General features: G+C 43.5%; 2 protein-coding genes across 5 annotated transcripts; one reads left to right on the top strand and one right to left on the bottom strand.

The window, feature by feature from the left end:
• The first annotated feature begins 19,750 nt into the window (after nt 1-19,750).
• EGR1 (early growth response 1) lies at nt 19,751-22,977 on the top strand. The gene is made up of 2 exons (XM_056569405.1): nt 19,751-20,199; nt 20,643-22,977. The coding sequence occupies exons 1-2, from the start codon at nt 19,980-19,982 to the stop codon at nt 21,929-21,931; spliced, it is 1,509 nt and encodes a 502-aa protein (XP_056425380.1). The 5' UTR covers nt 19,751-19,979; the 3' UTR covers nt 21,932-22,977.
• A 92,522-nt stretch (nt 22,978-115,499) lies between these two features.
• Nucleotides 115,500-243,459, bottom strand: APAF1 (apoptotic peptidase activating factor 1). Of its 4 annotated transcripts, XM_056574626.1 has the most exons (28): nt 243,094-243,459; nt 242,848-243,003; nt 233,592-233,827; nt 232,110-232,299; nt 229,058-229,255; nt 228,012-228,195; nt 219,020-219,132; nt 202,626-202,757; nt 195,809-196,047; nt 195,554-195,721; nt 195,337-195,468; nt 189,374-189,487; nt 188,320-188,504; nt 187,470-187,596; nt 185,540-185,665; nt 177,329-177,460; nt 176,320-176,445; nt 175,125-175,274; nt 167,442-167,570; nt 164,943-165,068; nt 162,641-162,760; nt 141,354-141,479; nt 133,215-133,340; nt 131,910-132,029; nt 127,693-127,818; nt 124,265-124,390; nt 123,638-123,772; nt 115,500-116,618 (listed from the first exon to the last, which is right to left on the bottom strand). In XM_056574626.1, exons 3-28 carry the CDS (start codon nt 233,727-233,729, stop codon nt 116,472-116,474), a joined length of 3,735 nt encoding a protein of 1,244 aa, XP_056430601.1. In that variant the 5' UTR covers nt 233,730-233,827; nt 242,848-243,003; nt 243,094-243,459; the 3' UTR covers nt 115,500-116,471. The 4 variants fall into 4 exon arrangements, with proteins under 4 accessions (XP_056430601.1, XP_056430599.1, XP_056430602.1 ...); XM_056574624.1 differs by having other exon boundaries at nt 242,848-243,459; XM_056574627.1 differs by having other exon boundaries at nt 233,592-233,762; nt 242,848-243,459.
• Between the last annotated feature and the right edge of the window lie 31,051 nt (nt 243,460-274,510).

The raw sequence follows: 274,510 nt of genomic DNA, 5'->3' as shown, positions 1-274,510 counted from the left end.
CACCTGAAAGCTGAACTAATTTAGGCAGGAAAAGTCATCAACTGCCGAGCCGAGAAGTTCGTGACGAATCGAATTTACTGTAAGTTCGCTCATCTCTACTTGTAAGCATAGTAATACAAAGCCTGTTGAAAAGCTTTATTCCTATTCTCTTGATCTTCAGTTCACTACGGAGTACAGTGGATTCTAGGCTTGAAGATGTCATTGATTGGATTTCCCTGGTTAGCATATGTTTGACAGTGAGCGCAGTCATAGTTCTCAATGAGGCATCACATCATGTATTGTTACACTAATCCTTTCACAGTCCTTAATGTTGGTAACAGCTAGAAAGCGCACAGTCATTCTGAGACACAAGCAACTGAAACATATGCTTGACAAGCTGCAGGTAACTCTGAAAGTGCTGAAGCAGTGGTCTTTAATGTGGGAAATGGGTCAATGACATTGCAGAGGCTTTTCATGACTGCTACTCAATCCCAAATGTCATTGCTATTAACAAGCTGCACAAAACAACTCTCCTGGGCATGCCAAGTGGCAGTCCAGCCTAAGGGTGTTGTGACTGCTGCTGGATCTTGAGTCACATTCCAAGAAAACCAACAAATGCAGTCACTGTACTAATGGACTCTGTTCTTACTCTTCATGAAAGATCACTGAACTATTGACAGTGGCTCAATTTTATAGATTTAGGAAATCGAATGCATAGAATTTGTTTTGATGTTTAGTGAATTGTTCTAGCATATGGACTAATTTATTCTACACTATCTGGGTTCTTGTAAGATACAGTATCTGTGTGTGCAATTCAGCCTGTAACAGTAGTATCAGGGTGCGTTCACAGGTAGTAAATCAAGAGTAATTCACGTCGAAAAATTTACGGGCGGGAAAAAAGAATTTTATTTTCGAGCGGAATTGTGCATGGAAATGTGGGAGAAAGAAGTGAAGGGTTTTTCAGCCATTTCCACGCAAATTCCGTGTGAAAACTATGTTGGGCGGAATTTTTTTTTTACCATTGACTTCTATTGATTTCTGCTAGCGGATTCCGCTTGAAGAATGAACATGCTCATTCTTCAAGCGGAACGGAATTCAGCGTCGGAATTCCGCAAGCAGAATTTCCGCAGTGTGAACAGGACAGCGGAAAAAACATTAAAGTCAATGGGCAGAGGAAATGTGAATTCATTTGGAATGGAGAATTCAAGAGGAAGAGTAAATTCCTCTTGAATTACTCCGTGTAAACGCACCCTCACAGTAAAAACTCAAGGGCCAATAATATATTTCAGAGTTAAAGGTGTATTCCAGTACATTTTTTTTTTCATATCAACTGGCTCCAGAAAGTTAAACACATTTTTAAATTACTTCTATTAAAAAAATCTTAATCCTTCCAGTACTTATCAGCTGATGAAGTTGAGTTGTTCTTTTCTGTCTGACAACAGTGCTCTCTGCTGGCACCTCTGTCTGTCTCAGGAACTGTTCTGAGTAGGAGCAAATCCCCATAGCAAACCTCTCCTGCTCTGGACAGTTCCTGAGGCAGACAGAAGTGTCAGCAGTGTCTGGCACTGTTGTCAGACAAAAACGAACAACTCAACTTCAGGAGCTGATAAGTACTGGAAGGATTAATATTTTTAATAGAAGTAATATACAAATCTGTTTTTTGGAGCCAGTTGATATGAAAAACATTTTTTTTTTTTACTGGAATACCCCTTTTACTTCATGTTGTTTCAGAACCTGGGGCCACTGACACTATATATACGGGCACATGCTAACAAAAAAAAAATTAAGAAAAAGGAATGAACGTTATAACTTACTAGTAAAGAAACAAGGAGAGTGTTTCTTATGTTTTCTGGATGACGATTAGGCAGGGTATATGTGCAGTTTATAGGGGACTGAACACATAGGGGGACATGTATCATTATTTGTGTATGGTAGAAGCATTTTACCCCTTTTCCCGAATTCTAAATTATGTGCAGAAGAGCTAAATTTATCAATCAAGCGCAATGAGCTTAATAAATTGCGGGTAAATATAGTAATCTCCTCAATCCACTCTTTGGAAAATAGAATCAATGATTTAGAGAGTCTTGCTACCTTAAGTCCAAGATGGCTTATATTTGCGCAAAAAAAACAGCTGTTGCGGCAAAATTTTTGGTGTAAAGGAAAAGTACGCAGTTAATAAATCCATGTGTACTATAGATGTCACTCCAAGGTACCCCGATTCAGCCACATCTGGAGGACATGCTCTACCAAAACGTGCTCAAAAAATGCGCAAAAAAAAGGGCTTGCGCAAAATATTGCGCAAAAAAATACACACAAAACAGGGGTAAAATCTTTGATACATGTCCCCCATAGTCCACAGAATCAGATGCATAACAATATTCCTGTGCTTGATATGCCAGGAATAATCAGGATGTATGTGTATTGTATAGTGTCCACAGAAGCACAAGCCACATTGGGCCCCACTGGGAGGTTTATTTTATGTGGTATAATATAACACCTACAATCCTCCTAGGAAAATATCTCATATAATGAAACACCTGGTAACAAAAAACTCTACCAATATATACTCCTATAAATGTCACCACAAAAAATATACCACCATATAGATTAAAAAAATATAGCCTTTATTAATATTACATCACAAAACACTCCAACACGTATAGCAGGTGCGGCACAGCTCACTCGGTTGCCCCTCCCACGTCTCGGACAGAACCGGACCTTGGTTCAAGTATAAGTGATATGAACAAAAGATGTCCAGCGCGGATGTCAAGCAATACGAAATTCTTTATTCAGCCATAATGCTAAGTGATGACAGGTGACGCGTTTCAGCCGCATTCAACAGCCTTAGTCTTACAAACATAGAGTGCAAATGGATCTCTTTTATGGAGGGGAAGAATGGGGATCCGCCCATGGGAAACCATCCCAGGGTTTAACCCATTGTTCTCCTGCACACAACATACATTGTAAAAACGCATGAAAATGTCAATGGTGACCAAAATTTAAAACATGAAAAACATGTAAAAAAAAAGATTTTTTTTTATACAAAAATGTATTAAAATTTGTAATTCCTCCAAATTATGTCGGACTCATATGCATATGTGTGTGACAGCACCAGACATTTTTCTTTAATGAAAATTCACTAATAGAGACCAACTTTCTCTCTTTTTATCTATATATATTGTTAAGCTAGTGCCGCCACACACATCAGCATGAAAACTTATCATAAATCCTCCATACACAGTTCATAAAATTATGTTTCAATGTACTATCATGTATATCAGATCGTATTACATTGATCAACCAACCAACCTTGATTATATAGATATAACTGGAGAAAATATACAGGTTTACGGATTAATCCTGATGTGAAATAACGGAGGAGAAAAATTAGTGCAGAATTACATCTTGTCTTAAATTAAGACCGGATGGATTTCTGATTTGTAATTTTATAATCCAGAACACTTCCCTATCTAATCATTTTTGTTTAGTGTTACCTCCTCTCACATTCTGCATAACCCTTTCAATTCCCTGGAGGCTAAGACCAGAAAAATCACCTTCATGGTTTTCGGCAAAATGCCTACTTACCATGGAAAGATGTCTGGATTGGAAATGGGGTATATCCGGTGTTTTCTGATCCTAGCCTTCAGGGGATTGGTGGTACACCCTACATACTGTAACTGACAAATCTCACATGTCATAAGATATACTACATTATTCGTATTGCAATTTATGTATTCTGACATAATGTAAGTTTCTTTTGTTACTGTGGAAAAAAATGTTTTACTGTTTTTCATAATCTTACAGCATATGCACTTTTGATGTCCACATTTAAAATTCCCTTTGGTATTCAACCAAGTGGGTTTCCTTTCTTCCCTAGAACTATACAGACTAGGAGATACATACTGACCTATGGTTTTAGCCCTGTGTGACACACATCTGTATCCATGTTCAAACGATTTGATATATTGGTTATCATTGGCTACCATAGGAATATATTTCTCCACAATTTTGCAGATTTGTTTGAAATTCTAGCTATACATTGTGGAGAAAATCAATGGTTTGATTTTTGTTTTTTGTTTGATTTCTATAAATATTTTTGCCATAAATCAAATCTGTTCTATTTTTGTTTCTGGCAATATTCCGTGCCCTATCCAGAGACCATTTATGGTACCCCCTTTGTTTCAACCTCTCCGATCACAAAACACTATACAACTGGACAGACAACCCCTAACCCATAAAATACATATACCCCAAAAATTGCATGGGCACCCCGGTCACATCTATCACAGTGGTAGAATATGCACAATGCTAAATAGATCCCCCATACAGCAATACGGTAATGTCCGCAAATAATCACAATGATGAACAGTTTCAGTACAGTGCATAGTGAAAGTATTCGGCCCCCTTGAACTTTTCGACCATTTACCAGATTTCAGGCTTCAAACATAAAGATATAAAACTGTAATTTTGGGTGAAACGCGTCAGAGGTTTGGTGGGTAGCTGGGGAGCGGGGGGAGCTCTTTGATTCATGTCACCATGAATTTCGTCATGGGTTTCTTGCTTGTGATCCGGTTAGTGTGCTAACTTATTCTCTGTCACCTTATCTTATCTATTCTGTACACTTTGGCACTTTACCCATGAGACCTGTATTATATACATGTGTACGTTTACTTATGAGGCAGTGTTGCCCTTGTATGTGCCCTACGTGTATAGGATGATTTATTTTGCTTAATTATGACATACTTGTCTCTTTATGTCATGGATTAGTCCATCTGGACTATTTTTCATCTATTTCATTGTCTCCCCCTGCTCCCTGGTTCCCACTTATGCATGCCCACGCTCTGTTTGTGTTATATATGTTTTGGAACTATCAATAAATAAATGTATTCCATTTTATGCATGGTCCGTTTCTAAGTGTTTTTTTTTCTCCTTTTCGGTTTTATAGTTAGTGTGTATACCACAGGACCTCATTTACCTAGTACAGGTTGTTACGCCGAGCGCTCCGGGTCCCTGCTCCTCCCCGGAGCGCTCGCGGCATCTCTCTCTCTCTGCAGCGCCCCGGTCAGACCCGCTGACCGGGAGCGTTGCGCTGACATTGCCGGCGGGGATGTGATTCGCATAGCGGGACGCGCCCGCTCGCGAATCGCATCCCAAGTCACTTACCCGTCCCGGTCCCCGGCTGTCATGTTCTGGCGCGCCAGCTCTCTAAGATTTAAAGGGCCAGTGCACCAATGATTGGTGCCTGGCCCAATCAGCCTAATTAGCTTCCACCTGCTCCCTGGCTTTATTACCTCACTTCCCCTGCACTTCCTTGCCGGATCTTGTTGCCTTGTGCCAGTGAAAGCGTTTAGTGTTGTCCAAAGCCTGTGTTCCAGATCTCCTGCTATCCTCTTTGACTACGAACCTTGCCGCCTGCCCCGACCTTCTGCTACGTCTGACCTTGCCTCTGCCTAGTTCTTCTGTCCCACGCCTTCTCAGCAGTCAGCGAGGTTGAGCCGTTGCCGGTGGATACGACCTGGTTGCTACCGCCGCAGCAAGACAGTCCCGCTTTGCGACGGGCTCTGGTGAAAACCAGTAGCAACTTAGAACCGGTCCACCGACACAGTCCACGCCAATCCCTCGCTGACACAGAGGATCCACATCCAGCCTGCCGAATCGTAACAGTAGATCCAGCCATGGATCCCGCTGAGGTGCCGCTGCCAAGTCTCGCTGACCTATCCACGGTGGTCGCTCAGCAATCGCAGCAAATTGCCCAACAAGGACAGCAGCTGTCTCAGTTGACCGCCACGTTACAGCAACTTCTGCCACTGCTACAGCAGCAACCATCTCCTCTGCCAGCTCCTGCACCTCCTCCGCAGCGACTGGCCGCTCCTAGCCTCCGCTTGTCCCTGCCGGACAAATTTGATGGGGACTCTAGACTCTGCCATGGCTTCTTGTCTCAATGTTCCCTACATATGGAGATGTTGTCGGACCAATTTCCTACAGAACGGTCTAAGGTGGCGTTCGTAGTGAGTCTTCTTTCTGGAAAGGCCTTGTCTTGGGCCACACCGCTCTGGGACCGCAATGATCCTGCCACAGCCACAGTCCAGTCCTTCTTCGCTGAAGTCCGTAGTGTCTTCGAAGAACCAGCCCGAGATTCTTCTGCCGAGACTGCCCTGCTGAACCTGGTCCAGGGTAATTCTTCAGTAGGCGAGTACGCCATCTAATTTCGTACTCTCGCTTCCGAATTATCTTGGAATAACGAGGCTCTCTGCGCGACCTTTAAAAAAGGCCTATCCAGTAACATCAAAGATGTGCTGGCCGCACGAGAGATTCCTGCCAACCTGCAAGAACTTATCCATTTGGCCACCCGCATTGACATGCGTTTTTCTGAGAGACACCAGGAGCTCCCCCAGGAAAAAGACCTTGATCTCTGGGCACCTCTCCCATAGTATCCTTTGCAATCTACCCCTGTGCCTCCCGCCGAGGAGGCTATGCAAGTGGATCGGTCTCGCCTGACCCATGAAGAGAGGACTTCTTTTTTCAGAAGGAGACTCAAGAGGCGTCCCCTATGTTCTCGTCTCTTTTGAAGGGACAAGGAGACAAAAAGAGGGGGAGACCTAAGGGGGGGGGTACTGTTACGCCGAGCGCTCCGGGTCCCTGCTCCTCCCCGGAGCGCTCGCGGTGTCTCTCTCTCTGCAGTGCCCCGGTCAGACCCGCTGACCGGGAGCGCTGCACTGACATTGCCGGCGGGGATGCGATTCGCATAGCGGGACGCGCCCGCTCGCGAATCACATCCCAAGTCACTTACCCGTCCCGGTCCCCGGTTGTCATGTTCTGGCATGCGCGGCTCCGCTCTCTAGGGCGCGCGCGCGCCAGCTCTCTAAGGTTTAAAGGGCCAGTGCACCAATGATTGGTGCCTGGCCCAATCAGCCTAATTAGCTTCCAATTGCTCCCTGGCTATATTACCTCACTTCCCCTGCACTTCCTTGCCGGATCTTGTTGCCTTCTGCCAGTGAAAGCGTTTAGTGTTGTCCAAAGCCTGTGTTCCAGATCTCCTGCTATCCTCTTTGACTACGAACCTTGCCGCCTGCCCCGACCTTCTGCTACGTCTGACCTTGCCTCTGCCTAGTCCTTCTGTCCCACGCCTTCTCAGCAGTCAGCAAGGTTGAGCCGTTGCCGGTGGATACGACCTGGTTGCTACCGCCGCAGCAAGACCATCCCGCTTTGCGGCAGGCTCTGGTGAAAACCAGTAGCAACTTAGAACCGGTCCACCGACACGGTCCACGCCAATCCCTCGCTGATACAGAGGATCCACATCCAGCCTGCCGAATCGTAACACAGGTAATCGGAGTACATCCCCTTTTCTTTTATGTGGGTTGATATATATCCTGCTGTATCAAGCACATAAAAGTTATTATGCATCTAATTCTATGGAATATGTGTTCATTCTTTTATAAACTACACAGGTCTATCAGGCACAGGAAAATCATTAGGCATCTGTTTCTATGGAATATGCGTTAATTCCCCTATGAACTGCACATGTAACTTGGCCATTCAAAGTCTCAATTTCAGGAAATTCCATAGGAATCTGTTTATTTGTATTTATTTTACCATTAGCTTTACATAAATCCTGTTCATTCTTGGTCTACCAAACATAAGAATATTTATACATTCATTTACATTTTTTTGTTCATCCAAAAAGTAATATTGTTTATTCTTCTTGTTCATCCCTTTTCTTCATTCTTTTTTAGTATGTCTCATATATACCAGTTCTTAACGTATCTAGTACAGACTTTGTACATTTGTAGACCAGGGAAAATGTAAAACTAATTCTAACTGCTCTTCCCTGTTTTTTTTCTACTATATTACAAAGCACAGACTGAAAGGCTTGATAAAAAGCTCAACTGTTGTCACCAAAACAAAATGTTACAATATTTCTTAGATCCAGGCAAAATTTTTATAACATTTTTTGTTTGTCCCATTTATCATCTTAAGGTCACCAGATTGAAGCGTACATGTGGCATTGCCTTATGTTCGTGGACATTAATGTAAAATCTGTAATAGGGTCCCTCACCTACTAAGTGCCATTTATAATAATGACCAGGTGCAACTACTACTTTAGTTACGCCCCTGGTTGTGGGATATGATACAACAGATTCGTTTAACAAGTTAATACAATACAACTTACAGTATATGTAACATTAGAGTTGTGTAACTCTGTTACCCGAGCATGTTAACTCTAGCAACAAAATGTAGAATATATGACAGGAGTTATGTATTTTACATCATGTTGCTTGTATTTTAAGTATGTTTATTAGTGATTACAGAGTAGAATTTCAATATTTGCAGATGACACTTAAAGGGGTATTCCAGGAAAAAACTTTTTTATATATATCAACTGGCTCCAGAAAGTTAAATAGATTTGTAAATTACTTCTATTAAAAAATCTTAATCCTTTCAGTACTTATGATCTTCTGAAGTTAAGGTTGTTCTTTTCTGTCTAAGTGCTCTCTGATGACACCTGTCTCGGGAACCGCCCAGTTTAGAAGAGGTTTGCTATGGGGATTTGCCTTTAAACTGGGCTTTTCCTGAGACATGTGTCATCAGAGAGGATTTAGACAGAAAAGAACAACCTTAACTTCAGAAGCCCATAAGTACTGAAAGGATTAAGATTTTTTTAATAGAAGTAATTTACAAATCTGTTTAACTTTCTGGAGCCAGTCGATATATAAAAAAAAGTTTTTTCCTGGATAACCCCTTTAACTCTAATGTAACAACCATAGAGGAGGATAATATCACAATTTAGAGGGATCTAGGGAAGCTAGAGGCTTGGGCAGAAAAATTAAGTTTAATGTGAATAAATATAAGGTCACGCACCTGGGCAATAAAAACAAAGGGGGGAATTTATCTTGACATTTAGAATGCTTTTTGAACAGCTTTTTTTCTCTTTGTTTTTCGCACAATGGATTTTTGTGCGACAATTGCTTTACAAACGTTCCAAAAAAATGACCATGATTTTCTTTTACCCATTTAGAGCACTTTGTGCAGTGGTCACTGATTTACTAAGTGCAGCTTTTTGCGGAATGTTACAAAATTGTTGCACAATCCTAGAAATAGAAGGTTTCTCAGGTCAAATCAGTCCTGCCCTACATTTTCTGTGCAACTTTTTGAGTCCGGGTACATGACATTTTTTTATTTTTACACAAAAGTCGCACATCCACACAAAATCTTTTTAGAAGTGGCATCAGAAAAATTGATCAAAGTCCAATGCGCCATTTGCTAAATTCAGCATGCGTCCGCAACTATCACTGCAACTTTTGTGCTCTATAACGGTTAAGAAATCACACCACTCTTAGTAAAATGTTAAGTGACAGAGGAAAAGGTCTGAAATTTTAGTATTTGTAAGATTATGTTTTCACAATCTCAATATGGGGTAGTGCAGATTGATAGGGTAAAATTTTTAATTTTTATTTTAGTACAACAAATGTAAAAAAAATTCTCCAATTTCAAAGTTTAACTCTATAATTACCTGCGAGGTCTGAGATACAGCCTTGATTAGGATTGTATTGTATTTCTTAGTTTTTCCTGTTTGACAGGTTATATTAAAACAAATTTAAAGGGTCTGAAAACTTTCTATGAAGAGCAGGATCTCCTCTTGGTGTAGGGTATGGGAGACATCATACAGGCTGAAATTCACACACTAGCTGAGGGACAACTGAAAATTAGGGATGGAGCCTGTAGAGCAAATATCTGCTGAAAATGCCATATAGAGTCATACAATGGCCAGCTTTAGTGCTGTATTGTGAAAAGTAACCTGGAATGACAGGTACACTTTAAGCCTCTTTGAGTGTTATGCTTACACTTAAAAACCGTATTGAGATTCTGACCATGGCATTTGATATTAGGACTAGGCCTCAACATAACAAAATGTGAAAAAAGACTTTCCGAACGCACTGTAGATACTCATAACAAGAACATACAATATTTTTACCTATGTACAAATCCCACACATGGCATAATGTGTCTTATTTTGGGCACTTTTATATAAAAAGGACAGGGCTGAATTGGAGCAGGTGCAGAGGAGGACGACCAAGATAACTTGGAGTTATTTTACCGTAGTTAGGAAAAAAAGATAGCTTAGGGGTAATCTAATAAAAATGTACAAGTATATAAATGGACAATACACAGATCTAGTGACCTTTTATACCAAGGCCTGACAAGAGGGCAACCTGAATATTTAGAGGAAAGATGTGTAATAATGCTGGCACCTCACAAAGTATGGGCAAATATGTGATCTACAAAATGTACCCAACAACTAACAAAAAATAACAACAGAGTCACCTGACAGATATAGATTCTTTACTGCAAGATCAGTGAGACTATAGAACTCTCTCTGCCACAGGATTGTTCATTCATTAAACAAGGTCAAGGGGGACCTGGATGCCTTGTAAAATATAATAAGAGTTACATGTTTCTAGAGGTGGGCAGTTGATCCAGGAATATAATCCGATTTCCATATTTGAAGTTGGGAGTTTCAGTCTTCCTCTGGATCAACGGAGTAGAGTTATAGGTTGAACTTGATGAACTGTGAATTGTATTTTTTTCAACCTTATCTTGGTATGTAGAGAATCATAATCAGAAACCGGAGAAAATAGCTGGAAGTAACGCTATAGCCATGAACATTCACATGTATAGGGTCTGCTGAAGATTTGACACATAAATAATTGCACACAATTTCAGATCTGTAATAGATCTATAGCATCAATTTTAGCAGCAGATCCTGTACATGTAAAGGTACCATAATACAGATTTTATCAATACAAACCTGCTCAGGATTTTAACATTTAATAATTTTTTAAAACTTATGGAAATATAACTGATATTTATACTCAGAATCTACACGTGTAGAGCATGACCCCGCATCTCTACTGCTCTTCTCCAAGTGGTCTTAAAGGGTTACTCTGCCTCTAGACATCTTATCCCCCTATCCAAAAGATCCCCCCTGCAGCAGCCCAGTACCTCAGCAGCGCGGAGCGAAGTTTTCTCCGAGGCTGATGACGGGCGGTGCAGGGAGCGGGGCATCGTGACATCACGCCCCCTCCCATAGACTTGTATTGAGGGGGTGAGGCATGATGTCACGAGGGGGCAGGCCGTGATGCCACAATGCCTCGCCCCCTGCACCGCCCGTCATCAGCCTCGGAGAAAACTTAGCCCCGGCAGCTGAGGTACCGGGCTGCTGCAGGGTGGATCGCGGGGGTCCTCAGCAGCGTGCCCCCCCCCCCCCCCCCCGTGATCAGACATCTTATGTCTAGGGGTGAAATACCCCTTTAAATGAAAATACATATCTTAATTTCTTAGCCTCACTTAGCAACCACCTGGCAACTTGAGATGGAATGGTGATATAGAGTTTTTATAGAAGCATTCTGTACTTTTTCACTTAGAGATAAAATATTATCTGAATGTTGAAATTGAATCTTATTCTATACATTCAGTCCACAGATCTTTAGACATCTTTTTCCCTGGGTTTTATACAGTTTATTTTATAATGTCTACAGACTGCATCAATCCTGAGCTTAGATGAACTTGCTCATATGTACTTAAGTTTGATTATGTTGTAATGTATCTGCACATGTATAAAAATGTGGATATATATATATATATGTGTGTGTGTGTTTAACCTATGGATAATGCAGCCATGTGAGCAAGTCCTATAACTTACTTTCTAAAGGGGAATTTTAGTTTAAAGGGGTATTCCAGTTTTAGAAAAAAAACTGTATTTAAAGGGTGATTACAGGGATTGCTCAGGCAGCAGGATATAGGTTTAAATTTTTATGCCACTGCCCAAGCCGTCTAAGCCCATGATTTACGCAAGACTATGGCGTTCAATTCACAGATTTGGCAGAAGTCCTATAGGCTTGCATGGAATTACTGCACAATCCACAACATGAATGCCATAGTCCGGAGCAACAGAGCCATCACCAGAGTTGCACTTTAAATAAAACTTTCCCTCAAGATATATAACTCGGTAATATGCAAAAAAGGTGGAGAACAGCACTGGGTCCCAGCTGTTAGTGCAGGTGATCGTCAGAATAACCAGTCCAGTATATCGACATTGTGCTGTGACCTATTGGTGTGTGGATGTTGGTATTATAGTATTATCACAAATTGTACTGGCTTCGGCATGCTTTTGGGTGATTCACTCTTGACAGGAATTTGTGTAGTTCTTTTATTTTTAGTGTGGTATTGTCTCCAGCTCCCCACTCTCCGCCAAGACAACACATCATCCTGTCTCAGGAGGGTCTCTAAACTCAAGCCCTGTTCCCTGAGTAATGTAATCATCTTAAATCGCTACAGCCTTCATCTACCTACCTTTATATATGTACACACACACGTGCCTTTATGTATAAATTATGATCCTTTTTCTTGTCTTTTTTGTAAACCACAGGACACATACTCTGAATCCACTGTGGACCAGAAGTTTTTTTCCCCACCAGAGTGCTGATATAGAAGTCACACTTCTCATGCGCCCATATCTGTAGATTTTTTGCAACCTAAACCTGGCAAAGAATACCAATGGACTTACCAGATTTTGTTTTCTCCTCTGTAGATTATTACTCCCTCACATGATGTGGAGTTTTATAAACTTTGGACTCATTATTATAATTATTATTATTTATTTTTTTTGAGAGATTGCAGCATATTTCCCGCTGCAAGTTTGAATCGGGACAGGCTGTATGCAGCACATTTTCAACAGTGATAAAATCCGCCTGTGTGATCGAGCCCCTAGATACTATAGCACACAACTATATGGTGATCATATGCCATATTTTACTAGCTGCATGAATAGTTATCATTATAAACCAGAACACTCTACAAGGTCCTACAATAATAAGTGCTAAAATCTACTTTTCTTCTAAGGAAAGTCTCTTTCAAACTGCAAGGGCCCAGTAAATGTATTCAATAATGGATTCCAATAGATAATTCTTGTTTTTTTTTTTTAAAGCATTCTTGACTCAATTGGGGAGATTTATCAAAACCTGTGCAGAGAAAAAGTTGACCAGTTTCCCATAGCAACCAATCAGATCACTTCTTTCATTTTTAAAAAGGCCTCTGAAAAATAAAAAAAAAGTTACTTAAATGAACCTTATCTTACCCTCTCCTGCTCCACTGGAATCACTGTCATCCTCTAGCCCTGGTCTTCTTCCTGCTTTTGGTGCCCATAGTGGTACATTGCTGAGGCTGGTGATTAGCTAAGCACAGGGTGATGTGTTGGGCCCAAAAAGCAGGAAGAAGACTGAGGCCAGAGAATGGGAGAGTGACTCCAGCAGCATCAGTGCAGCAGCGGAATGCAACTTAAAGCGCAACTGTCATGATGTTTGGGTCATATAACCTAACCACAGTCTGTGAAATGTGTTTTGAATATTTATCCGGCATTACTTCTACCTTTTTTTTTTTTTATTGCAGATTTTATCATCCCAAAAGACAGTTTTGTTTTCAGCCACCAACAGTCAGATAGGTGTAACCAGGGGTTCACTATGCCCCAGGGCTGCCAGACCTCTCTCTTTTCTCTCAGCGCTAGGACTGCTGAGCGACTGACACACAGGTCCTTGGCGCATGCGCCCTCCATTGCTGATACTTTCCCATGGCGAGTTTGCTGAGCCCGAGCTGTTCGCTGAGCTGTTGGCAGCTGCAAACAGTCATCTTTTGGGATAATAAATCAATAAATAAAAAAAGTGTAAAAGTACTGCTGGATAAATATTCTGTAGTCCGGTTATACAGCCCAAACAGCATGAAAGTTGCGGTTTAATATTTATGTTTTTAGTTGTGGCAGTCTAGGATAGGGGATAAGATGTCAGATCGCAGGGATCCCGCTGCTGGGGACCCCCGGGATCTCGGCTGCAGCACCCACCTCAACGGCTTCCGGCAACGCTCCCTCCCATAGACTTGCATTGAGGGGCGGAGCGTGACGTCACAAGGGGCGGAGTCGTGATGTCACGCTCTTCCGCTCGCGTGGTCGGGATCCGAAGCCTTGGATCCCGACCACGCGAGCAGAAGAGCGTGACATCACGACTCCGCCCCTTGTGACGTCACGCTCCGCCCCTCAATGCAAGTCTATGGGAGGGAGCGTTGCCGGAAGCCGTTGAGGTGGGTGCTGCAGCCGAGATCCCGGGGGTCCCCAGCAGCGGGACCCCCGCGATCTAACATCTTATCCCCTATCCTTTGGAGAGGGGATAAGATGTCTAGGGGCGGAGTACCCCTTTAAATCCTTTGATCTCAGGTCAAGTGAGGGTCCCAGCTGAGACACACATCCTGTGGATATGCTAGAAATGTCTAGATGGGAATACCCCTTCAAATTACTTTCGTAGACTTCTGCTAATTCTCTATATTATTGTCATCGTATAATTTTATGTCGGCGGGAGCATGAATAAAAATGCATTGACTTTAAAATAAAAATAAAAAACGTTATGTGCCTTTTCAAAGGGAGAAAAGTTATTGTTTTATAGTGAGGTCAATACAGATTACAGAATATATATATTTTTTATATTGGGAACTCCGGTGTACCGAATGATTCTGTACAGTCATACTGTATGTGTTTTTGAGCTTGTTTAGTGACACACATTTGCTTTATACTACGGCACAAAGGTTTTCACATTAGCACAATGTGTTTATTTGGAATGCAAGGAACAATTTGCTAGGAGCTAAATAAAACATATCCCATCTCTTCCCCTTAGGTTATGTAAGCAGAGGCAAAAAGGACACCTGCTACTTTACCCTGTGATCACTTAAAGTTGCTATGGTAGCCCTTAAGAATGATAACTCTGAGAACACATTATCAGAACTGATGGTGCCAAGTTCAATGACTGGGTAGATGGAAATTGCAAGCAATTACATTCTACATCCATAATCTTAAATCATATCTTATTACATACACAAAACTTAAAAATTATCACTCCAGTCTTAGACTAAAATGTCTACATATCCTTTACATTGAAGCCTATACAGACAAAAAGAAACAAGCCAAAAAAAATTGAAATATGACATTCTTAAAAATTTTATGACTTTAAAATGAAATGGTTGTAATAAACTCTGCAGAAATCAAATCAATAGTAGAGACAAATACAAGAAACCTTATAGCATATGTTATAACGGAAAAAAAGGACAGAGACTACAGGAGGTTATACAAATCTTACCCTAGTGCCGGATTCACAGCTTAGCGTAGGCTGCTTAGCACTGCTCTTTCCAGTTTCACGGATGGATATCAGCTGAGGGATTTGGTTACAAGCTGTCCATAGAAGTCTATGGAGAGGGTGTAGACGAAGGGAGAGTAGGGCTGGGCGGTATGACCGAATCTGCGTATCACGATATTTTTGTAACTTTCGGCGGTTCCACGGTATGTAACAGTATTTCCTCCCCCCCCCCCAAATTAATTATCAGCCCAGCGCTGCGCTATTCTGCCCCCCCCCCCAACAAAATGCCCTATGCCTGGGCTGCAAAAAGTAAACAAAATAAACTTTAACTCACCTCCCGTTGGTCCGGTACCGTCCTCATCTGCTTCCTAGTGAATGGAACGTCAGACAGCCGTCAGCCTATCACCGGCCGCAGCGATGTTCCGCCTCGGCCGCTGATAGGCTGAGCCCACTGTCATGTAAGAAGCTATGGGCGGCTTCTTACATGACTGTGGGCTCAGCCTATCAGCGGCCGAGGCAGAAAATCGCTGTGGCCGGTGATAGGCTGACGGCTGTCCGACGTTCCATTCACTAGGAAGCAGATGAGGACGGTACCGGACCAACGGGAGGTGAGTTAAAGTTTATTTTGTTTATTTTTTGCAGCCCAGGCATAGGGATACCACACAATATAGAGCAGTGGTCTTCAACCTGCCGACCTCCAGATGTTGCAAAACTACAACTCCCAGCATGCCCGGACAGCCAACGGCTGTCCGGGCATGCTGAGAGTTGTAGTTTTGCAACATCTGGAGGTTGGCAGGTTGAAGACCACTGGTATAGAGTGTCAGCGCCGGCGGCCGCAACAAACATGAGGATGAGGAGGGCAGCGCATGCGGGTGACATCAGTATTTAGCCCGATGGGGACAGAGCTGGGCTGATAATTGGGGGGCAGAACAGCGCTCGCGGGGGACTTGTGATTAGTTCCCCGATGTGGGGACAGCGCAGCGCTGTGCTCATTCATTTGCAAGGGGGAGGGGCCCAACCGGTATTGCGGTATGGGTTAAAATTCATATCGTGCAGCACAAAAATGTCGGTATTCAGTATGAACCGGTACACCGCCCAGCCCTAAGAGAGAGGCCTGATAAAAGATAGCATAGGTGAGATTACAGTGATTATTTTGAGTAGCTGCACAACCAAATGACTAGTTGAGCATCATTTACTTACAGCGAGGGAGATTTTCTAAAGTTGTTTTCTCCCCTTTTACAGACGAATAGGAGGATATCCAGGCATCATAGGAACCTAAACTTTGCAGCTATAATGTGTTGCTGCTGGCTATAGTGGGTCAAACCTGGTGAAAAGTTCCTTTTCAGCCTCTTGAAACATTGCACTTATACCTAAATACTTTATTGAAATTTTGACCATAAGACTTTACAAAGTTATTTAAAAAAAAAAAAAAATAAAAATAATGAACAGCCCCTACTACCATTCCTATTGTCAAAAATGTATCAAAGTGAACCTCCATTCATGTTCAAAACTGCAGCTCCCACCCAAAGTTTAGAAGTGGCATTTATGCATTTTCTCTATGGGTGTTTTTGGATTGCTGTTTTAGAAATGTCATGTTGTATGGCATCCAGCGTCCATTGTTTCTGGCACTGGACAGCAAGCTGCATTCCCACGTCTGGTGTTGTACGGCAAACCGTCAAAATTAAGACGCTGGATGATTGTGAACTGTCCCATTCAAATGAATGGGATCAGACTTAGCATCAGTTTCTTTCTGGTACACGCCGGAGGAAAACTATGCCGGACGCCAGATATATGTGAACCCAGCCTTACTGATCAATAGAATGGAGGAACTGACAGCCGTTTATTTCATTTGACTTACTACTGAGAAAGCCCATGGATTGAAAAAAGCTAAATTGGCATTGTGCCCATAACAGTGTCATGCTAGCACTCGCTATGGATCAAAGCTCATGTTTTCCCTAGAATGCCTTTTTCTGAAAGGTCTCAGCGGTTTGTTAGATTCACACTAAGATGTCCATACATTAGCCTTTAACAATGAAATATGTCACAGCAATGGCCATTCTGTCAGGCTAGTAGTGGCGTTATTGTAACGTATAGGACATTACCTTGCCATTAATATCCAATGTATTCTTAAGTGTTCTTCTCATAGAAACAAGTGTAGCAATATAATAAATAATCCTCCATGGGTATTAGCTGCCTTTTATCTTAAAGGGGTACTCCAGAGGGGGGGGGGAATGTTTTTAAACAACTGGTGCCAGAAAGTTATACAGATTTGTAAATTACTGCTATTTAAAAATCTTAATCCTTCCAGTACATATTAGCTGCTGTATGATAGAGGAAGTTGTGTAATTCTTTCCACTCTGACCACAGGGCTCTCTGTTGCCATCTCTGTCTGTGTCAGGAACTGTCCAGAGCAGGTGAGGTTTGCTCTGGGGATTGAATCATGCTATGCACAGTTCCTAACGGGGGACAGATGTGGCAGCAGAGAGCACTGTGGTCAGACTGGAGAGAACTACCCAACTTCCTGGAACATACAGCAGTTTAGTACTGAAAGGATTAAGATTTTTTTAAATAGATGTAATTTACAATTCTGTTTAACTGTCTGGCACCAGTTGATTTGAAAACATTTTCTTTCCTTCAGTAGTTCCCCTTTTAATGAGAAAATATGGTCAGCTGACTCTAACAACATGTACTATCCACTCTTGTTGGTTCTATGGCAATTGAAGCTGGCTTTAATAAACCGATATCACAGTATTTTTCTAAATTATGGTGGTTTCATGGTATTTAATGGTATTTCAGGGGGTCCTCAGTATAGTGTCAGGTGGTCGGGGGTGTCCTCACCATGGTACCTGGGGTCTCGGTCAGGCTGCCCAGTAACTCTCCTCCATGTCTCTGCAGTTCTGCTCGAGTTTCTCAGTGGTCGGGGGTCCTCACCATGGTAACTGGGGTCTCGGTCAGGCCGCCCGGTAACTCTCCTCCATGTCTCCACAGTTCTGCTCGAGTTTCCCGTGCCCGCCCGGAAGTCACGTGCCCATTGGGAGTTGTAGTCCCCTCCCAGCACCTTACAGTCAGTTCAGTGCGGCTCGGACTACACTTCCCAGAGACGCTGTGCGGCCGGACATTTCTCTGCTCCATCATGCATTGGAGTTGGTTGCTATGGAAATGGTATATTGGGCCAAATGGTTCTTATCTGCCGACACATTCTATGTTTCTATGTATTGCGGTTTGTGAGAGATTCATATCGTAAAGAAAAAATACACGGGTATTCGTTATGAACCGGTATACCGCCCAGCACTAGTATGTATACCAAGACGGCTCCTACCATGCATGCTGAACATGTCCATAACCTTGCCAGGTGGAGACCAAAAGTGACCCTTTGGCATCTGTCAATGTCAGTCTAGTGCAAAAAGATATATGCTATATATATATATATATATATATATATATATATATATATATGCGCAACTGGGGAGGTGGGGGTGAAGTTCCTGCTCTGTGCTTCAGCCAGCTACAGTTTGGAGGGGGAATGACCACTCAGATCCCAACTGACATGTCAAAAGTTGTTTTTTTATAATAACAGGGCGCACATAACAGTGGCATCCCTCTCCTATTGGCTGTAATGATATTTGGTTTTTGTCTAGATCTAGCAGAGATATGCCAGGTCCGGCAGCTGGAGGCTCACAAAGTGGTGTAAATGCACCAGGACAATCAGATTGCATTACAGCCGATGAGTGACAGGTGTCACATGTCAGAAGCCTTGGAGGACACGCTTGGTGTGAACAGACTCATAGGGAAGAACTATCTAGCACAGGACTGTACAATAATCCAAAGCTTTTCTGTGCATGTTTATAAATAGAGATATAGCAGCACCCAGGGTGCCAGCACATGCCATCCGTGTGCCCGGGCTATCCCCAACACCCTGCGCCACTGTTGTAAGGAATCCGATGCGATCCCCAGCGACATGTGCGCCTCGCCGCGTCTGTCAGCGCATTGTACACGGCTATAGATGCCAAGGCTGCGGGCAGAGCCTCTGCTGGTGATCGCCGCTGGGCCTGGGCTGCCCCTGGAGTCTCGGCGCGGTCACTGCAGCCTCCTCTCCCGCCGCTCGCAGGCTCCAGCACCTCATCAGCACTTTTTTTTTTTCCATGTGAAACAGAAAGGGAGAGGGAGGGAGCCGGAAAGTCCTTAAAAGGAGCAGGAAGGAACCCCGCCGGAACCGTGCCATACATGGGCATCACCTTACATGGACTCACCGGCCGGGATTTCCGGAAGGTGGCGGGGGAGGCGGGGAAGAGGTGGTGCCCGTGTGCCCGCTGCCGGTCCCGCTGCCCGGTAACCGGGAACTGCTATGCCTGTTCCCCTGTACCCAAACGGGTGCCCAGCGCTGGGGTCTCCCCGGGACGGGGTTGCCTCTAGCTGACAGTCTTTCCATAGGGATACACGGAGTTCCATCCTCAGTCTTCCCCCTTCCTAGTCGACGTCACGGGTCCTCCAGCTTCCCTCCAAATAAGGGCTTCCTGCACTCCATATATGGCCATGTACGTCACAGAGGGGGCGGGCTCAGACAGCTACGAACCCTTTATATAGGAGCGGATCCCGGGGAGCCGCGAGAGATTCCATCAGGCAGGACTGGGGGAGCCGTGCGGGGGCAGCAGAACCGGCGACAACCCCAGCAGCAGCCGCAGCCAGCACAACAACAATAGCCATTATTATCAGCACCATTCCCATAACACACAGTGCACCAAGTCCACAGCCCCAGAGCCGGGGAGAGACAAGCTGTCCTCCCCCAGTGTGCATGCCGAGGCAGCTTCTCTAGGGATCCCCGAGGACCTCATGGCAGCTGCCAAAGCAGAGATGCTCATCTCACCTCTGCAGATCTCTGACCCGTTCAGTTCATTCCCCCATTCTCCCACCATGGATAACTACCCTAAACTGGAAGAGATGATGCTGCTCAACTCAGGGGGATCCCAGTTCCTGGGCGCTACAGTCCCCGAGGGCAGCGGATTCAACTCCCCTGGGGAGGGGGCCGAGAATTTCGACCACCTGGCAGCAGGTAAGCATCAGCATGGCATAGCATGGACACCTGTCAGATCACTACACATCTGCATAGTAATGACACATCTGTATTCTGCGCATAGCTTGGATGTTCTGTGCAGGTGCCTGCTCTGTTGTTATCCGTGCATGCATAGCAGTCATCTAGGATGGATTGGGAGGGGGCTGTGGGGGTCCATGTTTTTCTGCATGTGATGTTAGATGAGGACGAGTGGATGGGCAGTCGGTTGTGCACTGAATACTAAACCTGTGGCAGGGAATTCTGTTTGCGTCAGATCATGCGGAGGCATTGTGCATTGGGCCTTCCAGGGATATTGCAGTGTCTGTCAGTGGAGATGCTACTCTGTCATCTATAAATAGAGCTGTCAGGCTTGTGTATGCTGAGAACAGCCCAGATCCATGGCTTTGTCAAATCTAATCGCTCCTCTTGTTTGTTTACTTCAGATGCCTTCTCTGAGATGTCTCTGAACGCTGAGAAATCTGCCATCGAGACCAGCTTTGCCAACCATACCACCAGGCTGCCATCTCTGACATACACTGGTCGTTTCTCCCTGGAGCCTGCACCCAACAGCAGCAACACCTTATGGCCAGAGCCTCTGTTCAGCCTTGTCAGTGGACTAGTGGGGATGGCAAACCCACCCCCCACCTCAACACCTTCATCTTCACCGTCCTCCTCAGCATCATCTTCTTCTTCCCAGAGTCCTCCTCTAAGCTGCTCTGTTCAGTCAAGTGACAGCAGCCCAATATACTCTGCAGCACCAACCTTCCCTAACTCAAGCACAGACATCTTCTCTGACCAGTCATCTCAGTCTTTTCAGAATGTTTCTACATCTTCAATTCAGTATCCACCTCCTGCATATCCTATCACCAAGACCAGTTTCCAGGTGCCAATGATCCCAGACTACCTGTTTCCACAGCAACAGGGAGATGTCAGCCTGGTAACTTCAGAGCAGAAACCTTTCCAATCTATCGAAAGCAGACCCCACCAGCCTTCTCTCACACCCCTTTCTACCATCAAGGCCTTTGCAACACAGACTGTTTCCCAAGAACTCAAGAGTATCAATAACAATACTTATCAAAGTCAGCTCATCAAACCGAGCAGAATGCGGAAATACCCCAATCGCCCCAGTAAGACCCCTCCTCATGAGAGACCTTATGCCTGTCCCGTTGAGTCTTGTGACAGAAGGTTCTCCAGGTCTGATGAACTGACAAGGCACATCCGTATTCACACTGGGCAAAAGCCCTTCCAGTGTCGCATTTGCATGAGGAATTTCAGCAGAAGTGACCATTTAACAACTCATATCCGTACACATACAGGGGAAAAGCCATTTGCCTGTGACATTTGTGGTAGGAAATTTGCAAGAAGTGATGAGAGAAAGAGACACACTAAAATTCACTTGAGGCAAAAGGACAAAAAGACTGATAAGGCAACACCAGTGTCTGTGGCATCCCCCATTTCTTCCTATTCTCCATCAGCTTCAACATCTTACCCATCCCCAGTGCCAACATCTTACTCATCCCCAGTGTCTTCATCCTACCCATCACCAGTCCACAGTTCTTTTCCATCTCCTTCCACAGCCGTTACATACCCATCTGTTACCACAACCTTCCAGGTTCAAGGTATAACTAGCTTCCCATCTTCAATAGTCACCAACTCCTTCAGTTCACCTGTGTCCTCAGCACTTTCTGATATGTCAGTAACATATTCTCCCAGGACAATTGAAATCTGTTGAGAATATGATAGGACATGTGCAAAAATAAATAGGCACAAACTGAAGACTTCCAAAGCTTGGTCCCGGAGTGGGAAGTTATTGATGACAGACTGTCTAGCAAAAAGAAAGGCCATTGTAAATTGATAAGCTTCAAATGCCTAAGAAACTGCCATTTTAATTTCCCATTGTTTTCAAAGACTTAATTTGCATGAATAATTAAGATAATTTCAACATGATCCTTTTAAAGATCAACTTTTATTTGCATAAAGGGATTTTTACTATATACATAATGTATATTGTATACGTGCAAAGTTTTGTTTACGTTTTTTATGCTTTTTTGTTTTTGGTTTCTTTTTGTACTCTTGATGTGATTTTTTTTCCCCCTTTGCATATTCATGTGGTATTATTTGAAATTAATAGGGACGCCGTCTGTAAATGGTATCTAGTGATAATGCTACCATGGCTTTGACTTATTTGAGGATCAGCACTTATGTATTCAAGCATGTGTAAAAGTAACGTTTTGTTTATCCTTTTTACGTTATTTTGTTTTGTTTTTGTAAATATCATCAGATGGTACTTTCACATACGTCAAAAAACAAAAAAAGTTTATCTAGTTTCCAGTAACTTGGTGCCTTTTTGTGAAGCCTTGCTGATGTCTTGACACGTGCATTTGCGTGTATTGATGCATTGCATCTAGCCTTAAGGTGAAAGGGAATTCTTAAAAGAATGTATAAAAGACCTGAAAAGGTACAGAGAGGAAACTGAAGCACAGCTTCATTTATGTAGAATGTAAGCAAAAACTCAAAGTCTATTTTTGTAATTCAAATGTAAATTTATAAATATATATTCAACAGATGGAATGTTGTTACCTACTGAGTAGGCATGGATTTTGTATGTTATAAACATGCAGTTCATTATTTTGTGGTTTTTATTTTTACTTTATATTTGTGTTTGTTTAAACAAAGTGACTGTTTGGCTTAAAACACATTGAATGCGCTTTACTGCCAATGGGATATTTGGTGTACAACATATCCTCAGAAAAAATAAAATATCGAAAATATATTATTCCCTTTAGTCAACGTGTTTTATTGTATGAAGTTCTGTTTCTGAAGGATCAGGGACTCTCATGACTTCAAACTTGTTGCACTTTTTGCTCTTGACATACAAGAGTTATTACAAAGCTTGTATGTATGTGTATGATGTGTGGTTGGAACCAGTTTTATATACAGTGGACTGCACTGTTGTCCACTCACAGTGGTTCTATTAATGTGAGCTCATCATCTGAGTTCTGAGAGACCAAATCCTAGGCTTCTCACGCACAGGATCTATAGGTCGACTGCAGTGCAAGCCTTGTCTATTCTAAACTGTGCCACAGATATATATAATATGTGACATTTTGCAGGAGATTTGACAATTATTACTACTTCACATTAATACAAGTACATTGACAAGGTAAACACATTTATATAGTACTGATACAACAAATATTAGTAATATACAATGTAGACCACACATGTACAAGTGTTCTCCTTTACTCTTTCCCAATCCCTCTACTCTTTCTCATTACTGTGTTCCACACAGGTTATCATCATGAGAGCAGAATATTAGGTAATATATATATATATATATATATATATATGTGTATATATATATATATATATATATATATATATATATTTATAAATATCCAATAAGAACAGCACCTCCAGAAATAAATAGAAAAAAAGAATTCGGGGTGCCCGCATCATCTGAACCTCGGTCCACTGGTTCCTCAATGTATAGAAAAAATATATAGGCAGCACACCACAGGTAGACTTCAAACAAAAATAGGATTTATTCCATGATGTGGGAGACTACGTTTCTCCAGCCTCACGCTGGCTTTCTCAAGTGCACTTGAGAAAGCCAGCGTGAGGCTGGAGAAACGTAGTCTCCCACATCATGGAATAAATCCCATTTTTGTTTGAAGTCAACCTGTGGTGTGCTGCCTATATATTTTTTCTATATATATTTATATATATATATATATTTGTTTTTAACAAAGTAATGTTATCACTGCTTATTGGACAGTCATGCAAAAGCAAGTAACTGCATAAAAAGGGACAAATTAAAGGAAAATTGTCACCAAATCCTCCCCGCACTAACCAGAGGTACTGACTGGTAATGCGGGGGATGCTGATCAATATGATGCCTACCATGCCCAGATTTGCCCCGCCGTTCGCCCGTTATCTTCATTATTCCAGATATGCAAATCATATTCTAACTGGCACGGGCAAGATTACTGCCTTCATCTGGCACTGTGATGGCATCGCCGCTCGGCCCTCAGCAGCGCTCGGCTTATACATATTCATGCCCTCCGTCTCCTCTCCGCTGTTTGTGACTCTACTGCGCTGAGGCCACTTCCAGGTATACACAGGAAGATGGCACATGGGCAGTGGAGTCACATACAGAGCGGGGAGGAGAGGGAGATACGGATGGAGGGCATGAATATTCATAAGACGCGTAGTGCTGCGGACGAGCGTCACTGACGTCACAGTGCAAGATGAAGGGCAGTAACCCCGCCCATGCCAGTTAGAAGATGATTTGCATATCTGGAATAATGAAGATAATGAGCGAACAGCGGGGCGGATCCGTGCATGGTAGGCATCATATTGATCAGCGTCCCCCGCACTACCAGCCAGTACCTCTGATTAGTGAGGGGGCGATTTGGTTACAGTTTTCCTTTAATCTGTTGCTCCTTAAACAAATGAATACATTACTTTGTGCAGAATAAGTACAATAGATGAGGATGTCCCTTTATTAATATGCTACATCAGTTTTACTACTGACTGTTTGCAAAACTTTTTACTTTACTTCTGTACAACCATTTATATAATGTATTTTATTGAACTGTAACTCCAAAGACGATCTGGAGGCAGGATATCTGTTTAAATCTCCCGGCAACTTTGTAGACTACATAGAATACATAGACTTGAATGAAACTTCCAGAATATTTGTATTCTGATCACTAGTCTCAAGCTACAAAGTTTCCAGGAGAATTTAACCTATAACTATCCTTCTGCCATACCATCATCAGAGTTACATTTTAACATTACACACGTTAAAAAGGTACTAAACATTATTCTCCTTGCTAAATAGTTGACTTTAGTTTTCTGTTCCCTGAAATGAGAAATGTTAGGTTGCAGATTGCAATCACAGAACTCTTAGATAAAATGATAATTTCATGAGAAACTTACCATGCAAAAAGAAAAGAAAATCACTGTAGCACTAGTACTAAAACATAGCAAAACATACAAAACAAGAAGATATGTATACAATACCAGTAAGACTAGGGGTTCATATACCAAAAATAATACTGAATCAAGTCAATATTGAGTACCTGGATCACATCTACTCGCAGCAATAAAGCAATAGCTCTTCACCCAAGTCTAAAGGGAAATAAGTATTTCTTTCCCTTTAGACCTGCTTTATTGCTGCGAGTAGATGTGATCCAGGTACTCAATATTGACTTGATTCAGTATTATTTTTGGTATATGAACCCGTAGTCTTATTGTATTGTATACATATCTTCTTGTTAATTTTTGGGTATAATATTTTTATCTGAATATGCATTAAAAGCTACGTTTTAGTACTAGTGCTACAGTGGTTTTCTTAGGTTGCAGAATTTCTATAACTTTCTTCAAAGTAATAACTGATGAGAAATCTAGCAGAAAAAAAGATCCCTGCTTTATATCACATATTTATAACATGTACAATCTACCAAAACATTTACATATATGTGCAAAGGATATTAATATTTACATTTACTTACAAATATCACTAGACCACTACATTGTCCCCGCTTCATGTCAGCAATTTGAGTGCATACACTTTAAAGTTGTGTACTATTATGTTAGCAATAATGAATTATAACAATATAGATACTTCCCTTAAATGGGCACTGTCAGATACAAAAACTTTTTATATGTTGTATATCTTGGTAAAACATTAACCTTTCTAATATACTTCATAATAAAATTTGATTTTCTTTTTATAGAAATCATGGCTTATACAATCATGGCTTTGTCCAAGCTGAAGCACAGGCATAGACAAAGTCCAGTAAGTGATGGTGGGCTAGCAATCCTCTGTGCTCTGTCCTGTCTGATAGGACTCCTCTGTGCTCTCTCCTGTCTGATAGGACTCCTCTGATCTCTGTCCTGTCTGATAGGACTCCTCTGTGCTCACCTGTCTGATAGGACTCCTCTGTGCTCTCTCCTGTCTGATAGCAATCCTCTGTGCTCTCTCCAATCTGATAGGACTCCTCTGTATTCTCTCCTGTCTGATAGGGCTCCTCTGTGCTCTCTCCTGTCTGATAGGGCTCCTCTGTGCTCTCTTCTGTCTGATAGGACTCCTCTGTATTCTCTCCAGTCTGATAGGACTCCTCTGTGCTCTCTCCTGTCTGATAGTACTCCTCTGTGCTCTCTCCTGTCTGATAGGACTCCTCTGTGCTCTCTCCTGTGTGATAGTACTCCTCTGTGCTCTCTCCTGTCTGATAGGACTCCTCAGTGCTCTCTCCTGTCTGATAGGACTCCTCTGTATTCTCTTCTGTCTGATAGTACTCCTCTGTATTCTCTCCTGTCTGATAGCACTCCTCTGTGCTCTCTCCTGTCTGATAGCAATCCTCTGTGCTCTCTCCTGTCTGATAGGACTCCTCTGTATTCTCTCCTGTCTGATAGGACTCCTCTGTGCTCTCTCCTGTCTGATAGGACTCCTCTGTGCTCTCTCCTGTCTGATAGTACTCCTCTGTACTCTCTCCTGTCTGATTGTACTCCTCTGTGCTCTCTCCTGTCTGATTGTACTCCTCTGTGCTCTCTCCTGTCTGATAGGACTCCTCTGTGCTCTCTCCTGTCTGATAGGACTCCTCTGTGCTCTTTCCTGTCTGATAGGACTCCTCTGTGCTCACTCCTGTCTGAAAGGACATAGCTTCTGTCATTTCCTAGCAGAAGACTAACCTGAATCAAACTTTAATGAGTTAACAATGTTTCAACTGAGCCTTAAGCCACATGAGGCCCATTTGTGTTACCGAATGGTCTAATGCAGTGGTTCTTAACCTGGGTTCGATCGAACCCCAGGGGTTCAGTGAGTCAGTCCCGGGGGTTCGGCAGGGGAGATCACAACATGACAGGCAAACCAAGCAATTGCTTGGGGCCCTGAACTGGCCCTGGGCCCCGAGCAGTGTTTGCCCGTCCTGTAGCGACGGGGCAATTCCCCCCATCACTATTAACTCCCTGTGGCCCCGCGTTAAGTTTAAAAACGTAGGGCCGCCGGGACATAGTGCACACCGGGACGTCACTGATGTCCCGTGTGTGCACCCATGGAAACGAAGGCGCCGAGGACCGGAGGATAGAGAAGGAGGAAGACGCGCGCTGGCCAGCTTGGTAAGTGACCAGCGGCATGTCAACTTCGGTGCTCCGACCACCAGTCCCGAGACCTACTGCTATAGCCGGAGCTGTGGTCGGAGCACTGAAGTGGGCAGTACACAGGCATACAGCCTTCAGCCATACACTGTATATGGCTGGAGGCTGTATGTCTGTGGGGGAACACTGCCTACATCAGTGGTCTTCAACCTGTGGACCTCCAGATGTTGCAAAACTACAACTCCCAGCATGCCCGGACAGCCGTTGGCTGTCCGGGCATGCTGAGAGTTGTAGTTTTGCAACATCTGGAGGTCCGCAGGTTGAAGACCACTGGCCTACATAATGTGGGGGAACACTGCCTGCCTAATGTCGAGGAACACTGCCTGCCTAATGTGGGGGAACACTGCCTGCCTAATGTGGGGGAACACTGCCTGCCTAATGTGGGGGAACTCTGTCTGCCTAATGTGGGGGAACTCTGTCTGCCTAATGTGGGGGAACTCTGCCTGCCTAATGTGGGGGAACTCTGCCTGCCTAATGTGGGGGAACTCTGCCTAATGTGGGGGAACACTGCCTGCCTAATGTGGGGGAACACTGCCTGCCTAATGTGGGGGAACTCTGCCTGCCTAATGTGGGGGAACTCTGCCTGCCTAATGTGGGGGAACACTGTCTGCCTAATGTGGGGGAACTCTGTCTGCCTAATGTGGGGGAACTCTGCCTGCCTAATGTGGGGGAACACTGCCTGCCTAATGTGGGGGAACTCTGCCTAATGTGGGGGAACACTGCCTGCCTAATGTGGGGGAACACTGCCTGCCTAATATGGGGGAACCCTGTCTGTCTAATGTGGGGGAACACTGTCTGCCTAATGTGGGGGAACTCTGCCTGCCTAATGTGGGGGAACACTGCCTGCCTAATGTGGGGGAACTCTGCCTGCCTAATGTGGGGGAACACTGCCTTCCTAATGTGGGGGAACTCTGCCTGCCTAATGTGGGGGAACACTGCCTGCCTAATGTGGGGGAACACTGCCTGCCTAATGTGGGGGAACACTGCCTGCCTAATGTGGGGGAACTCTGTCTGCCAAATGTGGGGGAACACTGTCTGCCTAATGTGGGGGAATACTGTCTGCCTAATATGGGGGAACACTGCCTGCCTAATGTGGGGGGAACACTATCTGCCTAATGTGGGGGGAACTCTGCCTGCCTAATGTGGGGGAACAATGCCTGCCTAATGTGGGGGAACACTGCCATTGTTATGAAAATGACATGAGAAAAGGTAAAGTCGCACATTTCTGAACTGGTCTCTGAAAGACAACAGCAGAAGTCACACTGATTGGCAGTAAATATTCATTATGTTTTTGTGTGAAAATCATGTTTTCATGGTTTTGTTCATTTTGTGCACCTATGTATACATATATACTTAAATATATACCTCCTATGTTTTGAATTTGAAAAAATTATATTTTATTTTTCCAATTAAGAGGGGTTTAGTGAATGCGCATATGAAACTGGTGGGGTTCAGGACCTCCAACAAGGTTAAGAACCACTGGTCTAATGCTTATCGTATATAAACCAGAAAATCAGGGTAATGATGCTCTAGGTCTTTCAGGATATATAAATTAAATACTATTGGCAATGTTAATCTAAGTAGATATAGAAATATATTAATGGTGAAATAAAAATAAATATAATATGCTCCAATATAATATATTTACAGTTTTTATTTTATTGTATCTTATCTCGGAGTATATTGATTCTCTCTAGCAGCCACAAGGGCCCTGTGGCATCTTTTAGACAAATATATATATATCTTTTATTTTTTTTAGAATATTTTTGTGCTAATAAATGTCTGTATATATTTAAATCATTATTGCTTCCAAATAGTATTTTATTTATATATCCTAGAAGACCTAAAAAGCCAGTACCTTAATATTCTGCATTTTGACTCACAGAGGGTATAGGAGAACTATTGGCTGATATCATATATTGATAATATCCATTTTCTTTTACAGATTTCATGGTGTCTACTCGTGTAATAACTAGCTAGATTCATTTACATGTCAAAACAGCCTTGATACCATCTCTAGCTCCTGTGAAACTGCAACTCCCAACCTGCAGAACCTTTAGCAGTGGCTTGAGAGTAACAGGTTGGAGATGACTGTACCAGAGCAACACGTTTTATAGGTAAGGCTGTGTTTACACATGTTATTGGAAGTACTGCTGAAATTTTACTGCTATTCTCTGATACTGAGGTAAAATAGTAGAATGGTACAGCAATTTGCATAATCAACACAATCAGGATGTAAATAGTGGTTAATTAATATGCTAAATGACTGCACAGATGCACATACAAGACAGGACATTGGAATGTTCTTTTAACATAGTAACATAGTTCATAAGGTTGAAAAAAAAAACAGAGTCCATCAAGTTCAACCTATATCCTTAAAGGGGTACTCCGCCCCTAGACATCTTATCCCCTATCCAAAGGATAGAGGATAAGATGTTAGATCGCAGCAGTCCCGCTGCTGGGGACCCCAGGGATCGCTGCTGCAGCACCCCGCTATCATTACTGCGCAGAGCGAGATCGCTCTGCACGTAATAACGGGCAATACAGGGGCCGGAACATCGTTACATCACGGCTCCGCCCCTCATGATGTCACGGCCCGCCCCCGTCAATACAAGTCTATGGGAGGGGGCATGGTGGTCGTCACGCCCCCTGCCATAGACTTGCATTAAGGGGACGGGCCGTGATGTCATGAGGGGCGGAGCCATGACGTCACGCTGCTCCGGCCCATGTATCGCCCGTCATTACGCACAGAGCGAACTCGCTCTGTGCAGTAATGATGGCGGGGTGCCGCAGCAGCGATCCCCGGGGTCCCCAGCAGCGGGACCGCGGCAATCTAACATCTTATCCCCTATCCTTTGGATAGGGGATAAGATGCCAGGGGCGGAGTACCCCTTTAATGAGTCCCTACTGAGTTGATCCAGAGGAAGGCAAAAAAGGCTCATACTAGAGGTAAAAATACCTTCCCGACTCCAAATATGGCAGTCAGAATAATTCCCTGGATCAACGTTCTGTCCCTATAAATCTAGTATCCACAACTTGTAATGTTATTCTCCAAAAATGCATCCAGGCCTCTTTTGAATTCTTTTACCGAGTTCACCATGACCACCTCCTCAGGCAGAGAATTCCACAGTCTCATTGCTCTTACAGTAAAAACCTCCATCTGTGCTGGTATCAGTGGCGTACCAAGGGGGGGGGCGGGGGGTGCGGCCCGCCCCGGGTGCCACTCTCAAGGGGGGTGCCAGGGGCGGACTGACCCGCCGCCGCCGCTGCTGAGGTCCGGGACACTTGTCCCAGATCCCCAGCAGACAGCGGTGCCTTCTCCTGTATGCGCGATACACGCACATACAGGAGAAGGCGTCCCCTCTGTGAGCCGCATCTGCAGCTACACAGAGGAGACGTGACCTCCGCCCCCACGCAGCACGCAGTACAGGCGCCGGTGACATCACTCATCAGCGCCTGTACTGTGGAGGGGAGAAGACGCGGGCCCTGCAGCTGAGGAGATCGCTGCGTGGGATATCAGGTGAGCATCCTTTTTTATTTATTTTTTTTGCTCTACATTTACCTATGGGGAAGGGGGGTTGCTCGGCATTTACCTATAGGGAAGGGGGGGGGTGCTCTGCATTTACCTATAGGGAAGGGGGGGGGTGCTCTGCATTTACCTATAGGGAAGGGGGGGGTGCTCTGCATTTACCTATAGGGAAGGGGGGGAGAGGGGGGGGTGCTCTGCATTTACCTATAGGGAAGGGGGGGAGAGGGGGGGGTGCTCTGCATTTACCTATAGGGAAGGGGGGGAGAGGTGGGGGGTGCTCTGCATTTACCTATAGGGAAAGGGGAGAGAGGGAGGGGGGGGGTGCTCTGCATTTACCTATAGGGAAGGGGGAGAGAGGGGGGGTGCTCTGCATTTACCTATAGGGAAGATGGGGGAAAGGGGTGCTCTGCATTTACATATAGGGGAGGGGGAGGGGTGCTCTGCATATACCTCTAGGGAAGGGGGGGGAGAGGGGGGGTTGCTCTGCATATACCTAGGGCTGGGCGGTATGACCATATATGTGTATCATGGTATTTTTTTAACTTACGGTGGTTCCACGGTATATAACGATATCCCCCCCCCCCCCAAAATCAATTGGCCCGCCAGCGCTGTTCAGCCCCCCCCCCCCCCCCCGCCCCTATCATGTGACCCGCGCGCGGTGTTCGGCTTCTCCACCCCACCCCCCCCCAAAATCATGTTACCCGCCAGCACTGTTCTGCTCCCCCCAATTAATGATCAGCCCAGCGGGGTACTACTCACATATGTCAAGCACTGCCCTCCTCCTCTTTGTTGGGGGCCCGCCGGCGATGGAACTCACTGTACGCCAGTGGTCTCCAACCTGCGGACCTCCAGTTGTTGCAAAACTACAACTCCCAGCATGCCCGGACATGCTGGGAGTTGTAGTTTTGCAACAGCTGGAGGTCCGCAGGTTGGAGACCACTACTGTACGCTGTATACGGCTTCATATATGACAGTGGGCTCAGCCTATCACTGGCAGGTGCGGGGCATCGCTCTGGCCGGTGATAGGCTGACGGCTGTCCGGCGTTCCCGTCCCCAGCGACGTGGGTGAGTTAAAAGTTTATTTTCTGTATCTTTTGCAGCCCGGGCATAGGTATACAGCGTACAGCAGTGGTCTCAAACCTGTGGACCTCCAGCTGTTGCAAAACTACAACTCCCAGTATGCCCGGACAGCCGTTGGCTGTCCGAGCATGCTGGGAGTTGTAGTTTTGTAACAACTGGAGGTCCGCAGGGTGGAGACCACTGGCGTACAGAGAGTTCCATCGCCGGCTGTTCGGGCATGCTGGGAGTTGTAGTTTTGCAACATCTGGAGGTCTGCAGGTTGGAGACCACTGGCGTACAGTATAGAGTTCCAGCGCCCGGCGGCCCCCCACAAAGAGGAGGGCAGTGCTTGACATATGTGAGTAGTACCCAGCTGGGCTGATCATTAATTGGGGGGAGCAGAACAGTGCTGGCGGATAACATAGGATTAGATCCCCGATGTGGGGACAGCGCTGTGCTAGGCTGATAATACATTCCCGGGGGGAGGGGCCCAACCGGTATTGCAGTATGGGGGAAAATCCATATTGTGCAGCCCAAAAAATTTGGTATTCGGTATGAACCGGTATACCGCCCAGCCCTAGATATACCTATGGGAAAGAGGGGGGGGGGGGGGGGTGTAGCTCTTCATATACCTATGGGAAAGAGTGGGGGGGTGTAGCTCTACATATACCTATGGGGAAGAGGGGGTGGGGGGTTTAGCTCTGCATATACCAATGGGAAAGAGGGGGGGGTGTAACTCTGAGGGGGTTACCTGGCTACCTACCTACCTGCCCTTTTACTGTGCAGGACACCAAGGAGGGCATTATTACAGTTTGTGGGCCTATAGATGGGAAGATTGAGTAGAGGAGGGCACTGAAAATATGCAGAGTCTGACATGTTTTTCCTGCAGATGTTAAGAGATCCACATGGCGGTCTTATCCGGACGGAGAAGAAAAGGAAAGAGGATGCCGCTGATCAGAAAATACGTAATTGTGAGTCCCAAAATGTAACTGTAATCGCTTATATGGTATACAGATCCTGTGTACAGCTGATATCTACCGCCATATGGTCCTGTATATAATCACTTATATGGTATATACATCCTGTGTACAGCTGATATCTACCGCCATATGGTCCTGTATATGATCACTTATATTGTATACAGATCCTGTATAGTATACTGGTCTGTATATAGTGGTTTTATACAGTATGGCGGTATTATACAGTTATTGTGTGGTGGTATATATTTACTCCTTATATACCAGTATTATTGGTTATAGAAATTTACCTACGTTAAAGTGTTTCTTACATATATAAATTTTAGTTTATTGTGTGTGGGATTTGGGTGGAATAGGAGTGTGGCAGAAGATTAACGAGCTGCAGGGGCCCTTGCTTTTTTTTTGGTCCGGGGGCCCCGAGTTTTGTCAGTCCGCTCCTGGGGGGAGGGAGGGGATGTAATTAAGGGGGGGTGCGTGTGTGTGTGGGGGGGGGGGGGGGTGCCAAACAAAGGGTCCGCACCCGGGTGCCAAATGCTCTAGGTACGCCTCTGGCTGGTATAGAAACCTTCTTTTCTCTAAACGTAGTGGATGCCCCCCTTGTTATAGATACAGTCCTGGGTATAAATAGATCATGGGAGAGATCTCTGTACGGACCCCTGATACATTTATACATAGTTATTAGGTCTCCCCTAAACCTTCTTTTTTCTAAACTAAATAACCCTAATTCTGATAATCTTTCTGGGTACTGTAGTCCTCCCATTCCCCGTATTACTCTGGTTGCCCATCTTTGAACCCTCTCCAGCTCCACTATATCTTTCTTGTACACTGGTGCCCAGTACTGTACACAGTATTCTATGTGTGGTCTGACTAGTGATTTGTACAGCGGTAGAATTATTTCCTTGTTGTGGGCATCTATGCCCCTATTGATGCACCCCATGATTTTATTAGCCTTGGCAGCAGCTGCCCGACACTGGTCACTACAGCTAAATTTACTATTAACTAAGACTCCTAAGTCCTTTTCCACATCAGTCGTCCCAAGTGTGCTCCCATTTAATACATAATCCCAGCCCGGATTTTTCTTCCCCATGTGCTTTACCTTACATTTATCAGTATTGAACCTCATCTGCCACTTCCCAGCCCAAACCTCCAACCTATACAGATCCATTTGTAATAGTGCACTGTCCTCTATTGTGTTGACCACGTTACAGAGTTTAGTATCATCTGCAAAGATTGCTACTTTACTATTCAACCCCTCTACAAGGTCTTTTTTTTTCTTTTTTTTATCATAAATTTAATACATACAAAGTCCATTAATGCTTACATCATTATCACAAAGCAAAAAAACAAAAAAACTAAACCCCTCCCCCTCCCTTTTCCCTCCCTCCCTCCCCTTAAGACAGCCTGCTCGAAATCCATTGACTTCCTTCCTTTCCCTACTCCTCTTACTCTTTTTTCCTTTTCACTATCTGCTTTCTCCTTTCTCCCAGGTTAGCCATTTATTCTCGATTTTTTTTATTTCTTTCACTGTCCTTGAACCACAACAACTCATAAGTTCTAACCTTATTTATACCTCCTAACCATTCTTCCCTTGATGGAACCGCTGGGGCCAACCATTTCCTAAGAATCAAATTCTTTGCCACTCCTAATACTCCAAGTATGAGATCAGTATGCTTAGTTCCCATTGTTCCTAGTCCATAAATTGCAACCTTAGGATCAAAGAGCAATACCACACCTATTCTAGCTTTAATAGTTTCAAACACTACACTCCAAAATTTTAGCAACTTCGTGCAATTCCATACCATATGTAACCAATTACTTCCCTCAAACCCACACTTGGGGCATTGTGCATTTTCCCTAACATTAATTTTATACAAAAATCGCGGTGAGTACTGTGCCCGATATACTAACATCAAAAAAGACACCCTATTATTTGCATTGATCGTTGTTCTTCTAATATTCTTTAACACCAATTTCCACTCTTCTTCTGAAATTCCACCTATATCAAGTGCCTGTCCTAACCGTTTGACTAAGTCCACCCAACCCTTCTGGCCTAACATTTTATATAAAGTACTCATTATTTTCTTTCCCCCCCCCCCCCCCCCCCTGTGCACTTAATATATTCTGTAATGTGATAACACCCTACCTTTAATTTCCCTCTCGGTTCTTCCTGTCCCAAAGCGTCTTTTAACTGTACATAACCAAAGTAATTAGTATTTTTTAGATTAAAGCGTTCACTCAAACATTCCCAATCTATTATTTCCCCATTTGTGCAAACCTGCTCTAACAACCTAATTCCTTTATCTTCCCAATTCACATATTCTGCGATTTTCTTTATTTCTGGGAAGTTCTCATTTTCCCATAATGGGGTACACCACACACTACTCATTATCCCTGTTGCTGACTTCATACTATCCCATACTTGTACCAATAAATCTTTAGCTATGTTCTCCTCTTCTACACCCTTCTTCAAACTCCCACTCTCCAACCACTCCCATATGGACCCATATTTCTTACACCCCCTTTTCAAATAATCCAACAGTGTTTGTTGCTCTTGAATAACCAATGTTAGTTGGGATGCTATGAACTATTGCTGAAAATTAGGGAGACCCAGCCCTCCTTCCTCTAAGGGATGGTACAAATATTGACTCTTGATCCTGACTCTTTTTCCACCCCATATAAGATTGTTTAATATACTTTCCAATTTTTTAAACCAAATATTTTTAATCCATATGGGAGAAGCTCTCAAATAATGTGTTATCATGGGGAGTAATACCATTCTCAGCAGTCCTATTCTATCTGCCATTCCCAATCTCATTTTCCTCCATGTATTTACCTTTCCCCTTACCTTCCCCAACAGAGGTACCAAATTTAATCTCTTAAAATCCAAGACAGCGCTAGAGATCTTAACACCCAGATATTCCAAACTATCATTAAGTCTTAGTACTTTTACAGGGCCAATAGGGACCTCAATTTCTTCATCCAAAGGCATGAGACCGGACTTCTGCCAATTAATTTTCATTCCTGAGAAATATCCAAATTTTTCCACTAACCTAATCACTTCCTGTACTTTCTCTACCGGATTCCTAACAAACAAAAGCACATCATCGGCATATAATAACATTCTTTCTCTATCCCCTTGTACCCCAAACCCTTGAAAGACTTCTGTGTTCCTAACCATAGCTGCTAGTGGCTCTATAAAGAGTGCAAATAATAAAGGTGATAACGGACATCCCTGTCTTTAACCTCTTTTTAAAAAAAACGTATTCGTAAATTTCCCATTAATACTAATTTTTGCTATAGGAGCTGAATAAACCATTTTTATAGCTTTAAAGAATAAAGTACCCAAACTAAATCTTTCCACCACCCCAAAGAGGAAACCCCACTCCACCCTGTCGAACGCTTTGTTGGCATCCAACGACAGGATGGAGCGGGGATCCCCTCCACGTGTTTGAATGTTAAGGAATGTCCTGTGTATATTGGAAAACATATTCCTACCTACCATAAAACCCCTTTGTTCTTGCCCTATCATCTCACCCAAAACCTTTTTTAATCTTCCTGCCCATAATTTTGCTAAAATGTTGTAATCCGTATTCAATAGTGATATAGGACGGTAATTCTCCATCTTTTCCCTGTTGCCCCCCTTCTTGGGGATCAATATTATCACTGCTTCAGACATTGAAGGGGTCATAGCCCCTCTTTCCAAGGATTCATTAATAATCTCCAACAAGCAGGGCAACAGAGACCCATGAAATCTTTTATAAAAATCAAATGAGAACCCATCAGACCCTGGGGCGGAATTCCCCGCACATGTTCTCCCCGCACATTTGTAACAGTGCACTGTCCTCTATTGTGTTTACCGCTTTACAGAGTTTAGTATCATCTGCAAAGATTGCTACTTTACTATTCAACCCTTCTATAAGGTCATTAATAAATATATTAAATAGAACAGGACCCAAGACTGACCCCTGTGGTACACCACTAGTAACAGTCACCCAATCAGAATAAGTACCATTAATAACCACCCTCTGTTTCCTATCACTGAGCCAGTTACTTACCCACTTACACACATTCTCCCCCAGCCCAATCCTTTGTATTTTATGCACCAATCTTTTATGTGGAACCATATCAAATGCTTTGGAAAAATAGAGATATACTACATCCAGTGATTCCCCCTGGTCCAGTCTGGAGCTCACCTCCTTATAAAAGCTGATCAGGTTAGTTTGACAGGACCGATCCCTCAGAAAACCATGCTGATATGGGGTCATACATTTGTTCCAAATATTGTCACCACATTTGCCATGCGCCAGTCCTGGGTAACAGATCCTGTCACTATAGAGTCCTTGAATATTAAAAATAGGGGTCTGTCTGTTACATTGCTTAATTCCTTTAGAACATGGGGGTGAATGCCATCTGGACCTGGTGATTTGTCTATTTTGATTTTTTTGTAGGCGTCACTGTACTTCTTCCTGGGTTAGACAGGTGACCTGTACTGGGGAGTTTACCTTATCACACTGTATTTCACCTGGAATTTCCTTTTCCTCTATAAATACAGTGGAAAAGAATGTGTTTAATATATTTGCTTTTTCCTGATCCCTGTCTATAATTTCTTCCTCATCATTTTTTTAAATGGCCAACACTTACATTTTTAACCTTTTTGCTATTTATATATTATTAAATAACATTTTGGGGATAGTTTTACTCTCTTTGGCAATTATTTCTGTCTCTATTTTTACGGCTTTTATCGGTTTTATTTTTTTTTACATATTTAACATTTTCCTCTATAGCTTTTTGATGCTTCTTCACTGCTGTCCTGTTTTAGTAGTTTAAATGCTTTATTTTTATCATTTATTGCCCCTTAACATTTTTATTCATCCACATTGGTTTTCTTCTATTACTGACCCATTTATTTCCATAAGGTATATATATCTTACAGTGAGAATCTAAGATATTTTTAAAAGTCTCCCAATTTATATTGTTAAAGGGGTACTCCGCCCCTGGCATCTTATCCCCTATCCAAAGGATAGGGGATAAGATGTTAGATCGCCGCTGTCCCGCTGCTGGGGACCCCGGGGATCACCGCTGCGGCACCCCGCCATCATTACTGCACAGAGCGAGTTCGCTCTGTGCGTAATGACGGGCGATACAGGGGCCGGAGCAGCGTGATGTCATGGCTCCGCCTCTCATGACATCACGGCCCGTCCCCTTAATGCAAGTGTATGGCAGATGGCGTGACGACCGCCACGCCCCCTCCCATAGACTTGTATTGACGCGGGCGGGCCGTGACGTCACGAGGGGCGGAGCCATGACGTAACGATGCTCTGGCCCCTGTATTGCCCGTCATTACGTGCAGAGCGATCTCGCTCTGAGCAGTAATGATAGCGGGGTGCTGCAGCAGTGATCCCCGGGGTCCCCAGCAGCTGGACCCCGGCAATCTGACATCTTATCCCCTATCCTTTGGATAGGGGATAAGATGTCTAGGGGCGGAGTACCCCTTTAAGGGCTTCTCTGTGTTTATCAAACGTTGCCTTTCTAAAGTTCATTGCCTTTGTGGCTCCTCGAGAGATTCCCTTATTGAAGAACAAGTTATAATGTTTTATATTATGATCACTATTTCCTAGGTTTCTTTCTACTTGCACATTAGTAACTCTGTCAGGTCTGTTGGTTAATATTATGTCTAGTAGGGCGCCCCCTCTGGTCAGGCCCTGCACCATTTACGACAGATATTTGTCTTTAGCTATAGTCAGAAACCTGTTTCCTTTATGAGATTCACAGGTCTCAGTCTCCTAGTATATATTTAGATAGTTAAAGTCCCCCATTATTATCACATCATTTTGATTTGCTGCCTTGTTTATTTGCCTCAGTAACTGATCTCCTGCCTCTTCCATTATGTTTGGTGGCTTATAGCAAAACCTTATCAGATTTATTTTTTCTCTCCATATAATTCTACCCATAGTTACTCCACATTATCGTTTCCCTCCAGTATATTCTCCCGCAGTGCAGCCTTCAGACTGGACTTTACATAAAGACAAACTCCTCCCCCTTTCCATTTTGGCCAATCCTTCCTGAAAAGACTATAATACTGTATGTTGACCGCCCAGTCATAGCTATCGTCCAACCAAGTCTCTGTTATACCCACTATGTCATAATCCTCCTCAGACATCATCAACTCCAGTTCGTCAGTTTTATTGGACAGACTTCTGGCATTAGTCAACATGCAATTCAAAGGTGTATGTTTTTTTTCCCCCTATGAGGCCTATCCCTATTAACTATTCTAACCCCTCCCTCCACTACACCCCAAAGTACATTAATAAGTCCCCCCTCTCTATCTACACTATCTTCCCCCTCTACGTTGTAGGTTCCCTCCCCCCACCCATTCCCTAGTTGAAACACTCCTCTCCAAGCACAGCTGCACCCTCCCCATTGAGATGCAGCCCGTCCCTATGTTAGAGCCGGTATCCAACAGAAAAGTCGTCCCAGTTCTCCATGAACCCAAACCCTTCCTTCCTACACCAGCTTCTGAGCCACTTGTTTACCTCCCTGGTCTCCCGCTGCCTCTCTGGTGTGGCTCGTGGTTCAAGTAATATTTTGGAAAACATTACCTTCTAGCTCCTCACCTTAAGCTTGTGGCCTAAGTCCCTGAAATAATTTTTAAGGATACTCCACCAACCTCTTACTTTGTCATTGGTGCCAATATGTACCATGACCACCGGGTCCTCTCCAGCCCCACCCAGCAACCTGTCCACCAGATCCGCGATGTGCTGAACTCCAGCACCAGTAAGACAACACACTGTTCGGCTATCCCGGTCTTTGTGACAGATCGCCCTGTCTGTCCCCCTAATAATAGAGTCCCCCACTACCAGTACCTGTCTGGCCTGCCCTGCACTCATCCTTCCCTCCTTACTGGAGCAGACACCCCCCTGGTGGTCAGAGGCAGAATCTGCTGCAGTACTGCTAGCTCTAAAATGCCATTCCACTCATCTGCCAACCAGGCAAACTTGTTGGGGCATACCAGTTCAAAACTAGCCTCCACTTTTCCCTCTACCCCGTTTTCTAACTGTAACCCAGCTAGCTGCCTGACTGTCCTGCACCTCCGTCCCACTATCCTCCCCCACCTCTACCCCAGAGAGTACTTGCTCAGTGAGCAGGAGACTCCTCTCCGGGTTGTCAATACATCTCAGTGTTGCCAGTTGCTCCTCTAGATCCAGGATCTGGGCTTCCAAATGAACAACTTGCACACATGCTGCACAACAATATACACCCTCAAACTGCTGTTCAAGGATTGCATACATTGTGCAAGATGTACACCAGACTGCATTTTCCAACATGGAGGCTATCTTGGTTTTGGGGATTGTAAATATTAACAGTAAAAAACAGAAGCAAATGTTTCAATTAAACTTCCTGAATTTAAAGTCCCTTAATTTTAAGTCCCCCTCACTTTTATACCTACACCCACTTGTATACACTTGTATACTTCAAACAATCACCAGCTCACACAATCGCTTATTGTATTTGCTTTTATAGTTACCAGATACAACCTCTCTTGCACTGCCTGGAAGTGACTGCAAAAGCGTTTTCTTTACTTCTATACCAATCTGCTTTGGATTTATACACTTAAATACCAATCTGATTTGGATTTACACCTTTTGACAAAGGTAAAGGTTAGCATAATATCTATATATCATTATATCCTATCTCACCCTAAAGAAATTATCAATAATTCAAGAACTGAAAATCTGATATTTTCTGAAAATGAAATAAATACACAGATTTGTTAGAAAATTTGGGATATTAATAAATCTCAATACACATGATCATGTGAATAAGTTGCATATGAAGGAATGGTGTTGTTTTTGGCAGGCTTGTTTTAATAATTTTTAATCTCAACAGGATAACAGAATAGTATGTATGTGGGTGGAAAAAAATACATAGGCTGTTGGCCTGATTGCCATGAGGGATGGAAGAAAGGACAGATAACTGAATTCTTTTAAATGGATTTATAGACCAGTCAAATTATAGGTAAATCACTGCTGTCATTATCTGTAAGCCAATGAGCACCAATGGGATATATTGACCATTGGACAAGGAGGCAAGCTGGCACAACTTACTGAGGAAGCAGGCAGCCTGAAACTAGAGATCCTGGGCCTAAGCAACGTCCAATAGCCAAACCTTGATAAACATCGGTTGCTCTTTGTGCAAGTGCTAGTTTGCTTTGGCTTAAGGGGAGGAAACACTTCCCATGAGATTGAGGTGAAGTCCTGTTGAGCCTGTAGGTCTTTGTTTTACTCAGATATGAATCGGTCAGGCAGAGAATAATCGTAGCCAGATTCAGAACATAGTTACAAAACCCTACTATGATCCAATGTTATGCATTGTCAGATGCTGCCAATTTACAAAGAGAGTGTCTCTGGTGAGCTGAATAGTGTGGTTTGGAAAATTCAAAAGGATGATACCCAGATTTATCTAGGTTACTTCATTGCACAGATTGGCTCTGCCAACACCGAGCTTAAACACATCATGGGATATCATGATCTCTGAGAAATTAGCAAAAATGAGAGCTGTTTGCTGAATGTTGTGCTATTGGGGGATCACTCTTTTGCCATTCATGGGCACACAAGGTCACCTGGGTCTCTTGGGATGGTCGAACAGAAAACGAAATTGACCACTTATCCATCACTTGTTAATGGTGATGGAGTCCACTTGATGTTCAAAATAAATGCTGCGCTGACATTGCATCCAACATCATCCTCTTGTTGGTGAGATCTGACTACAACTTTTCCAGCGTACTGGATGCAGGGCATCTTAGTGAAAGAGGACCTAACTTACTGCGATAACTGGCATGGCATCATACTTCTGTGTATAGCTCACAAGGTCTTTTGTCTTTAAAGGGGTACTCCAGTGGAAAACTTTTTTTTTTTTAATCAACTGATGCCAGAAAGTGAAACAGATTTGTAAATGGCATCTATTAAAAAAATCTTAATCCTTCCAGTACTTATTAGCGGCTTGTTTTTGATTTATTTTCCGTCACGACCAAAGTGCTCTCTGCTGACACCTCTGTCCATGTCAGGAAATGTTGCTCTGGACAGTTCCTAAAATAGACAGCAGAGAATGTTAACATAGAGCACTGTGGTTTTGAGAGAAAAGAAATCCAAAAAGAAAAAAATGTCCTTTGTAGTATACAGCCGCTAATAACTAGTGGAAGGATTAAGATTTTTTAATAAGAATAATTTACAAACCTGTTTAGCTTTCTGGCATAAGCTGATTTAGAAAAAAAAAAAAAGTTTTCCACTGTAGTACCCCTTTAACCAAATTCAGGAGAAGATAGAGGTCCTATTCTGGTGACAGAAAGTTGGATTCCCCACCAGCAGATCCTGTGTGAACCACATAACCACACTCCATAATATTTTGGAACAGACCCAGGTTTTCCAAGAATTTCTATTTATGGTGTTTGTTGATTATGAAAAAGCTTTCACCGATTTAACCATTATAATCTGTGGGATGACCTAAAACATAAGGGTGTCCCTGAAAAGATCATTCATCTCATTGAAGCGCAGTACAAGGAGTTTGTGTGCAGAGTTATGCATGCTTTGGAGCATCTCAACAATCTTGGTCTAGCTGACCACCGTGTAATGTTTGCACACATGCTGACATGCATGACTTCCACAGAAGCAGGCCTTATCATCAATGTCACCAAAACTAAATCGATAAACATTAACATGGATAACCCCTCTAGCTTCATTGTGGCAGGTCAACCAGTTGAGAATGTTGGAATTTTCCAGAATCATGGAAGCTAAATTGCACCAGACAGTGGTACCAAGATTGATATATCTACCGTCAGAAAGACAAGAGGAATTTTTGCAAGTCTCCAAATGACCGGGGCGTAGGCCAGTTCAGCATTCCTAAATATGGATCTTTGGGGGTGCCCACAGCTGCAGGGAGAAAGAGAAAGTACTTATCCCTCTCTCTCTCTGACCTGCTGGTGCAGCGTTGCACTGCTTTGCCTAACATCTCTGCAGTCACAGCATTGCTTTCCTCCCAGGCTCATACACCAGACAGTGGGTGGCTTGGTGTCCTACCACCACTGGTGGCATTCATCATGCTGTGTACATCTTGTTCAGCAGAGGACAGGCAGAGACAGATGAGCGTGCTGGGAAAAGAAAAAAAAAATTACTGAGGATTTCTACCTCATTGGGCAAACTACCTACCTATGTGGGTAAAATACATAATTGGTAAACTACCAAACTACCTGCTAGGGGGGAGGAACGACCTACCAGGGAAACTACATACTGGGGGCACCTATTTAATGGGGAAATCTACCTATTAGGGTGATCAATTTACAGGGGAAACTACATGCTGGGTGCACCTATCTAATGGGGTAAACCTACGTATAGGGATAAACTACATGCTGGGGGCACCCACCTAATGGGAGAAGCTACCTAATGAGAGGAATTATCTACTGGGGGACCTACCTACCTCTAACCCCAACCCACTTACCTACTTACTTTACTATGGACACAAGGAGTGCATTATTACTGTTTGAGGCACTATCTGTTGTGAAAGGTAGGAATAATGCAAAAGTGAGGAACTTTATAAGATTTATGTCTGGCAGATTTTGCAGAGACATGTTGTGGCTGGAAGAAATCATCCTTGCGGTCTGGGCCATATGGAGAAGAAAAAAGGGACCGAGTCCTATTACAGAAGACACCACTTGAAATTCACTTATTGTAACTGCAGAGTAACTGGAGAGCTTTAGGAATGATGTGAGTTTTTGTAGATTTGTAACATATGGAGAGCCACAGATTGGGGTACAGTTTTACACATCATCACTGCAGAACTTACAAGTGACTACAGCACTGGGAAAGTGAAGCAGAATACACAATAATATAATAACTCACATGAGATGTCTTCCCTGTTGTCTTTCCTTTTCTTTTCTTCATCTGCAGAGTTTGACACCTGGACATAATTGGTTCCTCACCTTGTCAGCAGATCCTCATCCTCTGTATGAAGACAATAGTCATTATAACCCTGCCACACACTGTGCTCCCTAAATATAACCCTGCCACACACTGTGCCCCCTGACTATAACCCTGGCAGACATCATACCACATGAAAATAATACTGACTCACACTGTGTCATCTGACTGGCAGAATTCCACCCTTGTTCTGTCCTGTCCAAGACCCCTAAGTTCCCCCAGATCCATCTTCCCCCTCCTCTTTCAGACTCCTAAGGGATCGTCTCATAAAAGCCAAAGCAATCTGGCGGATTTCCACCCAAAGAATGAACATGTTAATTTTTAGGGCTGACATCCATTCTGCTGCAGTGATTCCACAGTATGCACAGAGCAGCAGAATCCCATTGAAAACAATGGGACTCTGCTGCAAATGTATTTCCCCAAGATCCCTTAAGTCTCCCTTCCCCACAGATCCCTTAGTGCTCCTCCAGACCCATCTTTCCCCTTCTCCAGACCTCTAAGTCCTCCCAGACCCTCTGTCCTCTTCCTTAAGACATCTAGGTCCCCCCAAACTCCTCTGCTCTCTCAGACCCTTAAGTCCTCCTCCAGACCCTTGTTCCCCCTGAACCCTAAGTCATCCTTTAGATGCCTTTGCCCCCCAGACCTCTAATTTCTCCTTTAGACGCCTAAGTCCCACCCTAGACCCAACTGTCCTTTTCCTCCATACTTTTTTGCCCCCCAGACCCCTCTGTCCTCTTCCCTTCCACACTCTTTGGCCCCGACCCCTGCGTTCCCCTCCTCTATTTGTAGATTTGTGGGCTACAGCTCTGGGCGGCAGCAGCAAGTGAGGCTCCGGGTTCTCCTCCTGTATAGAGCAGGGCAGCTGGGGCAGGGACAAGTCTGTGACATCTGGGGTGTGCCTGCGCACGGACATCTGCTGCTCTTAAAGTGTCAGTGTCCCTGCCCCAGTTCACTGTACTTGGTACCAGGGGGACTGGCCCCGAGCGAGGCCCCTTTCAGCGTAACCAGATAAAGGGGGCCTTGTGGGGAAGAGAGCGTCCAGAGCCACATTTGTATTATTTAAAAAATCAATTAAAAAAAAATTCTGGCACCGGGGCAGATGGCCATGCGGACGGCACAGCCAGCCAGGCAAATGCCCGATGTGCCTGATAGCCAGTCCGGCTCTGGATGCGGGTCATGCACATCATCTAACCACATCACAGCTGATGTGGGGGAGGGGGTGGTACAATGTTCAAAATTAGCCGGTCTTGTAAAAAGGTAACATTTATTAAAAAGATGGGTGGTTAAAAAAAAATGGTGAGACCTAGAGGCATGGCCATGGGGCGTAGCAAAGAGGGCAGCAAAATTATGTTTCCCGAGGGTGGCAAAATTATTGCACTTGTTTTGGCCTCAAGTAAAGGCGAAAGCCAGAAATGGGCAGCAGTGGCTTTCTTTCAAGTTGGTTCTATGTTCTTATAAGTGAAGGCAGGACTCTAAGTAAGACATGAGCACCAATTTCTGTACTCAGTGCTCAGTGTTTCTTTTCAACATGCTAATGACTCATCTAAAATAAAAAACAGAGTTATGTTAACTGACGGCTTTTAAAGATTATGTATTTTTAAGCATTTTAGACATCTGTTATTTTCATCAGTGATGAGTAATTTGTGTTATTTCACAAAAAGAGTAGTGGATCCAAAGTGTAGTGTTCCCGTAAAAGCCAGAAGAGAATTAAAACTAATGTTTTATTCTTAAAGGGGTCATCCAGAATCTGAAAAACAGAGTTCATGCCCTCCAAAAACAGCGCCACCCTTTTCCTTAGGTTACAACTTGGCTCCATTTACTTCAATGGAACTGGGCTGCAATACCACACACAACCTGAGGACAGGCATGGTGCTATTTTTACCAGAAATCAGTCTCTTTTTCTTATCCTGCATAACCTCTGCATAGCCTATGCCAAGCCTTTCCTATTTATCTCATGTTCATATGCAGTGAGACTTTTAACTTGGACAAAATTATAGAATTCTCTGGGAGTAGGGGTTCCCTGAGGAGAACACATTTTTGGGGGAGTTACCCTACTACCCTCCGGTAATAAGATCGGTAATCATGGTTTTTACTGAAGATTTAGAGAAATGTATGTTCTGCTTGGCTTCAAAACTTTAGAAATCATTGGTAGAAATGGATCTTAGATACATAAAGCAAGTCATAGGAGGGACTCAGATGAATCTATGGTTTTGTTATAAATGAATATAATGGGAGAACATTATTGAAAAATAAATGTTCATGTCAAAATGTTCCACAATGAACTTGTTTTTTCAAGAGATTATTATAGTATCATTATGTGCGTCTTTTAATAGTTAGCACTTTAACAATGTGAAATGAATTTTTTTTTTTTTGCAAAATACTACAATGAAAAACAGTATGCACAAAGGGACAATGGTCCGCCAAGGGTCTAGGGAGCACATTGGGCAGTATTGGGTAGTTTTCTCAACAAAGTTGTGCTTCAATTTACTTCACCAATGCCAACTGCAAGTCTTCTTTCCCTATAATGGTGCATTCACACCACGTTTTAGGTATATTATTCTCCATGGGGAGAATTTAAAAGCTGGCCGATGCTGTCCCACTGTACCTGCGCTGTCATATCAGTGAGCCGGATGGAGTTAGCAAGTAACTCCAGTTGGCTTATTTTTTAATAATATCAGTTTTGTTGCCAGACTAAATACTGTGGCAGACCACGGTTTTGAGTCCAGCAACAACACTGGATATGATCTTGCTGACTCTGTCTGGCTAATCAAAGCTGGTGCAAGGAGTTTTACCACCTTAGGCAAAATCTCATTTTGCGCCCCCCTTGGGTCTTCCTCTGGTCTAATAAACATATTTTTTACCAATGTTTTTTTCCAAACATAACCTTAGGCTGTGTTCCCACATTTGTTTGTGAACAATACTGCCATACAATGACTGAGTAACACCATACCTCCCAACCATCCCTGATCTGTAATGAGGCACATACAGTTAAATCCGGTGCTCAGTGGAAAGTTTGACAGGGTGAAAGGGGGGGGGGGGGGTCGCTGCCTACTATAGGGGAACCTTCTGCTGTCTACTGTGGGGAGAGACTGCTTCCTCCTATGGGGAAAACTTTGCTGCTAATTATTATGGGGCAAACTCTGCTGCTACCTATTATGGGGCAAACTCTGCTGCTACCTATTATGGTGGAAACTCTGCTGCTATCTATTATGGGGGGAACTCTACTGCTACCTATTATGAGGGAAACTCTGCTGCTGCCTATTATGGGGGAAACTCTGCTGCTACCTATTATGGAGAAAACTCTGCCTACTAGGGGGAGGGGGACTGCTGCTACTATGAGGGAACTGCTGCTACTATTGGGGGGGGGGGACTGCTGCCACTATGTAGAAAACTGCTGCCTATTATGGGGGAAACCATTGCCTATTATGGGGGAATCTGCTGCATACCTAATGTGGGGGACTTATCTACTACGTTCCTGCCTAGCAAATATGGGAGGCTATCTACTAAGCTATTATGGAGACTAACTACCAAGCTAATAGAGGGGAGGCTACCTACTACCTTCATATGAGAGTTTTCCTACAGGGGACAGCTATCTGGGGGATTTACCTACTGAGGCAACTCTCTCTGGGGAGGGGGGGCTGCCTACTCGGGGCACCTATCTGATGGGGGAAACTACCTGAATGGACCTGTCTACTTACTGGAGCAACCTAACTATGCAATGGATGGGACTTTCCAACTACTATGTTCTCCAGAGGTGAGTCATAGCCGTCTGAGATGGAGAAGAAAAATTAAAGTGACCGACTGCGATCAGAGAAGACATCACCTGATATAACTGTATGTAATCACTTATATGGCCTGTAGTGGTAATCGTGGGGGTTGTTAAGGGGGCATACCCCCGAAACGCCATCGCGTCTAAGGTGTAGAGCAGGAGGAAGATCTCAGCTCAGATCCGTCTGTTGATATGTCAAGCTCCACTTTGTTTATAAGATCCAAAAGGAAGTTGCGAAAATAAAAGCTACTGAATAACTTGATACGAACATCGGAATCATGAGTTACTACCCGGCTGGGTCTATATTAGAAGGACATGTCTTAAATGTCTCACTATCCCACAATTTGTGATTATATTGTTGTTGTCAGTCTGTCAGTATAAGGTCCTCCTAAACTTAGGTGACAAACTGACAATATTATTGCTGTTAAAGACATATTCTTATTCTGCAGCTATAGACGTGGTCAGGGCATGACTGTGGGCGGGTTAGGGCGTGACTGAAGGTGTGGTTAGGGGAGTGGCTTGTCCCTCTGTGCTCTCAGAAAAAGTTGGGAGGTATGTAAGGCAAACAAAATCATGGGTGGGTGCATCAATAGGGGCATAGATGCCCATGACAAGGAAATAATTCTACCGCTGTACAAATCATTAGTCAGACCACACATAGAATACTGTGTACAGTACTTGGGACCAGTGTACAAGAAAGATATAGTGGAGCTGGAAAGGGTTCAAAGACGGGTAACCAGGGTAATACGGGGAATGGGAGGACTACAGTACTCAGAAAGATTATCAGAATTAGGGTTATTTAGTTTAGAAAAAAGAAGGCTTCGTGGAGACCTAATAACTATGTATAAATATATCAGGGGACCGTACAGAGATCTCTCCCATGATCTATTTATACCCAGGACTGTATCCATAACAAGGGGGCATCCACTACTAGAGGAAAGAAGGTTTCTACACCAGCACAGACGGGGGTTCTTTACTGTAAGAGCAGTGAGACTATGGAACTCTCTGCCTGAGGAGGTGGTCATGGTGAACTCTGTAAAAGAGTTCAAAAGTAGTCTGGATGCATTTTTGGAGAGTCATAACATTGCTGGTTATGTACAGTCATGGCCGTAAATGTTGGCACCCCTGAAATTGAAGTATTTCTCACAGAAAAGGATTGCAGTAGCACATGTTTTGCTATACACATGTTTATTCCCTTTGTGTGTATTGGAACTAAACCAAAAAAGGGAGGAAAAAATGCAAGTTGGACATAATGTCACACCAAACTCCAAAAATGGTCTGGACAAAATTATTGGCACCCTTTCAAAATTGTGGGAAAATAAGATTGTTTCAAGCATATGATGCTCCTTTAAACTCACCTGGGGCAAGTAACAGGTGTGGGCAATATAAAAATCACACCTGAAAGCAGATAAAAAGGAGAGAAGTTCACTTAGTTTTGCATTGTGTGTCTGCGTGTGCCACACTAAACATGGACAACAGAAAGAGAGAAAAGAACTGTCTGAAGACTTGAGAACAACAATTGTGGAAAAATATCAACAATCTCAAAGTCACAAGTCCATTTCCAGACATTTAGATTTGCCTTTGTCCACAGTGCGCAACATTATCAAGAAGTTTGCAACCCATGGCACTGTAGCTAATCTCCCTGGGCGTGGACGTTAGAGAAAAATTGATGAAAGGTGTCAACACAGGATAGTCCGGATGGTGGATAAGCAGCCCCAATCAAGTTCCAAAGATATTCAAGCTGTCCTGCAGGCTCAGGGAGCATCAGTGTCAGCGTGAACTATCGACATTTAAATGCAATGAAACGCTATGGCAGTAGACCCAGGAGGACCCCACTGTTGACACAGAAACATAAAAAACAAGACTACATTTTGCCAAAACGAACTTGAGTAAGCCCAAATCCTTCTGGGAAAACGTCTTGTGGACAGATGAGACCAAGATAGAGCTTTTTGGTAAAGTACGTCATTCCACTATTTACTGAAAATGGAATGAGGCTAAAGGGTTAATGATATTTTGGGGTTGTTTTGCTGCCTCTGGCACTGGGTGCCTTGAATGTGTGCAAGGCATCATGAAATCTGAGGATTACCAACGGATATTGAGTCGCACTGTACAGCCCAGTATCAGAAAGCTGGGTTTGTGTCCAAGATCTTGGGTCTTCCAGCAGGACAAACACCCCAAACATATTTCAAAAAGCACCCAGAAATGGATGGCAACAAAGCGCTGGAGAGTTCTGAAGTGGCCAGCAATGAGTCCAGATCTATATCCCATTGAACATCTGTGGAGAGATCTTAAAATTGCTTTTGGGAAAATGTGGCCCTTCCAATAAGAGAGACCTGGAGCAGTTTGCAAAGGAAGAGTGGTCCAACATTCCGGCTGAGAGGTGTAAGACGCTTATTGATGGTTATAGGAAGCGACTGATTTCATTTATTTTTTCCAAAGGGTGTGCAACCAAATATTAAGTTAAGGGTGTCAATAATTTTGTCCAAAAATTTCAGGGGTGTCAACATTTACGGCCATGATTGTATACTAGATTTATAGGGACAGAAGGTTGGTCCAGAGATTAATTCTGCCATATTTGAAGTCGGGAAGGAATTTTTACCTCTAGTATGAGGTTTTTTTTTTTTACTTCCTCTAGATCAACCTCAGTAGGGACTCATTAGGGTTATAGGTTGAACTTGATGGACTCTGGTCTTTTTTCAACCTTATGAACTATGTTACTATGTAACACTGCCATAACAGAACAGAACAATACCACCATACTGTGACTGAATAAAACTGTCATATCTTTACAAAAAAATACCGCCATACCGTGACTGAAAACCACCGACATACCAGAACAATACCGCCATCACTTTCTAAGAGGCATAGCTCTTATATTTTTCCACCCACATACCAATATGAGGGATTGTTTTTTGCAGAACCAATTGTACTTTGTAGTGACACCTTTTATTTCACAATAAAGTGTATGGTGTAGCAATGAAAACTGAAAAGAAATTGAAAAGAAAACTGCAATTTTGCTAATTTTGGTGGGGTTTGTTTTTACACAGTGCACTTTATGGTTAAACTGACGTGTTCTTTATTCTGTGGGTCAATACTATTATAACAATACCCATGGTTACATGCTTTCTATTATTTTAGTATGTTATTAAGTATGTTTAAAATGTTCTGACCCCTATAACTTTCTTCTTTTTCCGTACGCTGGGCTCTTTAAGGATCATTTTATGCTCCATGATCTTTATTATCCTTATACTGTGACATCACTGTGTAATATTCCTGTACAGTGAAATCACTGTGTATTACCCTTGTACTGTGACATCACTGTGTGTATTATCCCTGTACTGTGACATTACTGTGTATTATCTCTGTACAGGGATAATGCGCACAGTGATGTCACAGTACAGTGATAATACGCACAGTGATGTCACAGTACAAGGGTAATACACACAGTGATGTCACAGTACAGGGATAATGCACACAGTGATGTCACAGTACAGGGATAATGCACACAGCGAAATCACAGTACAGAGATAATACACACAGCGATGTCACAGTACAAGGATAATACACACAGTGATGTCACAGTACAAGGATAATACATACAGTGATGTCACAGTACAAGGATAATACACACATAAATGTCACAGTACAAGGATAATACACACAGAGATGTCACAGTACAGAGATAATACACACAGTGATGTCACAATACAAGGATAATACACACAGTGATGTCACAGTACAAGGATAATACACACAGTGATGTCACAGTACAAGGATAATACATACAGTGATGTCACAGTACAAGGATAATACACACATAAATGTCACAGTACAAGGATAATACACACAGAGATGTCACAGTACAGAGATAATACACACAGTGATGTCACAGTACTAGGATAATACACACAGTGATGTCACTGAACAAGAATAATACACACAGAGATGTCACAGTACAAGGATAATATATACAGTGATGTCACAGTACAGAGATAATACACACAGTGATGTCACAATATAGGCAGAATAAACAGTGATGTCACAGTACAAGGATAATGGTAATAGTGATGTCATAGTACAGGTATATACTTTTTTTTTTGTCACATACAGCAAACAGAGATCTTAAAAGGGTACTCCGATGGAAAACTTTTTTTTAATTTTTTTTTTTTAATCAACTGGTGCCAGAAAGTTTAACAGATTTGTACATTACAACACATTCTTGGAAGGAGAAGAGGAAGTCATCGCACCATTCTATGTTAAACTCAGGTATGGCTGCAATGCAGCTAAAGACAAAACTGAAATACTTGTGCTAAGCAGATGAGGCAGTGCTACAACGTGTGTCAGTTGCTGGATAAATATCTTCAAAAGAGAAAGAAAAAAGCACAGAGCATTGTGCCCGAAGGTCTGCCCGAGCATCTGCTCTCCGCTACATATGAAACCCCTGTGGATGTGAATAAAGAAATCCTGCTGCAGCAATAGGGTCGGTGCTTTGTGTTTTCTATCTTTCTCTTTTGAAGAGATTTGTAAATGACTTCTATTAAAAAATCTTAATCCTTCCAGTACTTATTAGCTGCTGAATACTACAGAGGAAATTATTTTCTTTTTGGTACACAGAGCTCTCTGCTTACATCACAAGCACAGTGCTCTCTGCTGACATCTCTGTCCATTTTAGGAACTGTCCAGAGTAGCATATGTTTGCTATGGGGATTTTCTCCTACTCTGGACAGTTCTTAAAATAGACAGAGATGTCAGCAGAGAGCACTGTGCTCGTGATGTCAGCAGAGAGCGCTGTGTTCCAAAAAGAAAATAATTTCCTCTGTAGTATTCAGCAGCTAATAAGTACTGGAAGTGTTAAGATTTTTTTTTACTAGAAGTGATTTACAAATCTGTTTAACTTTCTGCAACCAGTTGCTTAAAAAAAGAAAAGTTTTCCACTGGAGTACCCTGAAATACAATGTATAATAAAAAGTTGAAAACCTTTTGATTTTGCAATGACTTGACATTTTTTAAAATAAACCAGGTAATCTATAAAGAAGTTGTGTAGCGAAAACTAGCAGCCCCTATCCACAGGAGCTGATTGTTGGGGGGTCCAACAGCTGAGATCGTGAGGGGTCCGACCCAGGGCACGTGCCGACCCTATTTCATACAGGATGAGAGCCAAAGTGCTGTGCAGGAGTTCCTGTGGGGTCCCAGTGGTCGGACCCCCGTGATCAGCTACTTATCCCCTATCCTGTGGATTCATGGCATGCTGGGACTTGTAGTTTGACGATCAAAGATACAGAGAAAACATTAAAATGTGGAATTTCTTTGACATTCTAATGCAAGTAGATGTTAAACATAATATATGAATGCTTAAAAAGTTTTGCTAACCATCTTTTTATGCCATATACTGTATATGCCATGTTGAATCCAGCACTTTGCCAAGCTGATAGATGATACTGCCAATGTTGCCGCTGTTTTACATTATTTTCAATGAACTAGATAGAAGCGTTTCACAACATAGGGTGCAAATTAGGCCAGTACCGTGATCTGTATCATAAGCGGCAGTGGCGGTACCCTTTCTAGGTATTATCTTTCCCCATATTTATCAAACAAACGATTTATCCTATCTCTTATTTATCTATGTAGTGGTTTTCCTGTTTTGGACTCCTTTACTGTGTCGTGTGTTTGTTCTTGTAAGTAGACTGTGTGAAGGTTTGTTTTTTCTTTCATAAACGCATTCATCAAGTAAGCATTGAAACAACAAACCCATTCCATGCTGTGTTATTATACGGGGTGGATTCATCAAGCTGTGTTATTATAGACGAGTGATGAATCGGGCTCTTAGAGTAACATGGTATGGCAATATATGATCTGGATTATTACATTTCACAGCATTTTTCTAACAACTTAAAATACATCATGCCATCATTGCCATGGTCAGATTGAAACAGGAAGAAAAAGTTGTTATAGTAAAAAGCATCATGTCACTTGTATGCAGAGGTGTAACCAAGTCTGCTGAATAGATACATCTACTGTATTTGTAAGCAAAGCAAGGTAATGCTGGGTTCACACTACGGTAAGTAATTACGGTTCCCGGCTGGGAGGAGGGGTGGGCGGGGCTTAATTGCGGTGCCCGCACTCAGCCGTATAGGGAACCGTAGTAAATGTATGTCTATGAGCCGACCGGAGTGAACTGCAGCCTCCGGTCGGCTGCTTTTTCGGCCGTATGCGGTTTCCCGACCGCAGGCAAAAACGTGGTCGACCACGTTTTTGCCTGCGGTCGGGAAACCGCATACGACCGATAAAGCAGCCGACCGGTGGCTGCGGTTCACTCCGGTCGGCTCATAGACATACATTTACTACGGTTCCCGAATACGGCTGAGTGCGGGCGCCGCGATTAAGCCCCGCCCACCCCTCCTCCCAGCCGTATACGGGAACCGTAATGACAAACCGTAGTGTGAACCCAGCCTAACTTGAGACTTGTAAGCCTTCACTGCTGGCATAACATGGGTTAAAGATGGCTCTGAAGTTCCTTTACATAGAGTAACATTCACCTGTTTATGGAATAAAAAATTTTCAGTTTTTAACTTCAATTGGACGTGTGTGCTGCGGAGTTATTCTAATTTATTATCTACATCTGGATCCCTGACCAAGGACCGTGTCTGCGTGCACCAACTTCACTTTTTTTCCAGAGTGCTGCTTCCCTCTTTAATTTGTTTTTCCTTTACATAGAGATATCTGTCTTCTAGTAAGATTCTTTGTTGCCCATAGCAACCAATCACATCTCAGCTTTCATTTATCATATTGTTCAGGTAAACTTGGGATTTTGATTGGTTGCTATGGGAAACAAAGATAATTTTACTATAAGGTAGCTTGATAAATCTAACCCATAATCTATATGTATAGGTCTCCAGTGTAACGTTCCAGCCTTTCAGGGCTTTTTTCAAGCTTGAACACAAGATCCATAAGTGAACACATTTATAGTTTTTGCATCTTTCTTGCTGTAAATCCTGAGGCCTTTTTCCATATATTGTCTGAGGATATAGGGGGCATTTATGTAATCTGCACCGAGAGCAGATTATGAAGTCAAATTTTTTTTCCCGCAAACTATGTGGTTCCCGCAAAATTTTGGGACCTTTTTACCCTTCTCCGCCCCCTTCACCGAGTGGGCGAGGCTTTTGGCGGAGGGATGCATCTATCTTGTGTGACTTTCAATGAGGGTGCATGGGGCAACCACAGATAGAGGGGCTTACTACCATTATATATATATATATTGTAAGGATTGCTCCTTGGGGATTAGCTCCGGGATTGTCCTGGACACTGCCGCGGGACAAGTTTCCACTCAATAAACCCGCAGACAACGGTTATTCATGCAAGCCTGGCACCTTGCCAGCTTTATTTAGACAGGTTGCAGGGGGAAAACAAACATAATGCAGGAACAAAATAAAATCCTAGACCGTCTGGTCACTGACTACACATATCAGCATGCCCTGACTACTAGCTGGTGAGCTACCCTCAGCCAGTTAAACATGTGACTCCTGCAACCTGTTACTCACAGTTCACACCACTTCTTGGACCACTCACAGATTCCAGCTGTGTGCTTCCTCAACAGGGTCCGAGTGTCTCCCCCTACAGCAACATGCTGTTTCCCAGGGAGAGCCCCAACTATTCTGTTTCTTTTCCTTTTAAACACACTTTCCCTTCCTGATACCTCATTAATCAGGCCACAGGTGGAGCATTCTCCAGAGTTAGCAAGGGAAATACACCCTTTCCTTGCCACACTGCCACATATCCCCCCTCTCTGCACAGACCACCGGGAAGGAGCACTTTTATTCAAAAGGCAGAGTCCAACTGCCTTTCCTTTTCCTTGAACAACTCTGTCCAACAGGTTTTGAGGCACTTGGCTTCCTTCATCAGCAGATTTGATCTGCACCACTTCAATGGTGCACCCTTCTTTCATTCGCACTTTCATCAGCCACCGAACACAAGACTTTTGGTCATCTTTGACAAATTCCTTGTAAAAAGCTCCATTCATGTCACACCTTTCCAACACCAGGTTCTTCATCTTGGTCTGTGCAGTACTCTGGACACTAGGTGCAGACAAGGTAGATGCTCCAGGTCTTTGTCTTCTTCTGTCGCCGGTATGACCATCGCCTGAACTTTGCTGGTGGCCAACCGAGCCTGTATCACCCATTTGCAGGACTTCTAAGACATCCTCCACAATTTCAGGAGGCTTCCCTTTAATGCACCTGTCCATCTTCTCCTCGAGACGGACTCTCCTCCAAATTCTACTTCTGCAGACTTTCTTCCGGTGTTTTCTGGAACTAATCCAGCGCCTCTCAGGGTTTCTACCACGACTCAGTCTTCTATCACGGTGACCCCTTTTTAAGGACTCTGCTTTCTTATTAGCCCTTTCTTTAGGGACACCGACCTTCACAGGCTCATTTTTAGGCTGAGAACTCTTGGCTCCTTTAGGCAGTTTTTCACCTGCACCTTCAGATGTGTCACTGACTTTACTTGCAGCTTCTGCAGTTATCTCTGGTTTAACTTCTACCTCAAAGAACTTCTCTGCCTCAGCATTTTCACCATCCAATGTCAATATCTCTGCAGCTTCAGAGGACTTCCCATATGGTTTCACCTCAGTCTCAGCTTCAGAGGACCTTTCATATGGCTTCTTCTCATGGTCTTCAGACTCCACTGTTTTGTGCGTCCCTTGCCTCAACAGGGTCCGAGTGTCTCCCCCTACAGCAACATGCTGTTTCCCAGGGAGAGCCCCAACTATTCTGTTTCTTTTCCTTTCAAACACACTTTCCCTTCCTGATACCTCATTAATCAGGCCACAGGTGGAGCATTCTCCAGAGTTAGTCTGCTCTCACACTATGAGGTTCTCCCGTTAATACACGTACGTTTAAAACATAATTATTAACACACGTTAAACAACCCCATTCAAGTCAATGTGTTTTTTCGTTTACCCTTTGTCACACGTTATAGCCCGTCATGACTAACGTACGTTAGTTGTGACGGGAGAAATAACGTGACATGCACAAATTTTTCGCACGTCACAAGAAACGGGTATATTAACGTATGTTATTTTTAACATTGAAGTCTATGGCCAACATACGTTAGAAAATACACCCGTTAATGCCCGTTATTATAACGGATATTATTTTTACTGAGCATGCTCAGAAGAGGTGACATCAGTAGACTCCTGCAGTGCTGAGGGACTACTACTACTCCCATCATGGAACAGACTTGTTTCCATGCTGGGAGTAGTTATTCCCCACTGCAGGAGTCTGCCGGTGGCTGGGGAGGTTACATTAGTGTTTGTACTACTACCCCCATCATGGAACAGACTCTGTTCCATGATGGGGTTGTAGTACAGGGGCTGAGGGATTGATCGCACCGGGTCTCACTTCTGACACCCGATGCGATCAGAAGCTATTAAGCAGGGGAGCGGGCGGCATTGTCCGCAACCCTGCGATCACGATGTATTTTTTACTTTCATTTTTAAATTCCCTGCGGGGATCCCTGAATGTCCGGTACTGAGAAGCCAATCAAGGATCCCCCTGGGGTTTTAAAAATGGACAATGTGAGGGGACATATGTATAATAAAAGTGTTTATTGGGGGGGGCATAGAGCGCTATATATCTAGCCCCCGCCAGCGCATTAATAAAAATATGACCCCAGCCAGCGCATTTCTAAGTATATATCTATACCCCCGCCAGCGCGTTTGTCCTAATTTTCTATTGCAGCTATATGTGACAACCATACCTATCAGAACGTGTTCAGCAGGGGCCCGGCCAGATGATCCTGACAGATATACTATTCATTCATAGCGCCGGCAGCTGTATATGTATATAGATGTGCTGGGGGGGGAGGGCAGACATATAGCATTATCTGCCCCCACATCGCTTCTATATACATATGCAGCCGCCGCGATATGAATGAATTGTATACCTGTCAGGATCATCGGCCGAGCGGCTGCTGGATGCGCTGCTGACATATATACTTGTCATATATAGCGCATTTGTACAGTGTTATATATGACAAGTATATATGTCAGGAGCGCATCCAGCAGCCGCTCGGCCGATGATCCTGACAGATATGCAGCTGCCGCTCTATGAATGAATAGTATAACTGTCAGGATCATCGGCCGAGCGGCTGCTGGATTCGCTCCTGACATATATACTTGTCATATATAACGCTGTACAAATGCGCTATATATGACAAGTATATATGTCAGGAGCGCATCCAGCAGCCGCTCGGCCGATGATCCTGACAGGTATACAATTCATTCATATCGCGGTGGCTGCATATGTATATAGAAGCGCTGTGGGGGCAGATAACGCTATATGTCTGCCCCCCAACACATCTATATACATAAACAGCTGCCGGCACTATGAATGAATAGTATATCTGTCAGGATCATCTGGCGGGGCGGCTGCTGAATACGTTCTGATAGGTATGGTTGTCACATATAGCTGCAATAGAAAATTAGGACAAATGCGCTGGCGGGGTCACAGTATGCACTGGCGGGGGGTATAGAGATATACTTATAAATGCGCTGGCGGGGGTCATATTTTTATTAATGCGCTGGCGGGGGCTAGATATATAGCGCTCTATGCCCCACCCCCACCCCCAATAAACACTTTCATTATACATATGTTCCCTCACATTGTCCATTTTTAAAACCCCAGGGGGATCCCTGATTGGCTCCTATGTACCGGTCATTCAGGGATCCCCGCGGGGAATTTAAAAATGAAAGTAAAAAATACATCGTGATCGCAGGGTTGCGGAGCATGCCGCCCGCTCCCCTGCTTATCAACTTCTGATCGCATCGGGTGTCAGAAGTGATCAATCCCTCAGTCCCTGTACTACAACCCCCATCATGGAACAGACTCAGTTCAATGATGGGAGTAGTAGTACAAACACTAATGTAGCCTCCCCAGCTTTCTGCAGACTCCCGCTGCTAGGGATTTACTACTCCCATCATGGAAACAAGTCTGTTCCATGATGAGAGTAGTAGTAGTCCTGGCTGTGGGAGTCTGTAGACAGAGGTGTAAAAACGTCCAGTACATGATGGATGTTTTGTAGCATCCCTTAATTCACCCGTTATTAAACGTCTGTTAATAATACATAATAACATGCGTTTATTAACGGGTGAACTTGATAGTGTGAAAGCAGCCTTAGCAAGGGAAATACACCCTTTCCTTGCCACACTGCCACAATATATATATATATATATATATATATATATATATATATATATATACAGTACAGACCAAAAGTTTGGACACACCTTCTCATTCAAAGAGTTTTCTTTATTTTCATGACTATGGGAAATACACCCTTTCCTTGCCACACTGCCACAATATATATATATATATATATATATATATATATATATATATACAGTACAGACCAAAAGTTTGGACACACCTTCTCATTCAAAGAGTTTTCTTTATTTTCATGACTATGAAAATTGTAGATTCACACTGAAGGCATCACAACTATGAATTAACACATGTGGAATTATAGACATAACAGAAAAGTGTGAAACAACTGAAAATATGTCATATTCTAGGTGGAAAGTGTCCCCAAGTGCAGTCACAAAAACCATCAAGAGCTACAAAGAAACTGGCTCACATGCGGACCGCCCCAGGAAAGGAAGACCAAGAGTCACCTCTGCTGGGGAGGATAAGTTCATCCCAGTCACCAGCCTCAGAAATCGCAGGTTAACAGCAGCTCAGATTAGAGACCAGGTCAATGCCACACAGAGTTCTAGCAGCAGACACATCTCTAGAACAACTGTTAAGAGGAGACTGTGTGAATCAGGCCTTCATGGTAGAATATCTGCTAGGAAACCACTGCTAAGGACAGGCAACAAGCAGAAGAGACTTGTTTGGTCTAAAGAACACAAGGAATGGACATTAGACCAGTGGAAATCCGTGCTTTGGTCTGATAAGTCTAAATTTTAGATCTTTGGTTCCAGCCACCTTGTCTTTGTGCAAAGCAGAAAAGGTGAACGGATGGAATCTATGGAATCTACATGCCTGGTTCCCACCGTGAAGCATGGAAGAGGAGGTTTGATGGTGTGGGGGTGCTTTACTGGTGACACTGTTCGGTATTTATTCAAAATTGAAGGCATACTGAACCAGCATGGCTACCACAGCATCTTGCAGCGGCATGCTATTCCATCCGGTTTGCGTTTAGTTGGACCATCATTTATTTTTCAACAGGACAATGACCCCAAACACACCTCCAGGCTGTGTAAGGGCTATTTGACCAAGAAGGTCAGTGATGCGGTGCTGCGCCAGATGACCTGGCCTCCACAGTCACCAGACCTGAACCCAATGAAGGCAAAAGGGCCAACAAGTGCTAAGCATCTCTGGGAACTCCTTCAAGACTGTTGGAAGACCATTTCAGGTGACTACCTCTTGAAGCTTGTCAAGAGAATGCCAAGAGTGTGCAAAGCAGTAATCAAAGCAAAAGGTGGCTACTTTGAAGAACCTAGAATATGACATATTTTCAGTTGTTTCACACTTTTTTGTTATGTCTATAATTACACATGTGTTAATTTATAGTTTTGAAGCCTTCAGTGTGAATCTACAATTTTCATAGTCATGAAAATAAAGAAAACTCTTTGCATGAGAAGGTGTGTCCAAACTTTTGGTCTGTACTGTATATATGCAGTGGGGCAAAAAAGTATTTAGTTAGCCACCAATTGTGCAAGTTCTCCCACTTAAAAAGAGGCCTGTAATTTTCATCATAGGTATACCTCAACTATGAGAGACATAATGAGAAAAAAAATCCATAAAATCACATTGTCTGATTTTTAAAGAATTTATTTGCAAATTATGGTGGAAAATAAGTATTTGGTCAATAACAAATGTTTGTAATGTATCATTTGTTGGCAATGACAGAGGTCAAATGTTTTCTGTAAGTCTTCACAAGGTTTTCACACACTGTTGCTGGTATTTTGGCCCATTCCTCCATGCAGATCTCCTCTAGAGCAGTGATGTTTTGGGGCTGTTGCTGGGCAACACAGACTTTAAACTTCCTCCAAAGGTTTTCTATGGGGTTGAGATCTGGAGACTGGCTAGGCCACTCCAGGACCTTCAAATGCTCCTTCCGAAGCCACTCCTTCATTGCCCGGGCGGTGTGTTTGGGATCATCGTCATGCTGAAAGACCCAGCAATGTTTCATCTTTAATGCCCTTGCTAATGGAAGGAGGTTTTCACTCAAAATCTCACAATACATAGCCCCATTCATTCTTTCTTTTACACAAATCAGTTTTCCTGGTCCCTTAGCAGAAAACATCCCCAAAGCATGTTTCCAACCCCATGCTTCACAGTAGGTATGGGGTTTTTTGGATGCAACTCAGCATTCTTTCTCCTCCAAACACGATGAGTTTTTACCAAAAAGTTCTACTTTGGTTTCATCTGACCATATGACGTTCTCCCAATGCTCTCTAGCAAACTTCAGATGGGCCCGGACATGTACTGGCTTAAAGGGGTACTCCAGGGAATTAAACCCATAGACCATCCTTTCCCTTTCACCAACCTATGTATTTGTCTAAATATCATTCATTATCTACGTTATAGTGGGGTGTGATGAGGGCAGATGTTGTTACCCTAGGGGCAGATGGCATTAACCCCTTGTATCCGTGATGCCATGGCGTGGTTTAGCCTAAAACCACCCAAAGGTATACCATACTGCTGGATCCTGGGCTAGGCAGGGGGCCCTCATGTCAAGTTACAGACAACGGTAGCTTTACTGAGGGTAGGCAGTTGGAAAAGTCTATACAGGGGCCAAGGAGGTGATCAGTGATGCAGAGACCTTAAGGGCTTGCTGGAACTTGTAGTAGGACTGGAAAATTGAATGAAGACCACGCTGACTTGACAGATGACAGGGACTGACCTGACTTGACTCATAAAGCTGTGACTTTAGCTTACTTGAATTGATGGTGGCTGCAGGACTTGACTTTGAGGCCTCCAACACTCTGGACACATTCACTAGGCACGACTGCACTGGACCTCAGCAGGAAGCAGGAGCTAAGAGCTCCAAGAGAGCGAGCTAGCTCCACCCAGGGCTTATAAGGGGGAGACTAGCAGGGAGCCCATAGATCACTCTTGGGATCACCTGATCACTGGTACCACCTGGGTAACAATCACATGACATAACTCTTAAAGATACAACACATTTTATAGTACAATACACTGCAGAACATATGTACAGGGGGAATACAAGGGGCCCTGGGGACACTGAAGGAGGCTGTCTGACAGGGTAGAAAGGGTAGAGGATAACATCTCCCGTACTGGGCCACCACAAGCTCCCCCTCTTAAATACAGTCGTCCTTGATGCCCAGTCCTGGAGGGCGGAGGACTGAAGTGGCCACTGGGGCCTAGTGACAGTTCCTGGGGCATTACGCAAAATGTCCTTCACAGGTCTGGTTACAGGACAAGGTAGAAACAAGTCTATGTAGCACTGTAAATGCCCATACATGCTGTTTGGTTTGGTAAACATATGGGATTAACGAGCTTTGTAACTGCTCTAGGAACACATTTTAGACCATAATACACACAAGTTTGCAGATTGGTCTGCCGGAGGCTACCTACCCAATGCTTTGGCTGCTGGGGCCCCGTTGGTTCTTAAAACTTCTTCCCAGAACTCAACAAGTAGTGTGATTCTATAAAACCATTCTACCTCTGCATAATGTACCCTGCCTCTACACGTGTCTTACAATCTTAAGGCTACAATTCCATCTCCAGAGATCTAGATTTGCCTTTGTCCACAGTGCACAATATTATCAAGAAGATTGCAACCCATGGCACTGTAGCTAATCTCCCTGGGCGTGGACGGAAGAGAAAAATTGATGAAAGGTGTCAACGCAGGATAGTCCGGATGGTGGATAAGCAGCCCCAAACAAGTTCAAAAGATATTCAAGCTGTCCTGCAGGCTCAGGGAGCATCAGTGTCAGCGCAAACTATCTGTCGACATTTAAATGAAATTAAACGTTATGGCAGGAGACCCAGTAGGACCCCACTACTGACACAGAGACATAAAAAAACAAGACTACATTTTGCCAAAATAAACTTGAGTAATCCAAAATCCTTCAGGGAAAACGTCTTGTGGACAGATGAGACCAAGATAAAGCTTTTTGGTAAAGTACGTCATTCTACTGTTTACCGAAAATGGATTGAGGCCTACAGAGAAAATAAAAAAGTACCTATAGTGAAATATGGTGGAGGTTCAATGATGTTTTGGGGTCGTTTTGCTGCCTCTGGCACTGGGTGCCTTGAATGTGCGCATCATGAATTCTGAGGATTACCAACTAATTTTGGGCCGCAGTGTACAGCCCAGTGTCAGAGAGCTGGATTTGAGTCCAAGATCTTGGGTTTTCCAGCAGTATAATGACCCCAAACATACTTAAAAAAGTACCCAGAAATGGATCCAGATCTAAATCCCATTGAACACCTGTGGAGAGATCTTAAAATTGCTGTTGGGAAAAGGCACCCTTCCAATAAGAGAGACCTGGAGCAGTTTGCAAAGGAAGAGTGGTCCAACATTCCGCCTGAGAGGTGTAAGAAGCTTATTGATGGTTATAGGAAGCGACTGATTTCAGTTATTATTTCCAAAGGGTGTACAACCAAATATTAAATTAAAGGGGTACTCCGGTGGAAAACTTTATTTTTTTTTTTTTTATCAACCGGTGCCAGAAAGTTAAACAGATTTGTAAATGACTTTCTATAAAAAAAAAATCTTAATCCTTACAGTACTTATTAGTTGCTGAAAACTACAGAGGAAATTCTTTTCTTTTTGGAAAACAGAGCTCTCTGCTGACATCATGACCAGAGTGCTCTCTGCTGACACCTCTGTCCATTTTAAGAACTGTCCAGAGAAGGAGAAAATCCCCATAGAAAACACATACTGCTCTGGACAGTTCCTAAAATGGACAGATATGTCAGCAGAGAGCACTGTGTTTTAAAAAGAAAATAATTTCCTCTGTAGTATTCACATACTGATAATGGTCCCAGCTCTCTGCAGGTCATTCACTAGGTGTTTCCCCATCCCCCGACACCCCCCCCCCCCCCCCCCCCCCGTGTGGTTCTGGGATTTTTGCTCACCATTCCTGTGATTATTTTCACACCACAAAGTGAGATCTTGCACTAAACCCCAGATTGAGGGAGATTGTCAGTGGTCTTGTATGTCTTCCATTTTCTAACAATTGCTCTCACAGTTGATTTCTTCACACCAAGCTGCTTGCCTATTGCAGATTCAGTCTTCCCAGCCTGGTGCAGGTCTAGAATTTTGTTTCTGGTGTCATTCGACAGCTCTTTGGTCTTGGCCATAGTGGAGTTTGGAGTGTGACTGTTTGAGGTTGTGGACAAGTGTCTTTTATACTGATAACAAGTTCAAACAGGTGCCATTAATACAGGTAATGCATGGAGGACAGTGGAGACTCTTAAAGAAGAAGTTATAGGTCTGTGAGAGCCAGAAAACTTGCTTGTTTGTAGGTGACCAAATACTTATCTTCCACCATAATTTGCAAATAAATTCTTTAAAAATCAGACAATGTGATTTTATGGATTTTTTTTCTCATTATGTCTCTCATAGTTGAGGTATACCTATGATGAAAATTACAGGCCTCTCTCATCTTTTTAAGTGGGAGAACTTGCACAATTGGTGGCTGACTAAATTCTTTTTTGCCCCACTGAATATATATATATATATATATATATATAAATATATATATACTGTATATATGTATATATATATATATATATATATATATATATATATATACTGCTCAAAAAAAATAAAGGGAACCCTTAAACAACACAATGTAACTTCAAGTCAATCACACTTCTGTGAAATCACATGGTCCACTCAAGAAGCAACACTGATTGACAATCAATTTCACATGCTGTTGTGCAAATGGAACAGACAACAGGTGGAAATTATAAGCAATTAGCAAGACACCCCCAATAAAGGAGTGATTCTGCAGGTGGTGAGCACAGACCACTTCTCAGTTCCTATGCCTCCTGGCTAATGTTTTGGTCACTTTTGAATGCTGGCGGTGCTTTCACTCTAGTGGTAGCATGAAACGGAGTCTACATCCCACACAAGTGGCTTAGGTAGTGCAGCTCATCCAGGATGGCACATCAATGCGAGCTGTGGCAAGAACGTTTGCTGTGTCTGTCTGCGTAGTGTCCAGAGCATGGAGGCGCTACCAGGGGACAAGCCAGTACATCAGAAGACGTGGAAGAGGCCGTAGGAGGGCAACAACCCAGCAGCAGGACCGCTACCTCCGCCTTTGTGCAAGGAGGAGCACTGCCAGAGCCCTGCAAAATTACCTCCAGCAGGCCACAAATGTGCATGTGTCCACTGAAATGGTCAGAAACAGACTACATAAGCGTGGTATGAGGGGCCGACGTCCACAGGTGGGGGTTGTGCTTACAGCCCAACACCGTTGAGGACATTTGGCATTTGCCAGAGAACACCAAGATTGGCAAATTCGCCACTGACGCCCTGTGCTCTTCACAGATGAAAGCAGGTTCACACTGAGCACATGTGACAGATGTGACATAGTCTGGAGACGCCGTGGAGAACATTCTGCTGCCTGCAACATCCTCCAGCATGACTGGTTTGGCGGTGGGTCAGTAATGGTGTGAGGTGGCATTTCTTCAGGGGGCCGCACAGCCTTCCATGTGCTTTCCAAAGGTAGCCTGACTGCTATTAGGTACCGAGAACCCTTGTTAGACCATATGCTGGTGTGGTTGGCCCTGGGTTCCTCCTAATACAAGACAATGCTAAACCTTATGTGGCTGGAGTGTGTCAGTAGTTCCTGCAAGAGGAAGGCATTGATGCTATGGACTGGCCCGTCAGTTCCCCAGACCTGAACCCAGATTGAGCACATCTGGGACATCATGTCTCGCTCCATCCACCAACGCCACGTTGCACCACAGACTGTCAAGGAGTTGGGGGATGCTTTAGTCCAGGTCTGGGAGGACATCTCTCAGGAGACCATCCCCATCTCATCAGAAGCATGCCCAGGCATTGTAGGGAGGTCATATGGACACGTGGAGGCCACACACACTACTGAGCCTCATTTTCACTTGTTTTAAGTACATTACATAAAAGTTGGATCAGACAGTAGTGTGGTTTTCCACTTTGGTTTTGAGTGTGACTCCATATCCAGACCTCCATGAGTTGATAAATTTGATTTCCATTGATAATTTTTGTGTGATTTTGTTGTCAGCACATTCAACTATGTAAAGACGATTAGTTCATTCATTCAGATCTAGGATGTGTTATCTTAGTGTTCCCTTAATTTTTTTGAGCAGTATATATATTATTATTATTATTAATAAAAAAAAACTAAAAAAAAAAAAAAAAAGCCTATACAGACTGAGTATTAACTTATATGTTTTGATCTTTGCTAGTTAGTGTGTAAATGTCAGTCATATCAACTTTTGACATGTCAAGAGTTTAGATCGCCTTGTTCTATGGAGCACATCAGTTGAAATTATTTTTTTTGGTAAAATTGGAAAAAGGGGAGAATTATATTTTTATTGGATGAGGGGCTTATTCACTATATTTTATAAACTTTTTTTAACCATTTAGTTTGCTAGAAAGCAGACCAGAGAAGAAGACCCTGTGAGAGCAGCTAAAAGCAGGTAAGGAAACCTCCATCCACCATCTTGGCCGATCTGATCCCTGTGGTCGTGCCGTGGGTGATTAGATTAGCCATCAGAACTGCCGCATTGCTGCAGCTGCCGTCTTCATCTACAAAACGTAAATGTCCACCCTGGGGCGTTAAGTACCAGCACACAAGGATGTAAAAAGCATGGAAAGATGAAAGAAGCAATCTGATCAGTTGCCACGGTTGCTGAATTACTCTTCCTCTACATATGTTGTAATAAATCTCCACCAAGATGTGTGCCTTTGTCCGGCTTGGCTCTGGGATGCTTTTACTTTTCATTCTGATTCCGAGATTGTTTTTCGTGACATATTCTACTTTAACAAAGTGGTACATTTTCGTCATTACTTGCATCTTTTCTTGGTGAAAAATCCCAAAAATTTTCACAAAAAATTCAAAATCTGAATTTTTCAGGGACCAGTTAAGTTTGAAGTGGATTTGAGTGGCCTTCCTGTGAGAAATACCCCACAAATGACCCCATTATAGAAACTGCACCCTTCAAAGAATTCAAAATTCAGAAAATGTGTTAGGTGTTTCACAGGAACAGCAGCAAAGTGGAGGGGAAAAATCTAAATCTCAATTTTTTACACTAATATGTTCATGTAGCCCAATTTTTTTCAGGGGTTGCACAAACCTCTCCAGCTGTTGCAAAACTACAATTCTCAGCATGGACTGACAGACCGTGCATACTGGGAGTTGTAGTTTTGCCACAGCTGGAGGCACACTGGTGAGGAAACACCAAGTTAGTTAACAGACAAACTCAGTGCTTCCTCACAAGTGTGCATGCCCAGACAGCAAATGGCTGTGTAGGCATGCAGGGAGTTGTAGTTTTGCAAGATCTGAAGGGCCACAGTTTAGAGACCACTGCACAGTGATCTCCAAACTGTGGCCCTCCAGATGTTGAAAAACTACAAATCCCAGCATGCTCAGACAGCAAATGGCTGTGTGGGCATGCTGGGAGTTGTAGTTTTTCAAGATCTGAAGGGTCACAGTTTAGAGATTCTAAACTGTGGTCCTCCAGATCTCCAGACCACTTACCCAGATCACTGCTGCTGTGCCGCCGCCACCATGACCACCACCGCTGCCGCCGGATGACATCATCATTACTGGATCTGGTGAGCTGCACTATTCCCTCGCTCTGCCCAGACACCCATGGGTGGGCAAAGCGGGGGAACTGAACTTTAAACTCCCCCCCCCCCCTGCTGCGATTGGTCGGTCGCTTCTGACCAATCAACCGCAGGGACAGGAGGGGAAGCACCCCTACCACCTCACTCCTATCCCTTCAGGGGGATCGGGGCTGTGTCGGACAGCCCCGATCCCCCTTATTTTCCGGGTCACCAGAGACCTGCATGACCCGGAATCGACAAAAATCCCTGGTTTGTATTGACCAGCGATTTACAGTGATCGCCAACATGGGGGTCTCAGGATCCCCCTCGGTGATGTGCCGGGATGCCTGCTGAATGGCGACCGAAATTCCCACGGGTGTACCTGTACGCCCTGCGTCCTTATAGGGGTTCTCCGGTGCTTACACATCTTTTCCCCTATCCAAAGGATAGGGGATAACATGCCTGATCGCGGGAGTCCCGCCGCGTGCCGCGTGCATGATCCCTGGGACTCCCGCGATTAGGCATCTTATCCCCTATCCTTTGGATAGGGGAAAAGATGTGTAAGCACCGGAGAACCCCTTTAAGGACTCAGGATGCAGGGTGTATACATACGTCCTGCGTCCTGAAGAGGTTAAAGGGTTATTCCAGGCAAAAACTTTTTTTTATATATCAACTGGCTCCGGAAAGTTAAACAGATTAGCTTCACAAAGGGGTTTTTGCCTGGAATACCCCTTTAACCACCTCTAATAAAATGAAAGCTGAGCTGTGATTGGTTGCTAGGAGCTATTAACTTCTTAAGGACCCATGACGTACTGGTACGTCATGAGTCCGCTCCCGTTCTATAACGCGGGACACAGCGTGGCCCCGCATCATAGCAGGTCGGGCCCGGCCTCTAACAACGGCCGGGACCTGTTGCTAATAGTGTGCAGCACTGAGTGCTATTAACCCTTTAGACGCGGCATTCAAAGTTGAACGCCGCATCTAAAGTGAAAGTAAAACCATGCCGGTTAGCTCAGGGAGCTGTTCGGGATCGCCACGGCGAAATAGCGGCATCCCAAACTGCTTACATGACAGCCGGAGGATCACTACCTGCCTCCTCGCTGTCCGATCGCCGAATGACTGCTCAGTGTGAGATCCAGGCATGAGCAGTCAAGCAGCAGAATAATTTTGCATGCAGTAATTTTTCCGCCACGATGTCCCGTCACTGTATCACGTCCGTAATGAATTACAGGCATATACGGGTGCAAACGGGCAGTTACAAAACCCCATAGGCTGCAATGCTATTTAGTCTCGGCCATCAGGGGTTTTGTAACGGCAGGTTTTCCCCGATATAGTGGCGGAACTTGTGACGGAAGTTCCTAAACGCAACTATTTCATAGTGTGAAAGAGGCCTATGGAGGAAAAAGCGAAAATGCAAAAACGGAAAACCCCAGGTTAATAGAGACTTATGAAAACTAGGAGGCAACCAATCAGCTGCTCTGTGTGCACTAGTTGTAATATAGAGGACCAATACATTGGAGCAGTTTTCGTAATCCACCAATCAGGGCACTTCTTTTATCCTCTTACTGCACTGGAATAGGACAGTTTAGATCCAATTGGTAGTTATAAGTAACAGTAACTTCACTAGACTTAGTTCCTGAAGTCTGGGGCTTCACACACACTGTATATGATGTGCTGGCACTCCACGTATCCTTAGTATGTATGATATATACATGTTCCAGGCCGGTGCCGTACACAGTCCCGGGAGCTGTCAGCACTGGCTCTATAGATATGCCGCAGCCTGCTAGTGTAAAAATAATTACTGTCATCTGATTCCCGTTCACTCAGAGCCAATTCCCAGCGGAAATGTCACTCCCTCATTCCAGACAGGAACCGCCGGCCCCGCTCCTTATAGGGCGCTTCCTGGGCCGCCATGGACGGAACTTCCGCAGCCCTTGTATGGCACTCACTTCCAGCGCGCTTGGCTCTCGGTGCAGAGGTTACACACGGCGGCTGCACTCCTGACACGTCCCGAGTATTGGACGCTCTCCTGTGTATAGTACACGGTGTATGGCGCCATATGTGACGGGACACTCTCGGGCTGTACAGGAGATATGTGTACTCAGGGGTGTATGGGGGTATACGTGAGAGGGGAACTCATTATAGATATCTGTACAGGACTTGGTGTATAGTACAGTGTGTATGGGACTTTGTTAGGACAGACCTTATATCTGTACAGGACTTGGTATATAGTACAGTGTGTATGGGACTTTATATTAGGACAGACCTTATATCTGTACAGGACTTGGTATATAGTACATTGTGTATGGGACTTTATATTAGGACAGACCTTATATCTGTACAGGACTTGGTATATAGTACATTGTGTATGGGACTTTATATTAGGACAGACCTTATATATGTACAGGACTTGGTGTATAGTACATTGTGTATGGGACTTTATATTAGGACAGACCTTATATCTGTACAGGACTTGGTATATAGTACAGTGTGTATGGGACTTTATATTAGGACAGACCTTATATATGTACAGGACTTGGTGTATAGTACATTGTGTATGGGACTTTATATTAGGACAGACCTTATATCTGTACAGGACTTGGTATATAGTACAGTGTGTATGGGACTTTATATTAGGACAGACCTTATATCTGTACAGGACTTGGTGTATAGTACAGTGTGTATGGGACTTTATATTAGGACAGACCTTATATCTGTACAGGACTTGGTATATAGTACATTGTGTATGGGACTTTATATTAGGACAGACCTTATATCTGTACAGGACTTGGTGTATAGTACAGTGTGTATGGGACTTTATATTAGGACAGACCTTATATCTGTACAGGACTTGGTGTATAGTACAGTGTTTATGGGACTTTATATTAGGACAGACCTTATATCTGTACAGGACTTGGTATATAGTACATTGTGTATGGGACTTTATATTAGGACAGACCTTATATATGTAATGACTTGGTGTATAGTACAGTGTGTATGGGACTTTATATTAGGACAGACCTTATATCTGTACAGGACTTGGTGTATAGTACAGTGTGTATGGGACTTTATATTAGGACAGACTTTATATCTGTACAGGACTTGGTGTATAGTACAGTGTGTATGGGACTTTATATTAGGACAGACTTTATATATGTACAGGACTTGGTATATAGTACATTGTGTATGGGACTTTATATTAGGACAGACCTTATATATGTAATGACTTGGTGTATAGTACAGTGTGTATGGGACTTTATATTAGGACAGACCTTATATCTGCACAGGACTTGGTGTATAGTACAGTGTGTATGGGACTTTATATTAGGACAGACCTTATATCTGTACAGGACTTGGTGTATAGTACAGTGTGTATGGGACTTTATATTAGGACAGACCTTATATCTGTACAGGACTTGGTGTATAGTACAGTGTGTATGGGACTTTATATTAGGACAGACCTTATATCTGTACAGGACTTGGTGTATAGTACAGTGTGTATGGGACTTTATATTAGGACAGACCTTATATATGTACAGGACTTGGTATATAGTACAGTGTATGGGACTTTATATTAGGACAGACCTTATATATGTACAGGACTTGGTATATAGTACAGTGTGTATGGGACTTTATATTAGGACAGACCTTATATCTGTACAGGACTTGGTGTATAGTACAATGTGTATGGGACTTTATATTAGGACAGACCTTATATATGTACAGGACTTGGTGTATAGTACAGTGTGTATGGGACTTTATATTAGGACAGACTTTATATCTGTACAGGACTTGGTGTATAGTACAGTGTGTATGGGACTTTATATTAGGACAGACCTTATATATGTACAGGACTTGGTGTATAGTGCAGTGTGTATGGGACTTTATATTAGGACAGACCTTATATCTGTACAGGACTTGGTGTATAGTACAGTGTGTATGGGACTTTATATTAGGACAGACCTTATATATGTACAGGACTTGGTGTATAGTACAGTGTGTATGGACTTTATATTAGGACAGACCTTTATATCTGTACAGGACTTGGTGTATAGTACAGTGTGTATGGGACTTTATATTAGGACAGACCTTATATGTACAGGACTTGGTGTATAGTACAGTGTGTATCGGACTTTATATTAGGACAGACCTTATATCTGTACAGGACTATGGTGCTATTAGTACAGTGTGTATGGGACTTTATATTAGGACAGACCTTATATCTGTACAGGACTTGGTGTATAGTACAGTGTGTATCGGACTTTATATTAGGACAGACCTTATATATGTACAGGACTTGGTGTATAGTACAGTGTGTATGGGACTTTATATTAGGACAGACCTTATATCTGTACAGGACTTGGTGTATAGTACAGTGTGTATGGGACTTTATATTAGGACAGACCTTATATATGTACAGGACTTGGTGTATAGTACAGTGTGTATGGGACTTTATATTAGGACAGACCTTATATCTGTACAGGACTTGGTGTATAGTACAGTGTGTATGGACTTTATATTAGGACAGACCTTATATATGTACAGGACTTGGTGTATAGTACAGTGTGTATGGGACTTTATATTAGGACAGACCTTATATCTGTACAGGACTTGGTGTATAGTACAGTGTGTATGGGACTTTATATTAGGACAGACCTTATATATGTACAGGACTTGGTGTATAGTACAGTGTGTATGGGACTTTATATTAGGACAGACCTTATATCTGTACAGGACTTGGTGTATAGTACAGTGTGTATGGGACTTTATATTAGGACAGACCTTATATATGTACAGGACTTGGTGTATAGTACAGTGTGTATGGGACTTTATATTAGGACAGACCTTATATATGTACAGGACTTGGTGTATAGTACAGTGTGTATGGGACTTTATATTAGGACAGACCTTATATCTGTACAGGACTTGGTGTATAGTACAGTGTGTATGGGACTTTATATTAGGACAGACTTTATATCTGTACTTGGTGGTGTGTATTGTGCTGTACACTAGACCAACTTCTATCTGTACTCCGGGGTACTGTACAGTGTGCATGGGGGTATCTGTGAGGGAGTCATCCAGGGGTCAAGTCTGGGGGGGAGCTCACCCATGTATGGGAGCTCACCCAAGATTTCCACTCAAGGGCTGGTCCTGCAGGACTCTTACTAATGGGAACAGTGTTCTTGCAGTGGAAAAAGTGCAGGAACTCCGTTCCCATGTGTTCCTGCAGGACTTGAGCCCTGGAGACATCCTTATATACCTGTACTTCGGAGGGTACAGTGTGTGTGTGGCTATACATGACTGGACACCTTTATAGCTGTTCTTTTTGGTGTATGGGGCTGTACATGAGGGGAGACCTCCCTATCGCTCTGCTCTAGGTATACAGTACCGTATGTGGGCTTTACATGACTGGACACCTCATGTCTGTATTCCAGGTTGTACAGTGTGTATGGGGCTATATGTGATGTGACACCTTATATCTAAACTCCAGGTTATACAGTGTGTATGGGGCTGTACATGAGGGAACACCTCCCTATACCTGTACTCCAGGGTGTATAGTGTTTATGGGGCTGTACATGATGGGAGACCATCTTATATCTATACTCCAGGGTGCACAGTGTGTATGGGGTGCTACATGATGGGAGACCGTCTTATATCTATACTCCAGGGTGCACAGTGTGTATGGGGTGCTACATGATGGGAGACCGTCTTATATCTATACTCCAGGGTGCACAGTGTGTATGGGTTTCTACATGATGGGAGACCATCTTATATCTATACTCCAGGGTGTACAGTGTGTATGGGGTGCTACATGATGGGAGACCATCTCATATCTATACCCCAGGGTGCACAGTGTGTATGGGGTGCTACATGATGGGAGACCATCTTATATCTATACTCCAGGGTGCACAGTGTGTATGGGGCTGTACATGAGGGAAGACCTCCTTATAGCTGTACTCCAGGGTGCACAGTGTGTAGGGGGCTGTACATGATGGGAGACCATCGTATATCTATACTCCAGGGTGCACAGTGTTTATGGGGTGCTACATGATGGGAGACCGTCTTATATCTATACTCCAGGGTGCACAGTGTGTATGGGGTGCTACATGATGGGAGACTGTCTTATATCTATACTCCAGGGTGCATAGGGTGTATGGGTTTCTACATGATGGGAGACCATCTTATATCTATACTCCGGGGTGCTACATGATGGGAGACCATCTTATATCTATACTCCAGGGTGCACAGTGTGTATGGGGTGCTACATGATGGGAGACCATCTTATATCTATACCCCAGGGTGCACAGTGTGTATGATGTGCTACATGATGGGAGACCATCTTATATCTATACTCCAGGGTGCACAGTGTGTATGGGGTTTCTACATGATGGGAGACCATCTTATATCTATACTCCAGGGTGCACAGTGTTTATGGGGTGCTACATGATGGGAGACCGTCTTATATCTATACTCCAGGGTGCACAGTGTGTATGGGGTGCTACATGATGGGAGACTGTCTTATATCTATACTCCAGGGTGCATAGGGTGTATGGGTTTATACATGATGGGAGACCATCTTATATCTATACTCCGGGGTGCTACATGATGGGAGACCGTCTTATATCTATACTCCAGGGTGCACAGTGTGTATGGGGTGCTACATGATGGGAGACCATCTTATATCTATACTCCAGGGTGCACAGTGTGTATGGGGTTTCTACATGATGGGAGACCATCTTATATCTATATTCCAGGGTGTACAGTGTGTATGGGGGGGCTACATAATGGGAGACCATCTTATATCTATACTCCGGGCTGTACATGATGGGAGACCATCTTATATCTATACTCCAGGGTGCACAGTGTGTATGGGGTGCTACATGATGGGAGACCATCTTATATCTATACTCCGGGCTGTACATGATGGGAGACCATCTTATATCTATACTCCAGGGTGCACAGTGTGTATGGGGTGCTGCATGATGGGAGACCATCTTATATCTATACTCCAGGGTGCACAGTGTGTATGGGGTTTCTACATGATGGGAGACCATCTTATATCTATACTCCAGGGTGCACAGTGTGTATGGGGTGCTGCATGATGGGAGACCATCTTATATCTATACTCCAGGGTGCACAGTGTGTATGGGGCTGTACATGATGGGAGACCATCTTATATCTATACTCCAGGGTGCACAGTGTGTATGGGGTGCTGCATGATGGGAGACCATCTTATATCTATACTCCAGGGTGCACAGTGTGTATGGGGTTTCTACATGATGGGAGACCATCTTATATCTATACTCCAGGGTGCACAGTGTGTATGGGGTGCTGCATGATGGGAGACCATCTTATATCTATACTCCAGGGTGCACAGTGTGTATGGGGCTGTACATGATGGGAGACCATCTTATATATATACTCCAGGGTGCACAGTGTGTATGGGTTTCTACATGATGGGAGACCATCTTATATCTATACTCCAGGGTGTACAGTATGTATGTTATATGTGACAGGATACCAGATGACTGTACTCCATGGTATACAGTGTGTATGGGATGCTACATGACTGGAGACATCCTTGTACTATAATGTATATGGGTATATACATACCAGGAAACCTCTCTATAGCTATACTCCAGGGTATACTGTGTGTATGGGGCTGTATATTCATATCACATTGTGTATGGAGATGAGGGAAATAGTGAGAGCCTATGGTAAAAGGCATCTGAGAAATGAATTGTAAATTTATATACTTGCACACACCGTTTAAAAAAAAATAAAAAATAAATCCATACTTATTTGGCACAAAATACCGTATATGGATCATTACCTCTCACAATGCTAGATGCAAAATGTTTCACTTTGTTGCAGTTACCCCTCTACAATGTACAAGAGCTCAGGGCAGGCCATGTGAATTTACATTTTATGTTACAAGAAATGTTTTTAAGGGTTATTTTTTCTTCTTTCTTACTACACTCTTGTAGTATAGTTTGAGGACAAAGCGGTGACCAGGCTTGAAAATGTATTTCCATTAGCGTAAGAAACCCAAATTATGTATTTTTTTTTGTTTTTTGTTTTTTTGCAGTTGCCCATACAACCAATCAGATTGCCTCTTTCCTTTTTTTTATTTTTTAAAGGGCCTCTTAAAAATGAAAGAAGCAGTCTGGTTGTTATGGGCAACTGCACCACTTTTCTTCTATACAGGTTATAATAAATCTACCACAATATGATTACAGTGATACTAATGTTTTACATAGTTTTTGTATTACAAATACAGTGCAGAGAACAAGTATTTGATACACTGCCAATTTTGCAGTTCTTCCTACTTGCAAAGCATTTAGAGGTCCAGAATATCGCATTGTATGATTTAAAGATAAATAAATAATATTTGCATTTTATTGCATGACATAAGTATTTGATCATCTACCAACCTGTACGAAGTCCACTGGCTCTCACAGACCTGTTTTTTTGAAGGGTACTAACTATCATTATTATTATATATTCTTTTATTTTTATTTTTTTAATCAACTAGTGCCAGAATGTTAAACAGATTTGTAAATTACTTCTATTTAAAAATTGTAATCCTTCCAGTACTGATCAGCTGCTGTATGCTCCAGAGGAAGTTCTTTTCTTTTTGAATTTCCTTTCTGTCTGACAACAGTGCTCTCTGCTGACACCTCTGACCATGTCAGGAACTGTGCAGAGTAGGAGCAAATCCCCAGAGCAAACTTATCCTGCTCTTGACAGTAACTGCCATGGTCAGAGGTGTCAGCAGAGAGCACTGTGGTCAGACAGAAAATAAATTCCAAAAGAAAATAACTTCCTGTGGAGCATACAGCAGCTAAGTACTGGAAGGATTATGATTTTTTTTTTAATAGAAGTAATTTACAAATCTGTTTAACTTTCTGGCACCAGTTGATTCAAAAAAATAGTTTTCTGCTGGAGTACCCCTTTAAGTTTGCCAATGACCATCTGGATGATCTAGAGGAGGAATGGGAGAAGGTCTTGTGGTCTGATGAGACAAAAAAATATAGCTTTTTGTTCTAAACTCCACTCACCGTGTTTGGAGGAAGAAGGATGAGTACAACCCCAAGAACACCATCCCAACCGTGAGGCTTGGAGGTGAAAACATCATTCTTTTTAACTTCTTTCTGGCAAATGGGACAGGACGACTGCACCATATTAACCCCTTCCCGCTATTGGACGTATGCATACGTCCAGGCGAATTACACGTTCGCGCAAATGGACGTATGCATACGTCCAAGCGATCTCCTGCTCTGCCGCGGGCAGCGCAGGAGATCGCGGGTGGGACTCAGCTGTCAATCACAGCCGGAGTCCCACTGCAGCTGCCGGGGCCGCGATCGCGCCGGTCCCGGCAGCATTAACCCCATAGATGCCGTGATCAGTCTGATCATGGCATCTATGGTGTTTGCAGGGGGAGCGCTCTCCCCCTGCCCATCAATCGCGGCGCCGCGATAAAATAAGGGGGATCGGGGGTGTCCAAGACACCCTCGATCCACCTTGAAGAGATAGGAGTGAGGTGGCAGGGTTGCCACCCCTCCTATCCCTGCTATTGATCGGCGGAGCGGCCGACCAATAGCAGACTGGGGGCGGGGGGGTTAAAGTTTGGTTCCCCGCGCTATGCCCGCCCATCGGTGTCCGGGCACAGCGGGGGGAACCGTGCAGTAGCGGCGGCGGTGATCACTTATGCGGCGGCTGTGATCACGGCGGCGGTGGAGGTGAGTATGGCGCCGCATGTCCATAGTCTGTTGCCTAGCAACATCTGCAGGGCGACAGTTTAGAGAGTGGTCTCTAAACTGTCGCCCTCCAGATGTTGCAAAACTACAACTCCCACCATGCCTTGACAGCTGTTTGCTGTGTTGGCATGCTGGGAGTTGTAGTTTTGCAAGATTTAGAGGGGTTCAGGCTAGAGATCACTGACAGTGGTCTCTAAACTGTAGCCCTCGAGATATTACAAAACTACAACTCCCAGCATGCTCAGACAGCAGTTTGCTGTCTTAGCATGCTGAGATTTGTAGTTTTGCAACATCTGGAGGGCTACAGTTTAGAGACCACTGTCAGTGATCTCCAGCCTGAACCCCTCTAAATCTTGCAAAACTACAACTCCCAGCATTCAGGAACAGCAAATGGCTGTCTTGGCATGCTGGGAGTTGTACTTGCGTGCATCCAGCTGTTGCATAACTACATCTCCCAGCATTCTCTTTGGCAATCAGTACATGCTGAGAGTTGTAGTTCTGCAACAGCTGGAGGCACACTGGTTGGGAAATACCGAGTTAGGTAATAGGTTCTATTACCTAACTCAGTATTTTCCAACCAGTGTGCCTCCAGCTGTTGCAAAACTACAACTCCCAGCATGCACGTTCTGTCAGTGCATGCTGGGAGTTGTAGTTTTGCCCCCCCCCCCCCCCTCCCCTCCCATATGAATGTACAGGTTACATTCACACTGGCGGCGGATTACAGTGAATTCCCTGCTTCAGGTTTGAGCTGCAGCAGCCGCAGCTCAAACTCCTAGCGGGAGACTCAGTGTAATCCGCCGTCAGTGTGAATGTAGCCTAAAAACACTACACTACGCTAACACAAAATAAAGAGTAAAGCACTACATATACACACGTACACTGCCCCCCCCCCCCCACCACCCCTTCCCCCCAATAAAAATGAAAAACGTATCCTACAGCAGTGTTTCCAAAACAGAGCCTCCAGCTGTTGCAAAACAAAAACTCCCAGCATTTCCGGACAGCCATTGACTGTCCAAGCATGCTGGGAGTTTAGCAACAGCTGGAGGCACCCTGTTTGAGAATCACTGGTGTAAAATACCCCTATGTCCACCCCTATGCAAATCCCTAATTTAGGCCTCAAATGCGCATGGCGCTCTCACTTTGGAGCCCTGGCGTATTTCAAGGCAACAGTTTAGGGCCACATATGGGGTATCGCCGTACTCGGGAGAAATTGCCTAACAAATTTTGGGGGGCTTTTTCTCCTTTTACCCCTTATGAAAAGGTAAAGTTGGGGTCTACACCAGCATGTTAGTGTAAAAAAAAAACATTTTTGTACACTAACATACTGGTGTTGCCCCATACTTTAAAATTTCACAAGCGGTAAAAGAAAAAAAGCCTCCAAAATTTGTAACGCATTTTCTCCTGAGGACGGAGATACCCCATATGTGGGCGCAAAGTGTTCTGGGGACGCACAACAAGGCTCAGAAGGGAGAGTGCACCATGTAAATTTGAGGTCTAAATTGGTGATTTGCACAGGGGTGGCTGATTTTACAGCAGTTCTGACATAAGTGCAAAACAATAAATACCCACATATGACCCCATTTTGGAAACTACACCCCTCACGGAATGTAACAAGGGGTACAGTGAGCATTTACGCCCCACAGGTGTCTGACAGATCTTTGAAACAGGGGTCTGTGAAAATGAAAAATAAAATTTTTAATTTACACAGCCCACTGTTCCAAAGATCCGTCAAATGCCAGTGGGGTGTAAATTCTCCCTGCACCCCTTATTACCTTCCGTGAGGGGTGTAGTTTTAAAAATGGGGTCACATGTGGGGGGTCCACTGTTCTGGCACCACGGGGGGCTTTGGAAATGCACATGGCCAAATTCTCTCTCCAAAAGCTCAATGATGCTCCTTCTCTTCTGAGCATTGTAGTTCGCCCCCAGTGCACTTCACGTCCACTTATTGGGTATTTCCATACTCAGAAGAGATGGGGTTACAAATTTTGGGGGGTATTTTCTGCTATTATCCCTTGTAAAAATGTAAAATTTGGGGGAAAACAAGCATTTTAGTGTAAAAAAAATATTTTTTTTTTTACATATGCAAAAGTCGTGAAACACCTGTGGGGTATTAAGGTTCACTTTACCCCTTGTTACGTTCCCCAAGGGGTCTAGTTTCCAAAATGGTATGCCATGTGGTTTTTTTTTCTGTCCTGGCACCATAGGTGCTTCCTAAATGCGGCATGCCCCCAGAGCAAAATTTGCTTCCAAAAAGCCAAATGTGACTCCTTCTCTTCTGAGACCTGTAGTGCGCCAGCAGAGCACTTTTCATCCCCATATTGGGTGTCTTCTGAATCGGGAGAAATTGGGCTTCAAATGTTGGGGGGTATTTTCTGCTATTACCTTTTTTAAAAATGTAAAATTTTTGCTAAACCAAGCATTTTTGGTTAAAAAAAAATTATTTTTTTTACATATGCAAAAGTCGTGAAACACCTGTGGGGTATTAAGGTTCACTTTATCCCTTGTTACGTTCCTCAAGGAGTCTAGTTTCCAAAATGGTATGCCATGTCGTTTTTTTTTTGCTGTCCTGGCACCATAGGGGCTTCCTAAATGCGACATGCCCCCCGAGCAAAATTTGCTCTCAAAAAGCCAAATATGACTCCTTCTCTTCTGAGCATTGTAGTTCGCCCGTAATGCACTTCAGGTCAACTTATGGGGTACCTTCATACTCAGAAGAGATGGGGTTACATATTTTGGGGGGTATTTTCTGCTATTAACCCTTGCAAAAATGTGAAATTTGGGGGGAAACACACATTTTAGTGAAAAATTATTGTTTTTTTTTTACATATGCAAAAGTCATGAAACACCTGTGGGGTATTAAGGCTCACTTAATTCCTTTTTACGTTCCTCAAGGGGTCTAGTTTCCAAAATGGTATGCCATGTTTTTTTTATTTGCTGTTTTGGCACCATAGGGGCTTCCTAAATGCAACATGCCCCCAAAAAACCATTTCAGAAAAACGTACTCTCCAAAATCCCCTTGTCGCTCCTTCGCTTCTGAGCCCTCTACTGCGCCCGCCGAACAATTTACATAGACATATGAGGTATGTGCTTACTCGAGAGAAATTGGGCTACAAATTCAAGTATAAATTTTATCCTTTTACCCCTTGTAAAAATTCAAAAATTGGGTCTACAAGAACATGCAAGTGTAAAAAATGAAGATTTTGAATTTTCTCCTTCACTTTGCTGCTTTTCCTGTGAAACACCTAAAGGGTTAAAACACTTACTGAATGTCATTTTGAATACTTTGGGGGGTGCAGTTTTTGTAATGGGGTCATTTATGGGGTATTTCTAATATGAAGACCCTTCAAATCCACTTCAAACCTGAACTGGTCCATGAAAAATAGCGAGTTTGAAAATTTTGTGAAAAATTGTAAAATTGCTGCTGAACTTTGAAGCCCTCTGGTGTCTTCCAAAAGTAAACACTTGTCAATTTTATGATGAAAATATAAAGTAGACATATTGTATATGTGAATCCCAAAAAAATAATATTTGGAATATCCATTTTCCTTACAAACAGAGAGCTTCAAAGTTAGAAAAATGCTAAATTTTCTATTTTTTCATCAAATTTTGGGATTTTTCACCAAGAAAGGATGCAAGTTACCACAAAAATTTACCACTATGTTAAAGTAGAATATGTCACGAAAAAACAATCTCGGAATCAGATTGATAAGTAAAAGCATTCCAGAGTTATTAATGTTTAAAGTGACAGTGGTCAGATGTGCAAAAAAGGGCTGCGTCCTAGAGGTGAAAATGGGCTGTGTCCTTAAGGGGTTAATGGGAGGATGTATCAGGCAATGTAACGCAAGATCTTGGCCAACAACCTCCTTCCCTCAGTAAGATGGGTCGTGGCTGGGTCTTCCAGCATGACGACTACTCAAAACAGCCAGGGCAACTAAGAAGTGGCTCTGTAAGAAGCATCTTAAGTTCCTGGAGTGGCCTAGCCAGTCTCCAGACCTGAACCCAATAGAAAATCTTTGGAGGGAGTTGAAAGTCCCTATTGCCCAGCGACCGTTCCGAAACCTGAAGAATCTGGAAAAGGTCTGTATAGAGGAGTGGGCTACAATCCCTGCTGCACTGTATGCAAACCTGGTTCAAGAACTACAGAAAACATGATCTCTGTAATTGCAAACAAAGGTTAATGTACCAAATATTAAGTTATGCTTTTATGATGTATCAAATACTTATGTCATGCAATAAAATGCAAATTCATTTTTTTTTAAATCATACAACGTGACTTTCTGGTCTTTCGTTTTAGATTGTCTCTCACAGTTGAATATATGATAAAAATTATAGACCTCTATGTGCTGTGTAAGTAGTAGGGATGTCCTGATACCGATACTAGTATCGGTATCAGGGCCGATACTAGCCATTTCCCTGGTATCGGGAACTCGTTCAATGTCCTTGATACCAAATCCGATACCTGCTGCTGCCCCGTTCTCCCATCCTCCTGTCCGCATTATGGCGTTCCATGGAGGAGCATGTGACACACACATCACTCCACCTCCTCCTCTGTGCCCAGCGTAACGCTATGGAGGAAGCAGAGTGATGTGTATGTCACATGCTCCTCCATAGAACGCAATGATGCAGACGGGAGAACGGGGCAGCAGCACCTGTCAGAGGAAAGCCGCAGGTGAGCTGTTTACAAGGATGGGGGCTGCGGTCTACAGGGGGCCTGCTACTAATGTCTAAAGGGGTGCCCTGCTGTTTTCAAGGGGTGCTGCGGTCTACAGGAGGGCTGCTACTAATATCTGCAGGGGGGGCTGCGGTCTACGGGGGGCTGCTACTAACATCTGCAGGGGGGCTGCTGTCTAAAGGGGGGCTATTACTAATGTCTACAGGGGGTGCCAGCTGTCTACAAGGGGGCGGGGGGCTGCGGTCTACAAGGGGGCTGCTACTAATGTCTACAAGGGGGCTGCTGCTAGTGTCTGCAAGGGGATACTACCTAATGTTAAAGGCAATCTTATAGCAGAGTCACCAGCACTAACTTGAATTTATAGGTAGATAGTGCAGGTGACCTGGGTTTCTATCGCTGCTCCCCATGTGGTCATCAGTCTCGCCCATAATGCAAATTTTTTTGTTCTGCCCAATGGAGAAGAGAGAAATCTTGGCTCATACTACAGCAGCCGCCTCCATTGCGCACAACAAGGAACCCACATATCATACGGTAAGCAGCGCCAGAAACCGGGTCACCCTGCTGTCAGATTCCCTTTTAAAATAAAAGTACTCGTACTTGGTATCGGCGAGTACTAGAATTAAAGTATCAGTACTCGTACTAGGTCTTAAAAAAAAAATGGTATCAGGACATCCCTAGTAAGTAGGAAAACCTGCAAAATCGACAGTGTATCAAATACTGGTTCTCCCCACTGTAAGTATGCTTAAAATTGCCCTATTCTGACCATTATAACTTTAATTTTTCATTAGGTCTAATGGGTTTTAAGGCTAATTTTCTGCGCCGTGGTCTGTAGTTTTTATCGGTACCACTTTTTTTAAATCCCTCTAAGTTTAATGTGATGTGACCAAAAATCAGCAATTTTGGACTTTTAGAAGCAACTAGAGATGAGCGAAGTTACAGTGATTTGATTTGTCACGAACCTCACGGCTCGACGTTTGCTGACATTAGCCTGCATAAATGAATTCAGCTTTCGGGTGCTCCGGTGGGCTGGAAAAGGTGGATGCAGTCTTAGGAGAGAGTCTCCAGCACCGGAGCACCTAAAAGCTGAACTAATTTATGCAGGCTAAAGTCAGCAAACCCCGAGCCGCGATAGGTTTATTTGGATATTGTGGGATCCAATGAGGACAGGTGCTAAAGTAAGAGATGACAAAAAGATGAACCACTGTCCCAGTCTCAATTTTTTGCAGACTGCATCAGATTTTCTTCATGGATTGCCCTGTATTTGGCTCCATCCATATTTCCATTAATTCTGATGAGTTTCCCTGTACTAGTTGAAGAGAAGCATCTCCACAACATGATGCTGCCATCGCCATGTTTTGCTGTGGAGATGGTGTTCTCAACAGCAGTGTGATGGGCCATACAAAGCATTTTGCCAAACGATTCAATTCCGGTCTCCTAAAACAGAAAAATGGTAAATACCTTTTACTGGGCATTGTTTCGGTGGCAAAACACATAGTAAATCTTTTATCTATTGTGCAGCTCAATCCAGTTTGGTAGTCATCTGTTTTAGAATATGGCCTTTGGGACAAACGCTTTTTTTTTTTTTTCTTTTCATTTAGTTTGATTACTTCACACTAGGGATCGACCGATATCGGTTTTTTAGGGCCGATACCGATACCGATAATTGGTGCAGGTTAGGGCCGATAGCTGATAACGTATACCGATATTCCGGTATAAGTTATCGGCTATTTAACCCCCTGCGACACCGCTGCAGATCATTGATTTAAAGCGGGCGCTTTAAATCAATGATCTGCAGTGGCTTTTGCGGGGCCATAGGCCGCCGCCGCCACCCGCTTCTCTCCCCCTACCTGTCAGGGTGGTCCGGGCCATCCATCCATCGTTCCTGTAGTGTCCGGGGGCGTTCCGGGTGGAGGGTGAACCGGTCTGGGCTGTCCTTCTTCTCCGGCGGTCATCTTCTCCACTCCGGGCGGGCTCCGGCCTAGTACGCTGCATAGACGCCGCTGCGCAGTGACGCCCGTGCGCAGCGACGCACCTGACGTCACGGCGTAGCGGTGTCTATGCAGTGTACTAGGGAGGAGCCTGCCCGGAGTGGAGAAGATGACCGCCGGAGAAGGACAGCCCGGAACGGTTCACTCTTCACCCGGATCGCCCCCAGACACTACAGGAAGGAAGGATGGATGGCCCGGACCACCCCCATTACGGGTAAGTTTAATTTTTTTATTGACTCGGAGGGTGGGGGAGGGGCCCGACCGGTATAGCGGTATGGGCAAAAATCCATACCAATATACCGCCCAGCATCACGGTGGGGGGTGCGACGCGGTGCGGTGGGTCGGGGGTGGCGTGCGGCGGGTCATGGGGGTGGCGGTCGCGGTGCGGGGGGCGGGGCATTATCGGCAAGATAATTGCCGATACCGATTATGCCCAAAATCGTGATTATCGGCCGATAATATTGCCCATACCGATAATCGGTCGATCCCTACTTCACACCCGCCCTTTTTGTACCACATTTATCTTTCTTCTAGCAAATAGTCCTTATCACAGTTCAGTGTTCATAAAACGAACCTTGAGAATATTGTGCTTCTGTATATTTCTGTTCTTATGAAAGTGCCTTGCTTTGTGTAAAGTCTGTGACTGCCTCGGTTTTACTTTTTAAAGGGGTACTGCAGCCAGAATTAACTTATCTCCACAGGATAGGGGATAAGTAGCTGATCGCAGTGGAACCCCAGCAGTTGGACCCTCGCGATGAGCCACTTATCCCCTATCCTGTGGAAAGGGGATAAGTTAATTCTGGCTGCATTACCCCTTTTAAGTTATTATATGGCATCGAAAACCCTTATTCAAATATCTTGTTAGGGAACTTTGAGTAAATGGGGGAGAGGATGGCTACAGATCCATAATACGAACTGATTGGCTACTTAACCCCTTAAGGACGTACCCATTTTTTACCTTAATGACCAGGTTCTTTTTAAAAAAAATGTACGTGTCTCTTTAAATGGTAATAACTTTAGAACGCTTTTTCTGAGCGTATCGATTCTGAGATTGTTTTTTCGTGACATATTGTGCTTTATATAAGTGGTGCATTTTTTGTGAAACTCCAAAATATTGTGAAAAACTAGAAAAGTTCTGGCATTTAAAGTAAATTTTATTTTTTTATGGTGTTCACTGTGCAGTAAAAGTGATGTTATATTTATTCTGTGGATCGGTACAATTATGGCGATGCCCATTTTATATAGCTTTTTATGTTCCTTTTCCATTTCTGAGCAAATAATTTTTTTTGTGTGTGTGTTATCATTTTCTGACAGCCATAACTTTATTTTTCGTACAATGCCATTGAGTGAGGGCTTGTTTTTTGCAGGACGAGCTGTACTTTTTATTGGTGGTATTTTTGCGATACATGAAACCCTTTGATCTTTTTTTTATTCCGCTATTTGTACCAAAATTGGCATATTTTGCCTTTTTTTTTTCTTTACGGCGTTCACCGTGCACGATAATTTACACTATAGCTTTATAGTATACGTCATTACGGACCAAGTATGCATATGATTTATGTTTTTTTTTTTTTTTTTTTTTTACAAACTCAGCAGAAACTCATTAGGGATATAGGTTGAACTTGATGGACTCTGGTCTTTTTTCAACCTTATGAACTATGTTACTATGTCACTATATATAATACAGGGCTTTTATTGAGAAAGGGACATTTATTTGTTTATTTTTTTACACTTCATACTTTCATTGAAGAACCTTTTTTATTTTTCACTTTTACCAGGTTATACTATGCAGCAATAAATTTGTACTGCAGCACAGTATGACCTGATGAGCTGCACACACTACAGCCTGTGCGATCCAGCTTGTGGCTAGATCTCGCAGGCTTCCGTAGCAGGCAGACAGGAGGTCATCATCATCTGACCTCCTGCTGCCATAGCAACCAATGACGACCCGCCATTGGTGAACTGGGGGAGCACCCTCCTCCAGTCAACACCGTAGATACTGTGATCAGGATTGATCACGGCATCTATGGGGTTAATGCTGCCGGAACCAGCGCGATCGCGGCCCAGGCAGCTGTGGCCAATCTCCTGAGCTGCGTGCGGCAGAGCAGGAGTTAAGCAGGACATGCATACATCCCAGGGTGCGAACGTGTCGGGTGCTGGGACGTATGCATACATTCTGTAGCGGGAAGGGGTTAAAGAGTACCTGTCATCAAACCAAATGTTTCTTAACTACTAACACCCCTCCTGCTTTAAAAAGTTCTGTATCATACCTTTCCCCTTGCTCACAGTGTCTGAGCTCCCGTCAGGAGAAAGTGGGCTTTCCTCAGCAGGTGCGACATCACTGAAGCTTGCGAGAGCTGTGCCTCGCCATGCCCCACACGTATTGATGAATCCTTACCCTTAAATTGCTGCAAGATGATCTTTTGATCATAGCTATGGTTCTGGCAGAACAATTAAATTATAATGCAGGGAATTGATACAGGGCTGGCATGTGGGGGAGGGGCAAACTGAGCCTAGGACCCCTATCTCCAAAGGAGCACCTTTCTTCAGCAATGCTGTCCAGCTGCCCATCTATGGAAGCAAGTGGACAAGCAGCTAAAAATAAAGTGACCGGTAAATACACTCCTTTGGTTGGACATGCATGCTGTCACTTCTTTCAACTCTATGGGCCTGGCAAAGACAGCCAAGGACTGTAGCTGGCTATCTTCTTCAGTCACAAATCGTTGAATTGAGTGGCAGCATTCAACCAGAGGGACATGGGACCCCATTTCTGGTGAACAGTGAGGGCCCCGGCTGTTGGACCTCCACCAGATTCCTAATTAAAATCCCTAAGATTGTCTGAACATCTGTTTAAGTGACTATGGAGAAAGTGTACCATTATGCTTACTATGAATATTTTTGGTGAGCATGTTTTGCACCAGTTCTTACTGTTTGCTCTGTGGTTACCCAAGAATTCTTCACAACCTCTGTGAAATTTGAATAGATCAGGAGTTTATGAATTTGAGGACCACCAAAGATTTTGGTTTTAATGTTTCATTACTCACACCAAGAAACTTATGGCAGCAGTTACGTGTCATATTTGGGTAATCTAGTATCCTAAAAAACTTGAGCTAATTTGGCAACATTAATAAAAAATTTTTGATTGATCCTCCCCAATATGCCATGCATTCTTTCAAACATCATTGGCAATTAAAAAGTATTTGTGATGGGCTGCGCTTTACATTTCAGAGGGTACAAGTATAATATAAATCAGACATTACAGAGTAGCACACTTGACCAAGAGAAGAGAGGGCTCTGCTTACAATCTATAAGGAAATAGACGCAACGTAAGTGGTGAGAGAGCTCAGTACAATGGTCCAGCCATCTTTTTGTATGAAATATGGTAGAACATGGATAGCTTGATATGACGTGCATTGGGGTACAAAGAGCGTGGGGATACTTTTATATGAAAGGATAACGTTCTGATGAATAATGGTGAAAGACAGGAGTAAATTTTTGAATGATCACAAACCTGCCTAAAAAGATCAGTTTTTTTTAAGGGCACACCTGTGGATGTTGGGAATGATCTGGGGTAGCACATTCCAAACAACTGATGCAGGACCAGAAAAGTCTAGGAAACAGGAGTACAAGTTTCAGATTACATAGGATGTTAATCTTAGATCGTTGGCAGAGGGAAAAGCACGGGTAAGTGGTAGACAGATGATGGAGGAATTATAGCGAGGTGCAGCTCTGAAGAGAACTGGCATCATGTAATAGAATGGTAACAGCTGAGCAGATAAGTATACAATGGTGTGGTTTTAGGAGCCTGGGGCAGTCTTATTAGTAACTGACAGCTTTCCTTTAGGTGCGTGCAAAATGCTATGGAGACAATATATCATGGATCAAGGCACAACCGCTGGAAGTCACCAAATTTTGACAGGTTGTGCTGTGCTCACTCAGTGGTCTCAAAGGGGGTGTGGTCTCTGAATGTCCCATATTTATTACCACTTACACCTGTAAACAGGCATAAATTGCAGATTGGAGCTGGCTTTGATTTCCAAGGCTGGTGCATGGGCAGCCTCAGATGAATTTGATTTAATGAGAGGCAGGGACGTTGCTGAGGGGGCGATAGCCAGCTCAGGCCCATAGCTTCGGGTCTAAGGATGCCACTGTGTTGTTTTTTTTTGTTGTTGTTTTTTTTGTTTTTTGACACTGCTGATTTAAGACAGTGGTAGCTTCTTGGTTAAGTTGTGACATGCCGCATGTAGGCATGCCAGACGCACACTTGTTGGCTGTCAGGCCGCTGTTGTCCTATTCTCCATGCCTAGCAGCAGTCTCAGAAGATTTCAGCCTTTCAGGTTCGGTGCGGAGAGTGGGAGAACAATATTGTGCCCCTGAGGAAGTCACCTTGGGTGACGGAACGTGTGGGGACCTTTTGGGGGGGGGACACCCGCTCCTGTATTTACAGTGTGATGTATTGCCTATTTCTTTTCCCTTGATCGTATGTTTATTGGTACTATTGTAAATATTGTAAATAAGCTGAAAAAAAGTTTTTCTTCTAATAATTCAGTTTTTTTTCTCCAGGCCTTCACATCTCTAGGCATTAAAGCCCCAAAGCATGCCAGGAAAGGGCATAACATACATTTGAAATAAATATACTGTGACTCAAATACATTTTTAATAGCTGGGTTTGAAGTAATAAAATACTAGTTTTGGTTTTAAATAGCTTATAGCCGAGTTGTTCCTGATGTTTACAATGCTAAACTGTTCAGTGTCGCTTGGATTGCAGCGTAATTGGCGATTCTGCTCTGAATGTACAGGTCTTGTGTGCTTCAGCTCTATGACTGCACTTTTTTTTTTTTTATCAGTATAATAAAACATCACACAGTACATACAGGTAAGCAATATCTTCAGATAGCAGCACAGTATACACACAGGAGAATGGAATAAAGATAAATCAGTTAATAGCCTGCCCCCTCTATCCATGCATTTGTATGGACATCTTTTCTAGATTCTAGACATTGTTTAGTTTAATCTTGTGTAGAAGCCCCAGACTGAACAAACTGTGCAGATGTGTAATGAAAATGTACTTTTGTATAATTTTTGACACTCTGTATTTACTCTAGCCCCAACTACTGTCTGTTGAGCCATCTTATAAAGTAACAAAAAATGAAGTGATCAAAATGTTTCAGAATGTTTTTTATTTTACAATTTGATTGTATTTACTGTACAATGTTATGCCTATTGCATAGCATTATACAGTTTGATCGGTGCTCTACTGGTACAGCCTGGCTAAATTATCGTACCCCGCAATCACGTTGCAGGGGTCCGATGAGCCCCCTGAGCTAGCAGGCATCTATGATATAATGCTTCAAAGGTCATGATCCACATTGATCACTGTATCTAAAGGGTTAATGAGGCGTTGTGACAAGATCACGGCTCCCCATCATAAGTGGCTAATGTCTGGCTACTGATGTTGTTGATACTCACCACTATGAAGCGAGTGCAGCTCCTGCACTCACTTCAAAGACACTTAACAATCCAGGGCATACACTTACACCCTGGCATCAAGGATGTAAATTTAGAGGAAGTTCTTTTCTTTTTGAATTCCCTTTCTGTATGACCACAGTGCTCTCTGCTGACATCTCTGTCCATGTCAGGAACTGTCCAGAGCAGGAGAGGTATGCTATGGGGATTTTGTTCCTGCTCTGGACAGTTCCTGACATGGACAGAGTACTCAAACAATAAACCACTGCAGGTGGTCAAAAAAAACCTTATGGTATCGCACACAGCTAATTAATTTTTTTAATTAGCTGTGTGCAATACCATTAGTAGAGAAGGGACATTACTGCAGAGATATCCTCTACATATAATGGAGCAATAATGGAGCCAGTTGAGCCAACCAATTCAATTATCATGGTGGCTAATTGCACACACTGGTTTTAAATGTGTGTGTTCTTCCTAAAATTTGAATTAATTTGTGCACTCTTTGGACCCTTATATAAAAGTCCTGTAAATAGTTTCACATATAATTTTAAAACGGTTGGGAACTAAAGTATTTTTTTTGACCACCTGCGGTGGTTAATTGAGTATTCAATTTACCCTCCTACCATTGGTCTCTTCTTTTTTCTGTTTAACCCCTTAATAACGCAGGTGAGGTGGTACTTAACGCACCAGGACATACATTTACGTCCTATACATAACCGCGAGCATCGGAGCAATGGTCGGGTCATGCGCGGCAAGATTACAACATGCGGCTATTGTTCCTGAACTTACCAGTTGGAATCTAAGCACAGGCTGCTCCTGGGGGAGTAGAGGATCTTATGGCTGCAGTGATGTCGGATGCCAGCCCAGGACTGGAGGATGCCAGCTAAACGCAACACAATGGCAAAGGTGTGGCATTAAGATGTTCTAGGGCAGCCGAGGTAACAGCAGCAGAGACAAGAGGCCTGGAGCAGGAGGCTGGAGGTTCTGGGCAGTAGGCTCGGGGTTCTCAGAGTCCAGAACCACCTATGGAGAAATGAAGAACATGTGATGATAGTTACAGAGTAGGTTCTTACCTGGCCCAGCTTGGTGACGTATAATTGAATCCGGTCACATGGTGGGGGTTCTCTGTGTCCTCCGGCCACTGCAGATGGGGATTTTGCAGAACTGTCTCAAACGGCTTACATGGTGGCTTGGCTCTCCTCTCTTCCAGTTCCTCCCAGCGAATGGCGGAAAAGAATGGATGCTTCCGGATGTTTCTGCGTACCCCCAGGCACTTATCGGGTTTCTTGCGCAGAGGTTGACTGATGAGATGTTCAATAGCAGCATCCAGCCCGGGTGGGAATTTTGGCTCCTTTCTGGTGATTGCTTTGAAAACCTGCTTGCTGTGGCCGATGTAAAATGGGAAGCGTCCTGTTGCCATCCTGCACAACACAATCCCAAGGCTCCACCAGTCAACTGCTGTGTAATACTCTTGTCCGAGAAGCACCTCAGGGGCCATGTAGTAGAATGTTCCTGTCACTCCATTGATCTTACTGGAGGCTGTGACTCCATCTTGTGCCAGGCCCAGGTCAATGATCCGGATGTGGCCTTCTGCATCCAACAGGATGTTCTCTGGCTTGAGGTCTCTTTGAACGATGTTATGTCCATGGAGAAACTGGAGACCGCATACCATCTCTGCTGCGTAGAACCTTATGTTGTCGATGTCCAGGTAGCCGCACATCCTGATAAAATCCTCCAGACTGATGCAGGACAGGTACTCTGTGATGAAGTATGCACGCTCCAGAGATTGATGTGCGGCATAAAGGTGGCATAGAAATGGACAGTCTTGGGCTGTCAGGAGTATCCGCTGCTCTCGATGGTTCCCTTGTTGTCCTCTCTTCTGTTGATGATCTTTATGGCCATGTAGGTGTCTCGGCCAGGGACTTATGCCAGAATCACCTGTGGAAAACAAATGGAAGACGCTCATTAGAAGACATCATAAGGTTGATATTGATCAGTGTTTCTCAAGCTCGGTCCTCAAGACCCCCCAACAGGTCATGTTTTCTGGATTTCCTTAGTCTTTTACAGGTAATACAAGTGTAGACAGTGAATCAGGAATCACCACAGTTACATCACCTGTGAAAGACCAATGAATTCCTGAAAACATGACCTGTTGGGCGACTTGAGGCCTCACTTGAGAAACATTAATATAAGTGGGGGGGGGGGGGGGTCTGGCTGTTTATGGGTGGACTGAGTGGTGGGTCAGTTAGCTAGCACCCAGGAACGTTCGGCTTAGGAAAATAGCAAGAAATAGCTATAATAACCTGTAAATTCCCTTTAGCAACAATTATCTCTCCCAAAGTTTCTCTTAGCTGCAAATGCTGTAAGTTTTGTTCACCAATAGGATACCTGGCATGTTTGGTGGCAGAATCCCGGCGGAATGCACTGTGCAAGATGGCGCCGGCCAATGCGCTGATATAAAGGGACGTTCAGTAGAGGGGAACTTGTGCCATGTGTTATGAATTGTAATATTAAAAGAGTAATAGAAAGAAAAAAAATAGGAAAATATTGAACAACTTGGTGTAAAAGACAAAAACCACAATCCCTAGTGTGAAAGTGATTCATAAAGGTCGATGAAGAAGGAGAATAGAGTGCGGAAACAGTACTAGGTGAAAGTCACTGAATATCAGGCAGATGCCCAGTGATTATGTAGCAGTTGTCGGAGTTGCATGTTGATTGTAAAACTGGGCTTTAACCTCCACAGCTCCAAGGTTAGGTACTAAGAGGAACAAAGAAAAATACTATAAAAATAGTTCACTATGTGGTATTGCAGTTTTCTCGGAATTCATGGGTCCAACATGATAAATAGTCTTAAAAATGGGCAGAAGTCCCTACAATAATGATGGGTCCAGAAAACAAATTAGTATCCTCATCAAGAAAGAGGACAAGAATGGATCATCAGGAGGCATTAATGGTGGTACTTATTAGATAATATAAATACAGGGAATTCCAGAGGGTTTACTTATTTTATCGCCTAGCTCTATGAATGCGTGAAACAATGGATAGACATGTCTTTGAGTTGGTTGGGATAAGTGTAGTTCTTATCTTCTGGTTCAAATAGGTTGCAGTAAAATTGTATTGAAGCCATAGAAATCCATGTATGGATAATTAAAAGCATTAAAGGGACAAAATTCAAGGACTTTATTCCACAGAAGACTGGGTGCTTTTCACCTTCTGGTCCTGGTCCGGTCACACACTGTAGAGTCGGGGATACCTCACCTGGTTGCACCATGGATGATGTGTCACTGGGGTTGCCACCTGGCCAGTATTTTACCAGCACAGCCGGTATTTTGGCCACCCTGACAGTATTTTTATATTATAAATACCGGCAATGCAATGTCCGGTATTTATCCAACCAATCCTCCAACTCCCGGAATATTGCACCATAACCTATTCCAGTGTTTCCCAACCAGAGCACCTCCAGAAGTTGCAAAATTACAACTTCCAGCATGCCCAGACAGCCGACAGCTGTCAGGGCATGCTGGGAGTTGTAGTTTTGCAACAGCTGGATTCACCCCTGGTTGGGAAACACTCACCTATACTATATACTACTATATAGTCCAACATGCTGGGAGTTGTAGTTTTGCAACAGCTGGAGGCACCTCTTGTTGGTAAACACTGACCTATATTATATACTACTGTATAGTCCAACATGGTGGGAGTTGTAGTTTTTGTTGGGCCAGCTGCTGAGCCACATGCTGTATCAGGACATCCTGGGAGTTGTAGTTAGCAACGTCACATTGAAACAAAAATGTTCCTGTTAAAAACTAGACCAGGGCGCAAAAAGTGAGCACACATACAGGCCTGTATAAGAAGAAATAAAAAAAGTTATAGGGGTCAGAATAGGACAAAATTTCCCCCACATATTTGTATCATGTGATGTCACGCATATATATATTTAATTATGCAAATGAGCATGTTCAGTATTTTTTATTTCTTTTTGCTAGAAAGGTGAAATGAATTGTCCTCTTTTATTAATGGTATTCTGGTGCATTATAAATTTTTAATGCTTACTTTTGTGCACTGTCTGTGAAATTTTTTATTTTTTGGGCTTTTTTTCTTTTGACACTGATTGCCATAATCAACCTCTTCTACTCAAACTTATTCCAATCTTTGCTTGCCAAAACGTAATTTAATCTTCTATTTAAAATATAAAAAGAATAATGACAAAAAACTCAAAATATCTTTGCCAAATTTATTGGGTGAGTTTGGTGGAATAGAATCTCATACAGGTTGTGTTGTGGCAATGGCGGACGACATACTTTGTAATATTTCTTCCACGGCACTAGGCTGGGAAATGTGTTTGGATTTGGACCTCCTCTTACCTGGATGATTTTGAGCCCGAGAAACAAGTGAGGACAGCAGAGAACAACCTTTTTAGCTAACGCTGGAACAGCAGAGCAATCTCCGGCGCTAACCTCACAGCTTTTGCTTACGTGGAGGAATTTTCCTGCTTTTGCTTACGTGGAGGGATTTTCCTGCTTTTGCTTACATGCGACAAATTTTTTAAGGCCGTGCGACAGAATAATAAATTTGTCGCACGTAAGCAAAACAGTAGTTGAAAAATAGACAACAAAAGCAATGTTTCATAAATGTCCCCCATGGCCCCTAATACAATTGTCGCATGGAGACATACAAAGCAGGGTTGAATTGCCCTGTGATTTCTTCTAAATATGATCTTAAATTAAACGTTCTAAATGAAATGTTGCAGGAGAAGTCACACGGAACCAGTCTACAACAAATTTAGACAAAACAGCTGTCTAAATTGCTTGATAAATTCCCCTCTTTGTTCCCTGCCCAGCGCTACTTCTGTGATGTAGGCGGCATGATGATTTAACTACACAGTTCATAGGGGAAGAGTACATGGAGGCATTAGGGTACAGGTCATAGAGGCATAGTAGCATATTTTTGTGGCCATAGTGGCACAGTACATTGGGACATATTGGTACAGTGCATAGGGGCACAATGGCACAACTTATGGTGGCATAGTGGCACAGCACATGGGAACATAGTGTCACAGTTCATAGGGGCATAGTGGCACAATACATGGAGGCATAGTGGCACAGTACATGGAGACATATTGGTACAGTTCATAGGGGCACAATGGCACAGCTCTTGGGGGCATAGTGGCACAGTTTATGGGAACATAGTGGCACAGTTTATGGGGGCATAGTGGTGCAGTACATTGGGGCATAATGGCACACTTCATGGGGGAATAGTGGCACAATACATGGGGCATAGTGGCACAGCTTATGGTGGCATACTGGCACAGTACATGGGGGCATAGTGGCACAGCTTATGGTGGAATAGTGGCACAGTACATGGGGGCATATTGACACAGTTCATGGGAACAAAGTGGCACAGTTTATGGGGGCATAGTGAAGTAGTACATAGGGGCATATTGCCACAGTTCATGGGGGCATAGTGGCACAGTACATGGAGACATACTCCTACAGTTCATAGGGGCACAATGGCATAGCTTATGGGGGCATAGTGGCACAGTTTATGGGAACAGTGGTAAAGTTTATGGGGGCATAGTGGTTCAGTACATAGGGGCATAATGGCACAGTTCATGGGGGGACAGTGGCACAGCTTATGGGGGCATAGTGGCCCAGTACATGGTGGAATAGAGGCACACTTCATGAGGGCATAGTGGCACAGTACATGGAGGCATAGGGGTACAGTTCATGGGGGTACAATTGCACACCTCATGGGGAATAATGTCACAGTTAATGGGGGCATCATGGCACAGTACTTGGGGGCATAGTGGCACAGTTAATGCAGGTGCAATAATACATATAGTAGGTAAGAGGAATTCTCAGACCTGTTTCAGCAGTTTTCCTTTCTTTTATTCTTGCATTTGGTAAGCTTACAGCATGGTTAAAAAAAAGGGGGAGCACTGAGTCATTGCACACACGTCCATAGCCGATCTTGACGTTACATTTTGGGGAGGATCCCCTTAATTATGCGCATGATTAAGGGAGTCCTTCCCTGAAACGTAGCGCACAGTGTGTTGTCTACTCTGGTTTGATAAATATGGTGACTGGCATGGTGCAAAAATAGTAATATAAGTGCCCAATGTGTCCTTTCACATTGTTACAAGAGGGTCCCCCAGGTGTGACATACAGGTTGGTGGCACTGTATATAAGGTGCTTTCTTGCTGGCACTGTATATGGAGGACTCTCCTAGTGACACTGTGTATAGACAACTCTCTTAGTGGCACTGTATATGGAGTACCAGTGGCGCACCAAGGGCGGGGGGGGGGGGGGTCCACTCACAATGGGGATACCAGGGGTCGGACTGACTGGCCAATCCGATCGGATGTCGTCCGAGCACCCAACCGGGTTAAGGGCCCGCTGCCGTCGCCATTACTGAGGATCCGGGACACTCATCCCAGATCCCTAGTAGACAGCGCTGCCTTCTCCGGTATGTGCGATACACGCACATATAGGAGAAGGCGTCCCCTCTGTCTGAGCAGCATCTGCAGCTTACACAGAGGAGACGCGACCTCCGCCCCCACGCAGCACAGGCGCCGATGACGTCACTCATCGGCGCTTGTACTGTGGAGGGGAGAAGACGCGGGCCCCTGCTGCTGAGGAGGGGGGGGGTAACTCCGCCTATACCTATGGGGAAAGGGGGGGGGTAATGCTGCCTATACATATGGGGAAAGGGGGGGGGGTAACTCTGTCTATACCTATAGGGAAATTGGGGGGGGGGGGTAACTGCCTATACCTATGGGGAAGAGGGGGATTTAACTCTGCCTCTACCTATGGGGAAAGGGGGGGGGGTAACTCTGCCTATACCTATGGGGAAAAGGGTGTTAACTCTACCTATACCTATGGGGAATGGGGTGTTTAAATCTGCCTATACCTACGGGGAAAGGGGGTGGGGGGTGGGACTCTGCTGCCTATACCTAAGGAGAAAGGGGGGGTTAAAACTGTTCCTATACCTATTGGGAAGGGGGTTTAACTCTGCTGCCTATACCTATGGGGAAGGGGGTTAAGTCTGCTGCCTATACCTATGGGGAAGGGTGGGGGGCTAACTCTGCTGCCTATACCTACAGGGAAGGTGAGGAGTTAACTCTGCTGTCTATACCTACAGGAAAGGGGGGGTAACTCTGCTGCCTATTTCAACAGGGAAGGGGGGCTTCCTAACTTTATACCTGGATGCCTAACTACTTACCTACATACCCAGCTACCTAACTATGTACATACCTGGCCTTCATACATGCTACCTAACTACCTAGCTAGCCCTCTACCTACCTGGCTTGTCACCTACCTACATATCTGCCTTCCTGATCTACCTATTTATCTGGCTACCCACCTGCCCTTTTACTGTGCAGGACACCAAGAGGGCATTATTACAGTTTGTGGGCCTATAGATGGAAAGATTTTTAGAGAAGGGCACTGAAAAAATGCTGAGTCTGACTTGTTTGTCCTGCAGATGATAAGAGATCCACATGGCGGTCTTATCCGGACGGAGAAGAAAAGGAAAGATCAGAAAATACGTAATTGTGAGTCCCAAAATGTAACTGTAATCACTTATATGGTATACACATCCTGTGTACAGCTGAAATCTATCGCCATATGGTCCTGTATATAATCACTTATATTGTGTAGAGATCCTGTATAGTATACTGGTAAGTATATAGTGGTTTTATTCAGTACAATATGGCGGTATTATCCAGTTATTGTGTGTTGGTATATATTTACCATTAGAGATGGGAAGGGAGGGGGGCAAATGCTCTAGGTATGCCCCTGTGGATGACTCTCTTAGTGACACTGTATATAGACGACTCCCTTAGTGACACTGTATATGGAGGATTTCCACAGTGACACTGCATATTGACAACTCCCTTAGTGACACTGTATATGGAGGACTCTTAGTGGCACTGTATATGGGAGACTCTCTTAGTGGCACTGTATATGGAGGACTCTCTTAGTGGCACTGTATGTGGACAATTCTCTTAGTGACACTGTATGTGAAGGATTCTCTAAGGGGCTCTGAATATGTTCACATTATAAGACAAAGTCATTTTGATGGTTCCATTACACTCTAGGTGGTGCTATCACGTTCGGCTGTGATCGGTGACTGCTGCTAGAGTAGAACACGGAAACATTATATGACACAAACTTAAAGGGTTTATCCCAATATTAATTGTTATCTGGAACTTCCTGCTGCCATTCTGCCTGAGATAGTGTTTTTCAACCAGGGTACCTTTAGCTGTTGCAAAACCACAATGAAGCACCACGTATCCACAAATAAATCACAAATTTTTTTTTAATAAAACAACTTTTAAACAACTATTAAACTGTATTAAACAGAGGGACACTTAAAGGGGTACTCCAACGTTTAACAGCTGTTGACTCCAAACCTCATTTGGAATTAAAATCAGTAGCTCCCTATTAGGGTAGGGTCACACAGAACGGATACGCAGCGTATTTTCAGGAGAATATGGGGGGGAACTGACCTCTCTGTATAGTAGATAAGTTCTTAGGGGCCGGAATACCCCTTTAATGTCTATGGATATAGAATGTCCTGAAGGTGTAATGTGTTGGTGTCGCAGTACTTCCGTCCAGGTAGGGTAGATTCAGTGTGTGAACACTGCCAAATACACATGGGGTCTAGATGAATCTGATTACACTTATGTCGCACACTAAAACATGTCTTCCCGTTGGATCTTTACAGACTATAGCGCCTTTGGTGGTGATCTTAGAGATTACACAGCTGCTATACACCAATAGGGCTAGGTGCGTTTTGGAAGTCCATCAAAAGCTTTGGTCGGCATCCCAACAAAAACAGGATGCCAACATATACTGTAACGTAGCGCAGCGGGTGTCATTCATTTTAACGCATTTGCTTATAATAACTAAAGTTGTCACTAATTTGTGTAATTATTTATATATGCGTGATAAGTGATATAAGAGATACAATACATATGCGGGGGGAATTTTTTCAAAATCACGCCTAAATAAAGAAATTTTGAAATTTTTTTCTGGTATTCAAAGTGACCAAAAATACACAATTCTGGACTTTGGTATCTTTTTTTATTTTTTATATTTTACGCCATTGCCCGTGCGATTTAATTAACGTTCTGGTGGAGATTTATCAAAACCTGTTCAGAGGAAAAGTTCAGATCGCTTCTATCATTTAAAAAAAAAAGCCTCTAAAAATGAAAGAAGTAATCTGGTTGCTATGGGCAACTCCGCAGCTTTTCCTTTCGATAGGTTTTGATAAATCTCCCCTTATATTTTCATAGTTTGGACATTTACGCACGTGGGGATAACACATATGTTTATTTTTGTTTACATTAATTTATCTATGAAATAGGAAAAGGGGCTCATTCATATTTTTATTATATGAATTATACACATCTAATACCTGTACCTTCTCAATCTGACCCACCCTCTGATCCCCCCTGTGCAAGGACAGCTTTATCTTTGTGGGGTGACTGATGTGTGGGAGGGAGAAAAGTGACCTCACACTTACAAACAAGGAATCATGAGACTTATAGTTGGAGGGAGGGAACTCCATCAGGAAATAGCCATAAAGAAAACAGCAGTGCTATGATGGAATCACAACACAGCCAATTAGAGCTCACCTACACATTTATCCTTCTTTTTTTATTTTTATAAATGCACTGGGGGGAACAAACTGGGTGAAAAGAATTCTATATAAGCTTAGAGGATGCTGTAGTTTTGGAGAAGAGGTCCGTTCGCACATGCTTATTTTGCTACCTATTGACTTTTTTCACTTATTATTCTGTGGGTCAGTAGGCATCTAAGAGGCAGCCACGCTGTGTGTATAATCTCAGGCATCTAAGAGGCACCAACGCTGTGTATAATCTCAGGCATCTAAGAGGCACCAACGCTGTGTGTATAATCTTAGGCAGGTATGTCTCACCAGTATTTTGGTAGCCTTTCCAGTAAGCATGTAGTTTCTTCAGAAGGCAGACAATCCCCTCCAGTGGGCAGTTAGTCACCCCCATTAGACAAGCTACCCCTCCCCCATAGGTAGGCAGTTGCCAATTTATATGTTATAAATGTCGTCACCCAGTACGGGAGGTGTTACCCCGTACCCTTGCTGCCCTGTCAGGCAGTGTCCCCTGGTCCTCCCTTGCACTTGTTCCCCCATGTACATATGTTTCACCAATTGTTGTATTATAAAATGTGTAAATAGGTGTTATAACTTTAAGAAGGTTGTCATGTGAGTTGTCATGTGATTGTTACCCAGGAGGTATCAGTGACCAGATGACCAAAGGGTGTCTTATGGGCTCCCTGCTAGTTGCCCCCATATAAGCCCTGGGAGGAGCTAGCTCTCTTTCCTTGCTCTCTTGCTTCCTGCTGAGGTCCAGTGCGGTTGAGTCTAGGTGTGAGTCCAGAGTCATAGGAGGCCTCAAGTTCAGTCTGCAGCCTGAGGCAGCAACAAGTAAGCCACAGTCTCAGTATTGTCAGTCATCAGCTACATCAAGTCAGTCACAGTCATCATTTTTCAAATCAACGTAGCCTGCTTTAAATTGACCATATTTTCTAAAAGTCCCAGCAAGGCCTTAAGGTCTCTCAGTCACTGGTCAGCTTCGTGGGTCCTGGCTGAACCGTATAGACTTTTCCACATGTCTAACCTGAGTAAAGCTGCCGTTGTACGTAACTTGGTGTCGGAGTAATTATTGCCCCTGTGCCTAGCCCAGGATCCAGCGGTATACCTTTGGGTGGTATTGAAGATAAACCACGCCCTTGCGTCACGAATACAAGGGGTTAATGCTATTTGCCCTTTGCATCACACCCTCTACCACATAAAGTTTCGAGTTAAATATGAAAATGTTTCAGAAGTAATAAGTTAAGGGTAATAAAAGTATTTACCAAAATAGACATTTCCAGATAGCTTACAGGTACTATAGAGAATTGGTTACCATATCTATAATGTCCTGCAGCATAAAGTACTGAACAGACACATTGGGGGAATATTTATCAAAACCTGTCCAGAGGAAAAGTTGCCGAGTTGCCCATAGCAACCAATCAGATCCCTTCTTTCATTTTTAACAAGGCCTCTGAAAAATGAAAGAAGTGATCTGATTGGTTGCTATGAGCTACTCAGCAACTTTTCCTGTGGACAGATTTTAATAAATCTCTCCCATTGATTTCAGGAGCGTGCCTTTTATAGTTTCTGTCACAAGTGGGGTAGTAAGTTCACTCCCTGCTATGACTCCCTTACTTTTTATTTGTTTATATGACTTTAAAAATAACCCACTAGAGTCTCACATGAAGATTACAGCACTAAAACTCTAATACATGGTTACACAACTGTGGCATATGTTATGTTTTTTTGCTAAACAAAAGGCATGAAGGGGTTGTCAATGGACTGAAAATATGTCACTGTAATGACCTGTCAGTCAGAAGAATGAGCTCCGTGTTGTGACTGACAGCTGGACGCTCGTGCACAGCCAATCTCTGGAAAAAGAAAGTGTCAGACCGGGCCAAATGGAGGTGCTCTGCATGTTCTATCACTTCTGTACACAATATACTAACAGCAGTTTGGATAAAAGCTGTTACTTGCCGCTACTTTGCAACTCCATTAACCGAGGCACCAAAGATTGGACATGACCTTTATGATAAATCGGCTTTTATTGAAATTTTTTTTAAAACAGCAAGTAACTAATGAATAATAAAAAAAATAACATGACAGGGACATTGCAAATAGGGCAAAAGTGAAATGACTTAGCCACTTGAAGTACAGCCAAGGAAATCTTATAGTACTAAGGCATATACGGACAGTACATGATGTGCCATGTATGTATCGCTATGCTTCAGGAAGAAAAACTAGAAGGGGGTTGGAGGACAGGGAAAAGGGAAAATTATATTCTTATGTAAGATGTTTAATTGTAAAAACCTAGATGCATGGCAAGGAGGCCAATCCAGTTCTGTATTAGGAGTTAGGAAGGTAATCCTAAACCGTGAGGAATCCCTTCTACTTATAAGATCCACAGAGAGTTCCTCAATACAGTACAAATGGCCCATTTCCTGCTGCCACTCAAAGTTAGGGCATTGGTGGTATGCCAGTAGTGTGATATCACCTAGTGATATAGTGGGGCAAAAAAGGATTTAGTCAGCCACTAATTGTGCAAGTTCTCCCACTTAAAAAGAGGAGAGGCCTATAATTTTCATCATAGGTATACCTCAACTACGAGAGACATAATGAGAGAAAAAAAATCCATAAAATCACATTGTCTGATTTTTTAAGAATTTATTAGCAAATTATGGTGGAAAATAAGTATTTGGTCAAAAACAAAAGTTCATCTAAATACTTTGTTATATATCGTTTGTTGGCAATGACAGAGGTCAAACGTTTTCTGTAAGTCTTCAGAAGGTTTTCACACACTGTTGCTGGTATTTTGGCCCATTCCTCCATGCAGATTTCCTCTAGAGCAGTGATGTTTTGGGGCTGTCGCTGGGCAACACAGACTTTCAACTCCCTCCAAAGGTTATCTGGGGTTGAGATCTGGAGACTGGCTAAGCCACTCAAGGACCTTGAAATGCTTCTTACAAAGCCACTCATTCGTTGCCCGGGCGGTGTGTTTGGGATCATTGTCATCCTGAAAGACCCAGCCACGTTTCATCTTCAATGCCCTTGGTGATGGAAGGAGGTTTTCACTCAAAATCTCACGATACATGGCCCCATTCATTCTTTCCTTCACATGGATCAGTCGTCCTGGTCCCTTTTCTGAAAAACAGCCCCAAAGCATGATGTTTCCACCCCCATGCTTCACAGTAGATATGATGTTCTTTGGATGCAACTCAGCATTCTTTCTCCTCCAAACACGACAATTTGAGTTTTTACCAAAAAGTTCTACTTTGGTTTCATCTGACCATATGACATTCTCCCAATCCTCTTCTGGATCATGCAAATGCTATCCAGCAAACTTCAGATGGGCCCTGACATGTACTGGCTTAAGCAGGGGGACAAGTCTGGCACAGCTTGATTTGAGTCCCGATAGTGTGTTACTGATGGTAGCCTTTGTTGCTTTGGTCCCAGCTCTCTGCAGGTCATTCACTAGGTCCCCTCGTGTGGTTCTTGGATTTTTGCTCACCATTCTTGTGATCATTTTGACACCACAGGGTGAGATCTTGCGTGGAGCCCCAGATCGAGGGAAATCATCAGCCGTCTTGTATGTCTTCCATTTTCTAATAATTGCTCCCAGAGTTGATTTCTTCACACCAAGCTGCTTGCCTATTGCAGATTCAGTCTTCCCAGCCTGGTGCAGGTCTACAATTTTGTTTCTGGTGTCCTTCGACAGCTCTTTGGTCCTGGCCATAGTGGAGTTTGGACTGTCACTGTTTGAGGTTGTGGACAGGTGTCTTTTATACCCATAAGTTTAAACAGGTGCCATTAATGCAGGTAATGAGTGGAGGACAGAGGAGACTCTTAAAGAAGTTATAGGTCTGTGAGAGCCAGAAATGTTGCTTGTTCGTAGGTGACCAAATACTTATTTTCCATCATAATTTGCAAAAACATCCTTTAAAAATCAGAGAATGTGATTCTATGATTTTTTTTCCTCATTATGTCTCTCATAGTTGAGGTATACCTATGATCAAAAAATGACAGGCCTCTCTCATCTTTTTAAGTGGGAGAACTTGCACAATTGGTGGCTGACTAAATACTTTTTTGCCCCATTTTATCTAGCTGCTGTTAAACAGTATTGTAGTATGTTTTTCTTAGAGCCTCACAATATAAGAGGAAGAGCAATTTTAGGTTTGTCTATCCTTTTTTTGTCAAAGAACATGGTAAGTGAAGAAGGTATAAATACTTAAAACCAGACTCAACATACAATGCTATGCACAGTCCAGACCTGCAAAACCTGTCAATGGCTGGAAGAACCCACCAATTGGAATGGGCATTTCACTGGTAAAACACCTGTATTACTGAAGTGCATGTACTGGATGTCTGTATGGTAGCTCCTCCCTACAGTACAAGGTGGTACTACTGTACCAGGGTTACCTGAACCTTTGGACACCAGGTGAGGGCGGCTCCATATTACTTTTTTGGGACACTTTGTGTACTGTACAGGACTATGAAGAAACCCCTGTCCTCTATATAGACAGTGATTTACAGCTTCCAGCAGCAATTTCATACTTTAATGACTGTAAAAACTTGCTTTACAAACTGGATATCTATCTGCTTATTTTTCTTAATCTTCACTTTTTCCTATTTTTGGATGACATTTTGGAGCTTCAGAACCAATTACCAGGTTTCCAATTGTTTCTTAGGGTAGGGTAGCATATGCTTTCACGCTGCATATGTGCTGATGGCAGTAACAAGAATGAGCGCCCTGCTGCAGCCGGGTAGCTCTGTGTGTCTGCTCGTATTGGTGGATTTCCTCCTGCGCTAGAAGCAGGCACTGTGCCTACAGAAGGAAATCCACCACTATGGACATACTGAGCTACCTGGGCCACAGCAGGGAGCTCGCTCTTGTGACTGCCATCGGTGCATCCACAGCAGATGCGCTACATGTAAATAGACCCTTAAAATTAACTGGGTATTAAAGCAGGTGCTGTATTTCAGCAGGCCATGATGTAGTAGTGTAGTAACATTTAATCAATATAGGTATAAGTTTTAATTGTTTAATGTGCATTTTTATACAGAATTAGATTAATGGTCTGTGATAGAAGCCCTTAGGGAAACCCTTTAAATAATGTATTAAATGCCTCTGTGAAAGTTATAAATGGGAGCAAATAATTATGTGACAATTGAAGTGGCTGATCCCAGATGGCACAATGGAAATTGATGTTTCAGAGCAGCCAAAGTAACTTTAATAAAATAAATAAAATATATCAGCCAGAAATAACTTGTCCTACTAAGACATCTGTCATCTGATTCAATCAAAAAAATTGACATATTTTCTTCTTTTTTTTCCGGTAATTGATACAATTACCTTTCAATCTTTGTCACTATAGCAACAGGGAGCATTGGTGCCACCTAATGTTAAACAAGAGTAATGCAAGGATTAATAAGGACAATTTAACAGCTACAAAAACTAGGAAAAGCATGTACAACCTGCAAAGGTAAACGGTCATTGAACTGAACACTTGTCCCTATGACAGGTCACTAGCACCTGCAGTTAAGTTCACCATAAGGAAAGTATATGAGAAGGATGCGTCATAGAGAACAATCTTCCTTCAGTGGTTAGAATATAGAACAGTTTGTACTTTATGCATCAATGATTTTTAGCTGAAAAGTTATTCAAGCTGCATTCACCATGATGCATATGCATCTCTCTCAGCAGTAGGCAACGTCCGTCTAAATTAACCCTTAAACAGGAGGGTTGACTTTGCTTTCATGCATTTTTCTTGCGCTTTCTTTCACAGGAATATTGGTTATGCTATTTGGATGTTGTTGAGGCCGACCAAGCCCTAACCTTAACTTGACAGTATGTCACATATGGCGGAATGACATTTAACCGCTGTTGTCATGTGGAGCGCTTTCATTATGAAATTCACTTGGAATAAGCTTGCCATTTATTTATAATACTGATCTTTTGTGATTGTGGAGATTACATTTGTTGCCATGGCAACTTAACTCTAGTACTGTACATAAAGCTGTGTAGATCTGACTCCCCCGCCCTGCTCGGAACATGGAGCAATGAAGTAACCTACATGAACGTAATCTATATAAATGGAGAAAAAAAAAAAAAACATTCTAAACAACATGTATCAATAACGTCACAGGATCATGTTGTTGTGCGGTTTACAATTATTACGACATCCAGGTGCATCTCACAGAGTCTATACAAGGTATGCATCATGGGTATCCGGTTGGCATCTGTAATATATAGCGTCTCATATAACAGAAGAAAAAAAGATATTCAGAATGTAAATGTTCATACAGAGTACCAAGTATTCATGATCAGAAAAATATTACTGCTTTCTTCTAAAAACTGCACCACATCTGTACGCAGGTTGTGAGCGGTTTTATAACTTTGCTCTATTCACTTCAATAATACTAAGCTGCAATACCAAACAAAACTATAGACAAGAGTGGTGCCGAGTCCAATCCAGGATAACCTTTATAAGCCCTGGTGTATACAACCTGATTGAAGGCCAAAATGACACTTTTTATATGTCATTTGTTGGATAATGGAGTCTAGGTATACATCTTCCAAACAGACAGGGAACTTATATGGCCCATATGGTAAATGAACGCTGTGGGCACATAGTGTACAAAAAAATACAATACACTGCTCAAAAAAATAAATAAATAAAGGGAACACATAAACAACACAATGTAACTCCAAGTCAATCACACTTCTGTGAAATCACACTGTCCACTCAGGAAGCAACACTGATTGACAATAAATTTCACATGCTGTTGTGCAAATGGAACAGACAACAGGTGGAAATTATAGGCAATTAGAAAGACAACTCCCAATAAAGGAGTGGTTCTGCAGGTGGTGACCACAGACCACTTCTCAGTTCCTATGCTTCCTGGCTGATGTTTTGGTCACTTTTGAATGCTAGTGGTGCTTTCACTCTAGTGGTAGCATGAGACGGAGTCCACAACCCACACAAGTGGCTCAGGTAATGCAGCTCATCCAGGATGGCACATCAATGCGAGCTGTGACAAGAAGGTTTGCTGTGTCTGTGAGCGTAGTGTCCAGAGCATGGAGGCGCTACCAGGAGACAGGCCAGTACATCAGGAGACGTGGAGGAGGCCAACAACCCAGCAACAGGAACAACTGAGCTCATCTGGGACATCATGTCTCGCTCCATCCACCAATGCCACGTTGTACCACAGACTGTCCAGGAGTTGCCGGATGCTTTAGTCAAGTTCTGGGAGGATATCCCTCAGGAGACCATCTGCCACCTCATCAGGAGCATGCCTAGGCATTGTAGGGAGGTCATATGTGAATGTGGAGGCCACACACACTACTTTGATAAATCTCCCCCAATGTTCTTAAAACAAGTCAAAGGATTTAGACTGGTTTTTCCTGTCTAAATTTGACGCACAGAAAGTCGCAGTCTAAATATGTGCGACTTTTCTGCGACTTTTGCTGTAGAGGATTTTTAGAACATGATGCAAGTCTATTTTAGACGGAAATGCATTGGTGCTGAATTTATCAAGTGCGACTTTTGTGCGACAAGTCGCTTCTGCCCAAAATACTCTGAAATGTCAGACCATGTTGGAGCAGGTCTAAATGCAGTTTAAGCTGTAGACCCTGAAGTCCGAGCACAGAATTTATCAAGGGCTGTGAGACCTTTGATAAATTAGGAGCACAATAGACTGGAGACTACCACATACGCTGGTCTATAAGCATACCCAGAATAGACTAGATTAGTAAATGTCCCCCATTATGTCAAAGTTGGATCAGCCTGTAGTGAGGTTTTCCACTGTGATTTTGAGTGTGACTCCATATCCAGACCTCCATGGGTTGGTAAATTTGATTTCCATTGATAATTTTTGTGTGATTTTATTGTCAGCACATTCAACTATGTAAAGACGAAAGTATTTCATACGATTAGTTCATTCATTCAGATCTAGGATGTGTTATCTTCGTGTTCCCTTTATTTATTTGAGCAGTGTCATATGTTATAAAGTGACAGAAAGAAATAACATAAAGATGATGGCATTGAATGGCTGTTATTTTTGATTCTCCATACTAAGGTTAGGGCTACATGGCGATTTTGGTCCCATGTAGTGTAAGTAAATAATTGTACAGATTTTGTTTAGACTCAAATTGAGCGTCGAAATACTGTGTGCGCACATGGCCACAGCTGAACCCTTGCGGTTCCACTTGACGACAATAAAGCTCTATTGATTTCAGGAGGGGAAAGAGAGGTGAAGTACATGTACTTATTGTTTTCTATCCGTTGATTTGGATTCATGGCCGATATAATAGAGTTTATTTTATACAGATACATCTTTAGAAAATTTTTGTTTTTTTAAAGAATATAAAAATATATATAAACAGTAATTTGTTTACATTCTCGATTTCCTTTGCCCTAAAGTCTGTTAGCCAGTGGCATCTACATATACAAATGTATCTGTACTAGAGAAGATTTAGGAATCAAGATGGCAGATAATCCATGCATGCCACATCAACTGAAACAGGTATACAGAAGGCAAACACAACAGTCTCTATTATTTACTATTAAACCTATGCTACAGTATATAACTCCACCTCCTCAAAGATTTCCTGGATTGCTTTAAAAAAAAAAAAAAAAAAAAATTAAATGCTGGAGGGAAGCCCCTTCAAGATCTCTGCTTGCTGTCTTCTGTAATCCGTTCAGCCCGTGTGTCCATCACATAACCAGAAGAGACTTTTACCTACTTGAAGTAAACAGTGTTCCTCTTGCATGACAGGAAGCAGAGGTCTTTAACATAAAAGGGTTGGTTTATTAGAGGAGTTCTCCAACTGAAATTTTTTATCCCCCGCTGTGCCCGGGCTGTAAAACTATACATAATAAACTTTCACTTACCTGCCTATGATCCCCCGTTGTTCCGATATCGCCGCCCGTGCTCCGGTCCCTGTCAGCTTCCTCTTCCTGCGGGTCGGTGACTACACTCAGCTCTCAGCGGCCGCGACTGAACGTTGCTGCGGCCGCTGATAGGCTGAGCGCAGAGTGAAGTCATCGACCCGCAGGAAGTGGAAGAGACCGGAACCGGAGAACGGGATGGCGATATCGGAACAACGGGGGATCGTAGGCAGGTAAGTGAAAGTTTATTATGTATAGTTTTACAGCCTGGGCACAGCGGGGGTTAAAAGTTTTAGCTTAGAGAACTCCTTTAAGACTTTGCAATTGCTTGCTGATCTGCGCCATGTGCAATTTAATCCCACAAAGAGTATACTGGAAAAACTGCAAAATTTTATTAATTGAAAAATATCATTATTTGCTGAAATCAGTATACCCCTTTAGGGTAGAGTCGTATTTTGCTGCATATTTTCCTACCCATTGAGGTCAGTGGGTAGCAAAAACTTCTGCGTGGTTTGCAACCCACTGACTTAAGTAAGAAAATAAACAGCAAAATACAGTGTGTGCTACCTTACCCTAAAAGTCACATTCTAAGCTAAGCATTGCTAGTAGGAATTTTGCATGATGCTGGAGAATGACCTAGAACTACATTTCCTATTTCTGGCAACCCTATCAATGCAATACTCTTTCTGGAGTCTTATAGGGTAAGTTCACACTGAGGAATTCACAAGGTCAGGAAATTCATTTAGGTCAGAAAATGCCCCCTCCCATAGGCTTGCATTGAGGGGCGTGATGATACTCCGGCCCTGTGGTCGTGAGGTTTCAGACACGGAGCCTCCAGCGTTGCGTGCAGCTGAGACAGGTGGGTGCTGCATGAGAGATTGCGGGGGTCCCCACAGGGCAGGAGTACCCCTTTAAAGTCAATGGAAAATGACTTAATAAATTGGAGCAAAAAAAAGGAAGCAAAATTACTCGAGTAAATTCCTCGGTGTGAACATACTTTTATTTTATTACTTATTTGAACACTATAAAAAGTTTTTATAAGGCTAGGTTTCCACAGTTTTTTTTTCTGGCTTTTTTTTGTTGTTGGGAAAACTGCAGAAGTGGATCCAGTAGGAAGGAGAAGTAGAAGTCCTTCCTTTACACAGGGTGAGCCATTTATATGGATACACCTTCATAAAATGGGAATGGTTGGTGATATTAACTTGCTGTTTGTGGCACATTAGTTTATGTGAGAGGGGAAACTTTTCAAGATGGGTGGTGACCATGGCAGCCATTTTGAATCCAACTTTTGTTTTTTCAATAGGAGGAGGGTCATGTGACACATCATTGTTTTTCTTGTGAAATTCCCAATAAGTTTGATGTGTCACATGACCCTCTTCCTATTGAAAAAACAAAAGTTGGATTCAAAATGGCTGACTTCAAAATGGCCACCACGGTCACCACCCATCTTGAAAAGTTTCCCCCCTCACATATACTAATGTGCCACAAACAGGAAGTTAATATCACCAACCATTCCCATTTAATTAAGGTGTATCCATATAAATGGCCCACCCTGTATTTCCCATTCCTTTTGAATCCACGTTTGGCTTTGGCTTGTACATTGCACGTTTTGTAGTGTTGCAGCAGATAGAAAGCCTTTTAAAGAGTAGCGCCCACCATCCTTTTTTTTGTCCCTGCCTATTGTCCATCTATCTCTAACCCCCTCCCTGCCTTTACATTATTTTTTTACTATATTAAAAATGCCTTTTTGTCTGCCTGGTAGTGTGCTCGCTACCAGGCAGACTTCCCCAGCAGGTGCAACGTCACTGATGCCTGCTGGGGACAACACTTCCGCCTTTAGTTTACCTATACAGGGTGCCTCCAGCTGTGTCACCACTACAACTCCCAGCTTGCCCTGACATCTATTGGCTGTCAGGCCAGGCTGGGAGTTGTAGTGGTGAAACAGCTGGAGGCACCCTGTGTTGAAAACAATAAGTTAGGGGCTACCCTGTTCCCTCCCCCCCCCCCTGTTGAAAACCCCAAACCCCGCTCTCCCCCAACCACCGTGTTAAAAACCCCAAACCCTGCGGTCCCACAACCCCCGTGTTAAAAACCCCGAACCCCGCTGTCCCCCAGCCCCCGTGTTGGAAACCCCGAACCCCGCTCTCCGAGACATACCCTAGAGTCCTGCAGAGTCCTGAGGCAGCAGAAGCGGCGTGTAAATGCTGGGAGGCGGGGCCGGCGTGTTAGGCCAGGGAGCAAATTGCGCTCTCAGCGCTCGCTCCCGCCTGTCTGACAGGCAGGGAGCGAGCAGAGGCTGAATGAATTGGAACAGATTGCCCGGCCGGCATCGGTCCGAATTCAGGCGTGGTGTCACGCCAGCCTGCAGCCAGCCACTAGGAAGGAGACCCCTAGTGGCTGGTTTTCAAACGTAAATTACAACATATTAAAAAAAATTAAATAAATGAAAATATATTAGAGATATGTTGTAGTACATATGTACTACAACATAAAAAAAAAAAAGTTAATGACAGTGCCCATTTTAACAATGGCATACTATATGTGTGGTGTTGCATCCCCAATGACTTTGGGGAACTGATTCCATCTGAAGCAAACAAGGTACTTTTCTTAGTTTTACATTCACTACTTCAACTGAAACAGTTGTAGAAATGTTTCATGCTAGTAAGGCTTTTAAAAAGCCACTTCACCTCTCTATATATGATTTAATGCCCCTGATTTACTGAGTGGAGTGCAGTTTTCTTTGGTTTTTTTCTTCTTCTCTCCGACAAGTATTTTTCCTTGGTATTTACTAATTTGGCGTTTTTCCCAATGTTTTTTCCTTTTTATGTGAGATTTTCAACAGCTCAAATTTACCACATTTTATGTGGAAACAGTAAATTTGTTGGGATAGTTCTAAACTGCAGGGGACACGTCCTTTTTCGAGGGACACACACCTTTTGTTTGGAGTAAACGGAGAGTTGGTTGTTTTTTTTTTGGTCACAAGATCTGGCGCATGAAGCCTGGAACACAATTAGGGCGCAAAATCCAATAAAAAGCAGACAGTCAGGGTCACATAAGTAAGTGACCACCAATGTGTGTGTGTTCCAGCATTAAATCCAGTTGGTATTTTTATGAAACTTGCCACACGTTACTTATATGTCAATTAAAAATATAGAATAGTTAAATTAACCCTAGCCCACCCCCCCCCCCCATTATGAGAGGGTCTGGTTTTTGTCTAAAGGCCCATGCAAGTCTATGGGACTTCTGGCACCATACTCCACAAGCTCTGCATCTCCTGTTGAGTGTGTCGGTCCAGCTTGCAATCCACGCCCCTCCATAAGCCACGCCTTCTGTTTTTTGGCCCTTTTTGATTTGGCTCAAGGCATAAAACAACATTTCCAAAACATCCACATCTCAGGTCCTTCAATCAAAATATCTTCATCACAGCTCAACCCCACCTTACTCCACAAGCTCAGCATCTCTGGCTGAATGTTTGCAAGCCACGCCCCTCCTACAGCCACGCTCCGCCTACAATCTCTTCATCACAGCTCAGCCTCACCTGAAGACAGGATATGATAACAGCATAGAAGAGGATGGGATAGGAAGTTGGGATATAAAGATATAAAGATGGGATATGAGGTTAGGATCTGAGGCTAGCATATGAGGTGGGTATGAGGACAAGAGCATCTTTGTTACTTTTCCTCTCCCACAAGGATAAGGTAGGAAGACCGGACAATGCCGGGTACTCTGCTAGTAAATGAATAAAGAAATAAAGAGCAGCTCGGTAATAAAAAAAAGAAAAACAGACAAACTCAATTGTGTTTTCATACTAACATTTTATTTCAAAATTTCACATTATTTAAAAAAAAAAAAAAAAAAAAGTAATTGCAATTTGCATAGAAAATGTTTTGTTGCTGAAAACTAAAGTTAATCTGTATTCTTAGAAATGACACCAACAATATTTTTATTCAACATTATTAAGAACACAGATCCATAGAGCCTTAAAGAAAATGCTGTACACATTGGGGGAAATTTACTAAGATTCAATGTTTCATACACCAGTCCTAACTATGCTAAAGTAATAAGCGTATAATGTATTAAGAAGTGCATGCCTCCTATTTGGCAAGTCTTTGGCTATCCATGTGCCTTGGAAAAAGAGTCTGCACCAGATTTAAGCTACACTTTATGCCAATGTGTGGCATAAATGATGGTCAGTCAGTCAGTAAGTGACAGGCCTGTCCTTCCTTTCAAGCCTCAGCCTCATCCAAAAAGGAAGCAACAGTGGTGTAAAACTGGCAAAATAATAAATCACACATTTTTCCAGCTGTTGTATATCAATGCATGTGCTAAAAACATTTCATTCCATAACAAGGTGTTTAAAACAATGAAGGTTGTGAAAAAAAAAGGCACAAAAGTTATCTGCTATCATCTCATAATGAGGAGTATGACCCCAAAACCTTATTAGGGGTGGTCTGGGACTAGAAAAATGGAGGTCAGGTTACATTTTTTTTGCTAGCACCACCTGTCACCATGGGCTGTGTATAGTATTGCAGCTAACAGTATGTAACTGAATGGATACACTGCAATGCTATGGTGCTGGTTCTAAACCAGAAAGACACCCTTTCTTTTTGCCAAACCATTCTTTTAAAAAGGTTTTGCCAACTTGCAAAGTTATCCTTTATCCACAGGATGGGGTCTGAACACTGGGACCATCAATGGTCACCAGAACAAAGGAAAACTGTCCCTTGAATAAATGAAGCAGACTTCTCATTCACGGCTGGCTCTACATTTAATTTCTCCATAGTACTTTTGAATATTGGCAAGTGCTGAGCTTAGGATCATTGGGGGTCCCAGGGTTCAGACCCCCACCCATCAGCTTGTTGATTGATAGGGGATAACTGAGTTAAGAATACCCCTTTAATCATGCCTCATCCTGGAAATGCCATCCTGTGTACAACTAGTTCAGTCTATAAATGTGACACATTTGAATTATTTATGTACCCTCAGTTTTCAGCTTATAAATTACCCCCAAATTTTATAGCGCTTTAATGTCTAAGCAACAGGCATACTGCTGGAAAATATAGCTAATGATATAAACACATAAGGCAAACACATGTAATCATATTAAAAAAATCCTAACACCTGAAGATTTCCCTGAACACTGCAATAACATAAATAAAACATGTATTGATGAAGGTTATTTGTCATTCCGCATTGTACCTTCTAATGCTATGCAATCATTTTTCTGACTACTTATAGCTATAAACAACACTGTCAAATCAAAGACTAAAACAGATTGGTCTGGTACAATTGGCAGGAGAAGTACTGCATGTTGTGTATGCGGCCACAAATCAATCACATAGCTCCAGTGATTTTTACTAGAACAGAAAATGCTTAAAGGGGTACTCCACTGGGAAAAAATTATTTTACATCAAATCAACTGGTGCCAGAAAGTTAAACAGATTTTATGAATTACTTCTATTAAAAAAATCCTAATCCTTCCAGTACTTATCAGCTGCTGTATACTACAGAGGAAATTCTTTTTTTTTTTTTTTTTTTTTTTTATTTCCTTTGTCTGACAACATGCTCTACTACTGACACCTCTGTCCATGTCAGGAACTCTCCAGAGCTGGAGGAGTTTGCTATGGGGATTTGCTACAACTTTGGACAATTCCGAAAATGGACAGAGGTGTCAGTAGAGAGCACTGTGGTCAGACAAAGGAAATTCAAAAAGAAAAGAACTTCCCATGTAGTATATAGCAGCTGATAAGTACTGAAAGGATTAAGATTTTTAATAGAAGTAATTTACGTACTCCCGTGGAAAACTTTTTTTTTTTTTTTTTTAAATCAACTGGTGCCAGAAAGTTAAACAGATTTGTAAATTACTTCTATTAAAAAATCTTAATCATTCCAACACATTTTATGGGCTGTATACTACAGAGGAAATGCTTTCCTTTTTGGATTTCTCTGATGTCAAAACCACAGTGCTCTCTGCTGACCTCTGCTGTCCATTTTAGGAACTGTCCAGAGCAGCATATGTTTGCTATGGGGATTTTCTCCTGCTCTGGACAGTTCCAAAAATAGACAGCAGAGGTCAGCAGAGAGCACTGTGCTTGTGATATCGGAGAAATCCAAAAAGAAAAGTATTTCTTCTGTAGTATACAGCCCCTAAAAAGTACTGGAAGGATTAAGATTTTTAAAAAGAAGTAATTTACAAATCTGTTTAACTTTCTGGCACCAGTTGATTTAAAAAAAATTAAAGTTTTCCATGGGAGTACCCCTTTCACACCAAGCATGTAAAAATACCATGAACAAGTGCTATTGTTATAAAACCGTAGGTAGTGTTATATATTGCTAGCATTTATAATACCAATTCATAGGGTTCTATGGCCTACTAATAAATAAAACAACACCATTGCCTTTCACTGCAAATATGTATAGACGTATAAAAGGATTTATCCTTCTTCCCTATCTAAAGGAAAACACTATTAAAATGCAATCCCTGACCCCAGTCTTACAAAGCAGACAACAGGTTATTCCTATCATATCTTATACAATATAACTTAAGATATTCTAACTCACGATTTTTATACAATACAGTAAGTCGATACAGCATATTACTGACAACACTGGTCACTGTGGACAATGTCAGTCTCTTCAAAAAGGAAACCCTATCAGAATTCTAGCTACAGGGTTTCAGGAACACTGTATTACTATCAATGTTCGCACAAGTCACAATTCTATCCTGTACAGAGACACTAGCAACATTTTTCAGTGCAACGCATGTCAGGGAAACGGGAGAATAGTGGAAGAGAAAATACATCATGCAACATCTTTTTCTCCCGATACATCTGACGGATCCCATAACAGTAAATGGATCTGTTGGGACCCCTTGTTGCCCGTTGTGCCCTGTTTGAATAACTGACATTAAAGGCATTAAACATTTTTTTTTTTTTTTAAAGAGCCTAATTGACATTTTCCGACTAATGGACATTTACCGACGGGGCACAAAGGCAGTATGAAAGGGGCCTTAGATGTTCAGCAGCCAGAAAAAGTGTGTCTAAATGCCATATTTTAGATATTTTGAAATGTTTTTGCATGGTTTGTTAATTATATTACTTTCACATACATAATATATGGGCTGGCTACCCCCCTTTCTCCCAGTCTTGGGTTTGCTCTGTTACTGCAGACATTGGGGCAGATTTAGTGTTATTGACAGATGTTCTTCCTTATGCCACCTATTCATTGCCTTACTTAAAGGGGTACGCCACTGGCAAACTTTTTTTTTAACCAACTGGTACCAGAAAGTTAAACAGATCTGTAAATTACTTCTATTTAAAAATCTTAATCCTTCCAGTACTTATCAGCTGCTGTATGCTACAGAGGAAGTTATTTTCTTTTTGAATTTCTTTTCTGTCTGACGAGAGTGCTCTCTGCTGACACCTCTGTCCATTTTAGGAACTGTCCAGAGTAGGAGGAAATCCCCATAGCAAACATCTACTGCTCTGGACAGTTCCTGAAATGGACAGAGGTGTCAGCAGAGAGCACTGTGGTCAGACAGAAAGGAAATTCAAAAAGAAAAGAACTTCCTCTGTAGTATACAGCAGATAAGTACTGGAAGGATTAAGATTTTTAAACAGAAGTAATTTACAAATCTGCTTAACTTTCTGGCATCAGTTGCTTTAAAAAAAAAAAATGTTTTCCAGCGGAGTACCCCTTTAAGATCAACATTTTGCATCAAAATTATGCCACAATTTATCATATTTTAAACCATTCCCTTGTTTATACACTTTTCAGAAGTGTCTAAAACAAATAATAAATCATGTACAACTAGAAAAAAAATAAAAAAACAAGCTGCGCAATATGGAGTTTTGTAGTCTGTACAGTCAGCTCACTGTTGTGTGATCCTAGGCATAACTCTAGTATAGGCATGTAGAATGGAGAAATATTGACTGCTGCTATCCCCATCCTCCTACTCACCAAGCTATAAATCAAAGTCAGTAGATTTGGGGCTAAAAAAGAGCTGTTTTGGAAGTGCTTCTCCGGTATCAATATGTAAAGTGCTACCGCAGAGTTAGGCTGAGGTGTCTGCTGCACATTGTATATACTGAATACCTCCCCTTGTTCCTGATAAAAGCTACAATCACTGGAATGGTTTTTGGAGTTATTTTCAAACTTATAATTTAGTGCAAAAAAAAGGCAAAATTATATATTGCTGCCATCTATTTATCAAGTGAAAAGTCTCTCGTCCCCAGAACTGAATTCACAGTTTATGTAATAAATGTATATACAAAATATTCACATGCAATGAAGACAAGGAATAAAGCAGTAAACAGTGCAATGGCTACTTCCATAGGTCTGCACGCTATAAGGTTCGCTGTGGCACAGTAAATACTTACAGTACAGTAGAGTAATGACAGCAGTAGGAAAAGTGTGATTAAAGGCATTCAATTCAGCGTTATTCTGCCCCGCCTACCGCCAAGTGGCAATTAAAAAAACACAGCATGTCGTATTTGAGAGCAGTGCTAAGCTGAGATGTGTACAAGATCCCTGTTGGTTTGCTCGCAGTTTGCATCCTGTTCTACAAGGTAGATTATCAAAAGAACCTAATGGAACAGCATATTTAACGCATGCAGTGTCATTGTCACTCTACCAGCTGAAGCACATACAGAATTCCAAGATTGTCAATGGTTACAAAAGTTCTAAAAGAAGAACACGGATGTATTGACTTCAAGTTTGTGCCATTTGTATAGAAAGTCTGTTTGCAGGTCCCAGTGTCCACATCCCACCACTGTGGAAAAAAAAAAAAAAGACTGAGTAAAAAAGTTTTCCAGCTGCTTTGTTGATATAATATACCCCAATAAAGCAATACAGAGATACAATGCAACGATTATAGACTAGTACTGATGTCTTTGCTTTATTAGCCATCAAATAGATGCTTTAGTCTAAAGTTATGTTTTCCAAGCGCAGTCCAGAAGTACCCCCAACATGTCATTATTTTAGGATATCCCATACAGAGAACACTTGTGGTGATGCCTGATGCACTGACCATAAATATATTACCTGTGAAAGGTTAAGGAAATCCAGAAAACATGACGTGTTGGGGAGACTTGAGGTTGGTGCTTGGGAAACACTGGTCTTAAAAAGAAGCTACTATTGCTACTGCATTTGCCTGAATTGTGAATCTGTAGTGGGTTCTTTTAGACTAATCTGTATCATGAACTTATCAAAGCTGAGTAAAAGGTTACAATTTCTCCCACTAAGACTGGGTTCACATCACGTTTTAGGCAATACGGGACCGCATACGGCTGGGGGGGGGGGGGGGGGTGGAGCTAAAACCAGGCGCTCCCGTATGTAATGTATTTCAATGAGCCAACCGGAGTGAAACGCTGACTCCGGTCGGCTCATTGAAATACATTACATACGGTCCGTATACAGGAGCGCACGTTTTTATATCCCCCAGCCGTATGCGGTCCCGTATTGCCTATAAAGTGTCAACCCAGCCTAAGGGTAGGGTTACACATATCGTATCTGCAGGGTATTTCTTAGTGGCTTTGGAAGCAAACTGGACCCATTCAGTGGGTCATTTTTGAGTCATTGCTTGCTGATGTGTTTTCCATTCTGAAAAAAACAGAAACCTATCAATACATGTCAGGTCACATTTCTTTTCCACAGTGAAAATGTTAAATCTGCAAGGTAAAATAAAAATTTATGCCACAGTTCAGTGTAAATGATTGCTTAACGAAAACAACAACATGTCTATTACATGCAATGTTTTAATATGTGTGAAAAGTACACCATGTTAATATAGCCTATGGGGCCAGACGACACAGCACCCAGTGAACATGTACCATGTGACTTTTTATTGCTTAGGCATATAAGAAAGATTTTCCTAGTTCTCGGCCTATTGTCATACAGTTGTACTCTTTAAGAAAGGAAGATGTCCAGCGCAAAATATGTGCAACTCTCATGTCCTTTTAGTTCATAAAAACCGTGATACTTAGAGGTTTGCATTTCTGCTGGTGACCATCCTTGATCATACTAAAAATCGTGGTCTCACTCCGTTTAAATAAGGGTCACATGACTACACAGGTGTGATGCTGAGCAGTCCTTTGTTAACCCTTCACATATACATAGGCCATATGACAAATTGCAACTCACATAGAAAGGTGCATATAAAAAGCATACAATATGAACCTTATCTAGATAAACATTTTTAATATTTCTTCATCATATAATAGTGAATACCTGTTCTATTGCATAAATATATACTTTAAGCACAACAGATACAAACTTGGCTGATAAACAATGATACATTTAAAGGAGTAGTCCAGTGGTGAACAACTTATCCCCTATCCTAAGGATAGGGGATAAGTTGCAGATCACGGTGGGTCCGACCGCTGGGGCCATGGTAGCCCGCGGGAAGGAGGTGTGCCTTCGGCAATCTCCGGCTCTGCCATAGCGATGTATTGAGGGGGCGTGTCAGCCGCCGCTTCGTGCAGTGGTCGACACCCGCTATCTGGCCGGAGAGCCTGGCCCCCGTACAGAGAGATCGCAGGGGGCCCCAGCGGTCGGACCCCCCGCAATCTCAAACTTATCCCCTATCCTTAGGATAGGGGATAAGTTTTTCACCACTGGATTACCCCTTTAATTCACTAAAAATTTACAATATTGTTGTACCACTAACACTCTTAAAACTCACATTAGAAAGCATTCACCAGACATCCTACATTTCAATTCATGCTATGTATCCGCAGTGTCACCTCACTTCACAGGAGGTGAGGGACAGATACCATAGTAGAGGCTGTGATTGCGGGGGTCTGATGAGCTAAAATGGGAGTGGAGGGAGGGTTTCCTTACTTGCCTCCGGCTGGTGGGTCAATGCAGCAGTAATGCAGTTTGGGGGAACCAGGCTGTATCAGTGAAGCACCGATCTCACTGTTCAATGCTATGCAATAGCATAGGATTAAACATTGAATGCAATCTAATGATTGCATGTAAAAGTCCCCTTCGAGAATTTAAAACAATGTAAAATAAAAACTGAAAAAAGGTTTGTAAATTTATATATAGGCCCCTTCCCTTAATTGGGGGGGGGGGGGGGGGCGGGGGCGGAAAAAATAAATAAAAAATCACCCTTATTTTCCTATTTTACAAATAAATAAAAATAAACATATTTTGTATCACAGCATATTCGTGAATGTCAAAACTATTAAAATATAATATTTAGGATCCCGCACAGTGAATGGCTTAAAACATAAAAAAAGACAAATATGCTGAATGTTGGTCATATCATATACCAGAAAAAAAAAATGTTATAAAAATGTCCCGTCCCATGAAAACAAAAATGATAAAGATTAAAACTACAGATCATGCCACAAAAATTAGCCCCCATGTACAGAAAAAAAAAAGTTATAGGGATCTGAAGAGGACAATTTTAAGCATACTGATTCTGTTAAATAAAAAAATTTACTTTTTAAAGTACTACCGTAAAATAAGCAAGTGGAAAAATAAAAATTGTCTGTGTCCTTAACCTCTTCAGGAGGATACGCCCGTGGGCATTCCGGTCCCCGCCGCTAGCCGGTTGGGGACCGGACCGGGATGCCTGCTGAAATCATTCAGCAGGCATCCCGGCACATCGCCCAGGGGGGTCCTGAGACCCCCGTATGTCGGCGATCGCAGAAAAATCGCATGTCAATTCAGACATGCGATCTTCTGCTATTCCGGGCTGATCAGGCCTCTGGTGACCCGATCACCCGGAAAATAGGGATGATCGGAGCGGTCAATGACAGCCCCGATCATCCTGAGGGCTAGGAGCGAGGTCACAGTGCTACGATCTCCTCCTATCCCCTGCCATTGGTCAGAACTGATTCTGACCAATGGCAGCGCAGGACAGTGGGTTGCCTGGGGACCCTTGATCATCGCTGGAGACAGGCACAGGTAGGGAAACAACAGTGGGGGGGGGGGGGGATGAAAGTGAAAGTAAAGTGATCTTTACTGTGGCAAGCACTAGGAAGGCCAAACTGCAACTCCCAGCATGCCCAGACAGCCAAAGTCTGTCTGGGCATGCTGGGAGTTGTAGTTTTGCAACATTTGGAGGGTCACAGTTTGGAGACCACTGTTACAGTGGTGTCCAAACGGTAGCCCTCCAGATGTTGCCAAACTACAACTCTCAGCATGCCTAGACTGCCCAGGCATGCTGGGAGTTGTAGTTCTGTAAAGTCTGTCCCTTCAGATTTAGCAATTTTCATGAAATTTTTGAAAATTGCTGCTCTACTTTGAAGGCCTCTAATTTTTTCAAAAAGCAAAAATATGTCCATTTTATGATGCCAACATAAAGTGGACATATTGTATTTGTGAATAAAAATAATTTTTTGGGGGAATATCCATTTTCCATACAAGTAGAGAGCTTCAAAGTTAGAAAAATGCAAAATTTTCAACATTTTTATGAAATTTTGGGATTTTTCACCAAAAAGGATGCAATTAATGCCGAAAATTTACCACCAAAATAAAGTAGAATATGTCACGAAAAAAAATCTCAGAATCAGAATATTCAGTAAAAGCGTTTGAGTTATTAATTCGTAAAGAGACGGTGGTCAGAATTGCGAAAAAGGGCTCAGTCTTTAAGGTGAAAAAGGGCTGCGTCCTTAAGGGGTTAAAGGAGTAGTGCATTGAACAATAACTTTTCCCCTATCCAAAGGGGCCCCATTCAGGAGATCACGAGGGGTCCCATTGGTCAGACCCCCCGCAATCTAGAACTTATCCCCTATCCTTTGGATAGGGCATAAGTTATCTTTCACTCCAGAACTCCTTTAAGAGGTTAAATATATCAATATTTATCTATTAAGCAAATATGTTTTGCTTAAAGTATATATTTATGCAATAGAACAGGTTATAACTATTATATGATGAAGAAATACTAAAAATGTGTATCTGGATAAGGTCCTGTTCACATTGCATGTTTCACTATGCACATTTATATGGGAGTTGCACTCTGTAATAAGGCTTTTCTATATGTAAAAGGTTAACACAGGACTGCTCACCATCACATCTGTGCAGTCATGGGACCCTTTTTTTTTTTTCACCTTTAATTTTTTATTGAAAAGTTTGCATAGTTACAAATTGAAACACAAATAAACACAATGCAAGTGTCACAGGGGCTGGGGCCCATTAACATCCAAAGCTATACAACCAATTGTATTAGCAAGTGACTAGATCCGGAAAAGCCAGTACAGTAACAGCGTTCCACTGACCTCCAAGACCAACATAAACGGCAGCTGTTGGAGAAAATAACGAAAACCAATGAGAGTACTTCCAAACGGCAGCTAATATAGGACAAGACCCAAGGCCACAAACAAGGGAAGGGAGGGGAGCACAAACCAGGGAGAGCACAAGACAGGTAGATCGGAAAGATTGAAAGGAGAAAGAGGAAAGAGCAAGAGAAAAGAGAGTATCAAGGCGGTTGTCTGTCAGAGAAACGGCCCCAGGGGTCCCAGACCGAGTGAAACAAAGGGACAGAGTTATTCAGGGAAGCTGTTAAAGATTCCAGAGAACGGATCTCCCATATGCGAGATAAGAGGTCAGATTCAGCCGGGGGAGGGTCCTCTTCCAGCATTTAGCAATAAGTGTTTTAGCAGCCAAGAATATGTGCATAAAGAGCTTAAATAGCTTCTTAGACATCACGGGGTGAGAAAGCTGGAGAAGATAGACAAGAGGGTCAAGAGGACCCGACACTCCCAGTAGATCAGACAGTAATCTCCGCACTTTGTGCCAGTATTCCGCTATCAGGTGACAGGACCAAAATATGTGAAATACCGTACCCAAACTGACCCCACACGGCAATACCTTTCAAACCCAGTAGGCAGAGAAACCACAGAGGAGCCAGTGGTAGAGGACAAAAAATGTTGCAGCTGCAAATAATGAAAGCATTCAGAAGAGGGGAGATCCCAGAGAGTTTGCAATTGAGAAAAGGGAAGAAGGGAGTGCGAGAGGGTCAACAACATCCGCCCAGCAGAAAAGGCCCCTAACCCCCATTCCCGCACCATGGCGGCAGAGAGGCCGGAGGCAAAGTCAGGATGGTAAAGGAAAGACCAGAGAGGGGAAGAGGGAGAAAACTACCTGAATTTCACAGAACAATAGCCCCAGACATATTTAGAGTAAGCCATTGGACCTAATAAAGGGAATAGGGAGACCGTGGAAGAGAGAGGAGACCAGAGCAGCAAATTGGGGTGGAAAGGGGCTAACGAAAGCTTCTCCAGCTCCATCCATCGGCTATAGGCATGATAAGTTGACCACGCCGCAAGATGGTGCAGATGGGCTGCCCAGTAGTACTTGACTGCGTCCGGAACTGCAAGACCTCCAAAACGCCCTACCCGCCATCATGACAGACATAGGGAGTCGATGTTTCTTCCCATACCAAAAAAATTTAAAAATGGCCGGTTGAAATGGGCGGAGCGCAGACAGCGGCACCTGAACCGAAAACGTTCCGAAATTACTGTATTTTTTCGAAAGTATGGTCATTTTCACCGCTGCAATTCACCCGAAAAAGGAAATGTACTGCGAGTGCCACTTTCCAAAAGAGTACTGAGTTCGTGAAAGAGGGGGAGATAGTTGGTAGATTAAAGCGAGGAATAGCAAGAGGTGATAGAAACCCCCAGGTACTTAAGAGCAGAATGGGACCATTCGAAAGAATAGTTAGAGCGAAGAAGAGTGGAGAGAGACAAGGGTAGATTCAGAGGAAGCTCCTCAGACTTGGAGAGGTTGACCTTATAGTCTGAGATGTCCCCATAAGCATGAAGGACCCTATAAAGACTAGGTAGAGAGAGCAAGAAGCACATCATCAGCAAAGAGACAGATCTTGAAATCCCTGTCGTGCAAGGGAATGCCAGTGATGTCCGGGTCACCCCGAATCATAGCAGCTAAAGGCTCAATACAAAGTGCAAAAACCAAGGTGAACAACGGACATCCATGGGACCCTTCTTCAACGGAGTGAATCTAATGTTTTTTAGTATGATTAAGGGTGGTCACTACCAGAAATACGTACCTCATTGCTTAGTGGCTTTTATGGAATAAAAGGACATGAGCATTGCACATATTTTGCGCTGGACATCTTCCTTTCTTTATGATTATCTGCTGAGTGCTGCCCAGCACTGTCCATCACGATGTGGAAGTAAGCAAAGATTAAAACTTTGCAGAGACAGTGCTCCTCAAGATAATAAAGACACTAATCAGTTCCACACCTTGTGTCACATGACCAGGACACATTTTCATTCCCTGACATTAAGAAGGTTCCTACTAACTGACAGGAAGCAGAGATCTTGAAGACTGCAAGGACTTCATACAGAAAATATATTGCAGCGTTCTATAACTTTTCATTATGCTACAAAAATTCTTTATTTAGTAAAACCATAGTGCTCTTTTAATGTGCAGAAGGACTCATGAAGGGAAAGGGCATATGTTGCCACCCATTTCTTAGCCCTGTTGAGTGGGCACAGTTAGTCGAGAATTAATAGTGCATCTATAATGTGCCATAATGTAAAGGAGATTGTTCCAGTGATAGATTTTCTTTATGGGTGACAGAGCTAAAGTGCTTTCTCTTCTAGTATTTTATCAGCTCAGAAGAATTCCAGCTGCTAGAAGAAAAAGCTGCATTTCAAGCATTCATTTTTAGGTTCCGGTATTTAATCTCAGTTTGGTATAAGCATCTACACCTGAAGTGCATGACAATCCCTTTTATAGTAGATTATATGTGCAGCCGGTTTATATTTCAGTAATAGAAATGACTCAGTGGGCACCAATGTCTAACAAGCTTACTTTCACATGGGCTCCAGAGGTTACTAATAGTTTACTGTCTGGTGCAAAGTGAATATCTGTCACCCAGCCATCGATTTTATTCACAGACGCCTCGTGGCATTGTCTGAGAAGTTCTCCACTCTGCACACTCCAGATCTGCCAAAAGGAAGAAAAGAAGTAGTATTAATGACACGTCTGGAAAAAAATACTTGAAAACTAAAGTAGTCCGATTTCAAGCCAGATTTCATGTAAACACATGCACGTGCTGAAAGTTTTCCAACTGGTTATACAAAGCTGTAATAAGATCTTTATCAAGACTGGAGCCACTTCAAAGTCTTGGGACTTTTTTTCTTTTTTAAATAAAAATGTAAAAAACATGTTTAGCGTTTCCCATGGGAAAAAAAAAATAAAAATTCACAATAGAAAAGGTTGACCATGTGTAGGAAGTGGCGCACTCTACTCCAGTATACCTTTCTACTTCATGTGGATACAGGGTGCCAAACCTATACAATGGTGTTTGCAATCAACTGAAAGAGTCCTCTTAAAGGTATCCAGTAGATCAACATGCATACACCCAGGTCTACACCTACTTAATGTACTTGATCAGTGACCCCCTCTTAAACATGGATAAGAACAGATACTACATACCATTACTTCACCATTGTCATCACCAGTTGCCAAATACTGATTATCAGACGAAAAGTTGCAGCATCGCACACAACTCTGATGACCTCGCAACTCGTGTAGAAGAGATAATCCAGCAAAACTCCAGATCTGAAACATAAGACAAGTTATACAAATTTAAATCTCTGGCCAGGATTTCCTCCTAATTTTGGCAACATTTATCTTTTATGTACGTAAAATGTACACACCCTTAGATGATTATCTTCCTGACTAAAGCAATGATAAAATAATTCCTATGAATTTGCTACAAATACTCGATTTCATGCATTAAGTAAGAGTAATGTCACCTAGTTACTTAATAGGGAAGCTATTGTGAAAACCAGTCTTCAGAACGCCTCTGGCAATGGTAACGTACAACAATTTCTACCACAATTTTCATGCTGAACTTTTTCTTCCTCACTTGAAACAAAATGACAGACTGTCATCACACAAATAGGAGTTACTCCCCAATTTTAACCCCTTAAGGACCAAGCCCATTTTGACCTTAAGGACCAGGCCAATTTTATTTTTGCGTTTTCATTTCTAAAATCCATAACTCTTTTATATTTCCATCTACAGTCCCATATAAGGGCTTGTTTTGTGTGACCAATTGTACTTTGTAATGAAACCTCTCGTACAGTGAACCCCAATCATTTTTTTCGGGAGGAAATTTTAATGAAAACCACAATTTTGCTAATTTTCGAGGGTTTCGTTTTCACACTGTACAATTTACGGTAAAAATAACATGTTCTTTATTCTGTGGGTTAATACAATTAAAATGATACCCATGGCTAGATACTCTTCTATTTTTGTACCGCTTAAAAAAAATCTCAAACTTTTTATACAAAATCAGTAATATAAAATCACCCTATTTTAACCACCTATAACGTTTTCTTTTTTCCGTATATAGGGCGGTATGAGAGCTCCTTTTTTGCGCCGTCATCTGTACTTTTTATTGATACCACATTTGCATATATAAAACTTTTAGATCACTTTATATAATTTTTTTTGGAATAAAATGTGACAAAAAAAGCAGAATTTTTTGACTTTTTTTTTATGTTTACGCCGTTCACCGTACGGGATCATTAACATTATATTTTGATAGCTCGGACACTTACGCACGCGGCGATACCAAATATGTTTATGAAAAAACATTTATGCTTTTTGAGGGTAAAATGGGAAAAAGGGACAATTTTCGTTTTTATTGGGGGAGGGGATTTTTAACTTTTTTTTAAACTTTTTATTTTTACATTTTTCAACTTTTTAAAATTTTTTTTTTTTTTTAACTCTTTATGTCCCCAGAGGGGTCTATTTATAGCAATCATTTGCTTGCTAATACAGTTCAGTGCTATGAGTAGGGCATAGCACTGATCAGTATCATCGGTCATCTTCTGCTCTTGTCTGCTCGATCTCAGACCAGAGCAGAAGACCCCGGGAGACTACCAAAGCCAGGTGAGGGGACCTCCGGTCGCCATTACAGATTATCGGATCCATGCGGCAGCGCTGCGGGCGATCCGATCATCTATTTTAACATGCGCAGCGGCTTCCGTTTCTACACAGTGCACTTTTCGGTAAAAATTACACCTTATATTTATTCTGTAATTTACATATCTGTTTACATTTCTGCCACCAGTTGATTTAAAAAATAAAAAAAATGTTTCCCAGTGGAGCACCCCTTTAACCCCTTAAGGACTCAGCCCATTTGGGCCTTAAGGACGCCTTAAGAATTTTATTTTTACGTTTTCGTTTTTCCCTCCTGCCTTCAAAAAATCATAACGCTTATATTTTAATCCACAGACTAGTATGAGGGCTTGTAATGCCATCACTCACTTTACCATAAAATGTATGGCGCAACCCAAAAAATACTATTTGTGTGGGGAAATTAAAAAGAAAACCGCAATTGTGCAAATTTTGGAAAGTTTCACACAATTTACGGTTAAAATGACATGTGTTCTTTATTCTTTGGGGCAATACGATTAAAATGATACCCATGATAACATACTTTTCTATTACTGTTGCGCTAAAAAAAAAAAAAAAAAAATATCGCAAACTTTTTAACCAAATTAGTACGTTTAAAATCCCTCTACAGGGTGGGCCATTTATATGGATACACCTTAAAAAATGGGAATGGTTGGTGATATTAACTTCCTGTTTGTGGCACATTAGTATATGCGAGGGGGAAAGTTTTCTAGATGGGGGGTGACCATGGCGGCCATTTTGAATCCAACTTTTGTATTTTCTATAGGAAGAGGGTCATGTGACACATCAAACTTATTGGGAATTTCACAAGAAAAACACTGGTGTGCTTGGTTTTAATGTAACTTTATTCTTCTAAGACCCGTGGAAGGCAGTGGAGGCAGGTGAGCGGACCTCCAGTGCTGCAGATGCCATGATCTGTATTGATCACGGCATCTCAGGGGTTAATGGCGGACATCCGCTCGATCGCAGATGTCCGCCATTACCGGCGGGTCCCTGGCTGCTATCAGCAGCCGGGACCAGCCGCGCATGACCCAGGCATCGCTCCGATGTTCGTGGTTATGTATAGGACGTAAATGTAGGTCCTTGGTGCATTAAGTACCACATCACCAGGACATACATTTATGTTCTGCATCGTTAAGGGGTTAGCTTCCTCGTTGCATAGCACCTGCTGTATTTTGGGTTGGCGCATACACCATGGCCACGGATTGGCTGGGCGGGCAGTGCACATGCCAAACCCTGTGCAGTGGGACCAGCTCTGAGAGAACAGTGGTGGTAAAAAAGTTCTAAATGAGGATGAAATACTATTCTTTAGGCATTCCCTTCTTAAGGGCAATAAGAATTACGTTCCCACCTCAGGAGATTGTTTATGAAAGACAGCTTACTGTTTACTTATACTCTGAGATACCCATCTTCTACATTGCACAAGCTATTGTCCAGAAATGCAGGTGTTTTATGATATAACACAGCATATGTATGTATGTATGTATGTTCGCTGAAACTTGGTACATGTCACTTATATGTAAACTAAAAATATAGTAGAGTTAAATCAACCCTTACGCACCCCCTTATATGAGTTTTTTTTTTCTCTCTCTGAAATCCCATGCAAGTCTATGAGAAGTCTAGTTCATCTCCTGTTATTCTCGGGCTGCAGAGATTACCCGGGACTTTTAAACATTTTGATGACTGTCATTCAGGCATAAAGAGGATAAGAGGAGAGGATAAGAGGAGGGGATAAGAGGTCGGGATAGGAGGTTGTCATAAGTTGGGATACGAGGACGAGAGTATTGTTGCTGCTTTCCCACCACCACAAAGTTTAGGTGGGAAGACAGAGCAACACCAGGTACGCAGCTAATTACTTATTAAAATACTACATGCTAAAAAGTTTTAAATATCTCTTTTGCAATACACACATATTACAATACTCTGTCATTTACCTTGGCGCTCTTATCAGCTGAAGTAGATGAAATTTTCAGCGAGTCAGATGAAACATCACAAGACAGAACAGCACCACTGTGACACTGAAATTCGTCGTCTTTGCATTCTTTCTGAAGGTCCCATACCTAAAACATTCCATAACTGTATAGTTATATATATATATATATATATATATATATATATATATATATATATATATATATATATAGCCTGAACAAAATAAAATCACTTTTATCAGGGACTCGCATGATACACTCAGGTTCTAAAGCAACTGTAGGATATATAAATTCCAAACTTACAACTTTAAAGGGATTGTCCCACCTTGTCAAGTTGATTTTTCTGGACAACCCTGACCTACTCACTGGGCTACACAGTTTGCAAATTAAGACAATGGGAGTTAAGTTATTTGCTTAACCCCTTAAGGACCAGGCCATTTTACACCATAGGACAGGGGCGTTTTTTGAACATCTGACCACTGTCACTTTAAACATTAATAACTCTGGGATGCTTTTACCTATCATTCTGATTCCGAGACTGTTTTTTCGTGACATATTCTACTTTATGTTAGTGGTAATATTTTGTCGATACTTGCATCGTTTCTTAGTGAAAAATTACAAAATTTGATGAAAAAATTGAAAATTTTGCATTTTTCTAACTTTGAAGCTCTCTGCTTGTAAGGAAAATGGATATCCCAAATAAAAAAAAAATTATTCACATATACAATATGTCCACTTTATGTTTGCATCATAAAATTGACGTGATTTTACTTTTGGAAGACACCAGAGGGCTTCAAAGTTCAGCAGCAATTTTCCACAAAATTTTCAAACTCACTATTTTTCAGGGACCAGTTCAGGTTTGAAGTGGATTTGAAGGGTCTTCATATTAGAAATACCCCACAAATGACCCCATTATAAAAACTACACCCCCCAAAGTATTCAAAATGACATTCAGTCAGCGTTTTAACCCTTTAGGTGTTTTACAGGAATAGCAGCAAAGTGAAGGAGAAAATTCACAATCTTCATTTTTTACACTTGCATGTTCTTGAAGACCCAATTTTTGAATTTTTACAAGGGGTAGAAGGAGAAAATGTATACTTCTATTTGTAACCCAATTTCTCTTGAGTAAGCACATACCTCATATGTCTATGTAAAGTGTTTGGCGGGCGCAGTAGAGCGCTCAGAAGCGAAGGAGCGACAAGGGGATTTTGGAGAGTACGTTTTTCTGAACTTTGGAGAAAAAAATGGTTTTTGGGGGGCATGTTGCATTTAGGAAGCCCCTATGGTACCAGAACAGCAAAATATCCCAACATGGCATACCATTTTGGAAACTAGACCCCTTGAGGAAAGTAACAAGGAATAAAGTGAGCCTTAATATCCCACAGGGGTTTCACGACTTTTGCATATGTAAAAAAATATATATTTTTTTCACTAAAATGTGTGTTTCCCCCCAAATTTCACATTTTTGCAAGGGTTAATAGCAGAAAATACCCCCCAAAATTTGTAACCCCATCTCCATAAGTTGACCTGAAGTGCACTACGGGCGAACTACAATGCTCAGAAGAGAAGGAGTCATATTTGGCTTTTTGAGAGCAAATTTTGGTCGGGGGGCATGTCGCATTTAGGAAGCCCCTATGGTGCCAGAACAGCAAAAAAAAAAAAAACACATGGCATACCATTTTGGAAACTAGACCCCTTGAGGAAAGTAACAAGGAATAAAGTGAGCCTTAATACCCCACAGGGGTTTCACGACTTTTGCATATGTAAAAAAATATATATTTTTTTCACTAAAATGTGTGTTTCCCCCCAAATTTCACATTTTTGCAAGGGTTAATAGCAGAAAATACCCCCCAAAATTTGTGCCAGAACAGCAAAAAAAAAAAAAAAATTAAATATGTTTTCACTAAAATGTGTGTTTCCCCCAAAATTTCACATTTTTGCAAGGGTTAATAGCAGAAAAGACCCCCCAAAATTTGTAACCCCATCTCTTCTGAGTATGAAGGTACCCCATAAGTGGACCTGAAGTGCACTACGGGCAAACTACAATGCTCAGAAGAGAAGGAGTCATATTTGGCTTTTGGAGAGCAAATTTTGCTCGGGGAGCATGTTGCATTTAGGAAGCCCCCATGGTGCCAGGACAGCAAAATAACCCCCACATGGCATACCCTTTTGTAAACTAGACCCCTTGAGGAACGTAACAAGGTGTACAGTGAGCATTTACCCCCCACTGGTGTCTGTCAGATCTTTGGAACAGTGGGCTGTACAAAATTTTTAATTTGCACAGCCCACTGTTCCAAAGATCTGTCAGACACCAGTGGGGTGTAAATTATCACTGCACCCCTCATTTCATTCCGTGAGGGGTGTAGTTTCCAAAATGGGGTCACGTTTTTTTTTTTTTTTTTTGCAATTGTCAAAACCGCTGTAACAATCAGCCACCCCTGTGCAAATCACCTCAAATGTACATGGTGCACTCTCCCTTCTGGGCCTTGTTGTGCGCCCCCAGAGCACTTTGCGCCCACATATGGAGTATCTCCGTAGTCAGGAGAAATTGCATTACAAATTTTGGGGGGCTTTTTTCCCTTTTACCTCTTATCAAAATGAACAGTATAGGGCAACACCAGCGTGTTAGTGTAAAAAATTAATTTTTTTTACACTAACATGCTGTTGTAGACCCCAACTTCACCTTTTTATAAGGGGTTAAAGGAGAAAAAGACCCCCAAAATTTGTAACACAATTTCTCCCGAGTACGGAGATACCCCATATGTGACCCTAAACTGTTGCCTTGAAATACGACAGGGCTCCAAAGTGAGAGCGCCATGTGCATTTGAGGTCTGAATTAGGGATTTGCATAGGGGTGGACATAGGGGTATTCTACGCCAGTGATTCCCAAACAGGGTGCCTCCAGCTGTTGCAAAACTCCCAGCATGCTTGGACAGTCAACAGCTGTCCGGCAATACTGGAAGTTGTTGTTTTGCAACAGCTGGAGGCTCCATTTTGGAAACAGTGGCGTACCAGATGTTTTTCATTTTTATTGGGGAGGGGGGGCAGAAGGGCCAGATGTTACAGAACTACAACTCCCAGCATGCCTGGACAGTAATGGCATGCTGAGGATGTGTAGTTTTGCAACATCTGGAAGGGCACAGTGGTCTCCAAACTGTGGACCTCCAGATGTTGCAAAACTGCAACTCCCAGCATGCCCAGACGCCAAGGGCTGGCTGGGCATGCTGGGAGTTGTAGTATACAGGGTCCCATTACAGCAATGCATGTCGCTTTACGGCGATGTGCATTGCTGTAAAGGGCCCGACCGCGGCTGAAGAGGAACTCACCTGTCGCCGCCGCCGTCTTCATTGCCGGGATCCGGGTCTTCAGGGACGAGGTAAGTACGAGGGACGAGGTAAGTACCGGGGCCGGGCCCCAGCACTCCCCCGTCCCCCACCGCTTCCTCCGGTCTTCCTCTCGTCCTCTCCGGACTTCAAGGGGCCGGGCAGGGCGGGAGGAAGTAACCGCTCTCTGATGACAAGTGTCTCGGGAACCGCCCAGTGTCGAAGCAAATCCCCATAGCAAACCTCTTCTACTCTGAGCAGTTCCCGAGACAAGCAGAGATGTCAGCAGAGAGCACTGTTGCCAAACAGAAAAACAACAACTCAACTACAGCAGCTGATAATTATTGAAAGGATTAAGATTTTTTAATAGAAGTAATTTACAAATCTGTTTAACTTCCTGGAGCCAGTTGATATTAAAAAAAAAAAAAAAAAAAATTATAAAAAAAAAGTTTTTCCCTGGAATACCCCTTTAACTTCTCAGCTTCAGCTTTCCAAACCACCTCCAGCAGCTGCAAATAGGTTGGAGGTGGCAGAAAAAAGCAATCCGACGAGGTGGGACAACCTCTTTATTAAAGTACTGAAATATAAGCATATTGCTGCTGTGCAATACTAATAATACCAACCAGATTCTTGGCTAACAGATAACTCTTAATTTTAGTTAGTCGTGCGCCTCTGCAGAAAAGGAATCTTTGCCTTTCCATTATGGTTTGACATAGCTACATGATGATAATATAATGTGAGATATCTTGTCTGAGATACAATAAAACATCCATATATTACCCTTGAACTCATATGCAATATAGGAAAACACATTTGACATTGGCAATGAAAAAAAATGTACGGAAGTATCAAAATATTGTATTGTCTATTCACTGATTAGGTTAAACACTGTCTTACCATCACAGTCCCATCAAATGACCAAGACAAAAGTTTTTCATTCTTAAGAATTCTGAAGCACCTCACGGCTTCTTTGTGCCCTTGTAGTGAAAAACTACTTCCAGATGTCCAGTCCCAGACCTAATTTGGAGAACAGTTGTACAATCCAAAGTAAAATGTGTTATGTACATATATCAAAGGGGACATTGAAAATGCAGTCCAAATGAAAGGCAGCATGTTATAGAGCAGACTATTTATAATTTTGGTAAAATTTCCAGGATAACTCAGTCATTTATTCATGTAAATCAGTAGTCAAGTGGGAAGTGCGGATCTGTGATTGACAGCTATTTGCCCTCAATCATTGATCCCACCATACCAACTTATTCCCTATCCTGTAGACAGGGAATAATAAGTGTCTGATAATGAAAGGGGGGGTCTGACCACAGGGAGTCCCAGCAGTTACACCCTCTGCGATCAAGAACTAACTTGTTCTGAGGTCTGTGTCAAAACTCCCTATAGTGGACAGGGGATAAGTTGTTACAGTGGGAGAACTTTGCTTGACTCATGTTCTTATGACATGACAGCCTGTTGTCATGTATGCACTCTGCTATTGTGCCACAATAGCAGAGCGTTTACATGGCCGGAAGCCCTCACGTCACTAGGAAGTGTGAGTCAAGAAAATTGAATATTCATATGAAGAGTGTGCATTGGGCTGCATAGAGAGGAGGCAGGGAAGCTTGGCAGGCTGGCTTCCCACCTCAATTGTGCTCAGAAGAGCTGTGGTAATAAAGTAATGGAAAGCCATAACTTCTCAACCACTGAACCAATTTGTGTGTGTTATACCTTGTTTTGCTCCTGTTCACCTGCACTATAACCCAGTGTATTGGGTTTAGTGTGGGTGAACAGCATGTCAGTTTACCTTTAAATATCATAGATATATTATATACTGAGAATGTGCATTTAGGGAAAGGTTCCTCAATACCTCAAATGACTAAATGTATTTTTATTTGTATGTTTCAATCCATCATAGCATTTAACCAATAAATCTATAGAAATAGAATTATACTTTGCACGCAGTGTTCCACATAGCAAGTACAACTAAATAATAGTGGTATGGAGATTATTATTTTCTGGCACCATCTGAAGTGTAACATGATGAAATCTGTAATGATAAAGGTGCCATAACGGGGAGAGTGCATACAATAATCATGCCATTTCTAATTGGTTTCTGTCATCTCGGGGAGAAGGATAAATGGATAATAAACCATTTATGGAATGTACACTTTTATATACGTTTAGGATTAAAATAAGGAGTAAAGTGTTTACCCGGATTGTCGAGTCATCAGAGCTTGATACAAGCCATTTCCCATCAAGGGTGAACTGGCAATTCTGGACAGTTTTACTGTGACCCTTCAAGTGCTTCAGAAACTTGCCAGTGGCTAAATCAAAAACCTATAAATAAAAAAAAATTGGTTATGAATGGAGAACATCACACACTCAATGACAAACATTTCAGAGAAACATACTGTACTGCTGGGTAAAGGAAGTTTTCTCGATCTATACCACTAACTAAATACTTAAGGATGTGTTCATAAGGCATAACTTTCCCTAGGGGAAAACATGTGGCAAAATACACAGATTTCAGAGGTAGCCATTTCTACATGTTGTTTTGACATTTTCGTTTGAAAGTGTGAACACAGATTGGCCACAACTGAATGGGTCTAATCTGCACATGGAATAAATGACATTACTTATTACAGCATATTTAAAATTCATGCTAAAAAATAATGCCCAGCAATTCATGGTGTGAACTGCGACATGCATTTCCATTGAAAACAGCGCATCCACATTTTTTTCCAGCACATATTTTGCCATACAATACACACCAAAATATGTACAGAATAACTGTGGAAACATAGCAGGAGTTAATGAGCTAAAGCAGAACTAGAGGAAAGGCTTAAGAAACAAAGTTTCATCTTAATATGAACCTGACTTTCACATTCATCTACCTTGTTTTCCTGTTTCCTAGAAATAGCTCTGCACCTATTTCAGTAACATTATCCTTTAAATACACATTCTATTATTCAAGCAGAAAGAACAAATTGGTTATTGAAAATGGAAGATTATGGCAGGAGAAATGCCCCCATGCTGAGTTATAAAACCAGGGCTTTAAAGGGAATTAAAAACCACTGCAAGAAAAAGAACGTTTATTTTCAATGCGGGTGCCTATTGTCCTGTCTCAAGTTTCCATTCCACTGACATTATTTAAATTTTACCAGATGTTTAGGAATAAATGAAGCCGTGTGACATGGCGGCACCTGCCTAGCAGAGAGAATTTATTCCAGCAGAACTGATTTTGTACAGTTCTACAAAGTCTTTGTCTTGTAATTGGGATGAACTTAGAACACAGCAGCAGGCAGGCAGCGGCAGACCTTTCTGCCAGCATGGCTCTGAAGCAGTGTCACCAATAAGTGTGCACACAATTACACAAGCTTTATAAGCTAACAAGTGCTAGCTTGTAATGTACACTTATCTAACTGTATAGTTGGTGAAAGTGCCGAAATCTAAGCAACTTATACAGGTCAAATGCTATGTAATACAAAAGGTGTCTGCACATACAGTAGCATGTATACACACCTTTTATAGAAGTACATTAGCATAGCACATTCATCTCTAATCCCACTTAGCGTGTATTTCAATCTTATGGGGCGTTACCAGCACCAGACATCTGGGGCACAAGCCCTGTATTTTGATCTGGTGTCCAGGATCTGCAGCAAGGTAGAATGGCATAGAAGGAGCTGTCAGGTTCCTGCCCCATCATTTGCACACAGGCTGCAGGCACTTCAGGTTCTTCATTCATCCTGAAAACCAGGACTACAGTTGTGCTCAAAAGTTTGCATACCCTGGTAGAAATTGTAAAATGTTATTAAGAAAATATGATTGAGCAGGTTTGTTGTCGTTGTTTAGAGTCTTTGTAAATTATAATACCAGAAATCACCCAAGTGATCCTGATCAATAGTTTACATACCCTTGAATGTTTGGACTTGTTACAGACACAGGGTGACACATATAGGTTAAAATGGCAAATAAAGGTAATTTCCCACACCTGCAGCTTCTCTGGAAAAAGATTGTGTGGTTGTTTTAAGGAGGACAATGCCATAATCCTTCAGCAAAAATGAGCTACACAGTTGAGTTGCCAGAAAGAAGCTTTTACAGCACTAATGCCACTAAAAAGCCCAGTAACAATATGCCCGCCAACACCTTGACATGCCTTACAGCTTTCGGCACACCGTTATTTGGAGTGACAAAACAAAGTAGAGCTTCATGGTCCATTGCTTTAAATTTCTAATGTAAATCTGTCTGGATGTTTATTTCTGATGGGTTTGTTCTGTCCACTACTGGCAGACTGTACACAACTGGTATAGTCTCTCTACCTTCTGTTGTGAAATTTTATAAGTATGGCAATATATATTTTTGTTGGTAAAAGATCTAAGGTAGTTATATGTAGTCAGCGCTTGCTTATAAAGTTGACAAAGTACAATGCACTAATAAAACTGAAAGGCGCATGTGCTTACATAGATGCTTCTGGTTTCACATGCTATTAAACGTCTCTTGAAACATGGTTACTGACATTTAATAAAAGGGAGTCATGTACTTGAGCATGCTATGTAATGTCTACTCTTATGGGAACTGCTGTTGCTCCAAACCATTCTACAAATAACTAGAAAGGTGATAGATGAAAGGACTGCTAAGCCTGGAATCTAAACTCTGGAAGAAAACCCCATGATAAAAAAAGTGATAGGAAAAAAATGCCAGCAAAAACAACTGGAGGCTATTTATGAAAACAGTACAGTGGAAACACCTTTTACATCATTTACCAAGATCAAGCCACATCTGGGGACTACATACGGTACATCTTGCTTAGCATGTGTCTTCTTTATTAAAGGGAGTCTGTCATCAGTATCATCCGTACTAACCTGTTATACAGGCTAGTAGCGGGTGACAACTTACCGGTCCCCGCTCGTGCCTCCATTCTGCCACAATCCCGGTTAGTCGGAACATGCAAATTACTTGCTTGGTGCAAAGGGGGCATCCCCAAGCTGCATGGGAGCGTGCATAGTGACCGGTCACCATTTTTTATTATGCCTTCTCCACAGTGCTAAGGCTCTGCAGAGTGGAACACAGAAGGTTCAGCACAGGGATGGGGAACTACCGTGTTTCTCCGAAACTAGGACTGGGTCTTATATAAATTTTAGCCCCCAAAAACACGGGGGCTAATTTTCAGGGTAGGGCTTATTTATCTATGGTATGCACATTGAACAACATGACGGTTCCACGGTATTTACCCCCCCCCCCCCCATTATCATCATGTGATATGCGCGAGCTGCGCATATCACATGATGATAATGGGGGGGGGGGTGTAAATGCCCCCCACCCCCGCCAGTTTATCAGCCCAGCGCTGCACCCCACAATCCCCACATCGGGGTACTGATCATTTGTCACCCGCGAGCGCAGCTTCTCTCCCCCCCCCCCGCCAAATAATTATCAGCCGCTGCGCTGTATCTATTCCTGTGCCCGGGCTGCAAATATTAAAAAGCAATCTTTAACCTCTTAAGGACCAATGACGTCCTGGGACGTCATGGCACCCTGGGCCTTAAGGACCAATGACGTCCCACAACGTCATGGCCTTTTCCGGTCCCTGCCGCTCGCCGGGCAGAGATCGGAACTGGATGCCTGCTGAAATCCTTCAGCAGGCATCCAGGGCAAACGCCGAGGGTGGCCATGTAGGCCCCCCATGTCGGCGATCGCCGCAAATCGCAAGGGAAATCGCCCTTGCGATCTGCGGCGATACCGGGCTGATCGGGTCTCTGTGACCTGACCGCCCGGTAATTTTGCATGATCCCAGCAGTCACAGACAGCCAGGACCATGCTGAAGACTAGGAGCGAGGTGGCAAGCCTGCCACCTCCTCCGATCCTTCGGTTAGTTAACCGACCAATCGCAGGGGGGGTCGGTTACTTCCTCCCGTCCTGCCCGGCCCTGAAAGTCCGGAAAGGATGGGAGGAAGACCCGAGGACGCGGCGGGGGACAGGGGAGTGCTGGGGCCCGGCCCCGATACTTACCTCGTCCCTGAAGACCCGGATCCCTGCGATTAAGACGGCGGCGACAGGTGAGTTGATCTTCAGCCGCGGTCGGGCCCTTTACAGCAATGCACGTCGCAGTAAAGCGACATGCATTGCTGTATTGGGACCCTGTATACTACAACTCCCACCATGCCCAGACAGCCCTTGACGTCTGGGCATGCTGGGAGTTGTAGTTTTGCAACATCTGGAGGTCCACAGTTTGGAGACCACTGTGCCCTTCCAGATGTTGCAAAACTACACATCCTCAGCATGCCCTTACTGTCCAGGCATGCTAGGAGTTGTAGTTCTGTAACATCTGGCCCTTCAGATGTTGCAGAACTACAACTCCCAGCATGCCTGGACAGTTTTGGCATACTGGGAGTTGTAGTTTTGCAACATCTGGAAGGGCACAGATTGGGAACCACTGTATTAGTGGTCTAAAAAACTGTAATCCTCCAGATGTTGCAAAACTACAACTCCAAGCATGCTGGGAGTTGTAGTTCGGCAACATCTGGCTCTAAAGATGTTGCCGAACTACTACTTCCAGCATGCCTGAGAATGCTGGGAGTTGTAGTTTTGCAACAACAGGAGGCACTCTGGTTGGGAAACATTGTCTGTTTCTTAACTCAGTGTTTCCCAACCCGTGTGCCTCCAGCTGTTGCAAAACTATAACTATCAGCATGCACTGATAGACTGTGCATGCTGGGAGTTGTAGTTTTGCAACAGCTGGAGGTTTCCCCCCCTGTGAATGTACAGGATACATTCACATGGGCAGGGGCTTACAGTGAGTATCAGGCTGCAAGTTTGCAATGCAGCAAATTTTGCGCGGCAGCTCAAACTCGCAGCGGGAAACTTGCTGTAATCTCCCGCCCATGTGACTGTACCCTAAAAAACACTACACTACACTAACACACAATAAAATAAAAAGTAAAAAACACTACATATACACATACCCCTACACAGCCCCCCTCCCCTCCCCAATAAAAAACGTCTGGTACGCCACTGTTTTCAAAATGGAGCCTCCAGCTGTTGCAAAACAACAACTCCCAGTATTGCCGGACAGCTGTTGACTGTCCAGGCATGCTGGGAGTTTTGCAACAGCTGGAGGCACCCTGTTTGGGAATCACTGGCGTAGAATACCCCTATACAAATCCCTAAATCAGGCCTCAAATGCACATGGCGCTCTCACTTCGGAGCCCTGTCGTATTTCAAGGCAACAGTATAGGGTCACATATGGGGTATCGCCGTACTCGGGAGAAATTGCCTAACAAAATTTGTGGGGCTTTTTCTCCTTTCACCCCTTATGAAAAGGTGAAGTTGGGGTCTACACCAGCATGTTAGTGTAAAAAAAAAAAAAATTTTACACTAACATGCTGGTGTTGCCCCATACGTTTCATTTTGACAAGAGGTAAAAGGGAAAAAAGCCCCCCAAAATTTGTAATGCAATTTCTCCCGACTACGTAGATACCCCATATGTGGGCGCAAAGTGCTCTGGGGGCGCACAACAAGGCCCAGAAGGGAGAGTGCGCCATGTACATTTGAGGTGATTTGCACAGGGGTGGCTGATCGTTACAGCGGTTTTGACAAACGCAAAAAAAACAAAACCCCACATGTGACCCCATTTCGGAAACTACACCCCTCACGGAATGTAATGAGGGGTGCAGTGAGAATTTACACCCCACTGGTGTCTGACAGATCTTTGGAACAGTGGGCTGTGCAAATAAAAAATTTTGTACAGCCCACTGTTCCAAAGATCTGACAGACACCAGTGGGGGGTAAATGCTCACTGTACCCCTTGTTACGTTCCTCAAGGGGTCTAGTTTCCAAAATGGTATGCCATGTGGGGGTTATTTTTCTGTCCTGGCACCATAGGGGCTTCCTAAATGCGACATGCCCCCCGAGCAAAATTTGCTCTCAAAAAGCCAAATATGACTCCTTCTCTTCTGAGCATTGTAGTTCGTCCATAGTGCACTTCAGGTCAACTTATGGGGTACCTCCATACTCAGAAGAAATGGGGTTACAAATTTTGGGGGGTATTTTCTGCTATTAACCCTTGCATAAATGTGAAATTTGGGGGGGAAACAAACATTTTAGTGAAATTTTGTAACATTTTTTTTACATATGCAAAAGTCGTGAAACACCTGTGGGGTATTAAGGCTCACTTTATTCCTTGTTATGTTCCTCAAGGGGTCTAGTTTCCAAAATGGTATGCCATGTGTTTTTTTTTCCTGTTCTGGCACCATAGGGGCTTCCTAAATGCAACATGCCCCCCAAAAACCATTTCAGAAAAACGTACTCTCCAAAATCCCCTTGTCGCTCCTTCGCTTCTGTGCCCTCTACTGCGCCCGCCGAACACTTTACATAGACATATGAGGTATGTGCTTACTCGAGACACATTGGGCTACAAATATAAGTATACATTTTCTCCTTTTACCCCTTGTAAAAATTCAAAAATTGGGTCTACAAGAACATGCGAGTGTAAAAAATGAAGATTGTGAATTTTCTCCTTCACTTTGCTGCTATTCCTGTGAAACACCTAAAGGGTTAAAATGCTGACTGAATGTCATTTTGAATACTTTGGGGGCTGCAGTTTTTATAATGGGGTAATTTGTGGGGTATTTCTAATATGAAGACCCTTCAAATCCACTTCAAACCTGAACTGGTCCCTGAAAAATTGTGATTTTGGAAATTTTGTGAAAAATTGGAAAATTGCTGCTGAACTTTGAAGTCCTCTGGTGTCTTCCAAAAGTAAAAACACGTACATTTTATGATGCAAACAAAGTGAACATATTGTATATGTGAATAAAAAAAAAGTGATTTGGAATATCCATTTTCCTTACAAGCAGAGAGCTTCAAAGTTAGAAAAATGCCAAATTTTCATTTTTTTCATCAAATTTTGAAAAAGCTCCTCACATGACAGTGAGCTCTGCATATCACCGGCTGAGGCGGAACATCGCTGCGGCCGGCAATAGGCTGATGGCTCTCCAAAGTTTCCATCCCCAGAAGCAGGTGAGGCCGGAACCTGACCAATGGGGCAAGGGGAGTTAAAGTTTATTTTGTTTATCTTTTGCAGCCCGGGCATAGGGATACAACGTACAGTACAGATTTCCAGCGGCCCGCAACAAACAGGAGGACGAGGACGACAGCGCTTGCAGGGGGAAGTGATTAGTTCCCCGATGGGGACAGCGCAGCGCTGGGCTGATAATTGGGGGAGAGAAGCAGAACAGCGCTCACGGGTCACATATGATTAGTTCCCTGATGTGGGGACAGCGCAGCGCTGGGTTGATAATTCATTCATTCCCGAGGGGGAGGTGCCAAACCGGTATTGCGGTATGGGGAAAAATCGTGCAAGACAATTTCGGTATTCGGTATAAACCGGTATACCGCCCAGCACTAGGTTATAATATGCTGCCATACATTTGTACTGCAGCACAGTATGACCCCGATCAGCTGCACACACTACAGCCTGTGTGATCCTCTGGCAGGATTTCACAGGCTTCCGTAGCAGGCAGACAGGAGGTCATGTTCTGACCTCCTGCTGCCATAGCAACAAACGGTGGCCCACAATTGCATTGCGGCGCCGCCGTTGGTGAACAGGGGGAGCGTGCTCCCTCTGTCAACAACATAGATGCATGATCAGGTTTGATCACAGCATCTATGGGGTTAATGCTACCGGGACCAGCGAGATCGTGGCCCTGGCAGCTGCGGCGTGACTCCGGCTGTGAGTGACAGCCAGGTCCCGCTGCCGATCTCCTACGCTTTCGGCGGCAGTGCAGGAGATCGCTAGCGGGAAGGGGTTAAATGTATGTAATCGATTTTCTTTTTTGTTTGCATTTAAGCAGGTTTTAATTATTAATTTATTTTTATTTTTGACAAGACAAAAAGTTTTGACCGGTCAAACTTTAGATATAGCTGTGGGAAGAACGCTGTTATGTGCTTTACTCCCAGGCCTCTGCTCTCTCCATCTCACTGCATGAGACGCACATGAATGAATGACTTAAAATCATGTGCTTCTCCTGGCTTTATATAGAGATTGGTAGGGGTCTGAGCACTAAGACCGTGACAGATCAAAACCTTTGACATATACCTGTGACATGTCAAACGTTTTCTATAATGATTATGTCCACTGACAATGAGAATGTCCATGACAATGTCTCAAAATATTATCAACTTCACCTGACATCAGGCTGGCCCCATGAACACATCTAGTTTCTCCTACATATAATGGTGTGTTGCAGCTCATGAAGTTTTATCTGGTGGGAATGACAGCCAAAAGTAAAACGCTAATACAAAATACACCACTATTATGTATAATGCAGCTCTGATAAGATATAGGATACATACCTGGACACTTCCATCTTCCCCACCAACAGCTGCTAATTGTTGATCAGGATGAAGGCAACAGCATGTTAATGGAAAGTTTTGTCTGCTGCTCTCACATACAATATCTCCAGTCTTTCCATTAATTAACTGAAAAGATAAGATAAAATAAAGTTACATAAAGAATGACTATAGTATGTAACTTGTTACTCAATGTCACTTTTTTATTGGAGAGGAACGATGCCTGTGCTGGTAAAATCTTCCTTACCATTCCCTGGAGCTGTTTCTGCCCGCAGGGATGGTGAGGAAAAGAAGATAGAAACTCTCCCCCGTCCGCCACGTAAGTAGTCTACTGAGTGGGTAGCTATACTTACCTAGTCCCGCTGCTCCAGCTGTAATCATGCCCACTGAATGTGATTGACCGCCTGCGTCACCCTAAACAGACTGAGCAGAGAAATGATGTAGGCTGTGCCTGGGCTGTCAATAACGCTGAGGGGGTGTGATTACAGCCAGAGAAGCGAGACTAGGCGAGTATAGCTCCTAGCCCAGGGGACTACTTACTGGGCCCAACAGGGGACACTTTCTAACTTCATATCCTCACCATTCTTGCAGGCAGGAAAATCTCCCGGGGATGGTGAGGAAAACAAATCTTACCATATATAACACTTTGCCACACGTTATAAATGTCAAAATCTCATGACACTAAAGTGAAAGCATATGGGACATACTATTAGGGCGCTCTTCTTAAACACTGTTGGCTAGAGCTTATCTTATTAACAGTTATTAACAGTGGCAAGTCCAGGTGCAGCCCACAATTATCGGTCAATCACCAATGCTATTCACACATAACTGAAGGCTGCACCTGGACTTGCCACTGTTTAAAGCGAGAAAAAGTAGAGGTCCCTCCTACAGTAAGCTGTAACAAAAGTGCTAGCCGTAGCCAATAGCACAGAGGGTAAAAGTACCTTTAATGTATAAAGTAACTCAGCTGCATATATAAAGTACGAGAATTAGGTACTGAGTGATATATAAAAAAACATTTTTTGTTGGATCTGACGGGTACGCTTTAAGTGATGGTCTTCTAGTTTTATTTAACCCATTTACGCAAAATCTGGTACATGTACGTGGTGATTAGGGATAACTTCCCCCATCACTATGTACATGTACCTGATAACTTTAACCCCTTAACAACATAGGATGTAAATGTACGTCCTGGTGCCCTGGTACTTAACGCTCCAGGATGTACATTTATGTCCTGTATATGTCCGTGAGCACCGGCCTGGTGCTCGTGTCATGCACGGCTGGTCCCAGCTGCTATTAGCAGCCAGGGACCCGATGGTAATGGCGCACATCAGCGATCGCGCTGATATTTGTCATTAAAGGGGTACTCCGCTGGAATTTTTTTTTTTTTAAGGAACTGGTGCCAGAAAGTTAAATAGATTTGTAAATTACTTATATTAAAAAATCTTAATCCTTCCAGTACAGTAACCCCCCGTCATGCGATGGCCCCGACATATGATCAAATCGACATACGATGGCTTCTCAGAGGCCATCGCATGTCGATGTCAGCATCGACATACGATGCTTTTATATATGTCGGGGCCATGGCATTAACTGCTATCCGACAGCGCAAAATGCTTAAGCTGCTGTCGGATAGCAGTTTAAGCATCCCGGACAGGTTCGCTTACCTTTCCCAGCTGCTCCGGGTCCACTTCGGGATCCTCCGGCATCTTCGGTATCTTCTCCAGGGTCCGGGCCTCGCTTTCTGGCGTCGTTATTACATCGCTACGCACGCCGTGCCGGCGCAGCAGTGTAATAATGTCACCAGAAAGCGAGGCCCGGACCCTGCAGAAGATACAGCAGAAGCCGGAAGATCCCGAAGACAACGCCGGAGCAGCGGGACAGCATCGGGAGCGGTGAGGACGCGGTCCGGAGCGGTGGGGACAGGTGAGTATAACTTCCTATACTTTACATTGCACGAATCCCTCAACATACGATGGATTAGACAAACGATAGGTCGTTTGGAAAAATTACCATCGTATGTTGAGGGACCACTGTACTTATTAGCAGCTGAATACTACAGAAGAAATTTTCTGTTATGAACACAGAGCTCTCTGCTGACATCTCTGTCCTTTAAGGAACTGTCCAAAGCAGCATATGTTTTCTATGGGGATTTTCTCCTACACTGGAGAGTTCCTAAAATGGACAGAGATGTCAGCAGAGAGCACCGTGGTCATGATGTCAGCAGAGAGCTCTGTGTTCCAAAAAGAAAATAATTGCCTCTGCACTATTCAGCAGCTAATAAGTACTGGAAGGCATAATCAATACAGATTGCAGCAGTGCGGTCACTAAAATAGATGATCTGATCATCCATAATGGCAGACGGAGGTCCCCTCACCTGCCTCTGTCCGTCTCCAGGGGTCTTCTGCTCTGGTCTGAGATCGAGCAGGCCAGAGCAGAAGATTGCCGATAACACTGCGGCCTATGCATAGCACTGAACAGTACTAGCGATCAAGTGATTGATATAGTATAGTATAGTACCCTATGGGGACATATAAAGTGTAAAAAAATGTAAGTAAAAAAAAAAAAAAAATAGTAAAGAAGTCAAGTAAAGAAAAAAATGTGAAAAAACCCCTCCCCCAATAAAAAGATTTCCTATTTTACCCCCAGAAAGTGTAAAAAAAAACAAAAAAAAAAAAAACATATTTGGTATCGCTGTGTGCGTAAATGTCCGAGCTGTCAAAATATAAATGTTATTGATCCCGTACGGTGAATGGCGTAAACATAAAATAAAATAAAGGGGGGCGTGGTTTGCTATGCCGGCGTGAGGACGTGCACTCTCGGAGCTCCGGTCCTAAACCCCCTGTTCTGCCCGAAAACCCTGTCCTAACCTATGGGGAACCAAAAAAAGAAACAGCGGAGACAGTCTAGGACCCGACCATCCTCTCCTCAGAGGGATTTGCGGGGTTACTTCACCAGATCCCAGCCTCCAAGAAGTGCCTCCCTGCCTCCTGCGCAGCCCGGCAAGATGGCGGCTCCTTCCTCATCCCTGCCAGCCTCGGAGCACTGCCCTGCTAGAGACCAGCCCACTCCTCCCCCGGCTGGGCGCCCGACACATACCTCACCGGAGCTTTCAGAAGTCCGGAGGCCTCCGACCTCATCCTCCTGGTCGCCGGAGGCTGCCGCTGCCCTGCTGCTCCAGGCCGAGGCGCCTTCTTCTAGGCCGCACTGGAAGGACCCTGGAGCTGTCTGCGCTGCGCCTGCCGCGCGCACGCCCCGGACCCCGCCGCCTCAGTCCACCGAGGGCGGCGAAGAGACCGTGGCCGCACCATCAGCTGCCGGACAGGTGAGACTGTGCCCCTCTCCACCAACTGACCCAGGGGACCCCCTGTCCGGCCACCAAAAAGCGGCATCCCCGCCAGTGACTGCCGGTCATCAGCTCCCCCCTGCGGTCTCTCCCCCCCTGCAGAAAACTCCTGTTCCGTCGGGGTCTCCATCTTGGACACAGCAGCCCCCTGCCTCATTGGTGGTGGGCCCTCCTGCACCCTCAGTGGGGGGACTGATTTTGGGACCACCCCACCTGCCAACAGACTGGCCCCCACATCCTGGCTCCTGCTCCTCTCCCTTGGTGGCCTTCTATGCGGTGCCTCAGTCGGGCCCCTCTTCCCTACCAGGGTCCACCTCCTCATCACCACAGTGGTCCTCGGGAACCTCCTGGGGTCTCTCAGCTCACTGCTCCCCAGCCACCATCCTTGAGACTGATCTGACTCCTCCGTGGCCAGCCACTATCTGTAGGGACTGCACCCATGGCCTCCATGCTTCCCGCTGACCTACCCCTGAGCCTACGGGGTACGCCACCAGAGTTCCGGACCCCCTCTCCGGGTCCCACGGATTTGCCACCTGTCCTGGGACTGTCTGCTTCCTGTATCCCCCCCACTCCAGCCTCGGAGACTGACCGACCACTGACACTGGCCGACCTGCGCTCTCTGATTTCTTCCTTACCTACCAGGGAAGATTTTTCCTCTATGGCTAAACAAATGGTGGCGGAATGCAAACAGGAGTTTGCCCAACTCCGTTCTACAGTTGCCACGTTATCGGCCAGAATGGACACTGTCTCCTCTGCTCAGGACTCTTCTTCGGCCGCCATTCAATCTCTCAAGGTGACGGTCCAACAGCACAGTGATCAACTTTTCCATTTGCAGCAGCACCTGGACGACGTTGAAAACCGCAACAGGCGGAATAACATTCGCATACGGGGCTTGCCTGAGGCGGTCGGCCCTGATGAATTGTATCCTGCTCTGCTCACGATTTTCAATGACCTACTAGGCCGGCCCGTGGACACCCATATTGAGCTCGACAGAGCCCATAGGGCCCTGCGGCCCCCCTGGCCGGATGATCATCGTCCCAGAGACGTTATTTGTCGGATACATTTCTATACCATCAAAGAGGACATCATGAAGCAATCACGCTCCCGCCGCCGGATCTACTATAAAGACGTGGAAATTCAACTGTTTCCTGATTTATCCCGCCACACCCTGGCGCAACGTGCTACACTTCGTCCCCTGCTGGAGGAGCTCCGAGGAAGGGGCCTGTTATACCGTTGGGGCTTCCCCTTTGCCCTCACGGTTCGTAAAGATGGCAAGGCCTACACCTTACGTTCCCCGGCTGATCTCCCGAGTTTTCTTAAGGACTTGGACGTTCCCCCCCTCTCCTTGGCTGACTGGCCCACACTAGCTCCTCAGGCCCCCAGGTGCCCCTTGCACAGGTCGCCACAGTCATCTTCCAAACTGACCCGGCCGGGTCTCCCGCCTCGGGACTCCAGACGTCAACGCCTGGTCACCAGATGGGAATCTGTCCATGCCCCCTCCCGAGCAGGCCCCTTCCCCGCCACCTGAGCCTTATTTCTGCCTTTAGGCCTTGATCACACATTGCTTGTATGCCTTTAAGGCTTGTTTTTGATGCTGTTAACATGTTGTTTTCTCATTCCATAGGACCGTGCCATTTGCAGCCTCTTCCTTCTACTGCCCCCCCCGCTGTTAACTGTGTCCTTGTTTTGGTACTCTCTCCCTACGCTATCATTTATATGTACTGTTTCCCCATTCTCCATCTGCCCTGGATCATAGTCCCTACTCTTTGATAGAGGTTTTCTTGTCATTTTGTACTCATGTGCGTCTAGGGGGGTGCCGGCTCCGGCCTCCTCTTCTGTCTGTTTGCATTCCACGCTACCCCAGTAGGTTGAAACTGTCAGGGGATATCTCCCCGACGTAGGTTTCCTTGGTCTAGGACCGTCTTCTATGTAGATTGTGCTGCAGCGGATTATATTCTGCTGCTACGTGCCTTCTTGGTGTTCCTCTTTGACTCCCTCCCCCCCCCTCACTTTCTCCCTCTCTCAGTTAGTCCTCTACTCTTGCTCATCTCTGTGTTTCTCTCTTGTCTTTTTGGAGGAAGGAGCCAGCGGGTGAGCGCCCCCCCTTCCTTCGTGCCTACCCATGGCGGATCTCAATCTAGCTTCTTTCAACGCGAAGGGTCTCAACACGCCAGCAAAACGCACGCAGATTCTACATCATCTTCATAAACATAAGGTACATATCGCTTGCTTTCAGGAAACCCATTTTAAGACGGCCCACGCTCCCACACTTAAAAACAGGCATTTCCCAATATGGTTTTGCGCCAACAACCCGGAGGCCCGTACTAAAGGGGTCGCGATTGCCATCCACCGATCCCTTGCCCACCAGGTCCTTAACGTTGTGCTTGATCCGCATGCCAGGTATCTCATCCTGACCCTATCGGTCGGGGGCGCCCCGCTTACAATTGTCAATGTGTACGCCCCTAACCAGGGCCAGGTCGGTTTCTTGGTGGAGCTTATTGACCGGCTGTTGCCTATGGTCTCGGGGACCGTGGTCCTGTGCGGGGACCTGAACATGACTCTGGATCCCACTCTGGATAATTCCCTGGGTCGCTCTAGCCTGTCTTATAGCGCCATTAAGCGTGTGAAGCGTGCTTTTGGTCTCTTACAATTGCATGATATCTGGCGTTTGCACCACCCTACTGACAGGGACTATAGTTTTTTCTCCTCCCCGCACGGGTCCTATAGTCGCATTGACCATATCCTAGTTCCGCATAGCGCACTGCCCTGGGCAAGCTCCTCCTCCATTGGAAGCATATTGTGGTCGGATCATGCTCCGGTGTTTTGCTCCTTACGCTTGCCCACCCTGACCCGGTCCACCTGGTCCTGGAAATTGAATGAGTCTCTATTGTTAGACCCCCTGTGCATGTCTGATCTGACCACAACTGTTTCCTCGTTTGTAGACGATCATAGTGCTGACTCTACTGCTCCTTTTTATCAATGGGAGGCGCTCAAATGTGTTTTGCGTGGTGTCCTCATCAAACACGGCTCCCGGTTAAAACGAGGTAGAGCCCTTGCCCTTCAGAAAGCCCTTCACTTAGTCTCCTCGCTAGAACTTTCCCATAAGCGCTCGCTTTCCCCTACGGTCCTCAGAGAACTGCAGCTTGCTAGGCTAGAGGTTAAGCGCCTCCTGGAGGCGTCCTGGGGTCGCTGGCTACAGGTGGGTCGCAGCAGATTCTATGAGTTTGGCAACAAAAGCGGCCGCATGCTGGCCAGGGCGCTGCGCGCTAAAATAGCCCAGACTCATATCCCGACCGTACGCTCCCCTACCGGTAACGTGGTGCATACCACCCCTGACATTGCTTCCTCTTTTCTTGACTTCTTCTCAGACCTGTACAACCTCCCTCACTCGCCCGACCCTCCCCCTCCACAGTCCTCGCCTTTCCCGTCCCTGCCCCTGGAGGAGGTGGAAGCCCTCGAGGCCCCCTTCACCTCGGAAGAGTTAGCCGCAGTAGTTCGTGATCTCCCCGGCGGGAAGAGTCCTGGCCCAGATGGCTTCACGGCTAGATTCTATAAGACCCTTCTAGACGCCCTCTCCCCTCTTCTGCTTCGGGCCTTTAACTCTATCTCCACATCGCACCCTATCCCCCCCCCCCGCCTCTTTGCTGGCACATATAGTTGTTATCCCCAAACCCGGAAAAGACCCCCAGGTCTGTGGTAGTTACCGCCCCATTTCCTTACTAAATGTAGACCTAAAGATTTACGCCAAATTGCTGGCGATTCGCCTGAATTCCGTTCTCCCTTCCCTAATCCATCTTGACCAAGTCGGCTTTGTGCCGGGGAGGGAAGCCAGGGACAACACGATCAAGACTATTGATCTGATCCACTACACTCAGTCTTCTAAACTGCCTGTAATGATACTCTCTCTTGACGCCGAGAAGGCTTTCGATCGTGTTTCCTGGTCCTCCCTGGCGCAGACCCTACGTCACATTGGCCTTGGCCCTGTTTTCACCTCTAAAGTATTGGCCCTTTACAGTTCCCCCGCAGCCCGCCTGAAGATTAACGGCTCTCTGTCTGACCCCTTTCCCATACGCAACGGCACTCGTCAGGGTTGCCCCCTCTCCCCCCTACTGTATGTCCTGGTGATGGAACACCTTCTTGCCGGCATCAGAGCCGATCCCAACATTAAGGGAATCTCCATCGGAGGCCGAGAATATAAATGTTCGGCCTTTGCCGATGATCTCCTGGTCTATCTCTCGAACCCTGTTACCTCCTTACCTAATCTTATGTCTCGAATTCGAGATTTTGGTGCCTGGTCTAATTTTAAAATTAATCTTTCTAAATCAGAGGCCCTCAATGTTTCGTTGCCAGGACATGCAGTGGACTCTCTCCGTTCAGCTTTTCCCTTTACGTGGCCCTCCAGGGGTATCACATACCTGGGTATGAAAGTGCCCTCCGATCTGTCCCTTCTGTTCCCTCTTAACTTTTCTCCTCTTCTCGCGCAATTTAAGCGGGACCTGGCCGCCTGGGATAGACGAGAATTTTCCTGGTTTGGAAGAATTAGCATTTTAAAAATGAACCTCTTACCCAGGCTGTTATATCTGCTACAAACCGTACCCATTCATCTCCCCTCCTCCTACTGGCGTGCTCTCCAACGCTGCTTCGGTTTGTTCGTCTGGTCATCGGCTAGACCCCGCTTGAACCGTCTCCTCCTTTCCAGGCCTAAACTGTCGGGTGGAGCGGGCCTGCCGGATTGCCGTTTATATTTCTTAGCCTGTGTACATGCACGGGTCCTTGACTGGACGCACAACACCGAATCCAAGCAATGGGTACGCATGGCCCAGGACCTATGCACCAAGGCCTTATCCACCCTCCCCTGGACCTGGTCACCTGCTTCTCTGACTGCCTTTCCTACATCCTACTGCACTCGCCACACTTTGGCCTCCCTACACTCTGTGCGTGGGAACAGTAGCTTGGTTGACCGCATGGGCCCCCTCCTCCCAGTCACTGACCATCCTGACTTCCCACCTGGAGCCTCCTCTGCTGGCCCCTTTTTTGGGGCTACTCGGTCTGCCCCCTTGCGCTTTAGACACATCCTAGCAGCGCGCCACCTGAAACCCTTGGAAGTTTTGTTGGAGGAGTACCCTTCCTCTACCAGGGCCCCCTTTGCCTATCTGCAGTTACGCCATTTCTATTCCTCCATCCCCGCCCATTTTGACTTACATAGGGACCCGCGGCCCTTTGAGCGCCTTTGCCTGGCCTCGTCGTACCCGCGCCACTCCATCTCCGTTCTTTATGAACTTTTGCAGTCCCAGCGCTCGCATGCTGTGCCTGCTTACTGCACGGCTTGGGAGGCTGAACTGGGAATGTCGTTCTCTCCTGAAGCCTGGGCCAAATGCTTCTTTTTGACCCATAAGGCGGTGGTGGCCACCAAAGCCCAGGAGACTTGCTACAAAATTCTCACTCGCTGGTACCGTGTCCCAGCGATGCTTCACCGCTGGTATCCCTCGGTCCCCAGTGTGTGTTGGAGATGCGGTGTGGAGGAGGGTACCATGACGCACATCTGGTGGAGCTGCTCCAAACTCGTCCCCTTCTGGCAATCGGTCCTCCGGGTTGTTCAAGAAGTCACTGGGATCTGTGTCCCCCCCACTCCTGCTGCTGCCCTACTGTTTATGTTCCCCATGGCGCAGGCCAAATACAAGAAGTCTCTGGCGAGGCACCTCCTTCAGGCCGCGAAAGCAGTGATACCCCGAAAGTGGCGGTCTGTTGACCCCCCTACGTTGGACGAATGGATGGCGGAAGTTGCCAACTCACGTCAGATGGAGGAATTGATGTCGGTTCATCCTGATGACGCTGTGCGTGTTGAGACCACTTGGCTCCCATGGGTACAGTTTTGTTCCTCCCAGAGATGCAGATCCCTGTGATTTCCCTCTCATTGGGTTCCCGTATCAATTCTACTCCCTGCATCCATGCTGATGTGACACCCGCTGGTTCCTGGCTCCTTTTCTCCCCCCCCTCCCCCGTTCCCTCCCCCCCCTTCCTCTTTTTTCTTCTTCTCAGTCCCTCTCCTTTTCTTGCCAACCCTTGTCTGTATGCCCCTCTTTTACTGCTCAGAACCTGACCCCTTACCTTTTCCTCCTTCCTTGGCCCTTTTCCCTTTTCTGTTGTCTTTTGTTGTTTCCCACACAACACCGTTTATATCTGTTCGCTTTCTTTCTTTTTGGTACTTCCACTGGCGCACCTATTGTTGATTTCAGGTTCCCCATTTGGACTCATACCCGACTTATCTAGATAACCCTGGCCCTTGTGCCTGGGACGTTATATGCTGCTCCTGATTGACTGTTTGTTGCACTACTTATTGTGGAATTTACCACTTGCTGTTCTTATTCGATATATGACATGTCATGTGTTTATGCACTGTTTAGCTGCTGTCCATTGGGCCTACCTTGGCCACCGGACTCCTTTCTCTTTTATAAGTCTGTTTATCCTGTGACTCATTTATTGCTTGTAATGCTTCTTTATCACTTTCAATAAAACCCTTTTTTGAATTTGAAAAAAAAAATAAAATAAAATAAAGTTCAGAATTGCTGCTTTTTTGTCATATAATATTCCAAAAAAAAATAAAAAATGTAAAAAATAAAAAGGTTCATATATGCAAATTGGGTATGAAAAAAAAAAAGTTCAGATCACGGTGCAAAAAATTAGCCCTCATACCGCCGTTTATACGGAAAAGTTAAAGTTTTAGGTTGTAAAAATAGAGGGATTTTAAACGCACAATTTAGTTTGAGATTTTTTTTTTAAAGCTGTACAATAATAGATAATTATGTAATCATGGGTATCATTTTAATCGTAATGACCCACAGAATAAAAGATACGTCATTTCTACCATAAATTGTACAGCATGAACACAAAACCTTCCAAAATTGCCGTTTTCTTTTCAATTTCCCACACAAATAGTATATTTTTTTTTATTTCCCCATACATTTTTATGGTAAAGTGAGTGATGTCATTACAAAGGACAACTGGTCATGCAAAAAATAAGCCCTCATACTAGTCTGTGGATGAATATATAAAAGTTTTGTTTTTTTAGGAGGCTAGGAGGAAAAAATGAAAATGCAAAAATAAAACTGGCTGGGTCCTTAACCTGTTAAGGACCCAAGACGTATGCATATGTCCTCAGTCATTCCGGTCTCTGACGCTCACCGGGCGGAGATCGGAAGTGGATGCCTGCTGAAATCTTTCAGCATGCATTCAAGGCAAACGCCGAGGGGGGCCATGTAGGCCCCCCATGTCGGCGATCGCCGCAAATCGTGAGGGAAATCGCCCTGCCCGGCCCCTGGAAGTCCGGAGAGAACGGGAGGAAGACCGGAGGACGCGGAGGGGGAAGGGGGAGTGCTGGGGCACGGCCCCGGTACTTACCTCGTCCCTGAAGACCCGGATCCCGGCGGCGGAGGCGACAGGTGAGTGGATCTTCGGCAGCGGCGCGGGACCTTTGCAGCAGTACAGACCGCCGTAAAGCGTTCTGGACTGCTCCATCTGGTCCCCTTACACTACAACTCCCAGCATGCCCAGACAGCCCTTGGCGTCCGGGCATGCTGGGAGTTGCAGTTTTGCAACATCTGGATGTCCACAGTTTTGGGACCACTGTGCCCTTCCAGATGTTGCAAAACTACACATCCTCAGCATGCCCTTACTGTCCAGGCATGGAGTAGTTCTGTAACATCTGGCCCTTCAGATGTTGCAGAACTACAACTCCCAGCATGCCTGGACAGTTTTGGCATACTAGGAGTTGTAGTTTGGCAACATCTGGAAGGGCACAGATTGGGAACCACTGTATTAGTGGTCTGCAAACTGTAGTCCTCCAGATGTTGCAAAACTACAACTCCAAGCATGCTGGGAGTTGTAGTTCGGCAACATCTGGCTCTAAAGATGTTGCCGAACTATTACTTCCAGCATGCCTGAGAATGTTTGGGAGTAGTGGTTTTGCATCGACTGGAGGCACACTGGTTGGGAAACATTGTCTGTTTCCTAACTCAGTGTTTCCCAACCCGTGTGCCTCCAGCTGTTGCAAAACTATAACTACCAGCATGCACTGATAGACTGAGCATGCTGGGAGTTGTAGTTTTGCAAGAGCTGGAGGCCCCCCCTGTGAATGTACAGGGTACATTCACATGGGCAGGGGGCTTACAGTGAGTATCAGGCTGCAAGTTTGCAGGCAACTCGCTGTAATCCCCCGCCCGTGTGACTGTACCCTAAAAACATTACACTAACACAAAATAAAATAAAAAGTAAAAAACACTACATATACACAATACCCCTACACAGCCCCCCTCCTCTCCCCAATAAAAATTAAAAACGTCTGGTACGCCACTGTTTCCAAAATGGAGCCTCCAGCTGTTGCAAAACAACAACTCCCAGTATTGCCGGACAGCCGTTGACTGTCCAAGCATGCTGGGAGTTTTGCAACAGCTGGAGGCACCCTGTTTGGGAATCACTGGCGTAGAAAACCTCTATGTCCACCCCTATGCAAATCCCTAATTCAGGCCTCAAATGTGCATGGCGCTCTCTCACTTCGGAGCCCTGTCGTATTTCAAGGCAACAGTTTAGGGCCACATATGGGGTATCGCCGTACTCGGGAGAAATTGCTTAACAAATTTGGAGGGGCTTTTTCTCCTTTCACACCTTATGAAAAGGTGAAGATGGGGTCTACACCAGCATGTTAGTGTAAAAAAAAATATATATTTTTTTTACACTAACATGCTGGTGTTGCCCTATACTTTTCATTTTGACAAGAGGTAAAAGGGAAAAAAAAAAAGCTCCCCAAAATTTGTAATGCAGTTTCTCCCGACTACAGAGATACCCCATATGTGGGCGCAAAGTGCTCTGGGGGCGCACAACAAGGCCCAGAAGGGAGAGTGCACCATGTACATTTGAGGTGATTTGCACAGGGGTGGCTGATTGTTACAGCGGTTTTGCAAACGCTAAAAAAAAAAAATAAAAAAAATAATAAAAAAACACGTGACCCCATTTCGGAAACTACACCCCTCACTGAATGTAATGAGGGGTGCAGTGAGAATTTACCCCCCACTGGTGTCTGAGAGATCTTTGGAACAGTGGGCTGTGCAAATTAAAAATTTTGTACAGCCCACTGTTCCAAAGATCTGACAGACACCAGTGGGGGTAAATGCTCACTGTACCCCTTGTTACGTTCTTCAAGGGGTCTAGTTTCCAAAATGGTATGCCATGTGGGTTTTTTTTTGCTGTCCTGGCACCATAGGGGCTTCCTAAATGTGACATGCACCCCCCCCCCGAGCAAAATTTGATGGGGTTACAAATCACTCGCGATCACGCTGCGGGGGGGCGATCCACCCCACTAGCCCACCAGGGAGCATTCACATGTCCCTTTAAACGCCGCTGTTAGCTTTGACAGCGGCGATCTAAATGGTTAATAGCCAGCTGCTGGCTATTAGCGGCGATCGCCTGCAGGGGCTGCAGAGTATGGAGCGGGCAGGAGTCCTGAGCCCGCTCCATACAGGCTGCAGAGCGCCGCATGCTAGTTATTAGCGGCAGTGTGAAACTTGCGCCCCGTGCAGACGTGCGATCGTTCCTCCCCTCAGCTCTCCGAAGCTAGAGCTGTGTGGAGCGAGGGCAGAGGACGCAGGTCTGCACGGGGAGAAAGAAGCCACGCCGCCTCATCTCCCCCTCGCACGTCTGCATGGCAGAAAGAAGGCAGAGCAGGGGAGAGACAGCTTCTCATCTCCCCTGCTCTGCTTCGGAGGACCCAAGTTTCCACAGCCGGGGGCTGCAGAGTATGGAGCGAGCACGAGTCAGGAGCCCGTTCCATACAAACTGCAGAGTGCCGCAGCGTTTGTCAGGTCCGGCCCGGCTTGGCCGAAGCCGGGCTAGGGGATGGAAAAATTCACCTGCCCGGCACCCGAAACTGCATAGGAATTCCACATCCCTGGGATTACAAGGGCAGGATCTGCTCCCCCAGTATAAATGCACAATTGAACAACTGCATTTGGGGTTCAGCACCTCCAGCCATTTGAGACCACGTTCTCAGTGGTGCTATATACACATACATACATACATACATATACATACATACATACATACATACATACACACACACTATAATATATAAGGGAGTAAAAAAAAAGCAAATTGGACATAATGTCACACCAAACTCCAAAAATGGGCTGGGCAAAATTATTGGCACCCTTTCAAAATTTTGAATAAAATAAGATTGTTTCAAGCATGTGATGCTCCTTTAAACTCACCTGGGGCAAGTAACAGGTGTGGGCAATATAAAAATGACACCTGAAAGCAGATAAAAAGGAGAAAAGGTCACTTAGTCTTTGCATTGTTTGTCTGTGTGCCACACTAAGCATGGACAACAGAAAGAGGAGAAGAGAACTGTCAGAGGACTTGAGAACCAAAATTGCAGGATAGTCCGGATGGTGTATAAGCAGCCCCAAACAAGTTCCAAAGATATTCAAGCTGTCCTGCAGGCTCAGGGAGCATCAGTGTCAGCGCGAACTAGCCATCAACATTTAAATGAAATGAAATGCTATGGCAGGAGACCCAGGAAGACCCCACTGCTGACACACAGACATAAAAAGCAAGACTACATTTAGCCAAAATGAACTTGAGTAAGCCAAAATCCTTCTGGGAAAACGTCTTGTGGAGCTTTTTGGTAAAGCACATTATTCTACCGTTTACTGAAAATGGAATGAGGCCTACAAAGAAAAGAACACAGTACCTACAGTGAAATATGGTAAAGGTTCAATGATATTTTTTGTATTGCTGCCTCTGGCACTAGGTGCTTTGAATGTGCAAAAGGCATCATGAAATCTGAGGATTACCAACGGATTTTGGGTCGCACTGTACAGCCCAGTGTCAGAAAGCTGGGTTTGCGTCCAAAATCTTGGGTCTTACAGCAGGACAATGAACCAAAACATATCAGTAGTCAGTGAAAAAAAATTACGGCTCACAGAATACGGCGACTTACAAACATGATTTTTTTTTTTACAAATAGTTTTTATGCTATAAATGAACTAATATATGTATATAAATTTGGTATAACCAAAAAATTTACAAACAACCGCAGAATAGATTTTTTTATGTATACCACCTCATAAAAAATTAAATAAAACATGTTCAGAGTGTCACATGTACCTCAGAATGGTACATATGAAAGCTTCAACTTTTCTCCCAAAAATGTTTTTTCACCCCAAGGCCTTTGCAACTTTATATGATGCCAACAAAATATCCTAAACTAAAAGGATGCCCCAAAATTCACACAGCATTTGATGTCTGAGGCCTGTGGGAGAAACACGTAGCGCACAAAGGCCACATATGGGATATTTCTACGTTTGTCAGAATTAGGGGAATAAATCTTGAGTTGTATTTCTTTATAAACACCAACTTTGTGTTACAGAAAAAAAAATGGATTAACCCCTTAAGGACTCAGCCCATTTTGGCCTTAAGGACTCAGACAATTTAATTTTTACGTTTTCATTTTTTCCTCCTCGCCTTCTAAAAATCATAACTCTTTTATATTTTCATCCACAGACTAGTATGAGGGCTTGTTTTTTGCGCGACCAGTTGTCCTTTGTAATGACATCACTCATTATATCATAAAATGTATGGCGCAACCAAAAAACACTATTTTTGTGGGGAAATTAAAACGAAAAACGCAATTTTGCTAATTTTGGAAGGTTTTGTTTTCACGCCGTACAATTTATAGTAAAAATGATGTGTGTTCTTTATTCTGAGGGTCAATACGATTAAAATGATACCCATTATTACCTACTTTTCTATTATTGTTGCGCTTAAAAAAAATCAAAAACTTTTTAACCAAATTAGTAAGTTTATAATCCCTTTATTTTGATGACCTCTAACTTTTTTATTTTTCCGTATAAGCGGCGGTATGGGGGCTCATTTTTTGCGCCATGATCTGTACTTTGATACCACATTTGCATATAAAAAACTTAATACATTTTTTATAATTTTTTTTAAAATAAAATGTATTAAAAAAGTAGCAATTTTGTACTTTTTTTTTCGTTCACGCCGTTCACTGTATGGGATCATTAACATTTTATTTTAATAGTTCGGACATTTACGCATGCGGCGATACCAAATATGTCTATAAAATTTATTGGGGGTAAAATAGGAAAAAACGGATGTTTTACTTTTTTATTGGGGGAGGGGATTTTTTTTTTTTTTTTTACACTTGAATAGTCCCCATAGGGGACTATTCATAGCAATACCATGATTGCTAATACTGATCTGTTCTATGTATAGGACATAGAACAGATCAGTGTTTTCGGTCATCTTCTGCTCTGGTCTGCTCGATCTCAGACCAGAGCAGGAGACGCCGGGAGCCGGACGGAGGAAGGAGAGGGGACCTCCGTGCGGCGTTCTGAATGATCGGATCCCCGCAGCAGCGCTGCGGGCGATCCGATCATTCATTCAAATCGCGCACTGCCGCAGATGCCGGGATCTGTATTGATCCCGGCACCTGAGGGGTTAATGGCGGACGCCCGCGAGATCGCGGGCGTCGGCCATTGCCGGCGGGTCCCTGGCTGCGATCAGCAGCCGGGATCAGCCGCGCATGACACGGGCATCGCTCCGATGTCCGCGGTTATGCACAGGACGTAAATGTACGTCCTGGTGCGTTAAGTACCACCGCACCAGGATGTACATTTACGTCCTGCGTCCTTAAGGGGTTAAAATGAAAAATGTGCAAAAAAATGGTATTTTAATATTCCGCCTCCACTTTGCTTTCATTTCTGTGAAACGCCTCAAGGGTTAATAAACTTCCTTAACCCCTTAACAACCAAGGACGTATATTTATGTCCTTGGCCAGCTCCCGCGATATAACACGGGGTCTCCGCGTGTTATATCGGGTCGGACCCGGCGCGCGGCAGCGATCAAGGTGCCGCATGCTTTTAACCCTTTAGATGCGGCGTTCAAAGTTGAAGACGAAAGTAAAAGCTTCCTGGCTGCTCAGTGGGGCTGATCGGGACCACAGCAGTGAAAATGCGGTGTCCCAATCAGCTAGGACACGAGCGGAGGTCCTCTTACCTTCCTCCGGTGCGTCTGTTCGGCGATTGATTGCTCAAGCATGCATCTCAGGCTTGGAGCAATCGACCGTCATTAACACTGATCAATGCAAACCTATGGCTTTGCAGTGATCAGTGTGTAAGATCAGTTTGTGCAGTGTTATAGCCCCCTATGGGAGCTATAACAGTGCAAAAAAAAAAATTGTAAAAAATAAAAAAAAAGTTAATAAATGTGATTTAACCCTTTCCCTAATAAAAGTCCAAATCACCTCGCTTTTCCCAGAAAAAAACATGAAAATAAAAATAAACATATGTGGCATCGCCGCGTGCGTAAATGACCGAATAATAATAATAATAAATAATAATAATAATAATAATAATAATAATAATAAATATATTATATATTTATTTATTACCTACAAGCCTAGTGGCTAATCCAAAACTCAATTATATACCTACAAAAATTAGCCCAGAAGAATTATTTATGTAACCAACATCTCTTTATTAATCACAATCAATAACAATAGGTAGAAAAAACCTATAAAAAATACCCACCCTTAAAAATGCCCCCCCACACACACACACAAAGGCAGGATGTGGGGAACCCAATATATAGATTCAATAAAATGTACAGAGTCCCTATCAGCATGCCATCATATAATAATTAGATCAAGTACTGTACCTGTCGGTAACATGCTGAACAAGTCCCCACGCTCCTACCACCTCGACACGTGTTTCGGGCAATCCCTTTCTCAAGAGGCTCATGGGAGTGAGGAACTGATGGCCCTTTATGTGGCGTGCCCTCCAATGGCGCATGAGAGTGGTCCGAACGCCGCACGACTTCCGGGCGGCGTCATTGGCGGAAGTACGTCATAATGACAACATCCGCCAATACTGACTGCTGAACGAAAGATCGCGCTACGTCGGAACCACGCGCATGCGCACCGGGCAACACATAGTTATAGTGAGGAATAATTGCAAGGAGGAGCTATTCAGCACCCCACCAACAGGTAGGTAAACAAAAGGGGAGATACGAACATATGTATATTCTAATCCCTTTATACGACCCATAATCCATTAATAACAATGATATAGAATCACTTAAACAATAGCATCACATATACAAACTAATAATTAATGTATTTTTCTATGTTCTAAATTATACCACCTCCACATTATCATATTGTATATGTTGTTATTATGCTAATCCATTATCACATCTTACCCCTATAAAAAATATGCCTAACCTTCATGGCCCCTCTTCCTTGTCCCTCAAACAGTGAACATAGCATAATAGGTACTGTTCAAAGCTATGGAGTGGTTGATAAAAGTACCCATGATATAATACTACCCCTCCCCCCCCCCCCCCCTCCACAAACCCCACTTCTATAATAATATATAATTAAACCGCACGGTCAATGGCGTACGCGCAAAAAAATTCCAAAGCCCAAAATAACGTATTTTTGTTCACTTTTTATATCATGAAAAAATGAATAAAAAGCGATCAAAAAGTCTGATCAATACAAAAATGGTACCGCTAAAAACTTCAGATCACAGCGCAAAAAATGAGCCCCCATACCGCCCTATACGCTGTAAAATAAAAAAGTTATAGGGGGTCAGAAGATGACTATTTTAAATGTATAAATTTTCCTGCATGTAGTTATGATTTTTTCCAGAAGTACGACAGAATCAAACCTATATAAGTAGGGTATCATTTTAATCGTATGGATTTACAGAATAAATAAAAGGTGTCACTTTTACCAAAAAATGTACTGTGTAGAAACGGAAGCCCCCCAAAAGTTACAAAATGGCGATTTTTCTTAAATTTTCGTTGCACAATGATTTTTTTTTTCCCATTTCACTGTGGATTATTGGGTAAAATGACTGAGGTCACTGCAAAGTAGAATTGGTGGCACAAAAAATAAGCTATCATATGGATTTTTAGGAGCAAAATTGAAAGGGTTATGATTTTTAAAAAGGTGAGGAGGAAAAAACAAAAGTGCAAAAACGGAAAAACCTGTGGTCCTTAAGGGGTTAATGTAACTGACTCACTTTAAAGGGGTGCAGTTTTTTTAAAACGGGGTGATATAAGGGGGTAACATACAGGCCCCTCAATTCCCCTTCAGAAATGAACTGATCCCTGAAAAATCTGATTTTGAAATTTTCTTGAAAAAAAAAAAAAAAAAAAAAAAATATTATATATATATATATATATCTGCTAAACTTAGAAACCCTCTAACATTCTAAAACAGTAAAATAATGTTTATCAAATGATGGGAACATAAAGTAGACATTGTAGATGTGAATTAATTTATTAGGTGCGGCTATTTTTCGCAAACATTTTTTTATTTTTTTTTACAAAAACCGCTAAATCAATAAAAAATTACAATATGTCACAAAAAAAAAATAATCTCAGAATCGCTTTCATAAGTAAAAGCATTCCAAAGTTATTACCAAATAAGTGGACACATGTCAGATTTAGAAAATTTGCCTTTGTCATTAAAGGGGTACTCCGCTGGAACACTTTTTCTTCAACTGGTGACAGAAAGTTAAACAGATTTGTAAATTACTTCTCTTTAAAAATCTTAACTCATTCCAGTACTTATCAGCCGCTGTATGCTCCACAGGAAGTTCTATTTTTTTTTAATTTCCTTCCTGTCTGACCACAGTACTCTCACCTCTGCTGACACCTCTGTCCATGTAAGGAACTGTCCAGAGAAGGATAGGTTTGCTATGGGCATTTGCTCCTGTTCTGGACAATTCCTGACATGGACAGAGGTGTCAGCAGAGAGCACTTGTGATCAGACAGAAAGGAAATTCAAAAAGAAAAGAACTTCCTCTGTATTATACAGCAGCTGATAAAGTACTGGAAGGATTAAGAGTTTTAAATAGAAGTAATTTACAAATTTTCGATAATTTTTTCCAGTGAAGTACCCCTTTAAGGTCAAAGCAGGCTAAAGAGTAAAGGGGTTAAAGGACATCTGCAGTGATAGAACACTTATCCCCTATTCACAGGGGGATAAGTGTTTGATAGCAGGGGGGGTCTGACTGCTGGGACCCCCGCGATCTCCTAAAAGGGGCCCCGGCATTGTCGGGCTGGGCACTGGCTAATGCGCAAAGTGTCGACCGCACTGAGGTCAACGGTACGCCCCCGTCCCATACAGCTCTATGGGAGTGGCGGGGAGGCACGAATGCTGCATCCCAGCCTCTCTCATAGAACTACATGGAGAAGGCGTGTCTGCTTCTCCTGCATGGCAGAGCCGCGGCAAAGCCGTGGCCCCGTGCGGGAGATCGTGGGGGGTTCCAGGGTTCAGACCCCATCGCGATCAAACACTTATCCCCTATCCTGTGGATAGGGGATAAGTGTTTATCACTGCAGATTTCCTTTAAGGCTAGGTTCACATGGCCGTTGTCTCCCATCCAGATTTTCCCGTCAATGCTGCCCAAACGGACCATACTACAAACGGATGCAAACTGATGCCAGATGCCACAGCCAGGAGTACTCCCCTTAATGGAACAGACTATATTCCAATAGTAGTTCCTCGGCTGTGGGAGTCTGCAGGTCGGCTGGTGAGACTACAGTAGTGCTCGTACTACTACCCCCATCATGGAACAGTCTGTTCCATGTTGGGGGTAGAAGTACATGGGCTGAGGAATTGATCGCACCAGGTATCAGACCTGAGACCTGATGCGATCACAAGCTATTAACTAGGGAAGCAGGCGGCCGTTCACGGGTCTTGGCAGGGTCTTTAATCTGAGTGGTGATCCATGATTTTATTTTATAGACGATTTTATAGATTTCATTGTTGCAGTCACTACAGCACAACCAGCCATCTGCCTCCCTGGGCTACAGAGAACCACAGCAGGGGTTTAGTTCAGCAGCAGTGTGGGCCGAACTTTGATTTTATAGAGAGCCAGCCGGCTGGCCGGGGAATGCACAATGCCGCCTGCTTTCCCGGCAGGAGTCGTCCCTCCTACTACAGCTACCATGACAGCGGGCGGCACTGTGCAGCATTCCCCAGACGGCTGGCTCTCTATACAGAAAACAGCAGCATGGGTTTATTGCAGTGGCAATGCCGGACGGCTCTTTCTCTATGTCCGTTGCTGTTCTCTGTATCCCAGGGAAGCGGATGGCTGGTTATGCTGTAGCAACTGCAACAAAGAAATCTATAAAATCATGTCTATAAAATAAAATCACTGTGTGATCAATCAGTGTGCGATGAATCCCTCAGCCACTGTACTACTACTCCCAACATGGAACAGATTCTGTTCCATGATGGGGTAATAGTACAAGCACTACTGTAGTCTCCCCAGCTGCTCTCAGACTACCACAGCTGGGGGAACTACTACTTTCATCAAACGAGTCTGTTCTATGAGGGGAGTAGTGGTGGTAGACCCGCAGTACTGCCGGAGTCCGCTGCTTTGAGCATGCTCAGACATAATAACAGTTCAAAAACTGATTTTAAAAACTGTGTGCAAACTGAAGACATTAAAAGCTTATCTGTTTGCCATAGACTTAAATGTTAAATTTGATATATGCATTTTTAAATACAATAATGAGCAAAGATCTTGAAAATAAGGAAATATACTATTTTTACTTCATTAAAGCGTACCTGTCAGATCCCAAAACAAATTTTTTTTTTTTATATGTTACTCAGTACCTAATCTTGACCATATACATCTAATTTTTATGCTATCACCTATATTTAAAATGGCACAGGGGAAATCAGACTGAGGAATAATAATATGGCAAATGGGGTGAATGAGAGTTGGGGGTGGAATGATGTGGCATTATGTTCAGAGCTTCCAAGTAATTTATTTTAAATGTATTTATTTTTTCAAAAAATGTCTTGTTTAAATGTTTCTATAGTGTATTGTATTTTTAATAATCTACTCACCAGTAACCGATCATCCTTATCAGGTGCCAGAACAGTCACTTTACCTCCACTGAACACCACATCAAATTCACGCTTTAGGATTGTGCCTGAGGGCTTGCACACTTTGCTTGTTTCCCAAATCTATTTTTAGAAGATAAACAAAATGTCATTTATTATGGGGTATTTTTATAGATGTGACCTAATTGCAAGGCACTTCCTTTCCACAGAATATTTTATATAAATGTAACATATAAAAAGCTCTATAGAATTCTTCAAACATTATAGTAGCCTATTATAGAAAATCTTATAACCCCATAATCCAACTAATCCATAAGGAATACTAGTTTAACACATACCCACTAAAAACTACATATCTTTCAGCCCAGGTAAAGCCAGTAATTTAGGTATGTTTACATGTACTATGCACAATATGAGTCATTTCAAAAAAAGAGTATGTGCCAAACATGCACAAATTGTATTATTTACGTAGAAGACAAGACAGTGCACAAATAAAAAACATGTATATGCGAGAAAGAGGAATACAACAATAGATTGTGATATCACCGGCTCTGCACAGGAAAAGGTCAAGGTACATAAATTATTATAATGGGGTATATCCCAATTTAAGTATAAGAAATATATGCGTATAAAAAAAGATGGCCTAAAGCACAATAGATATATGTAACTATTGCACATCAGTAAATATTGCACAAGACGAAGGCGACGTACCGAAAGTACGTTGGAGTGGTGCTATCTCTGTCCTCTGCCAGTATACTGTACTTTGTTTACACGCTGCCATTACGTCTGTATCCCTTGATCCTGCCTCTGTAGGTGGTTGTTCTATGCACATTGCACTTTCCCTATATGTTTACATTGTCAAGCTCTGTATATGAGTTATTTAAATTTGTCATGTGCAATATTTACTGATGTGCAATAGTTACATATTTCTATTGTAGATGTGCTTTATGCCATCTTTTTTATACGCATATATTTCCTATACTTAAATTGGGATATACCCCATTAAAATAATTTATGTACCTTGACCTTTTCCTGTGCAGAGCCGGTGATCTCACCATCTATTGTTGTATTCCTCTTTCTCGCATATACATGTTTTTATTTGTGCACTGTCTTGTCTTCTACGGAAATAATAAAATTGGTGCATGTTTGGCACATACTCTTTTTTTGAAATGACTCCGTTGTGTTCTCTTGGTTTTTTAAATATTAGATTGGAGTTCATATTTTACGGCCTGCACTGGTAATTGGGGTGTCACTAGACAGCACACAATATTTAGTGTAATACTATAGCTGTGCAATAAACTTTCCCAATACTGTGTCTACTGGTTTGTATATGCACAATATGAGCGCAGATACATATGTTGTATAAAACATATGTATGAAAGAGGTTATCCCATGGAAAGCATTATCCATCCATAGGATAGGTAATATATGAACACTAATTAAAATGGGGGTGTTAACCCTCCTCTCCCTGATGCAGAGAAGTTTGGATTGAGCGGTGATCATAAATGCACTCTGTCAGAAGGAGACAACTGGGAGGTGTTCTTGTTCAGTCCTTTAAACCTCCATACCCTATAGAAAATCCTAATTTGACACACACACACAAAAAAAAAAAACACTACAAATCTCACAGTGTACAGCCAGCAGCACACAAAGAGCACTATTAGGTGGTCTTTTATCAACAAAAGATCTCAAAGATCAATCTCAAAAAGATCAACGCTTGTTTACTAAGCCTACTGCACAACTTGGTAATCATGCCCCTTGCTGCCATCACTCGTCAGTGGCACATCACCAATGGCTGATAATTACCCGCTGTATTAGTATACCTTAGGGTATATCTACTTGTACTAGTATGGTGCAACTAGAAGGATCAGGGAAATCAATGTTACATTTAAACTCCTTCATTAAAGTCTTTGGACCCTATTTACATCACTTTATGACCATACAGCCATCAAAAGTCTACATGTGACTATGTTTGGCCTGTTTTATGTCAATATAGGACAAAAAAAAAAAAAAGTGTAGTGGACTATATATGCTCCTATACATAGGACTCCTACACTTTCAGCTGTACACATAAAAAGTCATCAAGAGTAATAAGGTTCTGGAGATCAGTACAAATCCCAGAGATCAGACACTCAACAGTCTAATATCTATTCTTTTGAAATATATTTGCACCATGTCTGGATTCAACTCAACTGAAAATAAAATGTTATTTTATATAAGATATTAATCAAGTTACCATATTAAATAAGGTTTATTACATATACTGAAAACGATAAACATTTTAATATAAAACGATAAACCATACCTTAACTGTCTGGTCATCTGAGGACGTCAAGAATGAAGACCCTTCTGGAGAGAATTTGACACAGTGGACCCAACTTAAATGTGCATTGAAGTCAGCTATTTTTGTATTAGAGTCTATATCCCACAGCTAGAAAGATAAAGGACACACAGGAAAGTTGTTTTCAGCAGTAATGGAATGTGAACAATAAAATTCAAGCATGTGACAAGAGGCATATTGTTTAGGTTAGATAACCTTGTAGATGCTGAATGCAAGGTGCACCTATAACTGCTCTATTCAAGTACAATTGTGTTTCCTACTTCTCTATATAGTCAATTCTAGCATCATGCATACTTTACACTATAGTTATCAAATGTATAATGACTAAAGGTATAATGGCTGTGCTGTGTTAAAGGGGTACTCCGGCCCTAAGACATCTTATCCCCTATCCAAAGGATCGGGAATAAGATGTCTGATCACGGGGGTCCAGCCGCTGGAGACCCCTGCAATCTCTCATGCAGCACCCACCTGTCTCATCTGCATGCAGCGCTTGAGGCTCCGAGTCTGAAGCCTCAAGACTATGGGGCCGGAGTATCATGACGTCACAACTCCGTCCCCATGTGACGTCACGCCCCGCACCTTCAATGCAAGCCTGTGGGAGGGGGCAGGCGGCCATGATCAAACTATCAGACATCAGATGATCAGACATCTTATCCCCCTATCCTTTGGATAGGGGGATAAGAGGTCTTAGGGCCAGAGTACCACTTTAAAGTACATAAGAATATACATATTCTGTGTCTTCATTACTACACTCACTTCTGTGACCTTGTTGCTATGACAAAATTACAGGATTGGCTAGGTAGTTAGCCAAGCACACAACCATAATGAGTGATAACTGTGAAATTCAGGGATTTTCAAGCCTTCTGCCTCTGGGCACAGAACAGATGTACTGTTAGAAGCTCCAGAGAACTGATAGCTAGGGCACTATATTAATGGCTTGCTATCCATAGCCTATCCATAGCCTGATCTCAGAAGGGCACGACCTACTAATGGCATTCTCTCTTCTCTCTGATTAGGCTGCTTTCACACTCTAAAATTCATCCGTTTTAAAGATCCGTTTGATGTTCCGTTATGAAAACCCTGAAAATCGGCCATTAAAGATCCGTTAGAAAATCCCATACTGTTTAAAACGGATAATGTAAAAATCCCATAGACTATAATGGAATTTTCTAACGGACGTATGGGATTTTCTAACGGACATTTAATGGTCGATTTTCAGGGTCTTCATAACGGAACATCAAACGGATCTTTAAAAACGGATGAATTTTATAGTGTGAAAGCAGCCTTAGAGAGCCACTACAAAGCTGCTGCAAGATATACGCATGTGCAAAAGGTCTATGATGCCCATAACATTATGTCAGTTAGTATTTAAAATGCAAAATTATTTTAACTCCATCATGACTGCCCCAAGTAAATATACGGGCTGGTCCTTGAGCCTGCAGAGTGTTAATGCGGGTGAATTTGACAGCTCTGCATTCTACTGTGACATTGAAGCGAAAAAATCAGTTCCCAGCCACTAAACCATCACTCACAGTGATCATGACTCGCTGCTCTGCTTCAGCATTCATAGTGAATGCTAGGGAAGTCTGTGATGTCAGTAATGAAGTCACAGGGCTTCCCTTACCAGGCCTGGAGGCATGCAGGCCCACTCATTGAGAGGGATGATATAAATATTTATAAGGCGAGTGCTGAACGAACAGCAATGACATCAATGTGCCCGAGGAAGAGATAATTACCCCACCCGTGCAGCAAGCTGCTAATTAGCATAATCACAAAAAAGAAGAATAACGGAGCAAAGGATCCGCTTGTGGTAGGCATCATTTTAATCAGTGTCACCCGCACCACCAGCCAGTACCACTGGTTAGTGCAGGTGACACTGGTGACAGGTTTCCTTTAAAAATTATTCAATACACTACAAATACATGTAAAGTATCCTGCACATATTTCATGCTGAAGATTTAAAGCTGCAGATTTCAATGTAAACTAAACGACTGATCGCAATTTAAATCAGCAGAAGATTGTGTACACGTCATATCCTAAGGGTGCATTCACACATATCGTGTCCTATCTGGATTCGGAATGTAGGGTTACACGTGGCGTATATGCAGAATATTTCCCACTGCGCAGCGGGAAATACGCAGAGTATTCTCCTGTGAGCAGACATATAAGGCTACCTGCGGGACCAGCATGGGGGCATGACTGTGGCGCGAGGGCCCGCCTCCAAACCCCACTGAACGCACAGGGCTGCTGCCAGGTACTTAGTATGTTTCCTGCTACGCAGTGTGAAATACACTTCATATACAGTATGTGTGACCCTACACTAAAGCAGTATATGGTCATTTATATACACCGATAAGCAATTCATACATATATGTGATGCAAGAAAGTAGAATTGAATGTAGTTTTTTTTAGGGAACATCACAAATTTTATACAAGAAAAAAAGGACAGAACATATAAATTACCTGGACAACATAATGTGACAGTGCCATTGCTACAATCTGATTTGTTGTACAGAAGTCACAATACAGTATAATGCTGTTCTGCAATGCTTCAAGCTCAAACACAAGATCACTGCTTTCCACATCAAAAATCTGTAATGATAAAACATTGGTTAATTGTGAACTCATTTTTTCTCATAAAAACACAACACATCTGCAGAATTAAAAATAACTGTCCTCTTTAGATATTTTACTTTTTGTTAGAAGGGCTTATGATCTTAGACAGTTTCACTGTTGGGACACCATAGGACCAGCTGCAATGTATGAGAGATCTTGCAAAAGAGTGTTCATTTCTAATAAAAGTGCTTTCAGGCTGAATCTGCTGTTCAGTGGTAACTTCATATTGGGTTTGTAATGGTGAATATTATGAAATTTTCAATACCAACTGAGAGGTCATGTTGACCTTGTTTGCACCATTTCTACCCTGACTTTGATTGGGACCAGAACTAGGCTTCTGGATTTTAGCAGCAGCCAGAATCCTACCAACCCGACGTGCTACAAGAGTTGTGCCTATGCTCGCACAACGTCTATAGGCGTTTGTAATCCATGTGTAAATGTACACAAGTCTGAAACCCTGTTGCCTTATGAGTGTCTCTTCTCTTTTGTACATCAATTGCTCAGGTGCATTTAAATCAATGAAAGCATACATGGACTGGTTTAGTCCTCCATTAAAAGATTTTTTTGTACTCAACGTAAAATCTCTTTCTCATAGCCTTCATTGGGGGACATGCTCTTGCCACTAGAAGGCGCTGACACTAGGAAAAAAAAGTTAGCTCCTCTCTGGCAGGATAAACCCGCCCACCTGCAGTGAGGTAACCAGTTTTGTCACAAAGCAGTAGGAGAAGCCAACAAAGATATGTCCGAAGGACCCAAGAAAGGAATCCCGGATAAACAACCTAAGAACCAGAAAATAAAACAGCAAAAAAAGATGAAGAAATGGGTGGGTGCGGTGTCCCCCAATGGAGGCTACGAGAAAGAGATTTGACGGAGAGAACAAAAACAAATTTTTTTTTTTTTTTTAAAAAGCCTTTTCTCGGTCGCTCTTCATTGGAGGGACACCTTACTGATGGGACATACCAAAGCAGTCCCCTAGGGTGGGAAAAACAACCAACAGAGAAAGGGAATCAGTCCAGAGACCGAACTCATGCATCCACAAGGCCAGCGGATGAGCCCCCAGGTTAGAGACAAACTAGGCCCAGAAATGGAGCTCCCGGAAGAATCCTTGTCCATGGAGATGGACTAGGACACCAAAGGAAGGGACTGTCCTCTGTAGAGACTCAAGACACCCAGGCCATATAAAGAGAGACAAGAAACAGTTGACCAGGAAGCCAGATGGGCCGGAAGCAGATAGGAAACAACTCCCAGGAACCCAGCAGCGAGATCAGTGTACGCCTGAGCAGAAGACGAGCACAGGAGGTGGAGACCAGAAACCACCGGAGGGGGGGGGGGGGAAGGAAATCTGCTCTGGAAAGGTCTGGTGCATGAGAACAAAGACCTGAACAGCTGCAGAGCCAAAAAAAACCCTGTCCCAGGGGCCCACCATGAGCACCCAGAAGGCAACAATAGCTGGGCTGGTATAATCCAGATGACCTGAACGCCCTCTAATTTGGGAGGACATGGACTCCGAAGGAGAAAGGAGCAGAATTCCCTGAAAAGGGGGCATCCCGGATACCGGAGAGACAGACATGGAAACTGGAGAGGTCAGAGTCACCTGGAAGATGAACCTCTGAAGAGTAAGGAAAACAAAAGTCCGCAAAAACCCAAGGAGATAAACCGGACTTGGACCCCAGGGGCCCAAGCAGACCAGAGCATTCCGAAGAAAATGTCCCACCAGAACGGGAATGTAGGGGGAAACAAAGGGGAACCCAGCTGGGACTCTCAGGTTCTGGGCACAGGAAGGTTCCTCCAGAAGACTATGGAGTCAGTGCAGTACAACTGACACAGACAAAAGGGAAGGAAGAACACGCCGAGGGAGGAGAAAAGCAATGGTAGTACCCGAACAACAGACAGTGGCCAGAACAGCTGTCGCCAGCCATACAAGATTACATAGACTCCTCCAACAAAGGAGAGAGCCAAGGCTGCGTGAATAGTAGTAGATAACTAAAAAAAAAAAAAAAAAGAGCCAGGCTGCCAGTAAGCACAAAAGCCTAGACAGTAAAAAGCTATGTTGAATGCTCTCATCAAAAGAAGACAAGGGCCCAGCCGGATACCCCACCTATATAGTGGGAACAGAGAGATGGCATCATCATGGTGGCAGAAAAAGCTCAACAAACTATTCCCCCTAGTGGAGGGAAAACAAGGGTGGTTGAGTTGAAACTCAGCTACTGGCAATGCCAAGCACCCTGATCCTCGTACCCCCTGTGGAAAGGGGATTGGCAAAATGTGCCAGGCACTATAGGAGCAGGGAAATGCTGCCCCACAGCCATGGGACAATTACAGGATGGAGGTAGCCCCCAGGCCCCAGCAACAACCCATCACTGTATGGAGGACCCACCCTGTGTCCCCAGAGGGATCGGAATCCTGCATACTGGAGCTGGGCAAAAGACAAAAAAACGTGTTGAAAGCCATTCTGGACGATGACAAAGGCAACAGAGTATGTGCCTGAGCCACCCTGGGCAGAAACCCTAGAAAAGTACCTGGAGGCACAGGGAGGGGCTGAACTGCCTGTCACCCCATCAGGCCCCATGCCAGAACAGAAGCACTCTACCGCCACAGAAATGCGGAAACAAAATCACAGGAATCCCCTATACACACCCCTCCAAACAGAAGGAAAGGTGGGCTCTACACTTATAGAGCGGCCTTAGCATATGTAGAGACACAGACATGGGTACCTCATGATAGTAGTGGGGTACCAAGTCTGCAGACACGAAAGAAACCGTAGACATCCAGAGGACAGGCAGGAATGGAGGCATGCCCCTAGCAGAACAATATTGCACCCTATGAAAGGAGAACAGAGTGATGCTGCTGTTGCTGAGAAAGTCCCTGAAACCTGCAGAAAAAACCCACACCCCATCTCCTAATGGTGCCACACACCAAGACTGCAGGCGCAGACTCAAGAGATGAAGAATGTATGTGGAGCAGAGACCCTGCAGACACCGTCTGATGTACAGGTAGAAAAAGGTCCCATGAACCCAGAGACACACTTTGCGGAACTTCACCTGGAAGGGAAGACACCGGACTGCAGCCAAGGCATCGGCAAAAACGGGGGAGGTGACCAGGTGGATTAGCAAACAATGCAGACACAGTCTGGCTATGTGGCATAAGCCATGGCCATGACGGGTTCCGCATACGGAAACACACAGTGAAGTGAGATGCCAGCCTTCAGACAGAGTAGCAGGCATGCAGAGAGGAACCTGGTAAAGTAGGGAACCCTACAAACCAGCATGTGGTGCATTGTATAAGGCCCATGGGGCAACACGGGGTGACTCACTTGGAACACCTTGGCAGTGTGTTACCTGAACTACTGTCCAAGGTGTGGAAAGTGTATGGTAGTTGACCTGACGTAGTAGTAAGCTATGCGGAAAAGGGATATGGCTGGTCAAGGCTGCAATAGAAATCAGTGTGCAATACAAGTATTGGCCACAAGAGGGTGCCAAACCACACCAAATGGCCTGAGTGACCAAGGAATATATACTTTTTTTTAAAAATTTTTTTATTTTGTATTAAAATATTATGCAAAAATGCCTGGAAGGGAGCATGGGGCGCTGGGGGCCCAGAAAAGTGCTGCCCGCAGAAGCTGTGACTCTTATGCGGCAGACAGGAAGCCACTGGAGCTCCGGGTAGGGGAAAGCAGGTCTGGGTAGGGGAAAATAGCAGGCCGGGATAACAAGCTCCTGCCGAGCTGCTGCCTTGGGAGCAAAAAGAGCTTTTGCCAAAGCCGACCCCCAGCAGTGCGCGAGCCAGAGAGCTACGTGCCGCCATGATCCCCCCGAACTCCCACCGGCTGAGCACCCTGGAGCCCACCCCTGCCGGCGCAGAGGTGAGAGCTCCGGCCGGTGGGATGCCTAGAAAGTGAAAGTAAGAAGCTCCCAGCCGTTCGCGCACCTCCCTGGTAACCCCCCCCCCCCACCATAGACTTGCTGAGGACAGAAGATGCAGACGAAATTGCATGAATAAAATAGCGAGGGTTAACCCCTCGTTGCCCTCACCCCAAAAAACAGCCCCAGAAATAGGGGCATAAAACCACTGCTCGTTCGACGAGGGGAAGGGGGGGGGGGGGGGGGGGTTGTATACTCGCCTCAGTTTCACCTACTCACCCAAGATGTCATCAGCCAGCTTTTTAGTCACCTGCATCACGTCAGGCTGAGACAGCCGGATGAGCAGGGAAGATAGGGGTACCTGGGCCCCTTGGTGCAACCCCAGGCACTGGCTGCAGGCGGGAAGGGGTTAACGGTGCATACTCTATGCCCCAGGCCCCTTAGCCGCATATTGGTGGGGGGGAGGTAACGCCATGCTCCTGAACCCCCACCTGAAAAAAAAGGAAACAAAAAGGGAGTAAAGAACCTGAATAAATAGCACTGCTAGAAAATAATAAAAAATAAAAGACCAGGTCTGGGAAGCTCCCAGACTTGTGTCTTGCCTCCTACTGACACTAGCTAAAACTGATTACCTCCCTGCAGGTGGGCAGGTATATCCTGCCAAGGAGGAGCAGACTTTTTTCCTAGTGTCAGTGGCTCCTAGAGGCAAGAGCATATACCCCATCAGTAAGGTGTCCTCCCAAAGAAGAGCGACAGAGAAAAGATCTAGGTGAAAACTTATCAATAGGTTTAGAGCCTTTTTTGGTTTCGAAAAGTCACAGGAATGTCTTTGTTGCAGAAAATTTGTGTGACTTTGTGCTGAAGTGATTTTAACTTAAATGAGTTTGGTTCACACTGATTTTCCACTTTGAAGTGGATTATGATTTATAAAAAGTGTTGTCACAAAGCCCACAATTTGCCGCAAATCTACACCAGACCTGGCTGTGGAGAGGGGGTAGAAAAATCTGTAGAAAAGTCGCAAAGAAGGAATCATACAAAGTGGTGCTCTAAAGTGATTGTTATTGCTTACGTGCGGCAAATTTATCAGCCTATGAGCGATATTATGATAAATATTTTGCACGTAAGCAAAACCAAATTATTTCAAAACACACTTTCTAAAAGACACACAATGCTAAATGTCCCTCATAAGCTGTGCTCTGGCATATTGATGAGGGTCTTGAATGGAAAATCAGTTTTAAAAGGGGTTCTCCACCATAAAGTGATTTTAGTACGTACCTGCCATACAGTAATGGACATGCTTAGGAAGGATCTGTGCTTGTCTTGGGGCTAAATGGCTATGTTGTGAGATTACTATAATGCTGTGGGTATCTTTTTGTGAATTGGGTATTTCCTGTTTGAGTTTTTTTCTCTCAAACTACAAATCCCATAGTTCCTTGTTCGTAAGTGTGAGGTCACTTTCCTCCTTCCTACACATCAGCCACCCCACCCATTGAAACAAGAATATGCATTCCATTCAAACCAGGGTGCCTACAGCTGTTGCACAAATACAATTAGTTGCAGAATGATTTATCTCCCTCCCAGAGGTCTCTCCACCCATTGAAGCTGGACAGGCTCCCTTTGCACACCTGACTAGTGATGTCATGTCTCGGCTGCACTGCAACCTGGAGAAACCTGAGACCTTTGTAATTTTGTATACTGTTAAAAAATAAATATTAGGTTGAAATCACAGAATAATTGCGAGACCACTGTTACACACAGGTACAGACACTATATTATGAACTACACTAACTTTACAGCCCCTGTAGAATAGTAAAATAAAAAATAATAGAATACTCCTTTAAGTCAGGATTCGCTCATAGGTTATTTGAAATCTGCATTTGTGTTGTGCATATCTAAGCAGAGGGGGCTCAATAATAGAGTAGAAAGGGTTTGTAGCATCTTGCACAAATGAACCTCACATTAATACATGCAGGTTTTGCAGCAGCTAGCTGCTTCTTTTTCTCGAAGAAGTATTTCTAAGATAAGTTCCTAGAACTGCTTCTATAAAAAGCCATAACAGTAGCACAAGTAACAATCCAAACTAAGGGTAGCGTCACACGTAGTGCATCCACTGCGTATTTGACGCTGCGGATGCGCTATCTGCCGCTACAAGCATACACAGAGGGAGCTGCGAGATGCGCATGCACAGTGTACTAAAGACATAGGGGATGCTCCCAGCCTACCTCAAGGAGCAGGAGGAGTGGCCACGATGTCTGGAGAGCTGCACATCCGCACGTGACTCACAGCTCTCTCTGTGTCTGCACGTTGTGGTGGATTGAAGCGAGCAGGACACACGGGCACAGCTGGAGGCACACTAAGGACAAGCAGTAGCGCAACTGCAGCGTCAAATATGCAGTGGATGCGCTACATGTGATCCTACCTAAAAAGCGCAACTGTCACTACCAAATACCTCCTAAGCGTAAGCACAGTATGCACAAGCTATGTTGCTGTGTAATGCAGCCATACCTTTTGATGCTTGGTGGCATTATGTGCAGTCAGAAAGGCTTGGCCCAAGGGCACTCTGCCTCTCTCCTGCTATGTCAATGCTTGGCCCGCTGTGTGATTGACATGTACCATCCATCTTCTACTACAGCGCACCCGAGAAGTCTCTGCAATCACACAGTCCCCTGGCCCCGCCTCTAACTGTTCCTGACTGCGGACAAAAAGGGATTTTTGAGCACATAAAGCCACCAATTAGGCAGCCAAATGGCTGTGTTAAACAGCAACACAGTTTGTACATACTTTGGTTACTCATATTTGTGCTTGAAGTTAGTGTAAAAAAAAACTAAAACAACCGGGCTCTAAGGGTATGTTCACACAATATCGTTGCCGATATTCTGAAGCTGGCTTCACATTTCTGCAGCATACTTGACAGTTGGGATCCCATTTTTGTATTCAGATTAGCACCATTTCCAGGAGGCTTATCTGCATCCAGCATTCCCAAGTGATATGCTTGAAATAAGTGAGATGTTACTTATTCCAACGTATCTGAAATCTGTCCTACAAAATATGCACTATATTTCACAGTTTGAAAACCATGGGTGCATATTACACACATTATTTGGCACATTATACTCCAAAAATCACAAGCTGAACGTAGCCTAAAGGTGTAGAAGTTTTCTTTACAGCAACCTGTGGAAAAGTACAATGGCATGGATTAACATGAGTTATTACATGCAGATTTCACTGTGCATTTCACTCCTTACAACTCATGGGTTAAAATTCAAAATTTACAATAGTTTAAAAAGGGCACTGTCACGATGAGCCGTGGCAGGATATGTTTAAATGTACTGGGCAATCTCTTAGCTCGAGACTGACACGATAAAGTTTCAAAATGCCAAAAGTCCCATAGACTTATGGGGCTTCTAGCTTTCCGAGTCCTGATCGCATCAGCCTTGGAAGAAGTCTCTGGCTATGAGATTGCCCTCCCACAGTTTATCATGACAGGTACACGTTAAGATTCCAATTTTTACAGTGTGTAAATAAGGTTGTGTAAAATGTTGGCTTGAGGTCCTTTTAACAACTGGTCTGCTGTGCATGAATAAGGCCTTCTAACCAGCACTGTGAAGAGTTTGGATCCATACAGTCTGTCATATGTACCGTAGTTTAAAAGTCAGTCAGTGACACTTACATATAGGTGATTCTGTGCAGTCACCATAATCCTGGAGCAGTCATTTGACCAAGAACAGCATTTCAGCAGAAACTGGGACTCATCGTTTTTTTGAAAAGAGTCTGCAACATCAATGGTCTTGTATTCATTAGCAGATGACACATCCCAGAGCTAAGGAAAGAGAAATACCACAGTAAGGACTTCAGCTTTTACTATTTAGCAGTAGGTAGCCAAGTTTCTGAATCTGAATTGTCACCACAACTCCGTTCTGATCTGCTGACTTTAAAATGCTAAGTTCATAAGGTGTATTAACTTATTCCTTTAAATTAGGCTAATCCTCCTCCATTTTATGTGGAATAAGTGATAAATCACTTATACAAGCATATAAAAAATTACGTCCTGGAAAAAAATACACGCTGTGGTTTACAGTATAAACTACGGAACATAATCCACAAATTCTGGAGCGTAATATGTGACAAGACACAAAATGGAAACAGGGACTGACTAGCAAAGTCTGACTTAGCCGCTGTTCACACAGGCATCAAGGTTTATGTTTATACAAAATTCAGATCAATGTAGCCTCCAGCAAAGGTCAACTGGAGTCTAAAGGACACAGAGTGTTCCCGTGGTCTTGCAGTGGTGAACGGAACAAAGACAAATAAAAAGTGTTCAAAACCAACAGAATTAAGAAAAAAGTCCTAAATCCACTGCACTACTTACCAATAACACTATACTAAATCTAATGTATTAAAGGAAAATCTGTCACCAGTGTTACCTGCACTAACCTGTCGGTACCAACAGATAGTGCAGGTGACACTGATGACAATGGTACTCACCTTGTCCCGTTCCATGGCAGGGATCTCCAGTAATCTTGGCGGTTAGCTCCAGCTCCAGGCACGGGCGGAGCTTATTGAGGTCACAGCTTCTGTTCTCTAGCAGCGGAATCCAGCAGGGAGCAGCAGTGGTGACTTCACTAAGCTCTTCCCATGCCCCAGGCCCATGCCCCAGGTCGTGTGCCCAGAGCTGGAGCTAGAGGCCTAGATTACTGGAGATCCCCGCCATGGAACGGGACAAGCAGAGTACCTTTGTCATCAGTGTCACCTGTACTTTCTGTTGGTACTGACAGGTTAGTGCAGGTAACACTGGTGACAGATTTGCTTTAAAGAAAAGTAAGAATAATTCAAAATTTCCTTCAGAAAATTAACAAATAACTTACCATTAATGTGCCATCCATAGAACAGCTGGCCAAATACTTGTCATCTGGTGAAAACCTGCAATGGTTGACGTAGTCTCCATGGCCAAAAAGTGTGTTTTTACAGTACTTCATATCAATGTCCCAAAGCTGTGTGCACATAAGCAGACAAGACTTAAATCCTCCAAAAGGTGCCAAATTGCATTTTTTTTTGCTCCACAAATAATGTTTTTTGGGTTTTGCATTATCTGTATCAGTCCATGCCTACATTTGGATGCACACAATAGTAGAGGCAAAAGGGAAAAGTTGCCCATAGCAACAAGATCACATATCATTTGTGAGGTCTTTTTTTGCGAATAAAAGCAACAATCTGGTTGCTATGGTCATATGCCATTTCTCCTTTGCATCAGTTTTGGTGCATTACTCCTCTCATTTTACCTAAGACAAAACTGCACAGCTCCAGCTGAAAGCGGTATGTGACTGGGGAATTCATCAATAAAAACTGCACTAGTCAGGCTCCTTTTGTCATCCACATTAACAATTTTTCTTTTATATTTCACATATGCAAACAGTAGCAGAGGCAAAGTGAAGGAAGTAATTATACCTTTAGTATGTTATAGAATTTTCCTTTTAGCAATCAGGAAATAATGTATATATTATTGTAATTAATTTCACGTAAGCTGGCCGTAATGCTAGTTTTGTATTGGTTGGTAATAAAATACCTTTACAATACTAAGCACAAATCAAGTTAACAAGTGATATTTACTGTTGAAAATCCTTTATCTTTCAGGATCAAGGCGACTAATAGTTATTATTTCTGCTTTGCCTTACAGACAACATAAGTGTATAGCAATTACAGCACTATTACTTTCTGCCCCAATGAGCCAGCATAGTAATTACTGGAAAAACAAGCAAAAATGTGCCTGTCCAAAATGGCAGAGCTATTCTTTCCGCCTGGCTAAAAATAAAAATGACACACAGAAAATGTAGTAATAATAATTACAACGTTAAATATAAGAAAAGGTTGACATACTTTGAGCAAGCAGTCATGGGAACATGTAGCAAGAAGAGAAGGAGAGCTTCCATTGGTGAACTGGCAGCAGGTGACAGTCTCTGAATGCTCATCATATTCCCGGATCAGCGCTCCTGTTACCACGTTCCAAATCTAGACAGATTGAACCGAAAATCAGATACCTATAATCCTAGTGACCGCATACAGTATATTATATATATATGCACACATACATACACCCACGTCTCTGTATTTTTACTCACACTTAAAAGGTCTTAGATCAAACTACTGTTATTATTAGATAAAAAGAATCCATTTAATATCTTTAAACTCAAACACTGTGATTGGCGTTTCATGCTGAAAACTCTGCCAATGTAAGATCGCGCAAGTATTATCTAGACGAATCTGTGGCTGCCCATGTGCGTCATAGAAATCTACCCCATCTAGGAGCTGGTGTAGATTTCAGTTAAAACTTGTGCCAGTTTAATATAATAAATCTGTAGGGGGCAGGAGTCCAAACCCCCTTTAAAGATTAGTGACTTTTTGTATTTTTATCATAAAGAGTACCTGTCACGATCACAATTCACAATTTTTTAAAATAATTTTTTTGTTTTCTACCTTGATATTGCTCTGTATTTTCTGCTCAGTCTCTGTCAGATTCACAGATTGGGAAGGGGAATTACCCAAGCGTGACATCACCTGGAGCCATACAGGAGAGAATTTCCTCCCTCACTCTGTTACACACAGCCCAGAGCAGTTCAGTGTAAGTTGAGCTATGATTGGCTAAGGCTGCACACACCCCTCAGCAATGCAAACTGCATTTACTGATTTTGGACGTCTGCCAGGCCAGCAGGAGTACAAAGTCTGTGCAAGAGATAGGGGGAAATGTGCTCTGGCCAAGTAGGGAGACACCTAATGGCAGCTTTTTTTAAACAAATAAAACATAGAAAACAAAGTACAATAGAAATATTTTTTAATTTACCATAAGGAGTGCAATAGCAAAAATTTGTTTTAATGACAGAGCCTATTTAAAAGATAGCATGCATGCCGTACTTTTGTACACAAAAAATAAAAATTAAAAAAACACGGGGGAAAAAAAAAAAAAAAAAAAAAAAAAAAAAAGGCGTACCTGCTTGATAAATAGTCAGCCCCATTAGTTTGTGCTTTAGGGTACATTGACAACTTACTTATCTATGAAAATGAGAAACTTGCAATTGTAAGAAGATTGTATATAGCCAGAAAAGTAAAAGATAGACACTGTCTTAGTAATACCCTGTCAGTTTTGACAGTAGGGCTAATGGTTGAAAAAAGGTTTACTGGCTTTTTATTTATTTATTTTTTTTAAACATTGATTTAAACAAACACACTGGGGGAGATTTATCAAAACCCGTCCAGAGAAAAAGTTGCCCGGTTGCCCATAGCAACCAATCAGAATGCTTCTTTCATTTTGCAGGGGCCTTGTTAAAAATGAAAGACGCAATCTGATTGGTTGCTATGGGCAACTAGGCAACTTTTCCTCTGGACAGGTTTTAATAAACCCCCCCCCCCCCTGACTGAAAATGTGAAGCAGCTATAAGGACTCAAAAAGCAGCACACGAAGACCTGTCCTAAAAAGAATCAAACACAGATATATAAAAATATAGAACACAGTCCACAACAACAACAGATGTACTCTCACTTTATTTCTCACTTTATTGTAATACAGCATGCTAGGATATTTTTTTAACATGCAAATCAGATTAATTGCACCTGGGGTGGTGCTCACACATAGTATTTTAGTCAATACTCATTTTGGTCAGTATCTTTTAGCCAAAACCATGAACTGTGTCTAAACATAGAAAAAAGTGCAATTCTGTACAATATATAGTTTTTCTCTGTGTTGGTTCCACAACTGGTTTTGCCTAAAATACTGACCAAAAACACTACATGTGAGCTCAAGTGGATAAGCCACAAGACCCACAGACTGCCGTTCAATTATTACCTGTACAAGCCATGTTGAAGCTACGTGGGTAGCAAAACAAAAAAGCGCAGAACTCCAGTTGATGAGTGCAGTGGATTTAATTATTATTTTTTTTGTTTCTTAATTATTACAAGTTTCAAATATTGCTCATATGTAGGCACCACCTATAGACATACTGCATTGCCAGTTTGTGTCCTTATTGCTCAGTTTGATTGGTCCTCGTCAACAAACCTGAATAATACTAATACTTTGTTATATATCATGACAAGTCTTTTTTTTACCTAATGACTTAGATTTGGAAGGAGTCTGGCTTCGTGTAAGAGGAAAGAGATGCTGCCAATGCTGAAAACTGGCAGTAGGGAGACCGGGAGCACAGGGGAGTGGGAAGGGTAAGTAAACAGCAACATAGTAAAATATATCCAATGCCCAGACAACCCCTTTAAAAAAAGAATTGTGTCCCCTTCTTTCTTAGAATCCTGGGGGTCCCAGTGGAAGGACTGTTCCTGAAGCAATAGCACATCCCAGAAATACACTATCACTTTACAAGAGAATAACCATTTAAGGTTACAAAAATACATGTACACTGATAATGGGGTGTCCGCTTCATTGTGTTATTGGTGCATGAACCATATACCAGACATTAAATATTGGAAATGCAGATTTATAGTATGTAAACTTATGTGTTTTAATAGACTCAGATCCACTCCAATACACAGGAATGACATGGCCACCATCATTTCGTACTCTGCCCGCTAAGCATGTCCCTCATCTCTTCAAACTGTTAACCCCTAATCTAGTCATTGTGTTCCCACTCCGTCCAGCATGTCCTCCAATCTAACTATACTGTGCCCCCCACCCCTTCAGCATGGCCCACAATCTCCCTGTTTAGCATGACCCCAATGAATCCATATGGTTCCCCCTACCCATTTAGCATGTCCCCCAATCTACACTGTTCCATCCCCAAACCTGTTCAGCGTGTGCTCCAAATCTATCCCCCCCAACCCCATTTAGCATGTCCCCCAAACTATCCATAAAGTTCCCTCTTCTGTACAACATGTTCCCCAATATATCAAGACTGTCCCCAGCTGCGTTTAGCATATCTCCCAATCTATTCACCCTGTTCTCCTTCGTTCAGCATGCCGTCATAATCTATCCATAAAGTGTTTCAAATTAAGCAGGAAGTATACAAGTATACACTGGAGGAGGAGGGGCAGGGAGTTTTTTTTCTTCCTGTACTACCACCTCCTGCCCATATTCTTGCATTTCTAGAGGTAGAAGGCAGGGAACGGGCAGTTGAATGCTAGGCGGGGCGGAGCACGGGAATAGTAAATGCTTCTTACAATTACATGATGCGCCACCTGTCCCCAGTATTGGATTAGGTATCGGTACTCATACAAATGTCTGGTATCGGTGCATCACTAATTAATGGCAATAATGTTTATCATATATTTCTGATTACTATTTTGTAAGCAAATCATAATGTAAAATGGATGATATCAATGAAAGCAGTAACAGTTTTGAACAATGGCAGCATGTTACACTAAAAGACTAGGTTATCGATTCATCCGTAACCTTGGACAGTATACAATGCAGTCTAATCTTCTAATGTTTGCAAATAGTACATGTTGCACCAGTGAGAAAACCACATGGCCTCCATTAAAGGGGTTATACACCATAAGGTGATTTTAGTAGCACGTACTTGCTAGAACTGGTATTTCCTGTTGAATTTCGTTCTCTAAACTACACATCCCATAGTTCCATAGTTTGTAAATATGAGGTTAGGCTGCGTTCACATTACGATTTCTCCATCCGACTTGAGTACACGATTTTAAATCGCATGAAATCGTATATAAAGTCGGATCCATTGACCTCCATTAAAAAAAAAAAAAATCAGATCCATTACACACATCCGATTTGATCTGCATCAGATTTCACACGGTTTTTGTTCGGGTCTGAAATCGGGTTTGACCACGATTTCAGACCTGAACAAAAATAGTCAATGGATCCGACTTTATATATGATTTCATACGAATATGTTTATTATTTTGGTTTTGCCTCCATCTGCCAGGTTGGTTGATCTGATCCCTGAGGGCGATCAGATCGGCATAAAATGAAGCCGCTCTGCCGTGATCTGTATTGATCAGGGCATCTGAGGTGTGAATGGCAGACATCCGTGCAATCGCAGATGTCGGCCATTACCGGTGGGTCCCTGGCTGCTATCAGCAGCCGGGACTTGCTGCGCATGACCCGAGCATCACTGCAATGCTCGCGGTCCTGTACAGGATGTAAATGTATGTCCTGGTGCGCAAAGTAACGCGACACCAGGAGGTACATTTACGTTCTTGGTCCTTAACCCCTTAAGGATGTAGCTCATTTTCACTTCAAGGACGCAGCCCTTTTTTGCAAATCTGACCACTGTCACTTTATATATTAATAACTCTGGGATGCTTTTACCTTTCATTCTGATTCCAAGATAGTTTTTTCGTGACATATTCTACTCTTTAACATAGTGGTAAATTGTCATCGTTACTTGCATCCTTTTTTTTTTTTATTCGCTTTATTGAAAAGTGAAAACAATAATCAAAACAATAGTCATACCAGGAGTATTACAGCATACATATTATAGACAACATTCCAATATGTAGGTTCGAGGGTCAAGCGAACAGTAGATGACAGAGAGGGCTGGAAAACATAGCCATCCTAATCAGTGATAAAAATTAGAGCAATCCCATCTAATGGACAAAGTGTACTAATAGTCGAAGCATACATATTCTTCCGCAGGGTGGTAGGTAAGGAAGGTCCAGCAGGCTAATTGAGTGCGTGATGTAGGCATGAGCGCCCAATGATATTGTCAGTGTGTGCATCCCAGGGTAGAAGGAGGTCAGGGAAACCAATACGGCTCATCGAACCAGCTGATATAATATAGCATCACGAGTATTCCTAAACCCTGGGACAGTATACTGGGTTAACGAGGATGAACACCACCTGCCCCACACATTGTCAAGCTTACCTGGGCAACCCCGATGTTTGTATACTAATTATTCGTAGGGGATGGATGCATTAACCATACGTTTCCAACCAGACAGAGAAGGGGGCCTGGGTTCCATCCATCTCATCGCTACCATTTTCCTAACAAAGATTAGAGATTCCCTAAAGAATTCACTCATATGATGAGACCAAAGAGACACACTAGCAGTTGCAGGGGGACAGGTAAGGAGAGTATATATGATAACATATTGACAACGCCCTGCCAGAACGAAGCAACACAAGGGCAGGCCCACATCAGGTGCCAAAAATCTGCATGCGGGGCATAGCACCTATGGCAATTAGCATCAGGCATTCTTCCCATGTGGTGTAGTCTCAGGGGCGTTAAGTACCTAGCATGTATAATATATAGCTGAATCATTTTGTTGTTAGCTGACGGAGATACCAGCCTATGAGAGGTGGTCACCCCTGCCACTCCCCATTAGTTAAGAGGGCAGGTGGAGCCTCCAATATTCCTCGGACACCAAATAGGTACTACTATGTTTAGTGGTGATCAGGTGGGTATACAATACCGAAGTGAACCCCCTGGGACCCTGAGAGCGTAAGACTCTAATTAGGGGATAGGTGGAGATAGTAGGGCCTGGAGGAGGGAACTGACTTTGTAGCGCGTGCCGCAATTGTAAATATTAAAAGAAGGATGTTCTTGGGAGATGGAATTCGTCCTGCAGTTGAGAGAACGACTTAAGTGTATTGTCAGTATAGAGGGAATCTAAACGAAGCACCTCGTGCTCCTTCCAAAATTGGGGGTCGAGATCCTGAGTTAGGTGGGGAAAGGCTACATTATCCCATAGGGGCAAGTCAGCAATTACATCAGAGAATGAATAAATCATTTTCGCTGCCCTCCACACCTGTAAGGCAAACCTGTAGATCGGCAGCAGCTGCCGCCCTGAAGTCGACGGGGCCTCGAGCCAGATCCGCAGATCAGGAGAATTTAGGAAGCGAGCAAGGTGGCATTCTGAGTTGGGCAAAGGGGAGGACAAAAACCAGGACCTGATAAGGCGCAGTTGACCCACTAAATAGTTAACATGAAAATCTGGGAGAGAGTAGCCCGCCATATCTCAACCTTTGTAAAGTAGACAATTTCAGTTTAGACCTAGAATTTCCCCAAATAAAGGACAGTAACAATGAGTGAAGGGATTTAAAAAACGAGGTGGGTATAGGAGTGGAGGCATGTTGTACAATGTAAGTGTATTTTTACTACATTCATCCTTCCAGTGACCGACAATGGGAGAGCACTCCAGACCCTGAATGCGGGTGGGCGGAGCTAAAGTCCGCAAACACCCAGCGCAAAAATAATAACATTGCCGGTGATAATGGTGCCCGCTATCCACTCCCGTCACATACGCGAGCGCATGGGGAACGGAGTGTGTAAACAAGTCGCCGGTAGCTTACAGCTGCCAAAGGGAGAAGAAACTGTTCTCCAGACACACTGACCTATTATGCAGCCGGAGCCGGCGCATATGTGAGAGCGGGGAAGGGAGAAATCGGCAGCCGCGGCTGCTGAGGAAAAAGAACTGCAAGTGTTTAAGCGCCGGTGCCTGAACAGACAGGCGCTGAGACAGTCCTACACCACTGACAAATACCCCTTGGCCCCAGAGCACTTCCAGGGGTAGGAAGACCCCGGGACAGTAAGAAAAAAGGTGGGTTAACAGACCCACCTCATTTAGAAAGGTCCCCACATCCTTAGGCAATAATAAAGGGGAGTGGGCCCAAAACGGGGGTCTCCAGAGGTTGAAAGTCCCTAAAACCTGTAAGAAAAGGGGGGGGGGGGGGGAATACCTAATTCAGAAGAACTTACCTAATGAAGTCTTCAGTCAGCTTTTAGTCATCTGCATCATGCCGGGCTGTAACAGCGAGACGAGCAGGGAAAAGTGGGGGACCCGGACCCATGAGGTACAACCCCAGGCGCTGACCGTTGGCGAAAGGGGGTTAACAGTACATCCACGATGCCTGTGCCCCCTCAATCGCAAATGGGGAAACAGTGAACGCTAGGTTCCTGAGTCCCCACCTACAAACAGGAAAAGAAAAGGGAATAAGAAACTAAACGTTTAACCTGGTCTGGGAAACCTCAGACCAGCATCTGTCTACTGCAGACACAAAGCTAAAACTGATTACCTCAGGCTCTAGGATATAGGCGGGTATATCCTGCTGGGAGGAGCCAACTTTTTTGGTTTCCATAGTGTCAAGTCTCCTAGCAATACCCAAGCATATACCAAAAGGTCTGTGTCCCCCAATGGAGTCGATAGAGAAATTACATTTTTCATTTTCACGGACCACTGTTACAAAAGTCTGTCAGACACCTGTGGGGCATAAATGCTCACTGTACCCCTTATTACATTATGTGAGGGGTGTAGTTTCCAGCAGGATCGCAAGCTGGGGGATCGCTGCCTGGTAAGGGACCCTCCACCGCCGCCGCTCACATCACGATTCCCCGAATGTGGCCCAGGCAGAGTGGGGAAACCGAACTTTAACCTAAAGACCCCCTCCCTGCCCCGCTCTGCTATTGGTCGGTCGCTTCTGACCGACCAGTAGCAGGGATAATAGGGGTGGCACCCCTGCCACCTCACTCCTATCCCTTCAAGGTGTCTTGGACACCCTCGATCCCCCTTATTTTCCGGGTCACCAGAGACCCGTATAACCTGGAATCGCCGCAGATGGGCGGTTTGAATTAACCCTCCTCGGATATGGGATGCCTGCTGAATGATTTTAGCAGGCATCACGGTCCCCGACCGGCTAGCGAGTACGCCCTGCATCCTGAAGAGGTTAAGGGATTAATCTGTACGCAAAAAGCCGGTTCATACTGCCAGTGATATTAACAAGTAACAGGTCATCGGTTAACGCACTAGTGTCCGGCATCCCGGTGTGGCGTGGAGCCGCTTTACCTGCATGTCCCAGCAATAAACACGAAGTTACTACAACGTGGTGAGTTGCCTGTACTTTCTTCTTGATTATTTGGATTTGCATTCATCCTATCACTATCGCAGTACATGAGCACCACCGCATGAAGATACGCTGCTAGAGTACGCACACAGACTGTTTAAGGGAGAATATATAGAGGGAGAGCAGTGCCAGCACTTCAATCTCTGTTGTGAAGTCTTGTGAATATTAACAAGTAATATTGCACAAGATCAGCTTTGCAGGTGTGTAGCCCAACCATAGTTTAAAAAACAACAGAAACCATTGCCACTTGCCAGTACAACTTACATAGAAGATAAAGAAGATCTTACCTTCACTTTTTTATCAGCTGAACAGGTTGCTATATATCTGTCATCAGTAGAGAAGGCACAGCACAGCACTTCATCATCATGAGCTTCTATTTGAAGCAGGTTTTCCCCAGTTCCACTTTTAAAGATCTAGTAAGGAGCACAAAGCAGAAGCCTGTTCAAATCATATGTGACCACAGATATTTATTACACCAGTTGCATTTATTTTAATAAAGTTTGCTTTGTATGACATTGTGCTGCTGGTACTCTATTTATGTAAAGAGGTATTCCCAGGGAATCATCATTTATAATAGAATTCTGCTCAGGTAGGTTGCGAAAAAAAAAAACACTTCTGTTCTAATAGAGCCCACTCCTGCTGAACAGCACTTCCTGGAGTGAGAACAACAAACCACACCAACAGCCACAGGGGCCACTGACTGGCTGAGTAGAGTGGTTAGGGCCACTGACTGATGAGAACGCTGGTGGGAAAGCAAGAAAGGTTAGGTTTTTGTTTTGTTTTTTTATCACCTGCCTGAGCAGAGTCCGAGCAGGAGCAAATCCCCATATCAAACCTCTCCTGCTCTGGACAATTCCTGACACAGACAAAGGTAGTAGCAGAGAGCAGTGTGATCAGAATGGTAAGAACTACACAACTTTCTCTGGAGCATACAGAAGCTGATAAGTACTGGAAGGAGTACCCCTTTGAGCTGGCTACAATGGAAGGGTAATATATCCCACAGAAAGAGTATATGAAATGTAAAAACCCAGCATGCTTAATACCTTATTTCCTCCCCACACATGTGATAGTTCATGTTCAGCAATGGTACTATCATATCTAAGGCCAGCTTTATGCTACAAAATTCAGATCAGTAAACAGATCTTATTTTATGAGACTCAAGCTACAAAAATATTCAGTCACCATCATCATGATATTTAGCAATAATCAAAAACCTAAAGTAAAAAAGAAAAAGGATGCCAGAACCACCAAAAACTATGTACAAAAATATATCAGGGGAGTTTAGCGTTGTCTGCTTAAAGGGGTACTCCGGTGAAAACTTTTTCTTTTAAATCAACTGGTGGCAGAAAGTTAAACATATTTGTAAATTACTTCTATTAAAAAATCTTTATCCTTCCAGTACTTATTAGCTGCTGAATGCTACAGAGGAAATTCCTTTCTTTTTGGAACACTGATGACACGCTGTCCATTTTAGCAACCATGCATAGCAGTTGTATCCTAAGGGCAGCATGGTGGCTCAATGGTTAGCACTGCTGCCTTGCAGTGCTGGGCACTTGGGGTCAAATCCCACTAAGGACAACAATAAAGTGTTATTCTAATAACGTCAGCAGAGAGAACTGTGGTCGTGATGTCATCAGAGAGCATTCCAAAAAGAAAAGAATTTCCTCTGTAGTATTCAGCAGCTAATAACTACAGGAAGGATTAAGATTTTTTAATAGAAGTAATTTACAAATATGTTTAACTTTCTGCCACCAGTTGATTTAAAAGAAAAAAAGGTTTTCACCGGAGTACCCCTTTAAGTAAAGTTCTTTTTACACCTGTTTGCCAGGGCGTACGTCATGTGAACTTTCCCCACATTTATCAAAGAGGTGCATGTTCTTCATAAATAGCAAAGTAGCTTAGATGTAGACATGTTTCTAAGTGTAGTCCGGGCTGGTGTGAGGTTGTGCAAAGTTTATACTTTTTGTACAAACCTTTGTGAGGATAAAAAAAAAAAAAAAAAAGTCACAGTTAATAATTTACCAACCACTGCAAAAAGCCAACCGTGCCACACTACATTCAAGCTGCTTTCTTTAAAGAGGCTAAATGATTTTCACAAAGATTTGTGACTTCTTAACACAAAAGAAAAAGGGAAAAAAAAAAAAAGAGACAAAATCCCCCCACATTAGGAATAAAAAGGGCAAACTAATTATTGTGCTCTTTAATTTGTGGACTTACCCGTACGGATTTATCAGCTCCGCAGGAAGCAATTCTCTGTCCATCATGAGAGAAGCAGGCATGGTATACTGTCTCTGTGTGAGGACGCACAGCTAGACTTGGCAGGTTCTTTATGCTTTGCTTGTTTCTATGAGTCAATTAGCAATAGGTCCCATATAAATTACTTTAGTTAAGGCTTCATGTATTCTTTGTATTACTTAAACGGCCACTGTCATTGGGAAAAACGTTTGACATGTCCTAGCAAAGTGTAAAATATTTTGATCTGCGGAGGTCTGAGTGTTCAGACTTCTACTCATCAGGAGAACCAGGCGGGAGAAGTAAGTGCTCTCTACAGACTTTGTGTCACATGATTGAGAAAAACTCACCATGTAAGTCTATAAGCGTGTCTTGATCACATGACACAGGCAGAGGGTGGGGCAGGGAGAGGAGCATGCAGCAGCGCAGACTTTCCGTTCTCCTGATCAGTGGAGGTCTAAACACTCCGCCACTAGGACATAAAAGTCAAAAGTTTTTCATAATGATAGGTACTCTCTAACTTTCACTCCATTTGTCAGAAGGGTATAGAACAACAAAGTCATATTTTGCATGTGATAAAATGCTATAAGCCAAGATGAAAATCACTAAAAGCACTAGGCTACTCTATTATGCTGTACCTAGAAGAGTACCCACAATAAAGGCAGTTTAATAATATAATAGTGTAGTACCTAGTGTTCATGGCAAGAATCAAAGTTCACAGACTAAATAGTATTACATATAGGAAAATTGGAAGTATCAGAAAAGCCCATTTATCATCTACATTTATCTTATATATGAGTTTTGTTTCCTTTGTTTAGGTGATATTAATACTCACATCCAGTTGACATACAACGCCCCTTGCTGAAGTTCCTCTTTGGCATGTTGAATAGCATATTTATACACTGCAGATTCATTTGGCTGAGAAAGTCCCAACTGGACCATGTTGATATGGGAATTCTGTCCTAGCAAATGGCCATTTACAGACAAAAACTCCTGAAAATCTTCACGTGCTTTGCTGTCCTGTAAAGTGAAAGCTCTAGAATTAAAAATAATACACTACACGATAGCATCAAACATACAGGATTTACTAATCCCCAGGATTAAGATTTTACCACAAATTAAAAAGGGAAACTGCAGGCACAGTCACCCCCACTAACCTGAATATACAGGTTATGCTAATTCAAACGCTTCTAAAGGGGGAAAATCGGTGCAGCTATTCTGAGATATTCAGTTTATTGCTAATATGGTATTTTCTAATTAGCTGCACTGGTGGTGGCTGCTGTATGTGCAAAGCTTTCTACCACCTACTTTAGCCAATAACCTGCCCAGTTTGGCTGATAACTCCACCCCCTTTCACAGACATGCTGAGGAAGAGGGGATTAATATTTACGAAATGAGAAAGGGGGAAGGAGAAATAATTGCACATACAGCAGCAGCAGCCCACTCCATTTTATATTAGCAACAAGATGAAAGTCTCCTGAACGGCTGCCAAGATTTCCACTCAGTAAGAAGCGTACGAATCAGCATCATCAGCACCATCTACCTGTATGATAAGATTAGTGAGGGTGATCCTGCCGTCAGATTCCCCTTGAAGCCAAACCATATCTCTTATCCACATTTTCATTCAGTATTGAAGGCTGGTCAGGCTGTAAACAAATAGCAAACAATGGCGGAGATGTTACCTCCAAAAAGGTAAAACGGATATCCTTGTCTTGAGTAAAAAAGAGCTACACTTATGTATATTCTAGCCATGGAAAGAGAGGCTGAAACAATCTGGAATGGTGGCATTTTACTTCTCTTAGCAAAGAGGTAGGTAGTTATATCAAGTTTTTTAGCCTACTAGGTATAATACAAATCAGCAAAACAATAAGGTTTATCCAAGGAATTACCTGTGTATTGAGTATGGTCTGGTAATGCACAAGCTCATGAATGAGATGCGCAGGCCCAAATAATCTCGTTTTGGATTTTATCCAATCAAGTGAGAATAAGAGGGAGCAAAGTTCCTACAAAACAAAAGAAAAAAAAGAAATAAAAATTATGAATGCAGAATATACTCCATGCTGGAAACCAGGAAGTCTTACAGAAGGTAAAGTAGGAAATACACTTAGGTAAGTTAGCACTTTTATATTGCATGTGCAGCATGGCCCCTAAGGTCAGCACCCCAAAACCTGATTTTCATATATCCCATTAGGGAATTAAAGGAGTACTCCGGGATGGGAAAAGTGCCCGTCATACTGCCAGCAGTAAAAAAAAAACATACCTACTGTCGCCCCACCAATGCCTCCGGTTACAGGCTCCGGTCTCTGCCGCGATCCTCTTTTCTGGTTGCCGGTGGTCGGCGAGTCATACTGCCAATCACCGACTCACCTTGTCCCATTCCGTGGTGGGGATCTTTGGTAATGTCCTCCATTACCTCCGCTCCGGGCACCCGGCTTGGGGCACGGGCGGAGCTTACCGACATAACTGCTGCTGTTCTCTCACAGCGGGACCCAGCAGGGAGCAGCAGCAGTGAAGTCACTAAGCACCGCCCATGCCCCATGCTGCTGCGGCTCTCTGCAGCCGGGACTGGTGCTAATGGAGGAAATTACCGAAGATCCCCGCCACGGAACGGGACAAGGTGAGTACCGTTGTCATCAGTGTCACCTGCACTGTCTGTATCGACAGGTTAGTGCACGTGACACTGGTGACAGATTTCCTTCAACTTTCTGGAGCCAGTTGAAAAAAAATAAAATTATGTTTTCTACCAGAATACCCCTTTAAAGGACACAGCCCATTTTGGCCTTGAGGCCAATTTTCATTTTTTGGGTTTGCGTTTGTTCCCTCCTATCGTTTTAATAGGCATAACTATTATTTCCCCCCCCTACAGAGACATACAAGAGCTTGTTTTTTGAGTGACCAAATGTACTTTGTAATGACACCTTTAACCCCTTAAGGACCAGGCCATTTTACACCTTAGGACCAGAGCGTTTTTTGAACATCTGACCACTGTCACTTTAAACATTAATAACTCTGGGATGCTTTTACCTATCATTCTGATTCAGAGATTGTTTTTTCGTGACATATTCTACTTTATGTTATTGGTAAAATTTTGTCGATACTTGCATCGTTTCTTAGTGAAAAATTCCAAAATTTGATGAAAAAATTGAAAATTTAGCATTTTTCTAACTTTGAAGCTCTCTGCTTGTAAGGAAAATGGATATTCCAAATCATTTTTTGGGGGATTCACATATACAATATGTCTATTTTATGATTGCATCATAAAATTGACGAGTTTTTACTTTTGGAAGACATCAGAGGGCTTCAAAGTTCAGCAGCAATTTTCCAATTTTTCACAAAATTTTCAAACTCACTTTTTTTCCAGGGACCAGTTCAGGTTTGAAGTGGATTTGAAGGGTCTTCATATTAGAAATACCCCCATAAAAAGACCCCATTATAAAAACTGAACCCCCCAAAGTATTCAAAATGACATTCAGTCAGCGTTTTAACCCTGTTTCACAGGAATAGCAGCAAAGTGAAGGAGAAAATTCACAATCTTCATTTTTTACACTTGCATGTTCTTGTAGACCCAATTTTTTTAAATTTTTACAAGGGGTAAAAGGAGAAAATTTATACTTATATTTGTAGCCCAATTTCTCTCGAGTAAGCACATACCTCATATGCCTATGTAAATTGTTCGGCGGGCGCAGTAGAGGGCTCAGAAGCGAAGGAGCAACAAGGGGATTTTGTAGAGTACGTTTTTCTGAAATGGTTTTTGGGGGGCATGATGCATTTAGGAAGCCCCTATGGTGCCAGAACAGCAAAAAAAAAAAAAAAAAAAAAAAACACATGGCATACCATTTTGGAAACTAGACCCCTTGAGGAACATAACAAGGAATAAAGTGAGCTTTAATAACCCATAGGTGTTTCACGACTTTTGCATATGTAAAAAAAATATATATATTTTTTCACTAAAATGTGTGTTCCCCCCCCCCCCCTCCCCAAATTTCACATTTTTGCAAGGGTTAATAGCAGAAAATACCCTCCAAAATTTGTAACCCCATCTCTTCTGAGTATGAAGGTACCCCATAAGTTGACCTGAAGTGCACTACGGGCGAACTACAATGCTCAGAAGAGGAGTCATATTTGGCTTTTTGAGAGCAAATTTTGGTCGGGGGGGGGCGGCGCATGTCGCATTTAGGAAGCCCCTATGGTGCCAAGACAGCAAAATAACCCCAGCATGGCATACCATTTTGGAAACTAGACCCCTTGAGGAACGTAACAAGGGGTACAGTGAGCATTTACCCCCCACTGGTGTGTCAGATCTTTGGAACAGTGGGCTGTACAAATTTTTTAATTTGCACAGCCCACTGTTCCAAAGATCTGTCAGACACCAGTGGGGTGTAAATTATCACTGTACCCCTCATTACATTCCGTGAGGGGTGTAGTTTCTGAAATGGGGTCACATGTGGGGATTTTTTTTTTTTTTTTTTTGCGTTTGTCAAAACCGCTGTAACAAACAGCCACCCCTGTGCAAATCACCTCAAATGTACATGGTGCACTCTCCCACCTGGGCCTTGTTGTGCACCCCCAGAGCACTTTGCGCCCACATATGGGGTATCTCCGTAGTCGGGAGAAATTGCATTACAAATTTTGGGGGGCTTTTTTCCCTTTTACCTCTTGTGAAAATGAACAGTATAGGGCAACACCAGCGTGTTCGTGTAAAAAATTTATTTTTTTTACACTAACATGCTGTTGTAGACTCCAACTTCACCTTTTCATAAGGGGTTAAAGGAGAAAAAGCCCCACAAAATTTGTTAGGCAATTTCTCCCGAGTACAGCGATACCCCATATGTGACAGTATACTGTTGCCTTGAAATACGACAGGGCTCCAAAGTGAGAGCGCCATATGCATTTGAGGCCTGAATTAGGGATTTGCATAGAGGTGGACATAGGGGTATTCTACACCAGTGATTCCCAAACAGGGTGCCTCCAGCTGTTGCAAAACTCCCAGCATGCTTGGACAGTCAATGGCTGTCCGGCAATACTGGAAGTTGTTGTTTTGCAACAGCTGGAGGCTCCGTTTTGGAAACCGTGGCGTACCAGACGTTTGTCATTTTTATTGGGGAGGGGGGCTGTGTAGGGGTATGTGTGTACGTAGTGTTTTTTACTTTTTATTTTATTGTGTGTGTTAGTGTAGTGTAGTGTTTTTACGGGTACAGTCACACGGGCGGGGGTTCACAGTAGTTTCTCGCTGGCAGTTTGAGCTGCGGCAGAAAATTTGCCGCAGCTCAAACTTGCAGCCGGATGTGAGTGTACCCTGTACCGCCCATGTAAGTGTACCCTGTACATTCACATTGGGGGGGGGGGGGGGGGACGACGACATCCAGCTGTTGCAAAACTACAACTTTTATCGGTAACATTTTTGTTTTGATAGGACTATCACTTTTTATTCTTTTATTTTTCAGATATATGATGTGATCAATAATCAGTTTTTTTGGTGTTTGGTATTTTTTTTTTTTACGTTTAGGTCTTTACCGTGCAGGATCATAATTTCTATACTTTAATAGTTTGGACAATTACGCACACCACGATACCATATAGGTTTTATTATTATTATTTTATTTTTTTATAAAATGGTAAAAAAGGGTTATTTTATTTATCTTATTTGGGGAGGTTTTTTTTTATAATAATAATTTTAGATTTTTTAAATTTAATTTTTTACTTAACACTTTTTAAAGGGGTACCCTGGCCCTAAGACATCTTATCCTCTATCCAAAGGAGAGAGGATAAAATGTCTGATCGCGGGGGGTCCCAACGCTGGGATCCCCCGTAATTTTTCATGCACCACCTGCTATCATCAGCCTCCGGAGCGAACAATGCTCCGGGTCTGATGAATCACGGGGCCGGAGTATTGTGACATCACGGCTCCGCCCCGTGTGACGTCACGCTCCGCCCCCTCAATGAAAGCCTATGGGAGGGTGCGTGGTTGTGGGACCCCCACGATCATGCATCTTTTTCCCTATCCTTTGGATAGGGGATAAGATGTCTTCGGGCCGGAGTACCCCTTTAAGTCCTCATAGGGGACTTTTACATGCAATCATTAGATTGCATTCACTGTTCAATACTATGCCATTGCAAAGCATTAAACAGATTGGCACTCCACTGATCCAGCCTGGCACACGTAGGCTGCATTGTACTTTGTATTGACATCACTCATTCTACCACTAAATCTGCGATTACATTTTTTATTTTATTTTATTTTTTTATTATTTATGGGGCACATTTATAAAAAAAACAAAACAAAAACGCAGTGCACTTTACTTATCCAAAGGTGATAAGATGCCTGATCGTGGGGGTCCCGCCGCTGGGGACTCCTGCAATCTCTCATGCAGCTCACCTGTGTAAGCTGCACGGCAGCGCTGGAGGCTCAGAGTCTGAAGCCTCACGACTACTGGACCGGAGTATTGTGACGTCATGACTCCGCCCCCTCAATGCAAGTCTATGGGAGGGGGTTTCACAAAGTCACACGTCCAGAATTTCTGGATATGTGACTTCACTAACATTATATTTTAATAGTATGGACAATTCTGCATGCAGTGATACAAAATAGGTTTATGTTTGTTTACATTAATTTATTTTAAAAATAGGAAAAGGAGAGTGATTTGAACTTTTATTATAGGAATTACATTTATTAACATTTTTTCCACTATTTTTAGTCCCTGTTGGGGACAATCCCATGCAATCTTTCGATTGCAAACACTGTTCAAACCTATGCCATACCATAGATCAATGTTATCGGCAAAGCAGCATGGAAAAGCAGATGGACAGGCGGACAGCATGGAGGCAGGTAAGAGTCCTCCAGCTATTATGTCAAGCGATCGGGACACCTTGCTCGCACACAGAGGTCCCTAACAGCCTACTGAACTAGCCGACAACTATATTTTTTACAATTTAGATACAGTAACTTTGACTGCAGAAACTAAAGGGTTAATGTAAGGCATCTGCGATTTCAACGATGTCTGGCATTAAAGGTGCGTCTTGGCAAAAAAGAACACATTTTTTTTTAATTTAAAATCCCTATGTAAAAAAGGCTCCTGTGCAGGGGGCCATTATCTAGTTTTTAGCAATATTTGGACTGGGGGGGGGGGGGGGGGTAGAGAAACCATGGAGGACAGCTGACACTTGCTGGAGAGAGAGAGAGAATAGAGCAGATACAAGGCAGTCTGCAGGGGAGAATCATATAGGCTGTGTACGAGAGAGAAGATAGAGCTCAAACAGCAAGTTGTAGAGGCTGTAAAAGCTAGACAACCTATGGAGCATAAGTAGAAAACAAGGATAACAAAATTGCTTTTTAAAAAGTTGTCCATAGCCTTCAACGAGGTATCCATAATATAGGGGATAGCAAGCTGTTTACTGAAGATCAGACTGCTGGGTATGATTTGTGCACAACAATCATTTTGGAGACAATTCGTACGCATTCTTGAGATCAGTGGGGGTCCCTCCAGTCGCATTTTGGGAGTGGCAAACCCCCTTTTAACTTAATATTTAAATCAATCATTTTGCTCCTTGTGCTGTTTTTCATCTAGAATTCAAGAACATAGGGCCTTACAGAAGGCCAACATGTAGCACCTAGGGGTCTGCATTGTGAACCCCATAGTATAGTGACTATACTATAGTCTGCGCACATTCGAGGGAATGAGCTCTATATGTCATTTGTACAGCTATATTATCAGAGATAATATTAGACAGGTTAATATATGACATGTAAGATAAAGACATGTAAATATAGTAAAAAATTTGTGAATCTAGTATAGCAGAAACAATTTATTAAACACACTATGTCCATAAATCAAGATTATGTAAATCTACCTACTTGGTGCATGTTGGCCTGTGCCATATGGTATGCTAGATAATGGTACCAGTATGCATAATCTTCTTGGTCCTCTGTAGGTAGAACACCTGAATAGTGCTTGTGGAATTTACTGACAAGTTTAGCGTGAAGAGCCTGAAATAGTAACAAGCAGAGTTACACATTGTTGTAGGTTTCTATACTACACATTTCTATAATTGATACATATGTGAGTTCATACAGGTAGCTGAGCCCGATTCCGCTCCGTGAGAAAATCCAGTTGGAGATCATGCAAATAATACTGAAATGACTTCCCATTGCGATCACAGTACAACAGTGACTTGTTAACAAATTCCTGAAGCATGTCCTCCACGTCCTCACTCTCCATGTCCCACAGGATACACAGAACCTGAAAGTAATTTATGGTGTCATATAGGTGTATTAAATAATAGACAAAACCTTGACTGTGACTGAAAGTTGTTCTGTCTGGATTCACCTGAGTTGGTACTTTCACATCCTTTTCTATAACAGAGAAATCGTTGTAGTATTCTTTGACATCATCTTCAAGCCTATCCACACTCATAGACATGGCTTCATCCAGCGCTTCATAATCATATGATGAGGATTTTCTTATTCTTTTGAATTGCTTCCCCCGTAGCTGTTTGAGGTAGAAAGTCCAGCGGCTGGGAAATTCTCGCAACAGAGCTCCAATCAATGACATTACAAGAGGTGAGCCTGTAACAATTTATATGACAACATAAGGGTATGTCCATACTACAGAAATTTCAGACATGCTCTATGTGCAGCAGCCTCTGTCAGGATTCGACACCTTATGTCCGCACTGACATTAAACACCGTCTCATTGACTGTAGTGTAGATTCCACCAGAATTCCAAAGAATAAAATTTCAGCGGAATCCAACTTTACAGTAAACTCCCATTGACCGTAAGGGGAGGCTGCGGCAAGTTGATTCCACTAAGATCTTTCTAATCAAATTTCACTACCAAAATTCTATAGTGTGAACGAACCCCAAAACATACTTAGAATTGATAGTGTAACAAAACCACGCATGTTGAGTCATGACAAGGTGATTTTAGTTCTCTCCTTCTGTTAATAAGCTCCTCTATGGTGCTCCCCTTTTTTTATTCTCTCGATTTTGGGAAGTGGGATCACGGCTGGGCTGATTGCCAGTAGTACACATAGGACTTCCTCTCCCTTTCTTCTATTGCAAAAAACACAACAGCCCATACTCCTCTCTGCTATGCCATGAGATACTTGCTCTTCTGAGTGTTGCTGTGTAAGAGGGGGCGTGAAAGAGGAGTTACAAAAACTGTGATTATCTGTTGTGCGGAGTGAGTCTGTGGAGTGGGTGCGACTGCCTATAGTCCACATTCATATTTTGGGTAAGTCTTTCTCTCTTGCACATAGTGGGATAACTGTTAGAGTTTAAACACCCTTTTTCATTTTTTTTATTTATTTATTTTTTTCTCTGTTCCACCTCTAGGGGGAGGAGGAGTAGATTGGGCACAGGTGTATAAATCTTAGCTTGGGACTCTTATTGAGAGCTTGCTCTTCTGAGTGTTGCTGTGTAAGACGGGGCGTGAAAGAGGAGTTACAAAAGCAGGAGTTTCAAAGCAGGAGGTTGAGATCGCTATGAGTGTTAATTTCTGAACCCACAAGGTCTACAAAAAATTTGAAGTGTAATTTTGACTGTCTGTTTTTGCCTATACATTTGTGAAATCCCCATAACTAGATGGCCTCCATGTTGGAAAATGCAGTCCAATGTACATCCTGTTCAATGTATGCAATCCTTGAACAACAGTTTGAGGGTGCATATTGTTGTGCGAGATGTGTGCTAGTTGTCCGTTTGGAAGCCCAGATCCTGCGTCTAGAGGGGCGACTGGCAACAATGAGAAGCATTAACATTATGGAGAGGAGTCTCCTGCTCACTGAGCAGGTACTCTCGGGAGTAGAGGTGGGGGAGGACAGTGGGACGGAGTTGCAGGACAGTCAGGCAGTTAGCTGGGTTACAGTTAGAAAGCGGGGTAGGGGAAAAAGTGTCAGGGAGGCTAGTCCTGAACTGGCACACCCCAACAAGTTTGCCCGCTTGGCAGATGAGGGGGATGCCATTACAGAGCTAGCAGAACTGGAGCAGGATACTGCCTCTGACCGCCAGGGGGGGTGTCTGCTCCAGTAAGGAGGGAGGGTGGGAGGAGTACAGGGCAGGCCAGACAGGTACTAGTGGTGGGGGACTCAATTATTAGGGGGACAGACAGGGCGATCTGTCACAAAGACCGGGATCGCCGAACAGTGTGTTGTCTGCCTGGCGCACGAGTTAGGCACATCGCGAATCGGGTTGACAGGTTGCTGGGCGGGGCTGGAGAGGACCCAGCAGTCATGGTACATATTGACACCAATGACAAAGTAAGAGGTAGGTGGAGTGTCCTTAAAAATGATTTCAGGGACTTAGGCCGCAAGCTTAAGGCAAGGACCTCCAAGGTAGTATTTTCTGAAATACTACCAGTACCACGAGCAGCACCAGAGAGGCAGCGGGAGATCAGGGAGGTTAACAAGTGGCTCAGAAGCTGGTGTAGGAAGGAAGGGTTTGGGTTCATGGAGAACTGGGCTGACTTCGCTGTCGGTTACCGGCTCTACCGTAGGGACGGGCTACACCTCAATGGGGAGGGTGCAGCTTTGCTTGGGGAGAAGATGGCTAGAAGGGTGGAGGAGTGTTTAAACTAGGGACTTGGGGGGAGGGAACCTACAGCAAAGAGGGGGAAGATAGTGTAGACAGAGAGGTGGGAATTATAAATGTACCTGGGGGTGGAGCGGAGGGAGAGGTTAGAATAGTTAATAGGAATAGGCTTCATAGGAAAATAAAACTTACACCCTTGAATCCCATTAACCCCAATAACAAAGGATGGAAATGTAAAGTGTATGTTCACAAATGCCAAAAGCCTAGCAAATAAAATTGGGGAGCTTGAGGCCTCCATACTGGAGGAACATATTGATATAGTTGGGGTCACTGAGACATGGCTGGACTCCTCGCATGACTGGGCTGTCAATCTGCAGGGGTTTACATTGTTTCGCAAAGATAGAATGAACAGAAAAGGTGGTGGAGTCTGTCTGTATGTTAGAAGTGGTATGAAAGTCAGTGTGAACGATGCCATAGTGTGTGATGATTCTGAGGATGTGGAATCACTGTGGGTAGAATTACAAAATGAGGGAAATACTGAAAAAATAATACTTGGTGTAATCTACAGACCCCCTAATATCACTGAAGAGATAGAAGGTCGGCTGCATAAACAAATAGAGAGGGCCGCCCGGGCAGGTACAGTGGTAATAATGGGAGATTTTAACTATCCAGATATAGATTGGGGTCCGGGGTTGGCTAAAACTTCAAAGGGGCGACAATTCCTAAATTTATTGCAGGATAATTTTATGGGCCAGTTTGTGGAGGACCCAACAAGAAGTGATGCCTTGTTGGATCTGATCATTTCCAACAACGCAGAGCTGGTTGCTAATGTAACTGTGCGGGAAAACCTTGGTAATAGCGACCACAATATAGTTACTTTTGACTTAAAATGTAGAAAACAAAGACAGACGGGGAAGGCAAAAACATATAATATTAAAAAAGCAAATTTCCCTGGGCTGAGAGCTGCACTACAGGACATAGACTGGGGGGAGGTGTTCTCAAATACTGATACAGAAGGTAAATGGGACATCTTTAAATCAACTCTAAATAACTATACAGCTAAATATATACCAAAGGGGAACAAATATAAACGATTCAAACTAAATCCTACATGGCTGACAAATTATGTTAAAAAGAGCAATAAACAACAAAAAAATAGCCATCATAAAATTCAAATCTGATGGGTCAGCTATAACATTTAAACAGTACAAAGAGCTTAATAAAATCTGTAAAAATGTAATAAAAACAGCAAAAAAGAAACCAAAGAAAGCAAAACTAATCCTAAATATTTTTTTAGATATATAAATGCAAAAAAACCAAGGACAGAGCATGTAGGACCCCTTAATAATGATAATGGGGAGGTTGTCACAGGCGATAAAGAGAAGGCGGAGCTACTGAATGGGTTCTTTAGTTCTGTATATACAAGGGAAGAAGGAGGAGCTGACATTGGCCAGGTCAGTGCTGGTAACACATCATGCAATGTACTGAACTGGCTTAATGTAGAGATGGTACAAGGTAAGTTAAGTAATATAAATGTAAGCAAATCTCCAGGGCCAGATGGATTGCACCCAAGAGTTCTTAGAGAGTTAAGTTCAGTAATATCTGTACCCCTGTTCATGATATTTAGAGATTCTCTGGTGTATGGTATTGTGCCAAGGGACTGGCGCAAGGCGAATGTGGTACCAATCTTCAAGAAGGGCACTAGGTCTTCCCCAGGAAACTATAGGCCGGTAAGTTTAACGTGCATTGTGGGTAAATTGTTTGAAGGACTTATAAGGGATTACATACAGGAATACATAGGAGATAATAGTATTATAAGTGATAGCCAGCATGGGTTTACTAAGGATAGAAGTTGTCAAACCAATCTAATTTGCTTTTATGAAGAGGTGAGTAGAAGCCTTGACAGAGGAATGGCTGTGGATATAGTGTTTCTGGATTTTGCTAAAGCGTTTGATACTGTCCCTCATAGACGTCTGACAGGTAAGTTAAGGTCTTTGGGTTTGGAAACTTTAGTTTGTAACTGGATTGAACACTGGCTCATGGATCGTACCCAGAGAGTGGTGGTCAATGATTCGTACTCCGATTGGTCCCCGGTTATTAGTGGTGTACCCCAAGGTTCAGTACTGGGCCCGCTGTTGTTTAATTTATTTATCAATGATATAGAGGATGGTATTAGCAGCTGTGTTTCTATCTTTGCAGATGACACCAAGCTTTGTAGCACGGGACAGTCTATAGAGGATGTGCATAAGTTACAAGATGACTTGGATAGACTAAGTGTCTGGGCATCCACTTGGCAAATGAGGTTCACTGTGGATAAATGTAAAGTTATGCATCTGGGTACTAATAACCTGCATGCATCGTATGTCTTAGGGGGGATTAAACTGGCAGAGTCACTGGTAGAGAAGGATCTGGGTGTACTTGTAGATCACAGACTACAAAATAGCATGCAATGTCAGGCTGCTGCTTCCAAAGCCGGCAGGATATTGTCATGTATCAAAAGAGTCATGGACTCAAGGGACAGGGACATAATACTCCCCCTTTATAAAGCATTGGTACGGCCTCACCTGGAATATGCTGTTCAGTTTTGGTCGCCTGTTCATAAAAGGGACACTGTGGAGCTGGAAAGGGTGCAGAGACGCGCGACTAAACTAATATGGGGCATGGAACATCTTAGCTACGAGGAGCGATTAAAGGAGTTACAATTGTTTAGTCTTGAGAAGAGACGTTTAAGGGGGGATATGATAAACGTATATAAGTATATTAATGGCCCATACAAAAAATATGGAGAAAAACTGTTCCAGGTTAGTCTCAAGGGGCGACACGCCTTCTTTACCATGAGAACTGTGAACTTATGGAACAGTCTACCTCAGGAACTGGTAAAAGCAGGAAAAATTAACAGCTTTAAAACAGGATTAGGCTGGGTTCACACTACGTTTTCTCCCATACGGGAGAGCATACAGCAGGGGGGAGCTAAAACCTCGCGCTCCCGTATGCCTTCGTATGCGCTCCCGTGTGTCATTCATTTCAATGAGCCGGCCGGAGTGAAACGTTCGGTCCGGTCAGCTCATTTTTGCGCCGTATGCGCTTTTACGACCGGACCTCAAACCGTGGTTGACCACAGTTTTAGGTCCGGGGGAAAAGCGCATACGGCGCAAAAATGAGCCGACTGGACCGAACGTTTCACTCCGGCCGGCTCATTGAAATGAATGACACACAGGAGCGCATACGAAGGCATACGGGAGCGCGAGGTTTTAGCTCCCCCCTGCCGTATGCGCTCCCGTATGGGAGAAAATGTAGTGTGAACCCACCCTTAGATACATTCCTGGAACAAAATAACATTAATGCTTATGAAGAAATATAAAATCCCATCCCTTCCCCAATGTCGCGCCGCGCCCCTACCCTTCAATTCCCTGGTTGAACTTGATGGACATATGTCTTTTTTCGACCGTACTAACTATGTAACTATGAACTGGCATGAATAGGCTGCACTGTACTTGGGAAGGATTTACACAGCACAGTGCTATAGATGGTATGTGTAAAGTAAAGGGGTTACTGATGCGCTGGGTTTGCAAGGTGCAATATGATCAAAAAAGAAAGGAACAGCAGCACAGCAAGGAAGGGGTTGCACCAAGTACTGAACTGCTGCTGCTTACGAACTAAAAAGGGAGAGGTTAGAAGAAATTACACTGTAGCACTGATATTTACACAAGGGACAGCTGTCCTGAGCTTTTTGGGTGGTCAGAGAGAAGACGGGAGCCAAGCTTTACCTTTGTAGACCATCTTTAACAGGCAGACTGGCTCAACTTGCAGACACACAGGGGGAGAGTTATCAAAACCTGTGAAGAGGAAGAGTGGTGCAGTTGCCCATGGTAACTAATTAGATGGCTTCTTTTATTTTTGAAGAGACCTGTGAAAAATTAAAGAAGCAATCTGATTGGTTGCTATTGACAACTGCACCCCTCTTCTACACAGGTTTTGATAAATCTCCCCCACAGTGTGTTCTGTCCTAATCTTGCTGTTACTATAGACTTAAGAGCAGTTTTTCTGGGGTAAGGAGTCATTTTTGGTAACTGAAGTGATTTGCAATTTGTTAGGAATCACATGGAGTGAAGTTAATTGAAACAACATTGCCTATTTAAAGAAGCACTCCAGAAAGTTTATTTCAGACATATAAACCAGATCACTGGATTGGTAACAGAGATTACTAAATTCATCATTATTGGACGCAGTTCTTTGGCCACACAAAATATGTGCTTTGCTTGTTCGTTGGTTGCTCACTAGCCCTTTTACACAGGCCAATTGTCAGGAACGATCATTTCTAGGAAAGGCCATTAATCCGATAAGGCTGTGTAAAAGGGCCTTTAGTGGGGATACCGACAACTGGATCTCTGTTTCTCAAGCAATTATTATTAGCCCCTTCATAGTTAGCTTCTACCTCCATTGATAAAATTGTCCATACTGGGCTGTATTAACCATTAGAGCTCAGTTTTAGTTTTATAAACCCTACCGAAACATTGACTGTCATGAGTAATGGGGTTGACTCTTCGACTGATAGTTTCGTAACCTGGCACCCAGATTGTCCACTGACAAAAAAAAAAAAATACAAGGCAAGGCTGTACCTTTAGACTCTTGTATGATGTGATGTGCTTCTTTTGGTAGCTCTTCCACTTTCTTGTCAACATAAAGAGAAAGAATTTCTAGTCCCTTCTGGTGTTCTAGTTCACTGTCCACATGGACAAAAAGTTTCATCCCTTAGTAAAGAAAGATGGATATTACTGATAAGTTGTTAAAAAAATTCAAAGGCAGCAATCTATTTTCATATTGTATAATCAACTTCATAATGGAATATGTTTACAAAGTTTAGCCTAATACTAGTACAAAAGATAAGTTAATTTTTTATGCTTACCGTAAAATCTCTCTTTCTCGGAGGATACATTGGGGGACACAGAGCCCATGGGTATATCTTGCTGACACTTGGCATACAAAGAGAAGTCGGCCCCTCCTGGCAGGATATACCCCACCTACTTACTCTGAGCTAATCAGTTTAGTTCTAAAGCAGTAGGAGAGGACCGACAAAAAAAGAAACCCAGCAGGTGTCCGAGGGAACCAGACAGACAAAAAGAACAGACCACAACCCCCCCGGACAGAAAAACCGAACCATAGAAACCAAAACAAAGGGGTGGGTGCAGTGTCCCCCAATGGATCCTTCGAGAAAGATTTTTATGGGAAAAACATTAAAAAAATCTACTTTTCTCGGTCGGCTCCACTGGGTGACACAGATCATGGGATGTACCAGAGCAGTCCCCAGGGTGGGAAAAGTACCTAAAACAGAATCAGGAAGAGGAAAAGCCACTGAAGCCTGCAACACCTTGGGACCCAAACTGGCATCAGTGGGCGCAAAAGTGTGCACCTGGTAGAATTTGGAGAAGGTGTGCAATGACGACCAAGTGGCCGACTTGCAGACTTGCAAGGCTGAAGCCCTATTGCATAGGGACCGAGAAGCCCCAACGGAACGCGTGGAATGTGCAGTTACCCGAAAAAAGTGTGACCTTCCCCTTACGACGGTACAATTCCGAAATGGCAGAATGGATCACCGCGAAATGGTCGCCTTGGAAGCAAGAAGAGCCTTGCGACGACCCTCCGGAATCACATAAAGTGTCACCCTGCCAGAAGGAGGTGGTGACGGAAAGATAGAGCCGGACAGCGCGAACCACATTCAGACAATGGAGGGAACACTCCTTGGCATTGGATGGGGCCGGACAGAAGGAAGGAAAAACCATCTCCTCGTTCACATGAAAGGAAACCACCTTGGGCAAGAAGGAGTGAGGTGGCCGAAAAACAACCCTGTCCTGTTGAAGGACCAAGAAGGGTGAGCGACAAGAGAGCTGCCAGCTCAGAGACCTTCCTAATGGAGGTAATGGCAATGAGGAAGGAGACCTACCAGGAAAGAACGCGAAGGAAGCAACCTAAAGAGGTTCAAACGGAGCTTCCCTCAAAGCACTAAGCACCAGGTTGTGATCCCAAGAAGGGGTGGGAGACCAGTACAGCGGAGCCGCAAGGGCCACGCCCTGCAGGAAGGTGCGGACGTGAGGGTTGGAAGCCAACGGCCATTGAAAGAATAGAAAGAGCCTAAACTTGACCTTTAAAGGGGTACTACCGTGGAAAACTTATTTTTTTAAATCAACTGGTGCCAGAAAGTTAAACAGATTTGTATATCACTTCTATTAAAAAAACGTAATCCTTCCAGTACTTTTTAGGGGCTCTATACTAAAGAGCTCTCTGCTGACCTCGGCGGTCCATTTTAGGAACTGTCCATAGAATCATATATGTTTGCTATGGGGATTTTCTCCAGTTCCTAAAATGGACAGCAGAGGTCAGCAGAGAGCACTGTGGTCAGGACATCACAGGAAATGCATTTCTTTTTTGGATTCCTCTTTAGTATACAGCCCCTAAAAAGTACTGGAAGGATTAAGATTTTTTAATAGAAGTGATTTACAAATCTGTTTAACTTTCTGGCACCAGTTGATTTAAAAAAAATAAGTTTTCCACAGTAGTACCCTTTAAGGGAGCTGAGCGCGAAATACTTATCCAGACCGGATTGCAAGAAGGCGTGGAAAGGAAAAGAGAAATGGAGAGATGGACTGAGCCTCACACCACCTGAAATAGGCCCGCCAAGTGCGGTGGTAAATCCTAGCGGTCTGCAGCATGGTGCGAATCCTCCCGAAAGAAAACCAGAGTCCTCAGAACCACGGTTTCAACCACCACGCCGTCAAATGCACAGACAGTGAATTTGGGTGGCAGAGGAGGACCCTGGGAGAGCAGATTGGGGGGTGAACCGGAAGACGCAGAGGTACGTCTGCATACCACGCGTGCCTGGGGCCACCAGAATGGCAGGAACGCCCTCCGCCTTGAGTTTCCTCAGAACCCTGGGCAGGAGAGGCAGAGGGGGGAAAAAGGTAGGGAAGACTGACGGACGACCATGGAATTACAAGCCTGTCCCTCGCCAGAGGGTCGTGTGACTTTGCTACAAAGCAGGGAACCTGTCTGTTGTGGAAAGATGCAAAGAGATCCACGTCCGGGGTCCCCCAAAGAGCGTAGATCTGTGCAAACGCCTCCGGATGGAGAAACCATTACTCCTGATCCACGGAGGAGCGGCTGAGAACGTCCGCTTCCCAATTCTCCACGTCCAGAATGTGAATAGCGGAGAGAGCAGGCATTTGAGTCTCGGCCCAGAGCAGAATCTTGGAGACCTCCTCCATCACTGAGTGGATGCGCATACCACCCTGGTGATTGATGTAAGTCACCGCCATGGCGTTGCCCGAATGGACTCGAACCGGATGACCCTGAAGTAGGATCTCCCAAGAAAAATGGCACAGATCTCCAAAATATTGATGGGGCGGTCAGCCTCCTGAATGCTACCCTGGACAGTCAGATCCCGAAACACACCTCCCCAACCCAGGAGACTCGCATCGGTTGTGACTACCTGCCTGTGGAGGGGAAGAAACGACCGGCCCTGGAGAAGGAGGAGAGAGAGTGGAGCCACCAAAGAAGCGACCGACCAACAGAGGGGGCAGAAGAATTTGGCAATCCAGAGTGGACGGCAACTTGTCCCACCGGGCCAATATGGCCAGCTGGAGAGGGCGACAGCGGAACTGGGCAAAAGGAACCGCCTCCATGGCCGACACCATCTGGCCCAGCACCTCCATGCAGAAGTGAATCGGAAAAGTAGAGGGGCAGAGGAACACGGGCAGCCGCCGTGTCGAAAAGGAGATCCAGAAAGACAAGGGACTGAGTGGGAGAAAGGTGGGACATTTCCCGGTTGATCACCCAACCCAAGGCGGACAGAGTCTGTTCTCCAAGTTTTGGGACCGGGACGGAGCTTTGATTAAAAGATCGTCCAGGTAAGGGAAGATAGAGATCCCCCGAGCCCGAAGAATAGCAATCACCGCCGCCATGACTTTGGTTAAAACCCTGGGAGCCGTGGCCAAACGAAAAGAAAAGAGCCATGAACTGGAAGTAACCTGCCGGAACAGCAAAGCGGAGGAATCGCTGATGGGCAGAATTTTTTTTTTTTTACAGATGTACAGATAGGCATCCCGGATATCTACTGAGGAAAGAAACTCCCCTTAATCCTTTGACACCACCACCGAGGGGAGGGACTCCATGCAAAAGTGGCTTAGCCGCAAGTGGTGGTTGAGCAACTTGAGGTCCAGAATGGGGCGAGCAGAGCCCCCTTTCTTGGAGACTAAAAACAGATTTGAGTAGAACCCCCAAAAACGCTCCCCTGGAGGAAATGGAACAGTCAACCCGAGCAAGGAGCGTACTCAAAAGCGACCAGGGGAACAAGGAGGACAGGATGGGAAAAACTGGTCCCGGGGAAAAGAAGCCAACTCTATCCAGTGACCATCGGATATGACGTCCCAAACCCAAGAGTTCTGAACCTACGCTAGCCAAATGTCCCGGAAAAAAGACAGACGTCCTCCCACCCAAGAAGTTACACGAGGCAAATGCCATACATCGGCCTCCTAAGTAACCGAACAGAGGAAGTTTCCGGCCTTAGAGAAAGTTGACGAGCGAGATCCACCAAGTCCTCCCGAGGAGCGCCAGACAGGATGCCTTGGCGCAGCTGAGAAACCCAACCCGAGATGGCCTTGGATACCCAGGCAGAAGTGAAGGTAGGTAACAAGGACAAACCTTCCGCTTCAAAAGGCAAACGTCGCCAAGTTCTCGATCTTCTTGTCTGCTGGATCCTTAAAGGATGCTGCATCCGCCAGAGCAGTCAACTTGGACAGACACGAAATCGGAGGATTAACTGCCGGCAGCGTCGTCCACTTAGAAATCAGATCCTGAGGGAAGGGAAAAGGGCTTGGATCTTCTTGGTCCCTTGAAACTGTTTATCCGGATGCTCCCAAGCCACGTCCAGGAAGGCGTCAAATTCAGCTTGAGAGCTGAAAGCCTTGGGGGAACAGAGAGAGGGTCGAAAAACTTCAGGATCAGGTTCCAAAGTTCTTGGGTCCTCTAGATTAAACATGTCCCTGATGGCTGACACCAAACTGTCCACCATATTAGACACGGCAGAGTAATCCTTTAGATCCGAGGTCGTGTCCAAACACATCATCCGCTAATTCCCCTGGAGAGTGGGAGCATGCAGAGGTTGCCTTAGACTGAGGCGTATTGGACCTGAAACAGCGAGTCGGAGACCTGGGATGATCACCAGGGGAGCGGCCCCTAGAGCTGTTGCTGTCGGTGAACTGGGAAAGAGGATCAAGATCTACGTAAAGAGTGTCTATCCCGATTGTGTGGCTCAGGGGAAGAGCCTGAAGAAAGCACTTTTGGGTGCTTGTGAGAGCGCAGGAAGTGGGGTTAAGGAGAAACTGAGGGGGAATCCCTGGGGAAGAGAGCAGGGAAGACCAAAGGGAAAACCACTGTCTTGGAGCGCCTAACCAGATCGGAGATCCACTGGGAAAGGGAGGAAACCCACTCTGGAGGGGGGTAGATAACGTGCGTTTCAGGGGGGCATCCTGAGAAGCAGGTATGGAAGGAATAGTCCTTTGTCCCGCAGATGGAGCTGAGAAGCAGGCTGTAGCTGTCCTGAGACCGGAGCTGGAGAGACAGGCAGCAGCTAAAGTCAGAAGGTCTGCAGAGTAGAGGATGACAGGGGAGGTGTGAGCTGCACAGACCCAGGAAGTGACCTCCACACCTGGATGGACCCCTTTGGAGGAGGAGAGGCAGGAGTACAGCAGATGACCCCCCCAAAGCACGCTAACTCAGCTGATAGGCGCATCAGTGACCCCTGGTGCATGCAAAATAAGACTACAGGCCAGTAGCAGGAGGCCCGCCAGCGCGCCTGAAAACAGGGAGGGGACGGAGCCAAGTCCCGGACCAGGCCGCAGTCTCAAGTTATCTCCCCACCCGCCATGCGCACTGCCCGTGGAGCAGATGAAAATGTAAGTAAAATGAGGCCGACCGTGTCCCTGCTGACAGGGGCTGCGGTCAGCGGACAGAAGAAAGAAAAATCACAAGCTGCTGCGGCCAGGAAGTAAGCAGTGCCAGGAAATGAGAAGGGGAGGGGAAGGGAAGCTGCCCCGTGATCCCCGAGCCCCGACAGTGCAGAGAGAGAGCCCTGCCAGATCACCATCCCCAGACCCAATAAAGACTGAAAAAGTACCCCAAAGGCCCAGAAAGGGAAATTAGGAAAGGAGGGAGGGAGAGTGGAAGGGAGGGGCGGATTGGGGGGGGGGGGGTCGAGGAATATACTCACCCTGCATGAGGAACCCGGACCAAATACCCTGCTGGGAACCCGGACCAAAGGTGCAACCCCAAGCTCTGCCCGTTGGCGGGAAGGGGTAAACGGAGCATACACTATGCCCAGTGCACCTTAGCCACATATGGGGGGGGGGGGGGGGGGGGGGAACAGGTAGCGCCACGCTCCTGAACCCGCACCTAAAAACCAGAAAAGAAAAGGAAAGAACCTAATTACAGGCCCTTGCTAGAAAAGAAGAAGAAAAAAAACGGTGTCTGCCTCCTACTGACACAAAGCTAAAACGGATTAGCTCAGAGTCAGTAGGCAGGGTATATCCTGCCAGGAGGGGCAACTTCTCTTTGTATGCCTAGTGTCAGCAAGATATACCCACGGTCTCTGTGTCCCCCAATGGAGCCGACCGAGTAATCCTTTTAGGTCATCACATACTGGCCCTAGCAGCTTATCACTTTTTTATGACTATTGTTGTGGAGTTTCATACAAAAACATAAATAAAAAACTTTAGGTACCACAGAGGCCTGGGTTCAAATGGCAGAATGTCTGCACGGAAAATCTCTGCTGACATTCTGCAAACTTTGGGTGCTGGTGTGACTTGTTGGCTCTAGGACCGCATGGGAATGCGCAGTCTCATAGACTGCAATGCATTCCGTGCAAAGTCCACAGAAAGAATGGACATTTTTTCTGCAGACAGAAGAATCAGAATTTCCGCACCAGAAACATCTGGCGAGGAAATTTCGCTGTGTGCACAGCGCAACAGAATCCCATTGAACTTCTCCAGAATTACTGGAAATTCTGCCATGTGAACATAGCCGAATATAGAATAAACTAAAATTGAAACCAGTCAACAGAAGTGACAGTAGGCATACAGTGGTGCTTGAATGTTTGTGGACCCATCAGAATTTTCTATATTTCTGCATAAATTTGATCTTAAACTATATTTGATTTCTACACAATTCTTAAAATTAGAGAAAGAACTAAATAAAAAAAATAAGAATTTTAGACCTGGTAATCTATAGAGGAAAACGATCCAATATCACCCATCTGTTAGTGTTCAAAGTATGGGAACCTTTGCTTTCAGTATCTGGTATAGCCCCTATTGTGCAGCAATTACCGTATTTATCAGTGTATAACACGCATTGTTTAGGCTAATTTTTTTTGCCTAAAGTCTATCTGCATGTTATACGCCGATAAGCCGCTGCAGTTCAATGATTTAAAGCGGACGCTTTAAATCAATGAACTGCAGCGGCTTTTGCAGGTCCAGAGACCTGCTGTCGCTGCCAGATTCTCTTCCCCTGCCTATCCTGGGGTCCAGAGACTGCCGGCACCGTTGCTCCATTGCCTCCCCCATCCCCGATTTTTCTGACCCCGCAGAAGCCCCCAGGAAAGGCAGGGGGAGAGAGGCGGTCGCTGCCCGCTTCTCTCCCCCTGCCTTTCCTGGGGTCTAGAGCCCTGGTGCCGCACTTTCTCCCCCCCTGGCTCTCGGCGCCGCTGCCCCTTCTCTCCCCCTGGCTATCGGCGCCGCTGCCCCATTGCCTCCCTCATCCCCGGGTTTATAATTACCTGTTGCCGGGGTTGGTTCCTCCCTGCATCTGCTCCGGTGTGGCATCCTCTGCGTCGTTGCTATGCGCTGCGCTGCTCAATGACAAGTGACGTCACGTTGAAGACATCACTCGTCATTGCGCCTCGCAGCGCATAGCAACGACGCAGGAGACGCCACACCAGAACAAGAAGCAGCGCGGACCCGACCCTGGCAACAGGTAATTATAAAACCAGGGATGGGGGAGGCAAAGGGGCAGCGGCACCGGCAATGGGGCAGCGGCGCCGATAGCCAAGGGGAGAGAAGCGGCGGCAGCAGGGCTCTAGATCCCAGGAAAGGCAGGGGGAGAGAAGCGGCCAGCGACAGCCTCTCTCCCCCTGCCTTTCCTGGGGGCTTCTGCGGGGTCAGAAACAGTGTATCGGGGTATACACATGCACACACACGCACCCTCATTTTACCAAGGATATTTGGGTAAAAAACTTTTTTTACCCAAATATCCTTGGTAAAATGAGGGTGCGTGTTATATGCCGGTGCGTGGTATACCCCAATAAATACGGTACTGTATCTAAACATCCATCCACAACATTAATATTGGATTAAAGATTTGATTTTGATTGGCAATTTCAAAACCTTTACTTTGTTCTTCTTTAGACATTCTTTGGTAGAAAGACCGTTTAATTCAGAATGTATTGTTCCACCAATATGGGAAGCAGTATTGGCTCAGATGCTGCAAAACAGGCCCAAACCATGATACTACCACCACAGTGTTTTTTGCAATACAGTTCCTGTATTAGGTTTTTAATGAAAAACGGATTCCTCAAAACCTGACTAAACTGTATCAAAACACGTGTACAAATTCAACCCCTATACAGTTTAAAAACGGATGCAACCGGACCTCTTTTTTCAAACCGTATACGTTTAAGAAAAAAAAAGGTATCTGTTTTTAACTTTTCACTCCATTTTTAATAAAGTTTCACTTGTTTGATTGAAAATCCAAGAAAACAAACTGTACAAAGTCAAAAAAAACGTATGGTGAAAACCGGATGGAATCGTATGCACATGCGGTTCCCATTGAATCCCATGTTAAAAAAAAACTAAAAAAAAAAAAAAAAAAAAAAAAACACATACAGTTTAATACAGTTTTTCACCTGGACCAAAAACCGTGGTAGACTACGGTTTAGGGTATGGGGAAAAAAAACTAAAAAAAAAAATCCTGACAAAACCGTACAGGATGCAAAACTGACACAACCCGATGCATCTATTAGCATACTGTTTTCAATGAAGAGTCAATGCATATGGTTTTCAATACTATTCCGTACGGTTTTCACATTGAAAGCGTATATGGGAACTGTATTGCAAAAACGTGATGTGAATGCACCCTTAAAAAGATGGAATGAGGTTTTTATTCTGAAATGCTGTGTTTACATTTCCCTGAAGCATAACACTTCTCATTTAAATAAATAAAATTAAAAAGCTTAAAAAAAGGGGGCCATTTTGGTCTCATCTGTCCACAAAACATTGTTCCAAAAGGCTTCTGACTTATTTATGTGATCTTTAGCAAACTGTAGACAGAGCAAGGTGAGAAAATGCTTTAATTGCTTAGGTTATGTTTACATCTACAACAAGGGCTCCAATGCAGAAACCGTTCAAATAACCAGACAAAAAAATGAATCAAGCAGTATTTTTTTGTCTGTTATTTTCCAGTTAAGTGACAGTAGGTGAAAAACCGATGGATCCTTTTAACGTCGATTGGGTCTGTCAAGCGCCACTGCTGTCCATCATGCAGCAGATTATCTGGCTCTGTCTTTTATCCCTGAATGGAATCTGCGACTGAGGTTCCTCTGAACCTAGCTTTACAGTTTATTAAACTATAACAGTGGGGATCAAAAGTTTGGGCACCCCAGGTAAAAATTTGTATTAATGTGCATAAAGAAGCCAAGGAAAAATTGAAAAATCTCCAAAAGGCCTCAAATTACAGACTAGACATTCTTACAATATGTCAACAAAAGTTACTATTTTATTTCCATCATTTACACTTTCAAAATAACAAAAACAAAAAAAAATTTCATCTGCAAAAGTTTGGGCACCCTGCAGAGTTAATATTTTCTACTGCCCCCTTTGGCAAGTATCACAGATTGTAAACGCTTTTTGTAGCCAGCCAAGAGTGTTTCAATTCTTGTTTGAGGTATCTTTGCCCATTCTTCCTTACAAAAGTCTTCCAGTTCTTTGAGATATCTGGGCTGTCTGTCACGCACTGCTCTTTTAAAGGTCTATCCATAGATTTTCAATTATGTGGAGCTCAGGAGATTGTGAAGGCCATGGCAAAACCTTCAGTTTATACCTCTTTATGTAATCCCCGTGGATTTCGAGGTCTGTTTAGGATCATTATCCATTTGTAAAAGCCATCCTGTCTAACTTCAGCTTTTTCACCGATGGCATCAAGTTAGCATCCAAAATTTGCTGAAGTTTTATTGAATGCATTTTTCCTTCTACTCATGAGATGTTCCCTGTGCCACTGGCTGCAATACAACCTCAAAGCACGATTGGTCCACCCCCATGCTTAACAGTTGGACAGAGGTTTTTTCATTAAATTCTGTTCCACTTTTCCAAATGTACCTTTGCTCATTCCGGCCAAAATGTTCAATTTTAACCTCATCGGTCCACAGAACTTGTTTCCAAAATGCATCAGGCTTGTCTATATGTTCATTTGCAAAGTTCCAACGCTGATTTTTGTGGCGAGGACGTAGAAGAGGTTTTCTTCTGATGACTCTTCCATGAAGACCATATTTGTACAAGTATCTCTATATAGTGGAATAGTGTACCACAACTCCAGTGTCTGCCAGATCTTTCTGGAGGGATTGTGCAGTCAAACGTGGATTTTGAATAGTTTTTCTCACAATCCTGCGAGCTGTTCTGTCCGATATTTTTCTTGGCCTTCCAGATCTTGCTTTAACTTCCACTGTTCCTGATGACTGTCATTTCTTAATTACATTCCGAACAGAGGATATTGACATCTGAAAACATTTTGCTATCTTCTTATAGCCTTCTCCAGCTTTGTGAGCGTCAACTATTTTCAGTTTCAGATTTCTAGACAACTGCTTAGAAGAACCCATGGTGCTGATTGTTGGGGCAAGGTCAGATGAGTCTGGGCATTTAAAACCTTTGAGATTGACATCACCTGGTCTTCCCAGATGATGATTGAGAACAATCCATGACACTGGCAGGTCTCAGCTTTGCAAAGGGGACAGTGCATGCTATAAATTCTGCAGGGTGCCCAAACTTTTGCAGATGCCATTTTTTGGTTTTCTGTTATTTTGAAAGTGTAAATGATGGAAATAAAATCTAACTTTTGTTGACATATTATAAGAAGGTCTAATCTGTAATTTGATGCCTTTTGGAGATTTTTCCCATCTTTCCTTGGCTTCTTTATGCACATTAATAAAAATTTTTTACCTGGGGTGCCCAAACTTTTGATCCCCACTGTATATGGAATAACCCATTTAGGCTCCTGGGGTCTTTTAGTGATGAAAAATTTTTTTTTTTTTTTTTTTTTTTAAGGGGAAACAATATTATACAGGGTGGGCCATTTATATGGATACACCTTAATAAAATGGGAATGGTTTGTGATATTAACTTCCTGTTTGTGGCACATTAGTATATGTGAGGGGGGGAAACTTTTCAAAATGGGTGGCGACCATTGTGGCCATTTTGAAGTCGGCCATTTTGAATCCAACTTTTGTTTTTTCAATAGGAAGAGGGTCATGTGACACATCAAACTTATTGGGAATTTCTCAAGAAAAACAAATGATGTGCTTGGTTTTAACGTAACTTTATTCTTTCACGAGTTATTTACAAGTTTCTGACCACTTATAAAATGTGTTCAATGTGCTGCCTATTGTGTTGGATTGTCAATGCAACCCTCTTCTCCCACTCTTCACACACTGATAGCAACACCGCAGGAGAAATGCTAACATAGGCTTCCAGTATCCGTAGTTTCAGGTGCTGCACATCTCATATCTTCACAGCATAGACAATTGCCTTCAGATGACCCCAAAGATAAAATTCTAAAGGGGTCAGATCGGGAGACCTTGGGGGGCCATTCAACTGGCCCACGACGATCAATCCACTTTCCAGGAAACTATTCATCTAGGAATACTCTGACCTGAAACCCATAATGTGGTGGCGCACCATCTTGCTGGAAAAACTCAGGGAACGTGCCAGCTTCAGTGCATAAAGAGGGAAACACATCATCATGTAGCAATTTTGCATATCCAGTGGCCTTGAGGTTTCCATTGATGATGAAGAATGGCCCCACTATCTTTGTACCCCATATACCATACCATACATTTTTGTGTTCCAACAGTCTTGGAGGGATCTATCCAATGTGGGTTAGTGTCAGACCAATAGCAGTGGTTTTGTTTGTTAACTTCACCATTCACATAAAAGTTTGCCTCATCACTGAACAAAATCTTCTGCGTAAACTGAGGGTCCTGTTCCAATTTCTGTTTTGCCCATTCTGCAGCACCTGAAACTACAGATACTGGAAGCCTGTGCTAGCATTTCTCCTGCGGTGTTGCTATCAGTGTGTGAAGAGTGGGAGAAGAGGGTTGCATTGACAATCCAACACAATGGGCAGCACATTGAACACATTTTATAAGTGGTCAGAAACTTGTAAATAACTCATGAAAGAATAAAGTTACGTTAAAACCAAGCACATCATTGTTTTCTTGTGAAATTCCCAATAAGTTTGATGTATCACATGACCCTCTTCCTATGGAAAAAACAAAAGTTGGATTCAAAATGGCCGACTTCAAAATGGCCACCATGGTCACCACCCATCTTGAAAAGTTCCCCCCCCCCCCCCCCCTCATATATACTAATGTGCCACAAACAGGAAGTTAATATCACCAACCATTCCCATTTTATTAAGGTATATAGAAAGTACATAAGACAAAAAAAACACAAAACGATTTTTGGAGCGGTGTAGAAATTCTTCGGATAGCAAGATACTTTTGAAAAAAAGGGAATTCACACTTACACTTGGCGAGTGGCTTATTCAAACCACTCACACATTTTATAAGACCCGTAGATGAAAATAGTGATCTCTCATTTCTCTGCGTCAATCCTCCTCGGCAAGTGACTCGTCACTCCGAATAGTGTAATGGGAAAAAAAATATTTAAAAATCGGAGAGCGCACAGGATCGATATTCATATACAGCCAATTCATATATACCAATGGAGCAATCCTACTTACTTCAACGCGAGGGGTTTCAGTGTCCTTAAAACCCCCTCGATCCGGCCAGCCTGTGATCGTTTTGTCTTTTACCACGCCAACCAGGTACTTTGCGCACTGCTATTCACTCTTTCTCCTTTTCTCGGATCTACCCGAAATTTCAAAATCACTGCGATTCACAATGCTTCATACAGAAGAACAATTTATTCCGTTAAAAGTTCATAAAAGGCCAGTACAATCAGACACGTTGCGGGGAGAAAATTCCCCTTCCTCAGGGATATCTATTCCTAACAAAAGTGCTTCTTTTATCTAGCTCCATGACCCAATATTCACCCGGAAACAATTATCCATTGGTTAAGACATTCAATTTACTAAAAAAAAAACTATTAAATATATTCCTATACTCGTTCTATACATTCATTAAAAAGATTTCAGGACCAGTGTATTAAGTTTAAAAATATAAAAACTCTCTCTCATACACTGGGTGGAAAATCTCCCTAGACCTTCCGCTATTTGTTCCACGGGAATCACCCGTAGCAACCCCGGATCTGCGTTGTGATACATTGCAAAATGACGGGAGACACTATGTTTTACATATTTGTGGTTAATATTGAATCTGTGCAAATTTATTCTTTTAAGTGTTTGTGATGTGCGTCCCACATATTGGGTCCCGCACGGACATTCGAGCACATAAATTACATAATTGCTGGCACAAGTTAGTTTGGATTTTATAGGAATTTCATCACCAGTTGACGCACTTATTATTCTCTGTTTCCCGTTCTCTATGTGTGAACAGGTAGCACATCTTTTCATTGCATTTAAATTATCCTTTAAATTTTTCTTGTTTTTTTTATTTTTACTTACATTTAATTTTGGATATGAAGGTGAAATTTCTTGCGCTACTGTTCTCGCTCGCCGATAAATAAAATTAGGTCTAAAATCATTGGCTCCTAGTGCTTCTTTTAAAAAAGGGGTCTTGTTTTAATATATCCCAATTTAAAAAAGTTTTCTATTTTTTTAGCATTTTTTGGAATACCGAGATACAAATGCTGTGCAATAATTTATCTTTTTATTAATTTTATCTTTTTTCGTATAATTTAAACTTTGTTCTTTTATTTGATCTTTTCTCACAATAAGATCTGCTTTCTTCCTAGCACCTTCAACAATTGAAGGTGGATAGCCTTTTTCTAAAAATCTGTTTTCTATTATCTTGGCTTGATCTTCATAACATTTATTTTCTGAACAATTTCTTTTTATTCTATTTAGTTGTCCGAAGGGAATGTTAACCTTTCAATTTTTCTGATGACAACTTTTAAAGTGCAGATAGCCGTTTGCATCAATTTATTTAAAGTGTGTTTGTGTATTAATTTTATTATCTTTTAAGTATATCTCCAGATCCAAGAAAGTAATTTTCTTTTAGTCTATAGGTTCTGTAAATGTAAGACCCCATTGATTATTATTCAATTCATTAAAAAAAAACTCAAAAAATACATAGACTAAATAGAATAAAAAGAAAAATTGTTCAGAAAATAAATGTTATGAAGATCATCCAAGATAATAGAAAACAGATTTTTAGAAAAAGGCTATCCACCTTCAATTGTTGAAGGTGCTAGGAAGAAAGCAGATCTTATTGTGAGAAAAGATCAAATAAAAAAAAAACAAAGTTTAAATTATACGAAAAAAGATAAAAATTATAAAAAGATAAATTATTGCACAGCATTTGTATCTCGGTATTCCAAAGATGCTAAAAAAGTAGAAAACTTTTTTTTTAAATTGAGATATATTAAAATAAGACCCCTTTTTAAAAGAAGCGCTAGGAGCCAATGATTTTATACCTAATTTTATTTATCAGCGAGCAAGAACAGTAGCGCAAGAAATTGCACCTTCATATCCAAAATTAAATGTAAATAAAAAAATAAAACAAGAAAAATTTAAAGGATCATTTAAATGGATCATCTAAATGAAAAGAGATGTGGTACCTGTTCACACATCGAACGGGAAACAGAGAATAATAAGCGCGTCAACTGGTGATGAAATTCCTATAAAATCCAAACTAAGTTGTGCCACCAATTATGTAATTTATGTGCTCGAATGTCCGTGCGGGACCCAATATGTGGGACGCACATCACAAACACTTAAAAGAATAAATTTGCACAGATTCAATATTAACCACAAATATGTAAAACATAGTGGGGGAGATTTATCAAAACCTGTGCAGAGGGAAAGTTGCCCAGTTGCCCATAGCAACGAATCAGCTCGCTTCTTTCATTTTAAACAAGCAAAATGAAAGAAGCGATCTGATTGGTTGCTATGGGCAACTTTTCCTTTGCACAGGTTTTGATAAATCTCCCCCAGTGTCTCCCATCATTTTTGCAATGTATCACAACGCAGATCCGGGGTTGCTACGGGTGATTCCCATGGAACAAATAGCGGAAGGTCTACGGAGATTTTCCACCCTGTGTAGGAGAGAAAGTTTTTATATTTTTAAACTTAATACACTGGTCCCGAATGGTTTTAATGAATGTATAGAGCGAGTATAGGAATATATTTATTTAATTGTTTTTTTTAGTACATTGAATGTCTTAACCAATGGATAATTGTTTCCGGGTAAATATGGGGTCATGGAGCTAGATAAAAGAAGCAATTTTGTTAGGAATGGATATCCCTGAGGAAGGGGAATTTTCTCCCCGCAACGTGTTGGATTGTACTGGCCTTTTATGAACTTTTAATGGAATAAATTGTTCTTCTGTATGAAGCATTGTGAATCGCAGTGATTTTGAAAATTTTGGGTAGATCCGAGAAAAGGAGAAAGAGTGAATAGCAGTGCACAAAGTACCTGGTTGGCGTGGTAAAAGACAAAACTATCACAGGCTGGCCAGATCAAGGGGGATTTAAGGACGGTGAAACCCCTCTCGTTGAAGTAAGTAGGATTGCTCCATTGGTATATGAATTGGCTGTATATGAATATCGATCCTGTCTGCTCTCCGATTTTTTTATTTTATTTTTTTCATTTTATTAGGGTGTATCCATATAAATGGTCCACCCTGTACATTACTATCTATAAACAATACATATCCATGCGACACATGGCTAAAATACTGCAAGTAGCCTTTGATTTCCACCGCATATTTTGACACTTTGGACCACATTTTAAATCACGGTCATGGATTAATCTAATTGGCATCCTGCATCTCAGAAACATGCTCTGAATAACGAATGCTCACAAAAATATGACAATTCCCACTATGAACTTTAGCAGATATTCCCATTGAAAAAAAAGCATGCCATGCACACACATAAAATGCATCAAACCACACTACAAAAAATGTGTAAAACTGGCTTTCATGGCACCACTACAAGCACCATTTTCTATATGTTTTATGTATTTTTACCACTGCATTAATTCGTACCTAGCACTTTAAAAACTTTTGACATGTCCTAGTGACATGCCAAAAGTTTGAATCGGTCAGGGTCTAGGTGCTCACAATGCTAGCATGAGTCAGACGAAGCGCACGGGTGAGCATGCACATCTCCTAGCTTATGCTAGTGACTAGCAGGGGTCAAAACATTTCGATCCTTGACTGATCAAAACTTTTGACATGTCTATTTATTACAAACAAGTGGGCAGATGTGACCTTTAGAAGAGGAAAAAAAAAAAAAAAAAAAAACACACACACACACACAAAACTATTGGAAAAAAAAAATCCTGATTTGCAATCACTCATATAACCAGTTCCAAGACCATTATCTACAATGTTTTTCAAGTTAACACAATCACAGTTGAAGCATGACCTGCACATACGTTTATGCTTTTTTGAAGCTGTTATTACAGTGAGATAGTGGTGTGACTTTCTGCCATATCACTACCGCTACTGGTCGACTGATCCATACAATTACAAAAACCTCACCCACCATATAGGAGGAGTGTAACAACACAGGAATTGGCAAGCTCAAATTTCACATTTCAGAAGAAGATACATACCCGCAACCGTGTCAATGACACTTCTGTCTCTGCTTGTTACGAGAACACGGCACTGGATGTCAAATGCCTTTAGCACCCAGGAATCCCAAACGTCATCCAAAATTAGCAGAGACCTAAGAAAATAAATAGAAATACATATTTAAATACCATTGCTCATAATAAAACATACTATAAAGCCGTTTATACAGTTTACCAAGACAGGCTACAATAGTTTGGGTACAAGGGACGCAGGAACAAACAGTTCAGAAAGTCTTCAGATCCATTTTATTTTCTTTACATTTTGTTACGTTGTGGCCTTGTGACAATGTGAAAACAAAATGTTAGAAATCTTTGCTAATTTATTAAAAATGAAAAGCTAAAATTCTGCATGGACACGGACATATTCCCTTTACTCAGTACTTAGTTGAAGCCCCTTTGGCACTGATTATAGCCTCCAGTTTTCTTGGGGATGATGCTACAAAGTTTTCACACCCGGACTTTCTGCCATTTTTCTCTGCAGATCATCTCAAATGGGCAGTGTAAGATTCAAAAACTTTTTATATGTTGTACATCTTGTCAAAACATTAACCTTTCTAATATACTTCATGATAAAATTTTATTTCCTTTTTATAGAAATCATGGCTTATAAAATCATGGCTTTGTCCAAGCTGAAGCACAGGCGTGGACAAAGTCCAGTAAGTGAGTGGGGGCTAGCACTCCTCTGTGTCTGATAGGACAGGACAGAGCCCAGAGGAGTCCTACCAGACAGGAGAGAGCCCAGAGGAGTGCTAGCCCACCCTCACTTACTGGACTTTGTCCATGCCTATGCTTTAGCTTGGACAAATCTATGGTTTTATAAGCCATGATTTCTATAAAAAGGAAGTAAAAGGTTTCTTATGAAGTATATTAGAAAGGTTAATGTTTTGACAAGATGTACAACATATAAAAAGTTTTTGTATCCAATAGTGCCCATTTAAGCTGCATTAGGTTGGATGGGGACCATCGGTTTACAGCCATTTTTCAGGTCTCTACAGAGATGTTCAATTAGGTTCAAGTCAGAGCTCTTGCTGGGCCACTCAAGGACATTCACAGAGCTGTCCCTAAGCCACTCTTGAATTGTCTTGGCTGTGTGCTTAGAGCCATTGCTTTGTTGTAAGGTGAACCTTTAGCCCAGTCTGAGGTCCAGAGCACTAGGAAGCAGATTTTCATCAAGAATATCTCTGTTCTTTACTCCATTTAGCTTTTACTTAACCCTAACCAGTCTGTGTCCTAGCCACTACTGTATATAGAACACCCCCACAGCATGATGCTGCCACCATCATGCTTAAAAGTATGGATGCTATTAGGCAGGTGATGAGCAGTGCCTGGTTTCCTGCAGACATGATGCTTAGAACTAAGGCCATCAGATCCAAAAATCTTGCGTCTCATAATCTGAGGGTCCTTTGGGTGTTTTTCTGCAAACTCCAGGCGGGCTTTTATGCATTTTTTTTTTATTTATTTTTTTTTTTACCAAGGAGAGCGTTGTTTCCGGACCCTCTGCCATAAAGACAAGATTGGTGGAGTGCTGCAGTGATGGCTGACCTTCTTGAAGTTTCTCCCATCTGCACACGAGATCAGCAAGTGTGACCATTGGGTTCTTGGTCACCTCTCTTAGGCTGGTTTCACACCACATTTTTTGCAATACAGCTCCTGTATACATTTTTAATTTGAAAATTGTATGGAACCATATTGTAAACCATATGCATTGACTCTTCATTGAAAACCATATGCCAAAAGATGCATCAGATTTTGTCCGTTTTGTATCCTATACAGTTTTGTCAGTAGCCTACCACGGTTTTGGTCTGGGTAAAAAAAAAAAAATAAAATAAAAAAATTATAAAAACAGTATTGAAACGTATACTTAAAAAAAAAATTTTTTAAAGGGTTTTCAACCGTATACTGATTAAAATTTGTACACGTTTTGCTACAGTTTAGGTTCCATTCACATCTCTTTTTGGCAATATGGTTCCCGTATCAGGTTTTTTGTAAAAAAAAAAAAAAAAAAAAAAAAAATACAAAACACATATATATGTCTCAAAACCGGACCAAACCGTACACAACCTTATACCTTATAACATATACCTCTGTACGGTTTTAAACAGTATACGGTTTGAAAACAGATGTCCGGTTGCATACATTTTAAGAATGAATACGGTTTTAGGTTTGTCCTTAATTAAATAAAGTTCTTCTTGTTCTATTTGTGGGAAGAACTTTCAGCATGCACTGCGCATGTGCAAACTGCAAAACCGTATTGTGCAAACTGGATGGAACCATACGCACATTCGGCTCTGTACGGTACCCATTGACCACCATTTAAAAACCTATATGGGTTGTTTCCAGTTTTTCAGCCGGACATTAAACCGTAGACTTTGGTTTTGTTAGTAGACTATGGTATGACTAAGGCGGACATGCTCCGCTGAAACGAGTTACTATTGTTCATGCCGCAGTGTTTGTGTCCTTCCTATGATGAATAAAGCTGTCGTTTTTACCGCATGACGAGTGCTGGACGCCTATCCTATACGTGTTGGTCCACACGTGTCCGAGACACTGCGGTTTAGATGGCGAGCTGGACTTGCTCTTTCTTTACTATGGTTTTGTGAACCGGAAAAAACTGATAAAACCGTAATTGATGCAAAACGTACACAACCGGATGCTACATTTGGCATACGGTTTTCAATGACATGTCTATACATACGGTTTGTAATACGGCTCCATAATTTTTTATTTTTTTATTTATTTATTTTTATTTTTTTTACACTGGAACTGGATACAGGAACCGCATTGCAAAAACTATATGTGAATGCAGCCTAAATCAGGTTTTGAGGAATCAGTTTTTTTTGTTTTTTTTTGCAAAAACGTGGTGTGAACCCAGCCTTACAAGGGCTTTCTCCCTTGATAATTTGGTTTAGTGGGGTGGCCAAATCTGGAAAAACACTCAAGACTTTTCTAATCTGATCATGCTATTCATTTAAGAAAAAAAGTCTGCATATTGTCAAGTTTTAGTGCATAAAGGCTCCAGAGGGACGACAACCAATTTCCTATATACCTTGTCCGGTGTTGTGCGCACAACCTTCTCTGGTAAGCGCCAAATCACATGAGGGGTAACCTAGGTCTGGTAATACTGCACTATGGAAAACTTTTTTTCTGTTATAACAACCAAGACTCTATCTTGGTTGTTACTAACTTCTCCAGATCTGTGCCTCTAGTCAATCATGTCTCTGAACTCTACAGGCAGTTGTTTCAACCTCATGGCTTGGTTTTTGCTCTGATATGCATTGTCAGCTGAATGACTTACTTTCAAAATCATGTTCAATCGACTAAATTTCCCATTGACCTAAGATAAAACGTATTTAGAATACAAACAAAATGGGCTAAAATTAGCAGTGGAGTACCAAGATGTTCTGCACAAGGTCCCATTGCTTTGCATTTTAATGACTGTGGCTAGAACTAAAACTAAAAGATAAACAATGTAGATAGATCCCAGCCAGCTGGAGGCATTGTTAGTTACATAGCAAAATAGATTGTATATTGATAGCTATACGTAGCTTGACAAAGACCCACACATGTAACACAGGGTCAAAGCATTACTATTGTACTTGTATCTTTTTGCTGGAATAAATTCCAATTCACAATGTGCATGCTGGGCATAATCTGTTCAAATCTGTTGTCCAGATGACAAAAGTTTAGATCAATTACTCATGAGACCCTCTGTGATTGTAAGCTATAGCTGGGTAGCTATATTAACCCCTTAAGGACCAAGCCAATTTTGGTCTTAAGGACCAGAGCGTTTTTTTGCACATCTGACCACTGTCACTTTAAACATTAATAACTCTGGAATGCTTTTAGTTATTCTGATTCAGAGACAGTTTTTTGTGACATATTCTACTTTAACATAGTGGTAAATTTTTGTGGTAACTTGCATCCTTTCTTGGTGAAAAATCCCCAAATTTGATGAAAAATTTGAAAATTTGGCATTTTTCTAACTTTGAAGCTTTCTGCTTGTAAGGAAAATCGATATTACAATTTATTTATTTTTTGATTCACAAATACAATATGTCTACTTTATGACTGCATCATAAAATTGATGAGTTTTTACTTTTGGAAGACAGCAGAGGGCTTCAAAGTTCAGCAGCAAATTTCCAATTTTTCACAACATTTTCAAACTCACTATTTTTCAGGGACCAGCTTAGGTTTGAAGTAGATTTGAAGGGTCTTCATATTAGAAATACCCCACAAATGACCCCATTATAAAAACTGCACCCCCCCCCCCCCCCCCCCCCCAAAGTATTCAAAATGACAGTCAGCGTTTTAACCCTTTAGGTGTTTCACAGGAATAGCAGCAAAGTGAAGGAGAAAATTCACATCTTCATTTTTTACACTCACATGTTCTTGTAGACCCAATTTTGGAATTTTTACAAGGGGTAAAAGGAAAAAAATTATACTTAAATTTGTAGCCGAATTTTTCTCGAGTAAGCACATACCTCATATATCTATGTAAAGTGTTCGGCGGGCGCAATAGAGGGCTCAGAAGCGACAAGGGGATTTTGGAGAGTACGTTTTTCTGAAATGGTTTTTGGGGGGCATGTTGCATTTAGGAAGCCCCTATGGTGCCAGAACAGCAAAAAAAATAAAAAATAAAAAAAACACACATGGCATACCATTTTGGAAACTAGACCCCTTGAGGAACGTAACAAGGAATAAAGTGAGCCTTAATACCCCACAGGTGTTTCACAACTTTTGCATATGGAAAAAAAATAATTTTTTTCTTCACTAAAATGTGTGTTTCCCCCCAAATTTCACATTTTTGCCAGGGTTAATAGCAGAAAATAAATGCAACAAAAGGGACCTATGAGTGGAGGGTAAATCCAATATTATTAACATTTGACCGCTAAGCGGTCACTGAGACCCTAAATTTCCCACCCAATATAAAACTTAACGTTTAATGAGCCAAGATTAAAATAACCTCACACATATTGATCCATAATGCATTGATTGGCATGACACTGCATGCTATAGAAGTGAATTGAAAAAATAGACTGTGGCTGCAGTCCACAGTCTATAGTGTGAGACAATTAAAAATCTAACACATTGCCCGCCCGCCCTAGCAGAAAATACCCCCCAAAATGTGTAACCCCATCTCTTCTGAGTATGGAGGTACCCCATAAGCTGACCAGAAGTGCACTACGGGCGAACTACAATGCTCAGAAGAGAAGGAGTCATATTTGGCTTTTGGAGAGCAAATTTTGCTCGGGGGGCATGTCGCATTTAGGAAGCCCCTATTTCCAGGACAGCAAAAAAAAAAAAAAAAAAAAACATGGCATACTATCTTGGAAACTAGACCCCTTGAGGAACATAACAAGGGGTACAGTGAGCATTTACCCCCCACTGGTGTCTGACAGATGTTTGGAACAGTGGGCTGTACAAAAGTTTTAATTTTCACGGACCACTGTTCCAAAGATCTGTCAGACACCTGTGGGGGGGGGGGTAAATTCTCACTGCACCCCTCATTACATTCTGTGAGGGGTCTAGTTTCCGAAATGGGGTCACATGTGGGTTTTTTGCGTTTGTCAAAACCGCTGTAACAATCAGCCACCCCTGTGCAAATCACCTCAAATGTACATGGTGCACTCTCCCTTCTGGGCCTTGTTGTGCACCCCCAGAGCACTTTGTGCCCACATATGGGGTATCTCCGTAGAAATTGCATTACAAATTTTGGGGGGCTTTTTTCCCCTTTTACCTATTGTGAAAATGTAAAGTATGGGGCAACACCAGCATGTTAGTGTAAAAAATTTAATTTTTTTACACTAACATTCTGGTGTAGACCCCAACATTCTTTTCATGAAGGGTTAAAAGGAGAAATAGGCCCCCCCAAACCTTGTAACGCAATTTCTTCTGAGTACGGCGATACCCCATATGTGGCCCTAAACTGTTGACTTGAAATACGACAGGGCTCCAAAGTGAGAGAGCGCCATGCACATTTGTGGCCTAAATTAGGGACTTGCATAGGGGTATTCTACGCCAGTGATTCCCAAACAGGGTGCCTCCAGCTGTTGCAAAACTCCCAGCATGCTTGGACAGTCAATGGCTGTCCGGCAATACTGGGAGTTGCTGTTTTGCAACAGCTGGAGGCTCTGCTTTGGAAACGGTGGCATAGCGGACGTTCTTATTGGGGGGGGGGGAGGGGGACTGTGTAGGGGTATGTGTATAAGTAGAGTTTTTAACTTTTTATTTTATGGTAGTGTAGTGTAGTGTAGTTTTTTTAGGGTACAGTCACACGGGCGGGGGATTACAGCGAGTTTCCCAGCGCAAAATTTGCTGCATCTCAAACCCACTGTAAAACCCTCACCCATGTGAATGTACCCTGTACATTCACAGGGGGGGGGGGGGGGGGGTGCACCAGCAACTCCCAGCATGCATGGTCTGTTAGTGCATGCTGGGAGTTATAGTTTTGCTACAGCTGGAGGCACACAGGTTAGGAAACACTGAGTTAGAAACAGACAATGTTTCCCAACCAGTTTGTCTCCAATTGCAAAACTACAACTCTCAACATGCACTGACTGTCCAGGCATGCTGGGAGTTGTAGTTTTGCAACAGCTGGAAGAGCACAGATTGGAGACCATTATACAATGGTCTCCAAACTGGGGCCCTCCAGAAGTTGCTAAACTACAACTCCCACCATGCCCAGACAGAGAAAGGCTGTCTGGGCATGCTGGGAGTTGTAGTTTTCAGACTTCTAGAAGCAGCAGTGAAGATCTTCACTGCTGCCTCTGAGGACCATGTACTTACCTGCCGGTCCCGTTGCTGCTCCTCCACGTGGCCGGTCCCGTGCTGCTCCTCTGTCCCACCGCTGCTCCAGGTAAGGCCGCCGGTCACCGCGTGTTTCTCCCCCCCCCCCCCCCCCCCCCCCCCTATGCCGCAGGTCCCCGCGAGCCCTCGCAGCCATCTTCCCCCGTTCTGCCCAACTTCCAGGGGCGGGCAGTGCGGGGGATCTGAACTTTCACCCCAGGTCACTGTGATTGGTCCACAGGGACCAATCACAGTGATGGCTGACCAGGACCATCTGCTGGTTAACCCGCGCGATGCTGCGCTGCGCCGGGTTAACTTTATGCCTTTTATAAACGGCGGGGTGCGCGAAAGCACTGCACAACCCGCCGTTTATAAACGGCAGTCTGCGGGAAGGGGTTAAAAAGTACCCGTCACCAAATAAACTGTTCTAAACTACCTCAGGCTATGTTCCTTAACTACTCTTAACACCCCTCCAGCCCTTAAAAACTATTTCAGGAAAAAAAAAAAACTCTCCTTACTCACTTTCCCCATCAGGAGAAAGTGGGCGTTTCCCAGCAGGCATGACATCAATGAAGCCTGCTGGGGGACCACTTCCGCCCTCACATGGTTACAGAGTTGTGATGAATAGAAGACCTCAGGCTCTGTGCATGTTTCAGCCTGTGTTGCCATCAGTGAGGCTCTCCTGCAGCTTTCAGTGAGAATCTGAAAAGCTTTCACTTTCTGTGCAGCTGTCAATCAAGCTCAGTGCAGATAAGCACTTCCTACATTTGGACTCCTGCCAGGCCAGGAGGAGACCAAACTCACTGTATTAATTGTGGCAGGGAACAGAGCCCCCTAGTGGCCAATTTTTATATTACATTTTAAACATTTATGTTGATAATTTAAAAAGCAAGTGAATTGGAAAGGGTCTGCTAATTACACAAGAGTTTTATTTGGTGACAGGTACTATTTAAACATTTTAGATTTTTAGGTGATTAAGTTTTCCATAATAATTTTTATTATTACGTTATATTAAAGAAAAAGTCCTGAAAACTTCGAAGTCTTCACTCTTGGTAGTCATCTACTTGTGATCACATGTAGGATTACAATGGTGACACCTCTATTATAAAGTAAGAGATACAGGATCCCCCATTCACAGTAGGAGATGGTCACAGCTCAACTTCCCCCCCCCCCCCCTCCTCCCTAAACAATGACCTCTGCACAAGTCATAGAGCATGTCCACAACAGTCACCCATTGAAGTCAATGATCCTTCTTCAGACTTCAAATTCATATGGTTTATGCAGCTGCTATAAAGCATACGTCTGAATGGTTTTCTGGGCTAATACAATTAATAGCCGATCCTCAGAATAGCCAACCCCTGATGATCGGTTGTTCAGCACAACCAGGGTTTCCACAGTTCACAATGAATGGTAAGACTTCATTCATTGTGTAGTGGTGGCACTGCATTACTGCAGCCCATTCGGGGATAGGATCAGAGCTACAGTAACCATGCCAGTCACTACTTTGTTCTGGCCTCGTTCATTATGTAGTAGGGGCACCACATCTGTATTGAACAGCAGAAACACTGCCTATTAGTGATTGGTGGTAGAGATGAGCTTACAGTAAATTTGATTTGTCACGAACTTCTCGGCTCGGCAGTTGATGACTTTTCCTGCGTAAATTAGTTCAGCCTTCAGGTGCTCCGGTGGGCTGGAAAAGGTGGATACATTCCTAGGAAAGAGTCTCCTAGGACTGTATCCACCTTTTCCAGCCCACCGGAGCACCTGAAAGCTGAACTAATTTATGCAGGAAAAGTCATCAACTGCCAAGCCGAGAAGTTTGTGACGAATCGAATTTACTGTAAGTTCACTCATCTCTAATTGGTGGACTGTCCTGGGGATAGGCCATAAATCATATTCGGAAACCAAAAAAAAAAAAAAAATGTATCTGGATTTAAAGTTAATTTAAAAAAAAAGTGATACATTCCCTTTAAATGGAGCTGAGCAGCAATACTAGAAATGGCCACCAGACAGAGTGGATCAGTTTCTTGAAGAAAGCAACCTATTTACCTCTGAAAACCAATTCTCTCTGTGAGTAACAAACAAAAAGGTTATAAATGTAAACCATGTAAATAGGAAAGTAAGTTGATATTATAAAAGGTATATCCAGTGTTGCAGAAAACAACTTGCCCGACAGTTGCCCAACTACCTGGGATATGATTGCATAATAAGCCTGCGAAGTCTGTCTCTTGCCTCCTCAATATTCAGAGGAGGCCTCTGTGAATACTTGCAGTCTTGATCCAGGCGAATACACAGATTCTGCAGCTTCATCAGCAAACCTGCTTTGTCCTGTTTTCCAACAGAAAGCCAGTGAACTCCCCCGGGGAAACAGTCTGAGGATAAGCACAACCACAAAACAGTAAAAGGTTACCAGATCATGTGTAAACTGCAAGCTATAGAAGACGAATTGCACACAGATCTATTTTCAGATGATGCACAATAAGTAATGGTAAATGGTCTGTCACTGGCATCACTAGATGTTAAGAAAAGAAGATCTGGGGTTTCTGCCCTGGATAAAGTGATTGCTGCCCCAAACCTTTTCATACCTTGTTCCCACCTGACTTTCTGCTGCACAGTACAGCTTGCAGCAACATCCTCATTTCCAAAATCTGCAGCCATATGTGTTCGCAGTCTAACAACAATTGTGAAAACCTCCAAACATTCGTTAAGGAATTAAAGGGGTACTCTGCCGCTAGACATCTTATCCCCTATCCAAAAGGATAGGGGAAAAGATGTCCGATTGGGGGGGATCCCGCTGCTGGGGACCCCCGCGATCTCGGCTGCAGCATCCCTCTGTCATTACTGCACAAAGCAAACTCACTCTGTGCATAATGGCGAGCGATACAGGGGCCCGAGCATCATGATGTTACAGCTCTGCCCCCTCGTGACGGCTCGCCCCCTTAATGCAAGTCTATGGGAGGGGGCGTGACGTCACGATGCTCCGGCCCCTGTATTGCCAGTCATAACGCACAGAGAGCGTTTGCTCTGTGCAGTAATGTCAGGGGTGCTGCAGACGAGATCCCGGGGGTCCCCAGCGGCGGGATTCCCACAATCAGACATCTTATCCCCTATCCTTTGGATAGGGGATAAGATGGATAGGGGATAAGATGGATAGGGGCGGAGTAACCCTTTAATACTGTTGTAATGAAACAACCATGACATGAATTTTCTGGTAATTAAGAGCTGAAATTTTACCTTTTAGAATATTGTGGTCCCTGAGTGCTTCAGCGGCTAATACTGACTTGCCACAGCCTGCCATTCCATACACTATTACCCAACCAGAATCATTCATAAGTCGGTGCAAGTTGTCCTGGATGTCCTTTACCAGCTTTTTTCGAGATACAAACACCACTGGTCTCTGTGGCACTCCACCTTCACACAGGGCTGTTTTTACTAAAAATCAGACAAGATCAGATAGAATATTATTCATCCACTAATAAGATCTTTTCTCCAATGTACATGTACAATGTACTTTTCTCCCCATTCAGTTCTTGTTTTCATCCACAAGTTATAGGTAAGGTCGAAAAGAGATTAAAATACCTTCCCTTTTCCCCCAGTTATTAATTTTTTTTTTTTTTAAATCAATAAGAGGGCAAAAATGTGTTGGTTTTACCACATGGCGATTCATGTGAAAACAAAAAGCTCTAAAATTTGTTTGTTTTTTTATCTCACAAATATGTTTTGGCTTCATAGTATATTATAGGGTAATATGAAGGGAGCAATTACAAAATAAAATGGCCCTCTATGTGGAAAAAAATAAAAAGATTTATGGTTTTTAGAAGGGGAGAAGGAAAAAAGAAAATGCTGAAACAAGTCCTTAAAACTCATTAAAACAAATTTTTGCTATTGAACTCCTTATGGTAAATCAAAAAAAAAAATTCTTTCTAAAAATTTCTTGTTTAAAAAAAAAATTAAAAAAAAAAAATTACGTTTTCTAGGTTTTGTGTTTAAAATAGCGGCCTCTAGGTGTCTCCCTACTTGTCCAGAGCACATTTCCCCCCCCCCCCCCCACCTCTTGCACAGACTTTGGACTCCTGCTGGCTTTAGGGGAGGAAGCCTCAGCCAATCATTGCTCATCTCACACTGAATTGCTCTGGGCTGTGTGTAGAAGAGTGAGGGAGAAAGTTCTCCCCTGTATGGCTTCAGATGATGTCACAGCCTGCTGGGTAACACCCCTTCCCAGTCTGTGAATCTGACTGAGACTAAGCAGAAAATACCGAGCAATATCAAGGTAGAAAACTAAAATTATAAACTAAAATTTATAAAAATAAAGGCAGGGGGTGAATTATCATGATGGGGGCAGTGCACTGGGTGGATTATAACATTTAACAAGATCATGTCAGGTACTCTAAGTTAAATGTTGTTACAAAAACGTAAGGGAAGGATGAAGATCCGCTCACCACCTCTAATCAGCACGGCCCGGTCTCCAAACCAATATAGCAAAGAAGAAGGGGAGGCCAGCGATCACAATAAAAAAAGTCTTCAATTTATTAGGAACTTTAAAAATCACAACGTGACTTTCAGGACAAATAAATAACTTGCAAGCAGAAGATAGAGTTAATGCGTTTCGTGTCTAGGGACACCAACGGAATGGTTGTGAAGTTCCTAATGAATTGACGACTTTTATTGCGATCTCTGACCTCCTCTGTCTTTATCGCTAGAAAAAGCTTTTGACATGGTGCAGAGACATGTCAAAAGTTTTGATTGGTTGGGGTCAGAGTGTCTTCTGAGTAGTTATGCGCTTCACTCCCCAATTCGCTGTAATTTCAGACTTACTGCACAAGATGAGCTCTATTATAATCCTATGGAGCTTGCCTCCTGCAGTGAGCTGGAAAAGGCGCATAACCACGCACACTTCTCCTGGATCGTCCTAACAATCAGTGGGGGTGTAAACATCCGAACGATCAAGACTTTTGAAATGTTTCTGCAGCATTTCAAAAGCTTTCTCTAATGACCAGAATTTAAATCAAGCTTAAAAAGGGGTACTTTGCCGAAAAACATCTTCTCCCCTATCCAAATCTCCAACGCGGCACCCTAGTCATCTGTGCACACAGTGAATTCCGCTCTGTGTCAGATGACTGGCTACTACAGCCGCCCATTCAGGTCTATGGAAGGAGGCGTGATGGCTACGTACTACCCGTCACACCCCCTCCTATAGACCTGAATGTAGGGGGCGTTGCGTGACGTCATGAACGCGGAAGCTCCAAGCTTCCATGTTGCGGACGCCGGCACTGCCGACCCGGAGATCACAGTGGTCCCCAGCAGCGGGATCTCCGCGATCATACATCTTATCCCCTATGCTTTGGATAGGGACTAAAGATGTTTTTCGGAGGAGTACCCCTTTAAAAAAAAATCAAGGATCATCCTAAATTTGGGGACGGGAAAAATAAAAGCGAATTTTAATTTAAGACCATATCTCTCAACCCTACTAGGGGCTTAGCTGGTGTTGGGGGATCAGGGTGAAAAGTTTTACTTCCTGGTACTGTGTGCGTATGTGCATTTTTGTGTTTGTGTAAGGGAGAAGGGAAGCAGCTAGTGACATCAGAAACAAAGATCACAGACTGGTTTTGTCATCTCTTCCTTGTATAGCCCTCCCACCAAGAAGAGAAGATATCTGCACTCTTTCTCCCTTTTCTATCACAATTAGGGTAGGTGCACACGTAACGGATCCGCAGCGTAAGAAAAAGGATCCGCCGGTGACCCGACCCATAGTGTGCCTCCAGCTGCTGAGTACACTGCAAGAGAGCTTTTGGTCACAGCTGGAGGCACACTAAGGGTCGGGTCACCGGCGGATCCGCAGCAAAAAATACGCTGCGGATCCGTTACGTGTGCCCCTACCCATAGTGTTTTTTCCTACGATTTCTTTGATCTCAGGAAGATTACCCACTATGAAAGGTTTCTGGCAATGGCTTTCTCCCTTTTTGTCATTCACGGTACAAATGTGCGGGGGGGGTGGGGGGGGAGAAAAAAAAATGTATCCCCAACTTTATTGACAAAATTTATTTGCACAAACAAAATGCAATATTATCTCGCATCAGTGTAAAAGCTATGTGTTACTATATATATTTTGTATGCATACTGTATAGAACAATAACAAAAAATCCTTAGCAACATCTTTTATAAACAAGTATTTCTTCTCCAAGTTACAATTCACAACAGGAAAATAACAGAAACACAAAATATTATATGTCCATAAACAGCTTTGTTTTGCTGTTTATATTTCAACCATAAAGATAAAGAAACTCACCATATGATGTAATACCGTTTGATGAAACTTTGCCACTTCCAAATATGTCAATGGAGGATGCCCCTTTTAAAAGAGCAGCCAAGTCTTTGTACCCTTCATGTTTCAGAGCATTGTAAAAGGAAACAAAGGCTCTGTTGTCTTTGCTGAGAATAATCTTGAGGAGTTCATTTGCTCGGTCAAGTTGAGTAGCCTATAAAAGAAATATCAAACAAATTAAAAGAAAATTATTTCAACCAGATGATGTGTTTATAACTTCTGACAGCTGCTACTGCAGAGGGGTTATCCAGTTGTTTGAAACTAATTGTCCATCCTCACAATAGGCCACTAATATCAAGCAAGTGGGGGTCTAATTCTTGGCTCCCCCAACGATCCATTATTTGAAGAGGCCGCAGCACTTGTGTGCTGTGGCCTTTAAGGACCCATTCACATGGCGGAATATTCGAGCAGAATCCATCTGAAAAATTCTGCTCAGAAATTCTGTTGCAGCAGCCTCACATTGTTTTCAATGGGATTCTGCTGCACCATGCACACGGCAGAATTTTCCAGAGCATTTGCAGCAGAAGTTCAAGTTATCAATTCAAATAATCAACCTCTTCTATCTTTCTGCAGAGCAAAAATGCTTTGCCGTTTATGTAGACAAGTGGCGTCCAAACTGCGGGCCTCCAGATGTTGCAAAAATACAACTCCTAGCATGCCCGGACAGCCATATACTGTCTGGGCATGCAAGAAATTGTAGTTTTGCAACATCTGGAGGGCCACAGTTTGGACACCGCTGATGTAGACAGTGCATTTCAGAGGAGCCCTAACACCCGCTTGTAAGGACTCCTCCAAAATGCTACATGTCTACATCAGTGGTTTGGGTGGTATTACAGCGTCAACCCATTAAAGTGAAAAGGTAGGAGCTGTAAAACCATGCACAGCCACTATGAATGTAAGTGATGTACAGTCTGAGGCTACGTTCACACTAGAGATGATCGAACTTACAGTAAATTCGGTTCGTCACGAACTTCTCGACTTATCCTGCGTAAATTAGTTCAGCTTTCAGGTGCTCTGGTGGGCTGGAAAAGGTGGATACAGTCCTAGGAAAGAGTCTCCTAGGACTGTATCCACCTTTTCCAGCCCATCGGAGCACCTGAAAGCTGAACTCAAATTTACTGTAAGTTTGCTCATCTCTAGTTCACACAGTGAACTTTACGAGCGGAAATAGGCAGGAAAATTGCGCTGCAGATTACGCTTGAAAATGCATTGCTGTCTATGGAGACGCCACATTTCCAAATGGTCCTTGCGCCGACAAAACAAGCAAATGTGCAGAATGTCCGCCCGCACATTTTCAGCCATGTGAACATGGCCTGAGGCCAAACGGAAGCAAGAGTTGGATAACCAGTCAGCTGTGTGGTATGATACCTGATCTTTATGCATCTATAAGGTGACTGTCAGCACTATGCTGGGCTTGTTGATGCAGTGTAAATAAAAGGCAAATACCTTATTTTTAACCATTTCCTCCTCCTCTTTAGTAATGATCTCATCACTGATCATATGGTCCATTATATAGGCAGATCGGATATCTTTTGCTAGCAATGCTCGATTCTGAAGAAGTAAGCTTCGGGCTCTTTCGTCCATTTTCACTTTTTTTTTTTTTATGTTTTAGTATTCCTGAATAATACACAAATTTTAATTCACTTCTAGTCAAATGTGAACAACAGCATAATACCAGCCACCTGCACAAAGAAAATGAAAAGCAAAGATTAATAAAAATGAACAACGTATAGTTAATGACAAAAACCAAAGGCAAATCTCTCTGCTAGTTTTCATCCATTTATCAGACTGAAATCCAATCTGTTTAGCTTACAGAGCATTACCTCACACGGATACAATAGTCGCAATTTCTCAGCTTGGAGTATTAGGCCATGTTCGCACAATGGAATTTCTGAGCAGAATTCCTGAGCAGATGTTTCTGTTGCTGAAATCCTGATTCTGGAGTCTATGAGACTGTGTATTTCCAACCGGTATAAGCGCGGCATGTTCTGCCGGCACTCCACTGTTGGTGGAATGTCCGCGCTGGAATTTTCTGTGCAAACATTCCACCGTCTGAACAAAGCCTTAGGGCAGTTTTTTTTTTTATAAACAATGTGCCTCTAGCTGTTGCAAAACTACAACTCCCAGCATGCCCGGACAGCCAAAGGCTATCCGGGCATGCTAGGAGTTGTAGTTTTGCAACAGCTGCAGGCACACTGGTTGAAAAACACTGCCTTAGGGTATGTTCAAACAATGGAGAGCAGCATCAGCGTGCAGCAGCCTCCCATTGAATTCAATGGGATTTCGCTGCATAGTTCAAACAACAGAATTTCCAAGCGAAACCTACAATGAGAAATTTGACTCCACCGGAAGACTAAATATGTTCAATCTTTTGACGCAACCCACCAGAGAAAACACAGGACTGCGCTGTAGTGAATGGGACACCTTTTAATGTCTGTGTGGCCAATAAGTACTGATTCCGGAGGAGGCATCTGCAGTACCAGTGTGAACTCGGCCTTAGGGCTCTACCTCTGTAGAATGCTTTCATTACAAAAAATAAAAGAGAGAGTCAGAGTGAATGAGAGATGAGTTGTTGTTTTCTGTCTGGCAACAGTGCTCTCTGCTGACATCTCAGCTTGTCTCTGAAACTGCACTGAGTAGAAGAGGTTTGCTATGGGGATTTGCTTCTAAACTGTCGGGTTCCCGAGACACGTGTCATCAGAGAGCACTTAGACAGAAAAAACAACTCAACTTTAGCAGCTCATAAGTACTGAAAGGATTACGATTTTGTAATAGAAGTAATTTACAAATCTGTTTAACTTTCTGGAGCCAGTTGATATATAAAAAATAAAGTTTTTCCCTGGATAACCCCTTTAACGACGCAGGGTTTTTCCATTTTTGCATTTTCGTTTTTTCCTCCTTACCTTTAAAAAATCATAACAATTTCAATTTTGCACCTAAAAATCCATATGATTGATTATTCTTTGCGCCACCAATTCTACTTTGTAATGACATCAGTCATTTTACCCAAAAATCTACGATGAAACGGAAAAAAAATTAATTGTGAGACAAAATTGAAAAAAAAAAAAAGCCATTTTGTAAATTTTGGGGGCTTCCGTTTCTACGTTTCGGAAAAAATGACACCTTCTCTTTATTCTGTAGATCCATACGATTAAAATGATACCCTACTTATTAGGGATCGACCGATTATCGGTATGGCCGATATTATCGGCCGATAATCACGATTTTGGGCATTATCGGTATTGGCAATTACCTTGCCGATAAGCCGATAATGCCCCCCGCACCGCCCCCACCGCGACCGCCACCCCGCCGCACCGCCGACCCACCGCACCGAGTTGCACCCCCCACCGTGATGCTGGGCGGTATACCGGTCGGGCCCCTCCCCCACCCTCCGAGTCAATAAAAAAAATTAAACTTACCCGTAATGGGGCTGGTCCGGGCCATCCATCCTTCCTTCCTGTAGTGTCTGGGGGCGTTTCGGGTGAAGAGTGAACCGGTCCGGGCTGTCCTTCTCCGGCGGTCATCTTCTCCACTCCGGGCAGGCTCCGGCCTAGTAAGCTGCATAGACGCCGCTACGCCGTGACGTCAGGTGCGTCGCTGCGCACGGGCGTCACTGCGCAGCGGCGTCTATGCAGTGTACTAGGCCGGAGCCTGCCCGGAGTGGAGAAGATGACCGCCAGAGAAGAAGGACAGCCCGGACCGGTTCACTCTTCACCCGGAACGCCCCCGGACACTACAGGAAGGATGGCCCGGACCACACTGACAGGTAGGGGGAGAGAAGCAGGTGGCGGCGGCCTATGGCTATTAAATCAATGATCTGTAGCGGTGTCGCAGGGGGTTAAATAGCCGATAACTTATACCGGAATATCGGTATAAGTTATCGGCCATCGGCCCTAACCTGCACCGATTATCGGCCCTAAAAAAACGATATTGGTCTATCCCTACTACTTATATAGGTTTGATTTTTGTCGTAATCTGGAAAAAATCATAACTACATGCAGTACCATTTTTGCATTGATACGACTCGATGATCAGAATTCTTTTGCGCGTACGCCATTGACCGTGCGGTTTAATTAACGATATATTTTTATAATTCGGACATTGCCGCGGCGATACCACATTTTTTTAATTTTATTTATTTTTTTTATGGGAAAAGGGGGTGATTCAAACTTTTATTAGGGGAGGGGTTAAATGATCTTTAGTCATTCGGCGATCGGACAGCGAGGAGGCAGGTAGGGATCCTCCAGCTGTCTTGTAAGCTGTTCGGGTTGCCGTGATTTCGCCGCGGCGATCCCAAACAGCTCCCTGAGCTAACTGGCATGGTTTCACTTTAGACGCGGCATTCCACTTTGAACGCCGTGTCTAAAGGGTTAATAGCGCGCGGCACCACGATCAATGCCGCGCACTATTAGCCACGGGTCCCGGCTGCGTTATAGAACGGGAGCGGACTCAGGACGTACAGGTACGCCCTGGGTCCTTAAAGGGGTATTCCAGGCAAAAGCTTTTTTTTATACATCAACTGGCTTCGGAAAGTTAAATAGATTTGTAAATTACTTCTATTAAAAAATCTTAATCCTGCCAATAGTTATTAGCTTCTGAAGTTTTCTGTCTAACTGCTCAATGATGATGTCATGTCCCGGGATCTGTGCATGATGGGAGAATATCCCCATAGGAACTGCACAGCTCCCGGGACGTGAGTCATCATTGAGGAGTTAGACAGAAAACAACAACTCAACTTCAGAAGCTAATAACTATTGGAAGGATTAAGATTTTTTAATAGAAGTAATTTACAAATCTGTTTAACTTTCTGGAGCCAGTTGATATATAAAAAAAAAAAAGTTTTGGCCTGGAATACCCCTTTAACCCCTTAAGGACCAGGCCATTTTATACCTTAAGGACCGGAGCGTTTTTTGCAATTCTGACCACTGTCACTTTAAACATTAATAACTCTGGAATGCTTTTAGTTATCATTCTGATTCCGAGATTGTTTTTTCGTGACATATTCTACTTTAACTTAGTGGTAAAATTTAATGGTAACTTGCATCCTTTCTTGGTGAAAAATCCCAAAATTTGATGAAAAAAATGAAAATTTTGCATTTTTCTAACTTTGAAGCTCTCTGCTTGTAAGGAAAATGGATATTCAAAATATATTTTTTTTGGGTTCACATATACAATATGTCTACTTTATGTTTGCATCATAAAATTTATGAGTTTTTACTTTTGTAAGACACCAGAGGGCTTCAAAGTTCAGTAGCAATTTTGAAATTTTTCACAAAATTTTCAAACTCACTATTTTTCAGGGACCAGTTCAGTTTTGAAGTGGATTTGAAGGGTCTTCATATTAGAAATACCCCATAAAAGACCCCATTATAAAAACTACACCCCCTAAAGTATTCAAAAAAACATTCAGTAAGTGTATTAACCCTTTAGGTGTTTCACAGGAATAGCAGCAAAGTGAAGGAGAAAATTCAAAATCTTCATTTTTTTACACTCGCATGTTCTAGTAGACCCAATTTTTGAATTTTTGCAAGGGATAAAAAGGAGAAAATTTTTACTTGTATTTGAAACCCAATTTCTCTCGAGTAAGCACATAACTCATATGTCTATGTTAATTGTTCGGCGGGCGCAGTAGAGGGCTCAGAAGGGAAGGAGCGACAAATGGTTTTTGGGGGGCATGCCGCATTTAGGAAGCCCCTATGGTGCCAGGACAGCAAAAAAAAAACACATGGCATACCATTTTGGAAACTAGACCCCTCAGGGAACGTAACAAGGGGTAAAGTGAACCTTAATACCCCACAGGTGATTCACGACTTTTGCATATGTAAAAAAAATATATATTTTTTTTACCTAAAATGCTTGGTTTCCCAAAAATTTTACATTTTTAAAAAGGGTAATAGCAGAAAATACCCCCCAAAATTTGAAGCCCAATTTCTCTCGATACAGAAAACACCTCGCATGGGGGTGAAAAGTGCTCTGCTGGTGCACTACAGGTCTCAGAAGAGGAGGAGTCACATTTGGCTTTTTGAAAGCAAATTTTGCTCTGGGGGCATGCCGCATTTAGGAAGCCCCTATGGTGCCAGAACAGCAAAAAAAAAAACACATGGCATACCATTTTGGAAACTAGACCCCTCGGGGAACGTAACAAGGTGTAACGTGAACCTTAATGCCCTACAGGTGTTTCACGACTTTTGCATATGTAAAAAAAAATTATTTTTTTTACCTAAAATGCTTGGTTTCCCAAAATTTTTACAATTTTAAAAAGGGTAATAGCAGAAAATACCCACCAAAATTTGAAGCCCAATTTCTCCCGATTCAGAAAACACCCCATATGGGTGTGAAAAGTGCTCTGCTGGCGCACTACAGGTCTCAGAAGAGAAGAAGTCACATTTGGCTTTTTGAAATCGAATTTTGCTCTGGGGGCATGCCGCATTTAGGAACCCCCTATGGTGCCAGGACAGCAAAAAAAAAACACATGGCATACCATTTTGGAAACTAGACCCCTTGGGGAACGTAACAAGGGGTAATTTGAACCTTAATACCCTACAGGTGTTTCACGACTTTTGCATATGTAAAAAAATATATATTTTTTTTACCTAAAATGCTTGTTTTCCCAAAAATTTTACATTTTTTAAAAGGGTAATAGCAGAAAATACCCCCCAAAATTTGAAGCCCAATTTCTCCCGAGTACGGCGATACCCCATATGTGGCCCTAAACTGTTGCCTTGAAATACGACAGGGCTCCAAAGTGAGAGCGCCATGCGCATTTGAGGCCTAAATTAGGGACTTGCATAGGGGTGGACATAGGGGTATTCTACGCCAGTGATTCCCAAACAGGGTGCCTCCAGCTGTTGTAAAACTCCCAGCATGCCTGGACAGTCAACGGCTATCTGGCAATACTGTGAGTAGTTGTTTTGCAACAGCTGGAGGCTCCGTTTTGGAAACAGTGGCGTACCAGACGTTTTTCATTTTTATTGGGGAGGGGGGTTGTATAGGGGTGTGTGTATATGTAGTGTTTTTTACTTTTTATTTTGTGTTAGTGTAGTGTAGTGTTTTTAGGGTACAGTCGCACGGGCGGGGGTTCACAGTAGTTTCTCGCTGGCAGTTTGAGCTACGGCAGAAAATTTGACGCAGCTCAAACTTGCAGCCGGATACTTACTGTAATCCTCCGCCCATGTGAGTGTACCCTGTACGTTCACATTGGGGGGGGGGAACATCCAGCTGTTGCAAAACTACAACTCCCAGCATGTACGGTCTATCAGTGGATGCTGGGAGTTGTAGTTTTGCAACCGCTGGAGGCTCCGTTTTAGAAACAGTGGCGTACCAGACATTTTCATTTTTATTGGGGAGGGGAGGGGGGCTGTGTAGGGGTATGTGTATATGTAGTGTTTTTTACTTTTTATTTTATTGTGTGTTAGTGTAGTGTAGTGTTTTTAGGGTACAGTCACACGGGCGGGGGGTTCACAGTAGTTTCTCGCTGGCAGTTTGAGCTGCTGCAGAAATTTTGCCGCACCTCAAACTTGCAGCCGGATACTAACCGTAATCCTCCGCCCATGTGAGTGTACCCTGTACGTTCACATTGGGGGGGGGAACATCCAGCTGTTGCAAAACTACAACTCCCAGCATGTACGGTCTATCAGTGCATGCTGGGAGTTGTAGTTTTGCAACAGCTGGAGGCACACTGGTTGTGAAACACCGAGTTTGGTAACAAACTCAGTGTTTTGCAACCAGTGTGCCTTCAGCTGTTGCAAAAGCTACAACCCCCAGCATGTACGGACAGCGGAAGGGCATGCTGGGTGTTGTAGTTATGCAACAGCTGGAGGCATACTACTTTGGCTGGGGATGCTGGGGATTGTAGTTATGCAATAGCTGGAGACACACTGGTTTACTACTTAACTTAGTGTGCCTTCAGCTGTTGCAAAACTACAACTCTCAGCAGTCACCGACAGCCAACGGGCATGCTGGGAGTTGTAGTTATGCAACCACCAGATGCACTACTACAACTCCCAGCATGCACTTTAGCTGATTGTGCAAGCTGGGAGTTGTAGTTACACAACAGCTGAAGGTACACTTTTCCATAGAAAGAATGTGCCTCCAGCTGTTGCAAAACTACAAGTCCCAGCATGCCCATAAGGGCATGCTGGGAGTTGTGGTGGTCTGCCTCCTGCTGTTGCATAACTACAGCTCCCAGCATGCCCTTTTTGCATGCTGGGAGCTGTTGCTAAGCAACACCAGGAGGCTGTCACTCACCTCCAACGATCCTCGCCGCATCAGGTCAGTCCCTCGTCGTCTCCGCCGCCGCCGCTGCTCCTGGGGCCCCGATCCCAACAGGGGCGCCGGGGATCGGGGTCCCCAGCACCCGGGGTGCACGTCCCGCACCCGCTCACGTCCTCCGGAAGAGGGGCGGAGCGGGTTGCGGGAGTGACACCCGCAGCAGGCGCCCTGATTGGTCGGCCGGTAATCCGGCCGACGAATCAGGGCGATCGTGAGGTGGCACCAGTGCCACCTCACCCCTGCTGGCTATGGCTGTTCGGGGCCGTCTCTGACGGCCCCGATCAGCCAATAATTCCGGGTTACCGGGTCACTGGAGACCCGATTGACCCGGAATCCGCCGCAGATCGCTGGACTGAATTGTCCAGCGATCTGCGGCCATCGCCGACATGGGGGGTCATAATGACCCCCCTGGGCGATATGCCCCGATGCCTGCTGAACGATTTCAGCAGGCATCGGGGACCGGCTCCGCTCCAGATGGTTGCGGGGGGCCGGTAAAACACATGACGTTCTCATACGTCATGTGTCCTTAAGGACTCGGAAATGGAGACGTATGAGAACGTCATGTGTCCTTAAGGGGTTAAACAGGTTAAGGATGAAGGGCATACCTGTACAACTTTGTCCCGCTTCGCTTCTATGACACATGCTCAGGAGTTGAGTGGGTCATGGCAGGGTGGTCCCGGCAGCAGATGCCAATCACGGTGATGCCCGGCATTAACCCCTTAGATGCCACAAAAAAATTGATCACAGCCTCTAAAATGTTTTTTTTTTTTTTTTTTTTTTTTAAACAATTGGGAGCACAGCAGTAAAACCGCAGTGTCCCGATCAGCTGAGATCAGTCCGATCGGTAATCCAAAGCTCCAGTCAGCCATGGCAGGCTGGAGCACCAATAACATTGATCAATGCTATGGCATAGTATTGAACAGTGTATGCAATCTGAAGATTACATGTAATAGTCCTCTATGGGGACTATAAAATAGACAAACTGACAATGGCCTATACGTATTTTTGGTCACCTTTAGAGATGAGCGAACTTACAGTAAATTCGATTCGTCACGAACTTCTCGGCTCGGCAGTTGATGACTTATCCTGCATAAATTAGTTCAGCCTTCAGGTGCTCCTGTGAGCTGTAAAAGGTGGATACAGTCCTAGGAGACTCTTTCCTAGGAATGTATCCACCTTTTCCAGCCCACCGGAGCACCTGAAAACTGAACTAATTTATGCAGGATAAGTCATCAACTGCCGAGCCGAGAAGTTCATGACGAATCGAATTTACTGTAAGTTCGCTCATCTCTAGTCACCTTGTATACCCTAAACAATTTATAAAAAGTGATCAAAAAATCCCATCAAAACTGCAGATCATGGCACAAAAAATGAGTATTCCCGTATACGGAAAAATACAAAAGTTATAGGGGTCAGAAGAAGACATTTTTGAACATGCTAATTTTGCGTACAAAAAGCTATAATTTTTTTAAGAGAAGTAAAACAAAAGCTATATAAAAGTTGGTATCATTTTAATTGTATGGACCGGCAAAATAAAGATAAGGTGTCAATTTTACCGAAAAGTGCACTGTGTAGAATTGGAAGCCCCAAAATCTACAAAATGGCAGGGTTTGCTTTTTAATATTTTGTTCCACAAATTATTTTTTGGGGGTTTTCCCCATAGAGTATGTGGTGAAATTGATGTAATTACAAAGGCGCAAAAAAAACAAGCCCTCATATGGGTCTGTAGATGGAAAACTGAAAGGGTTATGAATTTTAGAGGGGGGAGGAGGAAAAAACAAAAGCGCAAATATGAAAAATTGTCTGGTCCTCAAGGGGTTAAAACCTGTGCAAAGTCACATGATATCACTATGGTCAACACACCCAGCAAAACAGGGAGAACGGTACCAAGACATCATGGCTTTTCCTGTAATAAACGTTGATACTGCTTCTACGTAGGGGAGCGTTTTTCAGACCGTGTGGCTTCAGCTGTTGCAAAACTACAACTCCCAGCATGCCTGGACAGCCAAAGGCTGTCCGGGTATGCTGGGAGTTGTAGTTTTGCAAACAGCTGGAGACACACTGTTTGGAAAACAATGACATAGGTAGATCTCTATAGAGATATGTATACAAATGCTTGGACAGGAAGTATAGAAGAAAGTCCCCTGTGCTCCTATAGTCCTTATAAACAGCTAAAGATATTATGAATTTGTGACAATTAATCGCATGGTGTGTACAGTGAGGTAACAGCTGACCCCATCAGTGTATGACAGGAAGACAATGACAGCCAATACGATTCCTACAGATACCTAGTAACGTGGCCTGTTCATGAGGAAGTACTGCCCGGCAACACGAGAGGACACCCTGTGACTTGTAGTCCTACACCCGGAATACACTGGCCTGCTCTACCTCCCACTTACCCGCCAATACCTCACACATAGCACAGCCTCACCTGTATGTAACAGCTTCTTATTCACATTCTGCCGCAACCACGGGGTAAGGACTACAGCTCCCGGCGTGCTCCGGTGTCGTGACGTCGTCACTTTTCTTTTAACCTCTTCATTACCGGACCCGCGGTACGGAGAGCGGTACAGAAGGCTTGTGTTGTCTGCAAGGGCGCGAAAGAGTTAATTTGCCGCGCGGGTCACACTTCCTGGAGACGCGGCTTCGCACGGCGAGCGGAAAGCGGCGGGAATACCTGATTTTTCACCTCACACCGGTCCTGTCAGCAGGCTTCTAGCAGCACGTCTTGTATGGAGGAGGGTCGGGGAACAGTGGTCACGGGTGAGGTCCTGGCACATCTCCAGGAGTCTTCTGAGGATAGGGCATGTCTGAAGCTTGTCACGTAAACAGCTAGTGAATGTATAGACCAGTGTTTCCCAACCAATGTGTTTTCTACCAGCTATTGCAAAACCTCAGCTCCCAGAATGCACGGACAGTCTTTATGTGCATTTTGCAAGGACATAAGTATTCAGCAATTTGAAGTTTAGCTCTGGGTTCTCAACATTTCATATCAAATGGTGCAAGAAAGTTAAACAGATTTGGAAATTACTTCTATAAAAAAATCTTAACCCTTCTAGTACTTATCAGCTGCTGTATGCTCCAAAGGAGGTTAAAGGAGTAGTCCAGTGGTGACCCAGTGGTGAACAACTTATCCCCTATCCTAAGGATAGGGGATAAGTTTGAGATCGCGGGGGGTCCGACCGCTGGGGCCCCCTGCGATCTCCTGTACGGAGCCCCGCGGGAAGGGGGCGTGTCGACCTCCGCACGAAGCGGCAGCCGACATGCCCCCTCAATACAACTCTATGGCAGAGCCGAAGCGCTGCCTTCGGCAATCTCCGGCTCTGCCATAGAGATGTATTGAGGGGGGGTGTCGGCCGCCGCTTCGTGCGGGGGTCGACACCCGCTATCTGTCCGGAGAGCCTGGCCCCAGTACAGAGAGATCGCAGGGGGGCCCCAGCGGTCGGACCCCCCCCCCCCCCGCGATCTCAAACTTATCCCCTATCCTTAGGATAGGGGATAAGTTTTTCACCATTGGACTACCCCTTTAAGTTGTTCTTTTCTGCCTGACCACACTGCTCTCTTCTGACACCTCTGTCTATGTCAGAAACTGTCCAGAGTAGGAGAGGTTTGCTATGGGGATTTGTTGCTACTCTGGACAGTATCTGACACAGACAGGTGTCAGCAGAGAGCAGTGTGGTCAGAAAAGAACAACTCAACTTCATCTGTAGTATACAGCAGCTAAGTACTGGAAGGATTGATTTTTTTTTTTAACTTGTTGGGGACCAAGGGCGTACAGGTACACCCTTGTGTCCCGGTACTTGAGCATCAAGGGCGTACCTGTATGCCCTGGTCCCGTTACTGGACATTGAAGCAAGCTCACAAGCTGAGCACACTTCAAATTCTGAGGGTCCCGACTTCTTTCAGCGCCAGGACCCAGGTTTAAAGCTGGGCACCTCCGATTGAGTCGATGCCCGGCATTAACCTTTTAGATGCCACGATCAAAGTTGATCGCGACATCGTAAACAAAAGTAAAAGTGTCCTGGCAGCTCAGCGGAGCTGATTGGGACCATCCAGGTGAAACCATGATGTCTCAATCAGCTGAGAGGATGGTGCCTCCTCGCCATCTGATTGTTCTGTTGGTCCAAGCCTACCATGCAGATTGGAGCAGCAGAGCACCAATAACACTGATCAATGCTAGGCTATGGCATAGCATTGAACAGTATATGCTATCAAAATATTGCATGTTATAGCCCCTTAGGGGGGCTAGCAAAGTAAAATTTAAGTGTTAATAAAAGTGAATTAACCCCTTCTTAATCAGTTTGAATCCCCCCCCCTTTCTCATTTTTTAATAAAATAAAAATAATCATGTGGTACCGCCGCATGTGTAAATGTCCAAACTAATAAAATCTAAGGTCAGCTAAACGGCATTGTCAATGGCGTACATGTAAAAAAAATACCAAAGTCCAAAATTGTGCATTTTTGGTCACTCAACCCCTTAACGACAATGGATGTAAATGTACGTCATGGTGAGGTGGTGCTTAGCGCACCACGACGTACATTTACGCTCCAACATGATCGCGAGCATCAGAGCGGTGCTCGCGTCATGCCCGGCAGGTCCCGGCTGATAGCAGCCAGGGACCCGCCGGTAATGGCGGATGTTCACCATTAACCCCTCTGATGCCGTGATCAATACAGATCACGGCATCTGTGGCATTGCGGTAGTTTGAATGGACGATCGGATCGCCCGCAGCGCTGCCGCGGGGATCCGATCATCCAGCATGGAGGCAAGAGGTCCCCTCACCTGGCTCCGGCCGTCTCCCGGGGTCTTCTGCTCTGGTCTGAGATCAAGCAGACCAGAGCAGAAGATCACCGATAATACTGAGCAGTGCTGTGTCCTATGCATAGCACTGCACAGTATTAGCAATCAACTGATTGCAATGAATAGTCCCTTATGGGGACATAAAAAGTGTAAAATAAAAAAGTCAAAAAATGTGAAAAATCCCCTCCCCCAATAAAAAGTAAAACGTCCGTTTTTCCCCATTTTACCCCCAAAAAAGCGTTAAAAAAAATTATTAATACACATATTTGGTATCGCCGCGTCTGTAAAAGTATGAACTATTAAAATATATTGTTAATTATCCCGTACGGTGAACGGCGTAAACGTAAAAAAAAGTCCAAAATTGCTGCTTTTTTGTCACATTTTATAAAAAAAAAAAAAAAAGTATAAAAATTGAATAAAAAGTAAAACCTAAGCAAAAGTGGTACTGATAAAAACTACAAATCATGGCGCAAAAAATGAGCCCTCATATCGCCCCATATACGGAAAAATGAGAAAGTTATAGGTGGTCAAAATAGGGCAATATCAAACATACTAATTTTGTTAAAATGGTTTGAGATTTTTTTTTAAGTGGTACAATTATAGAAAACCATATAACATGGGTATCATTTTAATTGTATTGACCCACAGAATAAAGAAAACGTGTCATTTATACCGGAAACTGTACAGCGTGAAAACAAAACCTTCCAAAATTTACTAAATTGCAGTTTTCTTTTCAATTTTCCCACATAAATAATATTTGTTTGCTTGCGCCATACATTTTATGGTAAAATAAGTGATGTAATTACAAAGTACAATTGGTGACGCAAAAAACAACCCCTCATATGGGTCTGTGGATGGAAATATAAGAGAGTTATTATTTTTAGAAGGCGAGGATGAAAAAACGAAAATGCAAAAATAAAATTGGTCTGGTCCTTAAAGGGTACCTTTACTGCCAGAGAGCAGTGTTGAGCTTGTCTTTGTCCTGGCTGCAGTCTGAGATTTAGGACTCCTGCATGAGTCTGAACTCTCTAAAAAAAAGGACTGGTAGGGAGACCCCTAGTGGTCATTTTTTCAAAGTGGAAAATTAAATAGAAAGAAGCATATTTTTTAATAATATGCTATTGGAAAGTTATTCTGCATACATTAATCTATAATATATCAAAAGTTTTTTTGATGAAAGGTACCCTTTAAGGCCAAAATGGGCTTGGTCCTTAAGGGGTTAATATACCATAAAAAAATAATAAAAAGTGATCAAAAAGTCCCATCAAAACAAAAATGGTACCAATAAAATCTACAGACCACGGTGCAAAAAATGAACCCTCATATACACCCGTATGGTGAAAATAAAAAAAAGTTATAGGGATAGGGGTCATAAGATGGTGCATGTAGTTATAAAAAAAAATTAATACCCTTACTACAGCCCTTCGCAAGGTATCTTCCTTGGAGCTGGCACACAAGCGTTCAATCTCACAGCCCGTTTTGCGGGATCTACAAGTGGCTCGTTTAGAGGTGAAACGTCTTCTGGAAGCCTCTTGGGGCCGCTGGCTGCAAATGGGACGTAGTAGGTTTTATGAGTACGGGAACAAGAGCAGTCGAATGCTTGCCAGAGCCTTGAAGAACCGAATAGCCCAATCCCATATTTCTTCCATCCGTTCGCCCGATGGACACATGGTACACACCACTGAAGAAATTAAGTCGCTATTTCATTCTTTCTTCTCTGATTTGTACCATTTGGCACCACCACCACCGTCCCCTACCCATAGCCTGCCCTCGCCTTTCCAGTCCCTTTCCGTGGAGGATGGGTAGACGCTGGACGTCCCCTTTTCCTCCGAGGAATTGATTTCCATAATCTGTAGCTTACCGGGTGGGAAAAGCCCAGGCCCCCGATGGGTTTACGGCCAGATTTTACAAATCTCTGTTAAACTCTGTTACCCCCATTATGTTGAGGGCTTTTAATTCCATTTCACCAGATTGTCCTTTGCCTTCGGCCTCCATGCTTGCTCATGTAGTGGTTCTGCCCAAAGCTGCCAAGGACCCACGTTCCTGTGGCAGTTATAGACCCATTTCATTGCTGAACGTGGATCTGAAAATCTACTCTAAACTTCTCGCTAATAGGTTGAACGCTTTTCTTCCTACTCTTATACACCCTGACCAGGTGGGGTTTGTTCTGGGGAGGGAAGCCAGTGATAATTCGCTTAAGACTCTGGATATCATTCACTTCGCACAGTCCTGTAAGAAGCCACTCATGATTCTTTCACTAAATGCAGAAAAGGCGTTTGATCGCGTTTCCTGGTCCTCCCTGGCACAAACCCTACAGCATGTTGGCCTGGGTCCCAATTTCACTGGGAAAATTTTAGCACTCTACCAGTCCCCCTCCGCCCGTCTGAAAATAAATGGCTCTCTTTCGGACCCATTCACTATACACAATGGCACCAGACAGGGATGTCCCCTTTCCCCTTTCTTGTACGTCCTGGTAATGGAGCATCTCCTTGCTAGCATTCGAGCGGACCCAGACATTCTTGGTGTTGATGTTGTAAATGCTCTGCTTTTGCAGACAACCTTTTGGTATACATTTCTGATCCTTTAGTATCCCTTCCATGCCTGATGTCTCGCTTGGCGGACTTTGGTTCATGGTCAAACTTCAAAATTAACCTCTCTAAATCCGAAGCGTTGGGTGCTTCGTTACCTGGGCGTACACTGACTTCCCTACAATCCAAATTCCCTTTCAGCTGGCCACAAAGGGGCATCACATACCTAGGGACCGTGATCCCGGCTGACCTCTCCCGCCTTTTCACTCTCAATTTCTCTCCTTTATTGGCACGCTTCCGTAGGGATTTAGACTCCTGGAATCGTGGAGAGTTTTCATGGTTTGGCCGCATAAGTATTCTAAAAATGACTCTATTACCTCGTTTGTTATATTTATTACAAACCATTCCCGTCTACATCCCCTCCCAATTCTGGAAAAAATTGCAATCGTGCTTTGGTTCATTTGTCTGGGCCTCTGCACGCCCTCGGGTGAACCGAATCACTCTGACGCGCCCTAAAACATTAGGCGGAGTGGGTATCCCTGACTGTCGTATGTATTACCTAGCCTGCGCCCATGCGAGAGTTCTTGACTGGATCCATAATGCCTCTTCTAAGTTATGGGTGGGCTTAGCACAGGATTTATGCCCTGAAGCTCTCTCCACTCTACCCCCGACATGGTCCCTATCCCTCCAGGCCTCTCCTCTGATGTCTTACTCTACTTGTCACACTCTGGCTACTTTACAGAATGCAGGACTGCAAGCCATTTTAATTGATCGCACTGGCCCCTTGCTTCCCATCACCGATAACCCCAAGTTTAACCCGGGGTCCTCTAGGGTAGGTAGTTTCTTTGGGGCCTCTTTGTCTAATCCCCTTTGCTTCCACCATGTTTTAGCTGGCGGCACGCTTAAATCACTGGACGCTTTGGTGGATGACCGCCTCTCCTCTCGTCGTGCACCTTTTGCCTATCTCCAGTTACGGCATTTCTACACTCATCATCCTGATCGTGCAACTCTTCACCGTAATTTGCAGCCCTTTGAACAATTATGTATGGCCTCCTCGTACCCTCGTCACTCCTTCTCGACCATATATAGATTGCTATTGGCCCCCAGAACAGAGTCCCTACCATCCTTCTGCCAAGCGTGGGAATCCAAATTAGACAAGTCCTTCCCTCCTGAGCAATGGACTAGATGTTTTTTTCTTACCCATAAAGCTGTGATAGCCACGAAGCTTCAGGAAACAAGCTTCAAAATGTTGTCCCGTTGGTACCGTGTGCCTGCGATGCTTCATCGTTGGTACCCTTCTGTCCCGAGCACTTGTTGGCGATGCAGGAGTGACGAGGGCACCCTGACGTACATCTGGTGGGTTTGTCCAAAATTAGAGCCCTTTTGGAAGTCGGTCCTTCGGGTTACCCAAGAGGTCGCTGGGGTCTATGTCCCCCCCACTCCTGAGGCGGTCTTGCTATATATGTTCCCCATGGCGCAAGCAAAATATGAAAAATCCCTGGCGCGACACCTTCTCCAGGCAGCTAAAACGATCATTCCCAGAAGATGGAAAATCCAGGAACCTCCCTCCTTAGATGAATGGCTGTCTGAGATTGCACATGTTAAACACATGAAGGAGCTTTTGGCCATTTCACCCGATGATGTTTCCAGATTCGGGGCTACCTGGCTCCCGTAGTCAGAATTCTGCTCCTCCCCAGCTTATAGACTATTGCGCTGAGCCTTTGCCTGGATGTGTTCCGCTTCGCCGCCGGCGTTATTGCTGTGAACCCTTGCCCTGGCAGCTTCCGCTTTGGCTGTGTCTCTCTGTCCTCGTCTCCCCTCTTCCCCCCCCCCCCTCCCCTCTCCCCCCCTTCCCCCCCCCCCTTTTCTTATGCTCTATGGTTAATCTCCCTACTTCTCCCCTTCTTTCTTTGCTTCTGGTCTTCCTCTTTTTCTGATTACGCTTTCTCCTAGTTCAGATCTTTATTAAAAGTGATCAAAAACATTAAAACAAAAATGGTTCCAATAAAAACTACAAACCACAGCCAAAAAATGAGCATACTTCTATACATGGGGAGTATGTGCAGAGCATTGCACCCTAGTGTCTGTACATTCCTATGTTACAGGAGCAGGTGGGATTGGACAACCATTTCAGCGGGAGCGGGCGGGATTGGACAAACATTTCAGCAGAAGTAGGTGGGATTGGACAAACATTTTAGCGGGAGCGGAGCAAACACCCTACGGGAGTGGACAGGATTGGTCAAAAAAATCATTGGGAGCGGGATTGAAAAACCAGTCCTGCGCAGGGCTCCAATTTGTACCTCTGGAGCAAGGAAAACAGTTGAATAGAGATCAAGGCTCATAAAATGTAGGTTTACTTTCCTGTAAAAGTTTTTAATTTAAATTTTTTTTTTTATTTTTTTTGTAAATACAAAATGATACATATAAAAAATTACAATTACAATGATTTCTTTCAGACAATGGGGGAGATCATCAAAAACTGTCTGATTCTTAGAAAGTGTAAACTAAGACTAGGCAGTCTAAGATTGCACCAGATTTTTTTAAAGTGGGGACGGGACCATGGCCGGAGCGACGGGAGCTGGTAAAGAGAAGTCCCTGCCCAGGGGCCTTCTTGCAGGGCAGGACGTTATAACTTAATATCTCCACCATCCCTAGGGGGCAAAAACATCCCCCAGGGATGGTGAGGATAACGATTTTAGCATATATAAAGCTTTGTCAAGCGTTATATATGCTAAACTCTACTGATTGGTTCCCTTTAAGCCAAAAATTACCAATGGTGAAGTTTGTGTGTAATTTATGTGTATTTATTATTATTCTGTATTCCATTGCCGCCTACTGTTTTTGTAGTTAGGCTATATATTTGTGTTTTACGCTACCATATTGTTGCTCACATTGAACACGAAGCAATTTCTTTTGTGTACTTGTTGTTTTCTCTTTATTTGTAAAATCTTCAAATAAACAGTTTATTGAGAAAATAAAGGGGGAGGAGGCTCAAATAGTGCATACCACTTTGTATAGAAATGCATTGCTAAATCTTTTTAATGTCCCCCCCCCCCCCCCCCCTATTGCCTTTACTGCTGCCTGCAGGCTGCTCCTTTACATGGTGTAAGGTAATGCTGTATTTACTCACTGACTTAACACACAATATAGCTCTGTTGTTTTATAGCTCACTAGACAACGCAAGCCAAGTAATCTGTATATGAAGTGTACAATCTGCTCATCCTAATGTTCATAATAGTTTACTGGCATTGATAGTGTGCATTTTAGTACTTAGGCTGGGTTAACATCATGTTTTGTGCAATAAGGGGCTGCATATGGCTGGGGGGGAGCTAAAACGTATCCCGTATCCCTGCCGTATGTGGCCCGTATGTAATGTATTTCAAGGTGCTGACCGAAGTGAAGCGCTGACTCCGGTCGTCTTTTTTTTTTTTTTTTGTCCCGTATGCAGTTTTCCCACTGGACCTAAAACCGTGGTCCACCACGGTTTTGTGTCCGGTGGGAAAACTTCATACAGGGCAAAAATTAGCCGCCCGGAGTCAGCGGTTCACTCCGGTCGGCTCATTGAAATACATTACATACGGGCCGCATTGCATAAAACGTGATGTGAACCCAGCCTTACCTGCCAGACAGTAATGGACATGCTTAGGAAGGATGTGTGCTTGTCTTGGGGCTATATGACTGTGTTGTGAGTCCACCATAATGCTGCTTTCTTTTTGTGAAATGGCTATTTCCTGTTGGAGTTCCTTTCCTCCAAATAAAAGTCCCAGGATGTGTGAGGTCATTTTTCTCTCTCCCACACATCAACCACCCCACCCATTGCAGCACAGCTAAGCTCCTTTGCATGCGTGCTGTGCTTAAAACTACAATTCTTTGCCCCAGCCGTGTGGAGAATGATTTCCCTCCCACCCAGCAGTTGCTCCACCCATTGAAGCAGACAGGCTCCGTTTCAACACCTGACTATTAATGTAATGTCCCGGGCTGCTCTACAACCTGGGGAAAAGGCTGAGATAACACTTATATTGTATGCTGCTAAAAATGAACATTGGTGCTAAGATCACATAAGAATTGCAAGACCAGCCATCAAACACAGGTACAGACACTGTATTATGAACTACACTAACTTTAGAGCCACTGTAGAACAGTCAAATAAAAAAAAAAAATAATCCCAGAATACCCCTTTAAGTTAAAGTAAAATCTTGGAATAATAATCATTGATTTAAAGGGGATTTTCCGGGGATTTTTTTTTTTTATTATTATTATTAATTGCTGATCTGTGCCCCAATTTATACAGAGAACAGGGGTCAGATGCCCAGCATGTAACACATGACACCTTTAAATGGGGAAGGAGTGGGCATGTGAAGAATGACTCTCATATTTCAGGGAGAGAGGTTTACAGGATAGCAGGAGATAAACATCATGATCATGTGACTGTTTGTGAGACTGGATTACAGTGGCATTTTTGCTACAGACAGTATATAAGAAAGAAGTTAGTGTTATTGGAGGTAAACTATTTAAACACAATGTAGAAAAGTTTACCTTTATGGTAGGGTCATACGTAATGAATGCATCTGCATCATATTTGACGCTGCAGGAAATCAGTTGCAGATTCTGGTAGGGTTTCCTTCAACATAAAATACAGCTGCGGATGTGCTATGTGTGACATCACGCTTAAAAAGGTTGTAAAATTCTCTTTTATCTTGGCTCCTCCATTTTGATCCATTGATCGCTACAGGTCCAGCTCCTGAGACCTAGATGGCTAAGGCTGAGTATGCAGAGGAGGTTGTGGCCCAAGGGACATCAAACGTCTGTAAACGGACATCAAAATGCACTACTAGGGATGAAAACATGCTTAAAAATAAAGCTTTTGCACAGTATACATCAATACACATAAATGCAGGTAAAAGAATACAATATAACAACCTTTCCGTATACTTAGAAATACAGAAAGATCAAATTATAATAATTGCCACTAATTGTTAAAATATATGTCACCAATTTCATAGTTGTATTCTTGTTTATATGACTCTATAAAAAGCTGTAGAGGGTTGTGAAATGTAACAACCTGTATATGTTATCACAGTTATACAAAAGTTCATATATTGTGATACTTGAGACAGTTTGTTTAGTTTGTAGTCCTGTTATAAACCCAATCCATATCCTGCAAAGAAAGAGTTATAATACACCTCTCTCCTGGTGTTAGATGTCCACAATACTTATATTGTTCCAGTTATACCATTCAATTATAGCTGCTGAAAAAAGGACCTAAGGTGGTCCTGAAACGTGTCCAGCTTAACCCCTTAAGGACCCAGCCATTTTACACCTTAGGACCCGGCCATTTTTTGAACATCTGACCACTGTCACTTTAAACATTAATAACTCTGGAATGCTTTTAGTTATCATTCTGATTCCGAAACAGTTTTTTCGTGACATATTCTACTTTAACATAGTGGTAAAATTTTGTGGTAACTTGCATCCTTTTTTGGTGAAAAATCCCCAAATTTGATGAAAAATTAGAAAAATTTGCATTTTTCTAACTTTGAAGCTCTCTGCTTGTAAGGAAAATGGATATTCAAAATAAAAAAAAATTTGATTCACATATACAATATGTCTACTTTATGTTTGCATCATAAAATTGGCGTGTTTTTACTTTTGGAAGACACCAGAGGGCTTCAAAGTTCAACAGCAATTTTCAAATTGTTCACAAAATTTTCAAACTCACTTTTTTTCAGGGACCAGTTCAGGTTTGAAGTGAATTTGAAGGGTCTTCATATTAGAAATATCCCACAAATGACCCCATTATAAAAACTGCACCCCCCAAAGTATTCAAAACGACATTCAGTCAGCATTTTAACCCTTTAGGTGTTTCACAGGAATAGCAGCAAAGTGAAGGAGAAAATTCACAATCTTCATTTTCTACACTGGCATGTTCTTGTAGATCCCATTTTTTTATTTTTACAAGGGGTAAAAGGAGAAAATGTATACTTATATTTTTAGCCCAATTTCTCTTGAGTAAGGACATACTTCAAATGTCTATGTAAAGTGTTCGGCTGGCGCAGTAGAGGGCTCAGAACCAAAGGAGCGACAAGGGCATTTTGGAGAGTACGTTTTTCTAAAATGGTTTTTGGGGGGCATGTTGCATTTAGGAAGCCCCTATGATGCCACGACAGCAAAAAAAAAAAACACATGGCATACCTTTTTGGAAACTAGACCCCTTGAGGAACATAACAACAAGGGGTAAAATGAGCCTTAATACCCCACAGGGGTTTCACGACTTTTGCATATGTCAACATTTTTAAGTTTTTTTCACTAAAATGTGGGTTTTCCCCAAAATTTTACATTTTTACAAGGGTTAATAGCAGAAAAGACCCCCCACAATTTGTAAATACATTTATTTGGAGTAAGGACATACCTTGTTTTTTGATGAATTTGGCATGGCGGGTGCACAGCAGGTCTTGCTTGAGTGGGAGCGCAGTCAGGGACCTTGAGCTTGATATGGAGCCAGGATGTGGGACCCCCCCCCCCCCTCAAAGAGCATTAAAAGCACTGAGCCCTAAAATAGGGGAACATTATGGGGGACAACGGGCCGTAGCTGGGGTAGACAGGTGGGGTACAGAGGCCCGTAAATATGGGGTACAGTGGGCCAGAAAATTATAAATCATAATTTTAAAAAAGGATATTCCCAGAATGATGACCCAGAGCATAGCCAAAACTAAAAAAAATATGCCCGCCCCAAACCCCATGCTCTGAATCATCATTCTGGGAATGTGATGTGTGTGGCCGTCCCTAATCTGTTGCCTCAAATGCGCACCCGCTCAGGTGGAGAGAGAGCGCTGCGCATTTCAGGCAACATAAAAAGTCCTGGATGATAGTGACTCAGTGACCCATGACCCATTTCTGAAAAAAACACCCCCAGAGGTCTTATCAGGTTTTTTTTTCTCTCAGGTTTTTTGGGGCAATTTAGTGATTTATGGGGGTTCAATTTTGGAATGTACTCTGGACTTGGTACATTGGTCAAATTATGGAAAATTCTAATGAAAAGGGAAAATTTAGGGCTCCATGGAAGTGTGATACTCCCTGAAGCAGCCTATGCAGAGGCCCAGATTATCTGGGCAAGTGTCACATTGATTCCCTGGTGTCCTTCCGTCTCCCCTTCCTGTGACACACTCTGCATTTTTTTCTGGGATCATCCCGTCCTTCCTGTGTTGGGGATCACACCTGGAAAGTGCTGGCCTGGGACGATCCTGGCGCCTATAACTCCAGACCCTTGGGAAGTCCGGCCTTATCTTTCCCGGTCAGCAAAGATCAGGAATCTTAGGACTTCTTCTTGGTACTGGAGGAATGTCCCTGTGTTGCCAGCGTACTGGGATAGTACAAAAGCGTTGTACATGGCAACCTGTACCGAGTAGACCGCAACTTTTTTGTACCATGCCCGTGTTTTCCGCATGGCGTTATATGGCTTGAGGACTTGATCTGAGAGATCAACTCCCCCCATATACCGATTTTAGTCCAGAACACAATCGGGCATGAGGACCGGTCCCGCGGTACCTCGCACAGGGACAGGGGTGCTGCCATTCTCATGAATAGTGGTGAGCATAAGGACATCCCTCTTATCCTTATACTTCACCAACAACAGGTTATCATGGGTCAGGGTATGGGACTCACCCTTGGGGATAGGCATCTGGACCAAATTTAGAGGGAGGCCTCTCTGGTTCTTCCGCACGGTCCCACAAGCGGACGTGGATCTGGCGGAAAGGGATGTGAAGAGAGGGATGCTGGTATAAAAGTTATCCACGTATACGTGGAAACCCTTATCCAGCAATGGGTGCACAAGGTCCCAAACGAGTTTCCCGCTAACACCCAGAGTGGGGGAACAATCTGGGGGTTCAATACGGGAATCTCGTCCCTCATACACTCTAAACCTGCAAGTGTACCCGGAGGTACTCTCGCAGAGTTTATAGAGCTTCACGCCATACCGCGCCCGCTTCGAGGGAATATACTGGCGGAAGATGAGTCTCCCCTTAAAACTGATGAGAGACTCATCTACCGAGACGTCCCTGAGCGGTACGTAGGCCTCCAAAAATTTGGCCCCAAAGTGATCGATGACCGGCCTCACTTTGTAAAGCCGGTAATGAGCGGGATCACCTTGGGGCGGACATGCCTCATTATCTGCATAATGCAGGCATTTCCGAATCGCCTCGTACCGCTTCCGTGTCATCGCCATACTGTCCCCGCTCCAGTAATGACGAGCACTTAGTTTTTTGACCAGGCCCATATGCATCGAGAGGCCCCAAAATGTCCTCATTTCCGCTGCATCAATGGCGCGCCATTCATTGGACCTGGCCAAAAAGGAATCGGGGTGGTGGGCAATGAACTGCTGGGCGTAAAAGTTCATTTGCTCTACCATTAGATTGACCAGGCTGTCACTGAAAAAAAACTTTCAAAAGTCCAGATCAGTGAAGCCAGCCGTGTCAATCCGGATTCCTGAGTCGCCAACAAACTCAGGAATCCATGGCTGATAATCCTCTGGGGGGCTCCAGACAGGGTCATCGGAAGGGGGCTCCGGTGCACTTGTCTGGGGGGCCGGACTCCTATTACGAGCGGCATTGCCACTCGTACTAGTGTCGGCCACTGGGTCACTCTCATGGGGGGTGCGTGGCCTCGCCTGGCGGCGTCTCCGCCGCCGTGCAGGGGGCTCATCATCACTACTAGATGATGAGGAGGGCGATGAAGAACACAAAAAGTTGGATCTTCATCGTCCTCACTGGCAGAGTCGGAGGCTAAAAAAGCGTAAGTCTCCGCTACCGAAAATGCCCGGCGGGCCATTGCCTTTTTTCTACAGTGGAGGGGGGACAGTGGTGGGGGGGGGAGGGCGGTGAAGTGTGTATGTGGTGCCTGGTGTAAACTTTATATAAGAACGGTGTGTGATTTACAACCACACACCGTTATTAGAAACAAAAAAAAAGCTGCAGCCAAAAAAAAAGGGGTGGCGCACGCAGCTACCCGAACCCCTAATAGGGCCCAGGGTCAGGGATCAGACCCTAATAGGACCCTTGGGAACCTATTAGGGGGGAGGGGGGTTACTTTTTTTTTTCTTTTTTTTTACTTTTAATAACTTTTATTGACACTTTTTTCACCTACCTGTCCCTGCAAGAGACTATCCTTATTCTAACGGCTCCAGGGGGGGCTCCGGAGCTCTGAGGGGGGATCCACGGTCCTCTCTGCGCTGCTGTACCCGCTGACTGAACGCAGCGAGCGGGTACAGCGGCGGGAAGGACCGTTAACCCCTCCTCTGCCGCGCTACTATTGGCCAGACGATCGCTGGCCAATAGTAGCGTTGCTGGGGCGGTGACAGTATTGTCACCGCTCCCCAGCAACGGCAGGTGATTGGTGGTGTATGGTACACCCCTGATCACCCTGTATTTCGCGGTCATCGGGTCACAAGTGACCCGAATTACCCGAATCGCCGAAGATCGCTTGCGTGAATTCGTAAGCGATCTCCGGCGATCGCCGACATCTGGGGGTCCCGGGACCCCCCTCGGAATATGCACGGCAAGCCTGCTGAAAGATTTCAGCCGGCCAGCCGTTCCGATCTCTGCCCGGGGCGCGGCAGAGACCGGAGAAACACCAGGACGTTCTAGTACGTCCTGGGTCCTTAAGGGGTTAATATCAGCCACCATTGCCACCTTATAAGAAATTTCTGTCACCTTACAATTGTCCAGGATACCAAGTTCCGTTATCAACAGTGAAGTGCCAATAAAAAAAAACTGTGGTTGATCTTGATGAGTACCCCGCTCACCCTCTTAGCATTCTCTATCTGCCGCTTACCAAGTTTGCTCCGCTTTACTAGAAGTCCTATGCTGTATCTGCGCACGTCTCCCTGCATGCTTAGCCGGTGTGAGGTAAAGACTTGCATCCTATGTAATTCTGTGTTCCCTCCTTCCGTCAGCTGTCCAGAGATTGCCGAAGATACAGGGAGGGGAAAGCAGAGCTGGGCAGGATGCAACTCTGCACCTCCCTCACCAGGAGGGACAGAGATCTTCACACAGTCTTGCTCCTCACAGCCCGCTCCTGTCATGACGGTAGGGACGTAGATCTCCACGGCCCTGCTCCTGTCATGGGGGCGTAGATTAGGGATTAGCGAATCGTATCTGGTGAATCCGAATTCGTTACGAATTTCAGGAAAAATTTGACTTGCAACGAATGTGAATCGATTAATTAAACTCCATTTAGTGCGGTCCAGGCTCCAGGGCATCTAAAATGGCGGATCCACATGTCAGGACATGGGGCAAGGAATCCTGGAAAGGCGGGAACAAGGATCAGAGGGATGACCCTGAATCACATGCAGCATGCTATCAGAAGCCAGCCACCCCTGTGATGTCACAGCCCTATATAATCGGCAGCCATCTTGCAGCCAGTCACATCAGCATTCTTACAGAGAGAGAGGGACTGACAGCAGTGTGTGTTGCACAAAAAAGCATTTTTACAGCAGCGATTCACCTCCCAGTCACATCAGCGTTCTATTGCAGAGAGAGGACAAAAAGCAGTGTGTTGCACAGAAAAGCTGTTTTACAGCAGCAATTCACCTCAAGCCCAAATTCAGCCTAGAAGCACTGATAGGAAAGGGAGTGAGAGAGATTGAGAATGCAATTTTGGGTGAAGTACACAGAGGCTGTGTGCTGCAATACTGGTGTGTAGTAGCCAGCTAGTTAGAGTGAGTAGAGCACTAAAAGCATATTGTCCTCTATTAAGTGTAACCTGTGCATACATCTAAGTGGTGTACTATTTTGTTCCTGTTAAAGTCTTAAGGGCCTAGATACTGTGAAAGGCCAGCCAAAAGTACACACCTGCTGGTGTTGTAGACAAATACAGGCAGAGGTCGCAGCAGACTAGGAGTCGCAGCGAGAGGCCTGAGCTCCCGGTATCAGCTAGCAGTCGTGTTTCGACCAGCAACTCATCTGCCGTCATCAATTGGTTAACACAGTCATGCACTTCATCACAAGTGACACCAGTCAACAGTCAGTGGGTTCCTCAGACACATCCCCTTAGTTGGAATGGCCCGGGAGCAGTCCCTTTCCTCCCATTGCCTCTGTCCTATGATGTTCCCTCCCTCACAGAAGTATCTTATGCTGTGGGTTCAGCTCCACTATTTAGTAAGGACAATCTACTAGAGGACAGTCAGCAGCTACTGCCCAGCCAAGAAGGCGGGCAAGTAGGGATGAGGAGAGTGGCATGGGAAGTGGTGTTGTGAGCGTTCAGGCTCCTGAAGCAGACACTGTTGAGGAACCTGAGGAGGACATCAGTGACATGCAGACACAACTCGATAATGATGAAGCCAATTGCACTTGGGAGCAGGGTGCAGAAGGGACTTCATCATCATCAGGAGAAGAGGGTTGCAGTGTGCCCGTGAAGCAGCAGCTGAGCCAGCAAGGTGGTAGCATGGTTGGCAGTCAGCATGGTGGCAGAAGTGGAAAGTCTGGAGCCAAACGTGCCTGGGGTAGACTACCTGCATCGCAGCAGCCTACCTTCCCAGGAGGTAGTGGAACAGGGGTTCTTGGAGTCGGTGGCAGTAGCAATCTGCACCCTGTTGGTTGGGAAATGAGCTACTCAGCAGTGTGGCAGTTTTTCATCAAGCATCCGGAAGATGTTAACCTGGCCACATGCAAGATGTGTCGGCAGAAGGTGAAGCATGGCCAGGGTCCCAATGTTGGCACCACGGCCCTGTGTCAACATATGCAGCATCACCATAAAGCGACCTGGGAGAACCGTGGCTCCGATGTGGCGGTCCAGCCTGCTGCATCACCCAGTGTCACGCGGCTCCATGTTTTAGCCAGCCAAAGCTCCACCACCTCAGCCGAAGGGAGCTGTGTGTCATACCCATCTTCTGTCGCTCCACATGCTCCTTCTACTTCGAGTCAGTCATTCCGCCAGCAATCCATTGGTGAAGCCATGTCCAAGAGACAACAATATTCGCCCACTCATCCAACGGTGCAGAAGCTGAATGTGCTCCTGTCCAAGTTGATGGTGCTGGAGTCCCTCCCTTTTCAATTGGTGGACTCTGCACCTTTCAGAGAACTGATGGCTTGTGCCAAGCCGAGGTGGAGAGTCCCAAGCCGTCATTTTTTTGCAAAGAAGGCAGTACCAGCCCTGCACAATTTTGTGGAACAGAAGGTGGGCCAGTCCTCTTGAACCTGTTGGTGTGAACCAAAGTGCATGGCAGCACCGACTTCTGGAGCTGTAACTACGTTCAGGGACAATACATGTCCTTTACGGCTTACTGGGTGAATGTGGTTCCTGTGCAGCCACAACAGCAACTTGGACAGGTCACACCGCTTCCGCCTCCACTCTCTCAGGCCGTTGGTCCTGCGAAAGTGTACGACCCTGCCTCCTCATCCTCCACCGTGTCCTCAGCCTTCACTGCACGGATACATCTCAGTGCCTCTCCACCATACCATGTGTCTGCAGCGCATGGCGGTGTCACACTGTTCTTCACATGGTTTGTCTTGGTGAATGGAGTCACACGGGCAGAACTGCTAAGTCATTCAGAAATGGAATCATGGCTTACTCCACGAAAACTGGAAATGGGAACCATGGTGACTGACAATGGGAAGAACATCTTGTCTGCACTGCGACAAGGAAGCCTGAGACATCCACCCTCCATATGTTGGACCGACTATACGAACAGAGAAAAGCCATCACCGATTTCTTGATAATCCAAGCCGATAGGGGAACTCCCCTCTGTAACTTCAATGTCAACCAGTGGCAGCTCATACGGGACACCTGCCGTTTGCTCAGGCCCTTTGAGAAAGCCATATTAGTCAGTCGCCAGGATTACGGGATGAACGTCATTCCACTGCTTCATCTACTACAACACGTGTTGGAAACAATGGCTGGTCAGGACACTGGAGACATGGCGCCTACATCTCACGGCCACATGAGCCTTGTGGGGGCTGAACTGGAGGAGGAAGGGGAGGGGCACAGTGGAGTACAGTTTAGGTTTCATGAGATGGGCAGTTTTTGTAGTCATCTGACAGGAGCAGGAGGAGCTAAAGGGTTATGAGGAAGATGAGATAGAGGACCCAGACACACATGCTTGCATAGTGACCGCCGAATTGTCACCATTCGGCAGCAGGATGACTTCTGACTCTCCACCTTACTGGACCCTTGCTACCGGCACAAAGTGGGGGCCTTTTTACACCCACTGAGAGGGAGGACAAACTGACCTACTACAGAGACATCCTATGTACTCAATTGGCCGATGCCTATCTGCGCTACCGTCATCCTCTCGCAGGTCTGACTTGGGGGGCCCTCTGCGCTCAACTTCCACTGCCATCAGCAGCCTGAGTCTATAGTTACTGATGAGTAGCTTTCACAAGAAAGGGAGTAGGGAGGAATTAAGCAACTATAGGCCAGTAAGTCTGACATCAATAGTGGGGAAATTAATGGAAACCCTACTAAAGGATAGGATTGTAGAACATCTAAAATCCCATGGATTGCAAGAAGAAAAACAACATTTGTTTACTTCAGGGAGATCATGTCAAACAAATCTTATTGATTTTTTTGACTGGTTGACTAAAATAATAGATGGCAGAGGAGCAGTAGACATCGCATATCTAGATTTTAGTAAGGCTTTTGACAATGTCCCACATAGAAAATAAACTACAGTCATTGAGCTTGGACTCCCATATTGTTGAGTGGATTAGGCAGTGGCAGACACTGAGTGACAGACAACAGAGGGTTGTAGTCAATGAAGAATATTCAGAGCAAGGTCTTATCACCAGTGGGGTACCTCAGGGATCGGTACTAAGACCAATTTTGTTTAATATCATTATTAGTGATATTGCAAAAGGTCTCGATGGTAAGGTATGTCTTTTTGCTGATGACACAAAGATATGTAACAGGGTTGATGTTCCTGGAGGGATCCGCCAAATGGAAAAGGATTTAGGCAAACTAGAAAAATGGTCAGAACTCTCACAACTGAAATTTAATGTGGATAAGTGCAATATTATGCACCTGGGGCGTAAAACCCAAGGGCAGAATATAGAATATTTGACACAGTCCTGACCTCAGTATCTGAGGAAAGGGATTTAGGAGTAATTATTTCAGAAGACTTAAAGGTAGGAAGACAATGTAAAAGAGCAGCAGGAAATGCTAGCAGAATGCTTGGAGAGTTATAAGCTGGGAGAGGTATAATCAGTAGAAAGAGATAAGTGCTCATGCTGCTGTAAAGAACACTGGTGAGACCTCACTTGGAGTATTGTACGCAGTACTGGAGACCGTATCTCCAAAAGGATATAGATACTCTAGAGAGAGTTCAGAGAGGAAATACTAGACTAGTACCTGGATTGCAGGATAAAACTTACCAGGAAAGGTTATAGGACCTTAACATGTATAGCTTGGAAGAAAGAAGAGACAGAGGGGATATGATAGAGACTTTTAAATACATAAAGGGAATCAACACAGTAAAGGAGGAGAGCATATTTAAAAGAAAAACTACCACAAGAGGACATAGTATTAAATTAGAGGGGCAAAGGTTTAAAAGTAATATCAGGAAGTATTACTTTACTGAGAGAGTAGTGGATGCATGGAATAGCCTTCCTGCAGAAGTGGTCGCTGCAAATACAGTGAAGGAGTTTAAACATGCATGGGATAAGCATAAGGCTATTGATAGGATTAAGATTATTGGGCAGACTAGATGGGCCAAATGGTTCTTATCTGCTAACACATTCTATGTTTCACCCGCATAGTGAAGCAACTCATCAGCAGCAGGTAGACCTGGAGCAGGACCTGAACTAGCAGGTGGTGGCATACCTTGACATGACCATGACAACACACCTTGAAGATCCGCTGGGCAGCCAAACTTGATTGCCCTGGAAAAGCTAGAGTAGATTGACCATGGTGCCACACCAACACTTCATAAATAAACTGGTGCCAGAAAGTTAAACAGATTTGTAAATTACTTCTATTAAAAAAATCTTAATTCTTCCAGTACTTATTAGCTGCTGAATACTACAGAGGAAATTATTTTCTTTTTGGAACACAGAGCTCTCTGCTGACATCATGACCACAGTGCTCTCTGCTCATCTGTCCATTAAGAACTATCCAGAGTAGGAGAAAATCCCCATAGAAAACATATGCTGCTCTGGACAGTTTCTGAAATGGACAGAGATGTCAGTAGAGAGCACTGTGCTCGTGCTATCAGCAGAAAGCACTGTTTTCCAAAAAGAAAAGAATTTCCTCTGTAGTATTCAGCAGCTAATAAGTACTGGAAGAATTAAGATTTTTTTAATAGAAGTAATTTACAAATCTGTTTAACTTTCTGGCACCAATTGATTAAAAAACAAAAAGTTTTCCACTGAAGAACACTTTTAAGGCGCTGCTCCCAGTTACAGACATTCCTCCGCATCAGACCACAAATTAGTATTGGGGATATGCATTACGTAAAACTTAACTTTTAATAATATTCTTAGGATAAAATATATGGACTCAAACATTTTTGACATCAAACAAAAGGAGTGCAAAGAACACCATGTGCCACCTACACCACCAAGTATTGATGTGATGCAAAGACCTCCAAAAGGTGGAAGGGAACAACGTATGGTCCATTGTAACTGGTGGGGGTAAAAACTTCCCATGTAAGGCCCTACTCTCGCATTATTAATTCCCTTCTTGGCAAGTGTTACTTGCCCTAAAAAGGGCTGCCCCACACAGGAATCTCTGCCTATTTCCACCTACAAACACTGCTATTTCCCAGGGTTTCTAGGCGTAAATAGAGAGAGTTTGCTGTGTGGGGCCGCCCATTTTAGGGTGAGTAACCCTTGCCAAGAAGGGAATTTATAGGGTGAGAGTAGGGCCTTGCAGGCGAAGTTTTCACCCCCACCTGCTATAATGGACAATAGGTTGTTACCTTTTCGAGGAAGTGTTACTCGTCTTAAAAAGGGTGGCCCCACACAGGAACCAATCCCTATTTCCACCTAAAAACTCTGGGAAATGGTAGTGTTTTTAAGCGAAAATAAGGAGAGGTTCCTGTGTGGGGCCAACCTTTTTTAGGGCAAGTAACACTTGCCACTATAAGTTGGTGGTGTAGGTGGCACGTGGTGTTTTTTGTACACCTTTCCTTTTGTTTGATTTAAAAAAAAATTGGGGGTACATATATTTTATCCTATGAATATCATTAAAAGTTAAGTTTTACGTAACCGGGTACTGGTATTGCCACCCACCGCCTCACTATGTCACCGGGTCTCCTGATGCCATTTCCAGGCTGTCTCATACTGCCACCATATGTTCTCCTTATGCTGCTGCCACCTCCAGGTTGTCTCAATCTGCCACCATATGTTCTTCTTATGCTGCTGCCACCTCCAGGTTGTCTCATTCTGCAACTATATGGTCTCCTCATGCTTCCGCCACCTCCAGGCAGTGTCATTCAGCCACTATATTGTCTCCTCATGCTGCCGCCAACTCCAGGCTGTGTCATTCAGCCACTATATGGTCTCGAAAAGAAAGCAGAGTTGGATCCAGCTTCAAAAGCAATAAAACCGTCTTTATTCAAGGGACATACAAGGAACAGCAGAGGTGTCTCCTCATGCTGCCGCTAACTGCAGGCTGTGTCATTCAGCCACTATATGGTCTCCTCATGCTTCCGCCACCTCCAGGCTGTGTCATTGTACCGCCATGTGGTCTCCTCATGCTGCTGGCACATTAAATAAAACTTTTTAGGTTCATCTATTTGAAATCTTCAATTTGAATGTAAAAAAAAATCTTTAATCTTTTCAATTGTGAGGCCCTATGGTCTCCTCATGCTGCCGCCACCTCCATGCTGTGTCATTCAGCCACTATATGGTCTACTCATGCTGCCGCCAACTCCAGGCTATGTCATTCAGCCACTGTATGGTCTGCTTTGCTGCCTCCAACTCCAGGCTGTGTTATTCAGTCACAATATGGTCTGCTCTTGCTTCTGCCATCTCCAGGCTGTGTCAATGTACCGTCATGTGCTCTCCTCATGCTGCTGGCACATTAAATAAAACTTTTTAGGTTCATCTATTTAAAATCTTCAATTTAAATGTTAAAAAATATCTTTAATCTCTTCAATTGTGAGGCCCTATGGTCTAGTCACGCTGTTGCCACCTCCAGGCTGGGTCAATCAGCCACTATATGGTCTCCTCATGCTGCCACCACTTCCACGCTGTGTCATTCAGGCACTATATGGTCTCCTCATGCTGCCGCCACCTCCACGCTGTGTCATTCAGCCACTATATGGTCTCCTCATACAGATAACACTTCCAGGCTCTGTCATTGTGCCGTTCTGCGATAGTGATTCTAATAGCGAAGCCTCTAATCTGTACAGTGGTCCCTCAACATACGATGGTAATTCTTCTGCAGAGTCCGGGCCTCGCTTTCCGGTGACGTTATTACGCTGCTGCGCCGGCGCGGCGTGCGTAGTGACGTAATACCGACGCCGGAAAGCAAGGCCCGGACCCTGGAGAAGATGCGCAAGACACCGGAGGATTGCGAAGTGGACCCGGAGCAGCGGGGATAGGTAAGTGAACCTGCCAGGGATGCTTAAACTGCTATCCGACAGCAGCTTAAGCATTTTGCGCTGTCGGATAGCAGTTAATGCGATGGCCCCGACATATAAAAGCATCGTATGTCGATGCTGACATCGACATGCAATGGCCTCTGAGAGGCCATCGTATGTCGATTTTTATCATATGTCGGGGCCATCGTAGGTCAGGGGGTTACTGTGTGTCATACTGAATAACAGTATTATTTCACTAACCCAGCACACACCCTATGCATGTTACAGCAAGGCAAAGTGTTCTACACCCCTATTGAAGTTTTCTGTAGGCCAGAAATAGCCATTTTTAATACAGATTCACCGCAAATACATTCAGATGAATCCAATTTTTTTGGGAAAATTTGTCGAATCTGCCAAACCTAATTTTTCAAAAATTCGTTCATCTCTAGCATAGATCTACGTCCCCATGACAGGGGCGTGGTTGTGCAGATCTATCTCCCCATAACAGGAGCGGGGCTGTGTGCAGGAGGGACTAAGGGAGGTGTGAGGAGGGAGCTGTGTACAGGAGCGGGGCTGAAGGAGGTGCGAGAAGGGAGTTGAGAGGTGCAGAGTTGTGTCCTGCCCAGCACTGCCTACCCCTCGCAATCTTGGCAATCTCCGAACAGCTAAGGGGAGGTGTCAGTGCAGAACTGCACCACCGGCCTAAGCAAACAGACGCACTTAGCAGGTGGAGTCCATGCGCAGCAGTGACAACCAGCATAGATATATGTATATATGTTTTGCTATGTATTATAATATATAATGTGTTGTTGCTTTAAGAAATGTACCATGTGATTGTTACCCAGGAGGTACCAGTGACCAGGTGGTCCCAGGGCTGACCTATGGGCTCCCTGCTAGTCTCCCCCATATAATCCCTGGGTGGAGCTAGCTCACTCTCTTATTGCTGAGGTCCAGTGTAGTGAAGTCTAGTCCTAGTGTGTGTCCAGAGTCATTGGAGACCTCAAGTCAAGTCTGCAGTCACAGTCAATTGCAAGTAAGTTACAGTCATAGCTTTGTCAGTCGTTAGTCAAGTCAGTCCCTGTCAGCAAATGTCAAGTCAGCGTGGCCTGCATTAAAATGTCTAGTCTTACTACAAGTCCCAGCAAGCCCTTAAGGTCTCTGAGTCAGTGAGCACCCCAGGTAAAAATTTGCATTAATGCGCATAAAGAAGCCAAGGGAAGATGGAAAAATCTCCAAAGGGCATCAAATTACAGATTAGACATTCTTATAATATGTCAACAAAAGTTGGATTTTATTTCCATCATTTACACTTTCAAAATAAAAGAAAACAAAAAAATGAAGTCTGCATAAGTTTGGGCACCCTGCAGAATTTATAGCATGCACTGCCCCCTTTGCAAAGCTGAGACCTGCCAGTGTCATGGATTGTTCTCAATCATCATCTGGGAAGACAAGGTGATGTAAATCTCAAAGGTTTTAAATGCCCAGACTCATCTGACCTTGCCCCAACAATCAGCACCACGGGTTCTTCTAAGCAGTTGTCTAGAAATCTGAAACTGAAATTACTTGACGCTCGCAAAGCTGGAGAAGGCTATAAGAAGATAGCAAAACGTTTTCAGATGTCAATATCCTCTGTTCGGAATGTAATTAACCACCCTGGCGGTATGATTCTGTCTGGAAATTTGTACCAAAAGTGGTACAATTTTTTGCATTGAATTTCACATCTCCCCCTGCCCATTTCACATCTTCCCCGTCACATTCCCCCTCCCTTGTCACATTCCCTCCCCCCCCTTATCACATTCTCCTCCCCCTTGTCACATCCCCCCCCCTTGCCACATTCTCCCCCCTCCTTGTCACATTCCCCCCCTTGTCACATTCCCCCCTTGTTACATTCTCCCCCCTCCATGTTACAATCCCCTCCCCCCCCTGTCACCCCCCCTGTCACATTCTTCCCCCCTTGTCACTTCCCCCCCCTTCATGTCACATTCCCATCCCCCCCTTGTCACATTCTTCCCTCTTATCACATTCCCCCCTCTGTCACATTCCCCCCTTTGTCACATTCTTCCTTTTTCTTCTCACCTTGTCCTGCAGCAGCATACACTAGGTTTGCCAGGCAGATTTCAAACCTAGTGTATTTGCTGCAGAACAAGTCCTTTCCCCTTCAGCCAATCACTGGCTTTACACTACTGCGGCCTGTGATTGGCTGAAAAGGGAAAGGTCCTAGAAGATGAATAATGAGGAGAGCAGGGACCAGAGCGCACGGAGGGGAACGGCATATGCAGGGACTGGAATTAGGTAAGCAAAAGTTTTTTTTTATTTTACTCTTTTTCCTTTTACACTTAGCTCAGTGTTTTTCTAACAGGGAGCCTCCAGCTGTTGTGAAACTACTACTCCCAGCATGCCCATTGAGAGTTGTAGTTTTGCAACAGCTGGAGGCCCCCTGGTAGGGAAACACTGACTTTTAGTATTTTTCTTTACCTGCTCTGGCCGGCCCCCGCCGCAGGAGCCGACCCGAGCAGATAATCGCATGTTTTCCTGGGGGCCGTATCGCTATATCGCATTGCTTTTGCGATATATCGTGCAGCCCGGCCGGCAACTCTGCAATTCTACCCCGAGCGTGACACGCTCGGGATGACCGCTCAGGAGGTTAAGAAATGTCAGTCATCAGGAACAGTGGAAGTTAAAGCAAGATCTGGAACCAAGAAAAATATCAGACAGAACAGCTCGCAGGATTGTGAGAAAAACAATTCAAAACCCACATTTGACTGCACAATCCCTCCAGAAAGATCTGGCAGACACTGGAGTCGTGGTACACTATTCCACTATAAAGAGATACTTGTACAAATATGGTCTTCATGGAAGTCATCAGAAGAAAACCTCGTCTACGTCCTCACCACAAAAATCAGCGTTTGAACTTTGCTAATGAACATATAGACAAGCCTGATGCATTTTGCAAACAAGTTCTGTGGACCGATGAGGTTAAAATTGAACTTTTGGCCGGAATGAGCAAAGGTACATTTGGAAAAGAAGTGGAACAGAATTTAATGAAAAGAACCTCTGTCCAACTGTTAAGCATGGGGGTGGGTCAATCATGCTTTGGGGTTGTATTGCACCCAGTGGCACAGGGAACATCTCATGAGTAGAAGGAAAAATGGATTCAATAAAATGTCAGCAAATTTTGGATGCTAACTTGATGCCATCTGTGAAAAACCTGAAGTTAGAGGATGGCTTATACAAATGGATAATGATCCTAAACACACCTCGAAATCCATGGGGATTACATCAAGAGGCGTAAACTGAAGGTTTTGCCATGGCCTTCACAATCTCCTGACCTCAACATAATTGAAAATCTATGGATAGACCATAAAAGAGCAGTGTGTGACAGACAGCCCAGAATCTCAAAGAACTGGAAGACTTTTGTAAGGAAGAATGGGCAAAGATACCTCAAACAAGAATTGAAAGACTGTTGGCTGGCTACAAAAAGCGTTTACAAGCTGTGATACTTGCCAAAGTGGGCAGCACAAGATATTAACTCTCCAGGGTGCCTAAACTTTTGCAGACGCCATTTTTTTGTTTTCTGTTATTTTGAAAGTGTAAATCATGGAAATAAAATGTAACTTTTGTTGACATATCATAAGAATGTCTAATCTGTAATTTGATGCCTTTTGGAGATTTTTTCCATCTTCCCTTGGCTTCTTTATGCACATTAATACAAATTTTTACCTGGGGTGCCCAAACTTTTGATCCCCACTGGACCTTCGGGTGGTATTGAGGATAAACCATGCCCTGGTGTCATAAATACAAGGGGTTAATGCCATCTGCCCCTAGGGTAACAACATCTGCCCTGCATCTCACACTGTTACCACAACTTTTGGCGTCACGAACAGGATACGGGTGTGCGCCTTATGCCACAATTCCTTCCCCCTAGTCTGAACTGCGCCCAGTATTGTCTGTAAGAATCGAATGCCGATGCCAATAAAGTTAACGCCAGAAAGTGCATGGGACTTTGTCAGAGGAAAGTGTTTTACTCGTGGTGAAATAGAAGGGGAGGTGAAGAAAAGACTGTTATTTGCCGTTGTGGATTGTAGAGAGTCGGTACTTGAAAGTGTTAAAGTGGTCCAGTACGCAACTCCACCCTGTCAGTCCCCAGTAGTGATGCCTCATCAGCACAGAGAGGAGAAACCAAAGAGCCACCCTCTGTTGCACATGGATAGACTTTGCTGACCGGACAAAGACCAGATGTTCCCTGGACGCAGCCATATAGGACCCGCAGCAGCGTAGACTCTGCAAACGCCAACGATTGTCAGTATTGAGTCTCCGGTGTCAGCATTAACCCATTAGTACCTGCAAGTCTGGTCGCAAGACTATTTACAAGAGGGTGCCTGCAAGATAGAGGGGGATCATCCATTTAATTACCGCATTAGCCAAGTCCAAGCCTCTGCAGCACTTCAGCAATCATCTTAAAGGGGAAAGCACCATATTTCCCTTAACCCCTTAAGGACCGGGGGGGTTTTCCGTTTTTGCATTTTCGTTTTTTGCTCCTTGCCTTTAAAAAATCATAACTCTTTAAATTTTGCACCTAAAAATCCATATGATGGCTTATTTTTTGCACCACCAATTCTACTTTGTAATGACGTCAGTCATTTTGCCCAAAAATCTACGGTGAAACGGAAATAAAATCATTGTGCAACAAAATTGAAAAAAAAAAACGCCATTTTGTAAATTTTGGGGGCTTCCGTTTCTACGTAGTACATTTTTCGGTAAAAATGACACCTTATCTTTATTCTGTAGGTCCATACGATTAAAATGATACCCTACTTATATAGGTTTGATTTTGTCGGACTTCTGGAAAAAAATCATAACTACATGCAGGAAAATTAATACGTATAAAATTGTCATCTTCTGACCCCTATAACTTTTTTATTTTTCCGTGTATGGGGCAGTATGAGGGCTCATTTTTTGCGCCGCGATCTGAAGTTTTTAACGGTACCATTTTTGCATTGATAGGACTTATTGATCGGATCGGATTGATAGGACTTTTTATTCATTTTTAAATGATATAAAAAGTGACCAAAAATGCACTATTTTGGACTTTGGAATTTTTTTGCGCACGCCATTGACCGAGCGGTTTAATTAATGATATATTTTTATAATTCGGACATTTCCGCACGCGGTGATACCATATATTTTTATTTTTATTTACACTGTTTGTTTTTTTTTATTGGAAAAGGGGGGGTGATTCAAACTTTTAATAGGGGAGGAGTTAAATGATTTTTTTTTCACTTTTTTTTTTTTTTGCAGTGTTATAGGTCCCATAGGGACCTATAACACTGCACACACTGATCTCCTATGCTGATCACTGGTTTCTCATAAGAAACCAGTGATCAACGATTCTGCCGCATGACTGCTCATGCCTGGATCTCAGGCACTGAGCAGTCATTTGGCGATCGGACAGCGAGGAGGCAGGTAGGGGCCCTCCCACTGTCCTGTAAGCTGTTCGGGATGCCGCGATTAGCCACGGCTATTGCGAACAGCCTGACTGAGCTAGCCGGCAACTTTCACTTTTAGCTGCGTGGCTCAGCTCTGTGCGCGTGGCTAAAGGGTTAATAGCGCACGGCGCCGCGATCGGTGGGTCCCGGCTTCACTATGACACCAGGCCCGCCGTTATATGATGCGGGGTTACTGTGTAACCCCGCGTTATATCAGGAGAGCAGGACCAAGGACGTACCAGTACGTCCTTGGTCCTTAAGGGGTTATCCAGGAAAATACTTTTTTATATATATATATATATATATATATATATATATATATATATATATATATATATATATATATATATATATATATAAATATATATAAATAATCTCAACTGGCTCCAGAAAGTTAAACAGATTTGTAAATTACTTCTTTTAAAAAATCTTAATCCTTTCAGTATGTATGAGCTTCTGAAGTTAAGGTTGTTCTTTTCTGTCTAAGTGCTCTCTGATGACACGTGTCTCGGGAACCGCCCAGTGTAGAAGAGGTTTGCTATGGGGATTTGCTTCTAAACTGGGCGGCACCCGAGACACGTGTCATCAGTTTTTTCCTGGATAACCCCTTTAAGGACCCAGCCAATTTTCACTGTAGGACCCAGCCATTTTTTGCACATCTGACCACTGTCACTTTAAGCATTAATAACTCTGGGATGCTTTTACCTTTTATTCTAATTCTGAGATTGTTTTTTCGTGACATATTCTACTTTATGTTAGTGGTAAAATTTTGTCGATACTTGCATCATTTCTTGGTGAAAAATTCAAAAATTTGATGAAAAAATTGAAAATTTTGCATTTTTTTTTACTTTGAAGCTCTCTGCTAATAAGGAAAATGAATATTCCAAATAAATTATATATTGATTCACATATACAATATGTCTACTTTATGTTTGCATCATAAAGTTGACATGTTTTTACTTTTGGAAGACATCAGAGGGCTTCAAAGTACAGCAGCAATTTTCCAATTTTTCACAAAATTTTCAATATCGAAATTTTTCAGGGACCAGTTCAGTTTTGAAGTGGATTTGAAGGGCTTTCATATTAGAAATACTCCATAATTGACCCCATTATAAAAACTGCACCCCTCAAAGTATTCAAAATTACATTTAAAAGGTTTGTTTCACAGGAATAGCAGCAAATTGAAGGAGAAAATTCAAAATCTTCATTTTTTACACTGGCATGTTCTTGTAGACCCAGTTATTGATTTTTTTACAAGGGGTAAAAGGAGAGAAATCTTCCTAAAATGTGTAACCCAATTTCTCTCGAGTAAGGAAATACCTCATATGTGTATGTCAAGTGTTCGGCGGGCGCAGTAGAGGGCTCAGAAGGGAAGGAGCGACAGTGGGATTTTGGAGAGTGAGTTTTTCTGAAATGGTTTTTGGGGGCATGTCACCTTTAGGAAGCCGCTATGGTGCCAGAACAGCAAAAAAAAAAAACACATGGCATACTATTTTGGAAACTACACCCCTCAAGGCACGTAACAAGGGGTCCAGTGAGCCCTAACACCCCACAGGTGTTTGACGACTTTTCGTTAAATTTGGATGTGTAAATTTTTTTTTTTCTAAAATGCTAGTTTTCCCTCAAATTAAAATTTTTTGCAAGGGATAATAGGACAAAATGCCCCCCAAAATTTGTAACCCCATCTCTTCTGAGTATGGAAATACCCCATGTGTGGACGTCAAGTACTCTGCTGGCGCACTACAATGCTCAGAAGGAGCGCCATTGAGCTTTTGGAGAAAAAAATTGTTTGGAATGGAAGTCAGGGGCCATGTGCGTTTACAAAGTCCCCCACATGTGACCCTATTTTGGAAACTACACCCCTCACAGAATTTAATAAGGGGTGCAGTGAGTATTTACACCCCACTGGCGTTTGACAGATCTTTGGAACAGTGGGCTGTGCAAATCAAAAATTACATTTTTCATTTTCATGGACCACTGTTCCAAAAATTTGTCAGACACCTGTGGGGTGTAAATGCTCACTGTACACCTATTACATTACGTGAGGGGTGTAGTTTCCAAAATGGGGTCACATGTGGGGGGGGTCTATTGTTCTGGCACTATGGGGGCTTTGTAAACACACGTGGCCTTCAATTCCGGACAAATTTTCTCTTCAAAAGCCCAATGGCGATCCTTCTCTTCTGAGCATTGTAGTTCGCCCCCAAAGCACTTTACATCCACACATGGGGTATGTTCTTACTCAGAAGAAATGGGGTTACACATTTTGGGGGGCTTTTTTTCCTATTTTCCCTTGTGAAAATGAAAAATTTAGGGTAACACCAGCATTTTAATGAAATTTTTTTTTTTTCATTTTTCCATTCAACTTTGAAGAATTTTCATTAAACACCTGTGGGGTGTTAAGGCTCACTATACCCCTTGTTACGTTCCGTGAGGGGTGTAGTTTCCAAAATGGGGTACCATGTGGGTATTTCTTTTTTTGCGTTTGTCAGAACCGCTGTAAAATCAGCCACCCCTGTGCACATCACCAATTTAGGCCTCAAATGTACATAGTGCACCCTCACTCCTGAGCCTTGTTGTGAGCCTTGCCCACATATGGGGTATTTCCGTACTCAGGAGAAATTGCATTGAACCAGCATGTTAGTGTAAATTTTTTTATTTTTTTACACTTACAAGCTGGTGTAGCCCCCAACTTTTCCTTTTCATAAGGGGTAAAAGGAGAAAAAGCCCCCCAAAATTTGTAGTGCAATTTCCCCCGAGTACGAAAATAACCCATATGTGGCCCTAAACATGTTTCCTTGAAATCTGAAGTGAGAGAGCGCCATGCGCATTTGAGGACTACATTAGGGATTGCATACGGGTGGACATAGGGGTATTCTATGCCAGTGATACCCAAACAGGGTGCCTCCAGCTGTTGCTAAACTCCCAGCATGCCTGGACAGTCAGTGGCTGTCCAGAAATGCTGGGAGTTGTTGTTTTGCAACAGGTGGAGGCTCCGTTTTGGAAACCCTGCCATACAATATGTTTTTCATTTTTATTGGGGGGGGGGGGGGGGGGGACGACAGTGTAAGGGGGTGTATATGTAGTGTTTTACCCTTTATTATGTGGTAGTGTAGTGTTTTTAGGGTACATTCGCACTAGCGGGTTACGGTGAGTTTCCCGCTAGGAGTTTGCGCTGCGGCGAAAAATTTGCCGCAGTTCAAACTTCAAGCAGGAAACTTACTGTAAACCTACCCGTGTGAATGCACCCTGTACATTCGCATGGAGGGGAGCAAACCTTCACCTGTTTCAAAATTACAACTCCCAGCATGTACTGACAGACCGTGCATGCTGGGAGTTGTACCTTTGCAACAGCTGGAGGCACACTGGTTGGAAAACCTTCAGTTAGGTTCTGTTACCTAACTCAGTATTTTCCAACCAGTGTGTCTCCAGCTGTTGCAAAACTACAACTCCCAGCATGTACTGATCGCCGAAGGGCATGCTGGGAGTTGTAGTTATGCAACAGCTGGAGGTATGCAACTACAACTCCCAGCATGTCGAGACAGCTGTTTGGGCATGCTGGGATTTGCAGTTTTGCAACATCTGGAGGGCTACAGTTTAGAGACCAGTGCACAGTGATCTCCAAACTGTGGCCCTCCAGATGTTGCAAAACTACAAATCCCAGCATGCACAGACAGCAAAATGCTGTGTGGGCATGCTAGGAGTTGTAGTTTTGTTAGATCTAGAGGGCCACAGTTTGGAGATCACTGTGCAGTGGTCTCTAAACTGTA

This window comes from Hyla sarda, chromosome 4 (assembly GCF_029499605.1).
Source record: "Hyla sarda isolate aHylSar1 chromosome 4, aHylSar1.hap1, whole genome shotgun sequence".
NCBI lineage: Eukaryota > Metazoa > Chordata > Amphibia > Anura > Hylidae > Hyla > Hyla sarda.
Note: the sequence above shows the minus strand (reverse complement) of the source record. Positions and strands in the feature narration are given on the sequence as shown.

Bases quoted from the DNA above. Each gene is read 5' to 3' on its own strand.
- EGR1 (XM_056569405.1), top strand. From the start codon at position 19,980: ATGGCAGCTGCCAAAGCAGAGATGCTCATCTCACCTCTGCAGATCTCT. The intron at 20,200-20,642 runs GTAAGCATCAGC...TGTTTACTTCAG, and splicing joins TTTCGACCACCTGGCAGCAG to ATGCCTTCTCTGAGATGTCT.
- APAF1 (XM_056574624.1), bottom strand. From the start codon at position 233,729: ATGGACGAAAGAGCCCGAAGCTTACTTCTTCAGAATCGAGCATTGCTA. The intron at 165,069-167,441 runs GTAATTTATATG...TTATCTTTCTAG, and splicing joins TGTCACATTATGTTGTCCAG to CTGTGGGATATAGACTCTAA. The intron at 162,761-164,942 runs GTATGGTTTATC...TTCTAAAAATAG, and splicing joins CAGATGACCAGACAGTTAAG to ATTTGGGAAACAAGCAAAGT.